The sequence below is a fragment of the Camellia sinensis genome, chromosome 9 (assembly GCF_055761805.1).
Source record: "Camellia sinensis isolate YWXY chromosome 9, ASM5576180v1, whole genome shotgun sequence".
Lineage (NCBI taxonomy): Eukaryota > Viridiplantae > Streptophyta > Magnoliopsida > Ericales > Theaceae > Camellia > Camellia sinensis.
In genome coordinates, this window is record NC_138969.1 from 174,048,878 (window position 1) to 174,337,235 (window position 288,358).

Below are 288,358 nucleotides of genomic sequence, written 5' to 3' on the forward strand. Positions count from 1 at the left end.
AATTATCTCAGGATGCGTGAAATGTGAGCTTGAGCAGTTTTACTCTTATCTTAGGATGCGTGAAACGCGAGACTGAGCAGTCTTTCTCCTCTTCTCATGATTTCAGCGTGAGTCGAGTTATCTCAAGACGCATGAAACGCAAGCCTAAACAACTTTTCTCTTATCTCAGGATGCGTGAAGCACGAGCCTAAGCAGTCTTTCTCTTCTTCTTATGCTTTCAGCGTGAGTCGAGTTATCTCAGGACGCATGAAACGCGACTCTAAGCGGCTTTTCTCTTATCTCAAGAAACGCGACCCTAAGCGGTTTTGCTTTTATCTCAGGATGCGTGAAATGCGACCCTGAGCGGTTTTGTTTTTTCTTCTTACGTTTTCGGCATGGGTAGACTTTATCTTGGGACGCTTGAAATGTGACCCCGAGTGGTTTTTGTTCCTCAATTTCTCAGGATGTGTGAAAGGCGATCCTGAGCGATTTTTATCTCGGGACGTGTGAAACACGACCCCGAGCAGTTTTCATTTCATTTCTTGGTTTCTCAGGGCGCATGAAGCGCGGCCCTAAGCGGTGTTTTCTTTCCTCTTCTCACGCTTTGGCGGGGTTAGAGTGTGTTTTAGCTCTTTTTGCGTGGAACCTATGTTGGTTTTATGCTTGAAGTTTCTCATTCATGTGTTGTTATTTTGTTGTTATCGCTTATCATTCATTGCATTTGTTATTGCTTATTGCATCATTGTGCATGATCATGAGTTTTCACAAATAGCCGGCTTCGCGGAGCGTGTGAGTCCAGCTTTCAAAATGTTTTTTGTGCATATCATTTGTATCATACCCTAGAACTACACTGGTTTGATTCCTTGCAAAAGGATATGTAGGCAGCTTGTGAGCCCAACCATTTGATTTATGTCTTGATTGTTTGCCCAAGTCTTATGACCTTGTCAAAATAGGTCATTTCTAGGCTTTGACATTCACTCACGTTATTTCATGACTTCGAGTTCTGTCAAAGAGGGACAACTATAGACACGTCATTTTTGACCGCCCTTATGACTTGGGTGCCATCGCTTGCACACCTAATGATAAATGTAAAAGTGCTCGAAATTGTTAGCGGAATGCCACAGTTTTGAGCCTTCAAACCCTATACACTTTGTGCCTTGTTTTGGACCAAAACCCTAGTCTTTCAAGCCTAAAAGCCCTAGGACCTGTAGGTCCATTTTTGTGGACTGTCAGCCACTTTTTGTGGCTGCCAGCCACCCATGTGCCTTGTCGTCCATGTGTGTGGCATGCCAGCCGCAGTTTGTGACCTACCGGCCACTTGTGCATTTTGGCAGATATTTATGACAGCTATGCCAGTTGTTTCCACAACTGCTTGCATCTTCTCCCATGTGTATGGATGGATGTCTTTGAGGGAGTGTGATGTTTTCTATATATAAGGGACCTTCTCCCCCACTTTAGAGGGTTAGAAAATTTTGAAACAAAATTATTTTCTCTCTCTCTCTCTCTCTTGCTAGTTATTGAGCCTTTGCCTATACACTCTAAACCAAACCTTGTGGTCTTGGATCTGAGGTACGTTTGAGCCTATTTTGAGCTCTTGAAGGTGTTGAAGTGTTGGTTTGTTACTTAAAAGAGGTTCTCCTCTTCAAGAGATTTAATTCTCAACTTGTTTTTTGGCTTTGTTTACTCTTTTTCCTATTGTTTTTCTATTATTTTTGGGTTGTATAAACTCTGTGATTTTGGGTTGAAACTTGTGGTTTAAAGCCATTAGGGGTGGAGGGGTGGTTCACCTTTCTTTCTACCTTGCTTTTCTAGCATTTACCCTCGTATTTCCCACCTTTACGCTATCTTTTTTTGAGCTTTTAAACACTGATTTCCAAAGGTTTTTCAATAGCTAAAAACATGTTTTGAAGTCCAAAAATGGAGGGGGTAGCCTCCCCTCCTTATGCTTTGTTTGCAAGCTTACGTAGCTCCATGTTTTACCTTATTGTTTTAGGTATTGTTAGCTTCATTCCAGCACTTTTTAGTACTATTTTAGGACTATTTTGAAATGTTCATTGCATTTGAGCATTGAATTGCATGCTTGTAGTGTAGTTGTCCTCATAAGTTTGGTATTTTTGTCCTTAGACACCAACTTATTTGAGTTAATAGCATTTATTTAATGTTTTTCTTACTTGTTTTCATCTCTAATTACCTCTGCAACCTCCCCCCTTTCTTAGCTTTTTTTTTGCTTTGAAAGTGGTTTCAAACTACTTGTTTGTTTAAGCATGAGATTAAAATGACACGCTTAATGATTTAATCCCTTTGGGGGTTCATTACCCATGGCATGATGTCTCTTTCATGCCCAAAGTAACTCTTGATTTGAGCCCTCTTTCCATTAGACGACTTAATTTTCACCATTGGACTCAATTGATTAAAGAATGGTTGGTAAATAAAATGAGGTAATTAAAATTGGGACTAAAATTGGGCAAGATAATAACATGGTTTGGGTTCAATTGGATGTTAATTGAACCCTTGAGTCTTGATTCGTTTCATACTCATTAGTGATGAAAATGGTTCAAGAATCATTGTCACCACTTCCCTTGATCAATCCATGATAGGGAAGGCGTTTGAGAGTCTTTATTTGTGCATATTGTTGAAGTTGTACCCTTTGGTTCATAGGCCATCATGCAGTGAAATTGCTTGAATTGATGGTTTGTGAATCAAGTTTATCATTCCTTCGAGCTATTTCATGATAAGGAGGGGTAAACTATAAAAACAACCCATGAGATTACCTTGTTTCTACTCTATTTGCTCTCTATTGCAACAAAAGGGACCAAGCTCCAGTGGCCAGCCAGCCACTTTTTATGGCCGGTAGGCCAACATTTTTGGACAGCATGCTACCTGTTGTGGCCGGCCGGTCACCTTTGCAAAATCAGGTAGTGTGCTTTTTGGAACAGAACATAGCTGATTCTGGGGAGAAAAAAAAGTGTGAGTGCTTTACTGTGCAACAGAGGCGTTCGTGCAATAGGCAATGGCTTTTTCGAGTGGAAATCGATGCACGCAAGAGCATCCCTTGCTTCTCGGGGCTGATTAGTTAAAGTAATTAATTGTTTAGCTTAATTATTTCTTTTAATTGCATTTGTGTTGTAACTAATTGGACTAGTTGATTTGTGTTGTAAGAGTAGCTAATTACTATGTTGTAATTAATTAGTTTAGTTAGAATAGCTAGTTAATTTGTGTAATTAATTAATTAGTTGGATTGATTAATTTTATGTTGTAATAATTAATTACTTTAGAATAGTTAGTTAATTTATTTTCATTCGGTTTGTAATAGCTAGTTAATTCGTAGTAATTAGCTTAGCTAGTTAGTTTATTCAGACCCTCTTGCATGAGGGCGCAAACGTTGTAATAACATGTATGTCTTCCAACCCCACATTTTTCTCCATTTTATTTATCTGCTTATGATGGTTAGATTGGGGTATCATGTCTCCTTTAGCATATTTCATTTGTTCATCCACTTGTATTGCATGCATCAAGGCTCGGTTCATCATTCTAACTTGCATTGTTATTACTTACATTCGTTAAATACGTGCTTAAACCACATGCTAGCAAAATTGATTCACATGCCATGTAAAGTAGTCGAGCTTATTTAGATTGCATATCGCATATGTTGCATTAGTCATATTGCATTAGTTAGGAGCATGCATTTTTCTAACTCTTTCATCTTTTTTTAGCTTGGAGTACTAGGTGAGCTTTTATTAGTTTTAGCATAATTGCATGAGTGTGGTTATTGCCATGTAAAGCATGTTCACTATGAGACTAAGTGCTTAAGTGATAAACTGTTTGAATGCCTATTGATGAAGGCTTTTTTTGCTTCAATTGGAATGTTTTTATCAATGTACATTTTGAGCTCACTTTTTCAAGTGGCACATTCGAAACACTTTTCAAAACAAACATGAAATCAAATGTTCCAAATTTCGCAAATTAGTCTATACCTTGTGTGCATCACATAGTAAAGTTAGCCTAATAATCAAAATGAGAGCATATAATGTAGATAAGAATCACAATCATGATTAGTAGAGGCCGATCTTTGTTCGGGCGAGTGGGGTGCTCAATTCATGACTTTCCCCTCTCGTACCTAAGTTCCCAAGCCGAGACAATCTTGGTGATGACAGATATGTGGCCTTTGGCACGAGTCTCGAGTTTCCTAAATTTTTTAGAAAATTTAGGTAGTGACTCTATATTTGGCAAAATAGTCTATTTTTGGCATTTTGATTTAAAATAGATTTTTCAAAAGAATTACCGGATTTGGATTCTTTGGTGTTTATCTATTTCACATTGCACTTGTGAGATCAGATTCAGAACCACGGGAGTCCGAATTGTAGGGCTTCTTATCTTCCGAAAGGAGCACAAAAAGTCGAGCTATAGAGGGCCAAGACGGAGAGAACGGCCAGCCAGCAGATGGAGTATCCTCCTCAAGAACTCCGTACCTGGTTGGTCGAGAACAGGCAAAATGAGCAACAACGAGAGCGACAGGCTCAACACCTTGATTGTACTATCAATCAGAGGGAGCACTGAGCATTGGATCGGCTCATATCCGCTCATTTCTCCCTAGATATTGAAGCTATCAGGCCCCCCAAGAAGTTTACTCTGGAAAAATTTACACCTTATGATGGAAAATCAGACCCACTCACCCACATCAGCCACTACAGGCATATGATGTCTTTGTGGAACCGAGATGAGGCACTAATATGCAAGGTCTTCCCGTCTAGCCTGGGAGAATCAGGACTCCGATGGTTCTGTCGTCTCCCTGCTAGATCAATCTATGATTGGAAACAGCTCTCTAAAGAGTTGCTAGCTAGATTTGTTTCCAGCACTAAAATACCGAAGGAGTCGGACACCTTGTTCGGTCTTCGAAAGGAACAGAAGGAAACACTGCATAATTATACAAGAAGATATTGGGAAGAGTATAATGATTTGGAGGAAAATGTCTACAGTGAGCAAATGGTTGTAATGTCTTTTAAACATGGTCTATGTCCAGAAAGCAAGTTGAGACAATCACTTACCAAATGCCCAACTACAGCACTAAAGGACTTACGTACTAGAATTGAGCAGTATACTCGCCTCGAAGATGATCAGATCCCTATCGAGGTAGTGTCGGCCAAATACACAACTCGGGGGAACAAGAGAAGAGCAGACCAAGGGGAACCCTAAGGAATCACAGTGAATGAAGTAAACAATTCTAAATCCCATGATGCAGTTGCTACAATCTTCAAGGAACCTATCTACCATATTATGAGAAGATCAAAAGAGAACCATTCTCTACTTAGCCGTCGAAGATGCTAGGAGACCCAGCTTGACACAACTAAAAGCTCAGATGCACCTATAACTAAGACAGGGGACATATAACTCAGAACTGCAGAGCATTGAACAACACTTGGAGGATTTGGTAGCTGCTAGGTACCTCTGAGATTACATTGATCCGGACAAAGTAGTGACTGAATAAGGGAACCCCCCACTAGAACCAAACGTTGAATATCCGCCTCGATTGGTCATAAATGTAATTCATGGCACAACCAGTCACGAGTGTGAAGTGACACTTCAGGAGGAAATTGCAAAAGCTGTACAGATTCAGTAAGTCATGTCAGTAGGACCGGCACCGAGAAAGGTACGAACAATACTTAAGACCCCCTTATGGACTGTTTCATTTACTGAGAAGGATTTGGAAGGTATTTAGCACCCACATACTGATGCGTTGATTATAACTGTGGGAATTGGAAAATGATTTGACGTAAAACGAGTCTTGGTAGACCAGGGTAACGCAGTAGATATATTGTATTATGACTTGTTCCAGAAGGTCAGTCTCTCTGAGCAGCACCTCACCCCAGCGGCAGCACCATTGGTTGGCTTTAACTTGCAGCCTGAATGGCCACTTGGCAAGATAGTGTTTCTGGAAGTGGCTAGGACAAAAACCCTTCAAATAGAGTTCATGGTTATTAACACTATCTTCTTACAACGCCATACTCGGTCGGCCTTGGATTCATCGAATGGAAATAGTCCCCTCAACCTACCACCAGCTCATCTGCTTCCTATTAGAACGCGGAGTAGAGTAGATCTCAGGGATCAAGTTGCATCGAAGCACTGTTTTATCGCAGCCATGAAGGCTAAATAGCTCTGCAATCGAGTTCAAATAGTTAAAGTAGCAGCACAGTCAATCCTGGAAGATGTCAGAGAAACCCCAGTTGAGAAGATAGTAAAGGATCTGGAGAAAGTTTTATTGAAGGAGGATGACCCAGAAAAGTACTTCCTTATCGGTACTTCATTAGGCACTAAAAACTTCAGTTACTAGATTTGTTGAGGGAAAATATAGAGGTATTCGTATGGTCAGCATATGATACCCCATGGCTGAATCTAGAATTTGCCTGCCATAAACTCAACGTCGACCCTTCTACTCGGCCCATTGTGCAAAAAAGCCGAAAGTCTTCAGTTGAGCACGCTAAAGCAGTAATTGCAAAGGTCGACAAGCTTCTAGCGTCAGGAGCAATTCGAGAAATTCAGTACTGATAATGGTTGTCCAACACAGTTGTAGTAAAAAAGAATAATAGAAAGTGGAGAGTCTGCATCGACTTTACTTGCCTTAATAGAGCTTGTCCCAAGGACAGCTTTCCTTTGCCTCGCATAGATCAATTGGTGTACTCGACAGCAAGGCATGAGCGTATGACCTTTCTGGACGCTTACAGCAGTTATCACCAAATACCACTGTTTGGCCCAGAACAAGAGAAGACAACATTTATTACTCTAAGGGGCACTTACTACTATAAAGTAATTTCATTTGGCCTTAAAAATGTCGGAGCAGCCTACTAGCGAATGGTAACTCGAATGTTTAGAGAGCAACTCGAATGAACCATGGAAGCTTACATACATTATATGGTAGTGAAAAGCAAGCTTGCTATAAACCACCTCACAGATTCTGAAAGAAGTTCTTTGGATATATGGTGACTTACAGAGAAATTGAGGCAAATCCGGATCAAATCAAAGCAATACAAGAAATCAAGATCCCGACAAAGGCCAAAGAACTGTAGAAACTAGCTGGAATGGTAGTAGCCTTAAACCGATTCATCAGCAAGTCATCAGACCAAATGAAGCCTTTCTTTCAGCTGTTAAGAAAAAAGGTTGCGTTTGAATGGGGTCCCGAATGTACTGAAGCACTACAGGACCTCAAAAAATATCTCAGTACACCATATCTCCTTTCTACTCCAGAACCAGGGGAAGAGTTGTACCTGTATCTGGCGGTCTCAGACCATGCAGTAAGCGCAATACTATTCGCAAAGCTAAAAGGGAACAGAGACCAGTGCACTACATCAGCAAGACTCTCTTAGATGCCAAAACACAGTATCTACCATTGGAAAAACTAGCTTACACTCTATTTATTACATCCAGGAAGCTACAACAATACTTCCAAGGCCATACCATCAATGTCCTCACTGAATTCCCCCTCAAGTCTGTCTTCGACCGAGCTAATTTCTCGGGCCGAACGGTGAAATAGACAGTTGAGCATGGTGAGTTTGATATACGGTATCAGCCTAGAACAGCAATCAAGGCCCAGGTCTTGGCGGATTTTGTCGTCGAATTTACCCCTGTCCAGGGCATCGAACATCAGAACTCCAGCTCGGTACAGGTGCCATGCACCACCAAACTGAGCAAACAGTTTTCTTTGAAAGCATGGAAACTCTTCATTGGTGACATCTACCAGCTCTACGTAGACGGATCATCCAATAACTGAGGCTCAGGGGCAGGAATAGTACTCATATCTCCAGAAGGATTCATCTAGGAGCAGGCTCTGAAGCTTGGATTTAAGGCCTCTAGCAATGAGCTAGAATATGAAGCCCTATTAGCTGGCCTGCATAGTGCCGAGCACTTCAGTGTAGATCAACTCTTGGTTTTCAGTGATTGTCAACAAGTTGTCAATCAACTCACTAGGGTTTATGAAGCAAGAGATGAAAGAATGGCCATGTATGCAGGCAAGGCAAAAGATTTACTTAGAAAATTCCAATCCATACTAGTGGAACGGATTAATCAGGACAAAACAATCATGTTGATGCTCTGTCATGCATTGGCCCATCAGTGGATACTAAAGATGCTAGGAATGTTTGGGTAGAGTTTGTACCAGAACCAAGCATTACATCTCCAGATCCAGTCCTCTACATTAACCTAGGACTGAGCTGGATGGATCTAATACTTGTTTTTCTAAGATCTGGCACTCTCCCTGCAGACAAGAAAGAGTCCAATAAAATTCAGCACCGATCAGCTTGACTTTGGATTTCACCATCTAGAAAATTGTACCGACGCTCCTACCTAGGCCCTTATCTGCTATGTGTGCATCCAAATCTAGTCGAAAATGTTCTCTACAAAATTCACAATGGGATTTGTGGAAGCCACGTTGGTGAAAGGTCACTGGCACACTGTACCCTCACTCATGGGTACTGGTGGCCGCAAATGTAGCAGGATGCACAGCAGTACATTCAGAAGTGTGATAAGTGTCAGAAATTTGCTCCACTAATTCATCAGCCAGCCAAAAATCTTACTCTGCTTACTAGCCCATGGCCTTTCGCCCAATGGGGCTTGGATATTGTTGAACATTTGGCATGGGGAACTGGAAACAAACGATTCTTCATCACTACAACCGACTACTTCACCAAGTGGGTAGAAGTTGAAGCACTGGCAAGCATCAAAGAAGCAGACACAAAGCGATTTGTTATGAGAAATGTCGTAGTCTGTTTCGGCATCCCACAGGTACTGATTGTAGACAATAAAACGCAGTTTGATGGAAAGGCTTTCAGGAAGTTCTGTGCCGATCTCAAGATTGAATATCAAAATTCTTCTGTGGGTTATCCATAGAGCAATGTACAGGCCAAATCATCTAACAAAACCATCATTAACGGAGTGAAAAAGTGACTAGGGAGTGCAAAAGGGAAATGGGTTGAAGAGTTCCCTCATGTGTTATGGGCCTATTGAACCACAACACAACGCTCCATAGGGGAAACACCTTATTCTTTGACCTACGAAATGGAGGCTGTTATTCCATTGGAAGTTGGTCTTCTAACCATCCGATCGGAGTTGTTTGAAGATGCAAGTAACAAGGAAGCTATTACACAAGCCTTGGATATGGCAGAAGGCCGAAGGGAAGCAGCACTAATCAGCCTTGTCGGCTACCAGCAGCAGCTCATCAAGAGTTTTGATAAGAAGGTTCTTCCAAGACAATTCACATATGGAGAGCTAGTTTTGAGGAAAGTTATGGACCACAAAAGGGTGCCTGGAGAAGGAAAGTTAGGACCTAACTGGGAAGGTCCTTACAAGTTTACAGTTGTAGCCAGAAACGGAACATACTACTTGGAAGAACTCAAGGGCAAAACCATACCTCGGCCCTTGAATGTAGCCAACCTCAAAAAGTACTATCAATAGACTAGACCCCCAAAAATTATCCATCAAGTGTACATGCATTTATCTGTTGCTTAATGAGAATGCTTTTTCACTTCTTTGAACTTTTATTTTCAGCACCTGTACAGCTTTATGGTCAGAACAGATTATTTTAAATCCAAGCCCTAGCAGCATATTTCAAAATAAGAGTGATTCGCTTTGGTGTTTACTGAACGGATTTAACTTTGGTGTTAACCAAGTGGATTTAGCTTTGATGATTATCAAACAAACTTAGCTTTGATGATTATCAAACGGACTTAGCTTTGGTGTTAACCAAACGGATTTAGCTTTGATGCCTATCAAAGGGACTTAGCTTTGGAGTTAACCAAATGGATTTAGCTTTGATGCCTATCAAAGGGACTTAGCTTTGGTGTTAACCAAAGGGATTTAGCTTTGGTTTTAACCAAACAGACTTCATCTCAGAGTGACCGAACGGACTTTAGTTTTGGTTAGCACTCAAGCACGCTAACTAGAATTGCTTGTTGGAATTATGTTTGGCAACTAAAATGGACCTTAACCAAAGTGGAATTTCCTGGTGGAAACCACACTAACGAATTTTCACTATTCATTTTCTTTTTTGGACATCACAGAATTTCTTAAGTATCAATACATCAATACTTATGTACTGCTCCATACAAAGCACAAGTTGGAACTGACTTGGGAAATTCTTTCAAGATCACACTCTCAGCATTAATCTTACTCAGCTCTAGGTGGGGGCAAACAATTATTTTTCAAAACCAACCTGGACCTGAGTAAGGCTCCACTTTTTTATATATTTCATTCCATCCAAAGTACACTCTTGCTATCACTGTTGAAATAGACTTCAGTAGTTTTGTACAAGATCTCCAATGCCAATCTTACTTAGCTCCAATTGGGGGCAAATAATTGTTTTTCTTAAGCTCAACCTGGACCTAAGTAAGACATTCTCCTTCGATTTCAAGGACAATCATATCAAGTAACCAGACCAAGCATCAATTCGGCCCTACAGTCTTAATTGTTCTTGGCTGGGGGCAAAGAATATAGATGGTGTAAGTATTAGAACAAGAAAGTATCAGAGCATCAGATTGTAAAGATTAAGAGAAAAAGTTCCATCATTCAACCAAGGCACAGCTGGCCTCACAAGATAGCAACAAAAGAGAAAAATTGTCTTAACAGGCATCAAATGGGGCTACTCGTCAGGAAGACCAAGCTCCAGTACATCAAGAAAACAAAAAGATAAAGAAAAATGTGAAAACAAAACAAAAATGTGAAAACCAAAGAAAAAACTTCAGGGGCATCATTCACAATTTTGTCCACATCAACTTGTGGAGGAAAAGTAGAGGTATCTCTAACTTCCTGAGAAGCAGGAGCCTCCTTAACCATATCTCATGTAGCCTCAGTCTGCAAGTTCCTACTCCCTTCAACATTTACCGCTTTACTGGTAACACTACACTTAGGAGTCTTGGTTGCAGAGTTAGTTCTTGGAGAAATCTTTACTGGAGGAGTAGCAGGGGTGGCAGCAACCTTCAGACCCAAGAACTTTGAGGGAACTAGAACGTTCTAAAACAGAGGGGACTCTTCAGGAATCTGAGCAGCAACAAGGGTACTCATCCAGCCTTTGAGAAAAAGCTTGTCACACAACACCAATACCTCTTCTTTATAAGCAGTCCCAGCTTCGTCCTAGCCTTGTTGCCAATGCTTGGCCTCTAAAGCTGAATGTTTAACAACCATCACTGCAATAACCGCCTCCAGCTCAGCCACTTTTCTTTCAAGTTGGGCCTAGACTCCAAAAGTAGCTTCCTTGGATTTTTAGCAGAAGTGACAACCTTGTTCAAACAGAATACCTCCCTTTCAGCAATCTTGCGTCCCTTCTTCTTGGCTTCCAAATTTGTTGTCAACCTCCCAGCAGTCATGGCAGCCTCCAATATGACTTTCTCTAGTTCCTCAACTCGGGTAATGGACAGATGCATCCTCTAGATATACTGCAACAAACAAACAGGTACTAAAGAAAAGAAAACGATACAAACCAGTAAAGGACATAAAAAAGAAATGGAGTAGCACTCATAGTAGTCATCATTTGAAGGGTTCCCTTCAAGATTGGAATGTCCCAAGGTCCGTTATGATCTGTTATATCTACTGGCATCAATAGGGTCTTGGTCAAATCAAAAGCAAAGTCTCCAGAAGCAACAACTGAGTCAAAGATAGAAATAGGCCTATGTAGACACCCCATTTTTGACCGCCGTTCAAACTTGGGCGCCTCAGGTTGATTACTCGAGAATGAAGGCTATGTTATGCAAAGGTTCGATTTCTTCTACAAAAGGAGAGCATGAAATCCCAACCTTACACTCCATTTTGGACCACAAATTTTTTTGACCAAAATGATTTTTAGACCTTAAAACCCTCTCTTTCAAAATACTTTTGAAAATGTTTCTACGATGTTCCGAGGCTCGCATTTCGTTAAATGTTGACCTTTTCGGTAAACCGAGCAAGGATAAAGTGGAAATAAATGGAAGAGAGTTGAACTCTGTCAAAAACTATTTCAAAACATCTTATTTAGAGGTTTGGAGTTGAAGAAAATAGGAGGGGAGGGAAGAAAACTAGCTGAGGAGCAGTTAGGCATGAATCCGGTTATGACGGAAACTGAGCAGTCTTCACTAAAATAAGAATATCTTTTTACACGCTTGGAATTGCATTGTGAGACTACCTCCATTGGAAGGAATACTTCTGGGGCTTCAATTTAGACTCAAGAATGATCTGTAAAGGAGTCTGGATGAAGGAGATATGCCTGTTTGAAGTTGGGGCCAGAAACCAGTTTTTGCTTGTCAGCCACTAGTGAGGTTTGACGGCCATGTGTCGGCCATGAATGAGGTTTGACGGCCATGTGTCGGCCAGGAGTGAAGTGTGTCGGCCATGGATGAAGCTCTTCGACCACCAGTGATGGCCAGTTGGCCATTGGTGCAAAAAAGACAATTTTCTGCAAATATTTTCCCTCCAACTATTCCACACTACTCTAGCTGTCCTGTATTGATAGTTTTGACCTGAGCTCTTATATTTCTATATATAGAGGACCTTCTCTATTGTTTTCAAGGTTAGAAAAATTTTGGAAGTCTCTCTCTCTACAACTCTCTCTCTCTCTCTCTCTCTCTCTCTCTTGAACTTTTGTGCATACTAGTGTAGCTACACTTCAAGTTTACCTATCAACCCTTAAAAAAAGTTGCTTATCTTTGGGTTGAGGTTACTTGGGACCCTCTTTGAGCTCTAGAAGGTGGTCTTGGCTTGATTTAGTGCCTCATTTGTGCCTAGAATTGTGCCTTGCTTCAAAGGTATAATACTTGCTTTGTTTATACTTGTTTTGTACCTTTGCTTTGCCATCCTTTTTAACTATTTTGAGGCCGGTTTTGAACTATAAAAATTTCTATTATTTTCGCTTAAAATTTTTGGTTTGAGGCTATTTTTAGTTAAGGGGTAGTCCACCATTCTTGCTTCTTTGCTTGTTAAGCTTTTATACCATTTTCCATCACTTTCAAATAAACTCTTTTGGGCCTTTTAACCATTGAATTGCAGATTTTTTTCAGTGGCAAAAAATTTATTTTGAAGTCCAAAATTGGAGGGGTTAGCCTCCCCTCCTTGTGTCTTGTTTGCATGCCTAGTTAACTCCATGTATTAACTTATTATTTTAGCTTTTTGTGGCTTAAGTCTAGCATGCTTTAGATTGTATTTATGGCTTTTTTGCCTCTTTTTTTCGTTATTTGTTTCATTTGAGTCTTGTATTGCATGGTTGCTGTGTGAATTCCTTCACTAGCTTAGTGTTTTAAGGCTTTAACTACCATTGGTTTGAGTTGATAGTATGTTTTAGTATTGTTTTGCACTTCATTTCAGCACTATAATCTCTACAATCTCCCTCATTTCTTCACTCTTTTGTTTTGCTTTGAAAGTGGTTTCAAACCATTTGTTTGCCTAAGTATAAAATGGAGGTGCTACACCTAATGGTTTAATCTCTTAGGGAGTTCATTACCAACAGTGTAATTCCTCTTTCATGCTCAAAGCAACTTGTGGTTTGTGCCCTCTTTCCATTAGAGAATACTCACCAATGGACTTAATGGATTAAGGAATGAATTGGTAATTTAAAATGTGTAAACAAAATTGGCACGCAAAAGAGGCAAGATAAGCATTCTTTGTGTTGCATTGCATGTGTTCAAATCGGACGTTAGTTTGAACATAAGAAAAATGGAACATTCCATACTTAAAAGTGATGAAATGTGCTCTTAATCTTGCATGATAGGGTGGTGGTCATTTTGGTCTTGTTTGTGCATTTATTGAACTTGTACAAACTTGGTTCTTTGGCCATCATGCAATGGAAATTGCTTGATTAATGGTTCGAGAGCCAAGAGTTTCACTCCTTTGAGCTTGTTTGATGATAAGGAGTGTAAATAGTACAAACAAACTTTCAAAAGTACACTGTTTTGCTCTATTCGCTCCCTGTTGCAGCAAGGAAAGTCCAAATCAGTGGTGGCCGACAGCCACCACTAGTGGCCAACCGGCCACCATCAGTAGCCGACTAGCCACCATTGTTAGTCGACCGACCATCAGTAGTGGCCGACCGGCCCCCCTGTCGGCCACCAATGAAAATTCAGCAGAATGTTCCTGAGGCAGAACAGATTTGATCTGGAGAAGAAGAAAAAGTGAATGCTTCTGTGCAACAGAGGCTTCCAGCAGCAAAACAGTGGCCTTTCAGATGGAAAATCGAGCATGCATGCATCCCTCATTTCCCGAGGCCTTTTGGTTAATTTGTTTAGTTAATTAGTTGTAGCTAATGCTTGCAAATGATGTAATTATTCAAGTATAGTCGCTTTAATTAGTTAAGTATTTAGCTAATTAGCTTAGCATAGTTAGTTAATTCAATTCAAGTGTTATAATAATTAGTTAGTTTAATTAGCGTAGCTAGTTAGCTTATTCATTCGGACTCTCCTTCGTGAGAGCGTAATGTTGTAATAAGTGTGCGTGTGTGTGTGTCTTCCAACCCCCATCTTTCTCCTTTTTATTTAATCGCTTTTGATGGTTAGATTAGGGATATGTTTCGATTAGCATATCGCATGCTTGCATCCTTTCATCTTGTTTTGCATGCACCAAGGCTCAGAGCATCATTTGAACTGCACTGTCATTTCAATATCTTATTTGAATACGTGTTTAATTGCATGTTATCAAAATTGCTTCATATGTCATATTAGTAGCCGAGCCTATTAATTGCGTATTGCATGTGTTGCATTAGTCATTTCGTATAGTTAGGAATCATGCATAGTTTTCTAACTTATATTTTTCTAGCTTGGAGTATAGGTGAGTTTTATTGCTTTAGCACACTTGCATGAGTGTGAGTGATTGCTATGTTTACCATGCTTACCACAAGGCTAAGTGCTTAAATGCTAAACTGCTTGAATGCATGTGGATGAAGGATTGTTGTTTGAATTGGAATGATTCAACAAATGTATGTTTAAGCCCACTTTGTTGAGTGGCAAATCTGTTTGAAGCCCACTATGTTTGGTGGCAAATCCGTAATCTTTAAGCCCACTTGAGGTGGCAAATTCAAACCATTTTCACGAAACAAACATGAGTTGAATTGTTCCAAACTGAGCAAACTAGTCTATACTTGCTTGTGCGCATCACATAGTAAGGTTAGTTTAATAACCGGAACAAGAGCACATAATGTTTACAAAAATCATATCATGATTAGTAAAGGCCGATCTCTGATCGGGCAAGCGGGGGTACTCAATTCATGACCTTCCCCTCTCGTACCTAAGTTCCCGAGCTGGGGCAACTTTGGTGATAACTGACACGTGCCCTTTGGCACGAGTCAGGGTTTCCTAAATTTCCCCAAAACAAAATATTTAGGTGGTGACTCTATATCTAGTAAAGCAGTCCAATTTTGGCATTATTTGATTTAAAATCGATTTTCCAAAAAGATTTGCCGAATTTAGACTCTTTGGTGTAATTGCACTTTGTGAGATTAGATTCAGAACCGTGGGAGTCTGAACTGTAAGGCTTCTTTCGAACCTTCTGAGAGGGGGCACAAAAAAGCGAGCTACAGCCTGCCTTGATGAAGCATGGTCGGCTCCCATTTCTCAAAGGTCTTATCCTCAACAGGATCTTCAGAAGTCTCTCCAACTATGACCTTGTCAATCTCCCTCTTCCTCTTCTTCGCCCTTTCAGCGATTGAAGCAACGGGTTCGGTAGCAGCGATAGAAAGGCCAGAAGCCCCTATCTCCAGTTTTACATCCATAAGGCTCTTTGGCTCGGTCTTGACCAAGGGAGCCTCCAGAACAGAGGAAGAGCTGAAAGCTTCCACCTTTAGGTCCACCAGTACCCTTCTCTTAGACATAGATCCTCCCCTTATGAAACTGGGACAGGGGAGGGCGTCCTCTTAACAAGTAAACTTTGGCCGCGACGGCGGTTTGTGATGAAAAAAGCAAGAGATGTATCAGTTTCAGTATTAGAGTCAAGATGGGATGCAACTAGCCTAGCCTTTTTTGGGATGGTAGTACGGTAAGTTGCTTGATAATCCAAAAATTCAAGGGTGGACCTCTTCTTATATCTCAAAACGGCTTTAATCACCTCAGCATTTTCACGATTCGATCTGTGTTGGTAACGAGAAGCCTCTACAAAGGAAAAGAGAACAACATCAGTACAGCATTTAAACAAACGACAAAGGTATAAAAATACTAAGCTACAGGACTTAAACCTGGGTAGCCATCTTTTTGAGGCATCCGTTCAGGTTGGAACTCAGTCCCAGCAGGGAATTCCCAGTTACCACCAACCTGTAAGAAATCATCATTGTGTTTTTCGGAATTAGGTAGTCCGGTGACAAGGTGACAATCAGCCTAACGAACACAAAGGTAGTAGGTACTGTGATCTTTATTATGAGAAACGGTGTAACAACCCAGAATGTCCCATATGTCCAGATTAAGACCCATCTACCTGTTAAGAGCGGAGACACCACAGACAACTTGGAATAGATTTACGGATACCTATATAGGGGTAAGTTAAACTTGGTGCAAGAAACGGTGCACTAAGGGGTCAAGAGGAAACCAAACCCCTCCTTCAACAATGGCAGCAATGGAGAAGGCAGTAGTGTTCCTGGTACACATGCGCTTGGCATCAACTTTCGCCAGCGAAAGGGTCACATCTTCAAGGATGCAGTAATCACGGCGGAATAAGGCCATTGCCTCAAAAGTATCCACCAATGCACGCAATTTTCCCGTTATCTAGACCTAGTAGGCCAAGGACAAAACTCAACTATGCAAGAAATAGAACCAGTCACCGGAAACAATGGCGTGAGGGCCAAAGAGGGCAATCAGGACAAAAAAGCCAAAGAAAAGGTAGGTTTTAGTGGAACTTACAGAGGTTTGACGAAGAAACAATGACAAGAGGAGGTCTTCGAAGAATGGCAATAGTAATGGCAGCGAGATCCTAGCAGAGCACCATCGAGACCAAAGTAGAAGAATGAAAAAGTTTTTGGGATTTTCAGAAGTTTGGAGATAGATGAAGGGGTTTGAATTGACACCCCTACTGCTACACACCAATACAGCGCCACCACGTGTCACCATGAAAGGACATATACAGAATGTATGTGTCAGGATCGAACCGTCACCAAGGCCGAGCTAGGGTAGATCCGAAGCAATGCGATGCTTGGGGTACTAAAAAGTAGCTCCCCCCAAGGGGAACCTTAGCGCGAGCTAGGGGGCACACAAAGGGGCATAATATAAACAAGTCGAATCCAAGCCTTGGACCAGCCCAATCCACTAATCCTAAGTCCAAATAGGTTGGATGAACATGTGGGTAAGCCAATCAAGCCCAACTCCATGATCAACAGTCCACTCAAGTCCTCAAGCACTTGAGTCCAGCTTGCAGTGGAAAAGCCAACCAGCCGCGATACTAGGCTGGGCCGAGCTGCAAGACTTAATCTATGGACCGAACTGATGGGACAAACCCATCATCATAATGTAAGTGGGTTGAGCCCATACAAAGATATCTAAATGGGCCAACCCATCTCTACAAACGATTCTCATAAAAGACCGAGCTGAGGCAAAGTGGCACCGAGCTGTGGGAACTTCTTAGAGGAATGTGGGAGCTGTGAGTGCAAGCATGTGCAGGTAGCCACCTGAGCTGGTCCCCTCCCCCTATAATCACAGAAGTAGTTGAGTAAGGGAATGTGATCTGTTATAAGCATGGAAACAACGAGTATATGCACCCATGGTCAACTATGTGGTGGTCTCCAACCTTGGGCAATGTTAGAAGGAGCTCAGTAGCATAGAAGCTCCATGAAACCATCTTCGGTAGAGAGTAAGGTGTTCTATATAAACTACATTCACGTCACATTGAAAGCAACTACGTTGAGCTAAACTATACTCACCAAAAACACAACTCTCTACCCTTAGAGAGCACATTCCATCTTCCCTGATCACTTATGTCAAGACCCAAACCCGTCCCTATAGGTTTAGCGTCATGGCTAGCCAGTAATCTTAGATTACCTACGGCCTCCATACAAATGAACTTTTTAAAATAAAATACGGGGCTTAGCGGAAGTCTAAAATAACATAAAGATTATCTATTGAGTTGTGCGTATATGAAAAGGACTTCATATCATAAGTAAGATTCATTTTTTATGTACATAACACCCTAGTAGTTCCAAACATCCACATCTTGTAGTTAAACAAAACCCCAAAATATACAAACATACAAAACAGTTGTCAAGCAAAAAAGGGATTCAACTAGCATGGCTCCATCTGAGCCTAATTACTTCACTTGGAGGCTCCTCAAAAGGTTGACCCCGGCAAACTCGAGGCTTTTTTAACTTTGATGTTCAACTTGCCCACCTACATATATATAAATAAATAGTGAGCTAATGCCCAATGAGTAATAACAGGATAAAGAGGTTATATGAATGAAGTTCAATACCATTACAGAAATTTCAATCTTAGCATCAATAACCATTCTATTCAAACGTATGGCACATCTAATAGAGTAACTATGTTTTAGTAACAATGGGACCTCAAGGGTCAATCAATATATCAAATCCATTGTGGCCATTAAGGTCAGACAACAGAGATTTCTATATTTCAATTATCCAAAAGGCTAATGTTTCCTCCGAGCGAGGGCCAATGGGCCATGGTATTAATCTCCCCCAGGCAAGGGTCAATGGGCCTGGTATTAATCTCCTCTAAGAAAGAGTCAACATGGAATCCTCGATTGTGAACCTCGGTTTCATCTTTATGTCAAGTTCATCACAAATCTTCTTCAAAAACTCATCATTCATTTGCTTTTGTTTGATTTCTTCAACAATTGTAGGCTGTGCAAACATTAAAACTATCAAGTCATCTTGTTCAAAAGATATCACTTCAATTTCAAGTCGTTCAAATTCTAGCGGTAATTCTTTCTGATCTGTGAGCAAACAAGCTAGATTCCCCACATTCTTTCTACTGAGTGTATCTGCCACAGTGTTAGCTTTGCCTGGATGGTAACGAATCTGTAAATCATAGTCCTTGACCAATTCAAGCTAGCGTCTTTGTCACATGTTCAATTATTTTTGGGTGAAAAAGTACTTCAAGATTTTATGATCAGTGTACACTTCACATTTGGTTCCATACAGGTAGTGACACCATATTTTCAGTGCAAACACAGCTGCGACAATTTCTAGGTCGTGTGTTGGATAGTTTTTCTCATGTGGTCTCAATTGTCGGGAGGCATAATCAATCACCCTACCATTTTACATTAAGACACAACTCGTAAATCCTTCTGTACTTGAGGGTATAGTGAGGATTGGAGTTGTGGTCAATCTTGTCTTTAGTCTTTGAAATGCATATTCTCTTTGGTTGTTCCATTCAAATGGTTCTCCCTTTTGGGTCAATTGAGTCAATGGAACTGCAATTTTTGAGAAGTCTTTAACATACCTTCGATAATAACCAACCAATCCCATAAAACTACGAACTTCTGTTACATTGGTCGGAGGAGGCCAATCAACAATCGCTTCGATTTTCTAAGGGTCAACTGAGATACCATTTCCATTAATAACATGCCCCAAAAATGTTATTTCATCAAGCCAAAACTCACACTTCTTCAATTTCCCATACAGTCACTTTTCTCTAAGTGTTTGAAGAGTCATTCTCAAATGTTGTTCATGCTCATCCTTACTTTTCGAATAAATAAAAATGTCATCAATGAAAACAACAACGAAATTATCTAAGAAAGGTTTGAAAACCCTGTTCATCAAATCCATAAACGCTGCAGGTGCATTAGTGACTCCGAAAGGCATGGTAACGGATATTTATTTTTCACTGTTACCTTGTTGAGCTGTCGGTAATCAATGCACAGTCGGAGAGTGCAATCTTTTTTCTTCACAAAAAGTACTGGTGCTCCCCATGGTGATGTGCTCGGTCTGATAAACCCTTTATCAAGTAGTTCCTGCAACTGAACTTTCAATTCTTTCATTTTAGTGGTAAACATACGGTAGGGAGTTTTAGAAATTGGTTGTGTACCCGGTATCACATCAATTGTAAATTCAATCTCTCTATTAACAAGTTGGCCGGGTAATTCATCTGAAAACACATCAGGGAAATCTCTCACCACTGGTATATTGTCTAGAATAATGTCCATAGTTGGCTCGGTACTACATAAATACCCTTAACATCCCTTATTCATTAGTATGGTGGTGGAGCTACTCCTTTTCCCTCGAAATAAAATTCATCTTGTCCGGGAGGTCGGAATATCACTTGTTTCAAAGTGCAGTCAATAGTTGCATAGTATTTAGCTAGCCAATCCATACCTAAAACAACATCAAAATGTCTCATGTCTAGAGTTATTAAATCAGCATACAAAATAACATTCCCGAGAAATAATTCACATGCAACAAATACAGTTGAACATAGCATGGATCCCCCCGTAGGTGATGCAACACATAATATATAGCTCAATGTTTCCATAGGTCTATTCAAAGTTTCAGCAAAAACCATAGAAACAAACGAATATGTAGACCCCGAATCAATTAAAGCATAAGCAGGTTTACTACAAATGGAGATTGTACCCAACACTACTGCCTCAGTAATTTGAGTGTCCCCCGGGATCAATGCAAAGACTCTCTCTTGCCTCTGTTCATTTCTTGTGGTAGACGGTGTTGTAGCTGGTTTTGTTGTGGGAACTGATCCAACCGAGCTTGTGGCACCTCAATTACCATCCTGATATGATTGTGTACAATCTTTCTCCATGTTTCTTACCTTTCCACACTAGTAGCAAGCCCCCATAATGCGATAGTAAACACCCCGATGCTTCTTTCCACAAATGGTGCAAGCAGGTATTGAGTTGCCATTTTAGGTTGACCCCGAATTATTAGAATTCCCAGACTTTAACTTCTTGTTTGTTGATGTCATTCCCTTATTAAAATTTTGTCTTCTGTTCTTCTATTCGAAATTCCATTTACGGTTAGCCACATTTCCCTATACTATTAGTGCTCTATCAGGCACATCCATATATGTTGGCAATTTGAGCACATTGATTTTATCCAGAATTGGGTCACATAAACCTCCGTCAAATTGTCAAGCTTTCTTGTAGTCTACATCTATCATATGGGGTACAAAGCGAGCCAACTATGTAAACTGAGCCTCATACTCAGTAACAGATTTGTTTCCCTGCTTGAGTTCCGTGAATTCAGACACCTTCCTATCCCGCACACATTGTGGGAAATACTTCTCATAAAAGATCTCTAGAAACCGAGCCCAAGTAACATCCCTATTCTCATCTTGAACCAACATCCACCAACGCCTTGCATCATCTTCCAATGTAAATGCAACTAGATGTACCTTCTCAGCTTCAGTACATGGGAATACTTCAAACAACTTCTCGATCCCTAAGACCCAAGCCTCGGCTTTCAATGGTTCAATTCCACCATGAAACACTGGTGGCTTCATCTTTTTAAATTCTCTAGTCAAAACAATAGTACAATTCCCCGTCTGACACCCTAGAGCTGGAGGTGGTGTAGGCATTGGAGGTGGGGGTGGTGATGGTTGTTGTTGTTATTGTTGCTACTGTTGTTGTTATCTTATGGCTTCAGCTATGTCTTGCATCATTCGTTCCATTCTATCCAGTCTTGAAGAGGTCGCCTTCTGTAGCTCATCACCTTTTGTTCTCACCATTTTCTATATGAAACTTATATTATAACAAACACAATATATATATATATATATATATATCTTCATGCACACAATGGTATATATATAAAATCGCGAAATCATCTCACTCAGAATTTCAAATGCATATGAATGCAATCCTGAAGTCTCTTCTAGACTCTTTATAGCTCAATAGACAAGTGAGTGAGATATAACTCGTGCTTTGACACTACTCTGTCAAGACCCAAACCCGCCCCTATAGGTTTAACGTCATGACCGGCTAGTAATGTTAGATTACCTACAGCCTCCATACAAATGAACTTTTTAAAATAAAATACGGGGCTTAGCGAAAGTCTAAAATAACATAAAGATTATCCATTGAGCTGTGCGTATATGAAAAGGACTTCATATCATAAGTAAGATTCATTCTTTATATACATACACCATAGTAGTTCCAAACATCCACATCTTGTAGTTAAACAAAACCCCAAAATATACACACATACAAAATAGTTATCAAGCAAAAAAGGGATTAAACTAGCACGGCTCCACCTGAGCCTAATTACTTCACTTGGAAGCTCCTCAAAAGGTTGACCCGGGTAGACTCGAGGCTTTCTTAACTTTGATGTTCAGCTTGCTCACCTACATATATATAAATAAATAGTGAGCTAATGCCCAATGAGTAATAACAGGATAAAGAGGTTATATAAATGAAGTTCAATACTATTACAGAAATTTTAATCTTAGCATCAATAACCATTCTATTCAAACGTGTGGCACATCCAATAGAGTAACTATGTTTTAGTAACAATGGGACCTCAAGGGTCAATCAATATATCAAATTCATTGTGGCCGTTAAGGTCAGACAGCAGAGATTTCTATATTTTAATTATCCAAAAGGCCACGGCATTGTTTCCCCCGGGCGAGGGCCAATGGGCCATGGTATTAATCTTCCCCAGGCAAGGGTCAATAGGTACAAATTCAAATGGAACTTCATTCATTAAAGATAAGTAGTACTTCAATAAACCATTCAATCATTTATATATCAAATTCGATAACAATAACATTTCGAAAATAAACATAACTTGAACATATCTTTATAAAGTTATTACTCACAGTGGGTTATGTTGTCACTAAGTCTCGGACGTCCACCTATACAAAACACATAACAAACGTGCAATTGGAGTACCGTTCAATAGTCAATCTGCTTAATTAAATTGTCTTCGTGTGTTTCTAACTCATTCCATGTTTGTATGAACTTAATTGGTGCCTAAGAGTACTTGAAATGACATAAGGATGCAAGTATGCACTTAGAAGAGGTAGTCAAAATTTGCTGAAAATAGGGTCTCCGTCAAGCGCAACTTTTTTCGCTCGAGCGAGGGTTCAAAATGAGGGTGGTCACTCAAGCGCAACTTTTATTGCTTGAGCAGTCTGCAAACTTAGCAAAAGTACTGGTTGCATGAAATTTTCGCTCGACGGTCACTCGAGCAGAAGACTGAGTAAAAGGGTCCTCGCTCGAGCGCCACTTTGGTCGCTCAAGCGGTCTGTAAACTTTTGTAAAACTTTCTGGGAGCTCAATTTTTACACTCGAGCGACACTTTCCTCGCTCGAGCGGACTGGTCGAATTTTGAAATTTCCAAAACTGTGTTTGGAGTTCAAAAATGATATTCAAAGCCCCAAAACTTGTATTTCTGGTACAAAAACATGGAGAATCATTATATAACTTGAAAGCACTCCCAATTTGAAATCATTTACTCAAAATCATGATCCATTTGACAACCCAAAGCTTGAAACTTTATATTATGAATCATGCATGCATCACATTGAATTTGTATCTTCTTATATCTTCCCAAAACTTGATCAACCCACATGATAAGAATGAAAACATGATAAAACCCACAAGTTAAGTTACAAAAAAGCCATGCATGTGAGAATTTTATGTATTCTAACTCTAAATGCACATGCATGTATGCAATTCAACTCTTTTACAATCAATTCATAGAAATCTAACACATAACTCTAAATTACATGCAAAAGAGTGCTAGAACTGGTTGAATTAAACTTCTCCATGCAATATTTCCAAGAATTAAAGATGGATTTCATACCTAGTGTTGAATACAAGTGTTGGCCTAGCTCAATTCACCAAATCTCTAGGAAATTTTCTTCAAATCTCTTTTCTCTCTTTCTATAAAGTGTTGAGCTCTCTTCCTTTCTCTCTCAATTCTCAGCCAAGAGTTGCACAACATGTGGGTTCAAGACTTAATTAGGCTTTATATGTATGTAATTAACGTAGCCTAATCAAGGTTGATTAATACTAACTAAGTAGGCTTAATTCTAATTAATTCATTCAGTTTATTCTAATTATTTTGATCCGAATCAAATTTTGACGAAAGCTGCCCTAAAATTCGAAATATTCTAATTAGTCTATTGAGCTAATCAATTTCAGTTTCTGAAGCTGTCTAGACTCTCAATTTTTGTCTCTAAGTTGCTAATTCGAACAGATATTCCATGTAATAACAGATAAATTACAAAATTAAGCATGTAATCACACAATTAAACACATAATCATGCAATTAGACTTATTGAAATAGTTTAATACAGCAGTTTGGAGGTCGGGGTCGTCACAACTTACTCTTACACCAGAGGGGTTATCCGGCACTCTCCGGGCGGACAGCTCTGACGGTGTTCATTGTTGTAGGACTTCAGTTCTTCGATAGCCCAATTAGGTGCGGAGCTTTGATTCACAATCATAGTGCGGAATCTGGTACGCACAATAATTATTTTGCATCAATAAGTTCATCTGTGACTAAACAAAAAATAATTGTTTGGGTAAAGGTGTAATTTACCAAAATTTAAATCAAGAAAAAAGAAAGAAATTAATAACAAAATCAACGCCCATAAACATATAAAGATTAATTACATTTTTAGTCTTCAAAATATGAACCTCGTGTCATTTTAATCTCCAACATTTAAATTGTTAATTTAATCACTAATATATAAAAAAGAAAAATCTAACTCTATTAACACAATTTAAACATTAGTGGTCAAAATAACAGAAGATTCATGCCTTAGAAACTAAAAATGCAATTAAACTAAAATACAAATACAAACACAAAGGCAAAAGAAGAACCAGCGTCTTTGAAATTGCATTATCTTCCGTGCCAAGAAAGTGTATAAACTCCAATAGATACATTTATATTGTGTTTAGCTGGAGGATTTAGAAAAAAAATTAAGGAAAGAGAAAAGATATGTGAAATGTAGATAAAATATACTTATATTTCACTTAATTTCACACATTTTTTTTTTTTTCCTTTCAAAATCCATTCTCAAATCCCCAACTAAACACAGTTTCTCTCTTTTCTGTGAAATTGCACGAACTCGACTACACACGCCTGATTTCATATAGTCTCCAATTTTTTTGTAATTCATAATATAAATACCTGCATATTGAGCCCTCCCCTCCCCTCCCTTCCCGGAGCAATGCCTCCCTCTTCCACACCATCAAATGGATATGGCTCAGACATTGATGTCTGAGGCCGCCATGAACAACAACAACACTGATTTTAAAGAAACCCCTGTGATCGAGGATGGTCATATCGCCGCGTATCATGATCACCGTGAAAATCGACCTGTTCCTGCTGACAGTGAAATCGAGGTGAGCCCCCACTGTCTCTCTTTGCACAAGTTGAAATTCAAAGAAAGGAACACCAAAATTCTCAGATCGTCGAGATGTGACATCGATAATATTCAGTGATACGAGAATTTCGGTGGTGTTGGTAGTACTGCCTGTCAATTAATTCGTTTGATATATCAGCTCTGTAACCCGATTCCAGGAGACAATACTACTGAAAATGGATCTCTGCTCCTGGTCAACGCTAGGAATAACGAGAGGGATTACACGGCCTTAGATCTTCCTAAAGAAAATGAATCAGAATCAGAATCAGAAGTTCCAAAAAACATAAACAAGTGCTTCTCAAATTTCTATTCATTGCTGATAGGCTCGGTTCTAATTGGCAGCTCCACGTATACAAGTGTTTTCAATTTAAACCACTCTTACTCTAAAAATGAATCTTTCAGTGTTCGAGACATAATATTGCGTTCTGATCCTGATCGAGTCCCTGTTGCTTTCTACTCCGCCATGTTTATGACAGTCGCATTCACAGCGATTATGGTTGGGCTACTGTTTCCATTATGGTCGATGATTAAGAAATGGTCGTTTTGTTCTCGGGCACTTGCTTTGTTTTGCCAGGTTGCTTTCTTTGCCAGTTATGCTTTTACTATGAAGGAGAATGTGCCAAAGTTCAGTGTCACCATTAAATTCTTCAAGATTTCAAGCATCTGGTTGGTGTGGCTGTATGGTCTTTCTTTAATCCTTCCCCTAATTATAATATTGTTTGTGGTCAAGATTATTCTTTCAATCTTTCACAAACTAAACTAAACCGGTCTCTAAACCAAACCGGTCTCGAGGCAAATGAAAAGTTTTTAGTGTAAATATTTTAATTACAGACACAACCATCTCATGCTCTTTATCTCACCCTTACTAAGGATCTTGCTATATCACATGGGGGGAAGGGAAAGGAGAAGGGGAAAGAATAAAAGAGTATGTCATGTTGAATGTGTCGTTGTTTTAAGATATGTGTATCCTTGAAAAAGTATACTCATTTTTTAAATTTAATGATTTGATAGTGTACTAAAATATTTAAGTCAAATCTTTTTTTCATATTTTCTGTAATCATCCATCAATTATTTCATTTATATATCATTGGGATCTTTTTCTCATATTTTTTTCTTAATCATCCGTCAATTATTTCATTTATATATCATTGATCTAAAAAGTGAGTTTTCAAAATAGGCTTGTATATCATTTTCCTACTTCCAATAGGATATTCTCATTTGTAATAATCATTATCTACTACATTGTTAATCTAAAATGTTTTGAGGGAAATTACCACACAAAGAATTCTACACATATTAAGAATCTTAGTAAAAATTTTATGAAAAATACAAGATGCCAAATGTGATTCTTTTCAAAAAAAGAAAAAAGAAAAAAAGAATGACATTTAAACATCTAATGATGTTTGGACATGTATATTTTTAATATGATTGTTAGTAAGATTTTAAATAGATGTAGCATTACTCATTACCGCCCTTGGGGGTTGGATTCAGTGGATAGGTACAAAACCCAAAACCTGCTTTACCTGGATTCAAGTCCCCCATTATCCCTCAACGTGACACCCTTAAATTTCTCCTCAAACGATTTCTTAGCTCGGGATTGAGGTCGGGTTAAGCCTGAGCCACTCCTTTTTTCTTTTCCTTTTTTGTAACCAAAAAAAAAAAAAAGTATTGCTCATTACCACACAGTGGTAGTTTTACAAAATTATTAAAAACTCATAAAATATTTAAAATTTTAATTATTAATATTTATATACTGTATCATTAATTTTTAATTAAGTTTCCAAATGTCCACTGAGGTGTTATTTTTCCAAATGTTTTTAGAGTGCTTATACATACACATACAAAAAAAAAAAAAAAAAAAAAGTATTGCTCATTACCACACAGTGGTAGTTTTACAAAATTATTAAAAACTCATAAAATATTTAAAATTTTAATTATTAATATTTATATACTGTATCATTAATTTTTAATTAAGTTTCCAAATGTCCACTGAGGTGTTATTTTTCCAAATGTTTTTAGAGTGCTTATACATACACATACAAAAAAAAAAAAAAAAAAAAAGTATTGCTCATTACCACACAGTGGTAGTTTTACAAAATTATTAAAAATTCATAAAAAATTTAAAATTTTAATTATTAATATGTATACACTGTATCATTAATTTGTAATTAAGTTTCCAAATGTCCACTGAGATGTTATTTTTCCAAATGTTTTTAGAGTACTTATATATAAGGAGTATTTGAGGTTAGAGGAAAAGACCTCTCCCCTGAGTTTACTATGGTCGTGTTTGGTGCGGCTTATTGGAAATTAAAATCTAGTAATTAGATAGTAGAAATTAAAAGCACATTTTTCCTAAATTTTAGATAATCAATTTTTTTTTTAGTTTAATTAAGTTATTTCTACCTAATAAATTATAAACAAAAATTACATTAAATAATCAAATATAAATTTTCAAATTAAAATAAACTATAATTATCTCTTTTAAATCGTTATGATGTTCTCTCTCCTGTTAATTGTTTGTTGTGATTGTACATGTTTGTGATTTGAAATTTGGCATTCATTGAATGTGTAGGCAAGTGCCTGCCCAGTTGATAGGAATTATAACGGGCTACATTGTTGTTTTATCAACTTCCCACCTAAAAATATAATTGATTTATCTTCCGTGTGATAAAAGGTCATAATTAAATAAATAAATGGATAAATTACAAACATATCCCTTGAAATTTACTTAAATTATAAATTATTTTCTGTGGTTCTAAAAATTACATTATGCCCTTAAGATTTTTAATTACATAACAAATAGGTCATTTTATTAATAAATCATCAAGTTAATTAACAGTTTTTAATAATGTTAAAATTTATTTCAATTAATAATTCAAATAATTTTATTATTGTATAAGTGAACAGTTAGAAATTTCATTTTTTCAGCTAATTCTGTTAAATAAAAAATTTTGACAGGGAGGTATTTATAATTTTTCAAACCACATGAGATAATTCATATTTTAAACAAATTTTAAGAGGTATATTTGTAATTTATCCTAAATAAATATATGTGATATTTATTGGATAAATCATCAATGGATAAAATAAATGCAGTCGTTCCTTTCTCAATTTGTTAGTTGCATTGCATGGCTTACCAATTAGTTAGCTATGAAAAATCTCTGTTTCACACTGGACGTCGTGGAATTCTTACCAATTAAAATTCACTTAATTTGTCACATCACCACGCGGAGAATTTAAAGGCAACGCGTATTTGGGAATAAAGAATCAAGCAACGTGATCTTCTGTTTTAAATTTCACTAAATTCTTCTTATAAAATATATTTATAAATTTTTATATTTTAAAATTTTCACAATCATTATAAATAATATTTGGATACATTAAATTTATATTTTTTGAGATTTGAATTTAATACATATCACTCTCTGACGTTTGAAAAATTATACTAATCCCTATCATTATAAGTATTTAGACAGGATGAAAATATTAAACTCATGTACTTTCTCTTTTCTTATTTTATTTTACTTCTTTTTTTTAATTTTTTTTCTTTTCCTTTGTTTTATTATTTTTTTTTTCAATGTAATTTTCATTTCTTTTTCCTTAGGAATTGTTACCTTTTTATATAAATAGGAGTTTTGTAAAATGAGGCTATTAATCACAAAGTAAAAATATAATTTTTAAAGTATCAAGGAATAAAATATAATTAGACAAAATCTTACAGGGCATCAATATAATTTATTCTAAATATTTTAGACTAAAAAACACGAGAAAATTTTTAATAACTGAAAATACTTGACCACGTGATTGTTTAATTGCAAATAAGGATAATAACGCCTGCGCGCATGGACAAGCAATTCAATTTATCAATCCCTTTAACGAAAGAATAATTCCATTTTTGTTGCACATCATTGCAGTCTTGACTTGGAAACTAACGATTAATTCAGGTTTTTTTTTTTTTTTTTTTTTTTTGGGTACATCGGAAAGGATGATTAATTCAGTTTCATGACTCACTTTTTGCTACAAAAACAAGAGTAGTGCTTCTCGAGTGGAAATTCTAGTTTAATAAAACTCGTAAATTTGTAAAAAGATATTTTTTTTAACATTTTTTTTTTCTTCTTACAAATTCCTTCACAAATTTAAAATATAAAAGTATCTTATGGATAGGAAACCAACATGTAATGGCAACCAAAGGAAACGCTAGGATGCTGCAGCATCAATAGAGGAGCTTCACGCAACGAAGAGTGGAAAGTGTAGGTAGAAGATCTTTCGCAGAAGTAGTAAAGAATGGAGGCAGTTATATTAAGGCGCAGTTGACTATTATGCTGTGTTTGGTTAAGGGATTTAGGGAGGGAAAGGGAAAGGGAAAAGGTGTGAAACTAAGTGAAATGTAGGTGTATTTTATTCACATTTCACCTAACTTTTTCCTTTCCTTTTCCAAATCCCTCCTCAAATCCTCCAACCAAACACAGCGTTAAGGTCTATGAGACTGGAAATGGGCGGCCTTATGACAGTTTAATAGTGCAACTTAAATCTTTTCTTCCATTTAATGAGCTTAAGGAGGAGATTGATCGAAGAGGTGTGAAGGATGTTAGAGTCAGAGCTGGGGGAGGAAGGATAGCATTGTTAACATTCAAATCACAGGAGCATAAAAAGGAGGAAAGATTAAAGTTAGAAGAGTGGATGTTCGAATGGTGTGATTTTATTACGGATTGGGAGCAAGGAAAATGTCTTGCATAAGAAAGGTGTGTGTGGATTACATATGTAGGTGTCCCTTTCAACCTATGGAGTGTTAGTACATTCAGAGACATTGGCAATTTGTGGGGTGAAGTTGTTCAAATAGATGAAGATCTCACCAGTCAGAATTCTTTCCTGTGTGGAAAGGTTAAAATAATCACTAACAACATGGAATGCATCAACACGGTGATTAATGTTGAATGTAATGAACACAGTTTTCCGGTTAGAGTGTGTGAAGAGCTACTAGTAGCAGTAAAGACATGTCACTGCAAAAGTGCTTGCCTGGAAAATGAGGTCACAAATTCTATTGCTCACTATGAAGTAGATCAACTGTCAAAGAATGGTGGGAAAGGTGAAGAGGAAGATGAAGATGGAAGTACAGGGAATGAGGTGTTGGGCAGAAAGGGTGATGTGGAAAGGGATGGAAGGGATACGGTGGGAAGAGATTTATCTGCATCAATCGTAAAAGAAACAGTGGGTGTCATGGGAAATACAAAAGTCAGAGTAGAAGGTTTAGAGGACAGTTTGGCACCTACGGAAACTCCAAGAAATGAAATTCAAATAGTTGAAGAGCATATATGCACTCCTAGATTTATCAGGAGCTTTAGTGGGCTTGAGAGTACACGGCCCAAGTTAAACTTAAAGGTGGTATTGAAAGGATCTCAAGCTGGGGTATTGGCAAATAGGCCCATCAATGAACCTTCAAACCTAAGTGATTGTGTAGCCCAAGCTCAGCAAAGGCCTCTTGCTATACAACCAACCCAAGAAAGAGTGTTAGAAAAAGGAAACATATTAAGAAAAGGGCAAAACACTAAACTAGGAATGAGTAGAAATAAACAGAAACAAGTTGATCTGAGAAATAGGGAAAAGCTTGGTCGAAAACAGTCTAAGCAAAATGGTGTTTTGTTCAACAACGGGTTTTAAAATAGAGCTATCTTTAGAGCAGCAGCTGCTGCAATATCATTGTCAGTTGAGTAGAGTATTAACTCAAGAAGAAGGAACAAGCTACTAAGTGAAGCTCAGGCTACCATAGAAGTTGGGAAAATCCTAGGTTTGAACTATGAAGGAAAGGAGAAAGAGGTGGTTAGCAAATTAATTGATCTTGAAGAGAAGGATCTGGAGAGAATTGAAAGGAGGGTGTTGTTCCTTAGACCAATTTAGGGCAAGGAATAGGAGATCCTGAGATATGTGATCAATTTCTTTATGATTATCTTATCATGGAATATTAGAGATCAGTGAAGACCTGATAAGAGAAGGAAAATAAAAAATTTAGTCAAAGAGAGGAACATAGATGTCCTGCTGCTGCAAGAGACCAAGAGAAGCAAAGTAGATGTAATTTTTGCAAAGTCACTATGGCTATGGGAGGAGTTGAAGTACATAGAGGTGGGCGTAGATGGGACTGCTGGTGGTATGTTATGCTTGTGGAATCCACAAATTTTTTAGCTGGAGGAGTGTTGCAGTAACAAAAACTTCATCATATTATTAGGTATGGCACATCATTCTTTCAATTGTGTCATCATAAATGTGTATGCAACCAATGATGTATTGAAAATAAGGCAATTATGGGAGTTCTTAGCTAAGCTTAAATTATCCTTTTCAAGGCCCTAGTGTATAGGTGTGACTTTAATGAAATAAGATTCATGTGTGAAAGAAAAAGATGTTATACAAGGGATAGAGGGATGAAGGACCTTAATGAATTGATTGAAAAGTTGGAGCTGATAGATATGCCAATGTTAGGCAGAAACTTCACTTGGTGTAATGCGTTGGATGGGGCTAGATGGAGCAGGATTGATAGATTCTTAATCGATCCTAGGTGGTTGGAAAGATTCAAGTTTAAACAGTAGGGGCTACCCAGAAGAATTTATGATCATTGCCCAATACTCCTTATGGAAGATGAAAATGATTGGGGCCCAAAACCCTTTCGATTCGTCTGTGCATGGTGTTTGCATCCTAAATTTAAAGCAGAAGTAAAGAAATGTTGGGAAGATGCACATGTTAGTAGTTGGGTCAGTTATAGGTTACTCAAAAAGCTAGGAAATCTGAGAGCACATATGAAAAAGTGGAACTCTGAAGTGTTTGGCAACATTGATGAGCAGTTGAAAAAAGCAGAGGATGAACTTCATGATTGGGATTTAAAAGCTGAAGAAAGGATTCTCCAGGATTCAGAGATTAAAATAAGGACAAAAGCTAGAAGTTTAGCATGGGATCTGAGCAAGAAAAAGGATTGGTTGTGACACCAAAAATCTAGAATTGTATGGGCTGAAAATGAGGATAGAAATACTAGATTTTTTCATATAATGACAAGTAAAAAGTAGAGGAAAAACCTATTGAACACAGTTAATGAAAATGGAGTACTTCATGATCAACCTAGGATGATTAAACAAGTAGTGGTAAATCACTTCAATCAGTTGTTTACTGAAGAATGGAGGTGTAGGCCAAAGTTGTCAGGCGTTCTTGCCTCAATTAGGCAAACAGATTCAGTTAACTTATTGGAGGCAGAGTTTTTAGAGGATGAAATCTGGGAAGCAATTAAAGATTGCGAAGGAAACAAAGCTCCGAGGCCGGATGGCTTTAATCAAAAATATATTAAAAAATGTTAGGTTATCATGAAAGAGGAGATTGTGCAGATGATGAATGAGTTCCACTCTAATGGTAAGTTGGCCAAAGGAGTGAATAGTTCATTTATTACATTAATTCCTAAGAAGGAAAATCCTGTGGGGTTTGGTGATTATAGGCCAATCAGTTTGGTTAGCTCTATGTACAAAATAATAGATAAAGTCTTATCAAGAAGGTTGCGGCAGGTTTTACCCAAGTTCATTAGTGAAGTTCAAACAGCATTTCTTAGTGGAAGATTTATTCTCGATAGGGTCCTAATTGCCAATGAAGTGGTGGATTGGTGGAGAAGGTCAAAAAAGAATGGAATCATCCTAAAGCTAGACTTTGAGAAGGCATACGACTCAGTAAATTGGGAGTTCTTGTATTCGATGATGACCAATTTTGGTTTTGGTGAGAAATGGGTGGGATGGATGAAGACTTGCTTATCTACAACTAGAATATTAGTGCTAGTTAATGGATCACCTACATTGGAGTTTTCCCCATGAAAGGCCTCAGGCAAGGTAACCCTCTTTGACCTTTCCTCTTTAATATTGTAGCTGAGGACCTCAATATTCTTATGGAAAGAGCAAAAGAAGAGGGCTTAGTTCGAGGAGTAAAAGTTGGGCTAAATGAGATGATACTATCACACTTGCAATTCGCTGATGATACTATTATATTTTGTGAAGCTGATTGAGAGGAAATTGTAGCTATGAAAAGAATATTAAGTTGCTTCGAGTTGATGTCAAGTCTCAAAATAAATTTTCATAAAAGCACAGTGTGTGCGGTAGGTGTTCAAGATGATTTAGTGAAGGTTTTTGCAACAAAACTTAACTGCCTTAGCCAAAAATTTCCATGAACTACCTAGGGCTGCCATTAGGAGCAAATCCAAGGAGTATGAGTACATGGAAACCAGTGGTGGATAAGTTCAAGAGTAAGTTAGCTTCATGGAAGAGGAGGTATTTGTCTTTTGTAGGAAGACTGACTCTGATAAAGTCCGTTTTGTCAAGCTTGCCAATCTATTTCCTATCCATCTTCAAGATGCCAGTGGGTATTGCAAAATCATTAGACAGAATTCAAGCCAATTTTTTGTGGGGAGGATCTAACGCTAGGAAAAAAGTGCACTTAGTCAGTTGGAAGGAGGTTTGTCCAACCAAAATTCAAGGTGGGTTAGGTATGAGAACTCTAAGTTAGGTCAATGAGTGCCTATTAATTAAGTGGTGGTGGAGGTATAGCAAAGAGGCGTCAGCATTGTGGAAACAAGTGGTTTGTAGTAAGTATGGAGGTTTGGGTGGCAAATGGAACCCTATAGAAACAGATTCAGTGTTGGTGTCTAATCTCTGGCAAGACATATTATCAATGGCTTCAACAAATCCTGCCTTGAGCGATTTCTTTTTGAATTCAAGCTAGTTGTTGGTAATGGCAGAAGAATACAATTCTGGGTTGACAGGTGATTTAACAATCAAAGTCTGAGTGTGGAATTCCGCAGATTGTTCACTTTGTCAGTTGAAAAAGATGGCACTTTGTTTGATTTTTTTCATAAAAGGAGAGTGGATATGGACTGGAAAATTGACTTTAGAAGGCCTCTTTTTGCTTGGGAAGAGGAGGAGGTGTTGAAACTTAATGCTATGTTGCAGAATGCACCTAGGCTAAAGGAAGGGGTTGAAGACTCTTGGTCATGGCTAGCTCACTCCTCTAGAGCTTTTACTGTGGCATCAATCTGGAAGTGGGTGGAAACATGTAAAGGGCTAACTATTACTGTTACTAAATGTATTTGGAATAATTTAGCTCCTCCTAAAGTGCAATTTTTGAGTTGGTTAGCTTGGAGAGGTAGGATTAAGTCCTCGGAGTTTTTGCAAAAGATTGGTGTGTTGAGTTCAAATGTCAGTACCCTTTGCGTGTTTTGTAAATCTGAGTTGGAGTCTCTAAATCATATTCTACTTCACTGTTCTATAATTTGGAGAATATGGGCTAATATTGTGCATTGGTGGAACTTCAGCTGGGTTATACCTGGTTCAATAGAGGAATTATTACATTGGTGGTCAAGTACAAACATGAAGAAAAAGGTGAAGGAGATTTGGAAGACAATCCCATTAGCAGTTATGTGGTCAATGTGAAGAATCAGGAACGAGTGCTTATTTAATGAGGCACAACCAGATTTGACTGATTTTGGATGAGTTGGTAAAGGTTAGAGTTGCTATGTGGGCCTCTTATTTTTTGAAAGAGTTGAAATACTCAGTGTAAGATATTATCTTCAATCTAAAGCAGGTCTGCTACTGTTTGTAGAAAGTATGAGACAGGGGAGTTCTGGTTTGAAGTTCTGGCTGTTGGTTTGAAGTTCAGGCTGGGTTGAAATTCTGGTAGTTGTTTTGTTTTCTGTGTGTTTGGGTGCTGGTCTCCTTCTACTACTGTATGTTTGGTGCTGGCGCTGGTGCTAGGTGCTGGTGTATATTTTAGTGCTGGTTTCCTCCTGCTGTTGTGTATTTTAAAGATGTTGCTGCAGTATTGTTGCTGATATTGAAATTCTGGCTGTTGGCCTGAAGTTCTAGCTGGTTTGAAGTCTCTGTATGCTACTGTATGTTTGGTGCAGGAATACAGAATGGAGTGAGGCATTGCTTTGGAGCTATATAATGGACTACATACTGTATTTTGCTAATAAATGATACTGTAGTTGGAGCCTCATTGATTTGGAGCTGCTTTGGGCACTGGTTTGCTTTGTAGGTGTCATGGTCTGAGACTGCTATGATCTGTTTTGCACTGGTCTGAATGGCGGCTTCTCCATCCTCTTCTGGCTGCTGTGTAGTTTGTATAAAAAATAGAGGTTGAAGGATCAGGCTCAAGTCTGGTGGTTTGTTTACTGTTTATTACGTTTCTGGTTTATTATGTTTTGCTGATTGACTTGATGATTGGCTACTGAGGCTGTTGTGATCTGTTTTGCACTAGATGAAATGGTGGCTGCTGTGATCTGTTTTGCATTAGTCTGAATGACACCTCCTGGCTGCTGCTGTGAGGAATGGAGTGACTCTAGGTGAAGTTTTGTATCACATATGGAGGTTGAAGGAGTAGGTTATGTAGAGTAAGGTCTGTTGTTGGTCTATGGGGAAGATGATGAGTTGCTGAGTTTGATTTTTGTGAACTGAGGATGAGCTGCTGTGATCTATTTTACACTAGTCTGAATAGTGGCTACTGTGATCTATTTCCCATTTTTTTGAATGACATCTCCTGGCTGTTGCGGTGAGGAATGGAGTGAATCTAGGTGAAGTTTTGTATCACATATGGGGTTGTAGGAGGAGGTTCTATGGTGTAAGGTCTGCTGCTTGTTTTTGTTCTGTTTTTGTTTTTCTTCTCTATTTTTTAGTTTCTCGCCAATCTTGGGTCAAATGCTATTAGATGATATTGCTTCCTTAGCGGTGCCAACCTAGTTGGGATTGTTAAGGTCAGCGGTGATGCCTTTTGCACTTCCCTCTTTGTTGATGTAAGTTTTATGCACATTTTGCTTTCTTCATCAATAAAGTTCCTTTTGCTGATAAAAAAAAAAGAAGAAAAAGATATGGTTCATGATGCATAACGGATTAATTATTCTATACATGTGTATTTTAAATGTTTTAGTGGTTATTTGAGATTGACTTTTTTAGTAATTTTATTTTAAAAATATTTTTGTACAATCTAAAAAAAAAATTCATCTGTGAAGTTGAGTGGCTTTTTGACTTTTTTTCATGTGAGATTGACTTATTTAATAAAAGTTTTTTAGAGCATACCTAATAACCCCTTAATTTATATCATTCATGACGCATACAAACAGTATTTCCGGGTAATTGATGTGTATACATACCTAAACTGTTATTTGTGTGTATGTGTCTTGTATTCAATCAGGGTGGACATTGGCCCAATAACTTGATGAATTTGATATTTATTTTTTTTTAGATTTAAATATTTTAATCTATAAGACCAAGCTAAGTTGAGATTTTCAATATTTTTAAAAGCGTTTCATTAATAACAATCTTAAAAATTATTGATAAAAAACAAAAAATACCAAAAAAAATTATAATATTTTCCCGTATATTTAAAATACTTTCACACATTTTTAACACTAACAATAATTTGAAGGACTGTTTTTAGCATTTTCCTTCTTAAATTGATTTAAAAGAACTTTCAAATTGAGAAATTCTAGCATGATCCGAAACAGTGGTTCTAGGAACCACCGACGGGAGCGACGGAAACACAGCGACGTGAAAAGCCATTTATTGCTTGTAACAGAGATGACTTTGAGAGTGACCCAGCTGGCTACTTCCGCAACAATTGTTATTTAGAATGAAAAATCAACAACTTGGGGTTGACAGGGATTAGGATTCACTTTTGATGTTCTCTTCGTTTTGAATCTACTAATGTTTCTTGTTGGTCTTAAAAAGATAAATTCAAATATAATTTTAATAATGAAAATTTTGCATGTGTAATACGGAACACAAGTGAATAGAAATTAATGGGTCTGGTTGAATCATTTTTCATTTTGTTTTTTTTAAAATATATTATTTCAATACAAAGAGCCAAGAAAAAAAAGAAGACAAAAACAAAATATTTTTTCATTCCCAAGACTGGTTCATGAAGATGATGAAGTAATCCAAAACTAAAGCCGAATACATTTTAAATAAAGACAACTTGTGATCATCATATCAGACTTATACCTTAAACACATACCATATGTAACATTTACAGATAAAGAGTTGATCCAAACATTTCCACATGGTTAGTGACCATGGGAAACAAGAAATACAGACAAAACTATACATTAACAGAGCAAACGTACATAGTTCAAACAAGTACACACAAGGCTTGTTATTACAAGAGAATTTCATGATCATGTTCATGTTCATCACTACCTTCCTCGGAGACCACGACAGACCTGACTATCACAAGAGCCCCTTTGGTTCCGGGAGCTATCATCATCTTAATTGCCTTGCCGCCAGGAGCAAGATCCTCTAAAGTGATTTTTCCCTAAAATTTCCTAAATTGTTATATTGTGTGGTTAAGATTTACTGGCAAGTCACATCAGAAAAATTGATGTGACTTGTTAGTAAATCTCAACCACACAATGTAACACTCTAGGAAACTTTAGCAAAATTTCACTCTAAAGGATCCTTGGTGTCCCGCCAGAGACAGAGCCGCGGCCAAAACAAAATAAGACAGACTTTATTATATTATAGACAAACTTCATTATTAGGATAGTGCCGCGGCCAAAACAACAAAAGACAGACTTTATTATATTAAAGACAAACTTTATTATTAGGATAATTATGTTGATAAAAAACGCACTTACTTTGATAATTAGGTTGATAAACAATGCACCGCAACAACAAAGGAGGATGATCAGAACAGCAGCAGCTATGGCGGGGATGATATAAGGTTGACAAACTTGGATCAAATGTTGGATCAACCGTTGGATTTCCTCTTTTATAGTCTCCGATGGAAACACCTCCTCCACCTTATCCATCAAATTCCCTGCCATTACTGGCAATTCCTTCCACTTCTCCTCCGCCTTACCCATCAAATCCGCGCCCATGTTCCCTACCGCCGCTGGCAATTCCTTGGACTTCTCTACTGCATAGTTCATCAGACTCCCTGTTCCCATCTCCTTCTCTTTTCTCTCAGTATCACCCTCACATAGTTCATCATTGAAATTGACTGCTCTCTCTCTCTCTCTCTCTCTCTGTGGGCAAACAACTACACAACTTGGAAGTTGGAACATACGGGGCAGTATAAAAGCAGAGGCGAAGCAACTTCCTCTTTTCTTTTTTCTTTACTTTACTCTATGCTTCTCTCTTTAGATTATTATATTTGGATTAAGGATTTAAAGAGTAATTTGTGGAGAGAAAGTATAGAAGAATCATTTCATAAATTCTTACTCAATTTTTTTTTATCCAAACATAGTCTTAGGATAAATTATACATATCTCTTTGGACTAATTAATATATTATAATTAGATAACAATTTTGGTATAAATACACAATATTTTTTTGAAATATAAATTTCATAATGTTTTTATCTTTTTAAACTAAAATGTCAGTTTACTCTTTGTTAACCGTGTCCAAACATCACCTAAATCCAAATATTCTTACTTTATGTTTAAAAGGTGATTATGTAAATTAATGAGGTAAAATGGGGCAATTGTATCATTTAACACCGTATATATTTAAATACAAAATATTTAAGAATAATATAACAATTTCATCACTTTGGTTAATACCGTTAAAGTTATTAATATTATAAGAGACATTAATATAATTTTGTTAAAACTATATAATTAAATTAAATATAATATTAATACCATAAGTCCTACTACTAGTGTATATCTTTAATACAAAATAAATAATCATGGTAATATTGCTCATAATTATTTTCAAATTAGGAGATGACTTTTCATCGTGGCAGAAGTTTTGCTTTCTTTCTTTATGGGTTGATTAAAGAATGGCAGTAATGTGAAGAAAGATTGATCTTTGAATATTATTTCATCACACTCTAAAACATTTTACAGATCTGTATATATATAGGAATGCTATAACAAACTCACTAAACAAACTCTCTAACTAACTAACCATATTATCTAACTAACTAACCATACAACTGCATTTTGTTGAATTGCTAATGTAACAGTGGTGTGACTTAATCAGCATCACAGTCCAATACTGAGCTCTTGGAGTCCTCCTCTGCCTCTTGTATCTTATCAGCCCCTCGCAAGCTAATGGGAGAAGGAAGGAGCATCAGCTTGTCTTTGAGATAATGAAATCGAAAACCAGACAAAGGTTTGGTAAACAGATAAGCTAATTGATCAGATGTAGGAACATACTTGAGAAGAATTTGTTTGGAAACAACGTGCTCGTGAATGAAATGACAGTCTATTTCAATATGTTTAGACCAGGAATGAAAAACTGGATTTGAAGCAAGAGCCATAGCAGATAAGTTGTCACACCATAAAATTGGAATAGAAGAAGGAGGAACCAAAAAATCCTTAAGCAACTACTGAAGCCAACTAACTTCAGCAGCAGTATTAGCTAAGGACCGGTATTCAGCCTCAGTGGAGGAACGAGAGACCGTAGGCTGCTTTTTAGCAGACCAAGAGATCAAATTTGGGCCTAAAAAGATACAGTACCCTGATGTAGAACGTCTATCCAAAGTATCACCTGCCCAATTGGAGTCAGAAAATGCATGAAGAGTTAAAGGACCAGGAGTGAAACTTAATCCATGAGAAACAATGCCTTTAACATAACGGAGGAGACGTTTAACATATTGAAAATGGGCATTGGTAGGAGCATGCATATGTTGGCATGCTTGATTAACAGCCAAAGATAAGTCGGGCCGAGTAATGGTAAGATATTGAAGACCTCCAACTAAACTGCGATATAGAGTAGGTTGAGCAAAAGGAAGAGCATCTGAAGGAGAGACAGAGGACTTCACAGCCAACGGTGTAGAACAAGGCTTGCAATCCACCATTCCAGCTTTAACAAGCAGATCAGTAGCATACTTTTGTTGACATAGCAAATAACCAGAATCTTGAGCAATGACATTGATGCCCAGAAAACAGGATAAAGACCCAAGTTCTTTCATAGAAAAGATCGAGTGCATCTGCTGAAGAAGCTGAGTGAGAATAGTAGAGTCACTACTAGTCAAAAGTATGTCATCAACATACACAACCAGCAGAGTAAGACTGGTGGGAGTCTGTTTGACAAACAAGAAAGTATCTGACAGACTGTTATGAAACCCCTGCGAGAGAAGAAAAGCTGAGAAAGTGGAATACCAGGCTCGAGGAGCCTGTTTAAGGCCATAAAGAGCTTTCTGAAGTCTGCACACATGAGTAGGATAAGAAGGATCCACAAATCTCTGAGGTTGAGTCATGAAAACTTCCTCTTCAAGTGAGCCATGGAGAAATGCATTTGAGATATCAAGTTGAGTAATGGGCCAGTTATTATGAAGAGCAATGCAAATAAAAATGCGAATAGTAGGCTGCTTAGCAACAGGACTGAAGGTCTCATGAAAGTCTATCCCCCCATGTTGCAAATAACCTTTAGCCACAAGTCGGGCCTTGTACCTGGCAATACTACCATCAAAATGCCATTTAATGCGAAAAACCTATTTACAGCCAATTGCCAATTTAGAAGAAGGCAAGGGAACAAGAGTCCAGGTACCCTGAAGTTGAAAAGCATCAAACTCCTCTTGCATAGCTTTAATCCAAACAGCAGATTGAAGAGCCTCTTGGACAGTACGAGGTTCAGAAATGAGAAGCTGAGTAGAAAGATCAGAAACAGATGTAGCTTGAAAACACACAGGAAGGTTGGCCTTAGACCGTGTGGTCATAGGATGGGAATTAAGGAAGACCGTAGAGATGGGAGCAGCAGACGGTTGGACAGTGGATATGGGAGCATCAGATTGTTGTGATCTGGGAACAACAGATGGCTGTGAAATAGTTGGAAGATCAATGGTAATAGAATTGATGGGAACAGAAGGAGGACAATTGGAAATATATGGAAAACTAGGAGAAGGAGAAACTGAATTTGGTGAGAATGAAGAAGTAGAGGGTGAAGACCAAAAGAAAGAAGGAATATAAGAAGAAGAAGAACAAGAAAGAGATGAAGAAGAGGATAAGGAAAAACGAAAACATGACTCATTAAAGAGAACATGCCTGGAGATGTAGATTTTACCAGTAATAGGGTCAAGACACCTATATCCTTTGATAGTAGGATAATACCCAATGAAGACACAGGGAATGGACTTGGGCTGAAGTTTATGAGAGATATATAGCTTAAGCCAAGGAAAGCATTGACAACCAAAAACCTTAAGCGAAGAGTAATCAGGCACAGAATGAAATAAAGCTTCAAATGGAGAAACATTTTTAAGAACAGAACTGGGTATACGATTAATAAGAAACACAGCCTTGGCAATTGCATCAAACCAGAAAGACAAAGGCAAAGAGGAATGGTGAAGAAGGGCAATGGCAGTTTCAGTAACATGCTTGTGCTTTCTTTCGGCAACACCATTTTGAGCTTGTGTGTATGGACAACTGGTTTGATGAATGACGCCTTGAGAAGACAAATAAGAATCCATTTGTTTATTCACAAACTCAGACCCATTATCTGTTCTCAAAATTTTGAGGGAAGTGGTAAACTGATTTTCAGCATATCTTTTGAAATCAAGAAATTTAGCATAAACTTCACTCTTGTAAAGTAAAGGATATATCCAAATGAATCTAGTGTAATCATCAACAAACAAAACATAGAACCAAAATTTGGCATTCATAGTAACAAAAGGGCCCCATACATCATTATGAACTGAAGAAAAAGGAGAATTCACAAAGGAATTTGACAATTTGAAAGGCAATCTATGTATTTTGGACATATTACAATCAATGCAAGGCATAGGTTTATTGTTGCCAGAAAAAGAAACAGGTAAACGAGAAGCTAAACTTTGAAATTTTTCATGAGAAATATGGCCTAGCCTTTTATGCCATAGTGGATCAAAAGTAGAAAAACAGGATTGATAAGCATGTGGTGAAGAAGGAGAAGAAGAAGCATTGAACTGATAGAGACCATTGTTATTAACTCCTTTATGCAGAACCTTTTTCGTGACTTTGTCCTGAACCACAAAAGAATGAGCATCAAAAATAACAATGCAATTGTGATCTTTTGTCAACTGATGCGTAGAGAGAAGATTAGAGGAAATGGAAGGAACATGGAGAAGATTGTTAAGATGAAAAGAATAAGTAGGAGTAGGTAAAAGACCTTGTCCAATATGATGAATAGGTACAGAAGTACCATTACCTATAGTTACTTGATCATGTCCAGGATAGGCTTCATATAGAGAAAAATTTGCAAGATCATTTGTCATGTGATTGGTGGCTGCAGAATCAATGTACCAAGGCATGCTTGTTTCATTTGAAGCTGATGCTGATGCAGAATTAGAAGCTACAGAGGCTGTATAGGCTTTAGAAGGACCAGGGCTGGAGGACTGATAGGACTGAGAAGTCTGTGATGTTCTAGGTTGAAAATTTGGGTCCATACGGAACCAGCAGTCAAAAGCTGAATGACTGAGACCACCACAGATCTGACAGCCTTGAGAAGAGGCAGATCTACCTTTATTTCGATTGTTAAACCTTCCTTGAGATCGCATATATCTGCCTCCTCTTCCTCTATAAGTGTTGTGACCTCTAGATTGTGAATAACCACCTCTTTCTGATCCAGAATGGAAAGATTGAGAATTAAAACCAGAGTATGGATATTGTTGAGTAGATCCTTTAGCTGTTGTGTAGGCAACATTGAGATCATTGTTGGTGTTGGAATTACTCATCTTAGCCTCAATATGAATAGATTCGGAACATAACAATGAACATAGCTCATCCATAGAAATAGCTGCAGATTTGGCTCGAATAGCAGTAGTGAATGCATCATATTCATTAGGAAGACCATTCAAAGTCATTAATACCAAATCCTCATCATCAACCTGTGCTGAGGCTAGTGACAATTGATCTGAAATTTCTTTGATTTTGAAGAGATATTCTTCCATTGAAGAGGTTTTCTTTGAGACAGTTTGAAGCTTATTTTTTAGTTGATGGATATGTGATCTAGACAAAGATGTAAACCGTTTTTCAAGCGTTTTCCATACCTCAGCACTGTGTTGAAGATGGAGACTGGATGAATACACAATAGGAGATAGTTTAGCAGTCAAACAACTCAAGAGATGTGCATCAATTGTTTTCCACTTTGCATAATCTGGATTTGGAAGTGTTTTTCCAGATGAATCCATGATCTTTGAAGCAGGACATTGAATCAATCCTGTGACAAACCCTAAGAGATTCATAGCACGGAGCATGTTTTGCATTTGACTCTTCCATATCAAGAAATTTGTAGAATCAAGCTTGACAGTAACCAATGATCCAAATTTTGAGATGAGAAGATTAAGATTTGATGGTAAAGAAGATGAATCTACCATTGATGAAACTTGCTCGTTGGAGTTTTATTGCAGCTCTGATACCATGAAGAAAGATTGATCTTTGAATATTATTTCATCACACTCTGAAACATTTTACAGATCTGTATATATATAGGAATGCTATAACAAACTCACTAAACAAACTCTCTCACTAACTAACCATATTATCTAACTAACTAACCATACAACTACATTTTGCTGAATTGCTAATATAACAGTGGTGTGACTTAATCAACATCACAGTCCAATGCTGAGCTCTTGGAGTCCTCCTCTGCCTCTTGTATCTTATCATAATGCCAGTCATATTCAACCATAATTTAGATTGGCAGTGGATATCATTATTCATGTCAACCATTTTTTATCATAAAAATCTTGTTTAACATTGATTAAGAATAGTTAATGATTAATCAATTAACTTTAAAAGGACTCAATACTTGTCCAAGAACTGTGCTAGTCTTTTCTTAGTGTCCAAAACCCTGCAAGTGAAGTAAGCTACTAATGACCTCACCCATCTACAACTTCTATACATCATCAATTAGTGTTGTTGCTTTTACTTTGACAAAAGTAAAAATCACTTTATTCTTCCTTGACTCTACCTTAAAATTTGAAAAAAAAAAATCAATTTATTTCATTTTCAATTGACTTTTTCAAAAAAGAAGAATAAAAAAATCCTGAAATGAAACTTAACCTTGGATTTTAAATTATGAGTAATTTTTTTTTGTCTTTTTTTCAGGGTATGTAAACCATTTTTTATCATAAATATCCTGATAAGAATTGGTTCTCACTGATTAATGGTGCAACTTTTAATTGTACTAGGGATAACTAGTTAGAAGGTAAAAATAAATAATCATGGTAACATTGGTAATAATTATTTTCAAACTATGAGGCGGCCTTTTTTCATGACAAAGGTTTTATTTTCTTTTTCTTTTTCTTTTTTTATTTCTTTATGAGTTGATTAAAGAATGGTAATAAGCACAGTCATATTCCCACTACAGGAAAAGATGGCTATTGCAACGCTTCTTTTATGGCGTTTATGAAAAACGCCATTATAGATTATTTAAATACAACGTTTTTATAGCGACCCCGGTCTTTTCCCATTTGATTATTGTATCCGGACTGTTCCGTAGATTCTGTCATTGTATAATGGTTGTTGTTGTTGTTCCTTATTTTCTCTTTTGGAATTATAGGATGTGTTGGGCAGGTTTGTTCAGGTTGGTTGGGTTTAGAAACCAAGTGTTGCTGTCCAGAATTTTGGTTATTCGCTCGAGCGAGGAGTTTGTCGCTCGAGCGAGATGTTGTTTTGGTTCTTCGCTCGAGCTGGGGTTTGGTAGCTCGAGCGAGAGTTTGCGTCTGGGTTGGACCTGTAGCTTTGCATTCTTGGCTCGAGCGAGCTTTTCTTCGCTCGAGCGAGTTAGTTTGTTCTTCGCTCGAGCAATAGTTCCTTCGCTCGAGCGTGAGTCTGGTTTCAGACCTGAGGGTTTGAGTTCTTCGCTCGATCGAGCTTTCTTTCGCTCGAGCGAGCTTTTGGGTTGTTGGCTCGAGCAAGGCTTCCTTGGCTCGAGCGTATATTCTCTGTGTCTGGTAGCTCGAGCGACCAAGTCTTCGCTCGAGCGAGCCTGTCCAGTTTAAATACACAGCAACGGGATTTGATCAGTCTTTTTCATATTCTTTTGATTCCAAACCCTAGGTTCGACCTCTCTCTCTCCCTACTCACCTTCTCTCTTAGGTTTGATCTGTTTAGAGAGTGTTTCAACCCTAGTTGCTTTATTAAAAAGATAGAGGGAGTCGAGAGCTTTCATTTAATCTGAACATTTGGCAATTTGGAGCATTTTGGTCTTTGGGCACTCATCTCTGTCTTCACCATTTGGGTTGTTTTCTCTGAGGTAGGGATTTCCTACTCCAATTTATAGGTTACGTTCTAAGTTTTGGTATTTTAATATGTTGGGAATACTTTGGTAAATTTTGGGAAAAACCCTAGTTGAATTATTGAATTGATTTGTATAAGTAATTCATGGAATTGGGAAAAGATGGTTAAATTCATGGAATTGGGGAATTCGTTGATTAAATGGCATAATTGGATAATTTGTATCATTTGTCTATTGAATTGTGGACATAGTTATTTTCAGTTTAGAAATAACTGTTTTGGGCTATCGGTGGAGGATAGTCGTGATTGTTGTAGACATCGCATGTGGATTAGGATTAACTGAAACTAATCACATTGGTTAAGTCATAAATTTTGACTATTGCATTGATAGTGAATATGTGTATTGATTGAGCATTGCATTTGCATACATTGTTTTGTGTGTGGGAGGAGATAGGGGATGTACTCCACGATTTAGGGGAAGATAGGGGATGGACCTCTAAACCGGATTTTGTTTGGGAGGAGATAGGGGATGGACTCCATTAGCATCACTTTTATGTGTGCTTATTTATATAGAAGTGTTTTATTGATACAGCACTAAAATGTGTATCAATCTGGAAGTATGAAGTGTTTTGATTTATTTGAGCTTGAGTCTCATTTGTTTGTTGATATTGGAAGGATGTGAATACGATATATGTAATTCACTGTTGTAAGTTTGGCCAGGTTCTGAGCCATGTTGATAAAACTGGGAAGTAAAACGTATCTTAGACAATAGTGTCATGAGACTGTAAAATGAAGTAATTGATTATCCTGGTTAACCATCTGTTGAATGCTATTGCTTTATTCGTTACTTATATGTGGTTTAGTATATTTCTACTGGGCTGTGGCTCACCCTTTATGGGAACATCATTTTCAGGTTCAGGGGATAAGCTACCTCCAAGGGCTTAGCTTGGAAGGACTTGGTTTCTGAAGACTATTTTTCTGTTGTTTGCTTTTATTTGTTAGTACATGTAAACACTCAAGCCTAGGGCTTTTCTTGTATTGAGTTAGAACTCGTATTTTTTTTTGTATCCAAGTGTTGGCTTGGAAAGATGTAAGCCTGTAGGGCATTTTATTCGATTATTTAGTAATACTCTAATGAATGAATTAATAAAATGTCTTCTTTAAATAATGCATGTCAATGATATATAATGGGTTAATTTTTAGGGCGTTACAACTTGGTATCAAAGCATACCGGGTTTGAATACTTTGGGTACGTGAGAAGTGATTAGTATCACATTGGGTTCGTCTCGTTTGATAGAGACTTAGTGTAATGTTATATGCTTACGTGATAACATGTTTATGTGATTATGTGAGTATGGAATGTAGTTTCTAGGATGTTGATTGGACCCTTGAGTTTCTAGTAGTCTTGTTGGAAAGGCACTTGATCACTGCTGCTTCCAACCGGAACTATAGTAACGCATTGGGACTATCATTATCCGGGAATGAAATTCGTAGGTGCTTATGTGATTATGTGCTTACGTGGAATGAATTATTGTTGTCCATTGTATTAGGACGCGAGTGTTTAGCTTCGGCACATTTATTAATGTGCTAATGTCTTTGTTTCCTTTATTAGGATGTCAGGACGAGGACGAGGACGCGGTAGGCGTGGTAGGCCGGGTAGGCAGGAGTTGCCTGTGCCAGAAGAGATTCCGGCAGTTCAAGAGGGAATTGGCCAGGCCAATGTGGCCGAGCCAGTAGGCCAGCAGGCTATGGGCGCTCTAGCCCGAGAGATAGCAGGGGCATTCAGGGAGTCAGTAGGCATTCTCAGAGCTGAGAATCAAGCTCAGGCTGTTATTGCGGATGCAGGACCTTCCTTTCTGAAGAGGGAGTTCTTCCGGTCTAATCCGGATGAATTTGTGGGTGATCCTAAAGAGCCACTTAAGGCAGATGAATGGCTCGAACAGACAACGAAGACGTTTGAGATGCTTGACATCGAAGACGAGGGGTTGAAAGTGACCTTGGCATCTTTCCAGTTGAAGGGGGATGCGGGTCAGTGGTGGAAGTTTACTAAGGGGCGTATAGAAGGTACGTGGGAGGCTTTTGTGATTGCTTTCCAGGAGAAGTTTTTATCTCCGGCAGTCAGGGAGAAACTGCGAGACCAGTTTTGTCAGCTTAAGCAGGCGAGTTCTTCAGTGGCCGAGTTTGAGGCTGCATTTACTAGTTTGTCCAGGTTTGCACCTGAGTTGGTGGCGTCTGAGGAACGCCGTTGTATTGAGTTTGAGAAGAAGTTGAGGCGTGGCCTCAAGCTGAGAGTTGGGGGAACTATGATTCGGGATTATGGGCGTATGGTTGATGCTGCAGCCCATATGGAGATCATGATGCAGGAGGAGGAGGAAGGGCAGAAGGGCTCCAAGAGGAGTCAGGATAGTCAGAGTGATGGTAGGAGACAGAAGGGTTTTAATCCCCAGCAGTCTCAGGGTAGCTTTTCGAGATCGACTTTTCCTGTACCGAGTGCTAGTTCGGGGAAAGGCAGTCAGGGAGGCATTACCTGTTTCAAGTGTGGCCAGCTGGGCCACAAGTCTCCAGTTTGTCCTCAGAGGGGAGGAGTGCAGAGAGCAGCATCATCTTCGGCTCGATCTCAGAGCCAGAGTCAGGGTAGAGGTCAGCCACTCTCGTGTTATCAGTGTGGTCAGCCAGGGCACATGAAGAGGTATTGCCTACAGTTGGGTGGCACACCTGGTGCATCTGGTTTGAGGCCGATTCAGGGTCAGCAGCCAGCTCAGTCGGGTCAGGCCTCGAGGGCTAATCAGGGGGCTTCATCGTCCCAAACAGTGCAGCAATCTTATGCTCCTAGGGGTGTGCAGGTTGATCAGAGGTCGTCTGGGCGCGTGTACGCTGTTACCGCGCAGGATCTTGTACCGACTCCATCAGTTGTGAGAGGTACCTTCTTGTTTTGCAACTCGGTTGCTAATGTTTTGATTGATACGGGTGCATCTCATTCCTTTGTGTCTGCTGCATTTGCATCTGTTTTGGAATTGGAGTTAGCACAGTTAGCATCTCCTATATGTGTAGTGTCACCTCTTGGGGGTGAATTGATTTTGAAACAAGGTGTTAGGGGTTGTGATATAGAGGTTGATTATCATAGAATCCCATTTTCCTTTGTCGTTATGCCTATGAGGGGTTTCGATGTTATTTTGGGTATGGACTGGTTATCGTCATACCGGGCAGTTATTGACTGCTACCGCCAGAGGGTCACTTGTTGTACCTTGAGCGGAGAGTATTTTCATTTTCTGGGGGACCGGGTTGGTGATGTGTTGCCACCGGGGTATGTTCCACGAGGACGGAGTGAGCTTAGTAGTTTACTTGCTAACCTTTCGATTAGTGAGGATGAGGAGACACTGATTGTGTTGCCAAGGGTGGTTTGTGAGTACTCGGACGTCTTTCCTGAGGATCTTGTTGGTTTGCCACCGCATCGGGAGATTGAGTTCTCCATTGACCTAGTGCCAGGCACAGCACCGATTTCTGTGGCACCTTATCGTTTTGCCCCAGCCAAGTTAGTTGAGTTGAAGATCCAGCTCCAGGAGTTATTAGACAAGGGTTTTATACGTCCTAGTGTTTCACCGTGGGGAGCACCGGCCCTCTTTGTTAAAAAGAAAGGAGGTGCTTTGAGACTTTGTATAGATTACCGGAAGTTGAATCGGGCTACGGTCAAGAATAAGTACCCTATGCCCCGTATAGATGACCTATTTGACCAGTTGAAGGGTTCCCGTTGTTTCTCTAAGATAGACTTGAGATCGGGTTACCACCAGTTGAGGGTCAGGGAAGAGGATATTTCGAAGACGGCATTCCGTACGCGGTATGGCCATTATGAGTTTCTGGTGATGCCATTCGGACTCACCAATGCACCGGCAGTCTTTATGGACTTGATGAACCGGATTTTCCGGGAATTCTTGGATCGGTTTGTAGTCGTTTTTGTGGACGACATCCTTATCTATTCGCCTTCTGAGGAGGAGCACGAGGCACACTTGAGGGTGGTGCTTGAGTTACTTAGAGCCCATAGGCTGTATGCCAAGTTTGGGAAGTGTGAGTTCTGGCTGAGAGAAGTCAAATTCTTAGGCCATGTAGTATCCGGTGAAGGAGTATCTGTTGATACATCCAAGGTAGAGGCAGTGCAGGATTGGGCACAACCTAAGAGTGTATTTGAGATCCGCAGTTTTCTGGGATTAGCTGGGTATTACCGTCGGTTTGTGAAAGATTTCTCCAGGTTAGCATCACCGTTGACTAGGCTGACTCGGAAGGGAGTCAAATTTGTATGGAGTGAGACTTGTGAAAAGTCGTTTCAGGAGTTGAAAGTTAGACTGACTACTGCTCCAGTATTGATTATTCCAGATAGAGGGTTGGGTTATGCAGTCTATTGTGACGCCTCACGAGAGGGTCTGGGTTGTGTGTTAATGCAAGAGGGGAAGGTAGTTGCCTATGGCTCACGTCAGTTGAAAATTCACGAGCAGAATTACCCTACGCATGATCTAGAGTTAGCAGCTGTGATATTTGCCTTGAAGATTTGGAGGCATTATCTTTATGGTGAGAGGTTCGAGATGTTCTCGGATCATAAGAGTCTGAAGTATTTGTTTACACAGAAAGACTTGAACTTGAGGCAGAGGAGGTGGATGGAATTTATAGAGGATTATGACTTTGAGTTGCATTATCATCCGGGAAAGGCCAATGTGGTGGCCGATGCCCTTAGCAGGAAACCTGTTGGTGACATAGCTAGTATTGCCATCCGAGAATGGGAGATGTTGGGTGCACTTGGGGAGTTTGATTTACTTCTGGGCGAATCCGTTGAGGCTGCGGCCTTGTTTTCTGTTATTGCACAGCCTTCACTTGTGATTCGAGTGTTAGAGGCTCAGAGAGGTGACTTTGAGGTAGAATCTCTCCGTGAGAAGATTTCCGGTGGGAAGGTTGAGAAGGGTTTGACGGTATATTCCGACCTGAGTGTGAGATACCGAGACCGTCTGTTTGTGCCGGAGTCTTGCCGAGAGGAGGTACTCCGAGAGTTTCATCATTCACGCCTTGCGGTGCATCCGGGAGGCACTAAGATGTATCGGGATTTAGGTCGCCAGTTTTGGTGGCGGGGTATGAAGAGAGATGTGGCAGCTTTCGTATCTAAGTGCCTTACTTGCCAGCAAGTGAAGGCCGAGCATCAGAGGCCAGCGGGTTTGTTGCAACCCTTGCCTATTGCCGAGTGGAAGTGGGAGCATGTCACTATGGACTTCGTTGTAGGTCTTCCGAGGACTCAGCGGGGTAGTGATGCTATTTGGGTGGTTATAGACCGGTTGACTAAGTCGGCGCACTTTATTTCTATGCGCGTGAGAGATTCGGTAGATCATCTTGCCGACTTGTATATTCGGGACATAGTGAGATTGCACGGGGTCCCAGTGACGATCGTCTCAGATAGAGATCCTCGTTTTACTGCCAGGTTGTGGCAGAGTTTGCAGAGTGCCTTAGGCACTAAGTTGACCTTTAGCACGGCTTATCATCCTCAGACTGACGGACAGTCCGAGCGTACTATTCAGATACTTGAGGATATGCTTCGGGGTTGTGTTCTAGACTTTAGTGGGTCGTGGGAGAGGCACCTGCCGTTGGTGGAGTTTGCCTACAACAACAGTTTCCAGTCTAGTATCGGTATGGCACCATTTGAGGCCTTGTATGGCCGACCGTGTAGATCTCCTGTGTGTTGGGCCGAGGTGGGTGATGCACCTCTGTTGGGTCCAGAGTTGGTGAGGGAAACGACGGAGAAAGTTGAGCTTATTCGTAAGAGGCTTGTTACAGCACAGAGTCGTCAAAAATCGTATGCCGACCGTAGGAGGAGACCCTTGGTGTTTGAGGTGGGTGATCATGTTTTTCTGAAGATATCACCTAGACGAGGTTTGATGAGGTTTGGGAAGAGTGGGAAGTTGTCCCCTCGGTTCATTGGTCCGTTTGAGATCCTTGAGAGGATTGGCGAGGCTGCTTATCGTTTAGCTTTGCCGCCGCAGTTGTCCGGAGTACATGACGTGTTTCATGTGAGTATGCTTCGGAAGTATGAGCCGGATCCATCACATGTGTTGGATTGGACCGATTTAGTAGTTGATGAGGATGTCTCGTATGAGGAGAGACCGATTCGAGTCTTGGATAGGCAGGATCAAGTTTTGCGAGGCAAGACCATCCCTTTGGTCAAAGTTTTGTGGAAACACCACGGAGTGGAGGAAGCCACTTGGGAACGTGAATTGGAAGTCCGCGAGAAATATCCGGACATGTTTGTTGATTTGTAATCTTATAATTAGATTCTGTTATATTATTGAACTTAAGAGCTTTACATATGTCTTAAGTTGTAAAACATTGAGTATGTTTTGGTAAATGGGTGTATCTTGAAACTTGTTTCATTATAGAAGATTAGTGTAACATTGTATATGTTGATTACATTGTTGGATGTGTTATATATATCATGCAATTGAATATGATATGGAAATTGTTAACATTGAAAGGAATAATGCATAATAGTGGTGCAGGTTGAAATATATGTTGTTTTATATATATGGTGGGATGCCTCTTGATAAAGAGATGAAGTGACCAGTATTGGGTCAAGTTGTTTATTATTGTTATATACTATCTTTGGGTATTGAGAAAAACCTGTTTTCAAATTTGTGCCTAATTTCGGGGACGAAATTCTTTGAAGGGGGGAGGTTATAGCGACCCCGGTCTTTTCCCATTTGATTATTGTATCCGGACTGTTCCGTAGATTCTGTCATTGTATAATGGTTGTTGTTGTTGTTCCTTATTTTCTCTTTTGGAATTATAGGATGTGTTGGGCAGGTTTGTTCAGGTTGGTTGGGTTTAGAAACCAAGTGTTGCTGTCCAGAATTTTGGTTATTCGCTCGAGCGAGGAGTTTGTCGCTCGAGCGAGATGTTGTTTTGGTTCTTCGCTCGAGCCGGGGTTTGGTAGCTCGAGCGAGAGTTTGCGTCTGGGTTGGACCTGTAGCTTTGCATTCTTGGCTCGAGCGAGCTTTTCTTCGCTCGAGCGAGTTAGTTTGTTCTTCGCTCGAGCAATAGTTCCTTCGCTCGAGCGTGAGTCTGGTTTCAGACCTGAGGGTTTGAGTTCTTCGCTCGATCGAGCTTTCTTTCGCTCGAGCGAGCTTTTGGGTTGTTGGCTCGAGCAAGGCTTCCTTGGCTTGAGCGTATATTCTCTGTGTCTGGTAGCTCGAGCGACCAAGTCTTCGCTCGAGCGAGCCTGTCCAGTTTAAATACACAGCAACGGGATTTGATCAGTCTTTTTCATATTCTTTTGATTCCAAACCCTAGGTTCGACCTCTCTCTCTCCCTACTCACCTTCTCTCTTAGGTTTGATCTGTTTAGAGAGTGTTTCAACCCTAGTTGCTTTATTAAAAAGATAGAGGGAGTCGAGAGCTTTCATTTAATCTGAACATTTGGCAATTTGGAGCATTTTGGTCTTTGGGCACTCATCTCTGTCTTCACCATTTGGGTTGTTTTCTCTGAGGTAGGGATTTCCTACTCCAATTTATAGGTTACGTTCTAAGTTTTGGTATTTTAATATGTTGGGAATACTTTGGTAAATTTTGGGAAAAACCCTAGTTGAATTATTGAATTGATTTGTATAAGTAATTCATGGAATTGGGAAAAGATGGTTAAATTCATGGAATTGGGGAATTCGTTGATTAAATGGCATAATTGGATAATTTGTATCATTTGTCTATTGAATTGTGGACATAGTTATTTTCAGTTTAGAAATAACTGTTTTGGGCTATCGGTGGAGGATAGTCGTGATTGTTGTAGACATCGCATGTGGATTAGGATTAACTGAAACTAATCACATTGGTTAAGTCATAAATTTTGACTATTGCATTGATAGTGAATATGTGTATTGATTGAGCATTGCATTTGCATACATTGTTTTGTGTGTGGGAGGAGATAGGGGATGTACTCCACGGTTTAGGGGAAGATAGGGGATGGACCTCTAAACCGGATTTTGTTTGGGAGGAGATAGGGGATGGACTCCATTAGCATCACTTTTATGTGTGCTTATTTATATAGAAGTGTTTTATTGATACAACACTAAAATGTGTATCAATCTGGAAGTATGAAGTGTTTTGATTTATTTGAGCTTGAGTCTCATTTGTTTGTTGATATTGGAAGGATGTGAATACGATATATGTAATTCACTGTTGTAAGTTTGGCCAGGTTCTGAGCCATGTTGATAAAACTGGGAAGTAAAACGTATCTTAGACAATAGTGTCATGAGACTGTAAAATGAAGTAATTGATTATCCTGGTTAACCATCTGTTGAATGCTATTGCTTTATTCGTTACTTATATGTGGTTTAGTATATTTCTACTGGGCTGTGGCTCACCCTTTATGGGAACATCATTTTCAGGTTCAGGGGATAAGCTACCTCCAAGGGCTTAGCTTGGAAGGACTTGGATTCTGAAGACTATTTTTCTGTTGTTTGCTTTTATTTGTTAGTACATGTGAACACTCAAGCCTAGGGCTTTTCTTGTATTGAGTTAGAACTCGTATTTTTTTTTGTATCCAAGTGTTGGCTTGGAAAGATGTAAGCCTGTAGGGCATTTTATTCGATTATTTAGTAATACTCTGATGAATGAATTAATAAAATGTCTTCTTTAAATAATGCATGTCAATGATATATAATGGGTTAATTTTTAGGGCGTTACAGTTTTTAAAAACGTTGTATCAGATCTCAGTAAAACGGCATCGTTTGGGTCAACTTGTGAACACCATTCAACACTCTGTCCCTTTCAAAACGTCTCTCCCTCAGTCTCACTCTTGTCTCCCTCTCAGTCTCACTTTCTAAACTCAGATTCTCTCTTGCTCAGAAACCCTTTCGATTTGAAGCTCAAAACCCCCCCACTCTCACTGATTTGAAACGCTCAATTTCAACCAATCTTTCTCGCTCGATTTCAAACACTTTCTCTTGCTCGATTTCAAACACTCTCGATCGATTTCAGATCTGTCGATTTCAGAACCTGTCGCAAATTTGAAGCTCTCCAGATCTCGCTCAATCGGTCTCTTTTTTTTGTTGCAGAACTCAAATCTGTAAGTTTTTATTATATATGCATTTGTCTTGTATGAACTCAGATCTCTGATTTGTCATTGTTTTGAGTTCATTGTTTTGGATTCATTGTTTTGGATTTGGTGGATGTATCTCACCTCTCTCTCACGCACACACATCAAGCTATTAATGTTTCGTTTACATTTCTCACAACGGAAATAATAACAGTTTGATTTTTAATTTTTATTGTTAGAGGGAGAAAAGACCTACATTAAGATAAAGGAAGACTACATATGAAATATTATTGAAATATTCAATAATATTGAAATATTATTGAATATTTGATGTAACAAACCGAGTAAATTATTGAATATTATTGAAATATTCAATTTGATTTTTAATTTTTAGTTTGATGTAACAAATAGAGTAAATTATTGAAATATTCTTCTAGATATTTGAAGCCTACCTTTCCCTCCTTTAAGTCTTTAGAAATTCGTGGAAACTGGATAGGGATTAGCTTCATTGTTGCAACTTCAATATGTTACATCAGTATGCTATTTTTAAACTTGTTATTTAATTATTTGAAAGTTACAATATTAGGCTTATCAATGAACCTCTAAAATATCATATTCCTTGATGACAAAGAAAGACATTAAAAAAAAATGTGTTAGTGTATGAATGAGTTGATATTTTTTTGAAGTCTGATGCAAAGTTACAAGTATGTGTGGTTTTGCAGTTCTTTATTCATCCCCTTTTTCCTTTTTTGCTTTTCTTGTTAGGCTATAGTTTGTTTGAACAATGAGTTAGTGGGTACTAAAAAGGTGAGAGAGCATATATGCTATCCATTTGTTTTAGTTTAGACCTGCCTGGAAAGAGAGAGTGGCCCTGTTGTCATCTACAAAGAATATAAAAGGATCATAATAGAAATGTCCTCATCATACTATCTCATCTTAAACAATAATGTTAACTACTCAAAAAAGTATTTACAAAAAGGGTTAGTTTTCAAATTTGAACTAATTTGAGTGACCTATGAGCTCACTACAGGTCCATGATCCACAGTATTTAACACCATTAAATCTTTTCACAATAAATTTCATGGTTACATTTTGAGGATGCATAAGTACCACTTTTTGGCTAACATGTGCTTTTATTAATTGATTTTATTTTTTTTTTTGACTATTTTAACTTTTGTTAAAAAGTTCGTTTATGTTAATTTTTTTGATTTTTTTGACTTTTGTGAAAAAAAAAATAAAATGATTATAATTTGAGTGTGACATTTTATCTTATTAACATTTTAATTTTTTTTTTTGTGTGTGTGTGGCAGTGTCTCTGTCGACCAACGCCGTAAAATTATACTCAGCAGTCACAGGTCAATACTTGGGGCAGTGTAAAGGCCATTCTTCCACTATTAATCAAATCTCATTCTCTACTCCAACAACCCCTCACCTTCTTCACTCTTGCTCTTCCGATTCTACCATCAGAGCTTGGGACTCTAGATCATTCCAGCAGGTCTCTTTCTCTCTCTCTCTCTCTCCCCCTCCATATATTTATGTATGTATATGTATTTATCTCTATAGACTAGCAATACGATTGTAATTTTACATTTAGATTTTTGAATGGTTTGATAATTGAAAGGTCATTCATTTGATGAATGAGGAAAACCATTAACCATTTAGCAATATTCGGTAATTTGAATGAGAAAATTCCATTTACAGAAATCATTAAGTAGTTATTGAATGTTTCATTTATGTGAAGTGAAGGGCATTTTTTGAAGAACAAAACAAAACAAAACAAAAACTTGACAGTTATTAAACGTGAGGATATTTTTGAAAATGTAAAAAACTGTGACATTTTATATAATACAACTGTCAATTTTTTCTATTTCATGTTTTCTATCCCTTTTATTTCAATTGGTGGGTATGGTTCAATGGGTATCGTTCGGAAGTCTATTCTTATAGGCAATAAGGTAATTATATATAATTTAAACAACCTAAATCATTCATATAACCAAGCATCTTCATACCTGCACTATATTAGACTATGTACTGTTACAACCAAACATTAATATTCTTCTCCATCCATCCCTCATCCTCTCTCTTTCTCTGCCCTTTTACTTAGTTGTTCAAATTCTATAATGGCATTTTCGTTCTTCAAATTCGGCTTCAACAATTATTTATGTCTCCAATAAAATTACATGAGCTGAAATAAGAAACTCTAAAGACTAAATAGACGAAATTGTTAGCTCAGGATCAAATAGAAAAAGAATAGCAATGGCTTAGAGAATAAAAGCAAAGGCAACTCTGTATATATTCATCTCTTTCTCTGGTGTTTTTGCACTGCACCACTGGTCTTTGTTTGTATATATTTTCTAAATTAATCTGCTGGACATATCAATTAATCTTTTGGTTTCTAGAGTCATGTTCAGGCCAGTCTGAAACTACATAAACATAAAATGTAGTGGCCCAATCCTGAAATCAGTGTTGTTCATGAGATCAATTACAGGTCATGTATAATAAAGTAAGATGCGACAGATTTCTAATATGTAATGCATGATGAATTATCATTTGTTCACTGTCAACTTATTAGTCTAATGGGACTTATGTTTTGTTTTTGCTTCATATTTCAGGTAGAACTAATTGATCCTGCATTGAAGGGAACAGTTAATGTGTTAAGATCATGTGCAAAAGTTCCATCTATCAAAAGAGTGGTTCTAACATCTTCTATGGTTGCGGTCATTTGCAACCGAAAGATGCTAAATCCTGGTTTACATATTGATGAAACTTTGTTTTCTGATCCATTGTTTTGCAAGGAGTCAAAGGTGTGTACATGTGCTACTTTCTGAGTTTCTGATCATCATTTCTTTGCAATTGCTTATGAAAATAAAGCTTGTGGGAATTCTACTTCTTGTATTTCAATGTGATGATGTGAAACACTTCAGAAGATCACCTGGTCAGTTTGGTGTACTTGTGAGCTAGAGCCAGGATTTGATCATGTATACAGCAGGATACTTTCTTTTTTTGGTTTTCGTTACTGTTACTTTACGATCAGAAACAACTGTTTATAATATGGCCATTCTCTTTCTTGGTCGCATTTTGAAATGTTGACTGACATGATCTGACTTGGTAATATGAATATAACCAAAAGCAAAGATCATTTTTCTGATGCTTCATAATTCATATGTTGGAGAATGTGGTACTTGGACTTGACAATTTTTGCATTGAGATTACTAGAAGTAGAAATGTAGCAACAATGACGTTATGTATTACAGTCGAGTTTGTAGCGATGCACATATTCTATGGTATTTATGTAACTTTAACATGTCTCTATTAATAACTAAGGTATGTGTACATATGTTAGATCCGTTGATGGATCTAGTTGTTCTTGTAGAATCTTCATTAGAGATACCTAGTCTTTTTTTTTTTTTTTTTTGATAAATAGAGATACCTAGTCATTTTTTATGAATCTCTATATCATAATCTATCAAGAGCATTGTAGAAACTTTTAGTTTCTTCATTAATATGCTTCATGCTAGAAATGCTTCTAGTATGCTTGATAGTTTTGATTCAGGTTGCACCACCGGGATGCAATAATCATGACAGTTGTTAATTTAGCAAGTAATTATCCATGCATACATAAAAAGCCTTAGACCCGTCCAAGAATCTTCATTAGAGATACCTAGTCATCTTTGATGAAGCTCTTCTTGGATTGTCCAATTGGGACAGTTCAGGAGCACAAGTCTATGTTGTAATTAGTAGTTCTACCGCTTAAATGTAGTCCATCTCGTAGAGATTTCGTGTAGTAGCTTCTCATGTTCTCTGAGTGCATACTAGACAAGGTGTAGCAGTACACCTAGTCTATGTCGTGTACTTGGAGAATCATGGGGAGATGCTGCCGAAATTTCGTTAGAGATGGATAGAGCGGTATGAGCTACTTTTTACAATATAGACTGTGCATTCCTGAATGGGAAAGTAGGATGAACCAACCTATTAGAGAAGAGTTAGCGGAGAATGGTGTCATGTCGCATGCATTGTAATGTACTTACTTGAGGTTAAGAATAATTAAAATGAAATGATAATTTTGAACCTTGTTGATTTGGCAGTGACATTTGTAGTGTAAGACGAAGTCAGATGGATAAAAGTTGGATAAATCAGCATAGGTTGCATCCAGAATATATAGAAGGGGTTAAGGAATTTGTTAAACTTGCATGCCAAAATAATCCTCTATCAAATGAAGTCACATGTCCATGTAAACGGTGTCGGAATGTCAAACTAGTAAAGAAAGACCTTTTGGGGGAACATTTAATGGTCAATGGGTTTCTTCCAAGCTACACCAGATGGATTTTTCACGGGGAAGATTTACCGGCGTCTGTGCCATTGAATGAGAATGTCAGTGATTCGAATGATGGCGATGAAGTCAATGAAATGATATATGAGGGGTTCGGACTTCCTCCACCAAGCTTGGTTCATCGTGCTAGACAGGAAGTTCTAATATCGAACTAGGCCTGGATAAGAAAACTAAAAGATTTTTTAGTTTATTGAAGGAGGCCGAAAGAGAGTTGTATCCAGAGTCTCACAAGTTTTCAACGCTGTCATTTGTTGTTTGATTATTGCATATCAAGTGCCTTAGTGGATGGAGCGACAAGTCTTTCACGATGTTGCTTAAACTTTTGAAGGATGCGTTCCCAAAAGGTGAAACTTTGCCAAAGTCGTTCTATGCAACGAGGGCACTCCTTAGGGAATTGGGCCTCGATTATCACAAGGTACATGCATGCCCAAGAGACTGCTCACTGTATTGGAAGGAGACAGCTAGTAGGGATGATTGCATAGTGTGTCAGACACCTAGATACAAACAGTTTGAGGGTGAGAAGAATGATTATAAAAAGAAGCAACAAAGAATTCCCCAGAAGATTGTGAGATACTTTCCTTTGATTCCAAGGCTTCAAAGATTGTTCATGTCATCCAAAACTGCTTCATTAATGAGATGGCATGTAGAGGGCCGAATTGATGATGGCAAAATGACACATCCTGCTGACTCGCTTGTTTGGAAAAATTTTGATACTTTGTATCCCAAGTTTGCGAGTGAGCCTCGCAATGTCAGACTAGGTTTAGCAGCGGATGGATTTAATCCATTCAAGGCAATGAATGTTGCTCACAGCAGTTGGCCAGTTATTGTAATGCCTTATAATTTGCCACCATGGTTGTGCATGAAACAACCTCATATGATGATGATGCTGCTCATTGATGGTCCTTCTTCACCTGGCAATAACCTTGATGTCTACTTGCGCTTGTTAGTGGATGAACTGATTGAATTGTGGGAAAATGGTATTCAGACGTACGATGCAGAAACTAATCAAATGTTCCAATTGCACACGGTCTTACTGTGGACAATAAATGATTTTCCTGCATATGCAAATTTGTCTGGATGGAGCACGAAAGGTGCTTTAGCTTGTCCTTGTTGTAACATACGTACTCGACATCGGTATTTGAAGAATGGAAGGAAAATTTGTTACATGGGGCATCGCCGCTGGTTGAATACGAGTCACAAATTTCGAAAAGATGGTGCGTCTTTTGATGGAACTTCTGAATTTGAACCATGTCCAACTCGGTTATCGGGGGCTAATGTGTTATGACAGCTAGGGCCTAAGCATCAACCAACTAACAGACAAAAAAGAACTAGGAAAGGAAAGGAAAAAGAGGACAACGAGGAGGATCATAATTGGAGGAAGAGGAGTATTTTCTTTGAGCTTCCATATTGGGAGCATAATTTGATTCGCCACAATCTTGATGTAATGCACATTGAGAAGAACGTGTGTGATAATGTATTGTGGACGATATTAAATGTTGATGGGAAAGGAAAGGATAATTTAAATGCTCGTCGAGACTTGCAAGATATGGGAATTCGAAAGGCATTACATCCTAAAAAAGGGGTTGGGAACAGGTATTATTTGCCGCCTGCATGTTTTGCTATGAACAATAGAGAGAGGTTTGTTTTGTACACTCCTGAAGAATATCAAAGTTCCAGATGTGTATGCATCCAATATTTCTCGTCGTGTTAACCTCAAACAACATAGCATATCTGGACTGAAAAGTCATGACAACCATATATTGATGCAACAAATACTTCCAATAGCAGTGAGAAATTTGTTACCGAAAAAAGTTGTTGAACCATTGATTGAGTTAAGCAATTTCTTCAGGCAGTTGTGCTCCAAAACTCTAGAGCCAGATGGGTTAGATCGTCTTCAATCCCAAATTGCTCTTACACTTTGTCATCTTGAGAGAATTTTTCCTCCATCCTTTTTCGATATAATGGAGCACTTGCCTATTCACCTAGCAGAGGAGGCCAAGATTGCTGGTCCAGTGCAATATCGCTGGATGTACTTCATAGAAAGGTGTGCAATTCTACTCCAATTTAAGGTTGTAGTCATTTGTTTGTTTATAATTGAAAGTCATGTGTGGATTTGTTTGTTTATAGGTATCTTATGACACTTAAGTCATATATGCGTAATCGAAGTCATCCAGAAGGTTCAATTGCAGAGGGATACTTAGTTGAAGAGTGTATGACCTTTTGCTCAAGGTACTTGGATGATGTCGAGTCAAAATTGAATCGACCAATAAGGAATTACGATGTTAGCGACAATCCTGGGATATTACTGGGTCATGCTTTAGGAAAAGGAAAAGGGTTTGCGCTTGATAACACATCATGGGTACAAGCTCATCGGTATGTGTTATTTAACACTGCTACGGTTGTCCCATATCGAGAGTAAGATACAATCTTTGTTCCAAAATTTTATTGATACCATTAATAAGTATCTTGCATTTTATAAGTACTTTAAATGTATAGGGAGCATCGTGATTTTATTAAGCGGTCACATCGTCGTCTTAAAGATTTTGATGTGGATCGCTGTCACAATGATGAGTTTCCCAGATGGTTTAATTTTCATGTAAGTACTAATCACTTACATGTTTTTAATTTTCAATTCTCATGTTTTCAATTTTTAATTCTCTGCTAGTTGATGTTTAATTTTGTTGACTTTGTAAAAATAGGTTGAAGAGCTTCTAGCTATTGAAAATGCTGTGTTGTCAGATGAGATTAAAACTTTGGCATTGGGACCTAGTAAAAAGGCCACGAGATTCAATGGGTATATAATTAATGGTACTAGGTATCATACGACGATGAAGAAATTATCACACAGGTTCTAGGGCCTGAGCGACCTGGTCGTGTTCGAACATATGGATTGGGTCCTTCCCCGACAGATGTCTTTGAAGGCGGATATAGGCAATCGCAAGAACAAACTCATATCATCCAAACGCAAGTCCAAGAGCAACTTAACCAATATAAAGCACAAATGGAGATGCAAAGGAAGGAGATGATGGATGCTATGCTTAATCAACAGAAAGTACAAATGGAGGTGCAAAGCACAATCCAAGCTCAACAAGCCCGAATAGAGCAATTGGAGTCTGAACAGGCCATGGGTGGGCCTATTGCACCAGCTGCTACACATGTGCATTCACAACAACAATCCCATGTATACACCTCATCATTTAATTGTCATCGTTCGTCCGAGGAAGTGAGTAAAAGTTAATTATGAAATTTTCATATGACATTTTGTTCATGTTATTTGTTCTTATCAAATGCAGGTTCACATATCAAAGAAAAAAAAGAAGAAGAAGAAGAAGAAGTAGATATGACAAACTCAGGTTCATTCTAAACCATTATAGTTGGATTTGCTTCCTCAAAAAGGAGTTTAACTATATTTCATCAAAAAGGATTGCCTATTTCTATGCATCCAAACATCAGCCACATCAATGGTAGGCAAACTAACTTATTTTGTAGAATGTCTGTATGGGTTTTTGTGGTTCCTCGCTTTAGTCCTTTGCATAAGAAGTAGATGTTTAGTTAACATCTAAAAGTGTCATTATGACACTCCCTCCATTTGGGGGTTTTGTATAAAATTAGTTGATAATGCTTTTTTTCAATTTGGTTCATGAATGGAAAGAGATACTAAACAGAAATATATGGAATGAGGAAGTTTCAAGACATAGCAGCCTTTTAGTAGAAATACGGAAGCTAGTGGTTCAGTTAAAGGGACAGCCAGACCTGTAGGTTGGCACCGGATCTTTCATTGTCAAAATTTTAAGCCTTGTTTCAATATATTACAAAACATCAAAATCTTAGCCATTGTCTCAATGTATTTTTTGAAGCTTAACCCTTGTCTCAATGTATTCCAAAACATCAAAATCTTAGCCCTTTATTTTTTGAAACTTATGATGTGATCGAGGTATGATCATGCGATTGAGAATGTATTTACATAAAGAAGGGGTATCAATTTTGGAGACAAAAGATCCATGTCTATAGGTCTTGAAGAATGTTGTGCTAGATATGCTGGACTTGAAACAAATCATATCATGAGCAAGGTACAGAAAAAAAAAAAATTTGTAGTATGCATTGATTGTCCCAATCAACAATAGATAAATACAAGACATCTAGGAAACAAATAGAACATGAACAATATAAGATCATTATGAAACTTTGTAGGTCTGGTGATAGATTCAACTTATTTAACTGGTGATGATAAAGTTGTTTCTCAAACTAGAGATGATTCAAGTAGACTTCAAACAACAAATTATCCCAACAAGATCTCTTCTTCTTTCACTAGTGTCAACTAGCTAGGGTTGAAAAATTCGGAGAAGTCAAGAACCAAAACAAATCTGTTATCAAATCCTAAAAAAAATGAGTCAAAATTTATACAAATTTTTGATACGGAGAGTGGCTTCGTTTACTTGTATACCTAAAGGATGCTGAATGAATAACCCTTTAACAAGAAAAGTCCATCAATCAAATGCTCTAAGGTTGCAATAGGATAGGATTCATTAACATCTTTAATGATTTACATACCGAGAAAATGAGGACATGCGCAACCTGTATAAGATGATTCAGATTGGTATCTTTCATATTTGGATAAGCTTTTTAGCTGTTTTTTTTATCGCCTTTTAGCTTTTTAACGAGCTCTTGTTTCAATAAGTAATCAATTTTTAAACTTTTTATAGGCTTTGTGTTTTTATTTATTTGTTCATAGCAGCCTTTTAGTAGAAATACGGAAGCTAGTGGTTCAAGACATCGGATAATTATTTTCTTCAATTAAGTGTTTCAAGACATACTTAAAAGCTTAGAATAGTTTATTGTGCTCTTATTATTATCATCGTCATTTTTGTGTGCGTAATTGGTTCATGTGAATGAAATTTTGAGCCTTTTGGAAGATTAAATTAGTTGCAGTCTGCACTCCTTTTCATACAGTGTTCAATTGGAGCATTAGAACAAAATTATTTTAGATATAACACTTCAGATGTGGTTTAGTGCACATCTTAAAACTATATCAACTTGCTTTCTTTTTCCTTTGTGACTTCTAATTATTTGATTTTTTTCTTCTTCTAGAGTGATGCAGATAAATTGAATAGGAGGCTTGTTCGCTTGAAGTCAACAAACCGTACTCGAGAAAGGTTGAGGCGTGATGGCTTTTTGGGATTGTTTGGACACAAGGTTGATCTTTTAGATTACCATGAAAAGAAGCTACAAGACTTGGAAGTCAACAAACCGTACTAAAATTTTTTTTGGTTGTCTTGAGTTTCTAAAACTCAATGTGGGCATGGAATCCTTTGCTTGAATTGCGTCCTATGGAAACAATGTGTTACTAACTCATGGTTGTTTAGATGTCTTAGTTGACAATATGCATGCATATGACACTAGATGTGAAATTTTTACTTGAAATGATGATTCTGGTGAGATTATATTATGCATGCATATGGCATGTATTGAGAATTGATTTTAAATCTAGCAGTATGGTTGCATAGAGCAAACATAAAACGTGAGATCCCCAAATTGTGAATTCAGTTTCCACCACCACCAGCAGGGAACCCACTAACCACCCCCCCCCCAAAAAAAAAGAAAAAAAATAAAAACAGTGGCATTTTTCAAAAAACGCCACTAAATGACGTCATTCTCACGTCACACGTTAATTGGGGACGGACGGTCATCAAAGATTTTGCGGCGTTTTAAGAAATGCCGTATAATGTTTTTAGCGACGTTTTTCAAACGTTGTGTAGCTATTGCGGTGGCCCTATCAGCGGCGAAAATTTTACACGTCACTATAAGATATTATGGCGTTTTTCAGGATTTTCGCGGAAAAAACGAATTTCCTGTAGTGTCCATCATAATTTTGTTTGGTAGCGGATATCATTATTCTTGTCGACCTTTTTTGTCATAAAAATCTTGTTTAACATTGATTAAGAATAGTTAATGATTAATCAATTAACTTTAAAAGGACTCCAATGCTAGTCCACGAACTGTGCTAGTCTATTTTTAATGTCCAAAACCCTCAGTAAGCTACTAATGACTTCATCCACCTCTAATTCCTTATCCGCAATGCTATGTGCCTGAAAAACAAAAAAACAAACTACAAAAATACACAATGTTAAAGGCTCGTTTGGTAAGTGATTTTTTTAGTCAAAAAGTTAAAAAGTTATTAAAAAAATCAAAAAGCCAATCACCTATACCAAAAAGTCAAAGATTTATTTTTCTCTCTATCTTTTGCACATCTTTTCGTAAAAATCAAAAGGTCATCCAAAACCTACTAGTTTTTTTACAACACATTTTAGTCAAAAAGTCAAAAAATTACTAAGAAAACGAGGCCAAGTGTCAAATATATATATATATAAATATCTAAATATATATATATATATATATATATGAATTGCTTAGCTGCTTGAGGTTCGTCTTTCTTTTTCGATTTTGCCATTTCATTTTGAATAATTTACTAATGGTTCGTAATTATGCAAATATTCTTAGCCAATTATGCAACAGATTTTTCATAATTACGCGAACATTCTTGGTCAATCATGAAACATGTTTTTTCGTAATTACGTAAACATTCTTGATCAATTAGGAAACGTAAATATTTTATTTTTTAATAAATTACAAATACACCTATAAAGTTTATTTAAAATATGAATCGGTCTTATAATACTATAAATTACAATTATCGTTTGTTATAAACTTTAATTTAACACAATACTAAGAAATTATCAAAATTATTTATTGAAAAATAATTTTTATATTATTAAAATTTGTTAATTGACTTAATGATTTATTTATTAACAAAATGGTTAATTGAAAAATATTTTTTATAGCATTAAAAATTGTTAATTTATTTAATGATTTACTTATTAATAAAATTGATCATTTGTTATGCGAGTATGATTTATATATTCATAAAATTATGCATTTGTATATATATGTATATTCTTTTGCTTCTTTATTAATTCAGTGATTTATCTTATTTTTTTTTAGATGGAAGAATTATCTTAGGATTTGTTTCATATTTATCTATTGAAAAAGCTACACACCATAATTTATTTTTTTTTATTAATTCGGAAGAAATGTTAAAGACTCATAAATTCACTTAAAATGATATGATAATAGAATTGAAGTAGACATTATTGGGTATATAACAAATAAAAAATGATACATATCATACCACATAATCCTATCATATATCTAACGATTTATTCTGTGGAAGCCAAAAAATATATACATATACCAGCTTATTGGGCCCAGCCCAAAGAAGGAAGCCCACCAAGTAAATATCGCACCCCCTCTATAAAAGGAGGGCATCCTATGGAATGAAGGTATGCCTCATTTTACTTGCCACAGAGCACACACACTCTCTAAATCTTCATCTTCTCTTTTTGATCTATTTTAGCTAACTTTATCATCGGAATGTCTCTAGCTGACAACCCCGGTTGGGTGGCGCCAATCATGCTCATCTTTGCAGATCTACAGAGGCAAAGCTCATCTCTTCGTTGGATCTCTACAATCTATGTGAGAGGATTTTCATGGTCTCACAATTGGCGCCATTTGTGAGAATCTTCTGAGAATTCAATGAAGAGCAGAGCAAACACCACCCTTAAGGAGCTCGGACCAGTGTACTATCTACAGCTGGGTCTTTGTCTTCTCCCTTTTTTATTATGTTTCTGAATATCAGTATATATATGTATATATATGTATATGTCTATATATTTATGCTCACAAATTTTGTCAAACAAATATTAATTTTGTTTAGCAAAGTTAAAAGATCGAGACGAAGGTTATGGATCTACAATTGAGTCTAGATTTTCTCTCTCTAAAAATGGGTTTCACACTTTTCTTTGTGAGAACATCTTTTTGGCCTTACAAAAAGGGTTACCGGGCCAAACTCACTCTGGGACTTTATTTATTAAATTATTGCCTCACAAAAGTTGATTCTTGGAATATACATACATGTGCATGTGCTAACAATTAGCAAGAATTAAAGAATTGTGTTGTGGTTCAAACAAGACGAATAGCCAACTCGCCACAACTTCAGTTCGGCCTTATGGCCGACTCCCCGAGGTCCAATCCGATCAACAATAATTCAATAACTCTGACCCCAACACATCATTCCTGGGTTTGTTACCCAATCGTACAACATGTCGTATAAGTGCTATCCTAGGGAAACCCACTTCTAAAATGGAACCTCTATTCTTTTCTCTTCGAATAACTATTGTCTTTAGTATGATTTCTATATACATATATGTATATAATCTTCAATTTAATTACAAATATTATGCCTTGCTAGAAGATGTTTATAGCTAGAGTTCAGTACACCATTTCTCTGATGATAGATGCCGACCAAGTGTTTCGGCAAGCTAAAAGGAGTGTTAATCAACACCAATAGTTGGGTCAAGCTCGGCAAGCACCAAGAGGATGGTTGTAGAAACCGAAGTAATGTCAACACAAGTGATCCACTTACCCACTGGAAAGTAGTTTAACAACACCATTGCCATGTGTAGCTAAAGAACAGGAAGACCCAAGTTTGGACCTAGATTCTCTCTTTAGAAAGCTCATCAGCAACATCACTCAACAAGAAATTTGAACCCGAGCAATCAGTGGTCGTGGTTGATCATCAAACTCATCCACAAAAGCGAAAGCCTGAAGTTCATACACCATTAAGGTCAAGAGTTTAAAAACAAATGGAGCTGGTCGGCAACTCAATAAGGCTGCCTGGTAGCGTTACAACCCCCATTTATATTCGGCGTTCGGGCCAATGCATATGCATTTCAAAAGTGTCGCGACTCATAGCAAATTGTTTGGCAAAGCTACAAAGCTACAAAGCTACTTGGTAGATATATAACCCCGAGCTCCATTCTTTGGCAACAAGAACGACCTCGATTATTTGTCGTCGAGTGCATATTCAACAACGTCAAACACCAAGCTCTTTTGCCGAAGCACATTCCCACACCATGCACATTCTTCTGCTGACCACACTTTAGCTGAGGACAAGAACCGAACAAAAAAAAAAAAGAAAAAAAGTAATAGTACAATTTTATTTTTGGTCAACTTTCGGAGATCCGACGGCATCCAAACAAAAGCGGAATGAGACGTCTGAACATAAAATAAAATAATCTGGAGAATTTTAATTACAATGAGCGGATCTTGATATTTTTGAGTTTGCTATTTTCTAAATCTATATCTCCAATATAATTTAATGAATTTATAGTTTACATGCGTAAAGGTGTGGACTGTCATGCCCCACATTTTATTACTTGAATAACATTACCAAATCCCTTATATTAATTCCATTTAATTGTGGATAAACCATAATAAACAATATCATTCTCTCACGACAACAATGATGATATAAGTATGGTATTATACCCTTAGGCTTACATTGAATAACAATAAATACAACAAAAGGGATTTACCATTGCACAACACATGGCACTCGGCCTACAAATAAAGGGCCCCGTGGCCAACAATTAAAAGACTTCAAGTCATAAATGATCCCTCCAGTCTTGCACTTCAAAAAAGTTAATCAACACGTGGGATAAGCACTAAGCCCAGTAGGGATCCCAAAGATCCTAACCAATCACAACACGTAGACAAAAATGATCATGAATGCATCAAGTCATACCATATACGTAATGTGGCATTTAATATGAAAAGTATACACATATAACTGTGTGTTTCTCAAAACGTTCCTCCTGACACTTTTCAGCATGAAAACCAATTATTCTCTTTCACATTCTGTAGGCACCCCATTTTTGACCGACCTTAAGACTCAGACGTCACCGATTGAGCGCTTGGTGATGTTGCATATCGTGCTCGTTCAGAGGTTTCAGAGTCTCGGCTGCGAGCCTTGCCTCCGGACTTCCAGACTCTTTCATGCTTTACCTCGGTTTGCGAACCAGGCTCTGTTTTCTCTGTTTTCTCTTCCGAAGGGAGGGAGAGGTCTCGTAGATCATCTCTCAGTGGCCGTAGGCTACGTTTCGTGGTCGTAGGTCATTTTGCCTGTTTGGAGTCCGGTTTCCGGTTTTTCGGAGCCGTTGGCCGTGTGCCTCGGTTCGGGACCGCTTAACCACCTCCGTTTGCTCCGGTTTTTGGCATGCATCTTATTTGCTCCCTTTTGAGGGACACTGTGGCTCGAGAGACCAACTTCGTGGTCGAACACCACTTCCGGTGCCTAACAGTCAGTTTTCGGGGCCTCAGGCTACGCATTTCGGCCCCCGAACCTTCATTTTGCATCGGTTTGGGCTCATTTTTGGTGGAGACCTTATTTTCACTGCTAAGAAGGTCATAGAAGGGGGGGAGGCTAGTAATTGTTCTAACAACCAGTTTTATTCCTCCATCGCCCTCCGTCGCCTGTTTTTCCCACTTGAAAGCCAATGTTGACCACCCTAAGGCCACATTTTCCAGCCCTGAACCACATATTTGTGTTGTACACACCTGGGAGGCCACCAATATCACATGGCAGGCCAGTAATTGTGTGTGACCCTTTTGAGCCCCTCCTAAAAGTGGGCTTTTCTCTCTCCTGGTTTACTTTCTCCAGTTTTTGACCACATGGTTGTGTTGTGCACACATGGGAGGCCACCAATCTGGGGTGGCTGGCCACTAATACCATTGGCCCCTTTTGACCCTTGGCCGGCCAGCCATGGGAAGGGCCGGCCAGCCACCTGCAACTTCAATAACCAGCCGGCCATGATCCCCTCCACTGGTACATTACAAATATGTATTTTGTTCCCCCCAGATTGTGTATCCGGGGGGCTGCACTTTTGGGGGGAAACTTGAATTCCTTTCCCCCCCCTTTCCCCCCCCCTCTTTTGCCTATATATCCAGGCCATTCCAACTGCTTCAGAGGGTTACAAATTTTGCTCTAAGCCTCCTATATTGTATCTCTCTCTCCCTACACTCCAACCCTCAAAACCTCCCAAACCCTACACCATTTCTACACCACCACATAGCACCACACCACCACCATCCTTTCCAACACTTGCAGCTGGTTTTCCAGAGGCAAGGAGCACCTTTTCTCAAGCCAAGAGGCTGTTGGAGTTTGGTCTACAAGGGTGAGCCACACTTTCCCTCTTTTTGAGCTTCTTTTGCATGTTTTGTTAGCCCCTTGTGCTTGTATTTTTGGGCTCCGACCCTAACTGAAAATAGTATTATTTTGAGCTCCTTTTTCATGTTTGTTTAAGGGCCTCTCCCTTTTTGAGGCTTCCTTTTTACACTTGCTTCTTTACCTCTCTTGTATGCCTCTTTCTTGCATAGTATTTTAGGCCTATTTTTAAACTGTTTTGAGCTTGGTTATAAACTGTAAAGTGGCTTATTTTGAGCCCTTCTTCAACATTGTTGGAGGGATCTTCACTGTTTGAGGCTTACTTTTGTCACATGCCTCTTTATCCCTCTTTTGGCCTTATTTTTGCATGTTTTGTTAGCCCCTTGTGCTTGTATTTTTGGGCTCTGATACGAACTGTAAATAGCCTTATTTTGACCCCCTCTTCATGTTTTATCAAGGTACTTTTGATTTTTGAAGCTCCTTTTTTGCTCTTTGTGTTTAAACCTCTTTTTAGGCCTTATTTTGCGTAGTATTTTAAGCTTGCATGTGCACTGTTTTGGGTTTGGTCACTAACTATAAAACACCATGTTTTGGCCGCCTCTTTAACTTTGTTGAAGGGCCCTCCTCTGTTTGAGGCCAGAAACCATCACTTGCTTCTTTGTCTCCTTTTTGCCCAATTTCTTGCACAATAGTTTAGCCATACTTGTGTTTGTTTTCGAGGCTTGTTGTAAACTATAAAGTGCTTCATTTTGAGCCCCTATTCAACTTTGTTGAAGGGCTCTTGGCTGTTCAGGGCCAGAAGCTGCTACTTGCTTCATTATCTCTCTTTTGGGGCCATTTTTGCATGTTAACTTAGCCCTATTTGTGTTCACTTTTTGGCCTTGCTTAAAACTGTAAATATGCTTTTTTTGGGACTGTCTTGATTCTGTCTTCACACTTCATGTTCGAATAACGCATGCTCTGCATAGCCATAGGTCATTCCATGTACCTAATTTCATGTTTCGGGTCTCATTCCATGTATCGGGTGCCATGTTTCCATGTTCCGGGGCCGTTTTGCATCATATTTTACTACTGAAATTTGCATGATAGTATGCCATATTCCACGCCTTGCCATGCTTTGGTAGAGTGGCATTTGTTGCCCTGGGTTTGGTCCTCGGTTTGCGTGCATGTGTGCACGCATTTCGAGTGCCTCATTTTTCATCTCATGGCTACTAATGTGAGTGTGGCTGAGGTCCACTCATGTTGGTGTAAGTCCATTGTGCATTGTGTACGCCATTTCATTTCATAGCATTGTGTATGCTAGGTTGTATGTTAGCGCATTGTATGCCATGTTACCTCGTGCATCGTGTATGCCATTTCATAGAATTGTGTATGTTAGGTTGTATCTTAGTTGCATTTCATGCATATCATGCATATTGCATCGTGCTTGGGATGGGAGTTAGGCCGAGCACGGGAAACGAGGGACGTTTCGTACTCCGAGTAACGGAACGTGTCTCAATTCCTCGATCGCCGACACTCCGGATTATCCATGATGGAGTCTAGGCCTTGTTGTGTCCATATGTGCATTCATTTCATATTGAGTCGTGCAATTCGACTCCTCGGCCATCATGCATCGAGATGCGTGATTGGTGGCGCGAGGATCGAGGACTACACTCCGTGAAGGGTAGTCATGCATACATATGTGAAAATACATTGCCATGCCCCTTTCCTGCTCTCTGTTGTAGCAAATCAAGAATCAGCAGTCTTCTGGGGCTTGGCGCGCTTTCCAAATGATTATTGCAAAACAGAGGCTAATTGGGGCATTACAGTGGATTTCCGTGCAAAGGCAACCCGGATATGCATTATTCATTATCCGAAGCAGCGTCGAGGCAGTCCCTAGTTTGCATGCTAGTTTACAGCTTACCTAGTTTAATTTGTCAATTAATTAGGATTTTGTAATTATTTGGACTGTAATTTTTATTCGGGACTGTATATTATTTATTCGGACCCTCTGCGCGAGGGCACAACTGTAATAAGTGTGTGTGTGTGATGTATCTCTTCCAACTCCACGTCTTTCTCCCTTTTATTTACCCACTTATGATGGTTAGATTAGGGCATGTTTCAATTAGCATACAGTATGATAGCATGTTTGCATTCATTCATCTGTTTTGCATGCACCGGGCTAGGCGCATCATACTAACTGCATTGTATTTTCAATTCCAAGTTGAATACATGTTAGCTGTAGCATTTCATATGCCATGTCTAGAATAGCCAAGCCTGCTATAGTTGCACTTTTGCATGTGTTGTATTAGGCATTTCTGTATAATTAGGATCATGCATAGATTTCTAATTAGCTTTTGTTTTGGCTTGGAGTACTTGGTAAGTTTTATGCTTTAGCATCCTTGCATGCGTGTGAGTGACTGCCACGATAGCATGCTTACCATGAGGCTATATGCTTATATGATATAACTGCCTGAATGCCTGTGGGTGAAGGTTGGGTTATTTGAATTGGAACAATTCATCAAATGTGTGTTTTAAGCCCACTAGATAGTGGCAAAATCATGTTTTTCTAAGCCCACCCGAGGGTGGCAAATCCACGTCTTAGCCTACTTGCGAGTAGCACCATCAAACCATTTTCAAATAAACAAACATGAAATGTTTTGTTCCAATTCAGGTGACCCAGTCTATACTTGTATGTTGTGCGCATCACATAGTAATCTAAGCTAATAACCAGAATAAGAACACATAATGTTTTCAAAACTTGATATCATGGTTAGTAGAGGCCGATCTTTGATCGGGCGAGCGGGGGTGCTCACGAAGTGACCTTCCCCAATCGTACCCAAGTTCCCGAGCCGAGGCAACTTTGGTGATGACAGACACGTGGCCTCAGGCAAACGAGTCAGGGTTTCCTAAATTTCCGCAAAATAAAACATTTAGGTGGCGACTCTGTATCTGGCAAAGCAGTCCATGTTTGGCACTTCTTTCAAAATCTATTTTCTCAAAACGATTTGCCGGATTTGGACTCTTTGGTTCAGATTTAGAACTGTGACAATTTGAGAGTCCGACCTGTAGTGAACCCCAAATGAACAGAACGGGAGCTCGTTCCTCCCGGGGCGTTTGGGGACGTCTACAGTTTCTGGCGACTCCGCTGGGGAGTTAGAGAACTTGACTTGAACTCACGATATCTTGTTTTGATTACACTTATGTGTTTCTTTGCATTGCATTTGCATTGGTGCACCTAGGACACCATGTTTGCCATCTGCTATTCCTGAACGGTTTGCCGGAGGCATGTCTTGTCAAGGCATGACCATAAGGCTGACCGGTTGTGGGCTCTGCCAGTATGGGAACACAACCCCCAGTTTTACCGGGGCACCCTTTTGACCATTCGACCTAGTGCTTATTCGGAATCTATAGTGACCATTCCAAGCTAGGTCAGGTTGCTTACCCGATTTAGGTTGTTTGAAACCGCTGCGTGCGTAGTGAAACCCTAGCTCCTGACAAAATAGGACAGGGAAACCCTCCCCCAACATAGGGGTGTTTTGGCTCTCACTTGCTTGTTATGTGCTTTTAGAGTGCGTCTCTACAGGAATGCATGTATCAGTTTGCAAGTTTGGGCATCAGGCCTGCGGGCACCAGTTCAATATTTTGGGAATCAGTTATATCTGCGGGTATCAGATTCAGTTTTGGGGGCAGTAATTTTGGGAACAGAGATCAGCGGTCGAATGGAGTTATTCAGTTATGTTCATTAGTGGGATTGGGCTGAGATGCTGCATGTTTTCTCTTTCAAGGTTCAGAGACTCGATTCAGAGCAACCAGTGTTCTCCTTTGCTGAGGCAAGACAGGAAAAGGTTCACCGGTTCTTCAGATCCGTCAATCACCAGTCCGGTCCATTTGATCCGTTAGTCACCAGTCATATCACCTCCGATCAGTTCAGCAGACTCGTGATGACGCAAAATTCGGAAGAAATTGTGGTTATGGTAGCCGCATCAGACCAAGGAATCACATTGTAGGGTGATACCGATGTTGAAGTGCCACACCCACCCAGGTCACCTGCCGCACTTCCGATCTGGGAACCCCAGTTATTTCAAACCCATGAGCCCACCACATTCGAGTTGATGGGAATGATTGGTGACTTTCAAAGATCTGTGGCGGATCTAGCCTGCGGAATGTTGGTTCCGCCACCAAATGCATCGTATGCTGGGAATTTCATACGGTAGGAGCCCCCGCTACTGGGGCGAATTGTAATTGAGCTCAGCCAACTTGAAGCTGTCTCAAGCTCTGGCAATGATATGTCAACAACAGCTGGACTTCGTACTGGTCAAGCAACCCAAACCTTCCACCAAGCTGAGGCTAGTGGAAAGAACAAGATGAAGATGGACATTGATCCCTATGAACAACTCCAGCAAGCTGTTGAGGCTCTGAAAGCCAGAAGGTTGAATAAGCAACAAGTACTCGCAGTTGTGGCTAAAATTGTGGATGACATCTTCCCCACTAAAGACGAGAGCAGTTCAAGCCATGGGGAAAATTGAGATGGGGACCGTCGTACCAGAACAGTTCCTTCAAATTCTAACCCTACACCTGGAAAAGATCAGAGAGCCAAGGCAGCACCTGTGGATCCTTTTTCGAATGCGTCCAACAAAAACTCGCAGACTTCGAAATATCTGCCCCGAGGTCGCAGGGTCTTCCATGCCCTCTACACGCCTTTGTCTAAGGCCCTTCAAATCCTCGTCGAAAAAGGGCATCTCAAACCCCTTGAGCGTCGGCCTCTCCTGAACCCTCTTCCGGCTACACATTATGCTACCCAGTACTGCGCGTACCATCAACAAACTAGCCATACTACCGACGACTGCTTCCGTCTTCGCCATGAAGTACAGGATCTATTTGACAATGGGGTCATCCTCCCGTCGAGCTCAGCAAAGTCTATGGGCACTGCATCGGTGAATTTGGGGGGATAATGTTATGTGATCGGGGGATGAACCACCAGCAGGCAGCGCTCGATTAACTCCAGATATGGTGTATGGCACGCACTGTTTTGAGCATTTGTGAATGCTAGTTTTGTACATTCTGACTTGGGTATTGGGTTAGTCTTGTTGTTTTGTTTTTGAGTCTGTCTTTTTGTTTTGAGTCAGTCTCTTTTGTTTTGGGTTTGTCTTGTTGTATCAAGTCAGTCCCGTTTTGTTAGAGTCAGGTGATTTCAGGGGTGTTACCTTGGATATCGCTTGCATGTTTTGCGTTTGTCCTTTTGCTTTCCTTTGAGTCTGTTTTTGCCGGGGAGCCAGTTGTGCCAACAGATTTTGAATGAAACAGCAGTGATTTTCACGCTCTCGTATCTGTTTCTCCCGTGTGACAGTTGTACCAGAAATTCCAAATGAGATGGCAGTATCTGACTAAGAACTCCGCCTTTTCTGTGCCTTGAAGTCATTGTAATAACCTGAGTTTTCCAAAACTTTTTGAACGTTGCGACGAAAACAAAGAGGGAGGAATTCCTCGGGATTTGCAAAACTTTGATCAAACTGAGAGAAAGAGAGGCGTGCTAAGCCCTTAATGAATGAAATCATGCTTGTTAGCGTGAGTACTGAGAAGGATCCTGGCTTGATCCAGATTGGTCCTACACTATCTTCAGCGCGAGCGATTTGTCGCTTTCTTAAAAGATTTCAAAAACTGTTTTGCGCGGTCCTGCGAAGACTTGTGTGGAATCGCTCTTGAGATTGTGCAACTTAGGATCGCTCTCAGCCTTGAGACTTCAGCCCTTGCTTTCAAACTTTGACCTCGGATTCAGAGTGTTCAACGGTCAACCGCGATATGAGGCCTGTGTGGCCAGATTTGAAACAACCCTCGAACAAGAGGCACCAAAGTCAGATCAAGAAGATCAGACCTCATCAGAACAAGCTTGCGAAGCTAGAACAGAAACACCCCTCGAACTAGGGGCGAAAATGTCCGATGTGCTCGAAGAGCCGAAGATGGATCCTTCTGCAAATCGATACAACAGCCACTCTCTTGGATACGGATGGCTTCGAGATCCTAAAACCATTTGGCATGGACTTCTTACACTTTTACCCTTTGAGAGGCTCGCTGGGCCAAAAACCCGGAAGGGCGACCCAGGGAAAAGTTAGAGCAAGAGAAAAATACATAAAAAGAAGCAAAAAAAATGCAAAAGAAAAGAAAAAAAAAAAGAGAAGAAAAAAAAAATGCAAGAAAAAAAAAAGAAGAGAAAAAGAAATGAAAAAAATTGAAAAGAAAAGAAGAACAAAGCTTGCAAGGTCGAAAACCCGCAACGGGCGCCTTGGCAAAAGTTAGAGCCTAAAAATGAGAGGTTAATACCCGAGTGTACCTTAACCCCGAACTACGTGAGGCTTGCTTCCCATCTTTGGGATACGTAGGCAACTTCATTATGAAGTCTAGCCGTAAAACACTTCAAATTTGATTGTGTCCATGCGATGGTTTTAGTCATCTTTGTCTTCTCTGTATCTGAGAGTCTGGTTGTGTTCGTCGCTCTAAGGACTGACTACAATGCGCTGCGGTACAATCCAAACAAGGGGCAACTTTCCGTTGCCATTCAAAACGCCGTAGCGTCATTTCAAACAAGGGGCAACTTTCCGTTGCCATGCAGTGTCCTTCAGACAAGGGGCAATTTTCCATTGCTATGGGTCCGAGGTTGTGCATCTCAAGAGTAGGTTCCGTACTCGTTGAGCAGTGGTCATTTGCAAAAATAGTTTTTGAGAATTTTTACTGAGGTTGACTAATCTTCTTGAAAAGTACTCCATTTTTCAAAACTGGACCATTTCTTGGACCCAAAAAAGGAAAACTTTCAATGCTCCTAGCCTAACTTGCATGATTTTAAATCAGAAAATCGAACAAGCCCGTTAATCTAACTCTCATGTTGGTCAAAACTGTTTTAGTAGAAAGCAAAAAACAAAAATGGTCAAAATGATGAACTAGGGGCACGGTTGAGTCAGGTGTTCTGTCTTTTCCCCTTTGTCAAAATACTTGCCAGAAAGGGCACTCTACTTGTCGGAAAGGGCACCGTATTTGCCAGAAAAGGGCACAACAAAGGGCAGAAAGCTCTCACATCCTCCAAGCAACGAGGTATCAAGCAAAGTGCGAAGCACGAACTAGAATGGGGCAAGATATTCCACTCCATCATCTGGACAGATCTTATCACATCCAAACTCCCCAGCAAAGCATCATCAACTGATGTTAGCTGCAGATTTGCTACACACCCAGTTGTAGCGCAACCTTTCCGTAGGAGGAATTCACTAGTTGTGAGCGGAAGAAAGAGAATCTAGCAGAATGCTAGGGGCACGAGCCCACAATTTGCTGTTTATCCATCAACCACCCAGGGGAGGGATGAAAAATGAGAGATTGAAGAATAGAGAGATGTGCGATGAGAGGAAAAGTGAGAAGAGGGCTTTTTCAGAAAAAAACAGAGCTTGAGGGCCGAGTGATGTGAGAACCACAAATGAGAAAGGGTGGGAAACACTACCCGGTGACACAGGCTCCCTGTGCACGTCTGAGTGTCGTGTCTTTTTGTTTTATCTCGATTCTTGTTTTGAGTCGTTTCGAGTGTTACTCGATGTGTCTAGGTTGTGTGCCTTTTATTTCCTTGTTGAGTCGTTTTGCTGTGTTCCGTCGTAGGCTCAATACTTGGTCGAAAACTCATCTCTCAATTTCAAAAATAAAATCGTTTTGTGCTCCGAGTGCCGTGCCGTTCTCCACATTTGTACAAAACAGAAGTTTTTCCTTCATAAAATCGCAGGATTCAACCCAGGTCATGTGAGAACAATAGAACCAGGACCTATCTGAAGCTATATATGGTTCCGGACTGCAAAGCAAAAGCAAAAGAGGAAAATGTCGGGTATCTGAGTTTGTTTCAACTTCAGTAAGCTCCAGGACTACATTTCGTGTGTACCTCTTCAGGTCTTGCCAATGCTCCGAACTATGAATGTACCTTTACCTCAAGCTCAAGATCAAGTCTGCTTCAAGGCAGAATAGGAAATCAGAAGTGCTCTCCTTGAGGACCATTTCGTGCCAGGGACATCTTGCTCGTGTTTGCAATGAGTTCCTAAGAGACCAGCTGCGACGGTGGAAACTAGAGTTCGAATGGCTGATGCCTAGAACGTAAAGGTTCGGGATTTCCGGGACTAAAGTCTGGTTTAAATACCCAGAGGCGTGTCCTTGGCTTGAAATCTGTATAGAAGCCCCATAGGTTGAGATAGCGTGTATGCACCTCAATTCTGGATACTGAACCAACCTAGTCTGTCACCCCGTTAGAGAATAGGGAAAGTTGTGAATATGATCAGGAAGAAAAACAACATCCAAAGTGTTCTACGTGAAGAATCCTTGTCAGTATTTCAGAGCCTTTATACTGTGAGTTGAAGGTAAGTGTTCGAAGAGCACAGGGGAAGATCCCCATCAGAGTAGAGCGGTCCACCACCACTCACCTCATGAGGTGCTTTCTAAAGCGCCGCTACGCTCATTTATTGCTTTACTTAAGCATCATGCATTGTATTGCATTGTACCTATCAAGTTTCTTTCTCATTCATGCACGATATAGTATGTACAGTTCATTCAAAGAAGTTCCGTTTAAGATCATTCATTTAGTGTATCAATCACACTTCACTCATTTAGTGTATCAATCACACTTCATTCAGTTAGTGTATCAATCACACTTCATTTCTTTAGTGTATCAATCACACCTCATTCACCCTTAGTGTATCTATCACGCTTTCTTCGTTCGCTTAGTGTATCAATCACACTTCATTTATTTAGTGTATCAATCACACTCTCTTCACTTAGTGTATCAATCACACTTCATTCACTTTTGTGTATCTATCACACACATTCTCATTTTGTGTATCTACCATGCACATATTCACTTTTGTGTATCTATCACATACATTCTCGTTTAGTGTATCAATCACACTTCATTCATTTAGTGTATCAATCACACTTCATTCATTTAGTATATCAATCATACTCTGTTCACACAGTGCATCTATTACACTTTGTGTTCATTTTCAGCATATCAATCATACTCTGTTCACCTAGTGCATCTATTACACTTTGTGTTCACATTTAGTATATCAATCATACTCTGTTCACATAGTGTATCTATCACATACATTCTCGTTTAGTGTATCAATCACACTTCATTCATTTAGTGTATCAATCACACTTCATTCATTTAGTGTATCCATCACACTCGTTCACTAAGTGCATCTATCGCACTTCGTGTTCACATTTAGTGTATCAATCACACCCTGTTCACTAAGTGCATCTATCACACTTCGTGTTCACATTTAGTATATCAATCATACTCTGTTCACATAGTGCATCTATCACACTTTGTGTTCACATTTAGTATATCAATCATACTCTGTTCACATAGTGCATCTATCACACTTTGTGTTCGCTTTTAGTGTATCCATCACACCTGTTCACATAGTGCATCTATCACACTTTGTGTTCACATTTAGTATATCAATCATACTCTGTTCACATAGTGAATCTATCACACTTTGTGTTCACACTCAGTATATCAATCATACTCCGTTCACTAAGTGCATCTATCACACTTTGTGTTCATTTAGTGTATCCATCACACTCGTTCACTAAGTGCATCTATCACACTTTGTGTTCATTTAGTGTATCCATCACACTCGTTCACTAAGTGCATCTATCACACTTCGTGTTCATTTAGTGTATCCATCACACTCGTTCACTAAGTGCATCTACCACACTTCGTGTTCACATTCAGTGTATCAATCACACTCTGTTCACTAAGTGCATCTATCACACTTCGTGTTCACATTTAGTATATCAATCATACTCTGTTCACACAGTGCATCTATCACACTTTGTGTTCACATTTAGTATATCAATCATACTCTGTTCACATAGTGCAATCTATCACACTTTGTGTTCACCTTTAGTGTATCTTTCACACTTGTTCACTCAGTGCATCTATCACACTTCGTGTTCACATTTAGTGTATCAATCACACCCTGTTCACATAGTGCATCTATCACACTTTGTGTTCGCTTTTAGTATATCTATCATACTTGTTCACTAAGTGCATCTATCACACTTCGTGTTCACATTTAGTGTATCAATCACACCCTGTTCACTTAGTGCATCTATCACGCTTTGTGTTCACATTTAGTATATCAATCATACTCTGTTCACATAGTGCATCTATCACACTTTGTGTTCGCTTTTAGTGTATCCATCACACCTGTTCACTTAGTGCATCTATCACACTTTGTGTTCATCCTTTAGTGTATCAATCATACTCTATTCACATAGTGCATCTATCACACTTTGTGTTCGCTTTTAGTGTATCCATCACACCTGTTCACTTAGTGCATCTATCACACTTTGTGTTCATTTTTAGTATATCAATCATACTCTGTTCACGTAGTGTATCAATCACACTCTGTTCACTTTGTGTATCTATCACACTTTGCTTCACTTAGTGTATCAATCACGCTTTATTCCTATAGTGTATCCAGCACACTCTCTTCACTTTTGTGGATCTATCACACATGCTCGCTAAGATTGCATCATAACTACATGAAATGTAGTTTGATTTGCCTTCCTGCTTAAAATTGTCGCATTTATTGTGAATATTTGCTTCGTTACAACTTTATTTACATGACCCTTACTGCATGAAATGTAGTTAGATTTGTATATGCTTGCTGCAATTGCATGATCATTGAGTACCTTCGGCTTCTTGCATTGTCGGTTGCATTTTCCCCCTGCCTGCGGGCACGCCTGCGGGAACATATCTGTTTATCTCACCTGTTTGTCTAAGTCTTCGGCCTTGTCAAAAATGGGTCGTCTCCGGGCTTTGACATTCACTCCCGTCACTTATGACTTTCGAGTTCTGACAAAGAGGGGCAACTGTAGACACCCCATTTTTGACCGACCTTAAGACTCAGACGTCACCGATTGAGCGCTTGGTGATGTTGCATATCGTGCTCGTTTAGAGGTTTCAGAGTCTCGGCTGTGAGCCTTGCCTCCGGACTTCCGGACTCTTTCATGCTTTGCCTCGGTTTGTGAACCAGGCTCTGTTTTCCCTGTTTTCTCTTCCCGAAGGGAGGGAGAGGTCTCGTAGATCATCTCTCAGTGGCTGTAGGCTACGTTTCGTGGTCGTAGGCCATTTTTCCCGTTTGGAGTCCCGTTTCCGGTTTTTCAGAGCCGTTGGCCGTGTGCCTCAGTTCGGGACCACTTAACCACCTCCGTTTGCTCCGGTTTTTGGCATGCATCTTATTTGCTCCCTTTTGAGGGACACTATGGCTCGAGAGACCAACTTCGTGGTCGAACACCACTTCTGGTGCCTAACAGTCAGTTTTCGGGGCCTCGGGCTGCGCATTTCGGCCCCCGAACCTTCATTTTGCATCGGTTTGGGCTCAGTTTTGGTGGAGACCTTATTTTCACTGCTAAGAAGGTTGTAGAAGGGTGGGAGGCCAGTAATTGTTCTGACAACCAGTTTTATTCCTCCATCGCCCTCCATCGCCCGTTTTTCCCACTTGAAAGCCAATGTTGACCACCCTAAGGCCACATTTTCCAGCCCTGAACCACATATTTGTGTTGTACACACCTGGGAGGCCACCAATATCACATGGCCGGCCAGTAATTCTGTGTGACCCTTTTGAGCCCCTCCTAAAAGTGGGCTTTTCTCTCGCCTGGTTTACTTTCCCCAGTTTTTGACCACATGGTTGTGTTGTGCACACATGGGAGGCCACCAATCTGGGGTGGCCGACCACTAATACCTCTTGTCCCTTTTGACCCTTGGCCAGCCGGCCATGGGAAGGGACGGCCGGCCACCTGCAACTTCAATAACCAGCACGGCCATGATCCCCTCCACTGGTACATTACAAATATGTATTTTGTTCCCCCCTAGATTGTGTATCCGGGGGCTGCACTTTTGGGGGGAAACTTGAATTCCTTTTCCCTCCTTTTTCCCCCCCTCTTTTGCCTATATATCCAGGCCATTCCAGCAGCTTCAGAGGTTTACAAATTTTTCTCTAAGCCTCCTATATTGTATCTCTCTCTCCCTACTCTCCAACCCTCAAAACCTCCCAAACCCTACACCATTTCTACACCACCACATAGCACCACACCACCACCATCCTTTCCAACACTTGGAGCTGGTTTTCCAGAGGCAAGGAGCACCTTTTCTCAAGCCAAGAGGCTGTTGGAGTTTGGTCTACAAGGGTGAGCCACACTTTCCCTCTTTTTGAGCTTCTTTTGCATGTTTTGTTAGCCCCATGTGCTTATATTTTTGGGCTCCGACCCTAACTGAAAATAGAACTATTTTGAGCTCCTTTTCATGTTTGTTTAAGGGCCTCTCCCTGTTTGAGTCTTCCTTTTTACACTTGCTTCTTTACCTCTCTTGTATGCCTCTTTCTTGCATAGTATTTTAGGCATATTTGTAAACTGTTTTGAGCTTGGTTATAAACTGTAAAGTGGCTTATTTTGAGCCCTTCTTCAACATTGTTGAAGGGATACTCACTTTTTGAGGCTTCCTTTTGTCACTTTCCTCTTTATCCCTCTTTTGGCCTTATTTTTGCATGTTTTGTTAGCCCCTTGTGCTTGTATTTTTGGGCTCTGGTACGAACTGTAAATAGCCTTATTTTGACCCCCTATTCATGTTTTATCAAGGTACTTTTGCTTTTTGAAGCTCCTCTCTTTGTGTTTAAACCTCTATTTAGGCCTTATTTTGCGTAGTATTTTAAGCTTGCATGTGCACTGTTTTGGGTTTGGTCACTAACTGTAAAACATCATATTTTGGCCCTGTCTGCAAATTTGTTGAAGGGCCCTCCTCTGTTTGAGGCCAGAAACCATCACTTGCTTCTTTGTCTCCCTTTTGGCCCATTTCTTGCACAATAGTTTAGCCATACTTGTGTTTGTTTTTGTGGCTTGTTGTAAACTGTAAAGTGCTTCATTTTGATCCCCTATTCAACTTTGTTGAAGGGATCTTGGCCGTTTAGGGCAAGCAGCTGCTACTTGCTTCATTATCTCTCTTTTGGGGCCATTTTTGCATGTTAACTTAGCCCTATTTGTGTTCACTTTTTTGGCCTTTCTTAAAACTATAAATATTCTTTTTTTGGGACTTTCTTGATTCTTTCTTCACACTTCATGTTCGAATAATGCATGCTTTGCATAGCCATAGGTCATTCCATGTACCTAATTTCATGTTTCGGGTCTCATTCCATGTATCGGGTGCCATGTTTCCATGTTCTGGGGCCGTTTTGCATCATATTTTGCTACTGAAATTTGCATGATAGTATGCCATATTCCATGCCTTTCCATGCTTTGGTAGAGTGGCCTTTTTTGCCCTGGGTTCGGTCCTCGGTTTGCGTGCATGTGTGCACGCATTTCGAGTGCCTCATTTTTCATCTCATGGCTACTAATGTGAGTGTGGCTGAGGTCCACTCATGTTGGTGTAAGTCAATTGTGCATTGTGTATGCCATTTCCTTTCATAGCATTGTGTATGCTAGGTTGTATGTTAGCGCATTGTGTATGCCATGTTACCTCGTGCATCGTGTATGCCATTTCATAGCATTGTGTATGTTAGGTTGTATCTTAGTTGCATTTCATGCATATCATGCATATTGCATCGTGCTTGGGATGGGAGTTAGCCCGAGCACAGGAAACGAGGGACGTTTCGTACTCCGAGTGACGGAACGTGTCTCAATTCCTCGGTCGCCGACACTCCGGATTATCCATGATGGAGTCTAGGCCTTGTTGTGTCCATATGTACATTCATTTCATATTGAGTCATGCAATTCGACTCCTCGGCCATCATGCATCGAGATGCGTGATTGGTGGCACGAGGATCGAGGACTACACTCCCTGAAGGGTAGTCATGCATACATATGTGAAAATACATTGCCATGCCCCTTTCCTGCTCTTTGTTGTAGCAATCAAGAATCAGCAATCTTTCGGGGCTTGGCGCGCTTTCCAAAAGATTATTGCAAAACAGAGGCTAATTGGGGCATTACAGTGGATTTCCGTGCAAAGGCAACCCGGATATGCATTATTCATTATTCGAAGCAGCGTCGAGGCAGTCCCTAGCTTGCATGCTAGTTTACAGCTTACCTAGTTTAATTTGTTAATTAATTAGGATTTTGTAATTATTTGGACTGTAATATTTATTCGGGACTGTATATTATTTATTCGGACCCTCTGCGCGAGGGCACAACTGTAATAAGTGTGCGTGTGTGTGATGTATGTCTTCCAACCCCACGTCTTTCTCCCTTTTATTTACCCGCTTATGATGGTTAGATTAGGGCATGTTTTAATTAGCATACAGTATGATAGCATGTTTGCATTCATTCATCTGTTTTGCATGCACCGGGCTCGGCGCATCATACTAACTGCATTGTATTTTCAATTCCAAGTTGAATACATGTTAGCTGTAGCATTTCATATGCCATGTCTAGAATAGCCGAGCCTGCTATAGTTGCACTTTTGCATGTGTTGCATTAGGCATTTTTGTATAATTAGGATCATGCATAGATTTCTAATTACCTTTTGTTTTGTCTTGGAGTACTCGGTAAGTTTTATGCTTTAGCATCCTTGCATGCGTGTAAGTGACTGCCATGATAGCATGCTTACCATGAGGCTATATGCTTATGTGATATAACTGCCTGAATGCCTGTGGGTGAAGGTTGGGTTATTTGAATTGGACCAATTCATCAAATGTGTGTTTTAAGCCCACTAGATAGTGGCAAAATCATGTTTTTCTAAGCCCACCCGAGGGTGGCAAATCCACGTCTTAGCCTACTTGCGAGTAGCACCATCAAACCATTTTCAAATAAACAAACATGAAATGTTTTGTTCCAATTCAGGCGACCCAGTCTATACTTGTATGTTGTGCACATCACATAGTAATCTAGGCTAATAACCGGAATAAGAACACACAATGTTTTCAAAACTTGATATCATGGTTAGTAGAGGCTGATCTTTGATCGGGCGAGCGGGGGTGCTCACGAAGTGACCTTCCCCAATTGTACCCAAGTTCCCGAGCCGACGCAACTTTGGTGATGACGGACACGTGGCCTTAGGCAAACGAGTCAGGGTTTCCTAAATTTCCCCAAAATAAAACATTTAGGTGGCGACTCTGTATCTGACAAAGCAGTCCATGTTTGGCACTTCTTTCAAAATCTGTTTTCTCAAAATGATTTGCCGGATTTGGACTCTTTGGTTCAGATTTAGAACCGTGACAATTTGAGAGTCCGACCTATAGTGAACCCCAAATGAACAGAACGGGAGCTTGTTCCTCCCAGGGCGTTTGGGGACGTCTACACATTCCCATCATTTTTTTTAAAGAAAATATTTGAAACCTCATTCTATCTTTGATAAACCTTCCCACTTTAGCAAAAAGGAACCTCATTTAAACAACTGTTTTGAAAATATAACTCCACATGCAATTTATGGTTCTTAACCCATCTCTCAATATTTCATGACCATTCACCTCCTTTTATATCCCAATACAGTTGTCTACAACCTTCCCTGACCATATACCCAAGGATAAAGGACCGGTAAGAAACCGTTAACACATATATACCTTCTGACTAAATAATTAAAGAAATACATACTCCCAATTTCATCTTCTTCATGTGAATTACCGACAATACATAAATATAAAACAAAACGAGATAACAGGAACAACACATGCTTCCAATTCCATCTCTACCGGCCTACAGCACGAATGGCAGATCCACAACACTAGAACTATATATATACAAAATGAGGTAACAGAAGTAATACATGCTACCAATTCCATCTCCACCAGCCTACAGCACGGATGGCAGATCCACAATACAAATAACATATTACACTTTACCAGCCTCACCCGGAAGGAGGTGCTCCTTAGGTCATACTTTACCAGGCGCGAACCAAAAAGGAATGAAGAAGCTACATAACGCGCCATGCTTTGCCAACTATGATACGGTGGGAAATAGACCCCCTTTTCACACTTTACAGGGCGTAAATTGAAAGGGACAAGGAAACCTCTGTCAAGGTGCCACGCTTTGCCGGCTATGATACGGTGGGTAATGGACCCTCAAACATCATCACAATCCAAAAGCATAACAAACAAATCAACGGAATACTACACAGGTGTAATACATACACCTAGTTGAATTATCATCGTAATAGTCACAAATCCATTAATTGCATTAATGTTATTTCTTTTTTAAAAAAATATACACTGTGAACCACGGTGTCACATGGGTTTTCCTTTAATTTTAAACGTTCCCAAAAGACCTCATTGGGTACTAAGACATAACTAGTCAATATTCACTTCTCAATGGTAACAGCATTTACAAGCGCTCCAGTTACCCCTTTTTCTTAACAACTTAATTCACAGCTTAACAATAGAATCGTCCATTCACAATGTTCATTTATCAATGACAATACAATGTGTTACATCGCATAACCCATTCTACCATAATACTCATAGACCATCTCTAGCAACAAGCAATGCCATCCTCCACTGATGGCCAATGACAAAACTCTAGACATCAATCATACATTCAAAAATAATAAATACACCCATAAGAAATCTCATCATCCTGTTCATCGTAAACCCTTCAAGGTTTATAAAAATAACTTGTTCATTTTATTTTGAAAATCAAATTTTACTTCCCCAAATCCCAACAAGCACCACAATGGCCACATCCACCAACATTAACCCAAACACCTCAATCATTCATAAACTACCATATCACAACCCCATTTCTATTCAGCATTAAACTTCTCTTTGACATTCCAAGTTAATAAACGCTATACCAAAACCTTCCCAATTTACATTCTGAACATGATTTGTAACCCACAATCAATTATACATAAACCCAGACACACACCATTTTAAACCCAAATCCATCCATATGCTTTTTAACAAAATCAACCACCAGTTATGGTTTTTAACATAATGAAAATACCACAAGTCTATCTATAAAGAAGTATTGAGGAGAAGCTCAAGAATCCCTACCTCTTGAAAAGAAAAAGAGAAAAGCCGAAAATCTGCCGACGATGAAAACACGATCCACTCAGATCAAAATGGAGCCCTCGCGACCCTCTACGTTTTGATCTATAGGACTAGGGGTAGGAAATGGGTGTAACTAGATGAAATCCAAGCTTTAAGGTCCAAGAAACCCTAACAATGGTGCAAAGGGAGAGAGATAAGAGAGATAAAAGCAAAAAGTGACTTTTTCGGCGTGCTAAGACCTTATAAAGACGCACGGTCCGCCCAAGCGTGGAAACTGACGCTCGAGCGCCAGACACAAAGGTCCGCTCAGATGTGAAAAGTTGTGTTCGAGCATGGAATACCCACTTCTAGAAGTTTTGCAGACGAACGCCCCGCTCGAGTGCAAGAATGCCTGCTCGAGCAGAGGAGAAAAATTAGAGAAGCCTGCTCGAGTGCAAGAATGCCCGCTCGAGCAGAGAAGCCAAAATCTGGGAAACAAATGTTTGGCGAAACAAGCAACCAACCTGTCTACTCGAGTGCAAGAATGCCCGCTCGAGCGGAGAAGCCAAAATCTGGGAAACAAATGTTTGGCAAAACAAGCAACAAATTTGTTCCAAATGCACAACTACAACTTGATAACCACAATAAGGGGAAACAAGGGAAACAAGATAAGAATAACCATAAAAGGTATTTACCCAAAAAAATAGCCACTAAAGGCAAAGAAACCCAGATCCAAAACATCAATGGATCGAATTCAAACCGGGGTCGCTATATGGACTTTATTAAGGTTTGCATGGAGATGGCTTGAAACATTATGTTTTGGTCAACAATATTATTCGGCAAGATCAACAAATACGAAGGTTTCCGAATAGGAGCATTGGAAACATTATGTAGTGATCATAAGCTCAGACTCAAGATCCAGCTACCACAAGTACGCCTATTCGGCAATATCAAAGAGTCAAATTACAGCAACAAAGGCCGATGAGATTGCTTACTCGGCACAATGACTATATATAATGCTTGACAATTCGGCAATATAACCCACAATTCGGCAACATCATTATTCAGTGAAACATCATTACTCGGCAACATCAGCACCGGTCAGTCGGTAGTGCCGCGGTAATGCCGAGTAGCTACCACCTTGAATGCGTAGTCGGTCCACAACTCTATCACCATACTCCTCGGCAATGATCATCTCGTCTATCTTTTTCGGCAATCGTGGAAGCTTCAAATTTGCCTATGCTATACCATCCTCCCTGTTTACTCAGCAAAATTATTCGGCTAACATTGCTTGTCAACATTATTTGGCTCACCATTGCTTACTCGGCAAGACTGCTCGGCCACACACCGTAACATGCTCCACAACATTGGACATTCTCAGCACAAAACTACAATTATTAACTTATCTACCTATTCGAAAAAAATCTCATGCTTACTATCTGGGCGTAGAACTAGCATCTCGGCTTGCCGAAATCTACACCAGAATAGACGAGAGGATTCGCGTCAACTCAAGGAGTCCAAACCCACCAACCCGAGGAGCCAAGAAGTAACCAAAACAGACCACATTTTCAAAACACTAAAGTTTTCAAAGTTGTTGAAATCAAGTTTTGGCCATACTAACGTGAAATACTCATTAAGCCAAGTTCGACACCGCAAACTGCATTGAAATCAGAGCTAAAACGAAGCCGTACGAGCCAGTCGAACTTTGCCGAGCCATTTCACTCCAACTAGAGAAGATGACCCAAATATAAGAAATTATTCAGTGCATTGCGGCTAAGTTACATCCTATCATAATCAAGTTCAAATATATATCTTTCCAAATACTGAGAAAGAGATCTATGGTGGCCAAGGGGTTAAGTCTTATTTATTCATCACAAGGGTGCAAGTTCAAATCTTGTCGGCAATAATATTTTCCTTTATTTTTTGCCAACTCAACAATATAAGAGCAATTATCCATTGCTTCGCAGAGCACAATTCTCAATCGATCTAAGCCATCAGCTTTATTTTGGCTAAAACTACGCCATCAGGAGTCTAATTATAGAGATACAATAGTCGTTTGCAACTATTTGGAGCCTTGTGAACACATTCGTACGATCTGATTTTCAAATTCCATACCAAAATATATATGGAAAAAAAGAGAGTCAAGAGAGTCAAGAAACTTAACTTAAATCAGTAATTTGTTTCCAAATTCTACTCGGCAATTCCTTATAACGGCGTAATGCTACAATGCTATTTTTTAATGCTTAACCATTGGCATACTTTTTTCCATTTTTCACTTATTTGTGATTAACAAGTCTACCTCATTTGGTATAGGCAATCAATGCATTATTCAAAATCCTTGCAATGTTGGCAAATCAGTATATGTCTCCAAATACGGCGCAATATTCACAGTCGACATGAAGCACCATCAACAAAAATCTCTGAATTCGGAGCAAAGCATACATATAGTAATTGTGTCATCCTTAGTAAAGCCCTCGCCTGGGGTAATACATCGGCAAATGGCCTTCGCCCTGGCGTAACAATACCGTGGCCCATCGTTACAGAGATATTGTGTAACGCCCCTAAAATACACAATAGATACAACCCAAAACATACATTAATAATCGCATACATCAAAGTAAATAGTCATTTCATTACATGAAGTTAAAGATACAAAAGAGTTTAATATAAATAAATGCCCTATTGGCTTACACATTTCCAAGTCTTGACTTGGTTACTACAAAATGAGCTTCGCTCAATACATATTTAGCCCTAGGCTATACAAAAAAATAAACAAAAACATGAAGATCTTGCTTCCCAAATATCCCCCCCCCATTGCTATTGCCTTGGAGGAGGCATGCCATCATTACCTAAAAATGTTATTCCCAAATAGGGTGAGCCACAACCTAATAGAAATCATCTAACACAGTATATGAAACTTAGCAAAGGTATAATTACAAGTGCATAAACAGTGCATGTGATAAAACTTTTCACAACATTATATACCCATAAGGTATCAATTTCAAGTCTTAATCCACTTACTTTCAATTCACATTTTGATTACTTATCTTTCTCAATTCACGACTCAATTTCCTTATTTCACAACAACCGAACTGAGACTACAACTCAATTACTTCCAATTCACACAACCCATATGCATAAACACTTCAAACTTTCATTTCACGGATATTTCGTCCGCGAACAGCCGTTAAACGGGACCCATGTAAACATAGGCAGTACACGAACTACAATATCCATTTTACGGATATTTCGTCCACGGGCTAGGCAACCATGTATAATTTCGGGACTTTCACTCAGGACACTCTGACCAACTTAATTATAACGGAGTTCATCCCCTTTCTCCTCCCAAACAATCATCCATACATATGCAATGTATATAAACATATAATCAAACATGGAGCATATCCCCTTTCCACTCCCAACAAACATACATATACAATGTATATAAACACGGCCATATTCAATGACAACCTTGAAAACATTAGTTTCAATTCTCCTAATCCACATGCAATTTTTACAACAATCAAAGCTATCAACCACCGATAGCCCAATATAATTATCTCTAAACAGATATTCATTCTCAAACAAATAGTTTATCCAAAACTTTCAAAGGTGTGAAATAATACATGTCCCATTCCATTATTTATATCAATGATCATCCAATTCTACATTTTCAATAACAATTTACAATATTTGTATAAAATAATAGTTTGATCCAATTAGGACAATTCCCCGATTTTTCCCAAATAGTAGCTAAGTGCCAAAATCATCAAATTTGATATAACACAACATCATTTTCAAACCCCACAAGCATTTATTTCATCTTCACCCAAAACCCCTCTTCTTATTTTTGCACCCAAACCCTAGGTTTGTTTAAAATATCCCTAAATCACACCACTGTTACACAAGAGACAATAACTAAGCTAAATATCATATGAAAGTGTAGAAAGAATCCTTATCGCAAAGGAAGAAGATGAGCCATGCAAGAGAGAAACTCCAAGAACATCAAAACTCACTTCTATTCGGATCAAAATGTAGATCTTGACGAGCTTTGCCTTTTTCTCAAAGGCACTAGGGTGAAAAGATCAATGGATCTAGATGAAATCTAAGAGAGAATGTGAATTTTTAGAGAGAGAGACTCAAGAACAAGCTTTTTGGAAAGTTCTAGAGAGAGAGAGAGAGAAGAAAAAGTGATTCAAAATGTTATCTTCTCGGACTGTTATACACGCAGTTAACTTGAGCGTGGAAAGCCCCGTTCGAGCGTCAAACACAAAGTTTTGCTCGAGCGTGAAAAGTGGCGCTCGAGCGTGGAATGCACAATTCCAGAAGTTCTGCAAACGAAGGTCCCCGCTCGAGCGTGAGACTGGACGCTCGAGCGTCCAATGCAATATCCCAGTAATTGTGGAATTGCAAACATACTGATGGTTGACAATTCCCGCTCGAGCGCAAGAATGAATGCTCGAGCGGAGGGGCAAAATTTGTGAAGCTTGCTCAAGTGCAAAAATGCTTGCTCAAGCGGAAGAGCCAAAATCTGGGAAACACAAGTTTGGAAAAAAACAAGTAACCAATCTGTTCCAAACGCTCAACTACAACCCGATAACCAAAATAAAGGGGAGACAAGGGGAACGAGACATGAATAACCATTCCAAACCATACCAACCCGAGTCCGGAATACAATAGATAACATGTCAAAGCCGAAATCGCTATATATCGAATATAGACCTAAGGGGTCCCTATGTTAAACATCATTCATTTAACCTTTCTATACTAGTATTACTCACTAGATTTTAGCTCACTCCTCTCCCTTATATATATATATATCGTTATACATATATTTGCACATACATTCAAGCATACATGTATTCATACAGTCATTTATCCATTATTTTTATTCATTTATCCAAAGTGTTCTTTATCAAGAAACCTAACATCTATTTGAACAACATAGTTTAGTAATAAAAACTCTCATTCCTTCTACCGTAGACAATGAAATTTTTGGGGCAATTGTGGGAGCTAAAAAAAATACATATAGCAGCTTACTAGGCCCAGCCCAAAGAAGGACGCCCATCAAGTAAATATTGCACCCTCTCTATAAAAGGAGGGCATCTGTAGACACCCAATTTTTGACCGTCCTCAAGACTTGGACGTCACCGTTGGAACACTCGGTGATCATCCATGTTTGTGTTCGTTTGGAGTTCCCGGAGGTCTCGGCTACGCGCCTTGCCTCAGGATCTCCGAACTCGACCGTTTAGTGTCTGGTTTTGCACCAAACACTTGTGTTTTGCCTTTGAGAGGCAGGGTAGGGCTTGTAGACCATCCCCACCCACCACCGGCAGTGGCTAGAGGCCACCGGCTGGTTTTTGTCTCCACCGGCAATGTATATTGCCGGTCGGCACTGTTTAGTGCCGGTCGGCACTCTTTTTTGCCAAAATGGCATTTTTGGCCGGCCGACTACTGTGCATCTGCTTTTGCAAATATTTTAAGACAGCTGTCTTGCTTTTGCTCTCCTCCATACACGTGTATGGAGGGATCTCCCTCTTATGAAGCTTGTCTTGTAAGCTTTACAAGACAAGAAGCTTCTATAAAGAGAGGGGCTCTCTCTTGTTGCTAGGGTTAGAGACTTGAGATATTTTAGAGGGTTTAGACAGCCATTGTTAGGGTTTGAGTTCTAGGGTTGTGTGTGTAAAATTATGTTTTAGTCCATACTATTGCACACAAACACATAGTGTTTCACCTTCACTTAGCTATTGAGGTTCTAAGGGGTTTGTTTTGAAGTTTTGGAGCTGATTTCAAGCCAAGGAGGGCCATTGGAGCATCTTTGTTGAAGAGGTCTTCAAGGGTAAGAATCTTACCCCTTTTTCCCCCAATCTTGCATTGTATTTCTACCTATCTTAAAGTTTTTGAGCTTAGTGTCTAATACAAAAAAGTTCTATTTTTAGGCCCTCTTGACTGTTTATTAAGAGTGTTTTGTGGTTTGGAGGTGTTTGACCCCTCCTAGGCCTTGAAAGGCCTCATTTTGTGCTATTTTGTGCTAGTTTCGAGACTTTGGTGTTTGGGCCTCTTCACCACTGAAATCTTGAGGGATTCCAGTGGTGAAGATGGTGCCTTGAAGTCTCCGAAAGGAGAGGGCCACCCCCTCCCTTTGTTGTCCTTGTAATGGACCATTTTTGGCCTCTTGAGAGAGCACCATGTTAGAGTGTGTATTGATCATGCCTTGGCTGTTTTTTGTGCCTTTTACATCATGATATACCTCTGTTTATTGTTGATTTTGGTACACCATGCATGTTTAGCATACCTACCATGTAATGCCATGTTATTGCCTTAATATGCCTTAGGTTGTTAGCCTTTGTTCGAGCATGTTTTAGGCTTAGCCTTGTGAAGGTTTTGTGCATATTTTGCCATGTTTTAAGTCTGTCCATAGTTGTTTGGGTCGGATTTGGCATGCTTAGTACAGCCCCTTTGCATTCCGGCTTGTTGGCCTTAAGTGTATGCATGTATAGCATGACATCTTTGCGTTATTTCGGTGGTTTGGAACCATTTGACATGTTATTTCAGACCTCATGACATGCTTATAAGCTTGCATTTGATGTCCCTTTAATGCCTTGTAAGGTTGTCATCTCATGCTCTATGTTCGTGCCTTCATGCATGCCACCATGTTTAGGCCCCTAGGATGTCATGTCATTGTGTTCTTAGCTTTGTTTTAACATGCTAAACCTCTGATTTTGGTCCTTCCTTTCATGCCATGTTCGGTTCTGTTAAGTGTGGTCCAATACTCCCTTTAGCTTGTATTGAGCTTTGATCATGCTAACATGCATTGCTTGTGTTAATAGGTTGGTTTGACACCATCTTAGCATGATTTTCAATGCTTACTATGCATGTTAATTGTCCATGATTCCTCCTTTCAAGTGTGCTTGAGGGTTGTCTAATTTGTGCCTAAGTGTTGGCCTTTCAACATATGTATGCGTGCATGTGTATTTGGTCCCTCATTGTAGCACTTTGGCCCTTGTTTTAGGCCTTATTAGAGCTGCCTAAACCATGCTTAAGTCCACCTTGACATTGATTGGCATTGCCTCATGTTTGCTTGTATGCTTGCATAAGTTTGTTGCCATGCCATGTTGAATCCTTAGCTTGTATGCCTAGGTTGCATTGCATCTTGCATGCATGCCTTATTCCTTGACTTGGTGATAGGAATTAGGCCTTGTTTGTTTGATTGGTTTGCATTTCATTTGACATGAAAATTGCATACTTGATTCCTTGGGCCATCATGCATGGAAATGCATGATTGGTGGTCCGAGAATCGAGGCACATGTCCTTTTGAGTCACAAACATGATAAGGGGCATGAGTGGTGCATACATGCTTTGAATTGTGCTGCCATGCTTTGCCTTGCCCTCTGTTGCTGTGAGTTGCAGGTTCTGCAGGCTTTCTTTGCCGACCGGCAGTGTCAAGTGCCGACCGGCAATCTTTTATCTGCCGATAGCTTCACTTTGTGCCGGTGGCCACAACCATACTGCCGGTGGAAATTCCATTCAGCCGGTGATGTCTCCCAGCATCCAAGGAAGTAGTCCTGAGGTTTTGGCAACCTCCAGAGGAGTAAAAGAAGGAAAACAGAGGCAGCCTATGCATGGCGGCGCATTTCCGAGTGGGACCGGGCATGCATTGCATCGAGCCCTCCTCCCGAGGCGGTTTACTGTTTTTTCTAGCTTTAGCTTGCTTAGTTGATTAGGCAATTTCTAATATTTTATTAGCTTGTGTAGTTAATTAATTTGTATTATTTATTTGGTCCCTCCGAGTGAGGGAAAATCTGTAATAAGTGTGTGTGAGTGGTGTGTATGTCTTCCAATCTCCACTTCTTTCTTTCCTTTTACTTACCTGCTTTGTTGGTTAGTATTAGGGCACGTTTAATTTAGCATACCTTATGCTATGCATGTGTGCATTCATGCATTTGTATTGCATGCATTGGGCTCGGTACATCACGCTAACTGCATTTGTACTTCAATTCCAAATCGAATATGTGATAGTTGATCGCATTTCATATGCCATGCTTAGGTTAGCCGAGCCTATCTAAATTGCATCTTGTATGTGTTGCATTAGACAATTCAACATGAACTAGGACACGCATGTTTGCTAACTAGTTTATTGTTTTGGCACGGAGTACGATGTAAGTATTTATGCTTTAGCATCTCGCATGCGTGTGAATGTTAACATGACAGTATGCTTGCCATGCGGCTAAATGCTTATATGATAAACTGTTTGAATGCCTGTGGGTGAAGGTTGGATTGTTTGAGTTGGAAAGACTCATTGAAATCCGTGTTTTAGCCTACTTGCGAGTAGCAAATTCCAAAGCGCTTTTCAAAACAAACGGATATGCAATGCTTATTTCCAAATTAGGCAATCTAGTCTATACTTGTTTGCTGCGCGCATAACATAGTAATTCTAGGCTAATAACCGGAATAAGAACACATAACGTTTTCAAAAACGGATATCACGGTTAGTAGAGGCCGGTCTTCGGACCGGGTGAAAGGGGGTGCTCATAGCTGACCTTCCCCGATCGTACCTAAGCTCCCGAGCCGAGACAACTCCGGTGATGACGGACATGTGGCCTTCGACACCGAGTCAGGGTTTCCTAAATTCTCCCATTTTAAAATATTTAGGTGGCGACTCTATATCTGGCAAAACAGTCCATGTTTGGCACTACTTTTCAAAATCTGTCTCTCAAAACGATTTGCCGGATTTGGACTCTTTGGTTCAAGATTAAGAACCGTGACACAAATCGAGTCCGAACTGTAGTGACCCCAAATGAACAGAACGGGACTCACCCTCCGGGGGCGTTCGCGGGCGCGTCTACAGTTTCTGGCGACTCTGCTGGGGGGTGATTCAGAGAGCTTGACTCGAACTCGTGATATCCTGTTTTGATTTCATTTATGTGTTTCTTCGCATTGCATGTGCATTGGTGCGCCTAGGAACACAGTGTTTGCCATCTGCCATTCCTGAACGGTTTGCCGGAGGCTTGTCTTGTCAAGGCATGACCATAAGGCTGACTGGCTATGGGCTCTGACAGTATGGGAACACAAACCCCGATTTTACCGGGGCACCCTTTTTGACCATTCGACCGAGTACATATCCGGATCCATAGTGACCATTCCAAATTAGGACAGGCTGCTTACCCGATGTTAGGTTGTTTGAAAACCGCTGTGTGCATAGTGAAACCCTAGTTCCTGACAAAATAGGACAGGGAAACCCTACCCCAACATAGGGGTGTTTTGTCCCTCTTTACTTGCTATGTGCTTTTAGAATGTGTCTCTACAGGGAAAAGTACATACCAGTTTGCAAGTCTGGGGCATCAGGCCTAAGGGTGGTATCAGTACTGTTGAGAATCAGTTATCTGCGGGTATCCGGATTCAGTTTTGGGGACAGTAATTCTGGGTAATAGTGATCAGTAGTAGAATACAGTTGTTCAGCTACACCCGTGTTCAATCAGTTTGGGCTGAAATGCTGTCTATTTTTCCTTTTAGTTCAGAAAGTCGGAGAGTTGATACAGAATAGTCAGTGTTCCCCTTTGCTGAGGCAGGACCTATGACGACGCAGAATCCAGAAGAGTTCGTAGTCATGACGACTGCATTAGATCAGGGGATCACTCTGCAAAGCGAGACCAACATGGGTATGCCATATTCATCCAGGACGCCTGTTGTGCACCCGGTCTGGGCCCCCCAGTTGTATCAGGCTCGTGAGCCCACCACTTTTGAACTAATGGGGATGATAGGTGATCTCCAGAGATTTGTGGCGGATCTCGCCTACGGAATGTCAGCTTCACCTCCAGCCGCACCGTATGTCGGGAGTTTTGTACCCCAGGAGCCCCCGCTGTTGGGGCGAATTGTGATCGAACTCAGTCAACCGGAGATGGCCTCCAACTATGGCAATGACATGCCAGCGTCAACCTAAACCCTTGATTAGGCTGAGGCCGGAGGAAAAGGCAAAGCAAAGGTAGATGCCGATCCTATTGAACAACTACTGTGGGCAGTCGAGGCTTTGAAAGCCAGGGGGATGAACAAGCAACAGATATCCGCAGTCGCGGCAAAAACTGTGGAGGACGCTTTCCCCACTCCACTTGAGGGTAGTTCAAGTCAATCAGGAAATCGGGATAGGCCCCGTCATGCCAGAACAGTTCCTCCTATTCCCGCCCCTGCACCCGGGAAAGATCAGAAAGCTAAGGTGGCGCCTGCCGACCCTTTCGCCTGTGCGGCTAGTAAGAGTGCTCAGACTCCGAAGTACCTACCCCGGGGGCGCAGGGCCTTTCATGCTCTCTACATGCCTCTGTCCAAGGCACTTCAGATCCTTGCCAAGAAGGGGCACCTTAAACCCTTGGAGCCTCGGCCACTCCCAAAGAATCTCCCAGCCACGCATGATGCTGCTCAGTACTGCGCGTACCACCAGCAGCCAGGCCATCTAACTGACAATTGCTCCCGCCTCCGTCATGAGGTACAAGATTTGATTGATAACAAGGTTATCCTCCCGCCTACCTCAGCCAAGTCCGTTACCGCCCAGTTATTGGATTTTGAGGGCTCAGATACTGCGAGTATGTGGTCAGAAAGTGAACCACCTGTGGGCGGCATTCGGTATGTTTTGGGTGTAGCGTCTGGCACGCATTTTTGAGCATCGGTGAAACCGAGTTTTGTAAATCCTGGCTTGGGTGTCGAATCAGTCTTTTGTTTTGAGTCTGTCTCCTTGTTTTGAGTCAGTCTTTTGCTTAAGGGTCTGTCTTGTTGTATCGAGTCAGTCCCCTTTGTATAGAATACCAGGTGATTCTGGGGTTGTTGTCCCGAAAACCATTTTGTCTTGTAATTATCTGTTTTAGTTTTTGAGTCTGTTTCTGCCGAGGGGCCAGTTATACCAACAAATCTGAATGAAACAGCTGTTGCTATCTAACTTTTGTGCTTGCTTTCAGTAATTGTGCCAGAGGACTTGAATGGGCTGACAGTACATCTCGCCTGCTCTCCTGTGCGCCAAACTCATTGCATTAGCCTAAGTTTTTCAAAAACCCCTTTTAACACTACGGTGATAAAAACGAAGAGGAAGGAATTCCTCGGGTTTTGCAAAATTTTGATCATTTTGAGAGAAAGAGAAGCATGCTAAGCCTTTTTAATGAATGAAATCATGCTTGTCAGCGTGAGTACTGGGAAGGACCCTGGCTTGATCCAGATTGGTTCCACACTATCTTCGGCGCGAGCGAGTCGTCGCTTTCTTAAAAACTTTCAAAAACAAATGTTTTACACGGCCCTGTGAAGACCTGTGTGGAACAGCTCTTGGGATTGTGCAGCCTAGGATCGCTCTCAGCCTCAAGATTCAACCCATTCGTTTCAGACCCTGAACCCGTTCAGAAAGTTCAACGGACAAATGCCATGCAAGGTCTATATGGCCAGTTCTGAAGCAGCCCTCGAGCAAGAGGCACCAAAGCCGAATCAGAAGAAGTAGATCCCGCCAGAAGAAGCTCGTGGAGCAACCGGGAAGGATTCTTCTGCAAATCATTGCAACAGCCGTTCTCCTAGACACAGAGAGGCTTCAACTCCAAAAAATCATTTGGCATGGACTTGCTACACTTTTACCCTTGAGAGGCTCGCTGGGCCGAAAACCCGGAAGGGCGACCCAGGCAAAAGTTAGAGCGAGAAAAAGAAGAAAAAGAAAAGAAAAAAAAGAAAGGAAAAATGCAAAAAAAATACAAAGAAAAGAAAAGAAAAGAAAATACATAGAAAAGAAAAGAAAAGAAAATACAAAGAAAAAGAAAAAAAAAAGAAAATGAAAAGAAGCTCGTAAGGTCGAAAACCCGCATCGGGCACCTTGGCAAAAGTTAGAGCCTAAAAAGTGAAGGTTAAAATACCCGAGTGTATCTTACCCGAAACTACGTAAGGCTTGATTCCCATGTTTGGGATACGTAGGCAACTTCATCACGAAGTCCAGCCCCCAACGCTTTCATAGCGTTTCAGTCCATGCAATGGTTTTGATTTCATCCCAAAGTCTAGTCGCCAACACCTTCCAAGGTGACTGTGTCCATATATTTGTTGTGACTGTCTTCGTCATCTCTGTGTCCAAGAGTTCGGCCACCGCCAATGAAGACTGTCTGCGGATTGCTACGGCACCATCCAAACAAGGGGCAACTTTCTGTTGCCACCAGTCGTCGTGAGCCGCCATTCAAACCAGGGGCAACTTTCCATTGCCGTGCGGCGTTCTTCAAACTAGGGGCAATTTTCCATTGCCTCCGATCCGAGGTTGCGCATCTCAAAAAGTAAGTTTCATGCTCGTTGGGCATCAGCCGTTTGCAAAAATAGTTTTTGAAAATTTTTACTGAGGTTGACTATTTTCTCGAAAACTATCCCATTTTCTAAAACTGGACCATTTTCTTGGACCCAAAAAGGAAAATTTTCAGTGCTTACAGCCTGACTTGCATGGCTTTCAAATCAAAAATCGGATAAGTACGTTAATTCGACCCTCATCTTGATCAAAACTGTTTTTAGTAGAAAGCAAAAACAAAAAAATGGTCAAAGTGATGTACTAGGGGCACAGTTGAGTCAGGCGTCCGTCGTTAACGTACTTGCCAGAAGGGCACTCTACCCACCAGAAGAAATAGCTGTGAGCTAACGGCATTGGGCATGAACCCGCAACTTCCTATTCATTCATCAATCACCTTGGGGAGGGACGAAAAATGAGAGAATAAAGAATAGAGAGGTGTAAGTTGAGAGAAAAGTATGAAAAAGGGTTTTGAAAGAAAAAAACTGAGCCTGAGGGCCGAGTGATGTGAGAATCACAAATCAGAAAGGGTGGGAAATACACCCGAAGAAACTGGCTCCTCGTGATATGAGAAGTCTCTCGTTTATATAACACGTCTGTGTGTCGTGTCTTTTGTTTTGTTTACCTTAACTCTTGCTTTGAGTCGGTTCCAAGCGTGTCTCGTTGTGTTTAGGTTGTTTACCTTTTGTTTTTCGTTATTGAGTCTTTTTCACTGTGTTCAGTCGTAGGCTCAATACCCGGTTGAAAACTCTTTTTCTTAAATCGTTTTGTGCTCAGAGTGCTGTGCCATTCTCCACATTTCTGTAAAACAGGTTTGGTTCTTTTGTAAAACTGCAGGGGCTCAACCCGGGGCACTTGGAAACAGTGAACATGTCGGTTCCAGATTGCATCTGAGTGTGCTTTAACTTCAGCTGATCCCGCCTTTGTATTCCATCTTTTCAGATTTGAACTGTTTTCGCCGTGTGCAGAATGAACTAAGAATACTATGTTATGGGCCATGAAGTTCAGAATGAGCAGAGTTCAGAATGAGCAGTGTTCAGAATCAGTTGTGAGCTGTGTGGGCGGTATGCAGATTAAACCAAGCACTGTGTTACGAGCTGAGTGTTCAAAATGGGCAGTGGTTTGTTTGAGTTGTTTTGCTGTTGGCCGGTCGGCCAAATATTTGGCTAGTGGACTATTTTTATTGCCGGTGGACAGCCGGTGGCCTCCCCTTCCGGCCGGTGGTGTTCCCACAACCTTCTTTAGGCCATATGAGAAATTTTTGGTCTTCATAGCTCAAGAAAGTGCAAGAAAGTGCATCTCCGACGCTCAACCGGCCTCCGTTTTGACCTCGGACCGTGTCTTCTGTGCGTAGCACTCCAACTCGTGCAAGGTTGTATCCTTTGGTATCCCTTTTGCCTCTTACGAGATCCAAAAGTTGCCCCGTGTGCGTTGCACGCGTTCATCGCACTTTCTCGGTGCATCACATCGCGCTGTCACGCGCCTCACAGTTGCATTGTTGTGAACATACTGCATGCGTTGTAAGACGCACCCCTCGCATTGTCATGCACATCTCTCATGCACTGTCATTGCATTTTTATTCCATGCATTGTCGTGCATTCCGAAACACGTGCGTTGTTACGCATTTAAGTCCATCTACATCCCGTGTGGCATACGTGTCGCACTGAGCATCATTTTGCACCTTATGAGGCATGCGTGTCTCATTTGTTTCATTTTGCATCTTATGAGGCATACGTGTCTCATTTGTTTCATATTGCGTCTTGTGGGGCATGCGTGTTTCATTTTGTGTCATCTTCATCGGCCTGTGCGCCTCGTTTGCATAGAACATGCATTCACTCGCACTGTTTTGTGCATTTCAAACCTCACGCTGTTTTGCGCATCGCACTGTTTTGTGCATTTCAAACCTCGCGCTGTTCTGCGCATCGCACTATTTTGTGCATTTCAAATCTCGCGCTGTTTTGCGCATTGCACTGTTTTGTGCATTTCAAACCTCGCACTGTTCTGCGCATCGCACTGTTTTGTGCATTTCAAACCAATCGCACTGTTTTGTGCATTCACTCCGCATCGCACTGTCTTGTGCACTTTAGTTGGTCTGGCGAGACCTTAAATACGCACGGTCTAGGAGACCTTAAATCCTTGGAAGGTGCAAGACCTTTGGTTCATTGATGTGCACAGTTCGTTCGCATTGTCGTGCATCTCGAAAGCCACGTGTTGTTGCGCATTCCATGCAACATGCATTTCATGCATCATTTGCATTTCAAAAAAAACAAAAACAAAAAAATGCATTGTCATGCATACATTTTGCATCCCAGTCTAGGAGACCCTAAATCCTCTGAAGGCGCAATTCCTTTGGTGTTTGTCGTGCCCGAACGACTTTCGGTGGTCTGGTAAAGCCACCCACCTATGTTTGCGGTGAGTTCCTAGAAGACCAATTGGGACGGTGGAAACTAGAGTTCGAACGGCTTATGCCTAGAACGCAAAGGTTCGGGAGTTTCGAGACTAAAGTCTGGTTTAAATACCCAGGGGTGTACCCTCGGCTTGAAATCTGTATGGAAGCCCCATAGATTGAGGCAGCATGTCTGCACCTCAGTTCTGGATACTGAACCAACCTAGTATATCGCCCTGTTGGTAAGATAGGGAAAGCTGCAATCATAGCCGTTGCATCATAGTGCATTGTCATGCATTTCCATTGTAGCTTGCATGCATCCATTGCATTTTCCCCAGTAGGTCGCATCATACTGCATTGTCATGCATTTTTGTAAATATCCATTCCATTGCATATTTGTAAATATTGCATTGTAGCTTGCATGCATTCATTGCATCACCTTCCATCTATGGCTTGCACCTTTCCAGGTTGAGCTTGGTCAGGTATGTGCCCTTACTGTTCATGTTAAAACACAGTTCTGCATGTGTATCGCGCCTATTCCACGCTGATATGTTGGTTTAAGGGTTGCGGCACCTTTTCTGTGTTACACATGGCTCGTATGCATACATGCCTTTCCTAGGCAAGATTTGGTTTGGCCCGCGTGCCATATCCATTGCATTGTAGTTTGCATGCATTCATTGCATCACCTCCATCTATGGCTTGCGCCTTTCCAGGTTGAGCTTGGTCTGGTATGTGCCCTTACTGTTCATGTTAAAACACAGTTCTGCATGTGTATCGCGCCTATTCCACGCTGGTATGTTGGTTTAAGGGTTGCGGCACCTTTTCTGTGTTACACATGGCTCGTATGCGTACATGCCTTTCCTAGGCAAGATTTGGTTTGGCCCGCGCGCCATATCCATTGCCATCTTCCTAGCATATCCATATATTACATTGTAGCGTAATTTTTGCATCCGGCATTAGGATCGTAGTCCTTTCTCCAGTGGGTCGTTTCCCCACTTGTGTCAATTCCACCCAAGACTTGTTCTTGCGTCTGTCTACAATGCTCATAGTTCAGTTGACCGTTCTATGGTAGACAGACTTGTTACCTCCATCAATCTATTTGACATAGGTGTGGTTTCAAACCGCTCATGATTGGATCGTGATTCAATTGCTTTGCATGTAGCTTGCATTGTTTCAAATACATTGCATCTTCATTTGCATTGTTTATACATTGTTTTGTATATATTGCATATCATTTTGCATCCATTTTGCATTGTCATGCATGTTGCTAGCAATATTGTACCTGTTAAGTTTGTTTTCTTTACAGGCACGATATTGTATGTACGGTTCATTTGAGGCTGGTGCAACCAGACGAGCCGCACAGGTATTGTATCCTCCGAGTGAGACGTATCGAGAATTGCATAATTCTCTTACATCCTTTCTGCATTGTACTGTAGTTTGGTGTATGCTAGCTTAAAATTGTCGCATGTATGCTTCATTATAGCTTTCTTTGCATGATCATAAGTTATGCTCGGCTTCGTGCATTGTCTTGCATTTTGCCCCTGCCTCCGGGCGCATACCTTGTTTGTCTTGCATGTTTGTCTAAGTCTTCGGCCTTGTCAAAAATGGGTCGTCTCTGGGCTTTGACATTCACTCCCGTCATTGTTATGACTTTCGAGTTCTGTCAAAGAGGGGCAACTGTAGACACCCCATTTTTTACCGTCCTCAAGACTTAGACGTCACCGTTGGAACACTCGGTGATCATCCATGTCTGTGTTCGTTTGGAGTTCCCGGAGGTCTCGGCTACGCGCCTTGCCTCAGGATCTCCGAACTTGACCGTTTAGTGTCTGGTTTTGCACCAAACACTTGCGTTTTGCCTTTGAGAGGCAGGGTAGGGCTTGTAGACCATCCCCACCCACCACCGGCAGTGGCTATAGGCCACCGGCTGGTTTTTGGCCAAAATGGCATTTTTGGCAGGCCGACTGCTGTGCATCTGCTTTTGCAGATATTTTAAGACAGCTGTCTTGCTTTTGCTCCCCTCCATACACGTGTATGGAGTGATCTCCCTCTTATGAAGCTTGTCTTGTAAGCTTTACATGACAAGAAGCTTCTATAAAGAGAGGGGCTCTCTCTTGTTGCTAGGGTTAGAGACTTGAGATATTTTAGAGGGTTTAGACAGCCATTGTTAGGGTTTGAGTTCTAGGGTTAGGGTTTGATACACTTCCTATCTCTCTTTTTACCCTTATGTGTGTAAAATTGTGTTTTAGTCCATACTATTGCACACAAACACATAGTGTTTCACCTTCACTTAGCTACTGAGGTTCTAAGGGGTTTGTTTTGAAGTTTTGGAGCTGATTTCAAGCCAAGGAGGGCCATTGGAGCATCTTTGTTGAAGAGGTCTTCAAGAGTAAGAATCTTACCCCTTTTTCTCCCAATCTTGCATTGTATTTCTACCTATCTTAAATTCGTTTTTGAGCTTAGCGTATAATACAAAAAAGTTCTGTTTTTAGGCCCTCTTGACTGTTTATTAAGAGTGTTTTTTGGTTTGGAGGTGTTTGACCCCTCCTAGGCCTTGAAAGGCCTCATTTTGTGCTATTTTGTGCTAGTTTCGAGATTTTGGTGTTTGGGCCTCTTCACCACTGAAATCTTGAGGGATTTCAGTGGTGAAGATGGTGCCTTGAAGTCTCCGAAAGGAGAGGGCCACCCCCTCCCTTTGTTGTCCTTGTAATGGACCATTTTTGGCCTCTTGAGAGAGCACCATGTTAGAGTGTGTATTGATCATGCCTTGGCTGTTTTTTGTGCCTTTTACATCATGATATACCTCTGTTTATTGTTGGTTTTGGTACACCATGCATGTTTAGCATACCTACCATGTAATGCCATGTTATTGCCTTAATATGCCTTAGGTTGTTAGCCTTTGTTCGAGCATGTTTTAGGCTTAGCCTTGTGAAGGTTTTGTGCATATTTTGCCATGTTTTAGGTCTGTCCATAGTTGTTTGGGTCGGATTTGGCATGCTTAGTATAGCCCCTTTGCATTCCGGCTTGTTGGCCATAAGTGTATGCATGTATAGCATGACATCTTTGCATTATTTCGGTGGTTTGGAACCATTTGACATGTTATTTCAGACCTCATGACATGCTTATAAGCTTGCATTTGATGTCCCTTTAATGCCTTGTAAGTTTGTCATCTCATGCTCTATGTTCGTGCCTTCATGCATGCCACCATGTTTAGGCCCCTAGGATGTCATGTCATTGTGTTCTTAGCTTTGTTTTAACATGCTAAACCTCTGATTTTGGTCCTTCCTTTCATGCCATGTTCGGTTCTGTTAAGTGTGGTCCAATACTCCCTTTAGCTTGTATTGAGCTTTGATCATGCTAACATGCATTGCTTGTGTTAATTGGTTGGTTTGACACCATCTTAGCATGATTTTCAATGCTTACTATGCATGTTAATTGTCCATGATTCCTCCTTTCAAGTGTGCTTGAGGGTTGTCTAATTTGTGCCTAAGTGTTGGCCTTTCAACATATGTATGCGTGCATGTGTATTTGGTCCCTCATTGTAGCACTTTGGCCCTTGTTTTAGGCCTTATTAGAGCTGCCTAAACCATGCTTAAGTCCACCTTGACATTGATTGGCATTGCCTCATGTTTGCTTGTATGCTTGCATAAGTTTGTTGCCATGCCATGTTGCATCCTTAGCTTGTATGCCTAGGTTGCATTGCATCTTGCATGCATGCCTTATTCCTTGACTTGGTGATAGGAATTAGGCCTTGTTTGTTTGATTGGTTTGCATTTCATTTGACATGAAAATTGCATACTTGATTCCTTGGGCCATCATGCATGGAAATACGTGATTGGTGGTCCGAGAATCGAGGCACATGTCCTTTTGAGTCACAAACATTATAAGGGGCATGAGTGGTGCATACATGCTTTGAATTGTGCTGCCATGCTTTGCCTTGCCCTCTGTTGCTGTGAGTTGCAGGTTCTGCAGGCTTTCTTTGCCGACCGGCAGTGTCAAGTGCCGACCGGCAATCTTTTATCTGCCGATAGCTTCACTTTGTGCCGGTGGCCACAACCATACTGCCGGTGGAAATTCCATTCAGCCGGTGATGTCTCCCAGCATCCAAGGAAGTAGTCCTGAGGTTTTGGCAACCTCCAGAGGAGTAAAAGAAGGAAAACAGAGGCAGCCTATGCATGGCGGCGCATTTCCGAGTGGGACCGGGCATGCATTGCATCGAGCCCTCCTCCCGAGGCGGTTTACTGTTTTTTCTAGCTTTAGTTTGCTTAGTTGATTAGGCAATTTCTAATATTTTATTAGCTTGTGTAGTTAATTAATTTGTATTATTTATTTGGTCCCTCTGAGTGAGGGCAAATCTGTAATAAGTGTGTGTGAGTGGTGTGTATATCTTCCAATCTCCACTTCTTTCTTTCCTTTTACTTACCTGCTTTGTTGGTTAGTATTAGGGCACGTTTAGTTTAGCATACCTTATGCTATGCATGTGTGCATTCATGCATTTGTATTGCATGCATTGGGCTCGGTACATCACGCTAACTGCATTTGTACTTCAATTCCAAATTGAATATGTGATAGTTGATCGCATTTCATATGCCATGCTTAGGTTAGCCGAGCCTATCTAAATTGCATCTTTTATGTGTTACATTAGACAATTCAACATGAACTAGGACACGCATGTTTGCTAACTAGTTTATTGTTTTGGCACGGAGTACGATGTAAGTATTTATGCTTTAGCATCTCGCATGCGTGTGAATGTTAACATGACAGTATGCTTGCCATGCGGCTAAATGCTTATATGATAAACTGTTTGAATGCCTGTGGGTGAAGGTTGGATTGTTTGAGTTGGAAAGACTCATTGAAATCCGTGTTTTAGCCTACTTGCGAGTAGCAAATTCCAAAGCGCTTTTCAAAACAAACGGATATGCAATGCTTATTTCCAAATTAGGCAATCTAGTCTATACTTGTTTGCTGCACGCATAACATAGTAATTCTAGGCTAATAACCGGAATAAGAACACATAACGTTTTCAAAAACGGATATCACGGTTAGTAGAGGCCGGTCTTCGGACCGGGCGAAAGGGGGTGCTCATAGCTGACCTTCCCCGATCGTACCCAAGCTCCCGAGCCGAGACAACTCCGGTGATGATGGACATGTGGCCTTCGGCACTGAGTCAGGGTTTCCTAATTCTCCCATTTTAAAATATTTAGGTGGCGACTCTGTATCTGGCAAAGCAGTTCATGTTTGGTACTACTTTTTAAAATCTGTCTCTCAAAACGATTTGCCGGATTTGAACTCTTTGGTTCAAGATTAAGAACCGTGACACAAATCGAGTCCGAACTGTAGTGACCCCAAATGAACAGAACAGGACTCACCCTCCCGGGGCGTTCGCGGGCGCGTCTACAGCATCCTATGGAATGAACATGTGCCTCATTTTCCCTACCACAGAGCACACACACTCTCTAAATCTTCATCTTCTCTCTTTGATCTATTTTGGCTAACTTTATCATCAGAGTGTCTCTAGCTGGCGACCCCGATTGGGTGGCGCCGATCATGCTCATCTTTGTAGATCTACAAGGGCAAAGCTCATCTCTTCGTTAGATCTCTACAATCCATGTGAGAGGATTTTCTTAGTCTCACATATTCTATTCAATTTTATAAAATAATATTTTAATTTTTAAAAAATTATCAAAATACACAATTTAAATATATTGAAATAATAATTTGTGCCTTGCATGGGCCTTGTGGAGAGGTGGTTTTTGGAAATATTCTTTAGATCCTGGGAGACGCTATTGATCCTCAGCTAGTCACCTGAAAAGATACAAACACTCTAGTCGGGGGTGCCGGAATTAGCACTCCGACGGACAAGTCAATTCTTGTACTCAAAATAGCTTGTCCTCTAAGTTAAGCAAAAAGTGATTGTTACATACCTTTCTAAATCTGTGGTTCTTGTATTTATACTTGCTTTTTGGTCCTCGGGGCCTGAGCCTACTTTTATCCCATTCCCCTTTTATTTATTCGGAGCTACTAATCTCCGGCTATTCGGCCTTCCTAACTTATTCGGCATCCTAGTCACGTAATATGGAGCCGAGTAATATCTGATTTTTGGGGTATGCACCTTCCGACTCTTCTATTTATTCGGCTCCCACGATTGCCCCCTATGCACTTTACCAACGACAGTTTGGCTGGAGTGCTTGGTTTTGAATTTCGAAAAGTCATGGCCAAAATTCGGCGGTTGGCCTCATCCTCATGCGGATATCTTAGCGCACCCCTTTCGATTGTCATGTCGACTTCCCGCCCCCTCGTACGTGTCTATTTATTGCGATTTAAAATTTTGACGTCTTTTCGAGCATGTACTTTATGACGCTCGTCGCTGGATTGCCTTTTGAATTGTCCCTGCAACTCTCTTCTCCGATATCCTCTTCGTCCTTTGTAAGTTCTTTCCTTCTGGTTTATTCTTTCCTTGGCATATTCTTATAAACTGTTGTGTATGGCGAAACATTTAAATGACCTTCTCTTGTCAGATCAAATTGCTGGCTTTAAACGCCATTTCTCCATTCCTGATGATGTCCGTCTGTCGTTTGTGGCAGACGACACTCTTGATATGGAGAGGGAGGACGAAACCACGATTGTCTTTCCTCTTTTGTCAATCGCAGAGGGTGGAGTCCGTTTTTCCCTTCACACGTTTCTTAGGGCTGTGTTTCGCCATTGGGGTTTAATCCCTTCCCAATTCAATGTGAATTTCTTTAGAATTATAATGAAGGTTATAGCGCTCAACCGTCGCCTTAGAATTAACCTTGGCATTCCAGCCATCTGGCATTGCTATGACTTGGCTAAGTCTTCTGGTCAGCGCGGGCGTTTCTTCCTTAGGGCCAAGGATATCGACCATCAGCTAATTACTATGCTTTCCAGTTCTGGGAAACGAGTTGATGATGTTATGGTCGTTGTCCAGGACAACTGGGAATTTGGCGAAGGGGAGGATCACGTCAACCCTATTCCTAGACGGAGGGGCGAGCCAGGTGGCCGATTGCCTTCTCGCTTTTATTATTTGTTCATTTTTGTTGTGAAGCCTCTTCTTTGAAATGTTACGGCTTGGCTTGTGCAGGAAACGATTTGAAGAAAGTCCTGTCTTCGACTGACGACACCGTTCTTTCGGATATCGAAGTCGCGCTCAAGTACCGTCGAAGTCTTCAGAAACAAGGGAGGGCGGCCCACGTTCTGCTTTGTTATGAGCCGACATATACGACCTTCTCGGCGGCGGAAAATATCCCGATTCCGAAGGGTGAAGATTCTCTTATCGCTCTTATTTTGTCCGACTTTAAAAAGTTGAGGTAGGTTGGTTTCGAAGGGTCTGATTCGGAGCGGGATGTAACTAATGTTACCAAATCGGATCAGTACAAAACCAAGTCTGAAGAGGTATTGAATTCGGCCGACCCTCCATCCACTTCTGACCGAGGGGATCATTCACTTGACGGCGTTTTTCACAGCTCAGAGGATCTTCCCGTCGCAGGCTCCGAAGACATGGCCGGGTTAAGCCTGACAAAACTTGCCAGGAAGGCGAATGCGGAAAGGTTGGCCGCACGGCGAAGAGCGGAGGCCCTTCCGTCTGAAGTACCACCCACCACCGACTCTCAACTCTCCCTGCTTGTTAGCGAATCAAAATCCTTGCGCATTATTGAAGTGGAGATGGCAAAAAAACAGAATGCCGAATCTACTTTGATCGTGGAGGCCGGCCAAGAAGTTAAGGAAGAGGCAGAGAAACGCCCTGCCGAGTTTGAGGCCGGCTCAGAAGAACAAGGTGGCAAATGTCCTCGATTACAGGGATCGAATGTGATCGTTCCTTTCATCATACAACCAATGATAAAAAACGTGCCAGTTTCTTCTGAAGCTTCGGCGCTTAAAGATCCAGAAGTCGCATTGAGCTTGGCTACGTCCGTGTCGTTGCCGTCTGACAGGGAGGCTTTCCGAGTGGATCCAGATCTGAATGCGACAGCACTACCCGACCAATCGACACTTTTGGTACATATTCGGACTTTGCTTCACTTAATCCGAATACTGTTGAAGTTATGGTTTTAAATTCTTGTTTTTTAGACCATCGGAAGGATAGCCGATATGGGCCGTCGACATCGCGACTCCGTCAAACAGATTGGTCGTTTACGAAAGAAAGTTGAGGGCCAGAGGAGAAGGGTCGAGGTTAAAGTTTTGAGGCCGAACAAGGAAGCCTCAAGGGCCGAGGCCGAGGTGGAGAGGCCTCGTAGCGCAAATTAATTGAGATCGGATGCCGAGAAAGAGGCGGAGGTGAGCTAAAATGCGCTCAAATTGGCCCAGAAGGCGGTCTCCAAACTGGAGACTGAGTTGGCTGAAATGAAGGTGGCAAAGGAAACAGCCGACTCGGAGGCTTCCAAAGTATTCGAGGCCGGGAAAAATGCTGGACTTGTCGAGTATTTGGACCAAGTCCGCAAGTTTAAAAATCGGGGATTCAAACATGGCTGGCACAAAGCCCTTGCTGCTGCTAAAGTTTCATTGATTATGTCAATACCATACGAGCAACTGGATGTTGAGCCATTGGAGTCTGATTCCGTTGACTGATCTGGGCGACTGACATAGGTTTTAGGATGTTGAATGTATTTTTACAGTTTTTAATTTGGTATTTTTAATGTGTTGCTACAGTCATAGTTGTTTGCTAGGCATTTTCATGCAGGCTTGTAGCTTTATGTTTAGTAATTTGCGTATATAAAATTTCATGAGTTGTGCTCAACTTGCTAAGGAAAATGTTGTTAATGAATGACATTGCTTTCGGTTATGGTTAGATCGGCGGCTTAGCTTAGGCATTTGGCTGACCTGATTAGTAAATCTACCCTTGCCTTAGCCAGGGCGTGAGCTTGCGAAGCCGAATGGGCCTAACTCGTGGGCTGGCTGAGGCACAGATTGATCGGCGCTTGCACTTGAAAACATGGCCGACCAGATTAGTAAATCTGCCCTTGCCTTAGCCAGGGCGCGAGCTTGCGAAGCCGAATGAGCCTAACTCGTGGGCTGGCTGAGGCACAGATTGATCGGCGCTTGCGTTTGAAAACATGGCCGACCAGATTAGTAAATCTGCCCTTGCCTTAGCCAAGGCGCGAGCTTGGGAAGCCGAATGGGCCTAACTCGTGGGCTGGTTGAGGCACAGATTGATCAGCGCTTGCGCTTGAAAACATGGCCGACCAAATTAGTAAATCTGTCCTTGCCTTAGCCAGGGCGCGAGCTTGCGAAGCTGAATGGGCCTAACTCGTGGGCTGGTTGACGCACAGATTGATCGGCGCTTGCGCTTGAAAACATGGCCGACCAGATTAGTAAATCTGCCCTTGCCTTAGCTAGGGAGCAAGCTTGAGAAGCCGAATGGGCCTAACTCGTGGGCTGGCTGAGGCACAGATTGATCAACGCTTGCGCTTGAAAACATGGCCGGCCAGATTAGTAAATCTGCCCTTGCCTTAGCCAGGGCGCGAGCTTGGGAAGCCGAATGGGCCTAACTCGTGGGCTGGTTGAGGCACAGATTGATCGGTGCTTGCACTTGAAAACATGGCCGACCAGATTAGTAAATCTGTCCTTGCCTTAGCCAGGGCGCATGCTTGTGAAGCTGAATGGGCCTAACTCGTGGGCTGGTTGAGGCACAGATTGATCGGCGCTTGCGCTTGAAAACATGGCCGACCAGATTAGTAAATCTGCCCTTGCCTTAGTCAGGGCGCGAGCTTGAGAAGCTGAATGGGCCTAACTCGTGGGCTGGCTGAAGCACAAATTGATCGGTGCTTGCGCTTGAAAACATGGCCGACCAGATTAGTAAATCTGCCCTTGCCTTAGCCAGGGCGCGAGCTTGCGAAGTCGAATGGCCCTAACTCATGGGCCGGCTAAGGCACAGATTGATTGGCGCTTGCGCTTGAAAACATGGCTGACCAGATTAGTAAATCTGGCCTTAGCCAGGGCGCGAGCTTGCGAATCCGAATGGGCCTAACTCGTGGGCTGGGTGAGGCACAGATTGATCGGCACTTGCGCTTGAAAACATGGCCGACCAGATTAGTAAATCTACCTTTGCCTTAGCCAAGGCGCGAACTTGTGAAGCCGAATGGGCCTAACTCGTGGGCTGGACAATTGTCATCCGTCGTTTGACGTTTGGGATTACTGACGTTGCCTCGGGAGAGCTGCATATATTTGAAGGATAAATGGGGCGGGTGCATGCCAGAGGCCCTACTTATTTCCATTCAAGCAACTTGGGAGGGACGAAGATTGACTGAATTAGATGCCGCAATGAGACGCAGTAGCGAGCCTATGCATACGGGAAGAAGAACATCCAGGGATCGGGAAACACAATAGCCTCTTAGTCGTCGAAGCAGATCGCCCCGAAAGGACAGGCAACAACGGGAAATTCTCCACACCCGCGACCGAGAATCAAGCCCGATGCAATGCCACGACCGTTGAGTTTTGCGATTTTTGTGAGGAATAGACCAATGACAGAGGCGGATTCTATCATTAAAGACCCAGGTGTGGCAGTCGAGTTCGCTCGACAGATCTTCCCGCCGGAGGTCCAACAATCGATGGTCGAATGTAAAGATTTCGAAGTATTTCGAGACGGCATACATGGGGTCGTGAAAGGACTATATACTGCTTACGAAGTCGGCATGCGTCTGTGGGAAGTGCGACGTGAGGGGGAGAAAAAGGATGAAAGGAATCGCAGTCTGGAGATTCATGCAGAAAAGGCTAAGCGTGAACTTCGGGAGCTGAAGAATGTTCAAACGAGCGCGTCGGTGGCGGCCGGTCAATCTAAAATGGTCGTTGAGGAGAGAGTGACCCAACGGACCTCGGGTTATGAAAAGGGGTTTCAGGACGGCCTGAAGGTTGGGATAGAGAAGACCAAACGAGACCTTGCCGATGAGGCCTGCCGATGTGAAAATCGTGGATTCAAGCAGGGCTGGATCAAGGCCCTTCAAATCGAGAAAGCTCTCGAAGCCGTGGGCATTGATTCGATTTCGTCCCTGTATCATCGTCACCACTTACCCTTTTCTGATTTTGAAATTGAGAAGAGCGACGATGAGAGTGCCGAATAAATAGACTTTGGAATACGAGAACAAACTTCGCGCTAAACAAATAGAATTTCTTTTATTTTCAACATTCATATTTGGTCTTGAAATGTTATGTTTTAAACGTATTATTTCAACTTACTAGCAAGTTTTGTGTTGCATGGTGCAAATGTTTAAACATGCATTGACCGGCTCGAATTAAGAACAATTCTCAGTGAATATTTATTCGGCCAGTGAAGTGGTCCGAATGCATCTCTCACAAAGGCTTCGAATCCAGAGACTATTTTGGCCAATCGTGATATCCACGAAGGGCGCTCCGAATTCAGAGTCTTAATCGACCTTAAGAGGCTTAATCGGCCCTAAGATGTTATGTGCCAAAAGGAGGCACCGAATCCGGAGACTTTAACTTGGCCAATCGTGATATCCATGAAGGGCGCTCCGAATCCGGAGTCTTAATCGGCCTTAAGGTGTCATGCACCAAAAAGGGGGCTCTGAATTCGGAGACTTTAATTCGGCCAATCCTGATATCCACGAAGGGCGCTCCGAGTCCGGAGTCTTAATCGGCCTAACGTATCATGCACCAAAAGGGGCTCCGAATTCAGAGACTTTAATTTGGCCAATCGTGATATCCACAAAGGGCGCTCAGAGTCCAGAGTCTTAATCGGCCCTAAGGTGTCATGCACCAAAAGGAGCTCCGAATTCGGAGACTTTAATTTAGCCAATCGTGATATCCACAAAGGGCGCTATGAGTCCAGAGTCTTAATCGGCCCTAAGATGTCATGCACCAAAAGGGGCTCCGAATCAAGAGACTTTAATTTGGCCAATCGTGATATCCACGAAGGGCGCTCCGAGTCCGGAGTCTTAATCGGCCCTAAGGTGTCATGTACCAAAAGGGGCTCCGAATTCGGAAACTTTAATTTGGCCAATCGTGACATCCACGAAGGGCGCTCTGAATCCAGAGTCTTAATCGGCCCTAAGATGTCATGCACCAAAAGGGGGCTACGAATCCGGAGACTTTAATTTGGCCAATTGTGATATCTACGAAGGGCGCTCCGAATCCGGAGTCTTAATCGGCCCTAACGTGTCATGCACCAAAAGGGGGCTCCGAATCCGGAGACTTTAATTTGGCCAATCGCGATATCCACGAAGGGCGTTCCGAATCTGGAGTCTTTATTTTGGCCTTTGAAGGCTTAATCGGCCCTTAAAGGCTTGGGAGCGAGCTTGAGAAAACGAGAAGCTTTGTATCGCAACGGTGGAATATGTACAAGTATCAAGCCCACAAGTCGGGTCAATGATAGAATTTACGTAAATGTGTTGAATTCCAAGGCCGTGGCAGGCTTCTTCTTGACATGTCTAAGAGCCGGTATGCCCCTGTTCCTGCGATGGATTCTATCTGATATGGGCCGTCCCAGTTTGGACCCAATTTTCCATCGGCCGGTCTCCGGTCGGCTGGAAGTACCTTCTTTAGGACCAACTCTCCTGGCGTGTATCGGCGCAATTGAACTCGCTGATTATATGACTTGGCAAGCTACTGCTGATACTGTGCCATGGATGCCAGGGCGTGGTCCCTTCGTTCTTCGATTAGAATCAGATCCAGGGCAAGCATCATGTCATTTCAGCCCGTATTAAAAACTTGCGATTTCAGAGTTGGGAGGCCGATTTCTAGGGGTAAGATTGCCTGGGTCCCAAAGCATAGAGCAAACGGCATTTCTCCAGTGGATCTCCTCAGCGTAGTACAATGAGCCCACAATACACTCGGTAATTCTTTGACCCATTTGCCTTTAGCTTTTTCCAGCCTCTTTTTGATGCCGTCTAAGATGGATTTGCTAGAGGCTTCGGCTTGACCATTGCTTTAGGGGTAGGCCGGTGTAGAGAAGTAAGGCCGAATGCCATATTTGCTGCATAACTCTCGATATACGCCACAATCGAACTGGGTACCATTGTCTGAGATGAGAGCTCTCAGAATGCCGAATTATGTTATAATGTTTCTCCATACAAAGCATCTAAAGTCGGAATCTCGTATATGTGTTCAAGCCTCCGCTTCGACCCATTTTATGAAGTAATCTGTCGCGACGATTAAGAATCGCTTGTTCCCTGGGGCCCTCGGCAATGGTCCTACGATATCAAGTCCCCACTGAGCAAACGACCAGGGGCTGGTGATAGAGTTCAACCCTTCGGCAGGCAGATGGTTTAATGGGGAGAACTTTTGGCACTGTTCGTATTTTTTTACATAACTCTCTGTGTCAGCTCTCATTGTCGGCCAATAATACCCTAGTGTTATAGCTCGATGGGCCAGGGAGCGTCCGCCAGAATGGGCACCACAACTGCCCTCATGTATCTCTGTCAGAAGCTCCTCTACTTTGTCAGGGTGCACACATTCCAAATATGGACCAGAGAGAGACTTTTTATAAAGTCCTTTTTGCGGATCCAGATAGTATCGCAGGGCTTTATTTCGCAGCTTGTGTGCTTCTTTTTTGTCCTCTGGGAGTTGTTTAGAAGAGAGGAATGCAGTAATGGGGTCCATCCAGCTTTGTGCGGATTCTACAACGTTGACATGGATTTCTTTCGAAGGGCCAATACTCGACTCCGGGATGAAACCTACTTCGATGGTCCGTTTGATCTCAGAATTGATGGCGGAGGCTAGGCATGCCAAGGGATCCACGTGTGTGTTCTGGTCGCGTGTGATTTGGTTCAGTTCGTGATGGTCAAATTTTGCCAGCAAGAAATTGGCCGTTTTCATATAGGCCGCCATACGGTCGTTTCTTGCCGCGTACTCCCCCTTTAGCTGATTGATTACCAATTTTGAATCACAAAACACAAGTAGACGCCGAGTGCCAAGAAGGTGCACATTCCGCAGACCGGCTAGAAGGGCTTCGTATTCGGCTTTGTTATTTGATGCTTCGAAGGCAAGCTTGACGGCCTGCTCAATTACTGCGCCGTCTGGAGACATGATTACAACTCTGGTGCCACTGCCCTTTTGGTTAGACGATCCATCACAGTATAATTGCCAAATATCCCCGACATAAATTCTCCAGTTCGGCTTTGGTCAAACTTCAGCCTTTGGTCGAACTTCGTTAGGTTTGAGGTTGGCAAGCTCGCCGGTGAATTTGGAAACAAAGTCGGCCAACACCTGCCCCTTGATTGTGGTGTTAGGTAAAAACTGACTGTCGTATTGGTCGAGTTCAAGAGCCCATTTTGAAACACGCCCTGATGCTTCTGCACTCCGTAGTACTGATCGGAGGGGATAATCTGTTAGCACCCCAATGCTATGTCCCTAGAAGTAATGCATCAGTTTTCTTACCGCCATGACTAGGGCTAAGTTGAGTTTTTCCAGTGGAAGGTAGCGTGTTTCGGCGTCAACCATTGTCTTACTCACATAATACACTGGCCGTTGCTCCCCCTCCTACTCTTTTAGCAGTACGGTGCCGACGGCCCTATTAGAAACTGCCAGATATAGAATAAACGGGTCACCAGCGGCGGGTGTTGTCAAGAGAGGTGCTGAGCGGAGGTAGGCCTTGAGTCCGTTGAAAGTTGTTTCGCATTCGGCGGACCATTCAAAAGCCTTACCCTGCCGTAGTGTCTAAAAGAATTGTCGGCAGCGATCTGTAGACTGACTGATGAACCTGTTGAGTGCAGCGGCCATCCCCATCAACTTTTGGACTTCTTTTACTGAACCGGGGGAGCCGAGTTCCAAGATTTCTATGACTTGCGTCGGGTTGGCTTCGATTCCTCAGTGGTTGACGATGTAACCCAGGAATTTGCCAGAGCCGATTCCGAACGCACACTTGGAAGAGTTCAGTTTGATTCTGTATTTGCGTAAGATGTTGAATGTCTTTTCTAGATCGCTATATGATTCTGTTCCTCTTTGTACTTGACCACCATATCGTCGATGTATACTTCCATAGTGTGGCCGAGTTGCTCTTTGAACATGGCAGTGACCAGTCTTTGATAGGTTGCCCCTGCATTCTTCAGCCCAAAAGGCATAACTTTGTAGCAGTAGGTTCCTCTTGGGGTGAGGAATGCGGTTTTGTCCTGGTCATCTGGATGCATGGCGATTTGATGGTAGCCTTTGTAAGCATCGAGGAAGCTCATGCGTTGATGGCGTGCCGTCGTATCGACAAGCTGGTCGATTCTGGGTAGAGGAAAACAGTCTTTGGGGCAAGCTTTGTTCAGATCCGTGAAATCGACGCACACTCGCCATGTCCCATTTTTGTTCTTCACCACCACTGTATTGGAGAGCCACGTAGGGTAAGTGACTTCTCTAATTGCCCCGGCTTCAAGCAGTCTGTCTACCTCCTCAACAATGGCGGCAGTGTGCTCTGCGGCTAACCGCCGGCCTTTCTGAATGATCGGCTTACATTTGGGATCGACATTCAGATGGTGCTGTGAAACTGACGGGTCTATTCCCGTCATTTCGTACGGAGTCCACGCAAAGACGTCGAGGTTGTTGAGCAAGAAAGAGATATACTGCTGCTTGTCGGCCTGATTCAGAGAAGTGTCGACCATGAAGAACTTTTCTGGGCTTCCATCGATGTCAACTCGGTCTAATCCTTCCGTGGCTTTCTCATTTGGATGTCGCCCAACGTCATCAAGGATCTCCCGATTCGGCACCTCAATGGAGTTTACTTGTAGTTCCTTTGGCGTTTTGGCGACAAGGAGATAACATGCATGTGCCGATTTCTAGGAGCCGCGGATTTGCTCAATGTTGTGTTCTGTTGGGAAACGTAGCAGTTAATGATAGGTGCTTGGGACAGCCTGCAAGGTATGAAACCATGATCGCCCCATGATGAGATTGTACGGCAATGGTAGCTTGATGACCAAGAATTCCACATCCACCGTTCTGGAACCTGCTCGAACGGGTAAGCTGATCTTTCCCAACGGGTACTCTGGATTGGCATTGAAGCCGAATAGTGGATAAGGAGCTGAAGTCAGGTCTGACTCGTTGAATCCGAGTTTGTTGAAGGTTTTATAATACATAACCTTCGAAGTACTTCCCTGGTCGATAAGAACGGGTTCGACGATGAACCGGTTTACGCGTAGCCCAACAACCAATGGATCGATGTGAGGGAGTGTTAAGCCGATCAAATCAGAGTCATCAAAGGTGGTACTTGGCGTTTCTCGGAGCCGCTTTGCTGGCATGAGTTGCTATTGCGGGCTTGGATGTGATTGAATCGCATGCACGTCCGGGGCTACTGGTAGGCTGTATATCATGTGGACGGTGTCAAGCGGAAATGCATCCTTCGGAAGGGCAGGTGTTTTGGTCGTACTCCTCCGGACGTATTGTTGGAGACTGTTGAGGCATAGCGGCCATCAGTTTCTTGCTGTCGGGCTCGAGATTGTCGATCATCTGCCCTCGGGGGTCGCTCGAAAGCCTGGCGCACTGTTTGTTTGGATTTTGCTATTTCCGAGGCCAGATCACGATGAAGGCGTTCGTTCTCAATGATGATGTTGTCCAACCTCTGTTTGGTTTGCCTAGCTTGTGCCATGGTCGCTTGTGTTGTCTTTTGCGTTGGGTTTGAAGATGAGGAGAGGTCCAGGGCAAGTCTTGCTGTGATGGTTTTTGGTCCAAGCGAGTTTGCTAGAGCGAGCTCATCTCTCTGTGTGTTCTCGTCAGTGGCTATCGAAGGATCTTCAGTCACGCCTACCATGGATGTATTTGAGTATTCCCATAGACGGCGCCAATTGTGGAGAGTTGATTTTTGGAAATACTCTTCAGATCCTGGGAGACGCTAGTGATCCTCAGCTAGTCACCTGAAAAGATACAAACATTTCGGTTGGGGGTGCCAGAATTAGCACTCTAACGGACAAGTCAGTTCTTGTACTCAAACTAGCTTGTCCTCTAAGTTAAGCAAAAAGTGATTGTTACATACCTTTCTAAATCTGTGGTTCTTGTATTTATACTTGCTTTTTGGTCCTCGGGGCCTGAGCCTACTTTTATCCCATTTCCCTTTTATTTATTCGGAGCTACTGATCTCCGGCTATTCGGCCTTCCTAACTTATTCGACATCCTAGTCACGCAATATGGAGCCGAATAATATCTGATTTCTGAGGTATGCACCTTCCGACTCTTCTATTTATTCGGCTCCCACAGGCTTGTGTAAACTTATATACAAATATGAATCAAATTTAATTTGAGTGAGATTCAAATTCACACCAAAATTAAATTAACATTATAAATTCTCAATATTTTTTTCGCTAATTACATAGAAATGGGCCTAGGTTTCACTCTCATCAATTAGTGGTGTCGGTGGAAAGTTAGGGTGTGTGTGCTATTTGAAAGGACCACACCCTCCACCTAGTCAAAAATTGCTTAGTGTGTGAGGATTATTGGTGCTCTTGTCCAAAAAAATAAAATAAATAGTAGTGTTGCTTTGCTTTGACAAGTAAATGAGACTTTAACAAGACTCTATGGCAATTAAATAGGCAATATCATCAAGAAGTTTCAATAATTAGACTTAATTTTTATTAGTGGTTTTTTTGTAATAATTTTTTAAAATTAATAATTAGTGACTTTTTTTATGACGAATTTGAAAATAGATTTTGAAAAGCAAACCAAATAAGGCTATAATTTTTTTTTATCAGCATTTGATGAAAATGTTGCTAATTTTTCTACATGACTTATTAAGTTAAACTATTAAGATCTGCCCGTAAGTCTTCCAATTTAAAATCAGTGAATGTATAAAGAATTTTGCCAAGGATGAAAATATGTAATTAAGATTAGATGAGTGTAGTGTAGAGTCCATATATAGAATAAATTTGAATCACATATTAAAGTTTATAGGTAAAATTCAAAGTAAAATTTATATACATGTAGAATTACTGATCCAAAGCTACACTAGTCTTTTACAAGGTCTAGATCTGTGTTTGTCCATTTTTTAATTAGGGAAAGGCTTCCCCTCAGTCCAAATCTGGACTGGAGGTTGTTGTCCAGGCTCATAGGATTCACTACAGATCTCGTTTCAATGATTCAAACCATTTATTTTGTCGAGTTCTTCGTATATATTATGCACAAAAAAAAAAATAGGTCAATTCGATAATTATAACTTATTTAATTTATCGCATTTGTTACTAAAAAAATCAATGTGTCTGTTTTAAAAAATATGCTTGCCGTCTATTTTTTTAGAGACAAATGCGATAAATTAAATATGTTACAATTATCAGATCGACTTAATTTTTTGTGTGTATAATATACATAAAGAACTCGATAAAATAAATGATTCAAATCATCAAAACAAGACCTGTAATAAACTTGACGGACCTGAACAATAACCTTTTCTCTTTTAATTATTATATATATATATATATTTATTGACTCTATAGAGCATACATGAGCGGTATATATACAATATATATATATGTTTATCAATAAAAGAAGAAAACTTTATTCATGAAAACAAACATACATTACATATGGAAATTGTAACGACCCCAAAATCCGTATCTGAACTTACTTTTATGTCCTTGTGGGTTAATGCATTTTAATTTAATGATATCTGTTTGAATTTAAGCATTATCTATGGAGTTACGACTTTAAAATTGAAATTACCGACCTTTACGAGTTCAGAAATCAAAATTGAGTGTTTGGCTATGTTAATGGGAATTTTTAGAACTATTTGAGAAAATTAATTGGAAATCTAATTTGTCTGATTCGTTAATGCATATTTGGGTGGTTAGTTTTGTACTGCAAATTGAAGGCCTTAGAGGCTTCAGAAATCAGAACAGAGAATATATTTATGATCAGCACAATTTTTAGAGTCATCTGAAAAGTGTAATTGAAATTTGATTTCATGCGATACGTAAGGCCGCATTTGGCTCTCCCTATTGTGTTAAACTTATGTGGGCATATATTTATATAAGTAGATATGTTTTGGGTGGTTGAACTCATCTTTTGAAAACCCAAAAATATCTAAGGGAGATGGGAAGACACGTAAGAGAGAGTTCTGGAGAGAACTCTAAGAAAAGAAGGGAGAAAGAGTTGGAGTGGAAGAGAAAATCAAGGATTTGGCTTGAATTCTTCGTGGCTATGCAAGAATAAGTGATGGTGAAAGCTTAAGGTAAGAGTTTCCCTCTCAATATTTGAAGATTATAAGCTAAAGAGTGAATTTCTTAGATTATTTATGACGATATGTATGGGTTTTGTTCCTTCAAGTAAAAAGGTGTTGAATCCTTGTATAAAGCATGAATTTATGTTATAATTTAATTTTTTGTAGAAGTTTTATGGTTCTTAAAGAGGCTAAAAAGGGTTTCCACCATGTAAGGGAGCTTGAACCCCAAACCATGGCTATTTTATGCTTTTGTGTTCTAGTTCTTAATCTTGTTCTTGTGCTTAGGAATTTGAGTAGTATTTTGGGGTTATGATCTTTGATGGAAGCTAATATTGTGAAATTTACCATGTATTAAAGAGTTTTAGGCTTTGATTTACATGAAATTGAGGTTTGATTTTGAAAAGGAAAAGTTTCAAATTATACAACCATTTTCAGACTCTAATTTTGCCTAGACCGCACGAGCGGCCATGGGCACTGCACTAGCGGAACATGAAAAAAATAGAGCATTGCATTCTGCTTAACCCACCGCTCAAGCAGCCAAGTCCACCGCTCGAGCGGCCCAGTCACCGCACGAGCGGTCAAAGTGGGAGCACGAGCGGCCATCCCTGTTTCAGCATATATTGGGTAACTTTGATTAAGCATATCGTTTGCAACCAGACTCCGTTTTGAGTGATTCTTGAGCCTAAAATCAATCCTCGGAAGTCTAGCTTCCAATGGTGGTGGTCTCACTCCCAAATTCTAAATGTAGAAATAGTTATGCCCAAATTAGTGACGACCGTTCACTTTCTGTTTAACAGTTTGTACCGTTTCTTCGTGTGAACCATTTTCCTATTGATTCCTCCTATCTTCTAAGACATGGATTATAACTTATTAAGGAATAATGAGCTTGGTACCACCATGACTAATTGATTAAATGATCAAAGAGAATAAGTAAAGGATCGATTATGATCTCATATTATGTGTTGTGCACTGTGCTTGTAGGTCGAGACGAGGACATCGTCCCATTACTGCTGGGAGCCGATCACTGTGAGTAATAGTACTGTAGTAGTACGTTTTGCTTACTGTTAATAGTTAATATTAACGTTCTGTTATCTGCAAGTTAACTTTATTGATTCATGGTGAACAAATAGAACATGTGTGCATTATAGAACAATGATATCTTTACGTATCTGGAATCATTCTGTGTTGCCAATGATGGGCCCGAGGCCGTTATGATATGAATTGTTCTGTCCCTATTAATCGGGCTGTAGTGATACATGTGCCTTCTGTTAATAGTTATTATTAATATTTTGTTATGCGCACGACAACTATGTCGACTTGTAATAAACCATGGGGAAATCTATGTGCACTATTGTGTAATGGTATTCTTATGAATCTAGGATTATTCTGTTTTGTTAATATCTGGGCCAGAGGCCAATCTGTTGATATCTGGGCTCGAGGCCAATCTGTATAATCTGTTGGGCCTGAGGCCGTTCTATATAATCTGTTAGGCCAAAGGCCGTTCTATATAATTTGTTAGGCCAGAGGCCATTCTGTATAATCTGTTAGGCCAGAGGTCGTTCTGTATAACCTGTTGGGCCTGAAGCCACTCTGCATAATGTGTTGGGCCTATGACCGTTTTGTATTTTGCATGGGCTTGAAGCCAGTTTGTATTATATGTGAGCCTGAGACCGTATTGAAATATAGTTATGGTTAAGACCTGTATATGGTTGGTATCTGTCTATTTATTTTATCCAAGGTTTTGCTTATTCAATTAACCTTCTTACATTGCTATTATTCACTAAACTTTGCTCATTCTGTTTTATGTATACTTTTGTAGGTGAGCCATCGGGGATTGACACTAGAGTTGTACTGAGGTTCGCCTATCTGCCAAGTCACCTGGGGTATGTCTCCATGTTGAGGCCTTAATTTGTGTTGGGAGTCATGTAAATCATTAAGTCTTATGTAAGTGTGTGTGAGATTTATATAAATTCTATGATTGTATATGTATATTTGGAAGTGTATTTAAATGCTTAAATCCAATTAAACCATCATGTATGCAAAAGCTCAATGGATGTTGTCTTTTATTGATATTGCTTTCGCTTAAGGCCCTGTTTGTGATTAAATATTATTCTAAAATTCTGTTTTGAGGCCTATGTACAGGCCGATCATAGACCAAACCTTTAGGGGCGAGTTTGGGTCGTGACAGGTGGTATCAGAGCACGAGTTAAGATCTCACACACATGTCCATTGAGCATTAGAGTGTCTAGAATGCATTTAAGTTGCATGTACCTAGTAACAGGATGAGATGATGTGCATTTTGAAAGATGTATGTGTGCTTGTACAATACGTTGCGTATTGAGATTAAGAATGAGAATTCTTATGGACTTTGAGGTAATAAAAGAAGATTCATATGTTTTGTATCATAGACTGAGTTTTGTGACTAAGGAAAATTGGATAATTGTTATGGGGTGAGAATGGGTTACAAAAGGCTAAAGTTTTGAAAGATGTGGAATATCGGTGTTCTTCAGCTATTCAAATTGATAAGTATAAGCATGTTTATGGAAACGTAATGTGAAAAGAGACTAAACTTAGCTTCTATTTGTGTTATATGTGAAATTAGACCATGAGGAATTTTAGGGAAACTAAGGTTGTTGTGAATCAATAAAGTGTATGGCGATTAAGAAATATAATGATTAATAACGAGTATGGGACTTGAGAGGGGTTGCCCCAGTTATGTCCTTGTATGTTTGTGTGTGTTATGACTAAGTATGCGAAACTATGTGTTATGGAGTAATTAATGAATGATACACGGTGTGTTAACAGTCTGCATCTTATGACTCTAGGAGTAGGGATGAAATAGAATGTTAATAAATACAAGTATCAAGATCTGTGATCACATAGTATTCGGTGGAATTTTATAGAAGTTTAGTGATATAGGGAAATTGAAATTTTGACTAGAATTTTGGTGGTGTTGAGTATGTTAATTTGTAGAGATAGAGTGTATGTTGAGGAAATTGAGATATGTATGCTGGCGAAGGAAAATATTATTTGAAATCTTGAACCATAGAGTTAAATGACTTGGTATGATCTTATGTACAAGCTAATTTGTATTTAGTGGCTTGAGGGAAAGGTAGTAAGATGAGGTGATATTTATGTTGTCCTACCATGTGTAAGAATACGAATGGGCATTGTTAACGTAGTGAGATGATATGTTTGTTAATCAAATTACTTGGGTTATTGAAGTGGATCATTGGTGAAAAGAAGGTCATGTAGTGAATCTTTCTATGGGATGATAAGTGAAGTTTTGTTCCTCCTTTCAGTTCGAACATATATTCTTGTGAATGAATGTGAATAAAAGGAAAATTGTGTTTCTTTTGTGGACTACCATTTGTCTGAAAGACATCATGTTATTTTGATACGTTTTGTTCTGAACCTAACGTATTGCTATCATAAACTCACCATTACTAATTAAGGATGAAATATTTGTATGAGAATTAATTCAAGGCTTGTTCCTTTATTGTGATCTGAAAATGAGTGCTCATTGGAATGAAACTTATGTGATCTGTGTTATTTAGAAATGTCATACCATCAATTACATTCGGTACTTTCGACATAGATGAATGATGTGTGGTCTTGCATGAGTTGCCTATAGACCTAAGTGAGTAATGTCCTTGTAAAGATACTTTCGTATAAATGATTTTGAAAATGGCTATGCTCTACGATGTTTAATGAAATCTATATTTTGGTTACGAAATGTTCTATATGATAAGTATTTTCTGAAATGATAAAATGTGCTATGAACTTCCAACATGTTTATGATATGACGAGTTTTCCGAATAATTTCCCCAAAATGACTAGATATGCTACGAAACTCCGATTGTTCAAGCTATGACAAGTTTTCTGAAAAAGATATTTTGCTATGCATGAATGAGTTTCCCATTGATAATTTATTGTGGCATGCTTGATGAATGCTCTATGTTGAATTTGAAGTCATTCTGTCTTATCCGTTACAAGTTGAACCAGAGATTGTTCTGTCAAAGTTTAAATATGTTTAATGCTATTGGGAATTATCCCATCATTTGATAATCTTTGAAAGGTCTGATAAGTTTCTGGAGAATACCTCTGACCAACGTATTGTGTGTAATTATGAAAGGTTTGATGAATTTTATGTATTAGATATTTTTGGAAAATGTTTTTGTCCATGATAAGAACGTTTTACTAAATATGAAAAAAAAAGATCGGATTAGGCACGATGCTCAGCCTACTTTGAAGTTACTGGAACAAGGATATAATAGCTTTATGGTGAATGTGTTTTGTGCTTGATGCCATGATGTTGACTTTAAGATCTTCCAAGCAAATATGGATTTTAAATGATTGTTACCTTACTGTAGTTTGGGAATTGTGACAATTAAGGTTTGATCCGTATTTAATTTTGCTAACAATTTATTTTGAAATTTGGGTTACTATTTGAACTCTGCTAGAAATCTGATTTGAATTGATAAGTTTACTTCTGATTATTTGAGCCTTCATTGAAGCTGAGGATTTGAATCTACATTTGGTTATTCGAAAACTTAGACCTCATTTATCCCATCTGCTATGAAAGTAAATCGCTTGGAGATACTTCAAATTACCAAACCATTGTTCTGAATATTTAACTTATTAGTGAGCAAGAGCCATAAGGCCGTTGATGTAGAACTTATTTGTTTATTCTGGGTTTAATTGTTGTAATATGTCTGTGCCATTTGAAACCCGATCGAGTAGTGAATGTTTCCTTAACCTTCAAGAAATTATGCTAATTGGGGTTGTTTGTGCACGTAAAGAGTTTGAATTGTGTTTGATAGCTTATGAGTCGCTTGCAATAGAATACTTGAAGTGACTTCATTTCTGAACACCCTTAGGTATTATCAATTGGGTTACCAATTAGCCAGCAAAGATGAATTACTTGTGATTCTGGGGGCAAACTCCATTGAAATGATTTTATAGGATTGTGAATTGTTAAATAATTGAGAAGTGTTGTATATCCAAGACGAATTTTGACTTGTGGCAGGGTGAATCAAGTTTGGAGGACCAAACTTCTTAAGGTGCGGAGAATGTAACGACCCCAAAATTCGTATCTGAACTTATTTTTATGTCCTTGTGGGTTAATACATTTTAATTTAATGATATCTGTTTGAATTGAAGCATTATCTATGGAGTTACGACTTTAAAATTGAAATTACCGACCTTTATGGGTTCAGAAATCAAAATTGAGTGTTTGGTTATGTTAATGGGAATTTTTAGAACTATTTGAGAAAATTAATTGGAAATCTAATTTGTCTGATTCGTTAATGCATATTTGGGTGGTTAGTTTTGTACTGCAAATTGAAGGCTTCAGAGGCTTCAGAAATCAGAACAGAGTACATATTTATGATCAGCATAATTTTTAGAGTCATCTGAAAAGTTTAATTAAAATTTGATTTCGTGCGATTCGTAAGGCCGCGTTTGGCTCTCCTTATTGTGTTAAACTTATGTGGGCATATATTTATATAAGTAGATATGTTTTGGGTGGTTGAACTCATCTTTTGAAAACCCAAAAATATCTAAGGGAGATGGGAAGACACGTAAGAGAGGGTTCTGGAGAGAACTCTAAGAAAAGAAGGGAGAAAGAGTTAGAGTGGAAGAGAAAATCAAGGATTTGGCTTGAATTCTTTGTGGCTATGCAAGAATAAGTGATGGTGAAAGCTTAAGGTAAGAGTTTCCCTCTCAATATTTGAAGATCATAAGCTAAAGAGTGAATTTCTAAGATTATTTATGATGATATGTATGGGTTTTGTTCCTTCAAGTAAAAAGGTATTGAATCCTTGTATAAAGCATGAATTTATGTTATAATTTAATTTCTTGTACAAGTTTTATGGTTCTTAAAGAGGCTAAAAATGGTTTCCACCATGTAAGGGAGCTTGAACCCCAAACCATGGCTATTTTATGCTTTTGTGTTCTAGTTCTTAATCTTGTTCTTGTGCTTGGGAATTTGAGTAGTATTTTGGGGTTATGATCTTCGATGGAAGCTAATAATGTGAAATTTACCATGTATTAAAGAGTTTTAGGCTTTGATTTACATGAAATTGAGGTTTGATTTTGAAAAGCAAAAGTTCCAAATTATACAACCATTTTCGGACTCTGATGTTGCCCAGACCGCACGAGCGGCCATGGGCACCGCACAAGCAGAACATGAAAAAAATAGAGCATTGCATTCTGCTTAACCCACCGCTCGAGCAGCCAAGTCCACCACTCGAGCGGCCCAGTCACCGCACGAGCGGCCAAAGTGGGCGCACGAGCGGCCATCCCTTTTTCAGCATATATTGGGTAACTTTGATTAAGCATATCGTTTGCATCCGGACTCCGTTTTGAGTGATTCTTGAGCCTAAAATCAAGCCCCGACAGTCTAGTTTCCAATGGTGGTGGTCTCACTCCAAAATGATAAATATAGAAATAGCTATTCCCAAATTAGTGACGATTGTTCACTTTCTATTTACGGTTTGTACCGTTTCTTCGTGTGAACCATTTTCATATCGATTCCTCCCATCTTCTGAGACATGGATTATAACTTATTAAGGAATAATGAGCTTGGTACCACCATGACTAACTGATTAAATGATCAAAGAGAATAAGTAAAGGATCGATTATGATCTCATATTATGTGTTGTGTACTATGCTTGTAGGTCGAGACGAGGACATCGTCCCATTACTACTGGGAGCCGATCACTGTGAGTAATAGTACTGTAGTAGTACGTTTTGCTTACTGTTAATAGTTACTATTAACATTCTGTTACCTGCAAGTTAACTTTATTGATTCATGGTGAACAAATGGAACATGTGTGCATTATAGAACAATGATATCTTTACGTATCTAGAATCATTATGTGTTGCCAATGATGGGCCCGAGGCCATTATGATATGAATTGTTCTGTCCCTATTAATCGTACTATAGTGATACATGTGCCTTCTGTTAATAATTATTATTAATATTCTGTTTTACGCAAGGCAACTATGTCGACTTGTAATAAACCATGGGGAAATCTATGTACACTATTGTGTAATGGTATTGTTATGAATCTAGGATTATTCTATTTTGTTAATATCTGGGCCAGAGGCCAATCTGTTGATATCTGGGCCAGAGGCCAATCTGCTGATATTTGGGCCCGAGGCCGATTTGTATAATCTGTTGGGCCTGAGGCCGTTCTATATAATCTGTTAGGTCAGAAGCCGGTCTGTATAATCTGTTAGGCCAGAGGCCGTTCTGTATAATCTGTTTGGCCTGAAACCGCTCTGCATAATGTGTTGGGCCTATGACCGTTTTGTATTCTGCATGGGCTTGAAGCTAGTCTGTATTATATGTGAGCTTGAGACCGTATTGATATATAGTTATGGATAAGACCTGTATATGGTTGGTATCTGTCTATTTATTTTATCCAAGGTTTTGCTTATTCAATTAACCTTCTTACAGTGCTATTATTCACTAAATTTTGCTCATTCTGTTTTATGTATATTTCAGTAGGTGAGCTATCAGGGATTGACACTAGAGTTGTACTGAGGTTCACCTGTCTGCCAAGTCACCTGGGGTATGTCTCCACGTGAAGGCCTTAATTTGTATTGGGAGTCATATAAATCATTAAGTCTTATGTAAGTGTGTGTGAGATCTATATAAATTCTATGATTGTATATGTCTATTTGGAAGTGTATTTAAATGCTTAAATCCAATTAAACCATCGTGTATGCACAAGCTCAATGGATGTTGTCTTTTATTGATATTGTTTCCGCTTAAGGCCTCGTATATGATTAAATATTATTCTGAAATTCTGTTTTGAGGCCTATATACAAGCCGGTCATGGACCAAACCTTTAGGGGCGGGTTTGGGTCGTGACAGAAACCATCAATAAAGAAAAGACAAGAGCTACATAGCATCATAGCACCCCAACCTTCTAGCTAGGTTGGCACTAAGAGGAATGCGCAATCATGTGCTAGCTTAAGCCAAAAAGTTGGTAAGAAACCAATCACAAAATAAGAAAAACACCCCAGACAAAGGGGTAACCAACAATCAAACTAATCCCACCTGAGAAATCTTCTAAACAGCTACCACCTCACCTACAAATAATAATCTCAACAACCAAAATCAGCCTAGAAATCTGATTCTGTACAAGCACGAAATAATCTTCTCGTATAATCCTGTTCATCACGTTTGCACTCCTCCAAACGTCGTCGCTTTACTACCTGAAAACACAAACGTGAGCTAGCCGGGGGTTGTGTACCGGAAACCTCTCCGATGCCTAAGTCAGCAAATAGGCAATAGGCACAAAACCTCTGTGTATTCTAAAGTAAGAATTGGGATACCTGTCTATAGGTCCTGTCATGAGCTTTTATTGATTCCACCCAGCACAATCCTAGTAGGACTCTAACTCTTCTTAGCAGAGTCCTCCTAGGAGTCTCAAGCTTAAGGATAATGCTTATCCTTAAAACACCATCATCACTGCAAGCCAAGTGAGATGGCTAAATCCTTCACCTCTTGCCTCAACTCGGTAGCATGCTAAATAGAGCTATCCTGGACCTGCTCTATGATAGACGGACTAAAGATACTATTCAACCGAGATACCGCTAAGCTCGGTTTGTTATCAACATACCCCTGTCCGAGCTACTGAAAACACATTGCTCATCTGTTCCAAACCTCATTCTAACATGGGGTACACCACACGACCGAGCTATTGAAGCTCTTAGCTTGATCTTGAAGCGTGTCCCCTTGAAGCGAAGTTACTTTACTCAGCCCAACTCTCAAAACAAATGGGCCTAGCTCGGCCCAACTTTAAATATGCAAATTACCCTCTCAATTGCCCCTTAATTCCAACTGTCAAGCATGATTGGGATTATTATTTTCAAGCCGCGCTAAAAATGCCTAAAACTAACTGAGTCAAAATACGCATCTGACCGAGTCAAAAAATGTTTTACTCAACCGGGCTATTTCTAGTTCGGCTCTAAAAAGTCATGTTGGTTGAACAGCCTGTCATCTCATGTCTGACATTGTGTCCTTACTGGGACACGTGGCGTGCATTAATTGCCCTCTTAAACTGTAACAGTCGTATCACACTGCTCAAGAAAAAATTTGAAAATAGACCCGTCGTTTTGCCTTTCACATAAATACTATCCCTTTACTTCGAACAGTCACTCTTCTACTATTCATCTTCATTCCTCAGAGAGTCCCTGCATTTGAAGCTCCATACCCATGCCCCCGTCCTCGTTTGGTCGTCTTGTTAGTTGGTTATTGTCTTTAATCCTTCTCACTTGTAAGTTACTAATGTCTTTTTCTGATGTTCATTTTTTTTTATCTATTTCTTCATTTTTGGTATTTTAATCTCCATATACATGCGTTTATATACACTGGAGTGTTGAGCAAATACCATAAACCCAAAACCTTATGCTCGTGCTCAAAAAGCACACCAACTGGACTAAAAAAAACATAATGTTTAATCTAGAGTTGTGTTGTAACTAAACTAAGAATTTGTTCAGGCAACTTTTAGGCTTGAACACGACCGAACTAAGAAATCAGTTATAACCTTGCAACCGAACTGAGAGCTACCTATTTACCCTCATGTAGCCGAGCTACGCTTTTACTATTCTGCTATAAATCAACTATTTACTTAGCCCGGTCGAGTGGTTTGGGCATAACACTTCTTGTTTCCCCTTTACAGACTTGGCTAGGTTGGCTAGGCACACCTTTGCACCCTATCCCTAAGCGGCTTTGCACAACCGAGCCGACCAAAGCCTCAGTCACGCCTAGCTGGGCAACTTTTGAACTCTATTTACAACTTTTTAAGTTAACATGGGTAAATATCGATTTCTAGTTGACTCCCTTGAAGCCATAGCCGAGTTCTGAAAGGACTACCAAATTCCAGACGACATCCACCTATCTTTAGCCGAACTAGATACCACACCATGGGAAAAATTGGGCTTTGTTCCTTTCACCGTAATATTAATAGTAGAGGCTGGTCTTCGAATTCCTGTACAACCTTTGATATGTGAATTCCTTAGGCAAACAAGACTCTGCCCCACCCAACTCTCCACAAATACATATAGAATAATAAATGACATTGCCGCGCTAAATCGCCGGCTCGACCTCAACCTCGGATTGGCCGAGCTATTCCACTAATACTCACTCGGCCAAAATGATGACGGTTGGTTATATTATTTAAGAGTAAGGAGAGGCCGATAGAAATTGTAAAAAACACCCCAGACAAAGACGTTAATGACGACGACTTCTTCTGGGTCTCTAGCAATTTCGAAGACCAGGAAGCCCAGATACCGGGCTACAATATCAACTAGAATAAAGGGACAGCCGGTATGAATACCTCGGTTTAGTTCTGTTTTACTCTGCTGCTTCAACTTACTCACTGTGCTAACCCTTGTCCTTTTCTTTTGTAGATTTGAACCAACTAAAATCGCACTATACTTACGCCAACCAAGATGCCCTCTGAGCCGCACTCCGGTATCGTCATCGTGAGTGAAGCAAGCTGTTAAAGTTCCAGTCGACCTACCGATACAGCGGTAAAAGGAAAAACAGAGTCACCGATTTCCTTTTGGAGCCTTCCCCCGAGCCAGACCCACTCTTCTACAAATCAACCTGATCTTTCTAACCGAAGAACAAGAAATGGCGAAGAATAAGGCAGTGCGAGGCACTTATCACCGAGTAGACTTCCGCTGAAGCGCAAGCCGGGCTACATCCGTCTCGCCAAGAGCGCGAAACCGTGGTAGCTCTCCCAACCGCAAGGGCCTCAACATCTCGGCCGAGTAAGTGCGCACGTACAGTTCGACTGAACCTCAATACTTGGTCGATGAGGACACCGTGCTTCCAGAAACAATGATGTCGAGCCCTGAGCCCGTGCACTCTGACCGAGAAAGCCCTTCGGAATGGGCACCAAGAATGACTTATAAGAACCGTGCTATCTCGAACACAGACTCGGTGGTCGCAGACGAGGACCACACGCTTGCCTTCAACCTTGCCAAGAGAGTGTGTTAGCCAGCCGACATGGAGCATCACGACCACTTGACCGAGCTCAATGCCATACGCTCGGCCACTAAGTCAATGGTGCTTGTAAGTGGTCCCTTTGTTTGTTTACCAGTTTACATATCAGTTTGCTCGGTTTTAGTTATAATTGCTATCTCTCCTTCTGCAGGCTATGCAAAAGAACCATGTAGCTCATAAGCGCATGTTGGAGCTACGCAAGACAGCACGGCTGGCTGTGGTAGACGCCAACACTTAGACGGCTGAGCTGAACGAGGGCAAGCAAAAAATGATCAAGCTCGAGTCTGAAATCGCCCGACTCACCGAGCTGGTTAACTCGGCGGAAGCGGATAAGCAGAAGGCCCTGGTCAAAAGGAAAGACCGCTATCTACGCGAGCTGGCCAAGCTCGAGAAGAAAAAGGATGCCAAGATCGCCGAGCTAAACAAGAAAATTGAGGACACTGAAGATAGGGGCTACAAGAAAGGGGAGGCCACCTACATCTTGCAGTATAAAGCTGCGAAGCATATATTTTTCAAATGTTGATGGAAGGAAGCTGCAACAAAGCTCGGTTATGGTCAAGAAACTGAGGTCTTCCAGAACCCTCTTCCCCATTTCGTTCCAAGTTATATGCAGGACTACGCCAATGCCATTCAACAAAAGTTGCTTCAAGAGGGAGAGGAGGAGGAACAATCTCCAGAGCCCAACAACGCCCCACCTATTACTAATGATCACGGTCTCCAAACTGCTCAGTCAGCTCGGGTGGAGCCACCGGTGTCTAGTACGGTTGATGATGCGCCTGTGACCGACCTACCTGCTAGAACTGGGCTATCGAGTGGTGAAGCTCGAGTTGACCTGGATGCTGATTTAGACGATCTATTTTCTTGATCTTGTTTTTCTTATTTTGATGTCTACTTTTGAAAGAATTTGTAACCGGGCTCAAGCCCCTTCTCTTGTAGTGGATTTTTCAAATGGAATGAAATCTGTAATTTTTCTCTTTCGTTGGTCGGTTTCACTCTTACTTGTAATGGCCCTTTAACTTTAATTTGCATGTTTTAAACTCTTTACTCGGTTTCCATGTCTTAATTTTTTATGGCCGAGATATCCATCTCGGTCCAAGAGCCCTGTAATATGCTAATCTTACTATGTGTTGGTCATACCTGCCAACTTTCTTCAGCCTAGATCCTTATCTCAGCTGAAGAGAACTAAATGTTGGTCATACCTACCAACTTTCTTCAGCCTAGATCCTTAGCTCGGCTGAAGAGAACAAAATGTTGGTCATACTTGCCAACTTCTTCAGCCGAAGAATGTTGGTTATACTTGCCAACTTCTTCAGCCGAAGCCGAAGCCTAGATCCTTATATCTGCTGAAGAGAACAAAAAGTTGGTCATGCCTACCAACTTTCTTCAGTCTAGATCCTTATCTCGGCTGAAGAGTACAAAATGTTGGTCATACCTGCCAACTTTCTTCAGCCTAGATCCTTATCTCGGCTGAAGAGAACTAAATGTTGGTTATACCTGCCAACTTTCTTCAGCCTCGATCCTTCTCTCGGCTGAAGAGAACGAAATGTTGGTCATACCTGCCAACTTTCTTCAGCCTAGATCCTTATCTCGGCTGAAGAGAGCTAAATGTTGGTCATACCTGCCAAGCTTCTTCAGTCTAGATCCTTATCTTGGCTGAAGACAGCTAAATGTTGGTCATACCTGGCAACCTTCTTCAGCCTAGATCCTTATCTCAGTTGAAGAGAGCTAAATGTTGGTCATACCCGCCAACCTTCTTCAGCCTAGATCCTTATCTCGGCTTAAGAAAAGAACTGAATGTTTGGGCAATCTTACCAAACTTCTTGATTGCCCCTTGTTGGCAATGACTGAGAATAACTTTTACAGTAGAAAGAATTATGCTGAAAAAACTACTTATTTTATTTGAAAAAGGAAAAAATTACAAGTATTTTAAGAAAAAGCTAAAAATAAAATAATTTGAGATTGGTAGTGTTCCATGGCCTGGGAATAGCCTTGCTGTGTCCATCTTCCAAGTGATATGCCCCTTTTCTTGCTAAACCAACCACTTTGTATGGTCCTTCCCAGCTAGGTCCTAACTTTCCATCTCCAGGTACCAAAGTGTTGCCCATTACTTTGCGTAATATCCAATCTCCAATCATGAATTGCCTCGGATGCACTGTTTTGTTATATTTTCTGGATAACTCCTACTAGTATGAGGCAATGTGAACTAGAGCTTTTTCCCTTCTTTCTTCTGCAAGGTCGAGTTCCAAGGTTTTGGCTTCTTCATTCAAGTTTGGGTCAAAATTTTCACTTCTAATAGTAGGGAGGCCTACTTCCAGTGGGATTACTACCTCCATGCCATAGGCCAAGGAAAAAGGCGTTTATCTAGTTAACCGCCGAGGTATGGTACGGTAAGCCTATAAAACATAAGGAAGCTCCTCAACCTACTTACCTTTTGCTCTCTCTAACCTTTTCTTCAAACCATCTAAGATGACTTTGTTTGATGCTTCTGCCTGGCCATTCGCTTAAGGGTATGCTGGTGTAGAGTTGTAGAATTCTATCTTGTATTCCTCGCAAAAGCTCCTAAAAATTTTGCCATCAAACTGAGTGCCATTATCAGATATTAGAGCCTTGGGTATGCCGAATCGAGTTATGATATTCTGCCAGACGAACTTCTTAACATCTTTCTCTTTTATTGATGCGAGTGCTTCTGCCTCCACCCACTTTGTGAAGTAATTTGTGGCTGCGAGAAAGAACTTTCTGTCGCCGGGTGTACTTGGAAGTAATCCCACTATGTCCAAGCCCCACATTGCGAAGGGCCATGGGCTAGTTAATGATAGAAGCTCTCGGGCTTGTTGATGTATTTGGTGTGCAAACTTTTGGCATTTCTCGCACCTCTTACCATATTTCTCTAAATCTGCTTGCATGTATGGCTACCAATATCCTTGTGAAATTGCTCTGTAAGCCAATGATTTTTCCCGTTGGTGGCTTCTGCATACGCCTTCATGTATCTCGAACAATAATGCCTCAACCTTGCTGGGATGGGCACATTTCAGGTAAGGCCCTGTGAAGGACTTTTTGTACAATACCAGTGATGGAGATAGCCAAAATCGCCGTGATTTTGCTCTAATTTTGTTGGCCTCTTTCTTTTCTTCAACCAAGATGCCATCTTTTAAAAATACTATAATGGGATCCATCCAGGATGGGCCTAGCTCGGCGCAACATGTCTCGGCTGCTTCAGGTTCCTCAATACTTGGTCTAGGTAGGAAGTCGATCAATAATGGGTGTGGGATAGATGTATCTGCCATTGAAGCAAAACCTGCCAGCTCGTCTACTTTACTATTTCTTCTCGGCCGATTTGCTCTATCCGAACTACTTTGAACTTCATGATCTCCTTACTGACTAACTCTTGGTACTTGGCCATCCCCTCATATTTTGCCTCGTAGTCTCCTGAAATCTGGTTTACTACCAACTGGAAGTCACTGTAAACCATCAGCTCGATGGCCTTTATGTAAAGCGCTGACTTGAAGCCTGCTATCAGTGCTTCATACTCTGCCTCATTGTTGGATGTCGGGAAGCCAAGATTGACTGCCTATTCCACTATTAGGCCATCTGGTGAGATGAGGGCTATGTCAAGTCCTGCACCGTGCCTATTGGATGCTTCATCCACGAAGAGCTTCCATATCTCTCCGACGAATAGCTTCCAGCAAGTAGAGGGATCGGATGATGTCTTGGGTTCATGGGTGTTGCTGATGTTTTCTTCCAAGTTCATGCCTGCTTTTAGAGTTTGATCTTCACTATCTGACTGCCCCAAGTCTTCACTTTTCGATGAGTCCTCACTGGGAATAGCATGGTTTGCCCCTTCCTTCCTATCCTTAATCCTATATGGCTTGCAATGTAGCTGGGCATCTTGCCTTAAGGGCGGCACAGTTCCCGCGGCACTTTCCCCTCCCCCCACTTCAATTGCATCGGTCAAGTCGACTGGGCAGATATGATGACTTCCTGGTGTGAACTCATCCACAAAGTCTGCTAAAGCTTGGGCTTTTATTGCAGTTCTGGGTTAAAACTTGATATCGAGCTGCCCCAATTCCACTGCCCACTTCAAGATTCGTCTAGAAAAATCTACCCTCTCAAACAAATCTTTTAAGGAAAAAGTCGTTAGGACGATTATGGTGTGGGCATGGAAATAATGTGACAACTTCCTTGAGGCCATCATCAAAGCTAAGACCATCTTTTCCAATGGTGGGTACCGTGTTTCAGCGCCCAGCAAGGTCTTGCTGTCATAAAAGATAGGCAGGTGTTGGATTCCTTTCGCTCTGACCAACACTGCACTTACTGCATGTTGTGAAATTGCTATGTATAAAAAGTGCTCTTCTCCTGGCAATGGGATTACTAACAATGGAGGAGAAGTCATGTAGTCTTTTTAAGCTTTCTAGGGCGCGGTCGTATTCCTCATCCCACTCAAATTTGGCCTTCAATGCTTGGAAGAATGGTCGACATCTGTCTAACGACCGACTTATGAACCGGTTGAGCACGGCTGCTAGGCCAGTGAGATGTTGTACCTCTTTTACTGTGTTGGGCCTCTCCGGATCTTGGATTTCTTTGATCTGAGAGGGAGCAGCTTCTATACCCCGGTTGGTCACTAGAAAGCCTAGGAATTTGCCTGATCCTACACCGAATGCTCACTTAGATGCGTTTAGGCGTAACTTGTGGGACTTCAAAATCTGAAACATTTCATCTAGGTCCCTGAGATGGTCCTTCTTATCCTTGCTCTTGACCACCATGTCATCTATGTAAGCCCCCATTGTTCTGCCTAACAATTGTTCAAACATTTTGATGACCATCTGTTAGAATGTAGCCTCTGCGTTCTTTAGACCAAAGGGCATGACCTTGTAATAGTACAATCCTCTAGGCATTGTAAATGATGTGAACTCTTGGTCTGGTTCATACATAGCGATCTGATGGTAATCTCTATACGCATCCAGGAAGCTAAGTCAGTTATGTCTTGCCGTCAAGTCTACCCGTTGGTCTATCCGTGGTAGGAGAAAACTGTCCTTTGGGCATGCCTTGTTGACTATTTTGTAGTCCACGCATACACGCCATTTCTCGTTCTTCTTTGGTATTGCAATAGTATTGGAGATCCACCTGGGATAGTGCACTTCTTTGATGGCTCTTGCCTTCAGTAAGTTTCCCACTTCCTCTGCCACTATCTCTGTGTGGTGGAGTACCGATCTGCGAGTGCACTGTATAATTGGTCTAGCAGTTAGGTGGACATTAAGTTGGTGGCAAATGAACTTAGGGTCAATGTTAGGCATGTCATACAGTGTCCAGGCAAACACTTCGATGTTAGAGGTTAAAAACTCCATGACCTCTATTCTCTTAGTGCTTAACAAAGACGAGACGAGCCACGCAGAAAGAATTTTTCTAGGTTCTTTTCATCTGTCCTTACCTCTACCAAGTCTTCCACTACCTTCTGCTCTGCTACTTTACCGACATCTGCAAATAGTTCGTTGCTTTCTGACTCTTCCACCATTTGAACAAACCCTTTTGCAACACGGCTGCCGTTTACTGTGATGAAACACTACTTCGACATGATTTGGTCTCCTAAGACTTATTCAGTCATGCCAGTTTCGTTAGGGAATCGTAATACCTGATTGTAGGTTGGTGCCACTGAGCGCATGGCATGCAGCCATGCCCTTCCCAAGATTATGTTGTAAGTGGAAAGGACCTTCAATACCCAAAATTCCACATGTTTTGTCATGGTTCCAGCCTTGACTAGGAGGATTATCTTACCCACTGGCCATTCTGGCATTGAGTTGAAACCGACAAGGGGAGATGTCGCAGGTGCCAAGTCTTTGTCCTCCAATTTCAGTTGTTTGAAGGTCACGTAGTACATTATCTCGCATGAGTTTCCTTGGTCAATCAGAATCCGCTTAATGTCGAAATTCTTGACGCGCAAAGTGACCACCAGTGCGTCATTGTGAGGGCAATATAGCCTTGCTAAATCCCTATCTGAGAAGGATATGACGTTCATAGCCTCTATTCTGCCCTTTTTTATGGTAGGTTGTGCACTTAATACCTCTCTCAAGTGTTCAGGCTGTTTGATCATCCCCCTGCGCTCACATACCCGCTTAGGTTCTACGATCCCATATATAACATTGATTATGCCTTGGGATGGACCGTCGACCGGCATCCCGTTTGGTTTGTTGAGGTCCTGGGGGGCCGGTTGTGTTCCCCCTTCTATATATTAGTCCAGGTGTTCAGCAGTCACTAACTCTTCCAGATGCTGCCTTAATGGCGTGCAATTTTCAGTGCGGTGCCCCTTCTCATCACGGAAGGTGCAACGGGACCTCTCATCATAGCCTCTTTGCGCGTCTCCCAATTTGGCTAGCCACCAAACGAAGGGTTCATCACGTATTTCGTTCAGAATCCGGTAGATAGGTTTATTGAATACAGTGGTGATGTCACTGTGGATTCTTAACTTCCTTTTTTCTGGGTCCTCTCTATTGGCCCGCCTGCCTCGCCCATTCTCACTTGGTTGTTCCACCGTGTTGATTTTTACTACAGTCTTTTTATCTAGCATCGCTGTTGTGCCAGATTTTGCTTTAGCACGAGCGCTATCTTCCTCTACTCGGATATGTTGATGCACTCTCTCCATTAGGGCCTCCATCGTGAGGGGTGGCATCATTGTCATTGAGTCCCTCAATTTGTTACCGATTGGTAAACCCCATTTGTATTGTGCGATGGCAAGATTTGTAGGGCAATTCCTAATCTGGTTGAAAGTTTCCTAATAGCGACTGTTGTAAGACCTCAATGTCTCCTTTTCACCCATGTTAATGGAGAGTAGCTGGTCAATCTCCACTGGTGTCTTGGTATTCGTTCTGAATCTAGTCACGAACGCTTTTGCCAACTGTGCCCATGAGGCTATGATGCCTTCTAGCAGTCTTTCGAACCAGGTTAGACCTAGGTCGCCAAAGCTGGATGGAAACAGGATACACATTAGGGCCTCGTTTCACCAGTATACTGCCATAACCTAGCGAAAGTGGCTTAAGTGCATGCAGGGGTCTGCCTTCCTTTCATAAGTGGTGAATTTGAGCTGGTGGAAGCTCGAGGGTAGTGGTGCTTTCTCAATTGCCAGAACAAACAACGAGCTTTGTAACCTTGCTAATACTTTATCTGCTGGTTTGTAAGCAAGGCGCGGCATTGGCATCCCTACTCGACACTCCCATGTGTCCTAAGAGCCAATCGCTGCAAGGCAGAAACACTGTGAGGGTTACGAGCCCTGGTGTCCTCCTTCCATCGGGCCCTCTCCTCGAGCAATGTTCACAGGTCCACTGACCTAGGCAACTTCTTGTGCCTAGATGATGTTTGTTGCATCTGCGAGGGTCGATAGCTGCTTCCCTCTGTATATGACCTTTCAGTCCTCGTTCTCTCAGACCTGGAGTAACGAGTTCTGGAAGTCCTTGATTGAGTGTTGCCTGTTCTAAGGCTCCTACTTTCTGCTTGTGATTGTGTGACATATTTGTCACGATTTTCTGAGTGGTAAGGGGGCGTGTGGTTTTTGTGCCCCTCTTCTGGCGCTTCATGGTCTCCATGTCTGCCGTCATCCTCCTTATTAACTCGTCTTGCTCGTTCACGCGATCCTCCACAACTTGAGGATCCAACCTCCGCCTCTGCCTTTTAGGACATTGAGAGCGACGGGGACTAATGCATCGTCTCTCTCGTGTGTCCCTCCGAGAGTTCTGTCACTGGGATTCTAATTCTGCCATGGGTGGGATAGAAGGTGAACCTTTGCGCCTCCCACCCCCTCCGGGGTTTGCCCATCAATAGCAGATTGTGGCAAGTCCTCATTGTGCGCCATTGATTTCAACTAGAGAGGAAAACTCGATCAAAAGGTTTTGTTCTTTTTGCAATTCTCACAGACGGCGCCAATTGTACCAGCATGAAATAATATTCTCGTATAATCCTGTTCATCAAGTTTGCATTCCTCCAAACGTTGTCGCTTTACTACTTGAAAACACAAATGTGAGCTAGCCAGCGGGTGTATGCCAGAAACCTCTCCGATGCCTAAGTCAGCAAATAGGCAATAGACACAAAAGCTCTGTGTATTCTAGAGCAAGAATTGGGATACCTATCCATAGGTCCTGTCACGAGCTTTTATTGATTCCACCCAGCACAATCCTAGTAGGACTCCAACTCTCCTTAGCAGAGTCCTCCTAGGAGTCTCAAGCTTAAGGATAATGCTTATCCTTAAAACACCCTCATCACTACAAGCCAAGTGAGATGGTTAAATCCTTCACCTCTTGCCTTAGCTCGGTAGCACGCTAAACCAAGCTATCCTAGACCTGCTCTATGCTGGACGGACTGAAGATACTATTCGACCGAGATACCGCTAAGCCTGGTTTGTTATCAACATACCCCTATCCGAGCTACTGAAAACACCTTGCTCATATATTCCAGACCTCAGTCTAACACGGGGTACACCACACAACCGAGTTATTGAAGCTCTTAGCTTGATCCTGAAGCGTCACAACAGATTTGGGCTTAACGTATGAGAAGTGGGATGCATGTCCCAACAGTTGCATGTTGTTTCGAAATGAGGATGCCAATCTTGATAAATGTGTCATATGTAACAGTTCTAGATGGAAATCAAATGGTGATGGTGGTTCAAATGGTCCTAACAAAGGTGGCAAACGAATAGCTACAAAATAGATGAGGTATTTTCCTTTAAAGCCAAGGTTGCAGAGGTTGTTTATGTCATCCAAGACGGCCAAGTTAATGAGATGGCATCCAGAGGAACGAACTGATGATGGTGTCTTTAGGCATCCTACTGACTCCCTTGCATGGAAAGATTTTGACAGTCAGAATATTGACTTTAGTAATGATTGCCGAAGTGTAAGGATTGGCTTAGCATCTGATGGTTTTAACCCATTCAGGACGATGAACATAGTTCATAGCACTTGGCCTGTTGTGCTCATTCCATACAACTTGCCGCCATGGATGTGCATGAAGTAACCATTTCTAATTTTATCTGTGCTTATTGACAGCCCGAAAGGACCTGGTGACAAGATTGATGTGTATATGCAACCGTTGATTGAGGAGTTGAAAGAACTATGGAATGAAGGTGTGTCAACATTTGATGCATCAACAAATCAAATGTTTCAAATGCATGCAGCTTTACTGTGGACAATTAGTGATTTTCCAGCATACGCAAACTTGTCAGGATGGAGCACTAAAGGCGAATATGCATGTCCTTGTTGCAATAAGGAAACTACATCGTGTTGGTTGAAGCATAGTAGGAAACAATCATACTTGGGTCATCGCAGATTTTTTCCTACTAGCCATAAATTTCGGATGGATAAAGTATCATTTGATGGTAGTCGGGAAGTCAGACTCAAACCAAAATTGTTGTCTGGAACTGAGATGTTGCTACAATTAGAATCTGAGGGTATTTTAACCCAATACAAGAGGGATGACCTTAAGGAGAGGCATAGGAGACAGGTAGAGAAGGAGAAAGCTGGACATCGCACCCATAGCTGGAAGAAAAAGAGTATCTTTTGTGAACTGCCATATTGGGAGCACAATCTAATAAGACACAACCTCGATGTAATGCATATAGAGAAGAATGTTTGTGACAATGTGTTATGGACAATATTAGGGCTTATAGGAAAATCGAAGGATAGTGTTAATGCTTGGCGTGATTTACAAGATATGAATATTAGAAAACCCTTACATTTGCAGTTAAGAGGGTTGAATAAAGCCTATTTACCACCAGCACAATTCACGATGACCAAGGTTGAGAAAGATTTGTTCTTGAAAGTGTTGAAGGAAGTAAGAGTTCCCGACCGGTATTCATCCAATATATCACATCGTGTGCGCTCACATGATAAAAGTATTGGGGGTCTTAAGAGCCACGATAGTCATATTCTGATGCAACAACTTATTCCATTGGCTATTCGAAGATTGTTACCGAAGAATGTAATTGAACCCTTGATTGAATTGAGCAATTTCTTTAGACAATTGTGTTCCAAAGTGAATCGTGCGACGAATTTGCAATATATTCAAGATCGTATCGCTGTAACACTTTGTCATCTAGAGAAAATATTTCCTCCGAGTTTTTTTGATATATTGGAGCACTTGTCTATACATCTAGCTGATGAAGCATTATTGGGTGGAGCGATTCAGTTTCAATGGATGTATCCAATTGAGAGGTATCTTCTTACTTTGAAGCAATACATGCGTAATAGAGCTCATCCGGGAGGATCAATTGCTAAAGGATATCTTATGGAAGAATGCATGAATTTTTGTGCACAATATCTCAATGATGTGGGAACCAAATCCAGTCGACCCGTGAGGAACTATAGTGGTGCTGATAATCTGGGTCATGCTATTGGTGAAAACACAAGCTTTTATCTTGATAATACTTCTTGGGTACAAGCTCATCGGTACATCTTATTCAATACAAGTGCGGTTCAACCATTCATAAAGTAGGTTAAGTCACTCACTCAATATTTTATTATGTTTTATTGAATTTTCAACCAAATTTTTTGTATTAATAAAATTTCAATCTACACAGCAAACACCTTGAAGTACTTAAGCTCAAAATGCCTCATGTTGACGATCATCAGCTTCGGCGTGAACATTTTGAAACTTTTCACATTTGGTTCAAGGAATATGTATGTATTTCAGTCTATAGATTCTAGTTATTTAAGTCGAACTACATTTTAAATTTTACATTTTCGTTTTAAATAGGTCCAAACTTTGCAAAGGACTACTGATGTCATATTTTCTGATGAGATTATTCTATTGGCAAATGGTCCTCATAACCTGGCAAGGAGGTTCAATGGGTATATACTGAATGGGTTTCGGTATCGAGTAAAGGCCATGGATGATCGTCGAGCCACACAAAATTGTGGTGTAGCTTTGAAGGCAGATACCATAAGTTATGCTAGTCGGAAAGACAAGAATCCTCGTGTGGGGTCTGTGTACTATTATGGACAATTGACAGATGTTGTTGAAATTCGATATTCCAATGAGAAGAAACATATGTTGTTTAAGTGTGATTGGATTGACAACATTCATGGAAAGAAAGAAGATGTCTTCAATTTCACGTTGGTGAACTTCAATCATTTGTTGTACCGAGATAATCGAATTACCAATGAACCTTTCATCTTGGCGTCCCAAGTAGAGCAAGTTTGGTATGTTGCAGACCCGTTACAACCAGACTGGCAAGTGGTGGTGAAGATGTCTCAAAGAGGTTTATTTGATATGAGTTCGACTGATCCACAAATCGAGCCATATATGAGCCAACAATTGGAAGAAAATATAATGCTTCGTGATGAAGAAGTTGGTTGGGTGAGGGAAGCCGCAGAAGGGGAAACAGTTGATGTTCAAATAGGCTGATATTTAATCAACATCAGTAATTCAATTAAGGCCAAGGTTGTAGTTAATCATCAGTTTCTTAATTTACTTTGTCTTTGTAATTGTATTAGTTCAATTAATGTCATATTATAGTTGATGACAAACCATTGTCTATGTTTCTAATGTCAATTAATGTTATATTGCTTGCAGATTATTATGGGAAGGAAGAGGAAGCCTGATTATCCCCGGCGCATGATGTCTGATGTGCTACATAACAGGACATCAGTAGCACCACCATAAGAGGAGGCATCATATCGGCCACCATTGGAGGGGCCATTAGTGCCACCACCATCTAACAAACCATCACAGCAACCACTATTACTGGCACCACCATTAGAGAAGGCATCCCAGCAACCACCATCAGAGGGGCCATTAGTACCACCGCATCGACCACCATCAGTGGCACCACAGCAGCTACTATGTACACAGCCTCTACGCCTACCATCGGTGTGTCCACCATTAGTGGCACCACAGCAGCTATCAACCCGACTATAGTCATTAGCTTATGAGCCATCCGCAGGTATATAAATTTTCTTTGATTTGTATGAAAATTATTTAAACATACCTTTATTTATTCTCATTATATATAACTTGTTTATTCTCATTGTATTTTGCAGACCCTTCGACTTCTTCACAGCCCTCCTCAGGTATAAGAATTCGATTTGTATTCACATTATTTAAATTTGCATTTGTTTATTATCATTGCTTATTGTTTATTGTTATTGTATCTCGCAGGTCATGTTAGTTCTTCATTAACCTCGACTAGGTGTGGTAGAGGATGTGCCAAGGGCATTAGGGAGTGGGGTACTGGTACAAAGCTGGACATACAATTTGATGAAAATTACTGCCCAATAGGGGATAACATGTCTAAGTTAACTACTCAACTTGGCATTATTGTGCGGAATGATAACATTGTTCCTCTTACTTTTCTTGATTGGAACAATGTGCCTGATGATATTGTTGATGCTATCTGGAAGGATGTGAAGGCAAAAGTATATTTTTGTCCAAAAATTTGAATTCCAAAATTGTGTTATTATTATTTAAACTTTGAAATTGTGTTTTATAGGACAATTTGAATATATGTCCAGAGGAGTACAAGCCAATCTGCATGAAAAACTGCAACAGCATATGGAAGAATCACAAGAACAAGATTAAGGCTAAGTATTTCAAGCCTAGAAGTTCTAATCCTAATCTGAAGGATGATGTTCCTTTGCACATTGTGCCAAGCCAATGGGAAGAACTTGTGCAGTATTGGCGTACTTCCGATGCGGAGGTATACAAATAAGTTATATGTATGATATGTAAACAAGCAAATCATATTTATATACTTACATTGTTTGAACCTGTTATAGAAAATTGCAACTAGGAACGCTAAAAATCGGCGAGCTCAAGGCATAGCTCATACCACAGGGCGTACTACTTTTGCTCAGATGCGGCACGAGGTTTATATTTTATTGTTTTATTTTTGTACATAAATAAACATTGTATATTTGCAAATTATTTGGATTCTAATTTTCATATTTCTGAAAAAATGTAGATGGCTGTAGACACCCCATTTTTGACCGTCCTCAAGACTTGGACGTCACTGTTTGAACACTCGGTGATCATACATGTTCGTGTTCGTTTTGAGTTCTCGGAGGTCTCGGCTATGTGCCTTGCCTTAGGATCTCTCGACTTGCTTGCTTTGTGTTTGGTTTTGCACCAAACACTTGTTGTTTTGCTTCTGAGGGCTGGGAATGGTTTGTTGGTCATCCCCACACGTCACCGGCCATGGCTTGAGGCCACCTGCCCTATTTTGTTGCTACCGGCCATTGGTGATGGCCGGTCGGCACTCTTTATGGTCGGTAGACCATTGTTTTGGTCAATTCGTCATTTTTGGCTGGCCGACCGCTGTTCATCTGCTTTTGGCAGATATTTTATGCCAGCTGTGATAGTTGGCATCCACAATGCCCCCCCTCCATACACGTGTATGGAGGGATTTCCCTCTTGCTTAGCTTGTTTTGTAAGCTTTGCAAGATTGGAATTCCTATAAAGGGAGGGCTTCTCCTCCCTCCTCAAGAGTTCCAAAAAGTTCCAAAGGTCTGATATTAGGGTTAGAGAAGTCCTATATCTATCTATCTCTATATCTCCCTCTCATTTTGATTTGTGTGTGTATAAGGTGGTTTTGTTCTTAGTTTTGCACTAACGCCTAGTATTACACTATACCTTGGTTGCTGAGTTGCCAAAGGGTTGTTCTTGGAGTTTTTGAGTTGGTTTTGACCGAAGGAGGCTGCTGGAGTGGTCTTCTTGAAGAATGTCTTCAAGGGTAAGAACCTTATCCCTTTATTCCCTATTTTTGCACAAGCTTTTAACCTATCTTGAATTTGTTTTTAAGCTTAACTTATAACTAATAAAAGTTCTATTTTTAAGTGCTTAAAATAGTTGTTTAAGATCACTTTGTTGTTTGGGGTTGTTTACCCCCTCTTAGGCCTTGTTTGGCCTTATTTTTGTGCCTTTTTTGTGAGCTCCGGGACCACCTTGTATTGGCCTTCTCACCACTGAAATCTAGAGGGACTTCAGTGGTGGGGATGGTGTTTTGAGGTCCCAAGAAGGAGAGGGCCATCCCCTCTCCTTGTTGTCTTCAATATTTGTCATTTTTGCCTCATGTGTGAGCACCTTTGTTAAGTTCATGTTGACCATGTCTTGGCTAGTATTTGTGGTTGTTTTACCATGATTTACCTCTGTCCAAAGTTGGTTTAGACACACCATGCATGCTTTGCATACTTGTCTTGTAATGCCATGAAATTGCCTTAACATGCATCATGATGTACCATGACTTTCTAGCATGATTTTGGCTTAGCTTTGTGAAGCTTTTATGCATGTTTTGGTATGCTTAAGGGCTGATTTTGGTTGTTTGGGTCATCCATGGCTTTCTTTGTATAGCTACCATGCAACCTAGCTTGTAGGCTTTGAGTATTGGATCCTCTAGCATGCTTTACTTGCATTATTTCAGTGACTTGGAGTCACTTACCATGTCATTTCAGTCCATATGGAATGCTTGTTTACTCACAATTGATGCTTCTTTAATGTCTTAAAGAGTTTGTGTTTCATGCTCCATGTTTGTGCCATTGTGTATGCCATCATGTGTAGGCATTTGGGATGCCATCTAAGTGTGTCTTTGGCCTTGTTTTGGTCTGCCTTGGGGCTGTTTTGAGTCCCTTTGGCCCTTTGAGGCTTGGTTGGCATGGTCATGGCTTGAGCCCCTTGGCTAGGTTTGAGCCTTGGACCTTGTTGCATGCTTTGCTTGACTTGTTTAGTTGGTTTGGCACCTTTTCTAACATGATTTCAGAGCTTACAATGTATGCCATTTGTCCATGTTTGTTCCTTTTAAGTGTGCTTAAAAGTTGCCTCTTTATGCTTAGGTATTGGACCATCTTTTCATGCATGTTTGTATATGCATTTGCCTTCATTTCCTTGGCGTATTGGCCACTATTTTGGACCTAGTAAAGAGTTGTCCATCTTGGTGTAAGTCCATCCTTTGCATGTTGTTGCATGCTCGCCTTGCGTGTTGTTGTATGCTTGGCATATCGCATGTTGTTGCATGCTTGAATCACTTTGCATTTGGCATGCATTTTCTTTGTTAAGTTGCTTTACATGTTTCCATGCTAAGTCCCCTTCACATGTTGTTGCATGTTCGTCATTAGCATTGTTGTTACATGCCTCGCATGCTTGTTTGCTTAGGTTGTGTGCCTAGCACACATTGCTTGTTTGCATGTTCTTGTTGAATACTTAGCTTACATGCTTAGGATGCATAACATTGTGCATATCATGCATGCCTTGCCTCTTGATCAATGATGATAGAGGTTGGGTCCTTTATGTGTTTTGTGTGTATTCCATTTGACATTGAAATTGCACTCTTTGGCCTCTTGGACCATCATGCATTGGAATGCGTGATTGGTGGCCCGAGGGTCGGGGACCAAACTCCCCTGAGTCCATGACATGATAGGGAGGCTGGTTGTGTAAACATTTGATGTGAAATGCATTGCCATGTCTTGTCTGTCCTCTGCTGCTGTCAAAATAGGGTTCTGCAGGAAGATATGGTCGACCAACCATTTTAAGTGCCGATCAACCAATAATGGATGGCCGAGAGCATCATAAATGGTCGATAACCACTTTACCATGGCCGGTGACCATTCCTCTTGGTCGGTGACCTTCCACAGTGATCAGGGAGTGATGCTGAAGCATCCTTAGGACTTGTGCAGTCTTCGGAGATGCAGAACAGTGTAAACAGAGGCAGTTTGTGCATGGTGGTGGATTTCCAAGCGAAGCCGAGCACGCATGCATTGGACCCTCTTCTCGAGGCTGTTTTACCGCTTTATTAGCTTACTTAATTTTCTTAACTAGTTAAGTGGTCTGTAACTATTTAATTAGCTTGTTAGTTAGTTAAATTTGTATTATTCTTTTGGTCCCTCCGAGAGAGGGCGAATTGTGTAATAAGCGTGCGTGTGTGTGATGCATGTCTTTCAACCCCAACTTCTTTCTCCCCTTTACTTACCTGCTTTTGATGGTTAGTATTAGGACATGTTTTGATTAGCATACTTATGATAACATGTTTGCATCCATTCATTTGTATTGCATGCACCGGGCTCGGCGCATCATACTAATTGCATAGCATTTCAAATCTAACTTGAATGCATGTTTTCTGTTGCATTTCACATGCCATCCATAGATTAGCCGAGCCTATTCTAGCTGCATTTTGCCTGCAATGCATTAGCCATCTTAACATGGACTTGGATCACACATTTGATTACTAACATGTTCCTTGTTTTGGCTTGGAGTACTAGGTGAGTGTTTATGCTTTAGCATCCTTGCATGTGTGTGAGTGTTGCCCTGACAGCATGATTACCATGAGGCTATTTGCTTACGTGATATAACTGCCTGAATGCCTGTGGGTGAAGGGTGGGTTGCTTGAATTGGGATGATTCGTCAAAACCCGTGTTTTAGCCTACTTGCGAGCAGCAAACTTCAATCCATTTTCAAAACACACGGATACGCGATGTTTTGTTCCAACTTAGGCAATCCAGTCTATACTTGTATGTTGTGCGCATCATATAGTGATTCTAGGCTAATAACCGGTTTAAGAGCACATAATGTTTTCAAAACAAAATATCATGCTTAGTACAGGCCGATCTTCGGATCGGACGAGCGGGGGTGCTCATAGCTGACCTTCCCCACTCGTACCTAAGTTCCCGAGCCGAGGCAACTTTGGTGATGACGGACATGTGGCCTTAGGCAACGAGTCAGGGTTTCCTAAATTCTCCCAAAATAAAATATTTAGGTGGTGACTTTGTATCTGGCAAAGCAGTCCATGTTTGGCACTTCTTTCTAAAAATCAGTTTTCCAAAACGATTTGCCGGATTTTGACTCTTTGGTGATTTATCAATCTTGCATTGCACTTTGCCAGATCAGATTAAGAACCGTGACAATTTGAGTCTAAACTGTAGCATGAGGCCCACGGGCGCGTCTACAGTTTCTGGCGACTTTGCTGGGGAGTTAGAAAGCTTGACTCGAACTCATGATATCTTGTTTCGACTACACCTATGTGTTTCTTTGCATTGCATTTGCATTGGTGCGCCTAAGTCACCGTGTTTGCCATCTGCTATTCCTAAACGGTTTGCCGGAGGCTCACTTTGAGAAGCGTGCCATAAAGCTGACCGGTTACGGGCTCTGCCACGATGGGAACACAAACCCCGGTTTTTATCGGGGCACCCCTTTTGACCATTCGACCTAGTGCATATCGGAAACCATAGTGACCATCCCAAACTAGGACAGGTTGCTTACCCGATTGTAGGTTGTTTGAAACCGCTGTATGCGTAGTGAAACCCTAGTCCTTGATGAAACTAGGACAGGGAAACCCTACTCCAATATAGGGGTGTATTGGCTTTCATTTGCTTGTTATATGTGCTTTTAGACTTAACCTCTACAGGGAACGCACATATCCGTTTGCAAGTCTGGGCATCAGGCCTGCGGGCATCAGTGTCAGTGTTTTGAGAATCAGTAGTATCTGCGGGTATCAGATTCAGTTTTGGGGCAGTAGTTTTGGGGAACAGTGATCAATGATCAAATATAGTTGTTCAGTTGTGCTTACGATTGTTTGGGTAAAATTGGGCTGAGACGCTGCATGTTTTCTCTTTCAGGAGGAGGGGGGGTTTCAGTGACCTGAGTTCAAAATAGCCAGTGTTCTCCTTCACTGAAGCAAGGCAGATATCTGATCAGTCAAGTCACCAGTCACATCACCTGCGCTCAGTTCAGCGGATTTATGATGTCACAGAATTCAGAGGAAGTTGTTGTTATGGCAGCCGCACTAAATCTGGGGATCATCTTACAGGGTGAGTCCAATGTTGAGATATCACACCCGCCCAGGTCGCCCGCTACGCGCTCGATCTGGGAACCCCAGATGTTTCAAGCTCGTGAACCAACCACGTATGAGTTAATGGGAATGATTGGCGACCTCCAGAGACCTGTGGCTGATCTAGCCTATGGGATGTCGGCTCCACCACTAGCCACATCATACGTTGGGAACTTCATGCTACAGGAGCCCCCGCTACTGGGGCGAATTGTAATTGAGCTCATCCAGCTTGAAGTTGTCTCGAACTCCGACAATGACGTATCAACGACAACGAGGCTTCATACTAAGGCAACAACCCAAACCTCCCACCAAGCTGAGCTAGTGGAAAAAACAAGATGAAGGCTGATGCAGATCTCTATGCGCAACTCCAGCAAGCTGTTGAGACTCTGAAAGCCGGGGTAGTTGAATAAGCAACAAGTACTCGCAGTTTTGGCTAAGACTGTGGATGACATCTTCCCCACTCAAATCGGGAGTAGTTCAAGCTAGAGGGAAAATCGGGACAAGGACCGTCGCACCGGAACTGTTCCTGCCAATCCTGACCCTACACCTAGGAAAGATCAGAGATCCAAGGCAGCACCCGCTAATCCTTTTAGTAGTGCGCCCAGCAAAAATCCACAGACTTCGAAGTACCTGCCCCGAGGGCGTAGGGTCTTTCATGCCCTTTACATGCCTTTGTCCAAGGCTCTTCGAATCCTCACGAAAAACGGTCATCTCAAACCTCTTGAGCCTCGGCCTCTCCCTACTCATCTTCCACTGGGTCATGATGCTACCCAGTGTGTGCGTACCATCAACAGGCTGGTCACACCACCGACAATTGCTTTCGTCTTCGCCATGAAGTGCAAGACTTGATCGATAATCAGGTCATCCTCCCGCCAAGCTCAACCAAGTCTGTCACCACTGAGTTTGTAGACTTCAAAGATAGTACAAGTATGTGATCAGGGGTTGGACCACCTGCAGGAGGCACTCGGCTTAGTTCAGATATGGCGTTTGGTACGCACTGTTTTGAGCGTTTTGCAAATGATGACTGTTGTACACTCTGACTTGGGTATCGAGTCAGTTCTGTGGTTTTGTTTTGAGTCAGTGTCTTTGTTTTGAGTCAGTCTTTTTGCTTGAAGGTCTGTCTTGTTGTATCAAGTCAGTCTTGTTGTATAGGAGTCGGGTGATCCCGGAGTTGTTACCACGGACACCATTGTTGTTTTTGTGCTTGTCTTTTTCCTTTCTTTTGAGTCTATCTCTACTTTGGAGCCAGTTGTAACCAAGAAATCTGATTGAAACAACTGTGGTTGTCATGCTTTTGTGCTTGTTGCTACTTTGAGCCTGTTGTGCCAACAATGTTCAGAACGAAGTAGCAGTGTTTTTCACTTACTTTTTTGTGCTTTGAACTCATTATATTGACCGAAGTTTTTCAAAACCTTTTCAAACATTGTGATGAAAACGAAGAGGAAGGAATTCCTCGGGATTTGCAAAAATTTGATCAATTGAGAGAAAGAGAGGCGTGCTAAGCCCTTAATGAATGAGATCATGCTTGTTAATATGAGTACTGAGAAGGATCCTGGCTTGACCCAGATTGGTTCTACACTGTCTTCAGTGTAAGCGATTTGTCGCTTTCTTAAAAAATTTCAAAAAATGTTTTGCGCGGTCCTGCGAAGACCTGTGTGGAATCGCTCTTGAGATTGTGCAGCCTAGGATCGCTCTCAGCCTCGAGACTCAACCCCTTTGCTTCCAAACCTTGGACTTAAATTCAGAATGTTCAACGGTCAACCACAATGTAAGGCCCGTGTGGCCGGATCAGAAGCAGCACATGAACTAGGGGCAAGAATGTCATATGTGATCAAAGGAAGCTTGCAAAGCTAGATCAGAGGCACCCCTGGAACTAGGGGCAGAAAAATGTTAAATGTACTCAAAAAGCTGAAGATGGATCATTCTGCAAATCAACAAAGAGTGGCAAGACTGCCAAATCCCGGAACGGAAGAAAATGGATTCAGATGACTTCAAGATCTCAAAAACCATTTGACATGGACAAAGCTACACTTTTACCCATGAGAAGCTCGCTGGGCCGAAAACCCGGACGGGCGACCAAGGCAAAAGTTAGAGCAAAAAAAAGAAAAAAGAGAAAAAATGCAAAGATGAATAAAATGAAAAGAAAAGATGAAAAAGAAGAAAAGAAATGAAAAAAGAAAAGAAAAACAAAGCTTGCAAGGTTGAAAACCCAGAAGGGCGGCCTTGGCAAAAGTTAGAGCGCAAAAGGAGAGGTTAAATACCTGAGTGTACCTTAACCGGAACTACGTAAGGCTTGATTCCCATGTTTGGGATACGTAGGCAACTTCATCCTGAAGTCCAGCCACAAACACTTCCAAATCGACTGTGTCCATGTAATGGTTTTGATCATCTTTGTCATTCCTGTATCCGAGAGTTCAGTTGTGACCATCGCTATGAGGATTGATTACAATGCACTGCAGTGCCCGTCCAAACAAGGGGCAACTTTCCGTTGCCAATACGCCACGACGCCATTCAAACAAGGGGCAACTTTCCGTTGCCATGCAGTGCCGTTCGGACAAGGAGCAATCTTCCTTCGGATCTGAGGTTGTGCATCTCAAAAGTAGGTTCCGTGCTCGTTGAGTAGTGACTATTTGCAAAAATAGTTTTTTTTTTCATTTACTGAGGTTGTCTAATTTTCTCGAAAATTATTCTATTTTTCCAAAACTGGACCATTTCTTGGATCCAAAAAAGGAAAATTTTAGTGCTCATAGCCTAACTTGCATGATTTTAAATCAAAAAATTGAACAAGCATGTTAATCTAACTCTCATGTTGGTCAAAATTGTTTTAGCAGAACGTCAAAAACAAAAAATGGTCAAATTAATGAACTAGGGGCACAGTTGAGTCAGGTGTTCTGTCTTTTCTCCTTTGTCAACTACTTGCTAGGAAGGGCACCATATTCGCCAAAAAAGGGCACGACTGAGATTAACAATAAAGGGCTGAAAGCTCTTATATCCTCCGAGCAACGAGGTATCAAGCCAAGTGCGAAGCACGAACTTGAGTGGTTCAAGGTACTCCATTCCCTCATCTGGGACATCGACTAAATGGCACCGGAGGAGATAGCCGCGAGCTAATAGTGTTGGGCATGAACCCACAACCTTTTGTTTATCCATCAAACCACCCAGGGGAGGGATAAAAAAATGAGAGATTGAAGAATAGAGAGATGTACGCTGAGAGAAAAAGTGAGGAAAAGGGCTTTTTAAGAGAAAAAAGAGCCTGAGGGTCGAGTGATGTGAGAATCACAAATGAGAAAGGGTGGGAAACAATAACCGAAGAAACTGGCCTCTCGCTTTTGTAACACGTTCGAGTGTCGTGTCTTTTGTTTTCCTCGATTCTTGTCTTGAGTTGTTTCAGGTGTCTGTGTTTGCCTTTAGGTTGTATACCTTTTGTTTTCTGTTGTTGAGTCTTTTTTCGCTATATTCAGTCGTAGGCTCAATACCCGATTAAGAACTTATTTGTCGATTTTCAAAATGAATCGCTTTGTGCTCAGAGTGCTATGCCATTCTCCACATTTGTTCTTCCACATATGGAGCATCTGAGTATGTTTCAACTTCTGCCAATCCCATCTTTGCATCCCGTCTGTTCGGATCGAGCTGTTTGTTCAGGATTAGCTATGTGCCGAATAAACTGAATGCTATGTTATGGGCTGTGAGTTCAGAATGAGCAATATTCAGAATGAGCTGTGTATTCAGAATCAGCAGTGTCCTGCATAGGCTGTGTGACCAAAACGAACAGAGTGCTGTGTTGTGAATGGTGTGTTCGAAACGAACACTCTATATGTTGAACATATTGAGAACTTGTGATTAGTTCCATTTCCAGTGCCCTCCGGTGTTGATTTTGCAAAATCACACCTGTATTACTTCAATTTGCTTATCGAGTTGTTGCTCATTTGCTTATCGAGTTGTTACTCATTTTGCTTATCGAGTTGTTGCTGATTTAGCTTATCGAGTTATCGCTCATTTTCTTATCGAGTTGTCGCTTATTCGCTTATCGAGTTGTTACTCATTCGCTTATCGAGTTGTTACTCATTTTGCTTATCGAATTGTCGCTCATTTGCTTATCGAGTTGTTGCTCTCTACTTATCGAGTTGTAAACTTGTTAAGGTCTCATTTTGTTTATTAAGTTAATTTTTTACGTTGGTCTACCTGACCGGGCAGTACATGCATGTTCACTTTCCAATTCAATTACATTGTTATGTAATATGATGCGATGCGATGCGATGCAATGCGATGCGATGTACAAATGCAACACTTTTTCAGCAAAAAACTTGTTTCATTCCATCATCTTCTCAAGTACATAGTTTTGAAGAAAACAAAACCTGCCTGCGGTAGTACAAAGTGCTCAAACTACTAGCTAAAAGGAAAAGAAAAGCAAAAAAAAAAAAAAACAGCAAAAGTCTAGATCAATGGTCTCAGGCATGAGAGTCTGTCCTCGTCCTCTTCCTGGACGAAGGTCCAGTAGCATCGTCACCGACTCCACCATCTGAGCTCGAGCCCGAATCATCTCCGGTCTCATCTTCCGATGACTCTGCCTCTGCCTCTGTCTCGTACTTATCATCGTCCGGAATCAGTGCCCGTGAGCTGCTCCCAACATGAGTGCGTCTCGCCTTGGTGCGGGGGTGTACTGCGGTCCCTCGCCCTGCTCTCCCTCCTCCTCGGGTAGATATAGATGGTCCTGCTGGAGCACCTCCTGCAGCCGGTATCTGGAATAAGGGCTAAAAAGGACAAATGGTAAATACATCAGTTATGCTATGCAAAGTAGAGTATGAATACAGAATACAGCGTATGAGTACAGTGTATGAATGCTATGAGTAGTATATCAGTGCAGAATGCCGTGTATGAATGTTATGAGCAGTATATCAATGCAGAATACTGTGTATGAATGCTATGAGCAGTGTGTCAATATAGAGTACAGTGACTGAGTGTAGTGTATGAATGCCGTAAGCAATGCTATGAGCAGTCTGTGGGTTACGGTATATCAAATGCCGTGAAGGCCGTGTATCAAGTGCAGTGTTGACAGTGCGATGCGTCAGATCATGTGTGAAATAGATTATGCACAGTTTGAGATAGTGGTTGAAAGAGCTTACCGGGATACTGTAGATAGCCAGCAGGCCGAGGCTCTGCTGTAGCATCCCCATCACGGAGGCGGTCAACTCCAAAGACTGACGAGTGTACTCGGCAGAAGCCTGCAAGAGTGCTAGAAACATCAGTATTCTGCGGAATATCAAGAAAAATGAAATGAAATGACTATATAAGATACAAAATGCAGTAGCATATACCGGAGGCAAGCCGTAGAATCCGACTAACTCGTGATCTGGTGGAGGGGGAGTGATAGGGATCTGGTAAGTCTCCCCACCCTGCCCACAACATGTCATCATAGTAGATAGCTCAGGCCACCCGGCTCCCTACCCTCTCCGAGATCCACTCCTGCCTCGAGCCGGAGGTACCCTCAATGCCCTCCGTACTCCCACTCCGACCGCTGGTGCCGCAGGCCTCTCCCTCTCAGCTCGGCGAGGACCGGACAGAGGCCGCATGATATAGGTCTGGACGAACTCCGTATAGTTGCCCTTATCTACAAAGCGCTCATGGCTCCAGCCGATGGTGTAACTCCCCATCTCCGCTAAGGTATATCTCTCAGTGACCCTCGCATGGGTAGGAGAAGGCGCTGGAACCGGCTGCTCTGGCACGCCCAAGGTCTGCTGCAAGAAGCGCTCCCCAAAGTACCAAACGCGGCAGATAGGGCCCTCTAATAGAACTCTAAATCGGGTCGTCTCTCGGGCACCAGCATACCGGTCCCGAACTGCATCAGGTAATGGAGCCCAAGGCTGCCAGGTAATCTGCAAATACAATACAATTTGTTGCCTACTGATATTGAAAGAGCAATGTAAAGCGAAGCTGAAATAAGATGTAATGTTTGACATACCTTGGCTACGGTGATGGTATCGAAGTAGCGGCAGAAGAAAATGAGGGACTCCCGTGGTCTCCACTCGCACCTCATGTCGAAGCGATGAGAGAACGGGACACCAAGGGGAATCTCCTCGTCTGGCACTAGGGCAAGCCTCAGGAAATAGGCGTATACCCACAACTACAGTGTGACAGAACAGATATCAGTATGCTTATCAGATAAAACAGAATGCAAAATAAAGCAGAAGGCGTAGAACCATGCATTGAGTAGTGCATTGTGCAGAGTGTACAGTCCATGCAGTATACAGTCAGTGTAAAGTAGATTGCGTGTTCGCAGTATGTGCAGTGTACAGTCAATTGACAACAGATTGTGCAGTATATGAAGTGTGTTGTGCAATGTGTGCAGCGTGTAAAACAGATTATATGTGTGTCGTGGGTGCAGTATATGACCAGTGTGAAGAAGACCGCAGTGTGTACAGTATACAGAGTACAGAGAATGTAAAGCAGAAATGTAAAACAGAAGAAGAAGACGTACCTCCCAAGCCCGCCAGTAGCCTCCGAGCAGCTGTCCGCTGAGGCGGGAGGATGAACTCATATAGCCGTAGAGTGTGGCCAAGCCTGCGCCACCCCAGTCATAACGGCGGATCTGTCTCACATCCACCAGTGTGCTCAGCAAGTAGAGGGTGACGATGTTTGCCTGGTCGGCAAACAGAGTGGTCCCCAGCAAGAACATGATAAAACCGCGAGCGTACTGCTCCTCCTTCTCCTGGGTAGTAGGTGCTTGGATCCGAAAATGGTCCTCGAACCATGAATATCGCACGAACCCTGCCTGAGCGAGAGGTGGCTGAACGCCGAGCAGGTACATCTAGGCAGCGTCCCACTCGTTCATGTCAGTATCAAAGGAGATCGGAACCCCCCTCACTCCGATGCCTGTGAGCATGGAGAAGTCGAAGGGAGTCATCGTCATCTCCCCAGTGGCAGAAAAGTGGAAAGAGTCGGTGGCGTCCCACCACCTTTCCACCAGAGCAGCAAGGAGAGGCCTACTCGTAGTGAGGCGCGAGAGTCCCATGCAAAAATTCCCAAAGCCAGCTTGGTCAACGATGCGACGAACCGCATCGGGCAGCTCCATGTACCAGGCTCTGACGGCAACATTCCCATACCCCCGGAAAGCATGGGAATCCCCCTGTGGTCAAAACAAACATTTGCGAAGCAGTGCTACAAATATAGTGTTGAATGTGCTCAGAATTGATGAAAATACAGCGTATGTGCGTGTGTTCAGATTCAGACAGATATCGGGTGCAGGTGTGCTCGCAGTGAACTACAGCATGTGATGTATCAGTGTGTTTGAGTGGTTTAGTGAAAATACAGTGTGTGTGCACGTGTTCAGATTCAGATAGATATCGGGTGCAGGTGTGCTCGCAGTGAACTACAGCATGTGATGTATCAGTATGTTTGAGTGGTTCAGTTGAGAATACAGCGTGTGTACACGCGTTCAGATTTAAACAGATATAGGGTGCGGGTGTGCTCGCAGTGAACTACAGCATGCGATGTATCGGTGTATCCGGGCCAAACATTTAAAGAACAGAATCAACTATTGCACTTATGCATTCTACTTTGTAGAAAATGAAACAGGGAAGAATGTACCTCAGAAGCGCCATAGGACATATATGACTCTGGTTCGCACAGCAGAAGCTCCGGTGGCGCGCCTCGTCCATGGCTCCGGAAGTGGCGAAGGCTGTCAGGAGGAAGCACGTGTATCGTCGGCCTGTAGGTCGCTGGATCGAACGGCCGGATGTGAAGAGGTAGGAGCTCGGCCTCGGGATCCACGTCTATCTCCGGGGGAGCCCCACCCTGTGGTATGTCGTTTTCCATCTCGAAGAGAGTGCAAAAATGGCCGGAAGTACGAAAATCGGGCAAGAATGTGAAAAGTCAACCCTGAGAGGGTGAAAAATGGACGAAATGCTCAGAGTGCGGAAAAGGCACGAGAATCAAGGTAAACTCGAGGGAAACAAACCCCGAGTGGTGGAAATCGAGAAAAATGCACCGAAACCAAGATTTGTTCGGTTCAAAACGTGCGAAACGAGAAGGTCTTCACGAATCGAACGACGAAACGGGCTCAAAAATCGAGGAAAATGGTGGATCGAAGCTTGGGAAATAACCTAGAGAGGGAGGGGAGGGATTTTCGACCAAGAGGCAGGTGAGAAATAAGGGCTTGAAGCCCTATATTTAAAGACCCGTAGCGAATTGACAAAACTGCCCCGATATAGGCATTTTTGACCGATCGGCCACATTGTTGGCCGGTCGGCCAAATATTTTGCCGATGGCCTTGTTTTGTGGCCGGAGAATGGCTGGTCACCTCCCCCGGTGGCCAGTGAATCTCCTACACCCTTGTTTGGGTCATTGATGTGGTTTGGGACCTTCTTTGCTCAAGACAGTGCAAGGAACTGCATTTTGAAGTTTAACCGGTCTTTGTGCCGTGTCTTCTATGCGTAGCACTCGAATACGTGCAAGGTGTATCCTTTTCGTATCCTTTTTGTATCTTGCAAAGGTTCAGAAACTACTTCAAATACGTTGCATTGTTATGCATGTCTGCATGCGTTGTAGCGCACACCATCTCTTGCATTGTTATGCATGTCTGTATGCGTTGTAGCGCACACCATCTCTTGCATTGTTATGCATGTCTGTATGCATTGTAGTGCACACCATATCTTGTATTGTTATGCATGTTTGCATACGTTGTAGCACACATCATCCCTTGCATTGTTATGCATGTCTACACGCGTTGTAACGCGCACAACTTGCATTGATATGCACTGCTCAAATGCATTGTCATGCATTTCAAAAGACGCGCGTTGTCGCGCATTCAAGTTCATTTGCATTGTCATGCATTTCAAAAGACGTGCACTGCCACGCATTCAAAGTTCATTTGCATTGTCATGCATTTCAAAAGACGCGCGTTGTCGCGCATTCAAGTTCATTTGCGTTGTCATGCATTTCAAAAGACGTGCGTTGTCACGCATTCAAGTTCATTTGCATTGCCATGCATCTCATATGTTATGCGCTGTCACGCATTTTGAATTCATTTGCATTGTTGTGCATCCCAATAGTATGCATTGTCATTCATTTCAATAAGTCATGCATTGACATACACTTCAATTACACGCATTGTCATGCATCTTTGTCGTACATTTCAATTACATGCATTGTCATGCATTCTCGTTCATGCATTGTCATGCATGTCTCATTTCGCATTGTCATGCATCTCCATATCGCGCATTGTCATGCGTTTCAGCACATGCATTGTCATGCATTTCCTCTCATGCATTGTCATGCATTTCAGTTACATACATTGTTATGCATTTCAATTACATGCATTGTCATGCATTTCAATTCATGCATTGTCATGCGTTTCTCATTCGCATTGTCATGCATCTCAAATTACACGCATTGTCATGCATGTTTCCTACCTCGCATTGTCATGCATTTCAAATTGCATTGTCATGCGTGTCTCATTTTGCATTGTCATGCATTTCAGTTACATGCATTGTCATGCATTCTCGTTCGTGCATTGTCATGTGTGTCTCACTTTGCGTTGTCATGCATTTCTCTAACTTGCATTGTCATGCATGTCCCATTTACACTGTCATGTATTTCTCTTATCTTGCATTGTTATGCGCATTCCACCCGCGTTGTTTCGCATTCTTAGGTTGCATTGTCTTGCATCCTCCCGTCCACCCACATTGTTTCGCATTCTTAGGTTGCATTGTCTTGCATCCTCCCATCCACCCGCGTTGTTTCGCATTGTTAGGTTGCATTGTCTTGCATCCTCCCGTCCACCCGCGATGTTTCGCATTCTTAGGTTGCATTGTCTTGCATCCTCCCGCACACATTGCATGCGTTGTCGCGTTATGCTTTACTTATATGTGTTCAAGTTCCTATACACATTGCATGCGTTGTCGCGTTATGCTTTACTTATATGTGTTCAAGTTCCTATACACATTGCATACGTTGTCGCGTTATGCTTTACTTATATCTGTTCAAGTTCCTTTATTTTCACACATTATACATGTTGTCGCATGTGCTTTAGTTACATGTGTACATTACATTCCTGCTATACCCATTGCATGCGTTGTCGCGCATACTTTACTTGCATGTGCATGCTCTTCCTCACCTCCACACATTGTACGCGTTGTCACGTGTACTTTACTTATATGTGTTTGTGCCTTCGTAGCATTGTTATGCTCGTTTCAAATCGCATTGTTATGCACACACTCGGGTTGCGTTGTTATGCACCCCTTCCGCCTGCATTGTCATGCACCCTCTCACTCGCGTTGTCATGCACTTTTCACTTGCATTGCTATGCATGTTTCTAATGATATTGTACCTGTTAAGTTCTTTTTCTTTTTCAGGCACGATATTGTATGTACGGTTCATTTGAGGCTGGCACAACCAGACGAACCAGACAGGCACGATATTGTATGAATGGTTCATTTGAGACTGGCACAACCAGACGAACCGGACAGGAATGATATTGTATGTATGGTTCATTTGAAGCTAGCACGACCAGACGAACCGCACAGGTATTATATTCTCCGCGTGAAACGTAGCGAGAATTACATAATTCTCTTACATCCTTTCTGCATTGTAATGTAGTTTGGTTTTTGGCTTGCTTAAAACTGTTGCATTTATTGTATGTATTTGTTTCGTTACAGCTCTCTTTGCATGATCATAAGTTATGCTCGACTTTGTGCATTGTTCTTGCATTTTGCCCCTACCTTCGGGCGCATACCTTTGTCTGTAGCTTGTATGCTTTGTCTAAGCCTTCGGCCTCGTCAAAAATGGGTTGTCTTTGGGCTTTGACACTCACTCCCGTCATTGTTATGACTTTCGAGTTCTGTCAAAGAGGGGCAGCTGTAGACACCCCATTTTTGACCGTCCTCAAGACTTGGACGTCACCGTTTGAACACTTGATGATCATCTATGTTCGTGTTCGTTTTTAGTTCTCGGAGGTCTCGGCTACGCGCCATGCCTTAGGATCTCTCGACTTGCTTACTTTGTGTTTGGTTTTGCACCAAACACTTGTTGTTTTGCTTCTGAGGGCAAGGAATGGTTTGTTTGTCATCCCCACACCTCACCGGCCATGGCTTGAGGCCACCGGCCCTGTTTTGTTGCTATCGGCCATTGGTGATGGCCTGTCGGCACTCTTTATGGTCGGCCGACCATTGTTTTGGCCAATTCGTCGTTTTTGGCTCGCCGACCACTGTTCATCTGCTTTTGGCAGATATTTTATGGCAGCTGTGATAGCTGGCATCCACAATGCCCCCCCTCCATACACGTGTATGGAGGGATTTCCCTCTTGCTTAGCTTGTTTTGTAAGCTTTGCAAGATTGGAATTCCTATAAAGGGAGGGCTTCTCCTCCCTCCTCAAGAGTTCCAAAAAGTTCCAGAGGTCTGATATTAGGGTTAGAGAAATCCTATATCTATCTATCTCTATATCTCCCTCTCCTTTTGATTTGTGTGTGTATAAGGTTGTTTTGTTCTTAGTTTTGCACTAAGACGCCTAGTATTACACTATACCTTGGTTGCTGAGGTGCCAAAGGATTGTTCTTGGAGTTTTTGAGCTGGTTTTGACCTAAGGAGGCTGCTGGAGTGGTCTTCTTGAAGAAGGTCTTCAAGGGTAAGAACCTTACCCCTTTATTCCCTATTTTTGTACAAGCTTTTAACCTATCTTGCATTTGTTTTAAGCTTAACTTAGAACTGATAAAAGTTCTGTTTTTAAGCGCTTAAAATAGTTGTTTAAGATCACTTTGTTGTTTGGGGTTGTTTACCCCCTCTTAGGCCTTGTTTGGCCTCATTTTTGTGCCTTTTTTGTGAGCTTCGGGACCACCTTGTATTGGCCTTCTCACCACTAAAATCCAGAGGGATTTTAGTGGTGGAGATGGTGTTTTGAGGTCCCAAGAAGGAGAGAGCCATCCCCTCTCCTTGTTGTCTTCAATATTTGTCATTTTTGCCTCATGTGTGAGCACTTTTGTTAAGTTCATGTTGACCATGTCTTGGCTAGTATTTGTGGTTGTTTTACCATGATTTACCTCTGTCCAAAGTTGGTTTAGACACACCATGCATGCTTTGCATACTTGTCTTGTAATGCCATGAAATTGCCTTAACATGCATCATGATGTACCATGACTTTCTAGCATGATTTTGGCTTAGCTTTGTCAAGCTTTTATGCATGTTTTGGTATGCTTAAGGGCTGATTTTGGTTGTTTGTGTCATCCATGGCTTGCTTTGTATATCTACCATGCAACCTAGCTTGTAGGCTTTGAGTATTGGATCTTCTAGCAAGCTTTACTTGCATTATTTCAGTGACTTAGAGTCACTTACCATGTCATTTCAGTCCATATGGCATGCTTGTTTACTCACAATTGATGCTTCTTTAATGTCTTAAAGAGTTTGTGTTTCATGCTCCATGTTTGTGCCATTGTGTATGCCATCATGTGTAGGCATTTGGGATGCCATCTAAGTGTGTCTTTGGCCTTGTTTTGGTCTGCCTTGGGACTGTTTTGAGTCCCTTTGGCCCGTTAAGGCTTGGTTGGCATGGTCATGGCTTGAGCCCCTTGGCTAGTCTTGAGCCTTGGACCTTGTTGCATGCTTTGCTTGATTTGTTTAGTTTGTTTGGCACCTTTTCTAACATGATTTCAAAGCTTACAATCTATGCCATTTGTCCATGTTTGTTCCTTTTAAGTGTGCTTAAAAGTTGCCTCTTTATGCTTAGGTATTGGACCATGTTTTCATGCATGTTTGTATGTGCATTTGCCTTCATTTCCTTGGCATATTGGCCACTGTTTTGGACCTAGTAGAGAGCTGTCCATCTTGGTGTAAGTCCATCCTTTGCATGTTGTTGCATGCTCGCCTTGCGTGTTGTTGCATGCTTGGCCTATCGCATGTTGTTGTATGCTTGAATCACTTTGCATTTGGCATGCATTTTCTTTGTTAAGTTGCTTTACATGTTTCCATGCTAAGCCCCCATCACATGTTGTTGCATGTTTGTCATTAGCATTGTTGTTACATGTCTCGCATGCTTGTTTGCTTAGGTTGTGTGCCCATCACACCTTGCTTGTTTGCATGTTCATGTTGCATACTTAGCTTATATGCTTAGGATGCATAACATTGTGCATATCATGCATGCTTGGCCTCTTGATCAAGCATGATAGAGGTTCGGTCCTTTATGTGTTTTGTGTGCATTCCATTTGACATTGAAATTGCACACTTTGGCCTCTTGGACCATCATGCATTGGAATGCGTGATTGGTGGCCCGAGGGTCGGGGACCAAACTCCCCTGAGTCCATGACATGATAGGAAGGCTGGTTGTGTAAACATTTGATGTGAAATGCATTGCCATGTCTTGTCTGTCCATTGCTGATGTCAAAACAGGGTTCTGCAGGAAGATATGGTCGACCGACCATTTTAAGCACCGATCAACCAATAATGGATGACAGAGAGTATCATAGATGGTCGATGACCATTTTACCATGGCCGGTGACCATTCCTCTTGGTCGGTGACCTTCCACAGTGATCAGGGAGTGATGCTGAAGCATCCTTGGGACTTGTGCAGTCTTCAGAGATGCAGAACAGTGTAAACAGAGGCAGTTTGTGCATGGTGGCGGATTTCCAAGCGGAGCCGAGCACGCATGCATTGGACCCTCTTCTCGAGGCTGTTTTACCGCTTTATTAGCTTACTTAATTTTCTTAACTAGTTAAGTGGTCTGTAACTATTTAATTAGCTTGTTAGTTAGTTAAATTTGTATTATTCTTTTGGTCCCTCCGAGAGAAGGCGAATTGTATAATAAGCATGTGTGTGTGTGATGCATGTCTTCCAACCCCCACTTCTTTCTCCCCTTTACTTACCTGTTTTTGATGGTTAGTATTAGGACATGTTTTGATTAGCATACTTATGATAACATGTTTGCATCCATTCATTTGTATTGCATGCACCGGGCTCGGCGCATCATACTAATTGCATAGCATTTCAAATCTAACTTGAATGCATGTTATCTGTTGCATTTCACATGCCATCCATAGATTAGCCGAGCCTATTCTAGCTGCATTTTGCCTGCGATGCATTAGCCATCTTAACATGGACTTGGATCATACATTTGATTACTAACATGTTCCTTGTTTTGGCTTGGAGTACTAGGTGAGTGTTTATGCTTTAGCATCCTTGCATGTGTGTGAGTGTTGCCATGACAGTATGATTACCATGAGTCTATCTGCATACGTGATATAACTGCCTGAATGCCTGTGGGTAAAGGGTGGGCTGCTTGAATTGGGCTGATTCGTCAAAACCCGTGTTTTAGCCTACTTGCCAGTAGCAAACTTCAATCCATTTTCAAAACACAGGGTGTAGACACCCCATTTTTGACCGACCTTAAGACTCAGACGTCATCGATTGAGCGCTTGGTGATGTTGTATATCGTGCTCGTTCAGATGTTTCAGAGTCTCGGCTGCGAGCCTTGCCTCCGGACTTCCGGGCTCTTTCGTGTCTTGCCTCAGTTGGCGAACCAGGCTCCCTTTTCTCTGTTTTCTCTTCACGAAGGGAGGGAGAGGTCTCATAGATCATCTCTTAGTGGCCGTAGGCTACGTTTCGTGGTCGTAGGCCATTTTTCCCGTTTGGAGCCCGATTTTCGATTTTTCGGAGCCGACGGCCGTGTGCCTCGGTTCGGGACCGCTTAACCACCTCCGTTTGCGTTGGTTTTTGGCATCCATCTTATTTGCTCCCTTTTGAGGGACACTGTGGCTCGAGAGACCAACTTCGTGGTCGAACACCACTTTCGGTGCCTAACAGTCAGTTTTCGGGGTCTCGGGCAGCGCGTTTCGACCCCCGAACCTTCATTTTGCATCTGTTTGGGCTCATTTTTGGTGGAGACCTTATTTTCATTGTTAGGAAGGTCGTAGAAGGGTGAGAGGCCAGTAATTGTTCTGACAACCAGTTTTATTCCTCCATCGCCCTCCGTCGCCCTTTTTCTCACTTGAAAGCCAATGTTGACCACCGTAAGGCCACTTTTTCCAACCCTAAACCACATATTTGTGTTGTATGCACCTGGGAGGCCACCAATATCACATGGCCGGCCAGTAATTATGTTTGACCCTTTTGAACCCCTCCAAAAAGTGGGCTTTTCTCTCTCCTGGTTTACTTTCTCCAGTTTTTGATCACATGGTTGTGTTGTGCACACATGGGATTACACCAATCTGGGGTGGCCTGCCACTAATACTTCTTGAGCCTTTTGACCCTTGGCCGGCCGACCATGGGGAGGGCCGGCTAGCCACCTGCAACTTAAATACCAGGCCGGCCTTGCTCCCCTCCTCTGGTACATTACAAATCTGTATTTTGTTTCCCCCCAGATTGTGTATCCGGGGGGCTGCACTTTTGGGGGGAAGTTTGAATTCCATTCCCCCCCTTTTTTCCCCCCTCTTTTGCCTATATATCCAGGCCCTCCAGCTCCCATTTGAGAGGTTAGAAATTTTGGTTTGGAGCTCCTACATTGTATCTCTCTCTCTCTACACTCTAACCCTCAAAACCTCCCAAACCCTACACTATTTCTACACCACCACCTAGCACCATACCACCACCATCCATTCCAGCCACTTGGAGCTATTTTCCAGAGCTAAGGAGCCACCAAACTTGGTCCAAGAGTTGTCAAAGATTTGGTCTTCAAGGGTAAGTCTTCTCCTCCCTCTTTCTTGCCTTATTTTTCTCAATATATTAGCCATACTTTCTTGAATAGTTGGGCTCCGACCCTAACTGAAAATAGCATTATTTTGAGCTCATTTTCATGTTTGTTTAAGGGCCTCTCCCTGTTTGAGGCTTCCTTTTTACACTTGCTTCTTTACCTCTCTTGTATGCCTCTTTCTTGCATAGTATTTTAGGCCTATTTGTAAACTATTTTTAGCTTGGTTATAAACTGTAAAGTGGCTTATTTTGAGCCCTTCTTCAACATTGTTGAAGGTCTCTTCACTTTTTGAGGCTTCCTTTTGTCACTTGCCTCTTTATCCCTCTTTTGGCCTTATTTTGCATGTTTTGTTAGCCCCTTGTGCTTGTATTTTTCGGCTCTAGTCCGAACTGTAAATAGCCTTATTTTGACCCCCTCTTCAAGTTTTATCAAGGGACTTTTGCCTTTTGAAGCTCCCTTTTTCCTCTTTGTGTTTAAACTTCTTTTTAGGCCTTATTTTGCATAGTATTTTAAGCTTGCATTTGCACCGTTTTGGGTTTGGTCACTAACTGTAAAACACCATGTTTTGGGCCCCTCTTCAACTTTTTTGAAGGTCCCTCCTCTGTTTGAGGCCAGCAACCATCACTTGCTTCTTTGTCTCCCTTTTGGCCCATTTCTTGCACAATAGTTTATCCATACTTGTGTTTGTTTTTGTGGCTTGTTGTACACTGTAAAGTACCATGTTTTGAGCCCCTCTTCAACTCTGTTGAAGGACTCTTGGCCATTTAGAGTCAGTGGCTGCTACTTGCTTCATTATCTCTCATTTGGGGCCAGTTTTGCATGTTAACTTAGCCCTATTTGTGTTCACTTTTTGGCCTTGCTTAAAACTGGAAATATGCATGTTTTGGGACTTTATTGCATCTGTCTTCATTCTTCATGATCAAATAATGCGTGTTTTGTATAGCTATAGGCCAATGTGTATGCCTAGCTTTGTGTTTCAGGCCATTCCATGCATCGGGTGCCATGTTTCCATGTTTTGGGATCATTTTGCATCACATTTCAGTGCTGAAACTTGCATGTTTGTATGCCATATTTCGTGCCTTGCCATGCCTTGTTAGAGTGGCATTTGTGCCTTAGGATCGGTCCTCGGTTTGCGTGCATGTGTGCACGTATTTCGAGTGTCTCATTTTTCATCTTATGGCTACTGATGTGAGTGTGGCTGAGGTCCACTCATGTTGGTGTAAGTCCATTGTGCATTGAGTATGCCATTTCATTTTATGGCATTGCGTATGCTAGGTTACATGTTAGAGCATTGCGTATGCCTTGTTACATCGTGCATTGTGTATGCCATCTCACAGAATTGTGCATGCTAGGTTGTATATTAGTTGCATTCATGCATGTCATGCATATTGCATTGTGCTTGGGATAGGAGTTAGCCCGAGCACGGGAAACGAGGGACGTTTCCTACTTCGAGCGACGAAACGTGTCTCAATTCCCAGTCACCGACACTCCGGATTATCCATGATAGAGTTTAGGTTTCGTTGTGTTTATATGTGTATTCATTTCATATTGAGTCGTGCAATTCGACTCCTCGGCCATCATGTATCGATATACGTGATTGGCGGCACGAGGACCGAGGACTACACTCCCTGAAGAGTAGTCATGCATACATATGTGAAAATACTGTACCATGCCCCTCTGTTGCTCTCTGTTGCAGCAAATCAGAAATCGACCGCCTTCCGGAGCTTGGCACGCATTCCAAGAACAATTGCGAACAGAGGCACACCGGGGCATCGCGAGGCATTCTCCGCACAAGGCAACCCGAGCATGCATAATTCATCATCCGAAGCAGATTTGAGGCAGTCCCTGGCTTGCATGCCAATTTATTGCTTTCCTAATTTAATTTGTTAACTAATTAGGGTTCTGTACATATTTGGACTGTAATTATTCATTTGGGACTGTATATTATTTATTCAGACCCTCTGCGCGAGGGCAATGTTGTAATAAGTGTGCGTGTGTGTGATGTATGTCTTCCAACCCCACGTCTTTCTCCCTTTTATTTACCCGCTTATGATGGTTAGATTAGGGCATGTTTCAATTAGCATATAGTATGATAGCATGTTTGCATTCATTCATCTGTTTTGCATGCACCGGGCTCGGCGCATCATACTAACTGCATTGTGTTTTCAACTCCAAGTTGAATACATGTTAGCTGTAGCATTTCAGATGCCATGTTTAGAATAGCTGAGCCTGCTATAGTTGCATTTTTGCATGTGTTGCATTAGGCATTTCTGTATAATTAGAATCATGCATGGATTTCTAATTAGCTTCTGTTTTAGCTTGGAGTACTCAGTAAGTTTTATGCTTTAGCATCCTTGCATGCGTGTGAGTAACTGCCATGATACCATGCTTACCATGAGGCTATATGCTTATGTGATATAACTGCCTGAATGCCTGTGGGTGAAGGTTGGGTTATTTGAATTGGAACAATTCATCAAATGTGTGTTTTAAGCCCACTGGATAGTGGCAAAATCATGTTTTTCTAAGCCCACCCGAGGGTGGCAAATCCACGTCTTAGCCTACTTGCGGGTAGCACCATCAAACCACTTTAAAAAATAAACATGAAATGTTTTGTTCCAATTCAGATGATCTAGTCTATACTTGTATGCTGTGCGCATCACATAGTAAATCTAGGCTAATAACCGGAATAAGAACGCATAATGTTTTCAAAAATAGATATCATGGTTAGTAGAGACCGATCTTTGATCGGGCGAGCAGGGGTGCTCACGAAGTGACCTTCCCCAATCGCACCCAAGTTCCCGAGCCAAGGCAACTTTGGTGATGACGGACACGTGGCCTTAGGCAAATGAGTCAGGGTTTCCTAAATTTCTCCAAAATAAAACATTTAGGTGGCGACTCTGTATCTGGCAAAACAGTCCATGTTTGACACTTCTTTCAAAATCTGTTTTCTCAAAACGATTTGCCGAATTTGGACTCTTTGGTTCAGATATAGAACCGTGACAATTTGAGAGTCTGAGCTGTAGTGAACCCCAAATGAACAGAACGGGACTCATCCCTCCCGGGGCGTTCGGGGACGTCTACAGTTTCTGGCGACTCTGCTGGGGATTTAGAGAACTTGACTCGAACTCATGATATCTGGTTTTGACTGCACTTATGTGTTTCTTTGCATTGCATTTGCATTGGTGCGCCTAGGACACCGTGTTTGCCATCTGCTATTCCTAAACGGTTTGCCGGAGGCTTGTCTTGTCAAGACATAACCATAAGGCTGACCGGTTGTGGGCTCTGCCAGTATGGGAACACAAACCCCGATTTTACCGGGGCACCCTTTTGACCATTCGACCTAGTGCATATTCGGAATCCATAGTGACCATTCCAAGCTAGGACAGGTTGCTTACCCGATTTAGGTTGTTTGAAACCACTACGTGCGTAGTGAAACCCTAGCTCCTGACAAAATAGGACAGCGAAACCCTACCCCAACATAGGAGTGTTTTGGCTCTCACTTGCTTGCTACGTGCTTTTAGGGTGTGTCCCTACAGGAATGCATGTAACAGTTTGCAAGTCTGGGCATCAAGCCTGACGGCATCACTATTTGGGAATCAATTTTACCTGAGGGTATCAGTTCACCGGCAGAATTTTGGACAGAATTCAGTAGAGAGCACACTCATTCAACTATGCTCATATCTGTTCAGGTGAAATCAGGCTGAGATGCTGCATGTTTTCTCTTTTGCTAGGGTAGTCTTGGAACCATAGCTTCAGAAGGCTCCGATATCCCTCGGGTACATCGGACTTGTGCTGATAGACTTTGTCAGGTCAGAGATTCAGTTCAAGGACAAATCAGTGTTCCTCCGCCAGAGGCAGGGTAAAAGGGGCCAGTTAGGCACAGATCACCGGTTCAGCAGTTACCAGATCAGTGGCCCTTACCCACCATACCAGTGAATAGTCAAGCTGAGCCCTCAATTTTTTATCACAGAGATAGATATACCAGTCAGTCAGCCGGAACAGCAGAACATGGCTGGGATGGAGGAAATGATGTGTCAACTCCAAGAAAGTATGAAACTCATGCAGCAAGACGCTGCCCGCCAGATGGAATTTGCCAAACAGCAGGCTGCGATCATGGCCCAGCAGGCTGAGCTAATCACCAGGCTGCAGCAGCAAAATGGAGCATCTGCTTCGCACCAAGCCCCTCCCCCACCAGGAGTTCCAGCACCCGAGGAGGCACCAAATGTCCAGGGAGATACAAACATTCCGACAAGACCGACTCCGTCCCCAATCTTACCCCAGCTATCTAAAGCACCGATCAACCTACCGAATTCACCCTTTGAGTTCGAGTTAGACCCAACAACGCTGAAGGTAAGCAAGCTAGAAAAGATGTTCAAGAAATCTCAGGGAGTAAAATCCATTCCGGACATTGAGGACGGGTATACCGACGCAGCTGTGACGCTGCCAGACAGATTTAAGATGCCACACATCGACTGATTTGATGGATCTGGCAATCCCATAGTGCACCTCCGGTTGTTTTCGGATATACTAAGGCCGATGGGCCTCACCAGGCTGCAGAAACTTTCTTTATTCGGCCGGACCCTGTTGGGTGTGGCCGCTATCTAGTATGCAAAATTAGAAGATGATGTCAAACGGAACTGGGATGAGATGGTCGAGGCCTTCGTTGCGTAGTACTCCTATAACACGCAAATCGAGGTCACAACCCGTGATCTTGAGACAACAAGGCAAGAGCCTAAGGAGAGTTTTTCTGTTTTCGTAGCCCGCTGGAGGGCCAAGGCCTCAATGATGACCCTTAGTCCCACTGACAAAGATCAAATTCGGATGATTGTGCGCAATCTCCAGCCCAAGCTTATGCAGAAAATGATCGTTCTCCCCTTCCCCACCTTTTCAGACTTACATGAGATAGGAGTACAGATCGATGATGCTATGAAGCAGGGCCTTCTTGACCAGGAGAAGGAGCAGCCCAGGAGGGCGTTTTCCCGCAGTTCGAATACGACCACCAGTGGTGATGCAGCTGCAAGATCTTCTGATGTGGGCATGGTTACCACCACCGTATCAAAAACAGCTACCCCATTCACCAGTGCGTCCGGAAGTAGCTCACAAGGAACCAAATACCCACCTCAAGTCAAGAGGGTTTTCACCCCACTTCATATGCCTTTGTCAAAGGCTCTAGAGGTCTTAATCTGGAAAGGGCATCCGAAACCATTGGAACAACGGCCCCTACCCGATCCTATCCCTGCAAAGCATGATCAGACTAAATACTGTGCCTACCATCAACAAACCGGTCATGACACCGACAGTTGCTTTCGTCTGCGCCATGATGTACAAGATCGGTTTGACAACGGGGTCATTGCCGCACCAGGTCCTACAAAGTCTATCGACACTTGATCAGTGAACTTGTGGGGGATAATGTGATTATGTGATCGGGGGATGAACCAGCTGCGGGCGGCACTCAGTTTACTCCAGATGTGACGTGTGGCATGCACTGTATTGAGCATTTGCGAATGCTGGTTTTTGTAGCTTCCGACTTGGGTGTTGAGTCAGTTCTATAGTTTTGTTTTGAGTCTGTCTCTTTGTTTTGGGTCAGTCTTTTTGATTAAGGGTCTGTCTTGTTGTATCGAGTCAGTCCTGTTATACAGAAGTCGGGTGATTCCGGGGGTGTTACCTTGGATATCATTATTTTGTTTTACGTCTGTCTTTTCGCTTCCTTGTGAGTCTGTTTCTGCCGAGGAGCCAATGACACCAGAAGATTTGAATGAAACAGCAGTCGTTTTTCATGCTCTTGTGCTTGCTTCTACCTTGTGCCAGTTATACCAGAAGTTCTGAGTGAAACGACAGTGCTTTTCACCTGCTTTTCTGTGCTTTGAAAATCATTGCATTGACCTAAGTTTTTCAAAACCTTTTGAACATTGTGATGAAAACAAAGGAGAAGAAATTCCTCGGGATTTGCAAAACTTTGATCAAATTGAGAGAAAGAGAGGCATGCTAAGCCTTTAATGATCGAGATCATGCTTGTTAATGTGAGTACTGAGAAGGATCCTGGCTTGATCCAGATTGGTCCCACACTGTCTTCAGCGCGAGCGACTGGTCGTTTTTTTTAAAAAGATTTCAAAAAATGTTTTGCGCGATCCTGCGAAGACCTGTGTGGAATCGCTCTTGAGATTGTGCAGCCTAGGATCGATCTCAGCCTCAAGACTCGACCCCTCACCGTCAAACCTTGGACTTAAGTTCAGAAATGTTCAATGGTCAACTACAACGTGAGTCCTGCGTGGCCAGATTCGAAGCAGCCCTCGAACGAGAGGCAAGAAAGTCAAATCAAGAAGATCAGATGTCATCAAAAGAAGCTTGCAAAGCTAGATCAGGAGCACCCCTCGAACTAGGGGCAAGAATTTCAAATGTGCTCGAAGAGTCCAAGATGAAGATCGGCAAGAATGCCAAACCCCAGAAGGGAGGAAAGAAGAAGACATTGTTGAAGGACAACCGAGTTCCTATCCACAGACACTAGGGGCAAATTCACCCTCCATTGGATGGACTCTTGCATCGTCAGCGAACACCAGCCATTCTCCTGGATTCAGATGACTTCGGGATCTTAAAACCATTTGACATGGACAAAGCTATACTTTTACCCTTGAGAGGCTCGCTGGGCCAAAAACCCGAAAGGGCGGCCCAGGAAAAAGTTAGAGCAAAATGCAAAGAAAAGAACAAAAAAGAGAAAAGAACAAAAGAACAAAAAAGAAAGATGCAAAGAAAAGAACAAAAAAAAAGAAAATCCAAAAAGAAATGAAAAGAAAAGAAAAGAACACAAAAATTGAAAAGAAGAAAAAACATAGCTCGCAAGGTTGAAAACCCGCAAAAGGCGGCCCTGGCAAAAGTTAGAGCGCAAAAGGAGAGGTTAAATACCCGAGTGTACCTTAACCCCGAACTACGTAAAGCTTGATTCCCATGTTTGGGATACGTAGGCAACTTCATTCTGAAGTCCAGCCGTAAAACACTCCAAATCGATTGTGCCCATGTAATGGTTTTGATCATCTTTGCTTTCTCTGTATCCGAGAATTTGGTTGTGTTCGTCACTCTGAGGACGGACTACAAGGCGCTGCGGGGCCATTCAGACAAGGGGCAACTTTCTGTTGCCATTCAATGCACTGCAGTGCCGTTCAAACAAGGGGCGACTGTCCGTTGCCATGCAGCTCCCCTAAAGTAAGGGGCAGTTTTCCTTCGAATCTGAGGTTGTGCATCTCGAGAGTGGGTTCTATACTCATTGAGCAGTGGCCGTTTGCAAAAACAATTTTTGAGAATTTTTACTGACGTTGACTGATCCCTCAAAAATTATTCCATCTTTTCCAAAACTGGACCATTTCTTGGACCCAAAAAGAGAAAATTTTCAGTGCTCATCACCTAACTTGCATGATTTTCAAATCGAAAATCGAACATGTATGTTAATCAAACTCTCATATTGGTCAAAATTGTTTTAGTAGAAAACAAAAAAAAAAAACAAAAAAATGGTCAAATTATTGAACTAGGGGCACAGTTGAGTCAGGCTTCCTGTCTTTCCCCCGTTGTCAATGCATCTGTCAGAAAGGGCACTCTACCTGCCAGAAAGGGCACTTTACCTGCCAGAAAAGGGCACCACTGAAGCTGACCGCAAAAGGGCAGAAAACTCTCTCATCCTCCAAGCAACGAGGTATCAAGCCAAGTGCGAAGCACGAACTGGAATGGATCAAGATATCCCACTCCCTCATCTGGACAGATCTAACCACGTCCAAACTCCCCGGCAGAGCATCGACAGCCGATGTCAGCTGCAGATTCACTACACGCCTAGCTGCAGCGCAACCCCTCTGTGGGAGGAACTCACTAGCTGCGCGCAAAAAAAGAAGAATCTAGCTGAGTGCTAGGGGCAAGAGCCCATAACTTTTTGTTTATCCATCAACCGCCCAAGGGAGGGATAAAAAATTAGAGATTAAAGAATAGAGAGATATGCACTGAGAGGAAAAGCGAGGAAAGGGTTTTAAGAGAAAAACCGAGCTTGAAGGCCGAGTGATGTGAGAATCACAAATGAGAAAGGGTGGGAAACAATGCCCAGAAAAACAGGCTCCATGTGCTCGTCTGAATGTCGTGTCTTTTTGTTTTACCTCGATTCTTGTCTTGAGTCGTTTTTGAGTGTCTGTGTTTGTATTTAGGTTGTTTTGCCTTTGTTTTCCTTTGTTGGGTCGTAGTACGCAATGTTCATTCGTAGGCTCAATACCCGGTCGAGGACTCATTCATCAATTTCAAAATAAAATCGTTTTGTGCTCCGAGTGCCGTGCCGTTCTCCACATCTGTGCAAAACAAGATTCGTTCTTTCATAAAACCGCAGGGATCAACCCGGGTCATGTCAGAATAGTAAAACTAGGACCTATCTGAAGCTATATGGGTTCCGGACTGCAAAGCAAAAGAAAAGAGGAAATGTCGGGTATTTGAGTTTGTTTCAACTTCAGTAAATTCCGAGACTACATTCCGTGTGTACCTCTTCAAGTCTTGCCAAAGCTCCGAAGTATGAGTGTGCCTCTACCTCAAGCTCAAGATCAAGTCTGCTTCAAGCCAAAGTGGCAATCAGAAGTGCTCTTCTCGAGTACCATTCCCTGCCAGAGGCATCGTGACCATGTTTGCAATGAGTTCCTAAGAGACCAACTGCGACGGTGGAAACTAGAGTTCGAATGGCTGTTGCCTAGAATGCAAAGGTTCGGGATTTCCAAGACTAAAGTCTGGTTTAAATACCCAGAGGCGTGTCCTCGGCTTGAAATCTGTATGGAAGCCCCATAGGTTGAGATAGCGTGTATGCACCTCAATTCTGGATACCGAACCAACCTAGTCTGTCACCCCGTTAGAGAATAGGGAAAGTTGTGAATATGATCAGGAAGAAAGGCAACGTCCAAAGTTTTCTACATGAAGAACCCTTGTCAGTATTTCAGAGCCTTTGTACTGTAAGTTGAAGGTAAGTGTTCGAAGAGCACAAGGGGAGATCCCCGTCGGAGAAAAGCGGTTCACTGCCACTCACCTCATGAGGTGCTTTCTAAAGCGCCGCTACGCTTGTTTATTGCGTTCCTTAAACATCATGCATTGTATTGCATTGTACCTATCAAGTTTTTTTCTCATTCATGCACGATATTGTATGTACGGTTCATTCAAAGAAGTTCTGTTTAAGATCATTTATTTAGTGTATCAATCACATTCTCATTTTGTGTATCTATCACACACATCCTCATTTTGTGTATCTATCACACACATTCTTATTTTCTATATCTATCACATACATTCTCATTTTGTGTATCTATCACACACATTCTCATTTTCTATAACTATCACATACATTCTCATTTTGTGTATCTATCACACACATTCTCATTTTCTGTATCTATCACATACATTCTCATTTTCTGTATCTATCACACATATTCTCATTTTCTGTATCTATCACACACACCCACTTTTAGTGTATCCATCACGCTCGTTCACTAAGTGCATCTATCACACTTCGTGTTCACATTTAGTATATCAATCATACTCTGTTCACATTGTGCATCTATCACACTTTGTGTTCATTTTCAGTATATCAATCATACTCTGTTCACTAGGTACATCTATCACACTTCGTGTTCACATTTAGTATATCAATCATACTCTGTTCACATTGTGCATCTATTACACTTTGTGTTCATTTTCAGTATATCAATCATACTCTGTTCACTAAGTGCATCTATCACACTTCGTGTTCACATTTAGTATATCAATCATACTCTGTTCACATTGTGCATCTATCACACTTTGTGTTCATTTTCAGTATATCAATCATACTCTGTTCACTAGGTGCATCTATCACACTTCGTGTTCACATTTAGTATATCAATCATACTCTGTTCACATTGTGCATCTATCACACTTTGTGTTCATTTTCAGTATATCAATCATACTTTGTTCACTAAGTGCATCTATCACACTTCGTGTTCACATTTAGTATATCAATCATACTCTGCTCACATTGTGCATCTATCACACTTTGTGTTCATTTTCAGTATACCTATCATACTCTATTCACTAAGTGCATCTATCATACTTTGCATTCATTTAGTATATCAATCATACTCTGTTCACATAGTGCATCTATCACACTTTGTGTTCACCTTTAGTGTATCAATCACACTCGTTCGCATAGTGCATCTATCACACTTTGTGTTAACCTTCTGTGTATCCATCACACTTGTTTACATAGTGCATCTATCACACTTTGTGTTCACCTTTAGTGTATCCATCACACTCGTTCGCATGGTGCATCTATCACACTTTGTGTTCACCTTTAGTGTATCCATCACACTCGTTCGCATAGTGCATCTATCACACTTTGTGTTCACCTTTAGTGTATCCAACACACTCGTTCGCATAGTGCATATATCACACTTTGTGTTTACTTTTAGTGTATCCATCACACCTGTTCACATAGTGCATCTATCACACTTTGTGTTCGCTTTTAGTGTATCTATCATACTCTGTTCACATAGTGCATCTATCACACTTCGTGTTCACATTTAGTATATCAATCATACTCTGTTCACATAGTGCATCTATCACACTTCGTGTTCACATTTAGTATATCAATCATACTCTGTTCACACAGTGCATCTATCACACTTTGTGTTCACATTTAGTATATCAATCATACTCTGTTCACATAGTGCATCTATCACACTTTGTGTTCGCTTTTAGTGTATCCATCACACCTGTTCACATAGTGCATCTATCACACTTTGTGTTCGCTTTTAGTGTATCTATCATACTCTGTTCACATAGTGCATCTATCACACTTTGTGTTCACCTTTTGTGTATCCATCACACTTGTTCACTAAGTGCATCTATCACACTTTGTGTTCGCTTTTTAGTGTATCAACCACACTCTGCTCACATTGTGCATCTATTACACTTTACGTTCACTTTTTGTATATCCATCATACTTTGCTTCCCATAGTGTATCTATCACACTTTGTATTCACTTTTAGTGTCTATCACACTTTGCTTCATATAGTGTATCCATCACACTTGCTTCACATTATGCTCATTTTGTGTATCTATCACACGTTCACTTTGTGTATCCATCACACACATTCGCTTAGTGTATCTATCACGTGTTTGCTTAGTGTATCCATCACACTCGTTTCGCTTTGTGTATCTATCACACTTTGCTTCACTTAGTGTATCAATCATACTTTATTCATATAGTGTATCCATCACACTCTCTTCACTTTTGTGTATCTATCACACATGCTCGCTAAGATTGCATCATAACTGCATGAAATGTAGTTTGATTTGCCTTCCCGCTTAAAACTGTCGCATTTATTGTGAATATTTGCTTCGTTACAGCTTTATTTACATGATCCGTACTGTATGAAATGTAGTTAGATTTGTACAGCTTGCCGCATTTGCATGATCATCAAGTCGCATCTGGCCTTGTGTATACCGTTTTGCATTTTGCCCCCTGCCTGCGGGCACGCCTGCGGGCACATCTCTATTTATCTCACCTGTTTGTCTAAGTCTTCGGCCGTGTCAAAAATGGGTCGTCTCTGGGCTTTGACATTCACTCCCGTCACTTATGACTTTTGAGTTCTGTCAAAGAGGGGCAACTGCAGACACCCCATTTTTGACCGACCTTAAGACTCAAACGTCACCGATTGAGCACTTGGTGATGTTGCATATCGTGCTCGTTCAGAGGTTTCAGAGTCTCGGCTGCGAGCCTTGCCTCCGGACTTCCGGGCTCTTTCGTGTCTTGCCTCGGTTTTTGAACCAGGCTCCCTTTTCTCTGTTTTCTCTTCCCGAAGGGAGGGAGAGGTCTCGTAGATCATCTCTCAGTGGCCGTAGGCTACGTTTCGTGGTCGTAGGCCATTTTTCCCGTTTGGAGCCCGATTTCCCGTTTTTCGGAGCCCACGGCCGTGTGCCTCGGTTCGGGACTGCTTAACTACCTCCGTTTGCTCCGGTTTTTGGCATGCATCTTATTTCCTCCCTTTTGAGGGACACTGTGGCTCGAGAGACCAACTTCGTGGTCGAACACCACTTCCGGTGCCTAACAGTCAGTTTTCGTGGCCTCAGGCTGCGCGTTTCGGCCCCCGAACCTTCATTTCGCATCGGTTTGGGCTCATTTTTGGTTGAGACCTTATTTTCATTGTTAGGAAGGTTGTAGAAGGGTGGGAGGCCAGTAATTGTTCTGACAACCAGTTTTATTCCTCCATCGCCCTCCGTCGCCCGTTTTTCTCACTTGAAAGCCAATGTTGACCACCCTAAGGCCACTTTTTCCAACCCTAAACCACATATTTGTGTTGTACTCACCTGGGAGGCCACCAATATCACATGGCCGGCCAGTAATTGTGTTTGACCCTTTTGAACCCCTCCAAAAAGTGGGCTTTTCTCTCTCCTGGTTTACTTTCTCCAGTTTTTGACCACATGGTTGTGTTGTGCACACATGAGAGGCCACCAATCTGGGGTGGCCGGCCACTAATACTTCTTGAGCCTTTTGACCCTTGGCCGGCCGGCCATGGGGAGGGCCGGCCGGCCACCTACAACTTAAATACCAGGCTGGCCTTGCTCCCCTCCTCTGGTACATTACAAATCTGTATTTTGTTTCCCCCAGATTGTGTATCCGGGGGGGCTGCACTTTTGGGGGGAAGTTTGAATTCCATTCCCCTCCTTTTTCCCCCCTCTTTTGCCTATATATCCAGGCCCTCCAGCTCCCATTTGAGAGGTTAGAAATTTTGGTTTGGAGCTCCTACATTGTATCAAATAATGCGTTTTTTTTTATAGCTATAGGCCAATGCGTATGCCTAGCTTTGTGTTTCGGGGCCATTCCATGCATCGGGTGCCATGTTTCCATGTTTTGGGATCATTTTGCATCACATTTCAGTGCTGAAACTTGCATGTTTGTATGCCATATTTCGTGCCTTGCCATGCCTTGTTAGAGTGGCATTTGTGCCTTAGGATCGGTCCTCGATTTGCGTGCATGTGTGCACACATTTCGAGTGTCTCATTTTTCATCTTATGGCTACTGATGTGAGTGTGGCTGAGGTCCACTCATGTTGGTGTAAGTCCATTGTGCATTGAGTATGCCATTTCATTTTATAGCATTGCGTATGCTAGGTTGTATGTTAGAGCATTGCGTATGCCTTGTTACATCGTGCATTGTGTATGCCATCTCATAGCATTGTGCATGCCAGGTTGTATATTAGTTGCATTCATGCATGTCATGCATATTGCATTGTGCTTGGGATAGGAGTTAGCCCGAGCACGGGAAACGAGGGAGTTTAGGTTTTGTTGTGTTTATATGTGCATTCATTTCATATTGAGTCGTGCAATTCAACTCCTCGGCCATCATGCATCGATATGCGTGATTGGTGGCATGAGGACCGAGGATTACACTCCCTGAAGAGTAGTCATGCATACATATGTGAAAATACTTTGCCATACCCCTTTGTTGCTCTCTGTTGCAGCAAATCAGAAATCGACAACCTTCCGGAGCTTGGCACGCATTCCAAGAACAATTGCGAACAGAGGCAAACCGGGGCATCGAGAGGGATTCTCTGCACAAGGCAACCCGAGCATGCATCATTCATCTTCTGGAGCAGATTTGAGGCAGTCCCTGGCTTGCATGCCAATTTATTGCTTTCCTAATTTAATTTGTTAATTAATTAGGGTTTTGTACATATTTGGACTGTAATTATTCATTTGGGACTGTATATTATTTATTCGAGCCCTCTGCGCGAGGGCAATGTTGTAATAAGTGTGCGTGTGTGTGATGTATGTCTTCCAACCCCACGTCTTTCTCCCTTTTATTTACCCGCTTATGATGGTTAGATTAGGGCATGTTTCAATTAGCATACAGTATGATAGCATGTTTGCATTCATTCATCTATTTTGCATGCACCGGGCTCGGCGCATCATACTAACTGCATTGCGTTTTCAATTCCAAGTTGAATACATGTTAGCGGTAGCATTTCATATGCCATGTTTAGAATAGCCGAGCCTGCTATAGTTGCATTTTTGCATGTGTTGCATTAGGCATTTCTGTATAATTAGGATCATGCATGGATTTCTTATTAGCTTCTATTTTAGCTTGGAGTACTCGGTAAGTTTTATGCTTTAGCATCGTTGCATGCGTGTGAGTGACTGCCATGATAGCATGCTTACCATGAGGCTATATGCTTATGTGATATAACTGCCTGAATGCCTGTGGGTGAAGGTTGGGTTATTTGAATTGGAACAATTCATCAAATGTGTGTTTTAAGCCCACTAGATAGTGGCAAAATCATGTTTTTCTAAACCCACCCGAGGGTGGCAAATCCACGTCTTAGCCTACTTGCGGGTAGCACCATCAAACCACTTTAAAAAATAAACATGAAATGTTTTGTTCCAATTCAGACGATCTAGTCTATACTTGTATGCTGTGCGCATCACATAGTAAATCTAGGCTAATAACCGGAATAAGAACGCATAATGTTTTCAAAAATAGATATCATGGTTAGTAGAGGCCGATCTTTGATCGGGCGAGCGGGGGTGCTCACGAAGTGACCTTCCCCAATCGTACCCAAGTTCCCGAGCCGAGGCAACTTTGGTGATGACGGACACGTGGCCTTAGGCAAACGAGTTAGGGTTTCCTAAATTTCCCCAAAATAAAACATTTAGGTGGCGACTCTGTATCTGGCAAAACAGTCCATGTTTGGCACTTCTTTCAAAATCTGTTTTCTCAAAATGATTTGCCGGATTTGGACTCTTTGGTTAAGATTTAGAACCGTGACAATTTGAGAGTCTGAGCTGTAGTGAACCCCAAATGAACAGAACGGGACTCATCTCTCCCGGGGCGTTCGGGGACGCCTACACAAGGATATGCGATGTTTTGTTCCAACTTAGGCAATCCAGTCTATACTTGTATGTTGTGCGCATCATATAGTGATTCTAGGCTAATAACAGGTTTAAGAGCACATAATGTTTTCAAAACAAAATATCATGCTTAGTACAGGCCGATCTTCGGATCGGGCGAGCTGGGGTGCTCATAGCTGACCTTCCCCACTCGTACCTAAGTTCCTGAGCTGAGGCAACTTTGGTGATGACGGACATGTGGCCTTAGGCAACGAGTCAGAGTTTCCTAAATTCCCCCAAAATAAAATATTTAGGTGGCGACTTTGTATCTGGCAAAGCAGTCTGTGTTTGGCACTTCTTTCTAAAAATCAATTTTTCAAAACGATTTGCCAGATTTGGCCTCTTTGGTGATTTATCAATCTTTCATTGCACTTTGCGAGATCAGATTAAGAACCGTGACAATTTGAGTCCGAATTGTAGCATGAGGCCCACGGGCGCGTCCATAATGACCAATAAGGGGGAGTCTACTGATAAGATGAATTTTTGGCTTATAACACGTAGAGCAGATGACCCAGAGGTTATCCAGACCTTGGTAGTTTCCAAACACCTTCGATTGTATTTAAAGTTTATTTTTTATTTTTTGTGTGTCAACCATCTTAATTTGGCATATACTTGTATGTCTTATTCAATACAAGATGAGTTTAATCGTTAACTCTCTATGCTACCTGAGGATTGCCAGACTTTGGAGGCTAGGAATGCCATTTTCCATGAGTTGATAGGTCATGGCGAACATGGATATTGTCGCACATAGGGGAGAACTGTGCCTCGGAGAGCGGTGTATAAAGATGGTGTTAGGCTATCATAGTCAACACCCCAGCCATCGACTATTGTTCAGATCACCCAGCAGGTTCATGCAGAGCTAAGGAATGAGTTGAGGGAGGAGTTGCGAGCAGAGTTCTCTACACATTTACAGTAGATGAGAGCTGAGATGATGGCCTTTATGTCACAGGGGGCGAGTGTGGATCCCAACAAACAGGTTCGATATAAATTAAATTGTTTGATAGTTCAATTTTCAAACAACATTATGTATAAAATTCGAATATGATTAACGCATTATGCATTGACTATCATAGGTTCCTGATGCATCGAGTGGCCACCGGGCATTTAGGGAATCTGCAGAAGATGAGAATCCATATACACCACCACCAGAAGATCAGGTATAAAATGTATCTTTGCATTCTAAGCTAAAATGTATCTTTGCATTCTTTACATTCTAAGTGAAGAGACTTGTGGGAGAAGACAGGACTCAAATCGGGTTCCCAGATTGGGAGTTACAGCCGGATTTAGCACGAAACTTGGCACACACATGACCGCCTAGGCATGAGAGACATGTGGGGGAAAACGGGACTCGAATCGGGTTCTTGGTTTGGGAGTTAGAGCCGGATTTCACTTTAGGCAAACTAGTTCCTTAAGAAACTTGATTCGAGGTGTTAACGCCCCAAAATCACCAAACGGCGTTGGTTTAGCACGAAACTTGGCACACATGACCGCCTAGGCACGAGAGACTTGTGGGAAAAGAAGAGGCTCGAATTGGGTTCCCGGTTTGGGAGTTAGAGTTAGATTTCGGTCTAGGCAAACTAGTTTCTTAAGAAACTTGAATTCGAGGTGTTGACGACCCAAAATCACCAAACGGCGTCGGTTTAGCACGAAACTTGGCACACATGACCGCCTCGGCACAAGAGACTTGTGGAAGAAGACAGGACTCCAATCGGGTTCCCGATTTGAGAGTTAGAGCCGGATTTCACTTTAGGCAAATTAGTTCCTTAAGAAACTTGAATTTGAGGTGTTAACACCCCAAAATCAGCAAACGGCGTCTGTTTAGCACAAAACATGGCACACACGACCGCCTAGGAACGAAAGACTTGTGGGAGAAGACGGGACTCCAATCGGGTTCCCGGTTTGGGAGTTAGAGCCGGATTTCACTTTAGGCAAACTAGTTCCTTAAGAAACTTGAATTTGAGGTGTTAACGTCCCAAAATCACCAAACGGCGTCGGTTTAGCACGAAACTTGGCACACATGACCGCCTAGGCACAAGAGACTTGTGGGAGAAGACGGGGCTCGAATTGGATTCTCGGTGTGGGAGTTAGAATCGGATTTCGGTCTAGGCAAACTAGTTCCTTAAGAAACTTGAATTCGAGTGGTTGACGCCCTAAAATCACCAAACGGCGTCGGTTTAGCACGAAACTTGGCACACATGACCGCCTAGGCACGAGAGACTTGTGGAAGAAGATGGGACTCCAATCGGGTTCCAGATTTGGGAGTTAGAGCCGGATTTCACTTTAGGCAAACTAGTTCCTTAAGAAACTTAAATTCGAGGTGTTAACACCCCTAAATCACCAAACGGCGTCGGTTTAGTACGAAACTTGGCACACACGACCGCCTAGGCACGAAAGACTTGTGGGAGAAGACGAGACTCCAATCGGGTTCCCGGTTTGGGAGTTAGAGCCGGATTTCACTTTAGGCAAACTAGTTCCTTAAGAAACTTGAATTCGAGGTGTTAACGTCCCAAAATCACCAAACGGCATCGGTTTAGCACGAAACTTGGCACACACGACCGCCTAGGCACGAGAGACTTGTGGGAGAGGATGGGGCTTGAATCAGGTCTCCAATTTGGGAGTTAGAGTCGGATTTCGGTCTATGCAAACTAGTTCCTTAAGAAACTTAAATTCGAGGTGTTGACGCCCCAAAATCCCCAAACGACGTCGATTTAGCACAAAACTTGGCACATACGACCGCCTATGCATGAGAGACTTGTGGGAGAAGACGGGACTCCAATCGGGTTCCCGGTTTGGGAGTTAGAGCCGGATTTCACTTTAGGCAAACTAGTTCCTTAAGAAACTTGAATTCGAGCTGTTAACGCCCCAAAATACCCAAACGGCGTCGGTTTAGCATGAAACTTGGCACACAAGACTGCCTATGCACAAGAGACTTGTGGGAGAAGACGGGACTCGAATCGGGTTCCCGGATTGGGAGTTAGAGCCGAATTTCGGTCTAGGCAAACTAGTTCCTTAAGAAACATGAATTTGAGGTGTCGACGCCCCAAAATCACCAAACGGTGTCGGTTTAGCATGAAAATTGGCACACATGACCGCCTAAGCACGAGAGACTTGTCGGAGAAAACGGGACTCGAATCGGGTTCCCGGATAGGGAGTTAGAGCCGGATTTTGCTCTAGACAAACTAGTTCCTTACGAAACTTGAATTCGAGGTGTTGACGACCCAAAATCACCAAACGGCGTCGGTTTAGCACGAAACTTGGCACACAGGACCGCCTAGGCACAAGAGACTTGTGGGAGAAGACGGGACTCCAATCGGGTTCCCGATTTGAGAGTTAGAGCCGGATTTCACTTTAGGCAAGTTAGTTCCTTAAGAAACTTGAATTCGAGGTGTTAACGCCCCAAAAACACCAAACGGTGTCGGTTTAGCACGAAACATGGCACACACGACCGCCTAGGAACGAGAGAGTTTTGGAAGAAGACGGGACTCCAATCGGGTTCCCGGTTTGGGAGTTAGAGCCAGATTTCACTTTAGGCAAACTAGTTCCTTAAAAAACTTGAATTCGAGGTGTTGACGCCCCAAAATCACCAAACGGTGTCGGTTTTGCACGAAACTTAGCTCACACGACCGCCTAGGCACAAGAGACTTGTGGGAGAAGACGGGCCTCGAATCGGGTTCCCGATTTAGGAGTTAGAGTCGGATTTCGGTCGAGGCAAACTAGTTCCTTAAGAAACTTGAATTCGAGGTGTTGATGCCCCAAAATCACCCAATGGCGTCGGTTTAGCACGAAACTTGGCACACACGACCGCATAGGCACGAGAGACTTGTAAGAGAAGACGGGACTCCAATCGGGTTATCGGTTTGGGAGTTAGAGCCGGATTTCAGTCTAGGCAAACTAGTTCCTTAAGAAACTTGAATTCGAGGTGTTGATCCCCCAAAATCACCAAACGACGTCGGTTTAGCACAAAACTTGGCACAAACGACTGTCTAGACCCGAGAGACTTGTAGGAGAAGATGGGACTCTAATCGGGTTTCCGGTTTGGGAGTTAGGGCCGAATTTCTGTCTAGACAAAATTATTTACTAAACTATCTTTGTAATTATATAATAGTTAATTTTTTATGTTTTTCTGTAATTAAAATATTAACACCATTATATTGTCATTAATTATTTTTATTTTGTTATTTTCAGATATTTCCTGAGTAGCAGTTTGCTTCTTGTGGAATGCGGGCGTGTAAAGATTATGACCAACTTTTGTTTTCGTAACCCACGAAAGAATCATACACTACTAGAAAAGTGACTTTTTTTTCGTCTAATTTTTTGCAACCGACTATTTAACGGTCGCAGAAAATAAACATTTGCAACCACAAAAAAATAAATGAATTGAAATATATTCAAAACAACATGATTTTCCTTTCTCAATTTATTATTCCTATTTCTTTTATTTATTTTATATGCCAATGCCCTAGCCCCTTTCACTCTCACGACATTCACAAACTCTCTCTCTCTCTCTCTCTCGCTCTCTTGCTCACCATAGTCGCAGCTTCAGTGGTTTGAATCTCTGTCTCTCGGTCTCTCACTTTCTTCATCATGCTCTTTTTCTCTGATCTTCAGTTTCATTTTTCGACTCAAAATTCGATTTTCCACGTTGAATTTTCTCGAGAAAGTTGCAGCTTCTGCGAGATTTGATCGACGATGAAGCAGAAAATTGTTGAGTGAAATTAGGTTAATTGTTTGATCGAGCAAAGAGAAAAAAAAAAAACAGAGATGAGAAGCGTGAACAACAACGCTTTAGATACGATAAGCGCTGCTATGACTGTGATTGCTTCAGTTGGGACTCAAGCTTCGGTTCAGGTAAACAATTTGATTCAAATTTAACTATAATTTACGTTGCCTGTTGTGGTTGATGATTTGATTATCTCAATTAGATACATGAATCTCTCGAGTTTCGATTTCTAATTCTAAGCTCTATATAATCTGAACATTTAGGTTCAAGATCTGTTGATTATCTATGTTACGTTGAGCATTTCACTTTGTTTGATGTAGTTTTTGGAAATTATATTTGTTTAATGATTTTTATTTATTTATTTATTTTTTTTTTTTTTGCAAGTCATCCTAATCATCTTGAAATTGAGAAGGCAAAGAAGATGCTGAGGGTAAAAACCTGAGATGTATCCTACAATATATATATATATAACTGTGTTAATGTTTTTTTTCTTTTTTTTAAGTGCTTGAATGAACAAGCACTGATTATCCCTTTTGAGAATATGTGAGGTCTTTCATTTATCTCATTTGCTGTCTATTTTGCACTTCTTATTGCATTTCCTTAATAATCATCAAATAATATATGTCTCTGCTAATAAGCTTTAATAGAAGTAGTCACAAAAGAAATGTTCATGTATTTCTTGTCGTGTTATATCTTGTTTGTGTTCAGTAATTCATGAACCACTTCTTCCCAATGGATGGTTGTTCAACACAACAAATGCGTAACATCACTTCAATAGTTTATCTTGCTCTTTACAGTGTTGGTACATGGCATTTTATTAACTACCAGTTTAGTGCATTTGCTACAGCCTCAAAATAAAATGTTGTGCATATTGCGTATAAGTAGATTGTGTTTGTCCTATTTTTCACTTTCCTCTGGCATTTTTTTTTATATTTTTTTATTTTTAGGAAATTGCTGTCTGCTTGATTTAGGATAATGCCATATGTTTTTATAGTGTCATTTTTAACAAGAATAGCTTTGTTTTGTGTAGATTCGTATGTTAGATTTAGTGCTTAAGGCATCACCTGAAGATTCTAAGGAGCCTCAAACCGCTCGCATCCTTCTTTACAAGTTATTCTATGATCAACCTAATCAAGGAATGACTCAGTTCCTTTTGAACCAAATCAAATCATTTGATACTCATAAATAAGCCAAAAGGTTTTGTTCTTGCCCTTCAGCACCTTAAAATGTTTATTCTCAATATGTGATTATGAATTTTGTGTCAAGTAAGTTACTTGCACCTATGGAACTTCATATAATAGAACTTGTTGCTTTGCTTTGGAGGTAATTTATATTGTTGTTATCTCTTTTGAAGTTGATAATGTTATTGTTGGCCTAAATTAAAAGTTCATGTATGCTCTGTTTTTATCTTTGTTGATCCTTGAACATGTGTGCTAGATCTAGCTCAGTTTGCTCGACATATTACTTCCCTCCAAATTGTTCATTGGTCTCTTCTCATTGGTGCTAAATTAAAATCTTACAAATATTGTTATGATGAGTTTTTTTTTTTTTTGTTTTTTGTTTTTTTTTTTTTTATGTATCTTGTTTGAGTGATAAATCATTTCTTGGATTAATGTCATCAAACTTACTTGACACAAAGTGTAGAAGAAGTGTTAATGTCGTCAAACTTCCATGAGGCAGTTGAAAAACTTCCGTGCTTAATTCTTGCCTAATATGCAGTCAAACTTAATTGAGAATGAAACTGAATTAAGATAAGACAAATAAGCATTCTTGTCCATTGATCTACTCAATAAATATCATATTTTATTATGACCTCTTTTCTTTTCATTTTTTTTTTTTTTAATTTTTATGAAAGATACATTGGTCTCAATGATGGGTGAAGCATAACTTTAGTTGTACCTAAGAAATTTAAAAAATAAAAAATAAAGAGGGTGAAATCATGTACTGACAATTAACATTTAAATATATATATATATATATATATTTCCTGAAAATTTGCGTGGCAAAATTGAAAGATTGTGGTACATAACAATTTGTATCCAATTTATTTGGAGTTTTGCTGAAAGTTGGAGGGGAAAAAAATAAAACTAAATAGTATCGTCTCTTACCCTATATGATTGACATTTGAGTGGCAAATCCTATATATTTTCCAATGTGTATGTCAGTTTTATCTGCTGTGGGAGGTATGAAAGAAGCAACATCCTCCTTGACAGAAGGTATGAATCAAAGATAAGGCTTTCCCCATGGCATGAGTTTAAGTTGCTAGCGCTATATTAGTTGACGACCCAAACAAGTTGAGTTGGGCCGTTTTTAAGTAAGCCTGTTTTGAGTGTGGTGGACTGGGGTTGTTTTTGTTTGCAAATATGATTGTTGGGATATCGATTAGGATCCTAGTATGCCTATTCATGGTTCAAAGATTTGGAACAGACAAAGTTGGGTACAACTTCGCCCCAATAATATGCGTTTGGTTCCTATTTGTGTTTGCGGATGTTGGTCATTTCTCTGTTAGTTCAATACAAATAAGTATGTGCGTTGTGACTTATCCAGCACTCATACTAGCTTACACCAGACAAGCCCCTTTCCTTAGGAAGCACAATCAATACGACTACGTTTCAGATGCCTTTTTCAAGTCCATACCAGGTAGGTGCTTACTTTTCTTCTTCATCATACTTTTTGTTTTATTCAATTAGATTTTTCTATCTATTTCATTCATTCAATTATCAAATTTATTTATGCAATATCAACTTGTTGGTGCAGGTCCTATGTATTGGCTAATGTTTGTGGTGGCTGTTTTGGCAGCAATCATAGCAAGTCAAGCCATGATTTCGGGAACTTTCTCAATTGTCCAACAATCCCTCTCACTAGGCTGCTTCCCTAGGTTAAAATCATTCACACATCGGCCACGTTTGAAGGACAAGTTTACATACCCGAAATCAATTATCTCCTCATGCTGGCTTGTGTTGTCGTCACTGCTGTATTCAGAACTACTGCCAAGATCATAAATGCATACGGTAACTAATATACATATTAATTAATATTTCTATTCTATCATCCCTTTTTTCAATTGGGATGATTTTTATTTATTTATTTTTTATACATATGGTCACTGCGGTTGGTTGTTCGGTTTCTACTGTTGTAGTTTTTGCTCTGACTTTGTTTTATTTGCCCATTGATCCACTAGTAAAGAAGTTTATGAGTAGCAAGATGAAAAGAAACCAATAGGTGGTTTAACAAAGCCAATGGCGCCCAACTGCAATGAATAGAGCTGAGGATACCAAGGTTGAGCTGCTTACAAGGAAGGAACATCGTATGGCAACCATTGCTAAAGGTTCTGCAAATTCTGATAGCAATTTCGTTGAATGGACCATCAATCTTGTAAGTACCTCTTTTAGTCTGCAAGATGTAGTTGATGACACTTTGATTGGTTTGGGATTCGATGGTGAGATCTTTAAGTTCATGAATATTGCATACAAATGCGTTCAGTAGGTGCCAAAGCAGAGGCCAACAATGCTGGAAGTGTACCAAACAATGACGGCCACTGGGGAGAATCATGGCCTTGTGGACAATTCTGAGATGTGGAAAGAAACAGAAATTGCTACTGCCAGTGCTAGCGAGGGAGATGTTGAAATAATAGGGTAGACGAAATAAGCTAGACATGCCAAATTTGATGGGAAACATTGTGTTGATTTACTTAATTTTTAATGTAATATTATCGTCATTATTAGGAGCACAACTTATAATAAGTTGCTGGAGTTGGTGACATGTATAGAATTTTATATTTTGTATGCACATTTTTTTTTTTTTTTTAAGAAAGATAATTTTGTTGAGGGAAGTGATGGAAAATAATACATGAGTATTAGAATTGTTACATATATCACTTTACATTTATTGTATATAATATTTGAATATATATATATATATATATGAGAATATAGATTGTTAAAATATTGTAGGTTTTTTTTTTAATTTTTTTGCAATGGTAACAAGATGGTCGCTAATACACTATAGGTATTTTTAAAATTTTTTTGCAACAGCAAAACATTGGTCGCCATAAGTAGATTAAGAGGTCGCAAATAGTTTGCGACCGCTATTTTGCAGTTGCAAAAAGTATTTGCCACCCCCACATTCGCGACCCTCATTTGCCGTCGCATGGGCCGTCACAGAAGGTCTCTTGCAACTATTTTTTTATTATTTGCGACGGCTTGTAGCGGTCGCAAAAAAGTACTTTTTTTAGCAGTGCATGATGAAAACTTTTAGTTTTGATTTACGTTATTTAGATTTGTGAACAACATTATGTATGTATTATGAGACATTATGTAGTGGGATAATTTTTATTGTTATGAATTTTTATTTATGTATTGTTATGAATGGAACAACATTATGAATTTTCATTATCTGTCAACTTTTGTTTATGTATGTATTTATATTATTATGTAATTATCGGTTTTTTTTTTAGTTATTTTTCATTTAATATAGGTTATTTTCATATTTTTAATAATTTTGATACAGTTTTTTTTTTTTTTTTTTTTTAGACGGCAGCACACACCGTCTCAAAAAGAAAATTGAACCAGGGTTTTTTGCGACGGCAGAATCGCAAAAGATAGGGGATTTGGTTGAAAAATAGGGTCTTTAGCGACGGTGTTAATGTCGTCACCAATTGTCCTTTAGCGACGGCAGAAGGTGCTGTCTCAAATAAAATTTTAGCGACGGTATTTTTGCCGTCGCAAAAAACCCTTTTAGTGATGGCAACATAGTGCCGTCTCAAAAAAATCCAGATTTTCACGCGTTATTTGCGACAGAATTTTTCCGTCGCAAAAAAGGCATTTTGCCGTCGCAAACAAAAGGCGACGGCGTTATGCCGTCGCTAAAACCCTTTTGCAACCCCCTCTGTTGCAACCCCCCACTCGCCATCACAAAAAGCCACTTACCGTCGCAAAAAACCTTTTGAGACGGCGTTTGGAGTATTTGCGACGGCATTTTGCTGTCGCAAAAAAACAATTTTTTTGTAGTGGTACCACCTTCTTCCCTCCATAGATCCACCCTCACTAAATCTATCTCATCTCCTTCAGATCTGCCTCTAGCCACTGATGTTGGCGTTGCCTCTCCTTTTTGATCTTCCAAATCTAATGTTTGGCTTTTGCCCAAATTTTCACCTTTACACCCAAAACTTTAAGAACTGTTTTCAAATCTTCCGACAATCCGAAAACCGACGCTGTTTAACGTGTTTGTTTCACTCTAGGAGACCACCTCAACCTCAATGTTCCATCTTGACTAGCAGAGGTGGGGTCTTCAGATTCAAGTTGAAGGTTGCAGTGTAATGAAACTTTGGATGCTTTTGGTGACTTGGATCTGGTTGTTTTGGTTTGCTTTTTTATTTTTTTTTATTATTTGTTGTAATAATCCTCCTTGTTTGGAAGTTATCTCCCTCCTTTGTGAGGGTTTTTTTCTCTTTCTCTAGGTTAGGATTCTTCCTCCTATGGAAGTTTGTTATCTCTTTATGAGATCTTTTGCTACTGCTATACTAGATTGATCCGATTTTTTTTTTTTTTTTTTTTTTTTTGCAATGAAGATTTTCTTCCCGATCTAAACACACAAAAAAAAACTTCTGATTCGTTTTAAAATTTTAGAAAAAGTTGCCAACAGTTGAATCCCTTGAGCAAGAGACTAAACCCCCAAAACTCATGATGATTTCTGTAAAAAAAAAAAAAAAGGAAAAAAAAAACAAGGATTATCATGATTTGGTAATTCCATATTTGGAAATATTGCCAAGTAGGTATTGGAGAAGAGAGATTATAATGTGTGCAAATAATCCAAATTTCCAAGATTAGATTTCCCACAGTCCGATGAAATTTCCAAGATTATTGGAAATATTCGTATGGCTTTGTTGTGGTCCATTCGGAACTGTAGGAATAAATGTGTCTTCAATGAAACTCAGCCGCCAGTGGACGAACTTCGTGATTTGGTAAAAGTTAGGATTGCATTGTGGGCTAAGTATAATCATCCTAGATGTGGGCTCTCGGTGCATGACCTGGTACATAACATGCACTAGCTTAGATCTCCCACAGTATGAGCTTTGGGGAAGACTGTTCTGCTTGTGCAGTGCATAGCTTATATGTCTTGACATATGTTTTACGCTTACTATTAATTTAGACGAAATGATTGACCGTGCACTTCAGTCCACAACAAACCATAAAGAGGTTATATTGTTATTTCCAAATAATAAAGAAATTAGTCTATATATGGGTCAAACTATAAGACGGTAAAATAAAATTTCCCCATGAAATAAATAAATAATAAATAAACTACCTTGTTAATAAGAATCTACCTGAAGATGGCTGTGAAGGAGGAGGGGCTGTTGTGTTGATATTTGAGTTTTCCGTGGAACCAGAAGGTGGCAATGAGGGAGAAAGAGGAGAGACTACATCATAAAAAGCTTCCAAACTATACCTCATCTGACAGTTAGGCCCATACATCAGTGACCACTCATTCCCAAAACTATTATACTGAACATAACTGGATGCAGTCTGTAAACGTCCTCTACATGCTCTTCCATTTATATCAGGAGTGCACTCACTACAGGAAAAATGGTCTACAGCAACGTTTTTTTTGTGGCGTTTTTGAAAACGCCATTATAGGTTGATGAAAGACAACGTTTTCAAAACGCTGTCTTAGAGCTCAGTTGAACGACGTCGTATCGGGTGTATATATTGACGCCATCCATACTCCGTCTCTCACTTTCTGTCTCTCACTTTCTCTCCGTCTCTTCCGTAGCTCGGTCTCTCTCCCTCTCTCTTTCTCTCTCTCTTCCAAAGCCCTCGACTGATATTCATCGAACCAGATCAAAGACACACACACACTCTCTCTCGCTCGATTGTAGATTTTGCATTGTATATTCGTCGAACTCTGGATCTCTGTTGCTCCTATCTCAGGTACAATTTTCATTCTCTTAATCGGTGTTCGAGTTTGAACCAGTGCGATCTCTGTTGGTCTACTTTCTCATTGTCAAATCTGCTGATTTACTCTCTAATTTTTTCATTTTCAGATTAGATCAGATCAGATCAGATCGTTGAACCAGATCGATCAAATCTGGTTTGTAAGTATTCATCTCTAAGAGCTGCTTCATTCTTGTCCTGAATCTGGTTTGCAAGTATTCATCTCTAAGAGCTGCTTCATTCTTGTCCTGAATCTTGCATTGTTGACACATAATAAAGCATGCATTAGAATTGAGGTCCTTTTGATTTTTACCAATTATCTCTTAAACTGATCCATAAATGTATAGAAGAGTTAATTTACATAAGAATTCTAAGAATGAGTGGACAAATCAGTTTTTAGATCAATGCATTGAGTAATGTTATTCTAATATTAATGGACGACAACAGAAAAAAGTAAGTGATGACCATTAGAATATGACATCCTGTTGTCCTCATCAGAATATTGCTTCTAGTTTCTTTCCTTGAAGAGCTTTGAGATGACACTTGTGCTGGAAAAAAGTAATTTAAAGTTTTCAAAATGTTAACTAGTTTAAAAGTATATGGAAGATATGTTGTGAAGTGTTGATGAGTACCTAGATGACTCAATTAGGTTTTTGACATTTACTATTAAGCGAGTCTAAAATAATCAGAGTGTACATACAATGACAAAATAACAGAGGGTTTCCCATGGTTGACATATGCCTCCTGAAAGTTAAATAGACACAACCCAAGGAAGGCAAAAATTAATACACTTTAATAGATCAACCATGAAAAACCCTCCGTTAGTCTTGATATCACTCAGGGTACATCAAATGACCAAAAGCTCCCCTACATTTTTTGAAATGCATGCGTAACCCAAAGAGGATTTAAGATTCATGTTCCCAAAAATTGAATTTAGATTTGCAGAAGCTTATTTTTGTTGAAAATACAAGTCTTAAGAACCTTCCTTTAAATACATAAAAAATCAATTCCCACCAAATATCAAAACAAGGCTTCTAGACACAGGCATAGGTTAGAGATGACATGCAAAATTCTTTGCAGAGCATGCCAAGCTGCGATATTAACAGTCTTCAAAACCAACACAATCATTTGTCAACATATGATTTTTTTCAAGGAAATGAAATAAAGAAGGAAAAAACTGCACGAATACAGATCTTAAAAATTTACCTGCATCATTGACAGTTGAAGCATCTCAATTTCACCTCATAAATTTTAAAAAATGAATCCTTTTCAAGCATATTTTAGACTAGCATCTCGTTATTATTGATTTTTCAGTGCTTGCATCCTTTTCCTTCAAAAGAAACTTCTGCTAAATATTCAAATACAAACTGTCGTAATTTGGTAGAGTCTAATAGGGGTTAGATTGTTTTACTTCCTAACCAAATCAAACATATAATATGGTGCTATAATCTTGTCCATATAAATGAAATAATACTTACTTCTGAGGCTTTCTATGTATTTTAGCAAACCATATCACAAATAATTTTCTTGGCTAAAATTTGATTTGATTTAAATTTAAATATATGTTGAAAAAACAATTTAATTCTATATTGCCAACAGTACACCTAAAACTAACTATTAAAGAAACATAGCTAACGTTTAGTGTCCATAACTTTATGAACTCCTGGCGCTGAACTTCAGGGTCTGAAATAGTAGCTAAGAAATCCATTTCATGGTGTGAAAAGTACCGCCTAGCAAAAGACAAGATATCATTCCTTATTGTCCGCTGCTTTTCTTCCACATCAATACCAATCTATGATAAGAAGGGTGAATCACATTCATTTAAAGTTACTTTAAACAACAGCAGTGGAGAAAAACAAGAAAGCAAAAAATTCAAGGAGAACCAAAGTAGACAAGAGGGAATCATAGTACTAACTTGAGAATCCATAGTAACCCCACAGGCTATCAAAGAAGAAGTATGGGAAAGGTTGAAATGCAATGGTCGTGGGTGCCAATCATCACTTTGTTGCCACTCTACCTATCAACATATTCTATAAGAAAACATATTTACCTTTTTTATTTTTTTCCCCAATTTTTTTTTTAATTTTTATTTTTTATAAGTGAGGCAAATTGTCAAAACATATAGATCATGTAGTCTAAATTATGGAGAATGATATCTTAAAAGAGTTTCATTTTTCATTTTTTTGGTGTTTTATTACATCTGATCCAGTAATATTCTGCTTTTTAGATCATAATTAATTTAATTTTTTGTATTACAAAATATTCTATTTGAGGTACGATAATTGATATACTGCTTTCACAGATAGTTGAACCAGATCGATCTCTCTTGCGCTTCATCTCAGGTACATTTTTCAAAGCAATTAATTCTTTGGTAGTTTTGTTTGTTTTTCATTACTTTCTTTGTTTTTCAAATCAATTAACTCTCTAATTTAAGATTTTGTAAATTTGTTTGTTTTCATTACTTTTGAGAGGGGGTGGTAATTGATTTGCAAGACAGTTTGGAATTAGATAGCTTATACTATAGATGGTCTCATGATCTCAGAGTGACAATGTATGAGATTATTTGGATTTTTGCAATTAATTATCTATTTGAAATGTTGACTGACATGATCTGACTTGGTAATATGAATATAACCAAAAGTAAAGATCATTTTTCTGATGCTTCATAATTCATATGTTGGAGAATGTGGTACTTGGACTTGACAATTTTTGCATTGAGATTACTAGAAGTAGAAATGTAGCAACAATGACGTTATGTATTACAGTCGAGTTTGTAGCGATGCACATATTCTATGGTATTTATGCAACTTTAACACGTCTCTATTAATAACTAAGGTATGTGTACATATGTTAGATCCGTTGATGGATCTGGTCATGTTTTATGAATAGAGATACCTAGTCATGTTTTATGAATCTCTATATCATAATCTATCAAGAGCATTGTAGAAACTTTTAGTTTCTTCATTAATATGCTTCATGCTAGAAATGCTTCTAGTATGCTTGATAGTTTTGATTCAGGTTGCACCACCGGGATGCAATAATCATGACAGTTGTTAATTTAGCAAGTAATTATCCATGCATACATAAAAAGCCTTAGACCCGTCCAAGAATCTTCATTAGAGATACCTAGTCATCTTTGATGAAGCTCTTCTTGGATTGTCCAATTTGGACAGTTCAGGAGCACAAGTCTATGTTGTAATTAGTAGTTCTACTGCTTAAATGTAGTCCATCTCGTAGAGATTTCGTGTAGTAGCTTCTCATGTTCTCTGAGTGCATACTAGACAAGGTGTAGCAGTACACCTAGTCTATGTCGTGTACTTGGAGAATCATGGGGAGATGCTGCCGAAATTTCGTTAGAGATGGATAGAGCGGTATGAGCTACTTTTTACAATATAGACTGTGCATTCCTGAATGGGAAAGTAGGATGAACCAACCTATTAGAGAAGAGTTAGCGGTGAATGGTGTCATGTCGCATGCATTGTAATGTACTTAATTGAGGTGAAGAATAATTAAAATGAAATGATAATTTTGAACCTTGTTGATTTGGCAGTGACATTTGTAGTGTAAGACGAAGTCAGATGGATAAAAGTTGGATAAATCAGCATAGGTTGCATCCAGAATATATAGAAGGGGTTAAGGAATTTGTTAAACTTGCATGCCAAAATAATCCTCTATCAAATGAAGTCACATGTCCATGTAAACGGTGTCGGAATGTCAAACTAGTAAAGAAAGACCTTTTGGGGGAACATTTAATGGTCAATGGGTTTCTTCCAAGCTACACCAGATGGATTTTTCACGGGGAAGATTTACCGGCGTCTGTGCCATTGAATGAGAATGTCAGTGATTCGAATGATGGCGATGAAGTCAATGAAATGATATATGAGGGGTTCGGACTTCCTCCACCAAGCTTGGTTCATCGTGCTAGTAATGAGACAGGAAGTTCTAATATCGAACTAGGCCCGGATAAGAAAACTGAAAGATTTTTCAGTTTATTGAAGGAGGCCGAAAGAGAGTTGTATCCAGAGTGTCACAAGTTTTCAACGCTGTCATTTGTTGTTCGATTATTGCATATCAAGTGCCTTAGTGGATGGAGCGACAAGTCTTTCACGATGTTGCTTAAACTTTTGAAGGATGCATTCCCAAAAGGTGAAACTTTGCCAAAGTCGTTCTATGCAACGAGGGCACTCCTTAGGGAATTGGGCCTTGATTATCACAAGGTACATGCATGCCCAAGAGACTGCTCACTATATTGGAAGGAGACAGCTAGTAGGGATGATTGCATAGTGTGTCAGACGCCTAGATACAAACAGTTTGAGGGTGAGAAGAATGATTATAAAAAGAAGCAACAAAGAATTCCCCAGAAGATTGTGAGATACTTTCCTTTGATTCCAAGGCTTCAAAGATTGTTCATGTCATCCAAAACTGCTTCATTAATGAGATGGCATGTAGAGGGCCGAATTGATGATGGCAAAATGAGACATCCTGCTGACTCTCTTGTCTGGAAAAATTTTGATACTTTGTATCCCAAGTTTGCGAGTGAGCCTCGCAATGTCAGACTAGGTTTAGCAGCGGATGGATTTAATCCATTCAAGGCAATGAATGTTGCTCACAGCAGTTGGCCAGTTATTGTAATGCCTTATAATTTGCCACCGTGGTTGTGCATGAAACAACCTCATATGATGATGATATTGCTCATTGATGGTCCTTCTTCACCTGGCAATAACATTGATGTCTACTTGCGCTTGTTAGTGGATGAACTGATTGAATTGTGGGAAAATGGTGTTCAGACGTACGATGCAGAAACTAATCAAATGTTCCAATTGCACGCGGTCTTACTGTGGACAATAAATGATTTTCCTGCATATGCAAATTTGTCTGGATGGAGCACGAAAGGTGCTTTAGCTTGTCCTTGTTGTAACATACGTACTCGACATCGGTATTTGAAGAATGGAAGGAAAATTTGTTACATGGGGCATCGCCGCTGGTTGAATGCGAGTCACAAATTTCGAAAAGATGCTGCGTCTTTTGATGGAACTTCTGAATTTGAACCATGTCCAACTCGGTTATCGGGGGCTAATGTGTTACGACAGCTAGGGCCTAAGCATCAACCAACTAACAGACAAAAAAGAACTAGGAAAGGAAAGGAAAAAGAGGACAACGAGGAGGATCATAATTGGAGGAAGAGGAGTATTTTCTTTGAGCTTCCATATTGGGAGCATAATTTGATTCGCCACAATCTTGATGTAATGCACATTGAGAAGAACGTGTGTGATAATGTATTGTGGACGATATTAAATGTTGATGGGAAAGGAAAGGATAATTTAAATGCTCGTCGAGACTTGCAAGATATGGGAATTCGAAAGGCATTACATCCTAAAAAAGGGGTTGGGAACAGGTATTATTTGCCGCCTGCATGTTTTGCTATGAACAATAGAGAGAGAGGTTTGTTTTGTACACTCCTGAAGAATATCAAAGTTCCAGATGGGTATGCATCCAATATTTCTCGTCGTGTTAACCTCAAACAACATAGCATATCTGGACTGAAAAGTCATGACAACCATATATTGATGCAACAAATACTTCCAATAGCAGTGAGAAATTTGTTACCGAAAAAAGTTGTTGAACCATTGATTGAGTTAAGCAATTTCTTCAGGCAGTTGTGCTCCAAAACTTTAGAGCCAGATGGGTTAGATCGTCTTCAATCCCAAATTGCTCTTACACTTTGTCATCTTGAGAGAATTTTTCCTCCATCCTTTTTCGATATAATGGAGCACTTGCCTATTCACCTAGCAGAGGAGGCCAAGATTGCTGGTCCAGTGCAATATCGCTGGATGTACTTCATAGAAAGGTGTGCAATTCTACTCCAATTTAAGGTTGTAGTCATTTGTTTGTTTATAATTGAAAGTCATGTGTGCATTTGTTTGTTTATAGGTATCTTATGACACTTAAGTCATATATGCGTAATCGAAGTCATCCAGAAGGTTCAATTGCAGAGGGATACTTAGTTGAAGAGTGTATGACCTTTTGCTCAAGGTACTTGGATGATGTTGAGTCAAAATTGAATCGACCAATAAGGAATTACGATGTTAGCGACAATCCTGGGATATTACTGGGTCATGCTTTAGGAAAAGGAAAAGGGTTTGCGCTTGATAACACATCATGGGTACAAGCTCATCGGTATGTGTTATTTAACACTGCTGCGGTTGTCCCATATCGAGAGTAAGATACAATCTTTGTTCCAAAATTTTATTGATACCATTAATAAGTATCTTGCATTTTATAAGTACTTTAAATGTATAGGGAGCATCGTGATTTTATTAAGCGGTCACATCGTCGTCTTAAAGATTTTGATGTGGATCGCCGTCACAATGATGAGTTTCCCAGATGGTTTAATTCTCATGTAAGTACTAATAACTTACATGTTTTTAATTTTCAATTCTCATGTTTTCAAATTCTTTGTTAGTTGATGTTTAATTTTGTTGACTTTGTAAAAATAGGTTGAAGAGCTTCTAGCTATTGAAAATGCTGTGTTGTCAGATGAGATTAAAACTTTGGCATTGGGACCTAGTAAAAAGGCCACGAGATTCAATGGGTATATAATTAATGGTACTAGGTATCATACGAGGAGTCGTGAGTGGAGAAGAAAAACTCAAAATAGTGGGGTTATGGTGAAAGCAAAGACTTCTAGCTATGCAAGTACCAGAGACATGAATCCTGTGGAAGGTGAAGTAGCATACTATGGATATGTGACAGATATTATTGAATTGTATTACTCATACGACCGTAGATATGTGCTATTCATGTGCGACTGGATTGACAACAACAAAGGATTGAAGCAGGATGGGTTTGGTTTCACACTTGTTAATTTCAATCATTTGTTATATACAAAGAAACAAAATAGTGATGAGCCATTCATCCTAGCATCTCAGGCACAACAAGTTTTCTATGTTAATGATCCCGTTGAAGCTGATTGGGATGTTGTAGTCAAGATGAAACCTAGAGACTTGTATGAGGTGTGTGGAGAACAACCAATTAATGATGGAGAACATCACAATGAAGTGGAAGGATTTGGCGACCAAGAATTAGATGCAACTTCGTTTGCTTGTGAAGAGGACATAAATTGGGTTAGGCAAGGTGAAGTTGGAACAACTATTGATGAAACTATTGGACCTCTTGGGATATCGACACAGACACAATCTGAAGATGATGAAGAAATGATATGATATTGTAATTTTGTTTCATATTCATTGTTACATTTGTGCTTTTAGCATGGATATTCATGTTAATGAAACCTTTGCTTTTATGTCCTTGAGACAACCTTTTATGTCCTTGAGAAAGATTATATCTGTTATATTAAGATTGTGTTTAAAATTTAAATTTGTGGAGAAATTTTTTAATATTTTGGACTTTATATTCATTGTTAACCCATAAAATTCTACACGTATGCTTGTGGTCTTCTGTAAACTAGCATGACAGATCGACGATGCTCTAGGCAGAGGCAACATTCAGCCTCTGCAAATTCTGAGAGTTCTTACAGTGGGAGTGCAGATGAGAGTTCTTATAGTGGAAGTTCAGATGAGAGTTCAGAGGAGAGTACACGCATCATACCTGATCCACCCATGTCATGGTATCCTCCAGGTAGCTTGCCTAGTACATCATCGAGTACTGGTTCGACACATGACACTACTGCTGGTATGAATTATTTTATTCAATTGAATTACTCCATTAGATTTCTCTGTTGATGTGCTTTTTTCTTTTGATGTTTATATTTCTTTTTTTTTAAACCAAGTGACACTACTCCATTGGCTCCATTGTCTGCTCAATTCTTGTATTATCATTCTTTCTAGTATCTTCTAACTTGATATTGATATTTGGATGAGTAGGTCATAGTTCGAGAGGCCCAACACTCATGCATGGTAGTGATTGGAACCCAAGTGGTGGCATTTTACATATTGTGCCTAATGAGTTGAACCAAGTGGTTGACGGGTATACACCCTTGGCTTCTCGTTTGGGTGTTTTAGCTCGAGATGGGAACCTTATGCCCCTCACTTATAGAACTTGGAGCCATGTACCGAAGGAAAACAAAGAGAGAATTTGGAGAGAAGTAAAGGTAAAAGAATTATTTCATTTTACATATCAATTTTAATCTTAATTTGTTATTATTTATTTTATTTGTTTCATATTTTATAGTTGCCAGTTTGTTTTGTTTCTTCCTTTTGTTGTTTCCTTGAATAATTCGAACAGAGAGAATTCAATGAAGTAGCTGAATATCTATGTATATATGTGTGTGTATTTATACAAGTAATTACATGTACTTACACAATAGTCATTTGCTTTCTTGGGCTATCTCTGCAACTTTAGAGGAATCTCTGTTTTACCAAATTACATGTACTTACACAATACCAGCATTGCCATTGCACACTTGGAATTTTTCAATCATCATCGTTGGGTCACAGGAACGGCCAATATTATCTTGATTTGTGAAATTAGCTACTGTTGTGGGCTTGCTGCTGTGTGTATGCTGCTGCGTGTATGTTGTTGCTGCTGTGTGTATGCAATAGTCACAAAGTTGCCAATTATTTGCAGATCAATACAGATGCCGACGAGTCAATGAAGAAATTTGTTTTGGCATCTGTTGGAAAAAAATGGAGAGAGTGGAAGGCTAGAGTTAAACAATTGGGGTATACGCCATTCGACAACGATGCTGATAGGTTAACTCATCGGCCCGAAAGAGTACATGAGCATCAATGGCGAAGCTTAGTCTATTATTGGGGCACTCGGAAGGCACAGGTATCATTTAAATTGTTTATATAACTCTATCGTAATCTCATAAGATGAGTTTGTTAATTAAGAAATTATCTTGTGTTTGTGTTCATATGTAACAGAAAAAAAGTATAAAAAACAAAGAAATTCGGAAGAAGAAGACATTAAATCACATAACTGGAAGAAAACCATTCTCAGTTGTTCGAGTAGAGGTATATAGTTTCTTTATATTTCAAATTGAAATTGTATATTTTGATTTTGTTACTTAATTTTAAGTGTAATTATAGGAAACTAATAAGAAGAATGGAGTTCCTGCAACTCGCTTAGAGGTGTGGATGGCTGGGTACACGAAGGATAACAAACCAAGTAATGATAAAGTTGTTGCGGTCATGGTATGTAGCACCATAATTATATACTTTGCATGTATGGAATGTATTAGATACTTGTCTCATATTTGTTTCTTTATTTATTTTTTAAAGAAATGTTATGAAATTACTAGGGAAAAAGGAGAAACGAACCCGCATACATAATTTGTTAGGTCAGGCATAAACTTACATCACATGAGCACTTACTAGGGAGCCAAATCTTGAAATAATTCTTTTACCTTTACTTTTTGCTTTTCAAATTCTTACCTAAATACATAATCCAAACACATCCTAAGGAAGGATAACCAAAAAGTGACTTTTGATGGTGGAGTTTCCTGTGCCCTTTGTTGCAGTTTTCCTAGCCCTGCCCTTCTAATATTCCACATTATTTTGAGTGTTTCTTGTATCAAGATTCATAATCTATATGACTCATATCATTTGTCTCTTTAATTGGGAAAGCTGCCTTGCTGTTTCTCAAATTTTCATTTGTTTGTTACCAGATACCAGGAAAGAGAGCAAGCCCCTAAATTTAACCGTAGCAAGAAAATAAATCATGAAGAGACCCAACCAAAGCAAGTTTTGTGGTTTGCAAACTTGTTTCCAAATCTGTCGGAGAATAAAAAAGGGATATTTCTCTAACCAAAGGGTAGCAAAGATTTCGCCCCAAAAAAATAAGACAAAAAATGAATTGATGTGCCAAAAATGCCTTTCTTGATACAGTAATGACTTTGGTCCATGTTCATGGGGAGTTGCAGCCCCTCGTAACTCCTCTACCTCAGATGTGCTGGCTGGCTAACCCTTCAAGGTATGTAGGGCAATTACAAAGGATGTGTGCAATCAAACCTCAGTGACCAATGGTACTAACTTTTTGAGTAGAGTTTGGGGAGCTATTTGGCAAATGTGCAGTTTTCAGTGGTCACACATGAGTTGGAGTTAGTTTGTTACTTTCCTGTTAAAAACATTTAAGGGGACAGTCTCTTGTTGTGTTGATTAGGAAACTCGCTTTCACCTCTACCCTGTATGCTACCAAGAAGGAGATAAACTGTAGACAATTTGGAAATAAGTAAAGACCTAAAAGGGTTATTAGTATAGCGGCTGTACGAGGTAGTGGCGTTGATATCTACTGAGGCATAGAGTATGGATGTCTTTGCTATTGTTTGGATTGTGGGGATCTCTCTCTCACAGACCGGTCAAGGTGTAAGTCTTCTCATGTGACCATAAAACAATTTCCTAAATGAACCCTCAATTATAGCTTTGATTTTGACCTAGAATGGCATGAGAGCATTGGGGTGCTATTGGATAACCAAGTGTAAATCATCAGAGTACCACCGAAACGATCGAGTGCTGAGGGATGTCTGAATATATTGGTGCGAGTGTGAGTTTGCTTGATTGTGAGGAGGAGGCCGAACACATGTAGGAGGATTCTTGAAGATTGCCTTGGCTTGAGGCTAAGGCACTGAGTACATTATTTTCGGCCGTCACATGGCTAGTGCCCAGTGGCCTTATGTGCTTTGTGATGATATGGTGTAAGTATTGAAGAAGAATTATATAAAAGAAATGTGAAGCCTTGGAATTCTATGCTAATATGGCACCAAATCTTTTTGGTACATAACCTTTAAAACAAAACTCATTGCCAAATTTCTCTCGTAACCAATGAGATTCACCAAAATATAATGGAGCGCTGCTATGGATGTTTTAGCAGACACGGGTACAATGAATTGGACAACCATAAACATTAAAAAATTGCAATCTTTGCTTAAACAAATGGGCAAATACTTGACTATGTAAAAAGAAATGCAGTGTCGATATAGTTATTCTCAACCGAGAACTTCCAGTCATGAATTGGTGTGAATTTGAAACTAAGATGTCGATGCAGTCATGCAGTGTCGATGCAGTGTCGATATAGTACAATTTAAAAGAAAAGCAGATAGTACAATTTAAAATGAGTCAACAGAAGACGTGCTAGCAGATAGTACAATTTAAAATGAGTCAAAGTAGAGAAGTTCAACAGCAGAAAAGCAGATAGTACAATTTAAAATGTCAATTAATGGTCATCATGTTGTGCTAGGATTGGATATAACTGCTGTATTCTGTTATCACAGTTGTAATAATTATTTAAATTTAAAATAAAAAAAAAAATCTATTTCCATGCGGTGGAATGTAGTAGTAATGTGTAAATTTACAGTTGTTTTGGTGTGTTAGATAGGATTCCCTTTTAAATTGGAAAGAAAATTGTTCAGAGCTGTAGACTAGCAGGTGTAAATGATTTGTGTGAGGAGAAAATAGTAATATTCCTTATGTAATGGATGTGTATCTTATATTTATATGTATTCATGTCCTCGTCTCCAACTTAGGGAAATTATGGGTAATGTCTGATACTATCTTGTGTCCTTTTTTGGCTGTAATTTTTTTTTTAATTTTTTTTTTCGTGATTGAATTTTAGATTTTTGGAGACAAAATAAAGGGGGAAAGGAAAGAAAAACATTGGTCTTCAGCCCTAGTCATACTCCCTCCGAAGGCAAAAATCATAAAATGGGTCTGTTACTGTTGCAGCAAGTGACCCTGTCTGTGTCCATTCTATGACGGTTTGTGACAAAAATCATAAAACACTGCTACCACTTAAATGAGCCAATTATTTTAAAGAACACCTTATAGTACCAAAGAGTTTGATTAAAACTTCAAAATTTTAATGTGCAGTTCCTGTGCTTTATATACGTACCTTTAGTGTTCTACTTCAATTTCTTGCTTTGGTTGGTTTTTTATTCAAAAGATGCTAAGCAGAGAAAAATTCCAACGAAGTATTTCATACACAAGACTGGACTTTTTTTGAATCAAAATTTATAAGGGTATTCCAATTCTAATTTCTGCGTGCACTCCTCTAGCACTGTTAAGAGAAATACTATGGGGGTCAACATTGTTGTTGATGAGTTTTAGAAGCAAATTTGACAGGGAATGACAAACACTTTGGGATACTCTAGGTGATGTATCCAAACTATTTTGAAAGGTTAGGAAGGTTTTCTCAAAATGTCACTCTATCACATCATTATACTTCCTTTTTTTTTACCTGAAGGGAAAAAAAGAGAACTCAGAAAAAGTTTAACAGAGTAGAAAAAAGAATTTAAGAAATGGTTTTCAAATTTAGGGAAGGCAAAAACATATTACACTGTATTTGCATGAACCATCAATAAGCAGGTAATAGTTGTTCTTGTTAAGCTTAGGATAATTTTAAAGAAAGGATGATTTTATTCTTGTTCTTGTGAAATTGTTTTGTGAATCTGATCCCTCTTGTGATGGTACTGTTGAAGGGAAGATAAAATGGAGATAAATAAACCCTCCTCCCCTCTCTCCATCCCTGTCCTTGAATGTCTTGTAATATACTTGTGGCATTAGTTATGAACAATTTTATTGGTGGCTAATTACTAATTAACAATTGTAGACACAAATGAAGGACCTTGGGGCGCAATCCAATGCTACAGATGAAGAAATTATCACACAGGTTCTAGGGCCTGAGCGACCTGGTCGTGTTCGAACATATGGATTGGGTCCTTCCCCGACAGATGTCTTTGGAGGCGGATATAGGCAATCGCAAGAACAAACTCGTATCATCCAAACGCAAGTCCAAGAGCAACTTAACCAATATAAAGCACAAATGGAGATGCAAATGAAGGAGATGATGGATGCTATGCTTAATCAACAGAAAGTACAAATGGAGATGCAAAGCACAATCCAAGCTCAACAAGCCCGAATAGAGCAATTGGAGTCTCAACAGGCCATGGGTGGGCCTGTTGCACCAGCTGCTACACATGTGCATTCACAACAACAATCCCATGCATACACCTCATCATTTAATTGTCATCGTTCGTCCGAGGAAGTGAGTAAAAGTTAATTATGAAATTTTCATATGACATTTTATTCATGTTATTTGTTCTTATCAAATGCAGGTTCACATATCAAAGAAAGAAAAGAAGAAGAAGAAGAAGTAGATATGACAAACTCAGGTTCATTCTAAACCATTATAGTTGTCAAAATTTTAAGCCTTGTTTCAATATATTACAAAACATCAAAATCTTAGCCAAAATGAGGATTTATATCACCTTGTATCGCTACTCCTTAACTTGATAACATACTAATATGTGCAAAGATCACTAAAATTTGATATCTCCTCAATAGCATATGGTAAGCAATGTGATTTAAAACTAACCTGAATAAGATTAAGCATCTTGCGGGTTTGAGAGAAGATAAGAACACAATGCCCATCAGAAATTAAGTTATCCTGTGACAGGCATCATACATACCAGGTCAAAATAATATAACAACATATCTAGAGCATAAGTTCAATAACATGTAGTAATTCTAACCAATAATGATAGTATAAAAGTTATCTTGCATGAGACATTATGCTTCTCTTCAAAGACAGATCTCTCAGTGACATCTGCTATGTGCATTGCCAATTTTTCAGCAATAACAGTGTCTTCCTGGTTTAATCATGAATGATATGATACTTTTCTTTATTCTTTTTTTGTATTAACACTATTATGTTAGAGCAAAGCTACCTTTTACCCACCTCTTGGTTGAGCAAAGACCTATAACAGCATATAAAAGTGCATTATGATTAATTTTTCAATTTTGAGTACTTTCACTCATTGTCAATCATTCATGATTAAATCATTGCTGCTGAAGGCAAAACACTTGTTTATTACTGACTGCATCATGCGATTGAGAATGTATTTACATAAAGAAGGGGTATCAATTTTGGAGACAAAAGATCCATGTCTATAGGTCTTGAAGAATGCTGTGCTAGATATGCTGGACTTGAAACAAATCATATCATGAGCAAGGTACAGAAAAAACAAATTTGTAGTGTGCATTGATTGTCCCAATCAACAATAGATAAATACAAGACATCTAGGAAACAAATAGAACATGAACAATATAAGATCATTATGAAACTTTGTAGGTCTGGTGATAGATTCAATAAGTAATCAATTTTTAAACTTTTTAGATATAAAACTTCAGATGTGGTTTAGTGCACATCTTAAAACTATATCAACTTGCTTTCTTTTTCCTTTGTGACTTCTAATTATTTGATTTTTTTCTTCTTCTAGAGTGATGCAGATAAATTGAATAGGAGGCTTGTTCGCTTGAAGTCAACAAACCGTACTCGAGAAAGGTTGAGGCGTGATGGCTTTTTGGGATTGTTTGGACACAAGGTTGATCTTTTAGATTACCATGAAAAGAAGCTACAAGACTTGGAAGTCAACAAACCGTACTAAAATTTTTTTTGGTTGTCTTGAGTTTCTAAAACTTGATGTGGGCATGGAATCATTTGTTTGAATTGCGTCCTATGGAAACAATGTGTTACTGACTCATGGTTGTTTAGATGTCTTAGTTGACAATATGCATGTATATGACACTAGATGTGAAATTTTTACTTGAAATGATGATTCTGGTGAGATTATATTATGCATGTATATGGCATGTATTGAGGATTGATTTTAAATTTAGTAGTTTGGTTGCCTAGAGCAAACATAAAACATGAGATTTCCAAATTGTGAATTCAGTTTCCATCACCACTAGCAGGGAAGCCACCACCCCTCCCCCCAAAAAAAAAAAGAAAAGAAAAAAAAGTGGCGTTTTCTTAAAAACGCCACAAAATGACGTCACATATTTTATTATAAAAATAAAAACAGTGGCGTTTTTCGAAAAACGCCACTAAATGACGTCATTCTCACGTCACACGTTATTGGGGACTGACGGTCGTCAAATATTTTGCGGCGTTTTTAGAAACGCCGTATAATGTTTTTAGCGACGTTTTTCAAACGTTGTGTAGCTATTGCGGCGGCCCTATCAGCGGCGAAAGTTTTACATGTCACTATAAGATATTACGGCGTTTTTCAGGCTTTTCGCGGCGTTTTTAAAACGTCGCTAAAGAACGAATTTCCTGCAGTGACTGGACAAAGCAATACAACTTCTGAAAAGAAGAACTAATGATTTTGCTTTCTCCTGTTGCAAATTTTTTTGTTGTTGAACAACCAAAAGCAGCCTTACTAATAAGTCCGTACATTGTATTTGTCATCACTTGATCAAGTTGATCAGGATTGTAAAAAATGGTTGTACTGTTCCAATAAACCTCGGGTATTCCATCTTCAGTGGAGAAGAAGGAATAGTTTGCGTATCGTACAACACATTCCACATAGTATATAATAGCTTTTTTCTGATTTGGGCAGCTTTTGGTGATCAATTGTGAAGCAGTTTGGACGCAGGCTAGGCAATCTTGTGTGGCAATGTATGCGGGGCAAGAGCGAAGCGCATAGACTGTATCTTTATTTTTACCAGAGGTGGAGTTGTAGAAGTTGGTTAGGGGGGTTTCAGAGGAAAGATTTGTGAGTATGTTGTTGCGATTGTTTTGAAACACATGATTGTTTTGTGTGTAATTAAATTGGTTGTCACACTTGCACATGAGAAAGGTTGGTGAATGGAATAGTTGCTGAGAATTGGAGAAGAGAGACCATATCTCTAAGGGTATGAGGAAAGTGTTTGAGAGATAGGCATATGTATCCGTCCATGGTGACTTCAAATAGGAGGCCCTCAATATTTATGTTAAGGTAATAAATTACACTCACCCCTTTTGAGTTTTCACTATCTTTTAGTAAAGTTAAAATGATTAAAACTAACGCATATGGTCAATAGACATAAAAATAAATAAAGATAAATATATATCTTAATAGAAAAGAGATGACTTTCATACGACTGACTAATTATTGACACAAAAAAAAAGATCTAATTGATCAGTAAAATTATGTTAAAAATATAGAATTAGCTGTATTTTTTTCAAATTTCAAGAATATGAGTGTAATTTATTATTATGTTTATGTTTATATTTTTTAAGAATTTGTAAACACAGAAAAAAATAAATATAAATAAAAATAGAATAAAAAAAACCAGAAACAAATAACATTTTTTTTTTTTTTGGGTAAAAAAAATGAAAATAGTTTTAAAATTTTTCACCTCTGGCCACCACCTGCAGCAATCTACCAATCCTCCACCTCAAGCTTTGGGGCTCAACAACTCATTAATTTTGTTTAAAAAAAAAAAATACAAACAAGCAAACTTATGCATATCATGCATCCTTTCCATTTTATTTTTAGAAAAAAATTAAAATAAATAAGTTTTTTTTATTATAAATAAATAATAATTAACTTTACACCATCATAATGATCATCATGAAGAAATCATCAAGCCAGTCAATCATTCTTTACGCATTCAAAATGGGTAACTTATCATTCTTTTTGGAATGGGTAGTGGCTTCACCCAAAAAAAACTATAAAGACTTAAATTGCCTCTTGACTGTCAAAGAATCAATTTTGAAGGAATAAAAGTAAGAGTGCACCCAAGTCTTTGCCGTATGGAGAAGACTATTTGGACCTACCTTTGTGTCTTAAATTTTGTGATGGAAAGAGAGACACTACAACAAAATGCACATTTGGCGATTAAAATTGGCGATTAAAAAAAATTTAGTCGCCAAACGTTGTAGAAATGGCGACTAAAAATTTTTTTTAGTCGATAAAAGTAAAATATTTAGCTACTAAATTTTTTTAGTCGGGGTATATTGTTTATTGGCGACTAAAAAAAAATTTAGTCGCCAAAAATGCCAAAATTGGCGACAAAAAAAAAATTTAGTCGACGTAGGTAGAGATTTGGCTACTAAAACGCTTTAGTCGCCGATTGGAAAATAAAAAAATAATTTTTTACCTTTGGCAACAAAAATTTTAGTTGCCAAAAATGCATTTTTAGCGACAAAAAATAATTTTAGTCACCGTAGGTAGAGATTTGGCTACTAAAAAGCTTTAGTCACCGATTGGAAAATAAAAAATTATTTTTTACCTTTGGCGACCAAAATTTTAGTAGCCAAAAGTTTATGTTGAGCAACGAAAAATAATTTTGGTGGCCAATACCTCGAAATTCTTGGAGGGAGATATTTTAAGTAGTTTGGAGGGATTTATGAAATACTTCCAGAGACTAAAACGTTTGGTCGCCAATGGTGTAATATATATATTTTGGTTTCCAAACCACAAACCAGCGCCTCATCTCTCTTTCTTCGGCGGTTCTCCCTCTGCCTCTCCCTCTCACCACCGACTATCACTACCACTGTCGCTGGCCACCGTCCATCCCCACCGTCGCACGGCGCCACCGCCATCGCCGAAATCACCACCAACACTGCCGCAAATCATAGGTTTGTCACTGTCGCCTTCGGTCCTCTCACTCGTTGTCGATCTGGGTCTCTCTCTCTGTGTCGAGCCATTCTCTCTCTCTCTGTTTCCCTCTCTCTCTGTTTCTCTCTCTCTCTTTCTCCCTTCCCCTATTTCCCCATTTCTCACACTTCATCTAGGATTTATATGATTTTTTTAGTTTAATTTTGTGTTGATTTCGATAATGGGTTTGGTTGAAGTGTTTGATTTCTATGAAATTATGATATTCTTCATGTCGAAAATGGGTTTGATTTTCATTTTATGGGTTTGATTTTCGTTTTATGGGTTTGATTTTCGAAATTATAATTATGAATGAAAAATCTTGACAAAAAAATGATGGTTATTTGAATATTTTGCAAAGGAAATGGAGTAAGGAATGAAAGGAATTGCTATATGGACACTGCAGTCTTTAGAGATTTTGGGCTATGGGATCAATAATGATTGATCCTTTGGAGGTTCACTTATTGGATTTCCCCAATATTGTTATCAAAGGAAGTGAACTGCAACTTCCTTTCCAAGCTTGCTTGAAGATTGAGAAATTTGGTGATCTCATTCTGAAGGCTACCGAGCCACAAATGGTCTTATTCAACATCTATGATGATTGGTTGAAAAGTATTTCATCCTACACAGAATTCTCCAGACTCATTTTGATTCTACGTGCTCTTCACGTGAACAATGAGTAGGCGAAAATGCTATTAAAGCCTGATAAGACAATTGTCACCGAGCCCCATCACATTTGGCCTTCTCTTTCTGATGATCAGTGGATGAAGATAACTTCATTGATGAATCCATGGTCATGTTTGTTCTTTGTATGCATTATTAATTTCTTCCATTTTATCAACATTCTAGCTGTGATTTTAATGGGGGAAAAAATTTAATGGGACATTATTTAGTACATCACAGGTTATATTGGTGGATGTATGTGACACAGTAATGTACTGCGTTTTTCAGGTTGAGGTTGCTTTGAGAGATCTTGTACTTTCAAACTATGCCAAAAAGAACAGTGTGAACACATCAGCATTGACACAATCTGAGATTCGTGATATAATACTTGGTGCTGAGATTACTCCACCCTCAGAAAAATGATAGCAAATTGCAGAAATTGAGAAACAGGTGATTTTCTTTTTGGATGTCTTTGAATCTATGGTGACTTTTTATTTATTTATTTACATTGCATGTGTGGTTGATGATTGATTACACATTTCAATTGATGATGTAATCAAATTTGTATTTTTAGGCAAAAGAATCAAGTCAACTCACAGCAGTCACTACGAGGACAACAAATGTTCATGGTGATGAACTCATTGTCACTACCACAAGTCCCTATGAACAAAATGCATTCGGGTCTAAAACTGATTGGCGTGTGAGAGCAATTTCAACTACGAATCTTTATCTCCGAGTGAATCATATATATGTGAATTCAGAGGGCATAAAGGTACTTAATTACTTGTCTTTTTAATTTAATTGGAACTGCTATATGGACACTACATATTTATCTCCATCCTGTGCCTTCTGAATCCTTATCATCCTATCTATTTTCCTACGAGGATATGGGATCAATAATCTTGATTTTCAAATTAATGTGTACTAATTGGGCGTTGTTTTTAATAAAAGTTTGTATATAGAAGTTGGTAGAGTTACTTTCTCTAACATGTTTGTGATTTTTCCTGCCTCATCGTTGAAGCTTTTCCTATTGATTACTCAAGAGGAAAAAATAAAAAGGACCAAGTTTAAACAGGATATTTTTAGTGAACTAAGGCCTTTAACATGGTGTTTTGCAGGTGATGATGATACTAATGGTCATATTGACAACTTGTGCTGTTTTGTGAAGCCTGGTGTGGTTTTGTTGTCCTGGCTAATGATGAATCAGATCCTCAGTATGAGCGATCTGTGGAAGCCTTTTCTGTTTTCTCTCATGTTACCGACGCTAAAGGTAGAAAACTAGAAATTATTAAACTCCATGTACCTGGGCCACTTTACATGACAGATGAAGAGGCAGCAGGACTAATTCAGGTAAACATGATTCTTATAATTTTACTGTCACAACTCTATATCGGTTCTGGCTATTCTTTATCCACTAACTGAAAAGTAGATTTACATTTTTTGAGATGTTATGCTCATGTTTACTGAACAATACTGATGGAGATCAAAATTTACTAGTTTTAGGAATGTAAATCTGCAGAACTTGAGGTTAATTTTCCTCCAACAAGAGGGGAATAACGTAACCTAGTCGATGTGAGACCCATGAGAAGATGATAAATTGATTACTAGTGTTAAGTACTTTGTCTTTGATTTAATATTTTTATATTTTCTTTCTTTTAGGACTTTTAATGGCTTTAGTGATAAGACTTGAGTTTTTTAGGTATCTATGCTGGGTAGAAATTATAATTTCTATGAAATCATAATATTGCCCAATGAAATGAAGCGCCATCACTTTCAGAAAAATAAATTTGATTTTTCTTTTTTCCAGTTAGTTGAATCATCTATTCCTACTCATCAATATCTTTGTCCATATCAATTTCTAGTCCAAGGATGTAGGAGTCTCAATCCCACCATACTCTGTTTTTTTTTTCTTGCAATTGAATTAGTCCATTTTATATTGCTGAGACTTTGTAAGCTCTCCCACCATACTCTGTTTTCTTTATTTCAATGGATGGAAGCATGTCAACTACCTCATACCTAATCAAGCCATGAAATTTCTAAAGAAACACAATGAATCAAGTAAAGCAACAGTGACATGATGTTAACAGAGGCTATATATATATATATCTTTGCAGGGAAACGCATTATACACACAGCACATCATTGAACCACAAGAAAAGATTGCAAATTAGATGATTCAAGGCTATGGGGTCTCTTTCTTCCTATAGTTGTTGGCTCTGTTTGGTGTAATTTGTAGGTGCTAGGTATTATTTTTTATTTTAAAAATTTGTGTGGGAGTGTATGTTTAAAGTTTATGAAGTAAAAATAATCTATATTAGCCGGGGAAAGATTGATTATTGGAAAGTTGAGAAAGAGATACATTTAGTTTCTACTTTTTAATTATTAAATTTTAGTTTGAATTTAAATCTCTCATAAGTTTAATGATCTTTGTGTTGTTCACTGTCAGTTATCTAGTTTTCTAGGTTATGGTGTTTTTACTTTGTAGCTCAGGTTTACCAAATGAACATATTTATCTTGTTTTATTTGAAATTTAGTCTTTTTATGCTTAAAATCTCTCTAACAGCCCTTGATTAAACTGTATTCTATTTGGTTGTGGGTTTGTACCTTGGTTAAACTGTCCTATGGTCTATGTGTCTATTGGAAGGGAGAAAGGAGAGTTCTATGCATAAATTTGAAGGGGAAAGGGGGAGTTCTAGCTTTTATATACAACAGGAGGTAGCAAAAAGTTGGCAGCTCACATTGCCAAGTGTCATTTGCTGGTAGTTACTGGTTTGATGTCCTTGTGTGATGTGGGTGGGCTCGGTTTTCTTGGGATCGTCCCCTTTCTCATTCTCTCTGTTCCAAATGTTCTCTCCCCTGCATCTGTCAGCTTGAGTTGTATTTCTTGCCACTCCCATGGGGAGGTGTGAGGTTCAAGTCGGCCTGGGACATGGGTGCCTTTATCTTACTTGTCAAAATAAGAAAAGAAAAAACTCTCTCTCCTGAAGATACCTCTAGCACTGAAGAGAAGAAAAATTTCACCTTGGGATACTTAATCTCCAAAATTCCACTTTTGAGGTAAATATCTTCTACTACATCTTGTTCACTTTGTAGGACTGAATTGATGCCAATAAGAAACATTCCTTGTATTTTCCTTTATTTAAAATACTGGCTACTTCTTAAGTGTTTCCAAGAATTGTTTTGATCTTGGACTGGTAATCATTGAGTAGTATGCCAGATTATGAGGGTTCTTACACAAGGAATATGTATTATATATTGTAGAGAATCCAAGCCCCTGTACTATGTCCCAGTTTCTAATTCTTTTTATTGAAAATGGAGGGTGTATAATGCTTGCAGAATGATAAATTTCAATCTAAAGATATCCATGCATTTTGTGCACAACTTCATTGCATAAATTTATAACTCAATAGTGATTTATCTGAGCCACATACCATGATCCCATCTTGTAGGCACAACCCATGTGACTCCATGTTGAAAAAGGGCATTTCGGGGGCAAAAATTGAAAACAGCCCCCGAACTGCCGTGTGGCCGACACAAACACCTTCCCCATGCCAAATAGGACTTGTGACAAATGACGGAATGTTATTCGGACCCGTAGGTTGGGATTTAGAGACGAATACGCCCAAAACTTAGTCGAAAAACGGCGTTTCGGGGGCGAAAATTGAAAACAGCCCTTGATCAACATTGTGGCCGACACGAACAGCTTCCCCATGCCAAATATTACTTGTGACAACTGACGGAATGTTATTCGGACCCGCAGGTTGAGAAAATGTAACTTGTAATATTGCATGGTTACAAATGCCAATACAAAACAAGGAATGCTAGGATCATATAAATGTTAGTGATAAATGAGGGAAAATATGTCACTTCATCTTCTCATTATGTGAATATTGTGTTAATGCTTACAAATTTTCTCAGTGCATGTCGAATATCTAATTTTAGTGTCTGTTTGGATTAATTGGGGGTGAATTGAGATGATTCCCTGTTTACAAGTATCCCATACTTTTTGGGTATTTTAAAAACAGGCAATTTTAATAGAAAATATATCCAAAATGATGTGTTAATGATATTTATAAAAATTATGGGGACAATTGTGAAAAATGTGTTGAAATCGATAACAAGTGTTTCATGTTCTTGCTGTTTTTTCCCCTTCATGTCCTAGTTGATTTTCTTCTTTCTTCTCATCCAAAACATGATGCGATGGTCTAAAACAACTGGTTAGGTAAATGTCATGATTATATTAATGAAAAAGTCCAGTCCAAGTATTGACAAAGAAAAAGCTCTTTATAATATCTTCCTAGCATGAGTATTTTTGTTAAATGTTTTATCAAGCTCAAGTTCAATTTTTTTATCAAGCTCCCTCGATGGCACATGCAAGGATACTTAATTATATTAAATGTTTCATAACAATATCTTCCTAGCATGAGTATTTTTGTTTCTCGAAATGACTCATTTTCGTATTGTAGGTATGTGACCTTATCACTGGAAGACTTTTACAAACTCGAGCTTTTCCACTACCAATTACTGCAATAGTTGTTGATCCAACAGAGATGAAGTTATTTTCTAGTGGTATAGATTACTAGTGGATATTTCTTTTTTGTATACGGAGGACATCATTTTTGTATGATTATCTATTTGTATGGAATTATTATTTTGGGTTGGATTATATTTGGTTTGTATAGAATTTGATGTTACAAGACCAAATTTTTGGATGGTTGAAAGTGAAATAGAAATAGATATATGTATTGTTTTGTTTATATACAAGGTGCAAGTTGCACGAAATAAATACAGGTTGTGCAGAAATTAATAATAATAAAAATAAAAAAAATAATACTAAATAAAGTTTTTGGTGACTAAATGTTTAGTAGCCAAAAAACCAAAATAAAACTTGTTGGCTACTAAAAATTTAGTAGCCAAAAACAAACCAAAGATTTTTTTGGGACTAAAAATTTAGTAGTAAAAAATATATGAGACTTTAGGCGACTAAATAGTTTAGTAGCTAAAAAAAATGAAAATTAATTTTTTTTTTGGCTACTAAATATTTAGTAGCTAATAATAAATGATACTTTGGGCGACTAAAAGTTTTAGTCGCTGAAAATGAAAATTAATTTTATTTGAAAACTTTTGGCGACTAAATATTTCGTCGCCAATTTATGACTTTTGGCTACTAAAAAATATTTAGTCGCCAATACTTCGTACTTTTCCCTACTAAAATGTTAGTAGCCATTTATAGGACTTTTGGCGACTAAATTTTTTTTAGTCGCCAAAACCTTCCCCGACCGTTTTTCCCCATCAAATCTAGCGACCAAAATATTTAGTCGGGAAAGGCTTCGGCGACTAAAAACCTTACATTTGGCGACTAAAACTTTAGTCGCCAAAAGTTCATTTTCTTGTAGTGAGAGTAAATAAAGGGAAAGGAATTAAATTTATTTATTTTTTTGTCGTAGGAAAATATGAATGAAATGAACAGATATTAATGTGTGTGTTTGGTTTGAATTTTTTGAATTAAGTTTTTTAAAAATTGAATTTTTTATTTTTCGTGTTTTTTTATTATTATTTTTAGTTAATATTTTTAAAATTTTAAGTATTTTTTTTATTTTTTTAGATGCACCTTACTTGGATATATCTAAAAACTAAAAAAATTGTGAAAAAATATTTTAAAAAATTAATAAATACATAAAAATACAAAAATATACTGAATTCTAGTATTTTTTTATATATTTTTGGTATTTAATGAATTTTTAAAAGATTTTTTCAGAAAAATTTTATATTTATGTGAGTTGCGTTTAAAAATTAAAATAATTGCTTAAAATATTAAAAAAAAATTAATAAAAAAAAACAAGGAAAACAAGAAAGTAGAATTTTCTGAAACATGTTTTTGAAAAAACAAAGCTAGTAAATCCAAACACACCAAATTATGATTTTAAAGAAAAAAAATTAGGAGCAAATATACTTTTTAAAAATGTAATATCTTATCAATCAAAACTATAGTTGATATATTTTTAACAACAAAATTAAACATTTAATAATGAATTACTACTCTTTTGAGAAAAAAATTTCATCCGAAAAATAAATTTTTTAGTACGAAATTGTTTGGATCTTAAATATTTTTTTTCAAAATTTTGTTGCTAAAGATTTTTTAGGACCACCTTTTGGTGGCGACCATAATTGATCTCCTATTATTTGTAATAGCAAGATTTTATTTTTGAGACACAAAAATTTGATCCGTAAACCATCATGCATTGTAGTGATAGTTTCATCTTCTCTCTTTTCTTTCATGTAAACCCTTGCCTTTTTTTTTTTTTTTTTTTTTTTTTGATCAGCAAAAAAGGAAACAATTTTATTGATGAAAATCAACATACAACAGAAGAAACACATCAACAAAGCAGGGGAAGAGACCCCCAACAAACACACCAGAGGATGGGGAGATACCACCCAACAAAGAAAACAAAACAAGCAAGAAAGGATCAACACCCAAACAGAAAACTAGCACCCAAACTCCAAACAAGCAAAGACTAGCACCAACACTAGCCGTTGCCTCCATTCCCCATTATCTACTCTTCTGTGTCATGTCAACACTAGCCATTGTCATCACGATATTATTGATCAAACATATTTTTACAAAATTAAATTAAATTTTCTTAAATAAATAAATAATAAAATATTTTTTAATAAATTAAAAAATGAAAATTAATTAATTTATTATTTAACAAGAGTAAATTATATTGAGGTCTCTTAAGATTTAGAGAAAAAAAACAATAACACTCACAATTTTAACAAAATTATATTGAGTTCCCTCAATATTTTAATTCACATAACACTTAATCTTATTTTCATTAATACTTTGCTAGTCACTTGGATGGAAAAATAATATTATCATTTCTTTTTACATTAAAATTTATATATATATATATATTGTTTAATCTTATATTTTTATATCATTTACATTAATTTCAATCTCTCCTTCTCAAAGAGAAGTTATTGTAATTATGAAAAAAATTATGATACTATACTTTTCTAAAATTTCAACAGGCATCACTGTAATTTTACCCATATTATTAATATTATTTTATTTATTTATTATTAATTTTTTTGGTGGGGTTAGGGAACCGGTACTGTAGCTCCAGCTGGTCTAGGTAGCCGGCTTGATTTATTGGAGCGTGGAAATTAGTCTCTCTCGTAGAAAATGAGCAAGAAGACACTTTTTGTAGGGACTGGACTAGGATGATGACATTGATAGTTTGAAGGGTAAAATTATATTCCAAAAATTAATTATAAATTCTAAAACCACCCATCAAACTACATGTTTAAAAAAATTAAAATATTTCATAATTAAATTCAATCACATATTATGTTTCTTAAATAAATATATTGACATCATTATAAATTGAAAGATTTTGTATATAAATTGAAAGTTTCTTAAATAAATTTAATCACACATCATCACAAATGTGAGTTTCAATAAAATTGACAAAAATAAAATCTAGATCCCAAAAATATATATATATTTTAACATATTATAAGTAAATAAATAAATAAATAATTTAATAGCAGGCGGAGCTAGGTTGAAAGTGTAAATCTCAAACCTAACCCATTAATATTTTGGGCTAAAAATATTGGCCCAGCTCGGACCTATGGACTAAAACAACTTTTCCAAATCCTAGAAAAATAGGGCTGGGCTGAGCGAGCCAATGGACCGATATCCACTTCTATTTTGTACCCCTACATTTTGCATCAAATTTCATTTTAGTCCATACACATGAATCGTGATAGTCAATCTCATGCATTTCTTGTCAAAATCTGTTTTGGTTCTCACTTTGGCCCCCACACAAGTATTAATGTCCCCCTCTCGTTACTCCATTTTTTTTAAATCTTTAACAAAATTTATTCATGTGACAAAAATGTAATCATGAAATAAGGGTAAAAAAAGGTAAATCATTCTCATTTTCCACCAATACACACTTTGTTCTACATGATAAGCATGTGAGGCTTTTTGGCTATTTTAGCCACAAAAAGGCAAAATAGGTTAAAAAGTCAATAAAATAAAATGTCACATCCAAACCATAATCATTTCTTTTTTCTCTCACAAAAGTCAAAAAAATCAAAAAGCCTATCTCAAACGAGGCTTTGTAGCCCCAGGCCAAAAAGCCAAAAAGTCAAAAAACTAAAAAATCAACCCATATCCCAAACAAATCCATAATATAATACAATATATATATATATATATGTTGAAAATCGGGATGAAGAGGTAAGAAAATAGAGTTTTAAAAATAAAAAATGACAGCAGAGAAATTGAAGTGAAAGAAAGAGGAATAAATAAAAGACTGTATTACTGTGGAAAATAGAGTTTCGTGTTTCTAATTTATACAAAAACCCTAGTTCATCTCTTTAATCGTTTTAATTTACATTTTGTTTTAGTCTAATACAGCCATAATTTGATGAAAAGTGTATGAGCAAGAAATATACATTGCATGTGTATTTCTTGCAATCAAACTTGCTCTTCTTTGAATGGCGTAACGTGACCTGAAAACACAACTCCGATGAGTGTACCGGCGGGTGTGTGCTAAAAAAAACCCCTCAGATACTTAAGTTAGAACTCTTAGGATCAATATGGGAAAAACTCTCAAGTATTTTGTGAGTAAAGTTGTGTTACCTTGTTCTAGGTTATCTCTGAGCTTTTATATGTTTCGCATGGTAGAATCCTAGTAAGACTCTAATTCCTCTTTGTAGAGTCCTACCAGGAGTCCAAAGGGATAAGGCCCATCCTTTAACACTTTTATCACCAAAGTCCCAGTGAAATGGCCTAACTCCTAAGTCAACAACTGAGCTAAACAAACCACTAGCCCAATTGCACGTCAATTGCAAAACCGCATAGGTTGAAACTAACTCCAAGTAAGAACGCTATGCAAAACATTACACCATGCTAACCTTGCTCGGCAAACCTTTGTCAAGCTAAATATACCGGTCAAAGACTTAGCATGACTTTCTAACCCAATCAAGAACTTAGCATGCCTTTCTGCACGTCAACATGATACATCATTTGTCCGGTTGACACTTGCATGCCATTTGCAAGGTCAACATCCAAGCTCCATTTGCCTGGTCGACATCTAAGCACCGTTTTCCCGATCCAACTTGTTAAGCCTAGCAAAATCCGTTTGTAAGATCCATTTATAAGGTCGCCAGAGTTAAGCCTAGAAAAGTCCATTTGTAAGGTCGCTAGAGTCAAGCCTAGCAAGGTTTATTTGCAAGGTCGCTAGAGTCAAGCCTAATAAAGTCCATTTGTAAGATCCGTTTGCAAGGTTGCTAGAGTCAAGCCTAGCAAAGTCCGTTTGCAAGGTCTGTTCAGAGTCAAGCTTTGATAGGCTCTGCCCTTCCCACTAGTCTAGTAGAAATGTCCTTCCAAAAAATTTTGAAATGAAAATGTGTATAAGCGGGAAATGAGGGTGATTTTTCTCTTTTTCCTTTATTTCGTAGTCATATGATTATCACATTATTGACTTCTGTTAAAAAATTATATGGTGAAGTGACAAAAGAATGATATTGATACTTGACCAGAAGTGCTGGAGTACAAAGTATAATTTACCCTTCTATACTTAACATCAAATTTTACTTTATTTATGAAATTTTAATTATCTCAATAAACTTACAAAAGTGGAAAGTGTAATTTGCACTAGTCTGAAACTTTGCTTGAGCTAACATTGACATATAATATCCATTCATTTTGGACATTAATCTATAATATTATATAATAGCTCATTTGGAAAGTGACTATTTTAATTGGTATTTTGAGCTATGAAAAGATGTATAAAAAATAGAGAGAGTGATGTGACAATTTATAGTGATTTTATTGACTTTTTGACTATATTATCCAAATGCCAAACACCCCCTAAAGTGAATGGATTTAGCGTTCAAGCCAAGACCTTTGGTCTAAGAAAGAAAATCCTTATTGCTTGAGTAATATTTATTATGATGTTAAGTTTAACATTTTTTATATTTATTTTTATTTATTTAAATCTGCCACTAATAATTAATTACTCATTTGTTTTGAAACTTTTTTCACGTCATCACTTTTGTCTTGACAACGAGTGGTTTGGAATCCAGTTAAAAATATTTTTTTTCTAAAATTTTTATCTTTGTTCTTTTTTTCCTACCAGGCTTAGTGTAAAAGGATCTAAAAGGTAAAATAATTTTTAAAAATTCAAAAAAGTTCACAAAAAACAAATAAAAAGCCCCAAAAATAACTTTGTGATTTTTTTTCCTTCTTGTCTGGTTCGTTTGGTCGAATAGAATCTAAAAGTGTAAAGCTTTCAAAAAATTTGTAACAAAATGTTTACTAAAAACGAAAACATAAAAACGAAAATCCAATCTGCAACCATGCCAAAATATCTTTTCTACCTATGATTTTTCCATAGACGAGTTCCTCAATCTTGTTTGATTTCATCAATTGAAACTCGGAATACTGAATTTTCAACATGTCAAAAGATTTATGATCCACACAATCAAGAGAATAAATAACTAAGGGAGTTTTTTTTTTTTTTCATCAGCAAAAAGAAGAGAAATATATTGATGAAAACGAGCAAGAGTACAATGATCAACATAAAGATGCTAATAAAGAAGAAATTTGTTTTGAGGAATCGTATCACAACTAAGTTGGCACCGAAAATCCAAATAGACAAAATGATCCCATCGCAGCAAAAAGATAGGCAGCAACAAGCTAACTTTGCTCGACAAGATGAAAGTTGGTGTTTTGTTCAACTTTGGAATTCCTTGCCAAGTGGATTTTGCTCGGCAAGAGATTTGTTGATGGTTTTGATCAACTTTGGAATTCCTTGGCAAGTGGATTTTGCTCGGCAAGAGATTTGTTGATGGTTTTGATCAACTTTGAAATTCCTTGTCGGGATGATTTTGTTGCCAAGATGAAAGTTAGTGTTTTGTTCAATTTTAAAATTCCTTGCCGAGTGATCAACTTTGGAATTCCTTACTGGGCTGATTTTGCTCGACAAGATGAAAGTTAGTGTTTTGTTCGACTTTAGAATTTCTTGTAGAGTTGATTTTTCTTGCCAAGAACTAAGTTTTCGAGTTGACTTTGCTCCCTAAATTTAAAATCCCTTACTGAGCTGACTTGCTCGCCAACTTTAAAATTCCATGCCTGAACTGATTTTGCCATCTAATAAGTCTTGTCGAGCTGGTTTTGCTCGCCAAAAAGTAAGTGGCAGAGCTGATTTTGTTCACCAACTTCAGAATTTCTTGCCAAGCAGATTTTGCTCACCAAGAAGTCTTATCAAGCTGACTTTGCTCGCCAACTTTAAAATTTATTGTCGAGTTGATTTTACTTGCCAAGAGGTAAGTTGGTGGTTTGTCTAACTTTAGAATTTCTTGCCGAAACTAATTTTGCTCGCCAAGAAGTTCTCAAGTTGATTTTGCTCACCAAAAGATAAGTTGGTAGTTTGTCCAACTCTAGAATTTCTTACCAAAACTGACTTTTCTTGCCAAGAAGTTCCCGAGTTGATTTTGCTCACCAACTTTTGGTGAAAAATTGATGATTTTTTCAGTCAAAGAGAATTCTAATCGAGTAGTGGACAACCCATTCAGCCTAGGTCACTACTTTGACTTTGTAAGATAAGGTAGGATCCCAGACTGGGGAGAGGTTGTAAGGTCGGTCTCAATAGCTTCATATTTGTCCATGCTGAACGACCTACCGAATGGGCCGACCAGGTGAGACGGTCGTAGGTTAAACCAAGCAATGATGGGTGTAACCCTGAGAAAACAAGATATCGAACGGAGTGAATGATTTCATGTCGAATTGAGATGGCATTAAACACGTGATGAGTAAGATATCGAAATGGGCATTCATCCCACGATGCGAAGCAAGCTGAGAAAATAAATTTGCTTGCTACGACTGTGCATGACAATGAAGGTGTGGCCGACCAGTTCTGAACAGCTGGCCAAAAAGCATATGACGGCCAAGGAAAGAAGGTCATTTGCCCACTTGATAGACGACATGGTGTTTGGGTCAGACCGAATAGAATAAGTAGTCGCAATTCAAGTTCAGACATTCAACTGAAACACTTAGACTCTAAAAAGAACTTTGAAGTTTTGGAGAGAAAAAGTGAAAAGAGGCAAGGTAATGGGTCTGTCATATGCATAAATTAATGGGCCCTAAGAAAACAAGAGTTGTCCAATTCCACAACTAAACAAGCATGACTGAGCAACATCAACCGGCCAACCTTTAAGATGAATAGTAATTTATCTTCCAAGTCGTAGGCCCAAACAAATACTTCAAATATTCTTTCAAAAAATTGAAGCTTAATATCCAGCTCGACTGAGCTAAGGATTGTTAACGATGGCCAACGAAGCTCATGGTTGACATGCAATGGTTCATGAGTTGGACCGAGGTGGTGTAAACATCACCAAGCTAGTGTTTTGCCCATTCTCGCAACCAACTGAACAAACAAATCAAAAACGGCTCATGACGTTAAGATTAAACCAAGGACAAACTAAGGATGGTGCTGAAAACATGAAACCAAGTAGCAACCTCGAGCAATAAAAACTCTTCGTTCTTTCGACCGAGCCCTATGCATGTTAGTCAGCCGATTTGTGAACTTCTAATCAAGACGTAATCGACCAAGCTAGTGAATTGATGAATATGGGCAACTCGTAAGGTGAACTCCTACATTGTCGAGCGTGAATTGGGCCGAGCAAGAGATCATGCATCAATCAGGTCAATAATTTGGATGCCTAAAGTAGCCTAACTAAGCCGAAAAGAACGCAAGTCGCACTAATGGGCGAAATAGTCAACCAAGCTCAACCATGGGATGACCAAACCAAATTCGAGCTCAGCTTCGCACGAACCTGGCCCAAAAAGCTTGGCCAATCGATTAGGCCGAGGTACTTCAAACCTCACTCGAGCCATCAAGGGCATCAATCTTACTTCAGCCTAACAAAGTTGGCCTTCCGAGATGGCTAAACAATGAGGACTGCTGATCCATGAACACTTTAAGGCCGAGCAAAAGACTAAACCGAAGCACGACCAAGCGACTTGGCCAAACCAGCAAGTAAACCCAACTGAAGCACTCTAAACTGAGCAACAACATCAAATACAAATTAGAACAAAGTTGAGTAAGGCACACTTGGCCTGCTTTTAAATGTCGCTGAGTAGCTTGGCCCAATTGGTGGACTTTACCAAAAAAAAAAAAGAGTTCATCTATGTATATATTTTCAAGTCAAGCAACGACGACCGACCGAACTCAGGGATTCGCCACGGTTGTAAACCGAACAAGAAAGAGCAACAAGCAAAGTAATTACGGCCTATGATGACGCACATGTTTAGGCTTGCAAATAGACCTTGCAAACGAACATTGCTAGGCCTAACAAGTTGGACAGGGCAAAGAATCGCAGTTGAACTAAACCCACGCCTCGGAGATGGACTGGACTAAGCTGGAATGAGAATGTTTCTCTTGACCAGGCTATGAATTTAGCTCGGCAGAATAAGGTAATCCTGATCATGCTAAAGCAGACGAAATTAGAAGGCAATTGATGATAAGGGAATTTGTGCCGAACAAATGAGTCGACCTAAATTCCATGTGGGCCTTTGACCATGCAACCGAGTTAACATGAAATGGGCGTTGGGCCAAGCTAAATGAGCTTGGACTATGGGCCGAGATAAGTCCACGTGTCGGACATAAATCGGGTGAAGGATTTTGACTGAACTAAGTATGTATGGTGAAGAATGACCAGGCTAAGATAACAAGGGCGACTTTTGACCAAGCTAATAATCTTAATCAAGGCAAAGGGCCGCGTAGAGTTCTTCTGAGCAATGAGTAAACGACGCTTAACAGAGCAGAACACAGCAGACCGTTCTAGTAGAATTCTTCGAAAGCCAACCAGGTAGAGCTAGCTTGGACATGAAGCAGCCTGGGGCTTAAATAGTTGAACTTAGAACAGTTAAAGGTAGTTCGGTGGCCATATACTCTTGGTCCAATTGGAGTACAAGGAGGAAAACTAGCCAATAGTACGCATCAATACCATTTGGCTGTTTTGTAGATATTGTTTGGCAGTACTGACACACACATGTGCAAAGAAAGAAGAGGGCAGTACATCCATGCGTCCGGCAAAGGATGAGCGAGGTAGTGCACGCACAATCTTGGAAGGCAAAGGAATAGTGTATAAAAGACGTGCGACTCTACCAAGCAAGTGGTCTGCAATTTCTCCTTATCTAGAGCTATCCTTGATTTTGTCTTTCTTCTCTCTTTAAGGGTGCTAACTTGACCGTCGGAGGGGTTTTCGAGCGACATACTCGCGTGGGGAGTTTACTATTGTTATGCTTTCAGGTTGCACGACACCATTCGGAGCAACACAGAGCTTGGACGAAAGGAGTATGGAAGCGAAGAATATTTGCTTTTCGTACACCAACAAAAATGGCAGTAAAGAAGAAGGTGATCCACCGGTTCTACTTCATGTCTGCAAAAAACGCAATGAAAGTTAGCACTATCTGGAAGAATTCTTCGATTGATTAACATCTCTCTTGTAGCAATTCCTTTCAAAGATAACTACACAATGATTTTCACTTTTGATGGGGCGATATTTATCCAGAGAAGTTTACAGTTGTCATCATCTCCCCCTAAAGCACATTCAAAATGATTGCAAAAGGATTTAACAGTGTAGATCACAGACTTTTCAACTTTCTAGTGAAGAGAATCACTATAGTCGGGTTGGGGGAAAATATTGTTGAGAAAGGTTTTGGTATGTTTGCTAGAGCTTTTGTCTTGTTAAGAAATCAAAAGTTTTGCTCTTTTAATTTGCATGTAGTTCTTAAATTTTCTTGCATTTGTTTGAAAAGATTATAATTTTTTTTATCTAGATGAGAAGGAAAAGAAAAAATAAAAAATTATGTCAACACATATTACATGTAACTTGTTAAGAGCATCTCTAATGCAAACAAGTCTTTTTGGCCATTCAAATGGCAAAATTTAGCATGCACAACGTCCAAAATGCTACAATTTGACATTTTTGCACCAGTGCGAAAATGATATAATTTTGCCCAATAAACATTTTTTTTAATTACTATTTTTAAATACCATGCTTTGAACTCATTTATCCAATGACATTAGTATTGAATGATTTTCTCATTTTGTTTATGGTTTAGGATCTTCCATATTTTTCGTATGCATGAAAAGATAAATTTGTGGGCAAATTGTTGGAGAAAGAGAAAGAGATGTTTTCAAATTGACTGGTGTTTGCTGAAATTATATTCAAATTTTTACAGATTTGCAAGAAATTTATAATAAACTTTAAGGATCTTCCATATTTTTGGCGTGATTTATAGCCCTTCATCTACGTCACAATGTTTGCAACAATACTATGTTTAATGAAGTTATGTAATAATTTGTATAGATTTGAAAGAAAATTATAGGAAATTTTTTAGGATCTTCCATATTTTTGGTGTGATTTATAGCCCTTCGTCTACGTCACAATGTTTGCAACAATATCATGTAAGTCTAGCAAAATAATAAACAAAATATTGAGCACAAAATAATTTCATAAAATATAATATGAACACAAAGTAATTTAGAGTTGAGAACGATATAGCTGTGAGAGTTCGGGAGTCACATTGTCATAATTTTAAAATTGCTTTTTCTTTTTTTGTGAAGACGTTAACGTAGTGAGGTAGTTCAAAAATAAAACTCCATTTTCTCATAACGTCCATCATCTTGCTTTAGAATGAGATTTGTGGTCTTTTGCATAGTTGAAGGACTTTTTGAATTTATAAACTATCATTAGGACTTAATATGTTACTGTGAAAGTTAACTTCTTCTTCTTCTTCTTCTTCTTCTTCTTCTTCTTCTTCTTCTAATTTTTTTTTTTTTTTTTACATTTCAAATATGTAAAATTTCACACTATTAGAAATTAAAAAATTTAAATTTTTTTAATTCAAAAACCATGTGAAATTCAAAACATTTTTCAGAAAAATTTTACAATTTCAAATCCTATAAGTGTAATTTTTTTTTTCTCATTTTAAATAATTTAATTGAAAAATGCTATTTTCACACTTCTAGATACAAGTGAGTAAATCTCATGTGCATTTGTGGGTCTATTACCTCATGTCTAGAGTGAGAAAATGTAGTAAAAGTAGTAACTATGAATAGCATTGCTCATTTTATATTCAATTGAGTAGTTTTACTTTCTTCGTTTTGTAGAAGTTATTGAGTAATTTTCAAAAATATAAATTTCATTAAAATGGATGTATACATAAAAGTTTAACATTTTAAAAATAATAGTTACCATATAAGCGTGTTGACCACTTCCATAGATTTGTGCTTGTACATAAATAAGGGTAAGAATGTCTAAATTTTTACTAAAATTTTAAAACAAGGATTTAGTCTCTCAAATAACTTATATAATGAGACTTTATTTGAAAAAAAAAAAAAGGCCATGGGACTTAATGGATGCAAGTCCATGTGGACTTTTTACAAATTTTTCCTAAAAATCATAAAATAAAAATAAAATAAGTAATTGTGCGTTTAACCCACCATCAGAAAGTTGTACAATAGACAACAACGACATCAACTTGTTTCAAAATAAACATTCAAATGGAGTTACATTTCACTTCACTACCATCGAGCAACAAGCTCAGTAATTGTAACATCATTTGTTGAAACCTGTGTTGATTTAGTTTCAGATTGATCTGACTATGTCATTGAATTGAACACATGCGACAAATTGCCTTGGCCTTGCCTTTCTGGCAAAAAAAACGCAGGATGCGAAGGCAATGACAGACTAAACAAGGTGCTAATGAGCATGCTAACAACAATAGCCATGTTTGGTCTGTCTGCTGCATTTTCTTGAACGCACAATAAACCAATATGAATGCATCTCATAATCTCACTTTTTGGACCTGTTATCAATGTTGAATCCACTATATCTAGAATTGTATTTCTTCTCCAACACTTCCATGCCTGTAAGAGTTCAAAGAGGTGAATATATGGTAATAAAATTTAGATTGCTTTCATAACCTTGACTCAACAACTTCCCCAAACACCCCTTCCCTCCGGCAGTTAAGACTATCTATAAGAAATTTCACTACAGGAAAAAGCATATTTGGCGACCAAATTCCCCGAACAAAAAAAATTTGGTCGCTGATAGTATAGCTGTCAGCGACCAAAACAGTATTAGTAGCCAAAAGTAAAGCTTTTTGGTGACTAAAAAATCTTAGTAACCAAAAGTCTACAATTGGAAACTAAAAATAAGTTTGGTCGCTGATTATATGGGTTTTAGTGGCTAAAAAATTTTTTAGTAGCCCAAAGTAAAGCTTTTTGGTGACTACAAAAATTTAGTAGTCAAAAGTCTACAATTGGTGACTAAAATTAGTTTGGTCGCTGATCATATGGGTTTTACAGACTAAAAAAATTTTAGTAGCCAAAAGTAAAGCCTTTTGGTGAATAAAAAAATTTTAGCAGTTAAAAGTCTACAATTTGTGACAAAAAAAAAATTTAGTCGCCAAAAGTGGTCATTTTTAGCTTGGGAGAACAAAAATCCTAAGGCGGGAATTAAATTTTTTGTCGACCAAAATTTTGGTAGCTGAAAGTGCATCTTTGGCGACCAAATCCGACTTTGGTTGACAAAAGTTAAGTTTTTTAGCGACTAAAAAACAATTAGTAGCCAAAAGTATAGAATTGGTGATAAAAAATATGTTGGTCGCTAAAAGTTTTTTTTTTTATTTTGCTACTAAATAGTTTATTTTACATAAATTATGTTCAATAAAATAATTATGTTTATACATATATTTTTATATTACTATGGGTGTATGTACTATATAAATAATATGTCACATATACAATCATGTGGTGCTATAGAGACGTAGTGGGAAGAGTGTGGTGCATAAGGTTTATGATGCGAGAGGTTGGCGGTTCAAGTCTCCACAAGAGCAGATCAAATTGTTCTACAATGAATTTTTTTTTTTTTTCACATTTGAACCTTTTGGCGACTAAAAGTGTTGGTCGGCGATTGGTTGCTTTTGGCAACTAAAGGTGTTGGTCGGCGATTCATTGACTATTGGTGACTAAACCATTGGTCAGTAAATGTATAATTTAAAGAAATATACTTGACTATTGGTGACCAAAATTTTGGTCGCTAAAGACATGCTTTTTGCCGACTAAAGGTTTTTTGGTCGGCAAAACCCTCCAAGACTTTTCCCAACAGGGTTTTGGCGACAAACATAGTGACCAAAATTTTTTGTCGCAGAATGTCATTGGCGACCAAAAAACAAACAATTGGCGACCGATATTTTAGTCGTTAAAAGTGAATTTTTTTGTAGTGTTTGGTATTTCAAATAATTGGCAATCTATAACTACTATCTCTTTTTCATCAAGCTCATTGAAACTCGAACTTTCTGAAGAAAACTCTTCTTTTTAGTTGCTTTCATAAGTCATTAGTCCCACCCACCCCCTAAAAAAATATAAAGAATAGAAAAGAAAACACTCATACTTACATAGCTTAGAAGGTCCTCGCCATTCTCCATATCACGAAAACAAAAGATCTTCTGACCGCTTAAAATTTCCAATAGAATCACCCCAAAACTGAAGACATCTGACTTAATCGAGAATTGTCCACGTTGAAAATATTCAGGAGGCATATATCCACTGGCATGTTATTGTCCATCATATTATTTTCAATGATATGATCTATTTGCATGATATAATCAATTTGTTCAACTTGTTTATAGAGTATCTTCTGTTTTTTGTTTAGTATTTGGATTGGTGAATCAAGATAAATTCTTAGTTTGTGAAGGAAATACTTACATGGTACCCATGATTCTACTTGTTGTGTAGTGGGAATGATCAAATGCGATTAGTCTTCCTGTGCCAAAATCTGAAATTTTAGGATTCATTTCTGCATCTAACAAAATGTTGCTAGCTTTGAGATCACGATGAATAATCCGAGGTTGTGAATCTTCATGAAGATATAGAAGACCTCGAGCAAAGCCTTGTATAATGTTGAAACGTTTTTTCCAATCCAAATGTGCACGTTTGACATGATCTTCATAATCATACAAAGTATGTGTTCAAATATACTTTTATCATATAAGCATCACAGATCAAAAAATAATATATACTTGAAAAAGTGAAAGTAGTGCACTGTACCAAATATGAAATGATCGAGACTTTTGTTAGGCATAAACTCATAAATGAGAAGTAATTCTTTCTCTTCCAAGCAGAAACCTAAGAGACTGACCAAATTCTTGTGACGAAGCTTAGTCAGTAACAAAACCTCATTCTTGAATTCTTCTTGACCTTGTCTAGAATTGCCAGAGAGCTTTTTCACAGCTATTTCTTGCCCATTTAGAAGCACACCCTATGTTTTTGTGAGAATAATTTAAGAAACAATGTCAAATGCAACATTTCACACCACAATTTCGACAATTCATTTTATTTATTGTAACTGCATGAGTATGCATCCAATTACCTTGTAAACAGGGCCAAATCCACCTTCTCCAAGCTTATTAGCATGTGAGAAATTATCCGTTGCATCTCTAATTGTTCCAAAGTCAAATTGGAAGGATTCGACAGATGGCATTGAATTGTCATCTTCAGAGGAAGTATAGGGAATAAATAACTAAATTGAACTATGTAATGGAAATACATCACGATATTAAGGAGAGGACACTTCCAACTATGTGATATTTTGGAAAGTTGGTAAAAAGCTGACTTTTTAACTTTTTTGGTTTTTTGGTGGCTTTTTTGGCTAAAAAAACTGGCTTTTTTGTGATTTTTTTTGTAGTTTTTTTGTTTAAAAAAGCTAAAAAGCCAAAAAGGTGATTTTTTAAACTAATTACCCCTATATGTTACTCAAATTCTCCTATAATATTTTCTTCATGAAAATAATTTCCAAAATAACACAGTGATAATATTAGCTCTAAAAACAAGTATAAATGGTGAAGATTTAACTTACATTCTGTAGCCTCCCCTGAGGACTTGACTTTCCTCGTTATCAAATAGTTGCCCATGAAGATGACAAGTGTACGGGGAGGAAATAATTCTCCTCGTATAATCCTGTTGACCAAGTCCACGCTCCTCCGTACGACGTCGCTTTGTCACCTGAAAACACAAACGTGAGCTAGCCGGCGGGTGTGTGCCGGAAACCTCTCCGATGCCTAAGTCAGAAAACTTGACAAATAGACAAAGCTCTAAGTTCTCAGAAAGATTTATGTTCAATTACCTCCTCCAAGGTGATGCTTGTAGGCTTTTATAAGTTTCCCGTGGCACAATCCTGGTAGGACTTGTATTTCTCCATGCAGAGTCCTCCTAGGATTCATACTCCAAAGGATAATGTTTATCCTTTTACACCCTCCCCCACTGCTTAAACCAAGTGGGATGGTTTTTCTCCATAGCCGAACTACCACACGACCGAAATAACACTGGCTATGCTGAGCCACAGAGAAGGCCGAACTATCCTTAGCTCGGTCTTCTCCTTTAACTCATTACTTCGGCTGCCCCTGTTCAACCTCGGTGTGCTTAGATCAAACTTCCAAGTAACAAGTTCTGACCGACTTAACCAGAGTGTGTCACGACCGAACTAATTCCGAAACCGGTCTTCCCAGAACATACTGCGACCGGACTAACTCTAAGACCGGCCCTACTCCGAGTTGTCTCTGGACCGGAGTAGCCTTACTCTTCCTTGGGCCGAAGCAACTATCTCTTCTTGAGCCGGAATAAACTCACCTCCTTGGGCCGAAGTAACTTTGTCTCCCCAAGGCCGGAGTAACCTTGCCCTCTAGGCCGGAGTATTCAGTACGGCCTTTTTACCTAGTCCTCTGCGTTTTGGGCCTCAAAACCCAACTCGAAGCTCGGCCCAATTTTTCCCAAAAATTACCCTCTCAATTGCCCCTTAATTCCATCTGTGCAACATGATTGGGATTACCAGCCTTCTGGCCGAGCTAGAGTTTGTTACGCTTTTTCAGCCGAGCTAAAAACCCTTTTAGCCTTTCCAGCCGAGCTAAGTTTACCTCGGGTATCACTATGTCCGGTCAAAACGTCTCTTCAATCACAGCGACTGTAACGCTTCCCATTCCAGTGACACGTGGCAAGCTCTGATAAGCTGTGGCCAACTGTCATGCCGCCCTTCAGAATTTTTGTACTGTTCCCGCTTCTTTTTGCCGCCTTTTTCTCTCCCTTCTTTCACAAAACAATCTTTTTACTCTTTCTCGAATTACTTCACCTTCCATTCTTCATTTTCTCTTCTCCTCTGTTTCCTGAGTTTTTGAGCTTTGAGCTTACTGTGTTCGTGCTTCCATTGCTGCTACTGCTCCATCTTCAGCTTCTTCTTCTCCAATCTGGTAAGCAAGCCTACCCTTCTCGCTTTTTTTTATTTGTTTTTCCATCTGTTTTTGTTTTGTATGCTTTTTGCAAACATTTTTCTTCATTTGTCTGCTTTGCTTTTGTACTTTTATGAAGAAACCAGTAGAACCCATGAGTATATGTCATATACCCTAGAGAAAACTCGATTTTGATCCAGAATCACGTCCCAACCGAACTAGGATACTGTTTGTGTTATGTATGTAGATAGATTTCAGAGAACAACCGAACTAGAACTTGTAGGAATATCAGTAGTTTCTTCTGAACCACTCTAGCCAAGATAAGATCACCGAAAAAACGTGCACATACCGAACTAGGTACTTCGGTCTATAACCGAGCTAAGCCTTTCGGGGCCAAGCCGGCTTTCTTAGCTCTTAAACCGAACTCAGAAAACCGCCCCTAGGGGTTCAACCGAAGTAACTTTCCTCATACTGCAACCGATTTAAGCCTTGGGACTAAACCAGCTTTCTTAGTTTTTTAGACCGAACTCAGAAAGCTGCCCCTAGACGTTAAACCGGTCTAAACTGCTCAAAACCGAGCTAACAAACCTTCTGATGGGCCGAGGTAGAACCAGCCCACTAAGCCGAAGTAGGATTTGTATATCTTGCTTATAATTTGTAGCGCGGTCCAACGATCTGTGCTTAACCCCTTTGTTTTCTACCTTGCAGACTTAGGTTGCCCAGGCACTCCTGCGTGTGCTCAACCGAGCTACCGAGCCAAATTTTTGTACCGAAATAATTTATTCATAAATTATACAACAAATGGGTAAGTATAGATATTTAGTCGAAACCCCTGGTGGCATGGCCGAATTTAGGCAAGATTACCAGATTCCTGACGATGTCCAACTGGTGTTGGCCAAGAAAGATGCTACTCCCTGGGACAATGAAGGCTTCGTCCCTTTTACCCTTCAATCCATAATAGAAACCGGACTACGGTTTCCTGTCCAACCGCTAATCTGTGAATTTCTTAGACAGACTAGGTTGTGCCCCACCCAACTGTCCACCAATACATATCGTATTATAATGGGAATAGCCGCATTAAACCACCAAACCGGACTAAATCTTGGTCTGGCCGAGATCTTCCATCAATACTCTATTGGTTCAAAGAATGCTGGGTGGGTCTATTACCTTAGAATTCTCCGCCGTCGAGAGAAGATAATTAAACACACTCCGGACAAAGATCTTAATGATGATGATTTCTTTTGGGTCTCTGGGAACTTTGAGGATTTTCAAGCTCAAATTCCTGGCCGACCTATAAATTGGAAAATGGGAGAGCCTGGTAATTTAACTTCGGTCTTCTTCCTTGCATTGTATTTCGGTTCTTCAGTCCATTGACCGAACTAACACTTCTCTTTTTTGCAGATTTTGCCCACCTCCGTTCTCTATATAGCTATCCCAACCTTGCGATTTTGCGAGCCGCACTACGGTGTCAAGAAAGGAGTTGGGCTAAGCTTCTGAACTTTGAACTGACCTACCGGTACAGCGGTCGACGAAAAGCAAAGGTAACCGATTTTCTTCTTAAGGAAGACCCAGAACCGGACCCAACTTTGCCCGAGATAAGACTTGTCCCACTAACAGCTGAAGAAGAAATGGCAAAGAAAAGCCGAGTTAGGGCCCTCCTGACCGCAACAACCAGGGCCGAAGTAACACCAACTACTGAGGTGCAGCCCGCCGTCGTGGCCCTTCCTTCACAACGGCCTTCTTCATCTCGCCCTTCCAAACGCGCCCGATCTACGTCAGCCGAACAGCAACTTGTTGATGAGGTCGAATCCGTCCCCCAAAGTCCTCATCCTGCCCACCAACCAGAGCAAACTGACCGAGCTCGATCTCCGAAGTGGGCTCCGCCGCTGATCTTCAACGACCGAAACATCAAAGCCACTGACTCGGTCGTGGCTGAAAAAGACCACCAACTGGCCTTTAACCTGGCCAAAAGTGTGTGCCTCCCCAAGGACATGGAGCACCACTTGAAGCAACTGAACACCGAAATGAAATCAATTCGGTCTGCTTCCAAGTCCATGATCTTGGTAAGTAGCTCTGTCTGTTTTTTCTGTCTAAATTTTTCCAACTTTTACTTCGGTTGAGAAGAAATCTTTGTTTTGCCAGGCCTTGCAAAAGAACAATATCACTTACAGGAAAGTCCAAGAACTCCGCAAGACCACAAGGCAAGCGATGGCGGAATCCGAAGCAAAGGCGGCCGAACTACTAGATGCCGAAAAGAGAATGGCCGAGCTAGAAGCGGAGAACGGTCGTCTTGCCGATCTAGTTAGTTCGGCGGAAGCGGAGAAGCAGAAAGCAGCCATCGTTATGAAGGACAAGTATCTGCGGGAGTTGTTGAAGCTTGAGAAGAGAAAGGACGCCGAAATAAGCGAACTAAAAAAGAACATGGAGGCGGCCGAAAAGGAGGGGCACAAGCGGGGTTACAAAGAGGCGGAGGAAGCCTATGTGAAACAATGTGATGCTGCCAAGGAGTTGTTCTTCAAATGTGGCTGGAGGGCGGCTGTTGAGCAGCTCGGTCATGACCAACAGGCCGAGGTCTACAACCCTCCAGAATACTTCATACCGAAGTCCCTTGCGGCGTATGCAGATGCTCTGCAACAAGAGTTTTTGGAGGACTCAGACACTGATGACTCCTCTGCTCCAGAAGACATTCCGGTTGTTGGTGCCGACCCGTCACTTCGGTTGGAACCCATGGTAGAGGACCACCCTATCGAGCAGCCGAATGAAGACGTGGTTCCAACCGAAGGAATCATGGCAGCCGAGAGTGAGCTTCCTCTTGAGACCGGTCTGCGAGTTGATGGTGACGCTGCCTTTGACGCCGAGATAGATGAACTTTTTTCTTAATTTTAATTTTTTTTTTCTTCTCTTTGTAACCGAAGTATGCCCATGTAATGACTTCTCTTTGAATGAAAATTTTACGCAACTCTTATTCCGGTTGTTGTGTGTATGCTTGCATTTGTAATGTCTTCTATTACACCAATTTCTGCTTCGGTTTTGGCTTTTAAACTACGCTTACCAGCCATACACTTACTTCGGCTGAAGAGTAACAAGAGTTGGTTTATTCCAGCCAACCACTCTTCAGCCATACACTTACTTCGGCTGAAGAGTAACAAGTGTTGGTTTATTCCAGCCAACCACTCTTCAGTCTTGCACTTACTTCGGCTGAAGAGTAACAAGTGTTGGTTTATTCCAGCCAACCACTCTTCAGCCTTGCACTTACTTCGGCTGAAGAGTAACAAGAGTTGGTTTATTCCAGCCAACCACTCTTCAGTCTTGCACTTACTTCGGCTGAAGAGTAACAAGAGTTGGTTTATTCCAGCCAACCACTCTTCAGTCTTGCACTTACTTCGGCTGAAGAGTAACAAGTGTTGGTTTATTCCAGCCAACCACTCTTCAGCCATACACTTACTTCGGCTGAAGAGTAACAAGAGTTGGTTTATTCCAGCCAACCACTCTTCAGTCTTGCACTTACTTCGGCTGAAGAGTAACAAGTGTTGGTTTATTCCAGCCAACCACTCTTCAGCCTTGCACTTACTTCGGCTGAAGAGTAACAAGTGTTGGTTTATTCCAGCCAACTATTGAAGTTAGTTTTTCCAGCTAACTTCTAGTATTTGGTTATTCCGACCAAATGTCCTGCAGCCTGGATCCTTATCCTGGGCTTAGGAAGGGTGTTGGTTTAATCCAGCCAACCAAGTTAGTTTTTCCAGCTAACTTAGAATGGAATGCTTGCAATATACTTAAGTCTTGAAAGCTAACTTTTACAAAGAGTAATTTGTGCTAAAAAGGATTTCTCATTTTATTGAAGGAAGAGAAAATTACATAATGTTTGAAAAAGAAAAGTTAAAAGTAAAATATCTTGAGATTGGCCGTATTCCATGGCCTAGGGATTGCCTTGCCATCCTTGTCTTCTAGGTGGTATGCCCCTTTGCCGGCTAACCCAACCACCTTATAAGGACCTTCCCAATTTGGGCCTAACTTGCCGTCTCCTGGGACCAAGGTGTTTCCCATTACTTTGCGTAGTACCCAATCGCCAATTTTGAATTGTCTTGGATGAACCTTTTTGCTGTATTTTCTGATTAACTCTCGTTGGTATGAGGTGATGTGGACTAATGCTCTTTCTCTTCTTTCTTCTGCAAGGTTGAGTTCTAGGGCTATGGCTTCTCCATTTAAGTCTGGATCAAAATTTTCGCTTCGTATTGTGGGGAGGCCAACTTCTAGTGGGATCACTGCCTCCATTCCATAGGCTAAGGAGAATGGTGTTTCTCCAGTTGATCGCCGAGGAGTGGTGCGGTAAGCCCATAAGACGTGAGGAAGTTCATCCGCCCACTTGCCTTTTGCTTTCTCGAGCCTTTTCTTTAGTCCATCCAAGACGACTTTATTTGACGCTTCTGCTTGTCCATTCGCTTGAGGATATGCCGGTGTGGAATTGTAGAACTCTATCTTGTATTCTTCACAAAAGCTTCTGAAGATTCTGCCGTCAAACTGAGTTCCATTGTCTGAGATCAGTGCTTTTGGTATGCCAAACCGAGTAATAATATTCTGCCAAACAAACTTCTTCACATCTTTTTCTTTGATTGACGCCAATGCTTCTGCTTCCACCCACTTTGTGAAGTAGTCTGTTGCTGCGAGAAAGAATTTTCTGCCGCCAGGTGCAGTTGGAAGTGGTCCTACTATGTCCAAACCCCACATTGCGAAAGGCCATGGGCTAGTTAAGGGTAGGAGTTCTCTTGCGGGTTGATGTATTTGGTGTGCGAATTTCTGGCATTTTTCACACTTCTTCACGTATTTCTCTGAGTCTGCTTGCATATATGGCCACCAATATCCTTGCGAAATAGCCCTGTAAGCGAGCGACCTTCCCCCTTGATGACTTCCACACACCCCTTCGTGTATTTCAAACAGGAATGCTTCTACTTTGCTGGGATGAACGCACTTGAGGTAAGGCCCAGAGAACGACTTCTTGTATAATGCCAAGGATGGAGATAGCCAAAATCGCTGCGATTTTGCCCTTATTCTGTTGGCTTCTTTTTTCTCTTCTGGTAGGATGCCGTCTTTTAGGAACAGGATGATGGGATCCATCCAAGAAGGGCCTAATTCTGTGCAACATACTTCTTCTGCTTCGGGGTCTTCTATGCTTGGTCTTGGTAAGAAGTCGATGAGTAATGGATGAGGGATTGATGTATCTGCCATTGAGGCCAGGCCTGCTAGTTCATCCGCTCGGCTGTTTTCCTCCCTACCAATTTGTTCTATCCTTACCACATCAAACTTCTTGATCTCCGTTCTGACTAACTCTTGGTACTTGGCCATTCTGTCGTCCTTTGCTTCGTATTCGCCAGAAATTTGGTTTACCACCAGCAGAGAGTCACTGTATACCATTATTTCGGTTGCTTTCATGAAGTGTGCTGACTTGAGTCCTGCGAGAAGCGCCTCATACTCCGCTTCATTGTTGGATGCTGGGAAGCCAAGGTTGATTGCTTGCTCTATAACCAGGCCGTCTGGAGAGATGAGGACTATGCCAAGCCCTGCACCATGTCGGTTGGATGCTCCATCCACAAAGAGCTTCCACATCTCTCCAACGAATAGTTTCTAGCAAGTGGAAGGATCAGACGATGTCGTGAGGTCAAGAATGGTGTTTTCTTCAAAGTCCAGGTTGGCTGTCTGCCCTTCGTCCTCTGTTTGAACTGCTGGTGAGCCTTTGTTTGGCTCTTCCTTGTTGTCCTTAGTATGGTCTGCCTTTGTGCTTGATGGACTACCTTCCACTAGGGGTTGCGCTATTCCGGCGTCAACTTCCGTCCCTGGTTCGGTTGATGGACTACCTTCCACTAGGGGTTGCGCTATTCCGGCGTCAACTTCCGTCCCTAGTTCGGTTGTGTCAGTCAGGTCGACTGGGCAGATATGATGACTTCCAGAAGTAAACTCTGCGACGAAGTCTGCCAAAGATTGGGCTTTTATTGCGGTCTTGGGTTGGAACTTAATGTCGAATTGTCCCAACTCCACTGCCCACTTTAAGATTCGCCCACTAAAGTTCGCCCTTTCAAATAGAGCTTTTAGTGGAAAGGCTGTGAGGACGACTATGGTGTGGACGTGAAAGTAGTGTGCCAATTTTCTGGATGCCATCATTAATGCTAATGCTAGTTTCTCCAAGGGCAAGTACCTTGTTTCGGCTCCCAACAATGTCTTGCTGACATAAAAGATGGGCAAGTGTTGTATTCCTTCTGCACGAACCAACACTGCGCTGACTGCGTGTTGAGAGACTGCCAGGTACAAAAAGAGTTCTTCACCAGGTACTGGAGTAACAAGTAGTGGTGGGGAAGACATGTATTCCTTCAAGCTTTCCAGAGCTCGGTCGCATTCTTCATCCCACTCAAACTTGGCCTTTAAAGCTTGGAAGAACGGTCGTAGTCTGTCCGACGATCTGCTTATGAACCGGTTGAGTGCAGCCGCCATACCAGTGAGATGCTGCACTTCTTTGACTGAGTTTGGTCTCTCCAACTCCTGGATTGCTTTGATCTGAGAGGGGTCGGCTTCTATACCTCGGTTGGTCACCAGGAAGCCCAAGAATTTGCCAGATCCAACTCCGAATGCGCATTTGGACGCATTGAGGCGTAGCTTGTGTTTCTTCAGGATCTGGAACATCTCGCCTAGGTCTTTAAGATGGTCATTCTCATCCTTGCTTTTGACCACCATGTCGTCGATGTAAGCCTCCATTGTTCTGCCTAACAATGGTTCGAACATCTTGGTGACCATCCTTTGGAATGTCGCCCCAGCGTTCTTTAGGCCAAAGGGCATGACCTTGTAGCAATATAACCCCCTTGGTGTTGTGAAGGAGGTGACCTCTTGGTCTGGTTCATGCATGGCGATCTGGTGGTAGCCTCTGTATGCATCTAGGAAGCTAAGACGGTTATGCCCTGCCGTTAGATACACCAGTTGATCTATCCTTGGTAGAGGGAAGCTATCTTTTGGGCACGCCTTGTTGACTGTTTTGTAGTCGACGCAGACACGCCATTTACCATTCTTTTTCGGCACTACGACTGTGTTGGAGATCCATCTTGGGTAGTGCACTTCTCTTATTGCTCCTGCTTCCAGCAGGTTGCCTACCTCTTCTGCCACTATTTCGGCGTGGTGGAGTGCCGATCTGCGTGTGCGTTGAATGACTGGTCTGGCGGATGGGTGGACATTGAGTTGGTGACTGATGAAGTTTGGATCAATGCCTGGCATGTCGTAAGGTGTCCAGGCAAACACTTCGATATTAGAGGTCAAGAATTCCAAGACCTCTAATCTCTCAGCGCTGGACAATGATGAGCCAAGCAAGAAGAACTTATCCGGGTTCTTCTCATCTATTTTTACCTCCACCAAGTCTTCCACTGCTTTCTGATCAGCCTCTTTGCCGACATCCGCGAATAGTTCATTACTTTCTGGCTCTTCCACCGAATGAACGTATCCTTTGGCAGCTCGGCTTCCATTCGCTGTGGCGAAGCACTGTTTTGACATGATCTGATCGCCATAGACTTCTTCAATGATACCGGCGTCATTGGGGAATCGCATTACCTGATGGTATGATGACGCAACCGAACGCATGGCATGCAGCCATGTTCTGCCCAGGATGATGTTGTAGGTGGAGGGGACCTTCAATACCCAAAACTCCACTTGTTTTGTTACACTTCCTGCTCTGACTGGAAGGATTATTTTGCCGACAGGCCACTCTGGCATGGAGTTGAATCCAATCAGGGGAGAAACTGCAGGTGCCAAGTCTTTGTCTTGTAGTTTTAGTTGCTTGAATGTGTCATAATACATGATCTCACATGAACTACCCTGGTCAATCAGAATCCGCTTGACGTCAAAATCCTTGACTCGGAGAGTGACAACCAGGGCGTCATTATGGGGGCAGTAAATTCGTTCCAAGTCCTTATCCGAAAAGGACATGACGTTTGTTGCCTCTGTCCTCCCCTTCTTGATGGCAGGTTGGGCACTTAATACTTCCCTAAAGTGCTCAGCCTTCTTGATTGAACCTCTGAGCTCGCATACGCGCTCAGGTTCAAAAACTCCATGAATTACATTGATAATGCCTTGTGGTGGTGCATCGTTTGGCATTCTGTTGGGATGGTCATTATGATCTTGGGGGGCCGGTTGCGCTCCTCCTTCAATGTATTTGTCCAAGTGGCCTGCTGCCACCAATTCTTCCAAGTGCTGTCTCAGTGGCGTGCAATTCTCAGTTCGGTGCCCCTTTTCTTTGTGGAAGGTGCACTGTGATCTGTCGTCGTAATTCTTCTGAGCTTCCCCTAGCTTGGCTGGCCACTTCACAAATGGCTCGTCCTTTATTTCGCTCAGAATCCGATATATTGGTTTTTTGAACACCGTTGTTATGGCAGTGCGGATTCTCAACCATCTTTTGTCTAGGTCTTCTCCGTTATCTCGTCTGCCACGCCCGTTTTTATTCTGTCGATCTACTGTATTGACCTTTGCTGAGGTCTTCTTTTCTGGCATTGTGGTTGTACTAGTTTTTGCTTTTGCACGTGCGCCATCCTCTTCTACCCTGATGTGCTGATGCACTCTCTCCATCAGGGCCTCCATGGTGAGGGGTGGCGTCATGGTAATCGAATCCCTTAGTCGGTTCCCTACTGGTAGGCCTCTTTTATACTGCGCAATGGCTAGATTGGTGGGGCAGTCTCCAATCTGGTTGAATGTCTCCCAGTAGCGACTGTTGTAAGATCTGAGGGTCTCTTTTTCACCCATGTCGATGGAGAGTAACTGGTCTATCTCCACCGGTGTTTTAGTATTTGTCCGAAACCTTGTTACGAACGCTTCTGCCAATTGGGCCCAGGAGGCTATGCTGCCCTCTGGGAGTTTTTCAAACCAAGTCAAGCCTAGGTCGCCCAGACTTGACGGGAAGAGTATGCACATTAAGGCCTCGTTTCGCCTGTACACAGCCATGACTTGGCGAAAGTGGCTCAAGTGTGAATACGGGTCCGTCTTCCCTTCATATGTATTGAATTTCGGCTGAAGGAAGCCTGATGGTAGGGGTGCGTTTTCGATCGCTGGGACAAATGGTGAAGTCTGTAGTCTTGCTAATGCCTTGTCCGTTGGTTCGTAGGCCGGTCGCGGTATTGGCATTCCAACCTCGACGCTTCCATGCGTCCGAGGAGCCAACCGTTGTAAGGCCGAAACTCGGTGTGGATCCCTTGCCCTGGCATCCTCCTTGCATCGTGCTTTTTCTTCTAGCACGGTTCGTAAGTCGGATGACCTGGGTAGCTCTGTTTGTCTGGATCTGGTTTGGTGTGAATGTGAAGGCCAATACGTGCTTCCTTCAGTGTACGATCTTTCAGATCTCGTCCTCTCAGACCTGGAGTGACGAGTCCTTGAACATAAGGAGTGAGTGTCGCCTGTCCTGAGGCTTCTGCTCTCTCCTTGGGAGGGTGTAGTATTCCTACTACGATTCTCTGAGTGGCGAGGGGGCGTCTTGTGCTTGCGCCCCTCTCCTGTCGCCACATCTTTAGTCTTCATCTGGCGTTTCAAAGCCTCCATGTCCGCCGCCATCTTTCGAATTAGTTCATCTTGTTCCTTCACGCGGTCTTCCAGGGCTTGAGGATCAATCCTCCTTCTTTGCCTGTCAGGACTTTGAGAGTGATGAGGGCTGCTATTCCGCCTTCCCCTGCCACTCCTCCTGGAATTATGTTGTTGGGGCTCCAAATCCGCCATGGGAGGGACAGAAGGTAATCCTTCACGCCTTGCTCCCCCCTCTGGAGTTAGTCCGTCGACGGCGGACTGCGGCAAGTCTTCAATGTGTGCCATTGAATGAGAAAAGGAGAAGCTTAGTCAAGAGGTTTTTGTTCTTGTCTGTTCTTCCCACAGACGGCGCCAATTGTACGGGGAGGAAATAATTCTCCTCGTATAATCCTGTTGACCAAGTCCACGCTCCTCCGTACGACGTCGCTTTGTCACCTGAAAACACAAACGTGAGCTAGCCGGCGGGTGTGTGCCGGAAACCTCTCCGATGCCTAAGTCAGAAAACTTGACAAATAGACAAAGCTCTAAGTTCTCAGAAAGATTTATGTTCAATTACCTCCTCCAAGGTGATGCTTGTAGGCTTTTATAAGTTTCCCGTGGCACAATCCTGGTAGGACTTGTATTTCTCCATGCAGAGTCCTCCTAGGATTCATACTCCAAAGGATAATGTTTATCCTTTTACACCCTCCCCCACTGCTTAAACCAAGTGGGATGGTTTTTCTCCATAGCCGAACTACCACACGACCGAAATAACACTGGCTATGCTGAGCCACAGAGAAGGCCGAACTATCCTTAGCTCGGTCTTCTCCTTTAACTCATTACTTCGGCTGCCCCTGTTCAACCTTGGTGTGCTTAGATCAAACTTCCAAGTAACAAGTTCTGACCGACTTAACCAGAGTGTGTCACGACCGGACTAATTCCGAAATCGGTCTTCCCAGAACATACTGCGACCGGACTAACTCTAAGACCGGCCCTACTCCGAGTTGTCTCTGGACCGGAGTAGCCTTACTCTTCCTTGGGCCGAAGCAACTATCTCTTCTTGAGCCGGAATAAACTCACCTCCTTGGGCCGAAGTAACTTTGTCTCCCCAAGGCCGGAGTAACCTTGCCCTCTAGGCCGGAGTATTCAGTACGGCCTTTTTACCTAGTCCTCTGCGTTTTGGGCCTCAAAACCCAACTCGAAGCTCGGCCCAATTTTTCCCAAAAATTACCCTCTCAACAAGAATCACCAAAATGGCTGCGAAAGTAATAGTGGTGATGAATGTTACTGATGTTTTTCGCTTCTTTCCTACGAGAACCAAAAATATTTTCTGACTAAGATGGTGAAAAAAACTGAATTTGAAATTGCTCTTATGTGGAGATAAAGCTAGTATTCCTAAAGATTGGCCAGATTTTGACATCACTGCTAATATAGCTACTAGTACATTAGTTTCAAGATCGCAACCAAACATAAAAGAACTTTTTCTACGAAAAACCTTTTTTTTTTCCTTTTTGAAAAAATCAAATGAAGTGTAAATAAGAGTATATGAGAGCAATTCTCATGTGGTACCGTACCTGAAGATGGTTGTAAGGGAGCAGGAGGCCCGGTTGTGTTGAAAGTTGTGTTTTCTGTGGAAGCAGAAGGTGGCAGGGAGGGAGGAGGGACTACTTCATAAAAAGCTACCAACTGATACCTTGCCTGACAATTTGGCCTATAATTCAGTCCCCACTCTTTGCCGTGAGTATAATATTGAAGTCTATCAAGTGCATATACTAAACAGTCCCTGCAAGCGTTTTCAGTTATGTCAGGAGTGCATTGCATAAAGCAATATAACTGCTGAGAACCAGTGATCTTGGCTTCTCCTGTTGCAAATTTTGTTTTTGTTGTTGAAGAACCAAAAGCAGCCTTAGTAATAAGGCCATCCATTGTATTTGCCAATACTTGATCCAACCTATCAGGATTGTGGAAAGGTATTGAACTATTACAATAGAGGCCAGGAGCATATTCTTCTTTGGAGAAGAAAGAATAGTTTGCATATCGTACAACACATTCCACATAGTATATAATAGCTTTTTTCTGATTTGGGCAGTGTTGTGTGATGGAATGTGAAGCATCTTGGACACAGGCTTGGCAATTTTGGGCGGCAATGTACGCTGGGCAAAAGCTAAGTGCATACACTGTGTTTTCGTCTCTACCAAAGGTGGAGTTGTAGAAGTTGGTCAGGGGGGTTTGAGAGGAGAGATTAGTAAGGAGGTGGTAGAGATTGTTTTGAAACACACTACTGTTATTTGTGTAATTAAATTGGTAATCACAAAAATGTCGGACGTAGGTTACAGAGGTAGCTGAACTAACAAATTGTGGAAAGAAGAGAATGAATGGAATAGTTGCTGAGAAATGGAGAAGAGAGACCATCATATCTCTCTATTCCTCCAATAGTATGAGAATTGTGTTCGAGAGATGATGCAAATCTATCCATGCCATGAAGACTTTAAATAACCAATCTTACTTGTTTGGTAAAGCTTATGGTTAAATAAGAACCTAGTGAATTAAAAGGGTAAACTACCAATAGGTCCTAATAGTTGGACTTAATTCCCATCAAGTCCTATTGAAAATAAGTCTTGGTAAAATTATCGTTATTTGTGACAATTTTTTATATGTCGCTAAAAAATTAACAATTAGTGACTTTTTTTTGTCATGATTTTTATAAATTATCGCTAAAACTTACAATTAGTGACTTTTTTTATGACAAATTTTTTTCATAAAACCTATTAGATAGTAAGTCCACTTATTAGGACCTACACAAAGGATAAAAATAAAAATAAAAATAAAACTCTGTTGGTTTAGTTTTTTAAAAGACTTTTGCGCTTTGAATTGTATTTTAAAATATAAGTTGTTGAAAAGAGTTTTAAAAATTGAAAATTTGTTTGTTATGAGTCTTGAAAATAATTTTTAAATAATTTGTAATTTTTTTTTTTTTTTTGGAGTTGAATAGATGGTTGTGTAAGAGAAAATTTGATTAATTGATATGTAAAATGTAAGAAAATGAGAAAGAAGAGAGAAGAGAGGAGAGAAAAAAAAGTAATTCATTATTATTTTTATTTATGTTTATGTTTTCAAAGAATTTGTAATCTATAAAACCGAAACACGTTTGTGACTTTTTTGTTTTAAAAAAAAAAAAACAAAAAATGATATATAAATTTATTTTTATATTTAATGATGTGTAAGTGATATGATTAGTTGATGATTAGAAAATATATGAGAAAGTGTTATCTTTAATATCCTAATTGATTATCATATTATTGAGTTTAAAAATTAAATCAAATTTTTTATTTTAAATAACCTTGCTAAAAAAATGTAAATAATTTTAAAAAGTTCTAAAACTGTAAGAAATAAAATAATAATAAAAAATTATGTGAAACCCACCCCTCCTACCACTTTTGGGCTCGGCAGCTCACTAATTCTTTTTTTCTTTTTTTCTTTTTTATATTGAAAACTTATTTGTATCACTAAGGGTATCATGTGTAATTAAAATAAATAAAAATAAAATAATTCTTTTATTGTCTATAGTATGTTATATAATTGGTAAGAATTTTGTTTATTAAACTTAAGGGTAGAGATGATCACTGGACAAATTTGAGACAAGTTTAAGGTCCAATGTATGAGTCTTATTCTGTATCACTATTTATTTATTTTTCATTTTAAATAAGACAATAAGGATACGTTACATAAAGAGAAGCGATCAACATTTAGACAGTAAGTGAATTATTTACTTTTAATAATAGTATTAATATAGATATCATACATGAAAAATAAAAAATAAACACAGTAAATTAAGTGGGAGAGGCACCCGTCATTATCAAGAAGTCATCAAGCCAGTCACTCTTTATGCGTTTAAAATGGGTAAGGTTACTATTCTTTGCGCGATTTTTGGGTGGATTATTCTTTGCCGCGTTAAAAAATAATTGAACTTATTTATGATGTGATGTGTGTTTATTTTGTATATTTTTTTTAGCAATAATATATATCTCTAATTTTAAAATTTTAATTCAATTCTTACAATGTAGCAGGGAAGAAAAAAAAAAGAAAAATAATTAAAAAAAAAGAAGTCAAAATATCACATGAATGGGTGGGGCCTATCCCTTAAAGCTCTTTTAAAACTCTTATTTTAGAATTTTAAAACATTTTTTTTTTCCACTGCCACATCAGTAAAGCTCTACTTTTAGAGTTCTCTATCATTATCCTAATAATAAGCCATAAAGTTTTAAGTTAATAAGTAAAAATTACAAATCAGTAGTATTTTTATAAAATATATATAAATTTTAAAACATAATTATAATTATAATTATTAAAGTTGATTACTTTATCATTAATTTATAACTTTTTTTGAAAATTTACACTAAAGTGTAATTTTTTTTAGAATTAATTTCCCTTTGACTATCAATTTCATAGGGTTTTTTTTTTTTTTTTTTGAAATGGTCACTATGAAATTGAGTGTGATGAAGAAAGCAGAGAACAAATGATTTGCACAAGTAAAAGTAAGAATGCACCCCTACGGGTGTAAATCTGGCCCGACTCGACTCATTTAGGTTCGGGTTGGGTTCGGCCCATGTCAGGCTTCGTTGGCTCCCATGAAAATTCCGGCCGTGTCACTGGTCAAAAAAAATTAGGCCCAAGCCCACGGGTAATCGGGTCTTGGGCGGGCTGAGGCCCGACTTAGTGGGCCTGGGCTTAGCCTCGGGTTTGGGCCAGGCCTAACTATTTTTTTTTTGCTTTTTTAATTTTTTTCTACCAAACTTTTATTATTTTCCATTAAAAAAAACACTAGGCCTTGGGCGGACCGAGTGGGTCGAGTCTTGAGTGGGCCTTAAGGAGGCCGATAGGTTAGGCCACGAGTCGGGTCGGGCTTCAAAATGATAGCCCAAACCCAGGCCTAAGGGGGTCAAGCTAGGCTCGGGCCCCGGGCCCGGGCCCAAATGGGCCTAAACGAGCCGGACCCACCTTGAGCCGCAGGTAGGCTTCGGGCCGCCCACAGGCCGCGAGCCATTTTTACACTCCTACCCAAGTCTCAAATTTTGGGATGGAAAGAAAATGAAAATAAATAAAAAGAAGTTAAATTTAATTACTTTTTCTGTTGAAAGATTGACTAATAAGTCTCATATCTTGAGCATATAATCCATATAGTCCCATATTTTTTTCTTATAATCCATTTAGTCCTTTTGGATGTGTAATGACTCATTTGCCTGTCATATTAGAGTGTCACATTTGGAAAAAATACACTAAAGAGTTTTTTAGTGTCACATCATACCCACCACGTTAGAGTGTCACATTTGGAAAAAGTACACTAAGAGTTTTTTTAAATTGTCACATCATACCCGCCATGTTGGAGTGTCACATGTCACGTTTGGAAAAAGTACACTAAAGAGTTTTAAATTTTTTTAGAGTGACACATCATACTCGCCACGTTGTCACGTTTTTTTTTTTTTTTTTGAAGTGTCATATCGTACCTAGCACGTTGTCACATTAGGAATAGTATACTAAGGAGTTTTTTTTTTTTTTTTAGTAAAAGTTTTAGAGTGTCACATCATACCCACCACATTATCACATTTAGAAAAAATACACTAAGGAGTTTTTAATTTTTTTGGAGTGTCACATCGTTGAGAAAAGTACACTAAAGAGTTTTTAGACAATATTTGGTAGAGTTTTTCTAAATATGATTTGAGAATAGAGTTATATTTTGAGTTTGTGAGTTTTAGAATTATGATTTGAGTGTAGAAAATTTATTTGGTTATGAGTGTTGAAAAGAGTTTTGAATTGAGTTTTGGAGGGAGTTTTAAGTTTTTGAAATTAGAAAAGCTATTTGATTCAAAAACTTAGAACTCACAACCAAATACACGACCCAAAATTCTATTCAAAACTCATAAAAAAATTAAAAAAATTCTGAAAATATTTTTTATTTACAATATAAAAATAACAGGTATGAAAAAAAAAAAACACTGTTCCGGTCAACCGGCCGATCAACCAACTGGGCGCCCCCCGACGTTCGGGAGAACGATCGGGTTAGCCAAATTTTTCCGCCTGGAAAGATGTTTCCAAAAGTGGGTGTGGAATTATAATTTGAAAGCTTAAAACAAACACAACACTCAAATCAATGGGTAAAAATATGTTTGGAACACCTAACCAAACACAGCCTTAATTTTTTTGGAGTGTCACATCGTTGCAAGAGTACATTAAGGAGTTTTTAATTTTTTTAGAATAAAATTTTTGGAGTGTTACATCATATCCGCTACGTTGTCACATTTAAGAAAAGTATACTAATGAGTTTTTAATTTTTTTTGGAGTGTCACATTGTTGGAATGTCATATTAGTACCTGTCATATTGAAGTATCACATCATACCTGCCACATTAATAAAAATGTATAGCTGTCCACCAAAACACTATCAAAATAAAAATAGGACCACACGGAAATAAACTCTCCATTAATAGGATTTAACAGATCAATAAAAAAAAATTGGGACTATTTGGAGTATTTATTTGCGAGATGAGATTTATTGATAAATATCCCTTTTTTTGTTTGGGGTACGAAAACAACAATGCTAGGTAACTCAAAATTTTGTGGCTTAAATGGCTCAAATGGCTGAAAACGACATCGTTTTCACAGATTTTTAGTGTAAAACGACGTTGTTTTGACAGATTTGAGTCATTTGAGCCACAAAATTTTGAGCTACCAAACATTTTCCGTACGAAAATGAGAATGAAATAAATAGATATTTATAGAAAATATTTAATGTTTTTATTCAGCTACCAATAAAAAACAAATTATTTTAAATAAATTTATTTATGTTTCATTTTTTCTTCCCCTTAAGTAATGTTGATCTAAACACAGTATAGTTTCATTCCATTATAGTTTCTTTTCATTTTTTTCTTTCCACTTCCTCTCTTCTCTGTCATGTAAACTCTTGCATCCATTCCCAATTCCGCTCTCTTCTGTGTCATGATGTCATTTGAACACTAGCTATTGCCATTACAAGATTATTGACAAACAGATTGATTTTTCCTAGTATCAATGTAAAAAAATAAAAAATAAAAAAATAATTCTCAGCTCTTTAAGTACTTCATCGTATCGTTTTGAGGGAATTTCATTTTACCTCTTAAACTATCACGCAAAAATCAATTCAATCATATCCTTTTAATTATATTAATTTTACACATAAACTATTCGATTTAGATCAATTTGACCCCATCAGCAGTTATCGTCTATAATCAAATGAAACTTGCTAACGTGACACCAAATATCATTTCACCCTCCAAACTATCCTTCAAAAATCAACTACATCCCTAAATATAGCAAAAATTAAATTTAAATATTAATAATAAATTTTCATCTCAGAAAGTGAGAAAAATAAATTTTAAACAAAAAATATTTGAGTGTTGGTGATGTTGAATATTCTCTAGAGAGTAGTTGCTAACTTTTTGTTTAAAGTGTCATTCAGACGATGATATGACCGAGTAGATACTAATCTCGATTTTGTGGGCAAAGATCTCGACATTCTCATTTTCATTGTTCAATATAGTTTCCCAAATGCCAAAAAATGTTTCTTGTGTGGTCTAAATTTTTATCCACCCAATTTTGAAACTACTACTAGCCGATCAATCCTATTAAAATTAATCTGGCGAATAAGCTAGCTACAATTACAAAATTGCACACACACAATAACCAACGAATTTTGGGCTCAATTAGTTTCTCTAGGATCGACTCAAGGTAATTTGAGGCGTAATGAGACTTTTTATATCTTTTCAATTATTATTTTGCAAAGTATATTATTTAAAAGGGTAAAATCCAATTTACCTCCCTGTGGTATGGTTTGATAGCACTTTATCCCCATGTGTTTTAAAAATAGTCATATGCCTCTCATGTAGTTTTAGACTAAAATACAATCGTTAATACCGTTAACTTTAGATGTAAAATGACTATAATACCCTCAAATTTTATATTTTTTGTTATTTTATTTCTCTCTCATTTCTCATTCACATAATTTATAATGCCTAGTCATTGATTCAATTAAATCATAATTGTACGAGGAGCAAATATTCGTCGCTTTTCGTACTCCTTGTGTCCAAGTTTCGCTTCTTTCCAAATGACCTGAGAACACAAAGACAATGAGCTACCCAACGGTGTGCAGCTAGAAAACCCCTCCGATGGTCAAGTTAGCACACTTAGAGAGAGAGAGAGAGAAAGAAGAAGAAGGAGAGGGAGGAGACAAAGGGGTAGGTAGCTCTGATAACCAGAAGTGCCAAACCTGTGCATAGAAGCGCAACACCGTTTATATAGTTTCTGTGAGCTCCTCTCTGTTCGTCCTCCTCCTGACACGTGAATATGTTCCCCTCTTACCTTCTTTGACGTATAAGCGCAAATACCGCCAAACACCACTTGGCGAAACCGCCTAACGGTATTGATGCGTACGAATAGCGGAATCTCCTTCATGCAATCCAAACATGCCACGTAGCACACCTTACCGAACTGTGCCAAGCACGGCGCCACAGTCTTCTCTCAAGGTCGTGCTTTTTGCCCGGTCTCATCGGACTAACCTGTGCGCGAGCTCAATCGAGCTCTGCCGCCCGCAATGAGCTCTTGCTCTGTCAAACCTAGTCTTTTGAGGACAAATTCGTCCAACTTAGTGAAATGTACATCTCTAGGTCGGGCTAGCGCCTAAAACCATTAGCCTTAACCTGGCCGCGTTAATATCCCAGTCCGAAGCGTATCCAACGTTTGACCGTGCCAAGACTCCAGTCGAGCATGCAACCTCGTTTTGCCCCAGTTAAAACCTCGGTCGAAGCCCAAACTAGCTTGACCCATGTCTAGTCACAAATCTCCCTCTCAATTGCCCCTTAATTCCTTTCGCGCTGGCGTGATCAGGATTACATTCATTGGTTGAGCTCATTCCTTGCTTGGTCATTATTTGCTCAGCTTAGTACGGCCACCCACGCTTCCAAACCAATTCACTATCTTCAACAGTGCTAACCTTCATGCTCGGTCCTTTACTTGCCCGGTTGGCGCTTGGTCTGCTTAGCCTATCTTTTCAATACTAACACCGGTCTTATCACAGACACATGTCGTGCGTTCATTGGCTCCATATAGCCAACCCAGCTGTCCCACATCGTCCTTTCATATTCAAATTTCGGCACCCCTTCCTTTCTCACGCATATAACACACCTCTTCGTATCTCCACTTTTACTATTCATTCTCTTCTCCAACGGGAATCCGACGAGCCAGAGTATCCTAGATCTATTTACTGTGTCCGGTATCTGGATCAAAGCTTTTGTTTCACAACCTCTCTGTCACTATTGCCTCTGGGACGCCTTCCACCGATTGGAACGTCGACTTCAGCTTTGATTTGGTAAGTTATGCACATTTTCTTGTGTTGTCCGTTTGTTCTTCATGTTTTTCTTGTGTTTTTGAGCTTCCACCTCCACATTCGTGTTTAGAACATGATAATAGTAGCCAAACATCACTGAAAACTTGATTAGGTTAGGGTTTTGCCTCGTTTTTGGTGTTAAAGAGCCTCTTTGCCCATGGTTCCAAACACTGTTCATCATCTCCTGCGATGAACAGGTGAGGATCTAGGCCAGACCGGGCTACAAACCCCAATTTGATCCAAAATCATGTTTTAGCCGAGCAAGTTTCTTGTTCATAGAACTTAGGGGAAAACCGAGCTACGAGGCCGCACAAGTAACGTGACTGAGTCAACTTCTGGCTCGCTTGTGCGACCGGGCTAAATTCCGCCAAACCTTGCGACCAAGTTGTCAAAACACATGAAGGTTGTGAGACGGGGCCAAGATCTGGCTCGGTTCCACTGCTAAGCTATTAGAATTCATAAGCTGTGCAACTAAACTAAAATCTGGCTTACATGCATGACCAAGCTAGAAACTAGTAACTCGGTTGACTGAGCCACCATCTGGCTCTAATGTGCGGCCGTGCTGTCACTTGACACTTTGATTTTTAAATGCAGAGTCTTAGGAGACCAGACACACCAACCCAAGGGCTTTCAAAGACGAGCAGCCACCGTGCACAACTTTGCTAACTCAATTTTGTCGAGCAACCTAAACCAGTTTCACATTGGGTGCTATCGCTTCCTTGTAAACACCCCGGGTGCACTGGTCACGGTTCAAGAGGAGTATGGCGTCCCCGCCGATGTATACTTTGAGCTCGGTGTAAAAAACACTACTCTCTGGGACAGGTTAGACTCTTCCCCTTCACCGTGCTATCCATAGTTAAGGGAGGGCAGCGTTTTCTCGTGCAGCCCTTGATCTGTGAGTTCTTGAGGCAGACCGGGCTAGCACCGACTCAAGTCTTAACAAACACTTACAAGATAATAAATGGAGTAGCAGAGCTAAATCGCCGGCTTGGTTTGAATCTAGGACTGGCCGAGATCCTTCATCAGTACACGCTTGACCACACATTTGACGGATTTAATTATTACTTGAAAATAAGACCGGGCCGAGAACGCTTAGTAACCGGCACACCAGACAAAGACATGCACAATGATGACTTCTTCTTGGTATCCGGAAATTATGAAACTGCTAATGTACCCGGCTGGTATATTAATAAAAATTTCGGTTCATCATGTAAGCCGCGGTCCTTGACCGATTAACTTATTTATCTTTGTGATTTTGTGCTAACTAGTTTCCTCTTACAGCTATTGAAGAGTTGCTAGCAAATTATTCCAACCCAAACGAGTCTACGATCAGAACCGTGCTGAGGTACCAATACCGAGATTGTCACGACCTTCTCGGTTACGTACTGAGCTACTGGTATTCGGCCAAGCGTAAAAGTAAGGTCAAAAATTTCTTTTGAGAGCCTTCCCCGCCACCAAATCCAACACTTCCAGACGTCCCTCTAATTTGGTTGACTGAGAAACAATAGATGGCTAAGAGAAGCCAAATTAAAAATCTTATCACTCCTACCTCTACCGAGCTCCTGCACAATCCTACTCTTGCCTCACTGTCAATCAAACATCTGGGACTGTGATCACTTTGGCCTCAATTGCCACCACCCAGGTCAACACGAAGTTGCGTCGAGCTAGCAAAAGGACTCGTTCCACTGACCCGTTTGTCGAGCTCGTGGCTAAGCTGAGCACCGAGCAGCTGGTGCAGGATGTTGAGCCAACATCCCCATGGAAACTAGAGTTGAAACACTATGGCAAAGCGATCCTGGTTAATGCCTCGATTTCTGGGGACAAGGAGCACCTTTTAGCTTTTGACTTGTCGAAAGCGTTGCTTCTACCAGGTGACATAACCAGGAGCGATCATGTTCCTGATACCCATCTCGTGAAGTCTGCGGTCAAGTCTATGACGAAGGTAAGGAACTTAAAAAAAAAATTTCAAACTGTCAGCTCGATTTGATTGCTCGTTTGGTCTAACTCTCTAGTGTTTATTTGTAGGCGATCTAGAAGACCCACTGTAGACACCCCATTTTTGACCGACCTTAAGACTCAGACGTCACCGATTGAGCGCTTGGTGATGTTGCATATCGTGCTCGTTCAGAAGTCTCAGAGTCGCGGCCGTGAGCCCTGCCTCCGGATTTCCGAACCCTCTTCTGTGCCATGCCTCGGTTTGCGAACCAGACTCGGTTTTCTCTGTTTCTTTTCCTGAGGGGAGGGAGAGGTCCCGTAGACCATCTCTCAGTGGCCGTGGGCTACATTTTGTGGCTGTAGACCATTTTGCCCATTTCGGAGCCCGATTTCTGGTTTTTCAGGACCGTTGGCCGTGTGCCTCGGTTCGGGACCGTCAAACTATCTCTGTTTGCTCTGATTTTTGGCATACATCTTGTTTACTCCCTTTTGAGGGACACTGAGGTCTGAGAGACCCGCTTCGTGGTCGAATGCCACTTTCGGTGTTTAACAGGCAGTTTTCGGGGCCCCGAACTGCGCGTTTTGGCCCCCGAACATTCGTTTTGCATCGGTTTTCGTTCATTTTTGGCAGGTACCTCTGTTTTATCACCAGGAAGGCCGTAGAAGGGTGGGAGGCCAGCAATTGTTTCAGCAACCAATTATATTCCTCCGACACCCTCCGACGCCCGATTTTCTTCACTTCAAAGCCAATGTTGAACAACCTTGGGCCATTTTCTTGAACTTTTAACCACGTATTTGTGTTGTACACACATGGGAGGACACCAAAAGTTGGTGGCCGGCCAGTAATTCCACCTGACCCTTTTGAACCCTTCTTAAAAATGGCTTGTTCTCTCTCCTGTTTTACAGTTGACAATTTTGAACCACAGGGTTGTGTTGAGGGCACCTGGGAGGACACCTATCTGTGGTGGCCGGCCATTAAATCACCTTGACCCTTTTGACCCCTGGCCGGCCGGCCATGGGGGGTGGCCGGCCGGCCACCTGCAGCTCCAAAAACTGGCCGGCCTCTCTCCTCAGGGTGAGTACTTTACAGCTGTATAGTTGTTTTCTCCCAAAAATATCTGTATCCGGGGGACAGCTTTTGGGGGAAAAACTTGGTCCTTTTTCCCCCACCTTTTCCCCTCCATTTCTCCCTCTCCTTGGTCCATATAACTGGCCTCCAGCATTGCACATAAGGGTTGGAATATTTTTGCCTTCAAGCTTGGTATACATATCTCCCTCCATCTCTCTCTTTCAAGTAAGAACAACCAAGTTCTACCACTTGTTCTTCATCACCACCTAGCATCACCACCACTACTCCATTTCCAGCAGCTTGGGGAGCTTTCCAGCAGCTAAGAGGCATCACTTCTCAAGCCAAGAAGCATCCAAGGGTTGGTCTTCAAGGGTGAGTAGTATTTCCTCTCTTTTGGTCCATTTCTTGTATCATTTATAAGCCATACATGCTTGCTGTTTTGAGCTCCGGCCCTAACTGAAAGTGGCATTATTTTGAGCTCTTTTTCACTATTTCTTAGGGGCCTCTCACTGTTTGAGGCCCTCTTGATGCACTTTCTTCATTATCCCTCTTGTGTGCCATAATCTTGAATAGTATTTTTTGCCTATATGTGATCTGTTTTGGAGCATGATGTAAACTGTAGATAGGGTTATTTTGAGCCCCTCTTCAACATTGAAGAACGGCTCATCACTGTTTGGGACCTCCATGTGCCACTTGTCATTATACCCCTCTTTGGTCCCCATTTTTGCATGATTTATTAGCCTATTGTGCTTCTATTTTTGGGCGATTTTCAGAACTGAAAACAGCCTTATTTTGGCCTCCTCTTCATGTTTCATTGAGGGTATTTCACTGTTTGAGACATCCTTTATATACTTTGTGTTATACCTCTCTTTTTTGGCCATATTTTACATAATATTTTTGGCTTGTATGCATACTGTTTTGGGTTTGGCCATCAACTGTAAAATGCATTATTTTTGGCCCCTATTCAATGTTGTTGAAGGACCCCTTTGTGTTTAAGGCCAGCAACCTTCACTTGCTTCTTTGTCCACTTTTTGGCCCATTTCTTGCATGAGAGTTTAGCCATACCTGTTCTTGTTTTTGTGGTTTTCCATAAACTGTAAAAGATCATGTTTTGGGCCCCTCTTCAACTTTGTTGAAGGGCCCTAATTTTTTTGGGGACAACAGCTGTGAGTTGCTTCTTTACCTCGCATATAGGGCCATTTTTGCATGCTAGTTTTGCCCTGTTTCTGTTTGCTGTTTGGCCATGCTTTGAACTGTAAAAAGGCTTATTTTGGGGCTGCCTTTCTTCTGTCTTTTCATTCCATGTACCAATTATGCATGCTTTGTATAGCTGTAAGCCATTTCATATACCTAGTTTTGCATTTCGGGAGAAATTCCATGCATCGGGTGTCATTTCGCCTTGTTTCGGGGCTGTTTTCCCCCTCATTTTGCTACTGTTTTTTTGCATGTTTGCATATCATATCCCATGTGTAGACGCGCCCGCGTGGGCCTCGTGCTACAGTTCGGACTCTCGATTTGTGTCACGGTTCTTAATCTGAACCAAAGAGTCCAAATCTGGCAAATCGTTTTGAGAAACAGATTTTTGAAAAAGTAGTGCCAAACATGGACTGCTTTGCCAGATACAGAGTCGCCACCTAAATATTTTTTATGGGAGAATTTAGGAAACCCTGACTCGGTGCCGAAGGCCACATGTCCGTCATCACCGGAGTTGTCTCGGCTCGGGAGCTTGGGTACGATCGGGGAAGGTCAGCTATGAGCACCCCCTTTCGCCCGGTCCGAAGACCGGCCTCTACTAACCGTGATATCCGTTTTTGAAAACTTTATGTGTTCTTAAACCAATTGTTAGCCTAGAATTACTATGTTATGCGCACAGCAAACAAGTATAGACTAGATTGCCTAATTTGGAAATAAACATTGCATATCCGTTTGGTTTGAAAATGCTTTGGAATTTGCTACTCGCAAGTAGGCTAAAATACGGATTTCAACGAGTTTTTCCAACTCAAGCAATCCAACCTTCACCCACAGGCATTCAAAACAGTTTTAACACATAAGCATCTAGCCACATGTTAAGCATGCTGTCATGGTAACATTCACACTCATGCGATATGCTAAAGCGGAAATACTTACATAGTACTCCGTGCCAAAACAAAGAACTTGTTAGCAAACATGCATGATCCAAGTCCATGTGAAGTGCCTAATGCATCGCATACAAAATGTTGCTAGAATAGGCTCGGCTATCCTAAACATGGTATGTGAGAAATGCACAACTTTCACATATTCAGTTTGGAATTTGACATACATATGCAGTTAGTATGATGTACCGAGCTCAATGCATGTAATACAAATGCAGGGATGCACGCATGCATAGCATAAGGTATGCTAATTTAAACGTGTCCTAATACTAACCATTAAAGCGGGTAAGTAAAAGGGAAGAAAGAAGTGAGGTTGGAAGACATACACACCACCCACACACACTTATTACAGATTTGCCCTCGCTCGGAGGGACCGAATAAATATTACAAATTAATTAACTACGCAAGCTAATTAAATATTACAAATTAATTAATTAACAAATTAACTAATTTAGGAAAACAGTAAAACGTCTCGAGAAGCGCGCCGCCATGCGCAAGCTGCCTCTGTTTTCCTCCCTTTCCTCCTCTGGAGGTTGTCAAAACCTCAGGACTACATCCTTGGACAGAGGGGATCATCACCGGCTAGATGAAATTTCCACCGGCAGTGTTGTATGGCCATCGGCACAAAGTTGAAGCTGTCGGCAGAGAAAATAGTGCCGGTCGGCAGAGTATTCCTGCAGAACCTGCAACTCACAGCAACAGAGGGCAAAACAAGGCATGGCAGCACAATTCAAGGCATGTATGCACCAACCATGTCTCTTATCATTGTAATGACTCAAAGGGACATGTGCCTCGGTTCTCGGACCACCAATCACGCATTTCCATACATGATGGCCCAAGGAACCAAGTATGCAACTTTGATTTCAAATGCATGCAAACCAATCAAACAAATTAGGCCCTATTCCTATCACTAATTCAAGGAACAAGGCATGCATGCAAAATGCAATGCAACCTAGGCATACAAGCTAGGAATGCAACATGACATGGCAAGGCACTTATGCAATCATGCAAGCGTACATATGGCAATGCAAATGGATGGCAAGATGGACTTATACATGAATTAGGCAACTCTAAAATAGGCCTAAAACAGTGGCCATAAGTGCTAAAGAGTGAGAGCTAAATGGCATGCACACACACATGCACATAAGGACCAACACTTAAGCATGAATCAAACAACATTCAAGCACACTTGAAAGAAGGAAACATGGACAAATTAGCATGCAACATGAGCCCTAAAATCATGTTATAAAATGATGCCAAATCAAGTTATAAATCAAGTCAAGCATGCAACAAAAAGTCCAAGTGTTCAAGGCAAATCAATAAGGCATTGAACTACACTTATCATGACCAAACATGGCGTACATTAAACAACTAAAAACAGATTTTTAGCATGTTAAAACAAGGCCAAAGGACTCCTTAGATGGCATCTAAGTGGCCCAAATACAAAGGCATGCACCATGGCCAAAACATGGAGCATTGCAACACATGCTTTCAAAGCATTAAAGAGACATGCAAGGCAATCCAACGAGCATGGAAATGGGACTGAAATAGCATGTAGGATGATTCCAAATCACCAAAACAATGCAAAGATGGCATGCTACACATGCACATACTCAAGGCCAACAAGCCCAAATACAAAGGAGCTCTATAATGCATGCAAAGATCAACCCAAACGATTATGGACAAAGCTAAAACATGGCAAAATAAGCACATAAACTTCACAAATGCAAGCCTAAAACATGCTCCAACAAAGGCTAACAACCTAGAACATGTTAAGGCACAAATAGGGCATTACATGGCAACTATGCTAAACATGCATGGAGTTCCAAAACCAACTTGAAATCATGTTATATCATGGATATATAAGCATGAAAAACAAACCAAATATGCTCAACACACACTCAAGCATAGGCTTCCTTAAGAGGCCAAAATAGGTCCTCTTCAAGGACAACAAGGAGAGGGGGTGGCCCTCTCCTTCTTGGGACTTCAAAGCATCATCTTCACCACTGAAATCCCTCAAGATTTCAGTGGTGAAGAGACCTCAACACCAAAATCCCGGAGCTAACACAAAATGGCTCAAAATGAGGCCTTTTGAGGCCTAAGGGTGGTCAACAACCCTCAAACAACAAAACACTCTTAATAAACAATAAAGAGGGCTTAAAAAAAGAACTTTTTTATGTTATACAATAATCACAAAAACAGCTCTAAGACTAGTAGAAAATCAATGCAAAAAAAAGGGGAAAAAAGGACTAGTTTCTCACCCTTGATGCCTTCTTCAACAAAGATGCTCCAATGGCCTCCTTGAGCTTGAATCCAAGACAAAAACTTCAAAACACACTCTTTAGAACCTCAGCTCCAAGAGGAAGGTGAAACACTAGGTGTTTGTGTGCAATAATGAGACACAAAACACCTAGTATGCAAAAATGAGAGGAAAAGAGAGATAGGTTGTGTATGTCTAACCCTAACCCTAGAAAACCAGAGCTCTCCTCTGTATTTTCTCTCTCAAAAATGTCTAAGCCTCTCTCCTTTTGCCTTAGAGAGAGCTTCTCTCTATATGCCTCTTGTAAAGCTTACAAGACAAGCTTTGCAAGAGGGAGATCCCTCCATACACGTGTATGGAGGGGAGCAAAAGCTATACAGCTGTCCAAAAATATCTGCAAAAGCAGATGAACAGCAATCGGCCGGCAAAAAATGCCATCTTGGCCAAACAAAGTGCCGACCGGCACAAAATAGTGCTGACCGGCAACAAAGAGTGCCGGCCGGCAAACTATATTGCCGGTGGCAGAAAAAAACTAGCCGGTGGCATCTAGCCACTGCCGGTGATGGGTGGGGATGGTCTACAAGCCCCACCCTGCCCTTCCAAGGCAGGATGCAAGTGTTTGGTGCAAAACCAGACACTAAACGGTCGAGTTCGGAGATCCTGAGGCAAGGCACGCGAGCCGAGGCCTCCGGGAACTCCAAACAAACACAAACAAGGATAATCACCGAGTGTTCAAACGGTGACGTCCAAGTCTTGAGGACGGTCAAAAATGGGGTGTCTACACCATGTCTTTGCCATGTCTCATTAGAGTGGCATTTCGGTGCCTGAGGGTCGGTCCTCGGTTTGCGTGCACGTGTGCACGCATTTCGAGTTGTCCTGTTTTCATCTGATGGCCTCTTATGTGAGTGTGGCTGAGGCTCTCTCATGTTGGTGTAAGCCCATTATTGCATTGCGTATGCCATTTCATCCATAGCATTGTGTATGCTCGGTTGTGTATTACCTCGTGTAGCGTGTATGTCATTCCATAACATTGTGTATGTTAGGATTGTATCTTAGTTGCATTTCATGCATGTCATGCATATTGCATCGTGTTCGGGATAGGAGTTAGCCCGGGCACGGGAAACGAGGTGCATTTCGTACTCCGAGTGACGGAACGTGCCTCAATTCCCCAGTCACCGACACTCCGGATTATCCATGATGGAGTTAGGTTTTAGTTGTGTTTTCATGTGCATTCATCCTATATTGAGTTATGCAATTCGACTCCTCGGCCATCATGCCTCGATATGCGTGATTGGTGGCACGAGGACCGAGGCATGCATATATTTGTGAAAATACATTGCTATGCCCCTTTCGTGCTCTCTGTTGCAGCAAATCAAGAATCAGCGGTCTTCCGAGGCTTGGCACGCATTTCAAGAACAGGTGCAAACAGAGGCTAATTGGGGCATCGTCATGGATTTCCGCGCAGAGCACCCTAAACATACATCATTCATCAGAACTGAGGCAGCCCCTGGCTTGCACGCCAATTTTACAACTTTCATAGTTAATTTGTTAATTAATTAGGAATTTGTACATATTTGGACTGTAATATTTATTTGGACTGTACTATTCTTTTATCCGGGAGTGTATATTTATTCGGACCCTCTGTGCGAGGGTACAACTGTAATAAGTGTGCGTGAGTGTGTTGTATGTCTTCCAACCCCACGTCTTTCTCCCTTTTATTTATCCGCTTATGATGGTTAGATTAGGGCATATTTCAATTAGCATACAGTATGATAGCATGTTTGCATTCATTCATCTGTTTTGCATGCACCGGGCTCGGCGCACCATACTAACTGCATTGTATTTTCAATTCCAAATTGAATACATGTTAGCTGTAGCATTTCATATGCCATGTTTAGAATAGCCGAGCCTGCTATAGTTGCATTTTTGCATGTGTTGCATTAGGCATTTCTGTATACTTAGGATCATGCATGATTTCTAATGTAGTTCCTATTTTGGCTTGGAGTACTTGGTGAGTTTTATGCTTTAGCATCCTTGCATGCGTGTGAGTGACTGCCATGATAGCATGCTTACCATGAGGCTATATGCTTATGTGATATAATTGTCTGAATGCCTGTGGGTGAAGGTTGGGTTATTTGGATTGGAACAATTCATCAAATGTTTGTTTTAAAGCCCACTAGATAGTGGCAAAAACATTGTTTTCTAAGCCCACCCGAGGGTGGCAAATCCACGTCTTAGCCTACCTGCGGGTAGCACCATCAAACCATTTTCAAACAAACAAACATGAAATGTTTTGTTCCAATTCAGGCGACTCAGTCTATACTTGTATGCTGGGCGCATCACATAGTAATCTAGGCCAATAACCGGAATAAGAACGCATAATGTTTTCAAAAAAAGATATCATGGTTAGTAGAGGCCGGTCTCTGACCGGGCGAGCGGGGGTGCTCACGAAGTGACCTTCCCCAATCGTACCCAAGTTCCCGAGCTGAGGCAACTTTGGTGATGACGGACACGTGGCCTTAGGCAACGAGTCAGGGTTTCCTAAATTTCCCAAAATAAAATATTTAGGTGGCGACTCTGTATCTGGCAAAGCAGTCCATGTTTGGCACTTCTTTCAAAAAATATGTTTTCTCAAAACGATTTGCCAGATTTGGACTCTTTGGTTCAGATTAAGAACCGTGACAATTTGAGAGTCCTGAGCTGTAGTGACCCCAAATGAACAGAACGGGAGCTCGTTCCTCCCGGGAGCGTTCGGGGACGTCTACAGTTTCTGGCGACTCTGCTGGGGATTTAGAGAACTTGACTCGAACTCATGATATCTGTTTTTTACTACACTTGTGTGTTTCTTTGCATTGCATTTGCATTGGTGCGCCTAGGACACCGTGTTTGCCATCTGCTATTCCTGAACGGTTTGCCGGAGGCTTGTCTTGTCAAGGCATGACCATAAGGTTGACCGGTTGTGGGCTCCGCCAGTATGGGAACACAAACCCCGATTTTACCGGGGCACCCTCTTTGACCATTCGACCTAGTGCATATTCGGATCCATAGTGACCATTCCAAACTAGGACAGGTTGCTTACCCGTTTATAGGTTGTTTGAAACTGCTGCGTGCGTAGTGAAACCCTAGCTCCTGACAAAATAGGACAGGGAAACCCTACCTCAACATAGGGGTGTTTTGGCTCTCACTTATCTGTTATGTGCTTTAGAGTGCGTCTCTACAGGAATGCATGTATCAGTATATGAGTTTGGGCATCAGGCCTGCGGGCATCAGTTCAGCATTGTGGGTATCAGGCCTGCGGGCATCAGTCAGTATTTGAGAATCAGTTATCTGCGGGTATCAGAGATTCAGTTTGGGGGGCAGTGATACAGGGATAATAATCAGTGTTTGAGGACAGTGTGTATTCAGCTTATCGACTGTGTGTTGTTATGCCCGGCTGTGTGTCATGCATTTATTTTAAGCTGTTATGCTGTCCGTTTATCTGTTTATTTATTTCCTTATTGCTTTATTTATCTTTTTACTAGGGGCAGTTCTAGCACAATTGCTTCAAACCCAGCAGATACTCCCCAAGCACTTTGGACACGAGGTCGCCGACTCAATCGATCTGAGGATCTAATTGACGGACAGCCAGTGTTCCATTCTCTACCCCCCGTTGTCAGAAGAAGGCAGAGAAAGCGTAGTGTATCTGAACAGAGATCACCAGAACAGTGGTTTCCCCCATCAGTGGACAGTCAGATTGAGATCCCCATTGTTGCTATAGAGATAGATCTGCCAGTAGTTCAGATAGATCAAAACAGTATGGCGGCACCAACAGGAGTTGAGGAGATAATGCGCCAAATGCAAGAAACCATGCGGGCCATGCAGCAGGATGCCGTGCGCCGAGATGAGTTCGCCAAGCAACAGGCCGAGATCATGGCCCAGCAGGCCGAGCTAATTACCAGACTGCAACAGCAGAATGCGGCATCTGCTTCACATCAAGTTCCTCCTCCGGCAGGGGCTTCATTACCCGAGCAGACACCTACTGTTCAGAACGCTCCGCCAAACACCCAGAATACCGTGCCAAATATCCAGAACCTGCAAGAGGACACGAACCTCCCAACGGGGCCAGCTCCGCCCCCGCTTCCGCCACAACTGTCCAAGACCTATACACCCAATCACCCGGACTCTCCCTTTGAGTTTGAGATTGACCATACAGCTCTGAAATTGAGCAAGCTTGAGAAGCTCTTCAAGAAATCGCAAGGGGTAAAGGCTATTCCGGACATCGAGGACGGATATACCGATGTGGCCGTGACATTGCCTGATAGGTTCAAGATGCCGCAAATTGATCGCTTTGACGGGTCCGGGGACCCCATGGTCCATCTTCAGCTATTCTCAGACATCCTGCGGCCAATGGGCCTAACCCGACGGCAAAAACTTTCACTGTTCGGCCGGACTTTGTCGGGTGTAGCCGCCATCTGGTACGCGAAGTTAGAGGATGAGGTTAAAAGAAATTGGGATGAAATGGCTGAGGCCTTTGTCGCGCAATACTCATATAACACCCAGATCGAGATTACAACTCGTGATCTCGAAACGACAAGGCAAGAGCCCAAGGAAACTTTCTCAGACTTTGTAACCCGGTGGAGGGCAAAGGCGTCAATGATGACTTTGAGGCCCACTGATAAGGACCAAATCCGGATGATTGTGCGCAATCTCCAACCAAAGTTGATGCAGAGAATGACTGTACTCCACTTTCCCACTTTCTCAGATTTGCACGAAATGGGGGTGCAAATCGAAGATGCGATGAAACAAGGTCTGATTGACCAAGATAGGGAGCAACCCGGGAGAACATTCAACCGAAACAACAATGCAGGCCCGAGTGGCGCTGCGACTACAAGAGCTTCAGAGGTGAGCATGGTCACCACCATTCCCTCTCCCCTTCCAAGGCCCATGGCGGCCACACCCTTCTCCGGTGCATCCGGAAGTAATAACCAAGCCTCTAAATATCCACCCAGAGGCCAAAGAACCTTCACACCCTTATACATGCCCTTGTCCAAAGCTCTAGGGGTATTGATCAGAAAGAAGCATTTGAAACCCCTGGAGCCGAAGCCACTACCGAATCCACCCCCTCCCTCTCATGACCCAGCAAAATACTGCGCGTATCACCAACAACATGGTCACGACACCGACCGTTGTTACAGATTGCGTCACGAGATCCAGGATCTTATTGACAACCAGGTGATTGCGCCTCCCGACAAACCCAATGTCACAACCAATCCTCTCCCACCACACAACCAAGCTCCCCCTCCCAATAGAATCAATTTTATTCAAACTGGGGTCGCATCTTACGATCCTAGTATCTATATCACCCTATCCCACCTACCCAAGCCGGAGGTGTTCCTCCCCGACTGCACTGACTTCTTGTGCATGTTGGACATCTCCGCAACCCAACCAGAGCCAACGGTGGTGACCATCGAAGATGGGGCAGGGCAGACTTTAGGAGAGAATGGGATTGTTGAATCTGGGATTGAACAGAGTTTTGCTGGGGGAGCCTACAATCCGTGCGAGTACATCTTATCAACAAGCCAGATTGGGCCGGGTATAGAATTGCCAGAGACGGGAGAGCTGTGTGTAATCCAGGGAGATGGATTTAGGCAAGGGGCAGATGATCTGACAGCTATAAAGGAGGACTTTGCCAACCTGCAATTTTTCAATGACCAGGAACCAGGAGATGCGGCAATCAACTGGTTCGACTATGAGGAATCGGCAGAGGCTACTGGATGGCTCGATGATCAACCAGATGTAGTGGGGGAATCCCAACCAGAACAGGGCCCGGCAGGGGCAAGAGTATCAGCTGTGGCCGGAAGGGCCGGAAGTCAAGTTATATCGCCGGAGAGCGCCGGTGCTAAGAATTCCGGTCGAGACTTGGGCATTATGGATACGGGAATTGTTGAACAACCAGCTGTACTGATGCAGCTGGAACGAGAAAGGTTTGAGGCTGCCGAGAGAATTAGGAAAGCTAAGGGCCCTGAGGGGACTGAGAGTGTCGTGTGCACGAAGATAGAGAATGCTGCGAGCATGTGGACGGAGAGTATTGCGAGTGCAACTGAACCGGAGCCAGACAGGTGTCTGTTGGCTGCCGACGGAATGTGGTGGGAAGACAATGACTTATGTCTTGCCCACACAGACGAAGACTGGGGAAGTAATCAACCGGATGACACTTGGTACCTCTATGAGGTGGATCACATAACGAAAAGCGGGCGGTACTTCAAGCCCCCGCACCTAGACCAACCCGAGGCATCCGAGAAGGATAAAGAAGCGGAGAAACAGAAAGAGAAGCAGATTGAAGAGGAAGCTGTGCTTAGACAGTTGAAGAAAATACAAGCAGACATCTCCATCTGGGGACTGCTTATGGCATCGCGAGTACATAGGCAAGCTGTCCTATCTGCTATGGACAAGTCCAAACTCTCCATCGATACTACACCAGAGCAACTGGTTAGGCTGGTTTCCCAGGAGGAGGTTCCCCGGCATTGACCTTTTCAGACAAGGAACTACCGCTTGAAGGCATAAATCATAACAAACCCCTCTACATTTCCGTGGAATGTAGAGATAAGTGGATACCGGTGGTACTTGTTGATACTGGGTCCGCTATTAATGTCTGCCCGACCAGAACAGCGTATGCAATCGGGCTGAAGCCCGCGGACTTCGTGCCGACCACTCAAGTGATCAGAGCATACGACAACACTAGCAGGGAAGTGATGGGGACTGTCAAGATCCAGTCCCACGTTGGTCCAGGACAACACAACATTGAATTCCATGTCTTGGACGTTCCTGCAACCTTTAATCTACTTTTGGGGCGACCGTGGTTGCACCAGGTCAAGGCAGTCTCTTCCACTTTGCATCAGATGCTGAAGTACCCTCACGGGAAGGGGGTAGCAATTGTTTTTGGGAATTCATCAATCCATCCGCCACCGGAAGTGTCCACACCGGTCTTAGAAATCGAGCACGGCACTGAGGATGTGTTCTTATCGGGGTTCACTTTGGCTGAGGCTCGAGTGGTACAAAATATCATGGCTGTGAATGAGGGGATGTACGTCAGTGCTCAATCCGTCTACCTCATGAACAAGCTACAACACATCCCCGGAATGGGATTGGGAAGGAGCGGCCGGAAGGGCGTCTCAGCGTTGGCCGAAGTGCCACACAACCCTCACACCTTCAGACTGGGTTATCTGCCCACCAAAGAGGACTGGGTGAGGAAGGGAAAGGAAATGGCCGGAAGAGCCAGAGCTAAGCAGGCTGGGAAGCCTTTCGAATTGATGCATAGGCCCATCTGGGGTACCCTGAACGGACGCTTCGTCCGGGAGGGGGAAGACTTTCCATTTTACGGCTTCCCCGAACCATGGCTGAACGCGAAGAGAAAGCGCGTGCCTGGTTTCGAGATTTTCTTCGATCTGCAACTACCCGGGGATGACATTGCCGAAGAGCAGACAGACCCATCAGCTGAGGTTGAACAGAGCAAGAAAGTGCAATCTGAGGATGTTGAACTTGAAATGGGGGTGGCGCTGGCGAGTCTACTCTCAGATCATTCGATCGACCAAATGTGCTTGGGGGATAACTCCTCGGTTTCCATGATTGGGACGAAACGGCTGCGGGCCTTCCAGCGACTATTTTGGATGCATCTATCGCACCCTCTCTCACTTGGCAATACGAAGAGGGATTCTTGTCCAGCAGCACCGGGTCAGGTAGTGAGCCGGAATCTGATTCCACCGAGTCCTGTGAGTTGGAATCAGGTTCCAGCTCGACTAAGTCTGAGTCTGGTAATCCTAGGGATGATAACCCGGATGCCACAGTTATGTCCAGTTCGTCTTTCTCTTTTTCTTTTGAGTCTAATGTAACCGAGATTTCGGACGATTTGGATGAGCTTAATGAGAATCAAGTGACTGTGGTTTCTGAGTATTTTTCTGTGCCCTTAATTTATTGTTTAAATTCAGATTTTCAAAATTTTGATAAAAACGACGAGGACGAAATTCCTCCGGTTTTGCAACGTTTGGTTGAGCAGGAGCATGAGAGATTTGTCAAACCCTTAACTGATGAAATCATTAACGTGAACATTGGTACTGAGGAGGACCCGCGGCTGGTCCAGATCGGGTCCACGCTGTCTTCGGAGGAACGCGAGCGCTTAGTCGCTTTACTAAAAGATTTCAAAGATGTTTTCGCGTGGTCCTACGAAGACATGCCTGGGATCGATCCTGAGATTGTACAGCACCGGATCCCCCTTGACCCCGAAGCCCGACCTGTCAAGCAGAAACTCAGAAGGATCCGCCCCGACTGGGCTCTCAAGATTAAGGAAGAGGTCACCAAGCAGATCGATGCAGGCTTCCTGCTGGTTTCTGAATACCCGACTTGGTTGGCCAACATCGTGCCAGTGCCGAAGAAGGATGGCAGGATCCGGGTATGCATGGATTTCAGGGATTTGAACAGAGCTAGTCCGAAGGACGACTTTCCCTTACCGCATATTGATGAGTTGGTGGATTTTACGGTGGGGCATGCTTTACTTTCATTCATGGATGGCTTCTCAGGGTATAATCAGATAGTGATGGCACCAGAAGACAGAGAAAAGACTGCATTCACCACCCCGTGGGGAACATACTGCTACAGGGTAATGCCGTTTGGGTTGAAGAATGCCGGAGCAACTTATCAACGGGCCGTGACCACCATATTGCACGACATGATCCACAAAGAGGTTGAGGTGTACGTGGACGACATGATTGTCAAGTCCAAGGAAAGAAAGGGCCACTACACCGCCTTGCAAAAGTTTTTTCAAAGGATCAGAGAATTTCGGTTGCGGCTAAATCCTCAGAAATGTACTTTCGGTGTCACAGCGGAAAAAATGCTCGGGTTTCTGATTACACAAAGGGGCATCGAGGTCGACCCTTCAAAGATTAAGGCCATCTTAGAAATGCCACCACCAAGGACTGAAAAGGAGGTGCGAGGCTTTCTAGGTAAAGTGCAATTCATAAGACGGTTTATCTCAAAATTAACCTTGACTTGTGAACCACTTTTTAGTCTTCTGAAGAAAGGCAAGAAGTTCTAGTGGGACGACCGATGTCAAGCAGCTTTCGAACAGATCAAAGAATATTTGCAGAACCCGCCCGTGTTGTCGCCTCCAGAGCCGGGGAAACCGTTGATATTGTACCTTTCAGTGACTGAGACTACAATGGGCTGCATGCTCGCACAAGAATCAGAGGATAAGGTGGAGAGGGCCATCTACTATCTGAGCAAGAAGATGTTGGATTATGAGGCCCGCTACACTCTGCTTGAGAAGGCTTGCTTAGCTTTGGTATGGGCTACCAGGAAGCTGCGGCACTACTTGTTAGCTCACTCCGTAATGTTGGTTTCACGACTAGATCCCATCAAATACCTTTTCGAGAAACCAGCACTTACGGGTAGGCTAGCTCGTTGGCTGCTGTTGCTCTCCGAATTCGATCTGAAATATGTGACGCGCAAGTCAATCAAGGAAAGAGCAGTGGCAGAGTTCTTGGCCGATCACCCAGTCGACGGAGGAGAAGCAGTTGAGTACTTATTCCCAGATGAAGCCATTTTGCACATCGACGACGAATATTGGACGATGTACTTTGACGGAGCATCAAATCAATATGGATATGGGATAGGAGTGTTGCTGATAGCAGCCGACAATTCCCGTATCCCTCTAGTCTTCAAACTCCGGTTCAAAGTCTCGAACAACGAAGCTGAATATGAGGCGTGCATTGCCGGCCTAGAAGCGGCCCTAGAACTAGGGCAAGACGGTTGGACGTCATTGGGGATTCAAACCTGGTTGTATCTCAAGCAAACGGAGACTGGAAAGTCAAGGAAGAAAAGATGATGATGTACCACCAGACCTTGGATTTGCTAATCCCTCGGCTTGAAAAGCTAAACTTTGCTCATCTTCCAAGAGAGAACAACAGGTTCGCAGACTCTTTAGCAACTCTATCTTCCATGATAGACATCCCATTTGGAATCCGGATGCGTCCAGTCATCATTGACTAGAAATTTGCGCCAGCCTATGAGTCGATCGCCGCTATAGATGAGTTTCAGGACGAAAACCCCTGGTATTTTGACATTTGGAATTTCTTGGAAAAGGAAGTATACCCGCCAGGGGTAAATGTCAAGGATAAAAGGGCAATCAGAAAAATGGTCGTTCAGTTCATCATCTGTGGGGGTAAGCTGTATAAGAGAGGCCATCTGGGAATGCACAAGCTGTGTGTTGAAGCTGGGGAATCAAAGCGCCTAATGGAGGCCATCCATGGAGGAGAATGCGGTGTGCATATGAATGGAGTAATGCTGGCACGGAAGATCCTCAGACAAGGTTACTACTGGTCCACCATGGAGGAGGATTGTATCAGTTTTGTTCGGCGTTGCCACAAGTGTCAAATTCATGCAAACCGCATGAACATCCCGCCGTCGAAGCTGTACAACATGACTTCGCCATGGCCGTTTTCAGTTTGGGGAATCGATGTGATCGGGGCTGTCGCCCCGAAGGGGTCAAATGGGCATGAGTTCATCCTAGTTGCGATAGATTATTTCACGAAATGGGTCGAGGCCCAATCATATGCGGTGTTGAAAGCGTCACACGTTGCAAAGTTCATCATAAACAACATCATTTGTCGCTATGGGGTCCCAAACGAGGTAATTTCAGATAATGGTTCCCACTTCAAGAAGGAAGTGATAGACTTGTTGGAGAAATACAACGTGGCTTTTCATAAGTCATCTACATACCGGCCGCAAACCAACGGAGCGGTCGAGGCCGCCAACAAGAATATCAAACATATACTGCAGAAGATGGTAGAAACCTACCGGGATTGGCCAGATAAGCTGCCATTTGCTCTGTGGGGCTACAGGACTTCAATCAAAACTTCTACCGGATCGACTCCGTATTCATTAGTTTATGGGATGGAGGCCGTTCTACCTATCTAGATTGAGGTTCCATCGTTACGAGTATTGGCTGAGTGTCAAATAGCTGAAGCAGATTAGCAGCAGAGCAGATTTGAAGAACTCATGCTTTTTGATGAAAGAAGACTGAAAGCACTGTACCATGTTCAAGGCTATTAGCGCAGAATTGCCCGGGCTTTCAACAAGAAAGTTAAGTCCAGGAATCTAAAGGAAGGAGATCTAGTGCTCAAGGATAGCCGACCTCCCATCCACGACCCAAGGGGCAAGTTCAAACCCAATTGGACTGGCCCCTACATCATCAAAGCTATCTGGTCAGGTGGAGCTGTGGTTCTGATGGATCTAGATGGCTTGGAGTTCTCACAACCGATCAATATGGACAAGTTGAAGAAATATTACCCTTGAGAGGCTCGCTAGGCTGAAAACCCGAAAGGGCGACCTAGGCAAAAGTTAGAGCACAAAAAATTAGAAAATATAAAAACTAAGCTCGCAAGGTTGAAAACCCGCAAAGGGCGGCCTTGGCAGAAGTTAGAGCGTAAAAGGAGAGTGAAAATACCCGAGCGAACCTAAGCCTGAACTACGTAAGGCTTGATTCCCATCTTTGGGATACGTAGGCAGCTTCACCCTGAAGTTCAGCCATAAACTTTTCCCCGATCAACTTTGTCCGTTTGACCATCTCAGTCATCTTTATCCATCAGCATTTATCGTGATCTCCGGTACAGTGCTATTCAGACTAGGGGCAACTTTCCGTTGCCACGACGGTGCAGCATTATTCAGACTAGGGGCAACTTTCCGTTGCCATGCAGTGCCGCGGTACTCTTCAAACTAGGGGCAACTTTCCAGTTGCAGGGATCTGGGGTTGTGCATCTCAGTGACAGATTTTAGGCGTGTCCAGTTCTGATCCATATCGAAAATAGTTTTGAAAAGTTTTAGTAAAAGTTGACTTTGTTCAAATTAATCTCTTTACAACTAAGACCATTTTTGGAACAAAGCGGAAAATTTTCAGTACCACAACTTTCAATTTCATTGATTTCAAAACAGAGTTCTTCTGCTCTTGCATACAATCGAAGTTGCTTTTTTATTACATTCATGAAGAAAACTTGAAAGTACTAATAAAGCAATAAATCTGGGGCATAGTCGAGTCAAGCATCCCTGCGCCCCCTCCCAGAGCTGGTCGAAGCCTCTGACGCCAAGCTAGGCCCAACCTGTGCCTCCTCGTTGAGCCAATCCAAGCACTCGTCAGACAAAGCGCAATTGAAAGTGGGAGCAGGAGCCAGGAGCTCTCTAGTCCTCCATGTTGTGGCATATCGCGCAAGTTGTGCACCTCGGACCGGGAAAGCAGCCGGGTACTCAATCCCCTCTGGTGGGCAAATCTGGTCATGACCAAACTGTCGCAGAAACCGGAACGGGAAGTAGAACACACAGTGGGTGAGACCAACCAACTGGATCCCGATCAGCCGGGACATGCTATAGCTCATTGCCGGGAGATTGAGCCAGGAGCAGCGCCAAGCAATGTGATCTACAAACAAGTTGCACATCCAGTCAAACCACCACCTTTCATCAAGGGCATCAACTAGACGTTGTCGAAAGAAATAGCCTCGAGCCGAGTAGGCTGGGCAAGAGTCCACGACCTGTAATTTGTCCATTAACCATACTTGGGGAGGGATGAAAAATGAGAGAATAAAGAATAGAGAGACGTACGGTGAGAGAAAAGTGAGAAGAGGGTTTTTGTGAGAAAAATCGAGCCTGAGGGCCGAGTGATGTGAGCAAATATATATGTAAGATTGGGTGGGAAACATTACCTGCAGCAGCAGTGGACTCCCAGCAAATCTAGTCGTCTCCCGACGATGAAAAGCATCCAAGCCCATCAGCGTCTCGGCCAGGGTCATGGCGATGCAACTCTTCCCTTCTCTCAAACCTTGAGCAACTTCAATCAGACGGATGTTAGATCCGCCAAAGCCTGGGGAAAGCAGAAAGTGAGACAACAAGCACAAGCAAAGGGCATGTTGCCTGAAACCTTGCCAATAATGGTTGCTGCGGTCGCCGGCGTCAGAAAAGCGATGAATCAAACCAAGGATATCCAGTCCCCCATTACAGATCAAAGATCGAGCATCATGAGCGGTGAGTCCGCACATCCACCCCAAGAACTGGGTGTGACCGAAGCGAAGCTGGGGCAAGATCTCTTCTTGGCCTTCAGATTCTATCAAAACTTGAAAATCTTCAAAAGTCGGACATACCTCTTGCCCGCCAAAGCTGAAGACATGCGTCACTGGGTTCCAAAACCTTGCCGCGGCATGGAGGAAAGGAAGGTGCAACGGAGTGCGACTCAGCGTGAACAGTGCATTCAAGCCGAAATCCCGGAAGTTTAACTTTTCCGAGCCATCTAGAGAAGCGATCCAAGCTGTGAGGTTTTCAACAAGAAACGCCTCCATTTCTGATGCAAAACTGAGGTGATTTGAATGAACCATGGAGCTAGGACTTTTAAAGAGGGAAAAACACTATTCAAGAGGACACGTGTCAAAAATTGGGCGGCTGCAGGGATAAGTGGCCGGCTGGCCACCTTTTCTGGCAGACCGGCCATTTCCTTTTACAAAACTGGCCGGTGGCCCCCTCTCTCCAATAAAACTGGCCGGCCGGCTCCCAAAGATGGCCGGCCATGCTCCAATGTATCTCCTTGGCCCTGTTTTACCCTCCGAGGGAAAGTTTCGAGCATTTCCATGCAACGGATGTGTCAAAGGCCTTCATTTCCCTCCGTTTTGGATGCGTTCCGTCGCCCAGATCGTCCGAAGTACACTTCGTTCTGTTGAGTTTTGTTTATCGAGTTGTTATTTTGATTATCGAGTTGTCGTTTTGCTTATCGAGTTGTTTGTCGAGCTGTCGTGTTTCGTGTTTTTGAGTCATTGCTCTCTGTTTAAGCAATCTTTATTTAAATCTTGTTTATTTGCGTTGTCAACGCTGTTGTATTTTGCTTATTGAGTTGTAAACTTCCTGAGGTTCTGTTATACCTTAGAAAGTTAAGTTGTTGAGTCGGTTCACTACCTGACTGGGCAAAATGCACAATACACGCATCCATTCAATCTCATTTTGGTGCAAAATGATGCGATATGATGCTAAGTGTTTAAAATACAATACTTTTTTCAAAAGCTGTTTCATCCCATCATGCCTTGCTTGTTACAACATTTTACAGACTAAGGCACAAGTTTTACAGAAAATAAACTGCCTGATAATGTACAAATGTGCTACAACTACTAGCAAAAAGATAAATAAAACAGGAAACAGCTGCGTCCGTGCTCTCAGGAGCGGGAATAAGAGGCCCTCCTCGTCCTCTTCTGCGGGACAACCTCTGCATCACCATCATCATCCGGGTCGGAGCTGTCGTCCTCAGGATCCCCCTCGGCCTCGTCTCCACTCCCGGAACCAAGACCGGAGTCCCCCTCCTCAACAGATGTCTCTGACTGACAGTCTGTAACCTCCTCCTCCTCCTCCTCATCGGGCTCCGCCTCTATAACATGTGCCCTGCGTCTGCGGGAGGACCCTCCTCGAGCTCCCTGAAAAGGCCTGGATGGCCCAGCTCCCTGAAAAGACCTGGATGGCCCAGCTCCGTGAAAGGGCCCAGATGGCCTAGCTCCCCAAGGAGGCCCAGGTGGCCTGGCCGGCGGCTGAGCGTATACCGGGGGCATCTGAAAATAAAGAGTTCAATTCAAAATACATCAGTCCAAATATGTACATCAGATGCAGATACAAGCAAAAACTACATGAAATGAGTGCATGTAAACACAGTGTACAAGTGGGGTGTGTGTCAGATGTGCTCTACACAAGTAGCCTATCAATGCAGTAGAAATCAGCATGTCATTAGAAGTATGATAAATGCCAGAAAACTAAAGGGTACCTGGATGCCCACGATAGACAACTGTGCCTCCCTCCGCAGGACCATCCCCTCAAGTGAGGCCACCAATCCGATCACCTCCTCCATGTACTCTCGGGGTGGCTGCAAATACGAACTCATAATCATCAGTGAATAAAGGAATGTCTAAATGTTTGAATGATAGATGAAAAACAATGGGGCATACCAGTGGTGAGTCAGGATCAATGGCGTATCGATCACCGGGCATCGGAGGCTCTAGCGGGATCAGAGTCGGAGAGGTGGTCCCATACTGCCACCCCATCAGCTCAGTCGGCATATCCGGCCACCCAGGATGAGGAAGAGTCAGAGGAATCGGGGCAACCGGTCTACCCCCACCTCTAGATGTACCAGCCCTGCTGGTGGAAGGGGCGTCTGCAGCCCAAGCCCGGGCCTGGCCCGAGTACGGCGTACCAGCAGACCTCATCATCGGTGTGCGAACTCCCGTCAATGGAGGCATCAGGTATGTATGACGGTAAGTGGCGTAATCTCCCTCCTCGAGATGCAGCAAAGCATCACTACCCAGCATAGCACCGACTACATCCTGGGAAGAGAGCCTATCAGCAGTCCGCATACTGACTGGGGGTGCTGCGGGAGGGTCTTGAGAAGTGTACCCCCATACCTGATGCAGAAAGCGTTCCCCCAGAAACCATGCTCTACCAACCGGTCCTTCGAGCAGGACCCTGTATTGGGAGGTGCCCGATCCTCCGGTATACTGAAATCGGAGACCATCGCCCAAGGGTGCCCAGGGCTGCCATGTAATCTACGGATAACAAATGCATAAACCAATCAGAAATTGGGAATATGCGGAGCAAATCAAAGATGAAAACAGAAAGAACTGAGAGTTCTGAAGTACCTCCGACGGTCGCATAGAGTCGAAATACTGCCGTAGATAAAAAAGAGTCTCTCGGGGTCTCGGCCGGTGCTGGCCCTCGAACACCAGTGAGTACGGGGTCATGAGGGGCCCTACCACCTCCAACTCTGGGGCTAACGTCGGGAAATATACGTAGACCCATAACTGAGAAAAGCGGCGCAGAATGTAAGTACAAAGTGCTGAGGGCAAAATACAGACTATAAAGTGCGCTGTGTGTGCAATGTACAAGTAATGAGGAGCAGAAATGTAAATCAAGAGGACAGAAAGTACCTCCCAAGCTCTCCAATAACCGCCAAGTAAGTCTCCCTGCCCGCGGGAGGTCGCGCTCATGTAACAGTAAAGGGTAGCCAGGCCAGCACTACCCCAGTCGTACCGACTAACCTGTGATAGGTCGACCAGAGCGCTCAACAGATATAGTCCAAGCGTGTTCCCTCTATCGGCAAACAGAGTAGTCCCGAAGAGGAACATAAGAAAACCACGGGCATACTGCTTTGTCTCCTCAGGAGTCCCGGGCTCCATCTCCGCCCGCCGGAAGTGGGAAGAGAACCAAGTGTATCGAACTCTCCCGGAAGCTCTGTCGACAGGCGGGCGGGCCCCCAGCAAATGTATCCAAGCGGCCTCCCATTCGCCCATGTCCTCGTCGTAAGGAATGGGCCAACCTCCTATGTCCAGGCCGGTCAATACAGCAAAATCCAGCGGGGTCATAGTCAAATCCCCAGTGGCGGAAAAATGAAAGGAGTTGTTGGTGTCCCATCATCTCTCCACCAAAGCTGCCATCAGTGTCCTCCTGGCAGGACAACGCGATAACCCAACGCAGAAGGCCCCGAACCCCGCCAGATCCACTAAATCCCGGACAGCCTCTGGGAGCTCAACATACCAATCTCTCGCAGCAGTGGAGCCATATCCCTGTACACCACGAGAACCAACCTGCATTCAGAATGAATACATGTGTCAGTATAAAAATGAATGAGCTGTGTGCCAAGAAAATGAATGAGCTGTGTGCCAATGAAATGAATAAGTTGTGTGCAAGTAAATAGACTGCGTGCAAATGAAATTAATGAGCTGCGTGTTCACAAGTGAAATGTGTGAGCTGTGTGTTCAAAGTGTGATGTATAAGCTGCGTGCAAATGAAATGAACGAGCTGCGTGTTCGACTTCTAAAAACTGTGGGCTGTGTGTTCACCTTCAACTTGAGCTGCGTGTTCAGGAAATCAGAGTTTAGGCTGTGTGTTCTACTCTAAATCAGTGTGGGCTGTGTGTTCACCTTTAACTTGGACTGTGTGTTCAGAAAATCAGAGTTTGGGCTGTGTGTTCAACTCTCAATCAGTGTGGGTTGTGTGTTCACCTTCAACTTGGACTGTGTGTTCAGAAAATCAGAGTTTGGGCTGTGTGTTCTACTCTAAATCAGTGTGGGCTGTGTGTTCACCTTTAACTTGAGCTGCGTGTTCAGAAAATCAGAGTTTGGGCTGTGTGTTCAACTCTCAATCAGTGTGGGCTGTGTGTTCACCTTCAACTTGGACTGTGTGTTCAGAAAATCAGAGTTTGGGCTGTGTGTTCAACTCTCAAACTGTAGGCTGTGTGTTCACCTTCAACTTGAGCTGCGTGTTCAGGAAATCAGAGTTTGGGCTGTGTGTTCTACTCTAAATCAGTGTGGGCTGTGTGTTCACCTTCAACTTGAGCTGCGTGTTCAGGAAATCAGAGTTTGGGCTGTGTGTTCTACTCTAAATCAGTGTGGGCTGTGTGTTCACCATCAATCTGGGCTATGTGTTCAGAAAATCGGAGTTTGAACTGTGTGTTCTACTCTCAATCAGTGTGGGCTATGTGTTCACCACCAATCTGGGCTGCGTGTTCAGAAAATCAGTGTTTGGGCTGCGTGTTCAACTCTCGATCAGTGCGTGCTGCGTGTTCACCTTCAATTTGGGCTGCGTGTTCAACTCTCGATCAGTGTGTGCTGCGTGTTCACCTTCAACTTGGACTGTGTGTTCAGAAAATCAGAGTTTGGGCTGCGTGTTCTACTCTCGATCAGTGTGGGCTGTGTGTTCACCTTCAACTTGGACTGTGTGTTCAGAAAATTAGAGTTTGAGCTGTGTGTTCAACTTTCAAAAAACTGTGGGTTGTGTGTTCACGACAACAAGTTTGAGCTGTGTGTTCAGATTTCAAAAAACTGTGGGCTGTGTGTTCACGACAACAAGTTTGAGCTATGTGTTCAACTTTCAAAAAAACTGTGGGCTGTGTGTTCACGACAATAAGTTTGAGCTGTGTGTTCAGATTCCAAGAAAATGTGGGCTATGTGTTCACCATCAACTTGGACTGTGTGTTTAGAAAATAAGAGTTTGGGCTGCGTGTTCTACTCTTAGTCAATGTGGGTTGTGTGTTCACCATCAACTTGGACTGCGTGTTCAGAAAATAAGAGTTTGGGCTGCGTGTTCTACTCTTAGTCAATGTGGGCTGTGTGTTCACCTTCAATTTGGACTGTGTGTTCAGAAAATCAGAGTTTGGGCTGCGTGTTCTACTCTCAATCAGTGTGGGTTGTGTGTTCACCTTCAACTTGGACTGTGTGTTCAGAAAATCAGAGTTTGGGCTGCGTGTTCTACTCTCAATCAGTGTGGGCTGCGTATTCACCGTCAACTTGGACTGCGTGTTCAAAAAATCAGAGTTTGAGCTACGTGTTCTACTCTCAATCAGTGTGGGCTGTGTGTTCACCATCAATTTGGACTGCGTGTTCAGAAAATCAGAGTTTGGGCTGCGTGTTCTACTCTTAGTCAGTGTGGGCTGTGTGTTCACCTTCAACTTGGACTGCGTGTTTAGAAAATCAGAGTTTGGGCTGCGTGTTCTACTCTTAGTCAGTGTGTGCTATGTGTTCACCTTCAAATTCGGGCTGTGTGTTCGACAAATCAATGTTTGAGCCGTGTGTTCACTTCTTAACTAATGTGTGTTGTGCGTTCGCAATCAATTAATGAGCTGAGTGTTCAGAAATTCAAGTGTTTAAGCTACATGTTCAGGATGCAAACAAAGTACTATGTCATAGGCTAAACTGTGTGTTCAAGCATGGCAAAGGCACGAAATGCACGAAAAATGTAGAAAATGAAGTAAATACCTCTTGTGCCTCATAGGAGAGGTGATGCTCTGGCTCTCGCAGAAGTAGATCTCCAGGTGCTCGATCATCGAAATCAGTAAAGTGACGAAAAACGGCCCGGGGAAGAACGTGTGCCGGCGGGGCATGCCTCCCGGGAATAAAGGGTCGGACCCTCGGGGGCAAAGTCATGACATCAAAATCATCCCCGCCACCCAAAGTGCCTCCACCATGAGGAAAATTACCCGCCATTTCGGAAAATCTGCAAAAGGAGCAAAAATGAGCCAAAATTGAAAAAAGTCAACAAAAGTCAACTCTCGGGAAATGAAAAAGTCAACAAAAGTCAACTCCTGAGAAAATCTTCCAAATATTGAGACAAACTCACCTCAAGTGGCGAAAATGAGAAAGGAAGCCCCGAAACCAAAATTTAATCGGTTCAAAGTGCTTGAAACTGAATGTTTTCGCGAAAACAACTTGCGTGGGGCCTTGAAAAACGCGTACGGAGCTCAGATCTGAGGGAGAAAATGGTGTGGGAAGCAAGAGGAGAAGATTTCGTGGCTGAGGTTATGAGCTCAAAGTGTTTGGGTGAGAGAATATATAGAAAAGGAGGTGAAAAGACAAAATTACCCACGGATTTGGGCAGGTGGCCGGCCGGCCACCTTTTCTGGCTGGCCGGCCATTCTCTTTTTAAAAACTAGCCGGCCACCTCCCACCCTCCATAAAACTAGCCGGCCATGTCCCCCACATGCTCACCTAGCTCTCTGCAAATTTTGAGGAAGATCAGAGTTCCCGGGACCTGAAAAAGTTCAAGGAAAGTGCACTTCCTGTCGCAAAATTGCTCCGCCGGAACTTCAGCTTCAAGTTCTGACATGTGTCTCATCATCATTCATCGAAATCAAAATGTATCCTTTTCGAATGTGTTGTAGCCTTTCCAGGAAGTGGATCGGAGGCCGTGATCGAGTCACCTTCACCGAAACACGCGTTTCCTTGCTCGTCATTTCGTAACAAACGGGCACCTTGATTTATGCTCGTTTTGCACTATCATGCACGTAACTTGCATTCTCATGAGCATACTTGCATTGTTATGCACATTTCTTGATATTGCCATACCTCTGCCGGCACTGCGTGTGTCAAACTTTCGAAATCACATTGAATATATGTTGTTAGCCTATTGTGCTTGTTGAATTTCTCTCTTTTGCAGGCACGATATTGTATGTACGGTTCATTTGATGCTGGTGCGACCAGACGAATCGCGCAGGTATCGTATCTTCTCCGTGTGAGACGTGGCGAGGATTGAATAATTCTCCGCATTCTTAACTGCATGAAATGTAGTTGTTGCTTTGCATTCTTGCTTAAAACTGTTGCATCTATTTGCGAATACTTGCTTCATTACAGCTTGCTGTATTTGCATGATCATTGAGTTACTTCTGGCTCTGTGCATATCACTTTGCATTTTGCCCCCTTGCCTGCGGGCACATCTCTGTTTATCTTGTACGTTTGTCTAAGTCTTCGGCCTTGTCAAAAATGGGTCGTCTCTGGGCTTTGACATTCACTCCCGTCACTTGTGACTTTCGAGTTCTGTCAAAGAGGGGCAACTGTAGACACCCCATTTTTGACCGACCTTAAGACTCAGACGTCACCGATTGAGCGCTTGGTGATGTCGCATATCGTGCTCGTTCAGAAGTCTCAGAGTCGCGGCCGTGAGCCCTGCCTCCGGATTTCCGAACCCACTTCTGTGCCTTGCCTCGGTTTGCGAACCAGACTCGGTTTTCCCTATTTCTTTTCCTGAGGGGAGGGAGAGGTCCCGTAGACCATCTCTCAGTGGACGTGGGCTACATTTTGTGGCTGTAGGCCATTTTGCCCATTTCGGAGCCCGGTTTCCGGTTTTTCGGGACCGTTGGCCGTGTGCCTCGGTTCGGGACCGCCTAACTATCTCCGTTTGCTCTGATTTTTGGCATACATCTTGTTTACTCCCTTTTGAGGGACACTGAGGTCTGAGAGACCCGCTTCGTGATCGAATGCCACTTTCGGTGTTTAACAGGCAGTTTTCGGGGCCCCGAACTGCGCGTTTTGGCCCCCGAACATTCGTTTTGCATCGGTTTTCGTTCATTTTTGGCAGGTACCTCTGTTTTATCACCAGGAAGGCCGTAGAAGGGTGGGAGGCCAGCAATTGTTTCAGCAACCATTTATATTCCTCCGGCGCCCTCAGACGCCCGATTTTCTTCACTTCAAAGCCAATGTTGAACAACCTTGGGCCATTTTCTTGAACTTTTAACCACGTATTTGTGTTGTACACACATGGGAGGACACCAAAAGTTGGTGGCCGGCCAGTAATTCCACCTGACCCTTTTGAACCCTTCTTAAAAATGGCTTGTTCTCTCTCTTGTTTTACAGTTAACAATTTTGAACCACAGGGTTGTGTTGAGGGCACCTGGGAGGACACCTATCTGTGGTGGCCGGCCATTAAATCACCTTGACCCTTTTGACCCCTGGCTGGCCGGCCATAGGGGGTGGCCAGCCGGCCACCTGCAGCTCCAAAAACTGGCCGGCCTCTCTCCTCAGGGTGAGTACTTTACAGCTGTATAGCTGTTTTTCCCCAAAAATATCTGTATCCGGGGGACAGCTTTTGGGGGAAAAACTTGGTCCTTTTTCCCCCACCTTTTCCCCTCCATTTCTCCCTCTCCTTGGTCCATATAACTGGCCTCCAGCATTGCACATAAGGGTTGGAAGATTTTTGCCTTCAAGCTTGGTATACATATCTCCCTCCATCTCTCTCTTTCAAGCAAGAACAACCAAGTTCTACCACTTGTTCTTCATCACCACCTAGCATCACCACCACTACTCCATTTCCAGTAGCTTGGGGAGCTTTCCAGCAGCTAAGAGGCATCACTTCTCAAGCCAAGAAGCATCCAAGGGTTGGTCTTCAAGGGTGAGTAGTATTTCCCCTCTTTTGGTCTATTTCTTGTATCATTTATAAGCCATACATGCTTACTGTTTTGAGCTCCGGCCCTAACTGAAAGTGGCATTCTTTTGAGCTCTTTTTCACTTTTTCTTAAGAGCCTCTCACTGTTTGAGGCCCTCTTGATGCACTTTCTTCATTATCCCTCTTGTATGCCATAATCTTGCATAGTATTTTTGGCCTATATGTGATCTGTTTTGGAGCATGATGTAAACTGTAGATAGGATTATTTTGAGCCCCTCTTCAACATTAAAGAACGGCTCATCACTGTTTGGGACCTCCATGTGCCACTTGTCATTATACCCCTCTTTGGTCCCCATTTTTGCATGATTTATTAGCCTATTGTGCTTCTATTTTTGGGCGATTTTCAGAACTGAAAAAAGCCTTATTTTGGCATCCTCTTCATGTTTCATTGAGGGTATTTTACTGTTTGAGACACCCTTTATATACTTTGAGTTATACCTCTCTTTTTTGGCCATGTTTTACATAATATTTTTGGCTTGTATGCATACTGTTTTGGGTCCGGCCATCAACTGTAAAATGCATTATTTTTGGCCCCTCTTCAATGTTTTTGAAGGACCCCTTTGTGTTTAAGGCCAGCAACCTTCACTTGCTTCTTTGTCCACTTTTTGGCCCATTTCTTGCATGAGAGTTTAGCCATACCTGTACTGATTTTTGTGGTTTGCCATAAACTGTAAAAGATAATGTTTTGGGCCCCTCTTCAACTTTGTTGAAGGGCCCTAATTTTTTTTGGGACAACAGCTGTGAGTTGTTTCTTTACCTCGCATTTAGGGCCATTTTTGCATGCTAGTTTTGCCCTGTTTCTGTTTGCTGTTTGGCCATGCTTTGAACTGTAAAAATGCTTATTTTGGGGCTGCCTTGCTTCTGTATTTTCATTCCATGTACCAATTATGCATGCTTTGTATAGCTGTAAGCCATTTCATGTACCTAGTTTCGCATTTCGGGAGAAATTCCATGCATCGGGTGTCATTTTGCCTTGTTTCGGGGCTGTTTTCCCCCTCATTTTGCTACTATTTTTTTGCATGTTTGCATATCATATCCCATGTCTTTGCCATGTCTCATTAGAGTGACATTTCGGTGCCTGAGGGTCGGTCCTCAGTTTGCGTGCACGCGTGCACGCATTTCAAGTTGTCTTGTTTTCATCTGATGGCCTCTTATGTGAGTGTGGCTGAGGCTCTCTCATGTTTGTGTAAGCCCATTATTGCATTGCGTATGCCATTTCATCCATAGCATTGTGTATGCTTGGTTGTGTATTACCTCGTGTAGCGTGTATGCCATTCCATAACATTGTGTATGTTAGGATTGTATCTTAGTTACATTTCATGCATGTCATGCATATTGCATCGTGTTCGGGATAGGAGTTAGCCCGGGCACGGGAAACGAGGTGCATTTCGTACTCCGAGTGACGGAACGTGCCTCAATTCCCCAGTCACCGACACTCCGGATTATCCATGATGGAGTTAGGTTTTAGTTGTGTTTTCATGTGCATTCATCCTATATTGAGTTATGCAATTCGACTCCTCGGCCATCATGCCTCGATATGCGTGATTGGTGGCACGAGGACCGAGGCATGCATATATTTGTGAAAATAAATTGCTATGCCCCTTTCGTGCTCTCTGTTGCAGCAAATCAAGAATCAGCGGTCTTCCGAGGCTTGGCACGCAATTCAAGAACAGGTGCAAACAGAGGCTAATTGGGGCATCGTCATGGATTTCCGTGCAGAGCAGTCTAAACATACATCATTCATCAGAACCGAGGCAGCCCCTGGCTTGCACGCCAATTTTACAACTTTCATAGTTAATTTGTTAATTAATTAGGAATTTGTACATATTTGGACTGTAATATTTATTTGGACTGTACTATTCTTTTATCCGGGAGTGTATATTTATTCGGACCCTCTGTGCGAGGGCACAACTGTAATAAGTGTGCGTGAGTGTGTTGTATGTCTTCCAACCCCACGTCTTTCTCCCTTTTATTTATCCGCTTATGATGGTTAGATTAGGGCATATTTCAATTAGCATACAGTATGATAGCATGTTTGCATTCATTCATCTGTTTTGCATGCACCGGGCTCGGCGCACCATACTAACTGCATTGTATTTTCAATTCCAAATTGAATACATGTTAGCTGTAGCATTTCATATGCCATGTTTAGAATAGCCGAGCCTGCTATAGTTGCATTTTTGCATGTGTTGCATTAGGCATTTCTGTATACTTAGGATCATGCATGATTTCTAATGTAGTTCCTATTTTGGCTTGGAGTACTTGGTGAGTTTTATGCTTTAGCATCCTTGCATGCGTGTGAGTGACTGCCATGATAGCATGCTTACCATGAGGCTATATGCTTATGTGATATAATTGTCTGAATGCCTGTGGGTGAAGGTTGGGTTATTTGGATTGGAACAATTCATCAAATGTTTGTTTTAAAGCCCACTAGATAGTGGCAAAAACATTGTTTTCTAAGCCCACCCGAGGGTGGCAAATCCACGTCTTAGCCTACCTGCGGGTAGCACCATCAAACCATTTTCAAACAAACAAACATGAAATGTTTTGTTCCAATTCAGGCGACTCAGTCTATACTTGTATGCTGGGCGCATCACATAGTAATCTAGGCCAATAACCGGAATAAGAACGCATAATGTTTTCAAAAAAAGATATCATGGTTAGTAGAGGCCGGTCTCTGACCGGGCGAGCGGGGGTGCTCACGAAGTGACCTTCCCCAATCGTACCCAAGTTCCCGAGCCGAGGCAACTTTGGTGATGACGGACACGTGGCCTTAGGCAACGAGTCAGGGTTTCCTAAATTTCCCAAAATAAAATATTTAGGTGGCGACTCTGTATCTGGCAAAGCAGTCCATGTTTGGCACTTCTTTCAAAAAATATGTTTTCTCAAAACGATTTGCCAGATTTGGACTCTTTGGTTCAGATTAAGAACCGTGACAATTTGAGAGTCCTGAGCTGTAGTGACCCCAAATAAACAGAACGGGGACTCACCCTCCCGGGAGCGTTCGGGGACGTCTACACCCACCTTGTCATGGACCGTGTTCATAGGCTATGACAAAAGGCGACTGACCTCTCCAACATGGGAAAGCACCTTGAGACTGAGCTAGGGCAGTCTAAGTCCTCTATGGAGATTGCCAACACCAATAACGCCAAGCTGCTCGGCTTGCTTGTAGCGCCGAGCAAGAAAGAGACGCTCTCCGCGCCGAGCTAGAAGAGTTAAAGAAGGCGACAGACAAAGCCGTGGACGAAGCTGAAGACCGCGGTTTCAAAGAGGCTAAGAAGAACAACACAAAACAAGTCAAAGCGATCAAGGACATCTTTTTCAAGTCCGGTTAGAAGGCAGCTTGTGAGAATCTCAGTCAAGGACCTGAAATCGAGGTGTTCACCTCTCCTTCCCCCGTCTTTCTACCAGACTACATGGTGTCGTATGCTAACAACGTCTTCAACTCTCTGCAAGATGACGAAGCTGAGGAAGGGGTCGAGGAGGTGGGAGGCTAGAATGGGGCCGGCCAAAAAAAACGCGGTGATGAAACCGTTATGGCCGATTTAGAGAGCACCAGGGCCGGAGCTAAAGACAAATTCGCTGATCTCTCCCCTCCCTAGTTTAGCTTTGTAGTTTCTTTGTCTTTTTTATTTTGAACTTTTTGTAACCGGGCTACTTGCCCTAACTTTGTACTTGTAGTTTCAATGAATGAAAATGTTTACAGTTTTTTGCACTTGCAATTCTGTAATGCATTTTTCTATCTCGCAACCGTGCAATATTATTGAACAAACCTGCAACTTGTTAAGCTGGGCAAAAGGGAGTTGAACAGAGCATCAACTCCTTTAGTTGGGCAAAACCATCTTGGCTAAAAATTGGGAGTTGAACAATTCATCAACTTTTTTAGCCGGACAAAATCACCTCGGTTAGAAGCTGGGAGTTGGACAATTCGTCAACTCTTTTAGCCGAGGCAAAATCATCTCGGCTAAAAGTTGGGATTCATCAATTCTTTTAGTTGGGCAAAATCATCTCGACTAAAAGTTGGAAGTTAAACAATTCATAAACTCTTTTAGCTGGGCAAAATCATCTTGGCTAAAGGTTGGGAGTTGAACAATTCATTAACTCTTTTCGCTGGGCAAAGTCACCTCGGCTGAAAGTTGGGATTCATAAACTCTTTTAGCCGGACAAAATCATCTTGGCTAAAAGTTGGGAGTTGAACAATTTATCAACTCTTTTAACCGGACAAAATCATCTCCGCTAAAACTTGGGAGCTGAACAATTCATCAACTCGTTTCGCCAAGCAAAGTCACCTTTGTTGAGAGCTAATTGCCCCTTGTGCATTGCAATCCATTAATACAATAAATTTTCTAAGTACAATAATTCATTTCCATATACAAATTTCATAAATTCATTTCCACCATATATTGATTTCTCAAATTTTTAATGTGACTCAAAGAATTACATCGGAGAATGGAGGGGTATGTCTTCCCCTCACAAAAATTACACAGAAAGTTTAAACTAAAAGTAAACTAAAAGTAATGCAACTTCAAGTTGGCTATGTTCCACGAGCGAGGTATAGCTTGGTCATCCAAGTCTTCTAGATAGTATGCTTTCTTCCCAGCTAAGCCGATTATCTTGTAGGGTCTCTCCTAATTTGCCCCTAGTTTCCCTTCGCCTGGCACCAGTATGTTACCCATCATTTTCCGCATGACCGAATCTCCAATTGTAAACTGTTTGGAATGAACTGTCTTGTTGTATTTCCTGGACAGTTCTTGTTGGTATGCCATGACGTGGATTAGAGCCTTTTCTCTACGTTCTTCAACGAGGTCCAACTCTAGGGCGATGGCTTCGGCGTTCAAGTCTAGCTCAAAATTTTTGGTTCGGATGGTGGGCATGCCAACAAAATTTTTGGTTCGAATGATCTCCAGTGGGATGACAGCTTCCATGCTGTATGCCAAGGCAAAAGGCGTCTCCCCTGTTGAGCGTCTTGGCATAGTTCGGTAGGCCCAGAGGACGTTTGGGAACTCCTTGGTCCACCCCCCTTTGGCTTTCTCTAGCATTTTCTTCGACTCGTCCAAAATAGTCTTGCTTGACACTTCGGTCTGGCCGTTCGACTGAGGATAGGCCAACGTTGAGTTATAGAATTCGATTTTCAGCTCTTCACAGAATCCTCTAAATAGCTTTCCATCAAATTGGATGCCATTGTCAGAGATCAAAGCCTTAGAGATTCTGAACCGCGTTATCACATTCTACCAGACAAACTTCTTTACATCCTTTTCTTTGATGGTTGCTAGGGGTTCGGCTTCTACCCATTTGGTGAAGTAGTCTGTCATAGAGATGAAGAACTTACAGTTTCCTAGTGCGGTTGGGAGTGGTCCCACAATGTCCAGTCCCTATAGTGCAAACGGCCAAGGGTTTATAAGAGGAAAAAGTTCTCTAGCCGGCTAATGAATTTGGTAAGCGAACTTTTGGCACTTCTCACACTTCCTCGCATGCTTCTATGCGTCGACCTACATGCACGGCCACCAGTATCCTTGAGAGATAGCGTGGTAGGCAAGAGATTTTCTGCCAATACGACTTCCACACATCCTTTCGTGGATCTAAAAAAGAAAAGCATCGACTCTGCTTGGATAGACGCACTTTAAGTATGGGCCTGTGAAGGACTTCTTATACAGGGCACTAAATAGAGAGAGCCAAAATCGCTCAGACTTTACTTGGACTTTGTATGCATCTTTTTTGTCGGTCAGCAGGATTCTGTCTTTCAGGAAACGAATGATGGGGTCTATCCAAGAAGGACCTAGGTTGGCGCAGCAGACTTTCAACTGCTCCGGTTGTTCAATACTGGGTCTTGGGAGGAATTCGATCAGGAGAGGGCTAGGGGTTGATTGTCGGCTATGGAAGCTAAATTGGCTAATTCATCTGCCCAGCCGTTCCCTTCTCGGCCGATTTGTTCAACTCTTATGGCTTGAAATTTCTTGAGTTACTCTCTCACCAGAGTTTGGTATTTGGCCATTTTGTTATCTTTGGCTTCATTTCCTCCAGATACTTGGTTTACAACGAGTTGGGAGTTGTTGTAGACCATTAGCTCAAATGCTTGCAGTTGGAGCGCACTTTTTAGTACAGCTAGCAGTGCTTCGTACTTAGCTTCATTGTTGGACGTAGGGAGCCCAAGTGTGATGGAATGTTCAATGGTGAGTCCGTCTGGTGAGATCAAAATGACCCCCAATCCGGCACCATGTCTATTTGAAGCGCCATCGACGAAACGTTTCCACATCTCGCCAATAAAAAAACTTCTAACATTCTGCAGGGTCTTAAGACTTTTGAAGGATCGAGCGTTCTGAGTTGCTTAGCTGCTCGGCTATTACCGCGTCGAGCTCTGTTGTTGGTTGCAACTTGCATGACTTCATCCCCCTTGGCGATGCGGTATTGCATCCAACAGGTTGTCCTGTTATTCCCAAATCCATTAGTGCATTACCAAGTTGTAGTTGACCTTCGGGTGATGGGGCTGTGCTCCAGCACGTAATTTTTGCGTCGCCTTCTATGTTTGGCTCGTTATGAGGGTTGAAGTGGACCGGAGTGGGAGTTGGCTGTGCAATTTTTGCGACGCCTACCTCCCTTAGCTCGCTTACATCGGTAAGGTCTACCGGGAAAACCAGGTGAGTCCCAGGTAAAAATTCTACGAATGCTTGGGCCAATGCTTGGGCCTTGATGGCGATTTTAGGTTAAAAATTGACGTCGAATTGCTCCAGCTCGACGGCCCACTTCAAGATTTAACCGGTGAAGTCCGCCCGTTCAAACAAACTTTTAATGGAAATTCAGTCAGCACGATGATCGTGTGCGCATGAAAGTAATGTACCAACTTCCTGGAAGCCATCATTAGCGCCAAGGCAAGCTTCTCGAGCGGCAAGTATCTTGATTCTACTGGGAGTAAGGTCTTGCTCACATAAAAGATCAATAGATGGTGTATGCCTTCTGGCCTAACAAGTACCGTGCTGACGGTATGTTGAGAAACAACCAGGTAGAGGTAGAGTTCTTTGCCCTGCTTTGGCGTGACAAGAAGTAGGGCAGAGGATAGATATGACTTTATTTCGACTAACACCCAGTCGCATTCGTTGTCTCATAAAAGCTTTGATTTTAGGGCTTGGAAGAAATGGTGGCAACGATCTGATGATCGGTTTATAAATCTGTTAAGCATGGTTGCCATCCTGGCAAGATGTTGCACGTCCTTTACTGAGTTCGGCTATTTCAGCTCTTGTATGGCTTTGATTTGGGAGGGATCCACCTCAATTCCCCAATTTGTCATTAAGAAGCCCAAGAATTTCCCCAATCCCACGCCAAAGGCACACTTCGATACGTTGAGGCGTAGCTGGTGTCGATCAAGGATCGTGAACATTTTCACTAGATCGGTCAAGTAGTCAGCCTCGTTCTTGCTCTTGATCACCATGTCTTCAATATATGCCTCCATTGTCCGACCGAGAAGCGGGGCGAACATCTTGGTTACCTGTAACAACCCTCGCCACTGTTTACCAATTAACCACTGATTACTGCTAAACTGAGACTGATTATGATTGGTAACTGCATTGATTGAAGTACTGAACTGATTGACTAAAATCTGGAACTGAATTGATTAAGTATATCTGTTTAATTGTATGTCTATCTGTTGACTGTTTGATTATCTGTTCATGTCTTTGTGTTTAAATTACGAATTGAAGGCCTTATCGGCGGCCGAATCTGAAATTGATTGATGATTTGTGATCCTTAGAATTAATGTGATTTTATGGCATATTCAGTTAAAATGTGATTTGATACGATTAAATTAGGTTAAGTTAAGCCAAATTGCATGAGTTGACTTAATCACCATTTTGCCACCATTGAGTGGGCCACTTAGCCAACATACTTGAGCCTTGTTATACATGTAATCAAAACATTTCATCAGCCATTTCCCTTGTTATTGCCGACCAAGAGGGAGAGAGGGAGAGAAGTGAGTGTTCTTGAGAGTTGGCTTAGAGAACTTGAAGAATTGAAGGATAATTGCCTAATTAAGCTTCTAGTCTTGTGATTGAAGACTTAGGTAAGGAAATTCAACCTCTCATTGTTGTGTATTTAAGTTCTTTCTAGCATGGATCATGGTAGTTTAAGGAGTTAAGTCAAGAATTTGCTCAATAGTGTTGAATTGAAGCTTAATTATTGCATACATGGCATACTCTTGCATTTTAGAGCTTGTTCTTCATGAATTTGCCACATGCATGTCCATGTTTTGATCATAAACCATGTTTTCACCTTGTCTTTGAAAGAATTGGCTCATTAGAGCATGAAATTGAAGCTTTGAAATGGTTTAAATTCATACATGTTATGTTTGATTTATGTTCATGAAAATTGGTTTCAAATTGAGTTGAATTGATCTTCCTTTTGGGGCTTTGATTTTACAATTGAGCTTTGAATCATGTTAAACTATGAGTTTTGATGTGTTTTCCAGCAAACTAGCCCAAGAGGATCGAAACTTATGTTTTAAAAGTTGAATTTGAGCTTGAGGTTCAAATCTGGAAATTCTAGATTTTGAACTCACGCTCGAGCAGGGTGACTGGCGCTCGAGCGTGAAATTCGTGCTCTCAGTACTCTGCACTGTTTTGATGTCCGCTCGAGCGGAATAATTGACGCTTGAGTAGGACATAATGTCTCACGCTCGAGCGGGTGTCGAGCGCCCAATCGAGCGTGATTTTCACCTATCCAGCACTTTTGACTATTTTGCAGAACGCTCGAGCGGGTAAGTCTACGCTCGAGTGGAAACCTTTGTCTGCATGTCCGCTCGAGCGGAGTAACCTACGCTCGAGCGTGACCCCTGTTTTCTAAAAATTTTGAAAATGCTTTTAAAGTGCATCTTTGCATCCTCATCTCATCCTAGGCATTATTAGGCCTAGTTTAAGGCATCTTAATGAGGATATAGACGTAGAACACACCGAGGCAAATTAGGGATTAAGTTATTATTTTCCCAACTATGTAGCTTAGTGTGTGTTCAATCTGTAACTGTGTAGGGTTGGCGACTGGGGACGCGCTCTAGCTTTACTGTAGCCTAGAACTCTGTGAGTAACAACTGTGTAAAGATATGTTCAAAATGATTATCTTCTGAACAATCGAACTGTACTGCTTTCTGAACTGCTACTGTTAATTGAATGAATGTATGTCCTATATTCTGAACTGTATTGTCGCATCCTTAGCAACTACTGTTTACTGTTACTGTTACAGAGATCTCTGTCGGTTCCCTTGTTGGAACCACTACTATTTACTGATTGATGGCCATCATTTACTGTTCGGTCTTTTAAGACCTACTG

At 41.0% G+C, this 288,358-nt stretch overlaps 5 protein-coding genes and 1 long non-coding RNA gene across 6 annotated transcripts; 3 read left to right on the forward strand and 3 right to left on the reverse strand.

Moving 5' to 3' along the window:
* The first annotated feature begins 57,076 nt into the window (after nucleotides 1–57,076).
* On the forward strand, nucleotides 57,077–206,223 carry LOC145798861 (uncharacterized). Its single transcript, XM_082888080.1, has 9 exons — nucleotides 57,077–57,263; nucleotides 199,093–199,316; nucleotides 199,508–199,734; nucleotides 200,211–200,414; nucleotides 200,510–200,599; nucleotides 200,675–200,779; nucleotides 204,189–204,623; nucleotides 204,694–204,750; nucleotides 205,858–206,223. The coding sequence occupies exons 1-8, from the start codon at nucleotides 57,220–57,222 to the stop codon at nucleotides 204,733–204,735; spliced, it is 1,371 nt and encodes a 456-aa protein (XP_082744206.1). The 5' UTR covers nucleotides 57,077–57,219; the 3' UTR covers nucleotides 204,736–204,750; nucleotides 205,858–206,223.
* On the forward strand, nucleotides 62,106–64,137 carry LOC145799833 (uncharacterized). The gene is made up of 2 exons (XR_014341337.1): nucleotides 62,106–62,142; nucleotides 63,878–64,137. It is a non-coding gene; the product is annotated as an uncharacterized LOC145799833 (long non-coding RNA).
* On the forward strand, nucleotides 191,268–199,087 carry LOC114314133 (uncharacterized). Its single transcript, XM_082888079.1, has 7 exons — nucleotides 191,268–191,621; nucleotides 191,735–191,785; nucleotides 193,927–193,966; nucleotides 195,175–197,472; nucleotides 197,556–197,843; nucleotides 197,925–198,024; nucleotides 198,122–199,087. The coding sequence occupies exons 4-7, from the start codon at nucleotides 195,203–195,205 to the stop codon at nucleotides 198,845–198,847; spliced, it is 3,384 nt and encodes a 1,127-aa protein (XP_082744205.1). The 5' UTR covers nucleotides 191,268–191,621; nucleotides 191,735–191,785; nucleotides 193,927–193,966; nucleotides 195,175–195,202; the 3' UTR covers nucleotides 198,848–199,087.
* Nucleotides 206,224–227,966: 21,743 nt separating the features above from the next.
* Nucleotides 227,967–229,666, reverse strand: LOC145799924 (putative cysteine-rich receptor-like protein kinase 31). Its single transcript, XM_082889569.1, has 5 exons — nucleotides 229,612–229,666; nucleotides 229,126–229,247; nucleotides 228,804–229,014; nucleotides 228,462–228,699; nucleotides 227,967–228,302 (listed from the first exon to the last, which is right to left on the reverse strand). The coding sequence occupies exons 1-5, from the start codon at nucleotides 229,664–229,666 to the stop codon at nucleotides 228,092–228,094; spliced, it is 837 nt and encodes a 278-aa protein (XP_082745695.1). The 3' UTR covers nucleotides 227,967–228,091.
* Nucleotides 229,667–241,725: 12,059 nt separating this feature from the next.
* LOC145799925 (antimicrobial ginkbilobin-2-like protein) lies at nucleotides 241,726–242,902 on the reverse strand. Its single transcript, XM_082889570.1, has 2 exons — nucleotides 242,060–242,902; nucleotides 241,726–241,824 (listed from the first exon to the last, which is right to left on the reverse strand). Exons 1-2 carry the CDS (start codon nucleotides 242,900–242,902, stop codon nucleotides 241,726–241,728), a joined length of 942 nt encoding a protein of 313 aa, XP_082745696.1.
* Nucleotides 242,903–283,678: 40,776 nt separating this feature from the next.
* On the reverse strand, nucleotides 283,679–286,494 carry LOC145799926 (uncharacterized). The gene is made up of 3 exons (XM_082889571.1): nucleotides 286,312–286,494; nucleotides 284,300–284,422; nucleotides 283,679–284,209 (listed from the first exon to the last, which is right to left on the reverse strand). Exons 1-3 carry the CDS (start codon nucleotides 286,492–286,494, stop codon nucleotides 283,679–283,681), a joined length of 837 nt encoding a protein of 278 aa, XP_082745697.1.
* Between the last annotated feature and the right edge of the window lie 1,864 nt (nucleotides 286,495–288,358).

What these genes read in the sequence shown, in the direction of transcription:
- LOC145798861 (XM_082888080.1), top strand. Translation starts at nt 57,220, where the DNA reads ATGAAACTTTGTTTTCTGATCCATTGTTTTGCAAGGAGTCAAAG. An exon ending in GACACATGACACTACTGCTG is followed by an intron (nt 199,317 to 199,507) that starts GTATGAATTATT and finishes TTGGATGAGTAG; the next exon opens with GTCATAGTTCGAGAGGCCCA. An exon ending in TCTCAGTTGTTCGAGTAGAG is followed by an intron (nt 200,600 to 200,674) that starts GTATATAGTTTC and finishes GTGTAATTATAG; the next exon opens with GAAACTAATAAGAAGAATGG.
- LOC114314133 (XM_082888079.1), top strand. Translation starts at nt 195,203, where the DNA reads ATGGATAAAAGTTGGATAAATCAGCATAGGTTGCATCCAGAATATATA. An exon ending in TGGATGTACTTCATAGAAAG is followed by an intron (nt 197,473 to 197,555) that starts GTGTGCAATTCT and finishes GTTTGTTTATAG; the next exon opens with GTATCTTATGACACTTAAGT. An exon ending in GCGGTTGTCCCATATCGAGA is followed by an intron (nt 197,844 to 197,924) that starts GTAAGATACAAT and finishes TTAAATGTATAG; the next exon opens with GGAGCATCGTGATTTTATTA.
- LOC145799924 (XM_082889569.1), bottom strand. Translation starts at nt 229,666, where the DNA reads ATGGGCAACTATTTGATAACGAGGAAAGTCAAGTCCTCAGGGGAGGCT. An exon ending in GATTTGGCCCTGTTTACAAG is followed by an intron (nt 229,015 to 229,125) that starts GTAATTGGATGC and finishes ACAAAAACATAG; the next exon opens with GGTGTGCTTCTAAATGGGCA. An exon ending in TCTCGATCATTTCATATTTG is followed by an intron (nt 228,700 to 228,803) that starts GTACAGTGCACT and finishes ATGATTATGAAG; the next exon opens with ATCATGTCAAACGTGCACAT.
- LOC145799925 (XM_082889570.1), bottom strand. Translation starts at nt 242,902, where the DNA reads ATGGTCTCTCTTCTCCATTTCTCAGCAACTATTCCATTCATTCTCTTC. An exon ending in TACAACCATCTTCAGGTACG is followed by an intron (nt 241,825 to 242,059) that starts GTACCACATGAG and finishes TCACCATCTTAG; the next exon opens with TCAGAAAATATTTTTGGTTC.
- LOC145799926 (XM_082889571.1), bottom strand. Translation starts at nt 286,494, where the DNA reads ATGGAGGCATATATTGAAGACATGGTGATCAAGAGCAAGAACGAGGCT. An exon ending in TGACAAATTGGGGAATTGAG is followed by an intron (nt 284,423 to 286,311) that starts GTGGATCCCTCC and finishes TTTGCACTATAG; the next exon opens with GGACTGGACATTGTGGGACC. An exon ending in CAACCATCAAAGAAAAGGAT is followed by an intron (nt 284,210 to 284,299) that starts GTAAAGAAGTTT and finishes TTTGATGGAAAG; the next exon opens with CTATTTAGAGGATTCTGTGA.